General features: G+C 44.1%; 6 protein-coding genes across 7 annotated transcripts; 5 read left to right on the plus strand and 1 right to left on the minus strand.

Moving 5' to 3' along the window:
- Positions 1-225: 225 nt before the first annotated feature.
- On the minus strand, positions 226-35,420 carry ZBTB11 (zinc finger and BTB domain containing 11). Its single transcript, XM_040336616.1, has 11 exons — positions 34,962-35,420; positions 32,712-32,935; positions 32,257-32,488; positions 26,288-27,393; positions 23,481-23,651; positions 22,355-22,576; positions 20,202-20,346; positions 12,744-12,861; positions 8,201-8,359; positions 5,812-5,987; positions 226-1,787 (listed from the first exon to the last, which is right to left on the minus strand). The coding sequence occupies exons 1-11, from the start codon at positions 35,269-35,271 to the stop codon at positions 1,270-1,272; spliced, it is 3,381 nt and encodes a 1,126-aa protein (XP_040192550.1). The 5' UTR covers positions 35,272-35,420; the 3' UTR covers positions 226-1,269.
- A 118-nt stretch (positions 35,421-35,538) lies between these two features.
- On the plus strand, positions 35,539-46,321 carry LOC120926549 (ribonuclease P protein subunit p21-like). The gene is made up of 6 exons (XM_040336617.1): positions 35,539-35,709; positions 38,720-38,779; positions 41,400-41,500; positions 42,788-42,870; positions 45,842-45,973; positions 46,047-46,321. Exons 2-6 carry the CDS (start codon positions 38,723-38,725, stop codon positions 46,133-46,135), a joined length of 462 nt encoding a protein of 153 aa, XP_040192551.1. The 5' UTR covers positions 35,539-35,709; positions 38,720-38,722; the 3' UTR covers positions 46,136-46,321.
- Positions 46,322-52,471: 6,150 nt separating this feature from the next.
- CEP97 (centrosomal protein 97) lies at positions 52,472-90,177 on the plus strand. Of its 2 annotated transcripts, none has more exons than XM_040336618.1 (11): positions 52,472-52,635; positions 56,741-56,883; positions 60,736-60,894; positions 68,425-68,526; positions 70,191-70,304; positions 73,761-73,927; positions 76,154-76,318; positions 78,600-78,739; positions 79,304-79,976; positions 83,594-83,669; positions 89,418-90,177. In XM_040336618.1, the coding sequence occupies exons 1-11, from the start codon at positions 52,575-52,577 to the stop codon at positions 90,072-90,074; spliced, it is 2,457 nt and encodes an 818-aa protein (XP_040192552.1). In that variant the 5' UTR covers positions 52,472-52,574; the 3' UTR covers positions 90,075-90,177. The 2 variants fall into 2 exon arrangements, with proteins under 2 accessions (XP_040192552.1, XP_040192553.1); XM_040336619.1 differs by having other exon boundaries at positions 52,472-52,617.
- Positions 90,178-118,536: 28,359 nt separating this feature from the next.
- RPL24 (ribosomal protein L24) lies at positions 118,537-129,196 on the plus strand. The gene is made up of 6 exons (XM_040336620.1): positions 118,537-118,635; positions 118,787-118,862; positions 123,001-123,111; positions 126,039-126,175; positions 128,866-128,923; positions 129,067-129,196. The coding sequence occupies exons 1-6, from the start codon at positions 118,631-118,633 to the stop codon at positions 129,145-129,147; spliced, it is 468 nt and encodes a 155-aa protein (XP_040192554.1). The 5' UTR covers positions 118,537-118,630; the 3' UTR covers positions 129,148-129,196.
- A 32,093-nt stretch (positions 129,197-161,289) lies between these two features.
- Positions 161,290-188,959, plus strand: NXPE3 (neurexophilin and PC-esterase domain family member 3). The gene is made up of 6 exons (XM_040336621.1): positions 161,290-161,486; positions 165,663-165,870; positions 170,464-171,218; positions 174,426-174,499; positions 176,337-176,534; positions 187,690-188,959. The coding sequence occupies exons 2-6, from the start codon at positions 165,778-165,780 to the stop codon at positions 188,232-188,234; spliced, it is 1,665 nt and encodes a 554-aa protein (XP_040192555.1). The 5' UTR covers positions 161,290-161,486; positions 165,663-165,777; the 3' UTR covers positions 188,235-188,959.
- Positions 188,960-265,177: 76,218 nt separating this feature from the next.
- On the plus strand, positions 265,178-276,056 carry NFKBIZ (NFKB inhibitor zeta). The gene is made up of 12 exons (XM_040336623.1): positions 265,178-265,495; positions 268,415-268,542; positions 269,336-269,363; positions 269,804-269,901; positions 269,983-270,677; positions 270,784-270,889; positions 272,278-272,424; positions 272,658-272,721; positions 273,814-273,983; positions 274,648-274,758; positions 275,537-275,704; positions 275,898-276,056. The coding sequence occupies exons 1-12, from the start codon at positions 265,279-265,281 to the stop codon at positions 275,949-275,951; spliced, it is 1,986 nt and encodes a 661-aa protein (XP_040192557.1). The 5' UTR covers positions 265,178-265,278; the 3' UTR covers positions 275,952-276,056.
- Positions 276,057-288,358: the final 12,302 nt, after the last annotated feature.

Genomic DNA, 288,358 nt, shown 5'->3' on the forward strand with positions numbered 1-288,358 from the left:
GCAACCAAATGACATCAATAAATTACTCCAATAATCGTTAACACTTCTAGTAGCGCATTAGTATTTCTCATAAAATAATGAGCACTATGGCTGCCCATCCGATCATAGAAGCTAGCAAGTCTTGCCTAGTGTGATTATTTCTCCTCCCTTTGATCCTAGAATGCAAAGTCTTTGGGCTCTTCTGTGCAAACCAGATGGTCTTTATCCGAGATCCCTTCCTGGGACTTTTTTTTTTTTTAATAGGGGATGCCCTCTTTTTTCTGTCGACTACATCATATTGTGGGTCTTCTCTTCCTTTCAGACACTGGTCTCTTCCTTTCAGACACTGGTTCACCTTTTTTTGTAAAGGTTCTAGTTATTGGAGGTTTGGTGCCTTTCCCATGTGAAATTGTTCCCTTTGGTGGCCAACTTGTTGAGGTCTCAGCATCATGTTGCCTTCTTGCGTCGCGTTTGGTCTCATTAGGCCTTTTTCCTCGGACAGTACTGTGTCTGTTAGTGGTTGTTACTGCGTTGCTTATCCTTCAGTTGCACGGCTTTTGGATGTTCCAGCAATGTCTGGATTCCTGTGCCCTTTAAAGTGTAACTAAAAATACAAAACTTGTTTTATTTTATTTTTTTATTAAAAAAGAGTGAAGATGGATTAGAATACCTGGCAATCTTTATTACTGTCTGTGCCCGTTAGGGAAACTCACACTATTTGTCAGGTTTACGGTTATCATTGAAAGTGAAAGAAAATTCCAAATTTTGGGTTGACACCAGAATAATGTAGAGGGGGCACTAGTTCTGGTGACCCCCTGGAATTCTTCTGTAGGCAACAGTATCTAAATTGCTGTGTTTCTCAATGGACTTCAAGAACAGGCTTTTATAGGGAGAACAAAAATTACTCAAATATCGACTCAACCTTCCAATCCCGTCTCTAGCAAACAAGTAGGTTTCTTTCTGGAGTTTCACAAAACTGAAGAACTAGAAGATGTTAAAGACAATTTCAAACCAAAATGAAAAGAAATGGAAATGACATTTATTTTAGGCTGTCTGACAAACAGAGGCTCAAGTTCTAGCCTACCCAAAGAAATATTACAACTTGTACTGGAATTGTAGAACAGCTAAAAAAAAAAAATAACATTGTAAACTGGAATATATGCAAATACACAACATAAGCAAGCAAACCAGTGAAGTCTTCAATACACTTATGGGTCGCATACTTCATTGCATGGAGATAATATTAAGTGCTACAATATATACAGCAAAATCTTCCTATACACTGCTGTGTCATAGGACCTCCGAAACCTGGCCAACCTCTACTTCCACAGTTTCTAGTTGATCAGTCACTTCAAGTTTAGTCCCCTGTTGAGCCAGCACGTAGTTTACCACCTGCATGATGCTTTGGTCAGAAAGTGAGTTCACAGCAGAACCATCCTCGGCTGCTATAGTTTCTGCTTCTTCAGAATCCTCTACATCCCCAGCTATTAATACAGTTTCAGTCTCTTCACTTATTATCTCTGGCTGTGCTTCTGTCATTTCATTTGGCACAAAGCTGACTGCATGTTCCACTTGAGTTCCTTGGTGGTGGAACTGTAGGCTGTCCTTCTCCAGCATAATTTTGCAGGGTATATAGTTGCTATGGTACTTGGTCATGTGTTTGCGTAGATTGCGGGCATCAATGTAGGCTTCATTGCAAACAGGACAAACATAGGGCCGTTCCCCTGTGTGTGTTCTTACATGACGCTTTAAGGAGCGGGCATCTGCCCATGCAACTCCACATGTTAGGCATTCAAAGGGCTTCACACCTAAAAAGGGGGAGAAAAAAAAAACTCCTTTTAAACAAGCAAATAAAATAGAATACATTGACATGCACTCTGTTTTATGCACTACACATTTGTGTAAGTCATGCTTGCCTTTAAATCAAACATGCAATACACTTTGAAGGAAATATCCAGGCACCAAAATTAAGTGTAAAGAAAGATTAGTTGAATATAAAAACACTCAAAACGCATATTACCTCACATTTGTGATTTCTATATTTCCAGGTTTAGTTATAAGCTGGCTCCATCACACCAAGACCCTCCTCTATTAGACTACCACCTGGATGACCTCATAGGCAAATAAAGTGCAGGGGGGGGTGCCGGGTCAGCTCAGATTAAACACAGGTGTGTGAAATAAAATGCCCTAGAATTCATTGTGCCCATTGACACATCTGAGGGGATGCGTGGGCACCTGTATTTATGTTACAAGTTTTATTAACCACTTGAAGACCAGGCCTTTTTCTGACACTCCCACTGCTTGTGATAACAATCGAGCGGCTGCTTAGCCGTATTGGTTGTCAATCACAAGAAAGCCGACCGTCTGCTCTAAAATAATAATAAAAAAAAAACTGTACCGGCGTGATCACTCCAGTACAACCACTTGAACCAAAATGGTGTACAGGTAAGTAATTTTGCAGCAAGTGTTTACTAGATAGCAAAAAAAAAAAAAAATTCCACACACTCTCAAGGAGTATTAAAATAGTGCACAAATAAAAAGGATACAAGAGAATGAAATTGGGTACACAATGGGCAGCTAAAAGTCCACATATAGTGCAAATAGAAACAGAATGGTCGCACACATAAGGTGACTGTTGTCCAACAGTAAAAAAAGGGACCAGAAAAAGCCAGCCAAAAAAGGACTACCATGTATAACAGATAATCTAGAGGGGAGAAAAAAGGAAAAAAAAAAAAGGAGGAGAATGGGGGGGGGGGGGGGGGGATGGGGGAGAGAAGAGAAAACAGCAAGGGTAACAAAAGCAATCTCAGGGGTCAGAGGGGCAGGCGTATCGAATGTCCAACAACTGATGATCGAAATACAAAGGGCAAGAATGCGATATCCAAGAAATCTGTCATGAGAATCAGATAGCATAGCTGTCAGTTTTTCGTTTCCATATAGTCCACTCGGCGTTTCACCACTTCAAAACTAAGGACCGGGGACTTCCATGCCCTAGCGATAGTGAGCTTGGTCGCTGTAAACAAATAAGTAGTGATTTGCCGCTCAGCGTGAAAGGAAATATCTATAGGCTTAGAAAAAAAGAGTCTCAAAAGTGTTTCTCTTAATGCCAGAGGGTAACATATGTATGTGGCAAAGCGTAGAACCGAATCCATAATCTTACCACCAGCTATGCACCATTGTTCCCTCTTGGTTACAACCGCAAAACAAGTCAAGGGATAATTAGGGATAATGCAAGCCAAATGGGCTGGTGTATTATACCTGCAGTATTTAAGATGAATTTTCTAGAATAAGAACATTTTTCTCGAACACTTCGTCATAATCTGCTAGTCCTGAGGATTCAGCTCCGAACCCAGTTCAGACTCCTATTGTTGCCTAAATTGTCTTAAAGGGTGTTGCTAGATCGAGGAGTAAACCAGAAAAATTAGGCCCATTGAGTGCAGACGAGAGCGACAAATACTTTCAAAGGACGTCAGACTATATGAGGTGTAGGTGACAGAAATGCTCACAAAAGGTATCTCCTGCGAGGAACCAAGGGTTTCAAAGGTCAGAATCCTGGTAGGTGGGAGTGAACATACATAAAGCCCTGCTCAGACCACCTGGGGAATTCCGTCTGATTTTTAAAACCAGGGGGGAACAAAGTGCAGCAAAGCAATGGAAGTTATAACAAATGAGGGGACATTAGACCAGCAGAATAATTAACAGAGTCCCAAAGTCAAAGAGTGTGGAGCAGAGCAGGGCCTAAGGTATCTTTACCTACAGTACTCTCATCCTATCCTGATATTTGCCTTGCCCTGGCTCCCTCCAGAGTCCTGACTATCTGGAGGGAGCCAGGGCAAGGCAAATTTCAGGATAGGATGAGAGTAGATCATGTCAATAGTTGCCCAAAGCAGAATATACGCAAGCGGAGCTATATTAGTTGCTAGATAATAAAGGCTGAACGTTGTGCTTGAAAATCCATCATTTATTCTGAGGACGAATATAACGCAACGGTCCACCCGAGGGCGAGAAGAGCCCCCCAGATGAATTGTAAAACTTTCCGCTGGTGGATTTGAGAAGGGTATGGGGAGCAGAAGAACACAGAAAAAACATACAAGAGTTTAGGAACATAGGTCATGATAGGTCATGCGAACGGCATTAAGCCCACTGAACCAGAACATTGGGAGAGGACTCCAAGAGGTTTAGAGCGCAGGAAGTTGCTTAACCACTTTCCGCCCAACGTCATATGACATTGCAGACTGAGTGGGGATATCTTAATGATGCCTGCAGTTAAAAACATCATTCAGATATCTTCTTTTACAGCCTTTTTTCAAGAACAATCATAGCGGCTTGATCGTTCTTACAGGTGCCGAAGGGTACGTCCTCCCACTATTCTCCAATGCAATCAGCGAGCCAGAGAAAGGACTGTTGACTATAGAGATTTCCAGAAGGCCAGTTGGTCCCCGAAGTCTCTATGATCGTTTGAAGGCTGGGCGCAATGTTATGATGTCACGCTCAGCCTCTGCATTTGAAAAAATGCTGCTGCCTCAGCCAGAAAGCCAAGATAGTGTGTTTTTTTTGGGGGGGGGGTTTATGCTTCCCAGCCTAGAGGCGAGATCTGGGGACTTAAAGACCCCAGATCTCACTGTAAAGAGGACCTGTTATGTCCTACTCCTATCACAAGGGACGTTTACATTCTTTACAATTAGAAATTAAAGTGACAAAAAAAAAGAAAAAAAAAATTAAAGCGCCCCCATTCCCGCTCCCAGAAGCAAACGCATAGGTAGGTCGCGCCCAAATATGTAAACAGCGTTTAAACCACACAAGTGAGGTATTGCCGCGAACATTAGAGAAATAGTTCTAGTGCAAGACCTCCTCTGTAACTCTAAACAGGTAACCTGTAAAAAAAATTAAAGCGTCGCCTATGGGTTTTTTTTTTTTTTTAAGTACCGAAGTTTGGCTCCATTAAACGAGTGTGTGCAATTTTAAAGCTCGACATGTTAGGTATCCATTTACTTGGCCAACATCTTTCACATTATGTAAAAAAATAAAAAAAATGGGGAAACTTTACGTTTGTTTTTGTTATTTAATGCATGAAGCAGTTTAAAAAACAAAAACAAAAAATGCATTTGACAAATTGCTGTGCAAACACCGTGCAAAATAAAAAGCGGAAACTGTCACCATTTTATTCCCTAGGGTCTCTGCCAACATATATAATGTTTGGGGGAATCAAATAATTTTCTAGCAAAAAATAAAATAAAAAAAATTATGATTTTTACATGTAGGAGAGAAGTGGCAAAATTGGCCAGCTAGGCAAGTAGTTAAATACTAGATAATTGGCCTGGTAGAGCCCATTATATGAGGGGGGGATGACGACAGTTTAATACCAAGATACAGTAAAGACGGGGTCCATTATATTACATATAGTTTAATGTGAGAGAGTGAGAGAGCAATAAAGAGAGCGACATTGAGAAACAGAGCGAGCTCAAAAGAGATCTTGCCTACCACTTAAGAACTGATCATTAAAGGAAACTGTTCATTGCAGGGAGATGGAGAGGGAGAGAAGCGGATAATGAAACACTGGAATTTACAGCAGGCAGAGTAGGAATTAACACAGGAGTTAAGAAAGGAGGCGGCAGAGCATGCGCTGATCAAGTACTGGAGAGAAAGCACAAAGTAGATATTCATGAACAGGAGGAAAGAATGTTAAACCGATCCACGCTAGGCCAAGAGAGAAAGCAGAGAGTATTACTGGTCATGGAGAAGTTGAAAACAGAAGAGGCAGTGGGATCTCAAGAACAGCAAATCATTTTTTTCCTCATTTAAAGACTTTTAGGTGCAGAATTGCATTCTTACCTTCATGGTTGTTCACGTGTCTTCTGAACTCTCTAAGTTGTGAAAAAGCTTTACCGCAGTGGTTACAAACCCGTTCAATGTTCCTCTTTATTCTTCCTTTCTTGCCATGGGTAGCCTTATTCACGTGCCTTCTGTATAATGATTTCTCAAAGAACTCCTTTCCACAAATATTACACCTAAAATCACGGATTTACACCTTAGACTGGCTCATAATAAATATTAAGTCATTTCCTTATAGTGCATGACATACAGTATATGATTCAGTCTGTCACTAGCATTACCCACTGCAGTCTGTTTTGAGTCCCCCACCCCAACATGCCTGGAAAGCATTGCACCCAAAATCAGTAGACTGCAGACTCTCAATATAGCCATCTGCCGTACCTCCTGTGCAGGCAGAGAGTTCCTGAAAAGCAGGAAGATCAATGAACTACAAGTGTGCTCACCGCAACCTTCGCAGTTCATTGAGAACTACAAGCCGTCAGCCCTAATGACAGACAGGGCTTGTAACCCATTCTTTCATAGAACTCTAAATTAATGTGGCTGTGTGGGTGGAGTCCCACACAAGTGCGCCGTTTTTAAAATAGTGACAGTGGGTGTGGGAAGAAGAACCCCCACCTGCTGTCATAGGGGGAGGGTTGTGGGAATACTGGAGCATGTTACACCCTCAATAAGGGTGTAGCGTGTAACATGCTCCCAAAGGTGAACTTATCCTTTAACACTGACAGGGGTTCTTACAATGGCCACCATTTATTCATTTATGTAAAACCTTCATCCCAAAATGACAAAAAAACAACCAGTTATTGTAACTGCTTAATAAATTCAACTTTAAAATGATTAGTCACGTATGTAAGGTATAGTTAAATCTGCTAGTTCATCTAACACCACCCCCTCCACTGATTGACAAATGTTGCTCTCCAAGGGTGGCTACGTTGCTCTTCGATAGATACATGTGACCACTTTAAGGCCCCTTTCACACTGAGGCGGGAGCCGCGGTGGCGGTATAGCGCCGCTAAAAATAGCGGCGCTATACAGTCGGATTTGCCGCAGGATTCGGCCGCTAGCGGTGCGGTATTAACCCCCGCTAGCGGCCGATAAAGGGTTAATACGCAGAGGCACATTGCAGGCGGTATTGCCGCGGTTTCCCATTGTTTTACATACCACTCCTCTCACCGCTCCAAAGATGCTGCCGACAGGAGATTTTTTTTCTCTCCTGCCAGCGCATTGCCTCAGTGTGAAAGCCCTCCAGCTTTCACATAGTGGTTGCTGGGCAGGAATTTTTCAGGCGGTATAGCAGCGCTATTTTTAGCGCTGTACCGCCTGAAAAACTCCTCAGTGTGAAAGGGGTCTAAGAAAAAAGATGCGTTACTGGTTGATCACCAGGAGAAAAAGGAAAAAAGCCTTTAAAAAATAAACGGACAATTGTCAGTTTAAAGTGGATGTAAACCCTCACATATACCCAGCGAGGTGATCAGCCTCAGATGATACACAGAGATGAAACAAATCTCCCTACATAAGTTTTACATCTATATCTTCTGTCTTCAACTTTATATATTACTTTAAAAAAGTTTCGATTTTCTCTTTCTATTCAGCACTGAGTGCAAAGTCTGGGCATACAGCCAAGACAACTGATTGGAGGAAAGACACACACACACCCCCAGTCTACATTGGCAAAGGAAGGAAGGAATGTGCAAAGCTCTGCTGTGAGAAGGCAAGCTTTCTGCTAATCTATTTATGGCAACCTCCCACAACACAAATTTCAGGCTGACAACAGAGCAACAGGGCAAGAGACACATGACTGCCTTGTGGAGAGATAAGAAAACACTGCAGATATATGTGCCCAGCTCAAATTTCATGAATCGGTTTTACATCCACTTTAAGGATTTAAGACCCTTTAAGCCCAAGTTTAGTTAAAACTTGGGGGGGAACACAGTACAAAAAGGGAAAATGGACAGTAATTATAGTCAGTTCAAAGTGTCCCTTGTGCTGCTGGCTGTGCTTTTAGATGATAAAATCGGAAGTCCCCTGATCGCCCCCCAGTCATAATCTTCCAGGGGTTATCAGTACCCTCCAGTCTGACATGTTCCTCAGTAGGTAATAACCCTTGCAGCACCAAAAGATTATGCAGGGTTGGTGTGAGGGAAATCAGAGGACTTCACATTTCAATCAAAACTGCAGTCAGCAACACAAGGGAAACTTCCCACTGATTGTAAGTACTGTTCATTGCGCTTATTTTTTAAACATTTTGACTAAACTCAGGCTTTAAATACCATTTATATACATTATACAGGTAACGAGCAACACAGCTAATAATTATTTCAATCTCTACCTTCCAGTAATTTATAAGAATAGGAAAGACAAGTGGATGTCAATTTGTAAAGAAGGTCCTCACCTGTAGGGCTCTGTAACTGAATGAGATTTTACATGGGAATACCAATCTTTCTTCCAGCTGTAGCACTTTCCACAAATCTCACACTCAAACGGCTTCACACCAAGGTGTTTATTCATGTGCTGCTGCAGATCCCGAGCTTCGGAAAAACGTCTCTCACACCTGTAAACAAGAAGTCACAATAACGTAGTGCAGAAACAATACAGAATGACAGTATGTTCGACACATTTCATCCCCTGTTAAAAAGCAGAAAATAGATGATATGCTCATTTAAAGCCTTACTCCATCTTTTCCTTCACTTTGGTTTGTCTGGGCCATGCTGCCCCAAACTAACCATTTCCTTTACGAACGGCTGCAGCCAGGGATGGACTGGCCATTGGGACTACAGGGAGTTTCCCGGTGGGCTGATGGCTCAGTGGGCCGGCTTCAGTGACAGTGGACCGCCGCCCCCCTCCGCTTCTCTGTCTCTCCCTTCCCGCAGCGTTCACCTCCTCTCCCTCCCCGCAGTGCTCACCTGGGGGGAACAGAGAAGCAGGGGGAGGACCAGAGGAGCAGGGGTTATGACAGAGGAGCATGGGGGAGGGGACAGACAGCCGACTCAACAGCTATGGCCTGGGAGTTTCTCACTTCTGCCTAATATTGTCCCATAAGGGGGGGCACCGAACTGATTCTTTGCCCCGGGTGAAATAATGTCTAGCTTCCGCACTGGTAGTGCCTATAAAAGTACCAGTACCAGCCGTTCTACTTTAATAAAGTAGAATGGCTAATGGCTAGTGAAGGGGGAGAGGGGGCTTGGGTGGCCAGGGGGGGGGGGGTGCGGGAGTTGCCCGGCCGCCATGGGAGAGACCTGTCAAAGTGGGCCAGTCTGGATGAAGTCCACGGCCAAATTTTTGTCCCAGTCCAGCCCTGGCTGCAGCCGCTGTATAAACTGTATGTAATGTTAGCTACATGCAGTATACAATGATGTGTTCCGGCAGCGAGACAGGGACCCATCAGAACAAAATCAAGTCCAGCCGAGTGCTTCTCAGCCATTCTCAGGAAGCCTTGTATTCATCATTGAATACAAGACTTTCTTGGATTGGCTGGGGTAGAAGAGTAGGCAGATACAAATCACAATCTCCACCTCAGCCAGAGGAAGCCTTGTAGTCATTAAAAAAAAAAAAAAAAAATACTGGGCTTCCCGTGAATGGCCAATTAGCACTCAGCTCAACTTGATTTTGTTCTGATATATATACACAGTATACAGAATTTAGCTGATGCTAAATGTAGCTTATACAGCACTGGCAGCAGCCGCAGCAAATTGTAAAATAATTTTTCTCTTTGGGCCACCTTGGCCCAAAATAACCATTTAAAAACTGAAGGGAAAGTTGGTGTCGGCTTTACGTTTCACTCATAGTTCATGCTACATACAGTGCTGGCAGCGGGTGCAGCAGTTAGTAAAAGTATATAGTGAAGGTGATTGAAAACTCCTAGTTAAAGCCTACCTCCATCTTTTCTATCTAAACCATTACATCCACTTAACACACAATGCAAATAATGAGATCATGTTTAGCAAAACTTTCAGATCCTTATCAGTAAATGTAGACCAATTAAAAAAGGAACATACATGGCCACTCAGCATGCTGTTCTATGGTGTTGAAACCAGAGAAACTAGTTTGCCAGTAAATCCAACCTAAGCCAATATTTAGCGGTCACCTCCTCCTAAAGTGATACTAAAGTCGTTTTTTGTCATACTTACCTCCTCTGTAATGTGGTTTTTGCACAGAGCAGACTCAATCCTCTTCTTCTCTGGTCCTCGGCTCCCTGTGTCCATTCAGACACTGAGCTGTAGCCTAGCACGGCTCCCTTTCTCTCCTCATTGGCAGCAGTGGGAGCAACTGTCTCAGCCAATAAGGAGATGAGTCTTAGACAGCCGAGTCTCTCGTGCAACAGCACTGGATCTAGACGGCCCTCAGGTAGATGTGAGTAGGGGCTGCTGAACACAGAAGGCTTTTTATCTTAATGGATAGAATGCATCAAGATAAAAAACCTTCTGCCTTTAAAACTACTTTAAAATATTCCTATTATCTCTAATTACTACTATATCATCAGGGCTCTTTCACATGGAACTGCATGCCAAAACTTCAATGAACCTGCAGTGTGAATATCGTTTCAGCACAGAAAACGGTTTACGTTTTTTTCAACTTTATCTGAAGTGTCACAAAGACACCTCAATTCATGTCTCCAAAGAGAAGCGCAGTGTGCTGCAGCAAATGCTACATCCGTAATTTTACCGCAGCTCCACGCCCTGCACCCCCCAGCTGTGTAGTATAAACAGTGCACATAGGAAACAATTGTTGTCATTGCACTGTGTAAACGAGCCCTAAAATAACTGTGGAACAAATGTTTAATAAACACTGCTATCTTGCAAAATTGAACTGTTAGTGGCACTTAACCACTTCCCGACCTCCTCATGTACATTTACGTCGGCAGAATGGCACGGACAGGCACATCAACGTACCTGTACGTCCTCTGCTAGACGTGGGTGGGGGGTCCGATCGGGACCCCCCCCGGTACATGCGGAGGTCGGGTCCGCTCGGGGAGCGATCCGGGACGACGGCGCGGCTATTTGTTTATAGCCGCTCCGTCGCGATCGCTCCCCGGAGCTGAAGAACGGGGAGAGCCGTGTGTAAACACGGCTTCCCCGTGCTTCACTGTGTCGGCGCATCGATCGCATCATCCCCTTTATAGGGAAGACACGATCGATGACGTCATTCCTACAGCCACACCCCCCTACACTAGTAAACACACACAAAGTAAACCCTAACTCCTACAGCGCCCCCTGTGGTTAACTCCCAAACTGCAACTGTCATTTTCACAATAAACAATGCAATTTAAATGCATTTTTTGCTGTGAAAATGACAATTGTCCCAAAAATGTGTCAAAATTGTCCGAAGTGTCCGCCATAATGTCGCAGTCACGAAAAAAGTCGCTGATCGCCGCCATTAGTAGTAAAAAAAATAAAAAAAAATAAAATGCAAAAAAACTATCCCCTATTGTGTAAACGCTATAGATTTTGCGCAAACCAACCGATAAACGATTATTGCGATTTTTTTTTTACCAAAAATAGGTAGAAGAATACGTATCGGCCTAAACTGATGTTTTTGGGGGATATTTATTACAGCAAAAAGTAAAAAATATTGAATTTTTTTCAAAATTGTCGCTCTATTTTTGTTTATAGCGCAAAAAATAAAAACCGCAGAGGTGATCAAATACCACCAAAAGAAAGCTCTATTTGTGGGGAAAAAAGGACGCCAATTTTGTTTGGGAGCCACGTCGCACGACCGTGCAATTGTCTGTTAAAGCGACGCAGTCCAGAACTGTAAAAACCCCTTGGGTCTTTAGGCAGCAATATGGTCCGGGGCTTAAGTGGTTAAAGGGGTTTTCCACCCATTTTTTAAGTTTATTAAAAGTCAGCAGCTACAAAAAGTGTAGCTGCTGGCTTTTAATAAACTGACACTTACCTGCTCCACGTTCCAGCGACGCGCCGGCCGGGGCTCCGCTCCTCTCCCCCCCTCCCCGGCCGGCGTCTTCATTGTCACTGTGGGCACCCGGCCGTGACAGCTTTCGGCTTCACGGCCGGGCACCCACTGCGCATGCGCGAGCGGCACTGCACATGCGCGCAGCGCTGCCCAGCGCTGTTTGATTGATTGGACAGGCGATCGCCTAGGACCTGTCACGTGTCCTAGGCGATCGCCTACAGGGAGGGGCTGCCAAAAGGCGATATGACGTATCGCCTTTGCAGCCCCTCGGCGGAAGGAGGAAGTGGGACAGGAAGTCCCCTTCTCCTGAAGCCCCCACTCCCCCCCCCCAAAAAAAATTACATGCCAAATGTGTCATGTAAGGGGGCGAGGAGTGGATTAAGCGGAGGTCAATTTTTAGGGTGGAACTCCTCTTTAAGGACTAGAGCTTGGAAACAATGTAGTCAGATATATTAGTGCAAGCCAATCCAGCAAGGGATTTTTTTTTCAAAGACTTGTACAAGTAAACAGCCGCAATGGTTTAGCTACATATGTCCAACACAGGAAATACAGCTTTAATCCACTCCGAATCACTTTTTACAGGGTGGTGGCTTATACATGTTGAGCAGGCAATACCTACTTTTGGCATCCGGGTGAGCTCTCAATGGAAATAGTCTGCCGCAAACATGAGCCTAGCAATTAAATAGGTTAAATTTGGCAGTAGTACTATCCACCAAATGCATCGAAAGGATAAAGCATCATGGCCGTGAAAAATGTACACCCCCCCCCCCCCCCCATCAGCTGCCCTTGCAGCTTGGGCAGGGTTGGTAAAAATGCAACTTAATCACCCATTTTTTACAACCCCACAACCGCAAACGTAATCAAGACCTGAGGTTGTATTTGTGTGCATCCCACATGCGGTCTATATTTGTCATAAACCCAGTCACAACTTCACATACTAAACAGTTGCAATGTTATGACTAACATCATGGTTTACTTGTGAGATCACATTCTAAAACCTGGAACTATTTTCAAAGTACACTCACTGTGTGCAATGATATTCTTGAACGTCAGCTTTAGGCCTGTGCTTCTTGAGGTGCTTACTAAGTCCAGATGCTCTGTGGTATGTTTTACCGCACACTGTGCAGACATACTTTGTTTCCCCTATAAAAAAAAAAAAAAGCCAGATAAAAAAAAAGGCAAGTTTAGCTCCGCTTTAGGATGCTTAAGACGTTTTTAAAATAATAGTGCAATTACTCTGGCTGTCTCCTAGCAACTATTGAGATAAAATATCATTATAGGGAGTGTTTAGTTTTCAGCTAGTTGGCCGACTTTTACTTTTGCATCCTGAGAAGCAGTAAAGTAAAACAACTGCGTAGTACTGACAACCAAGGAGCATGGCCTCAACATACAGTTGCAAGAAAAAGTATGTGAACCTGTTTAGAATGAAATGGATTTCTGCACAAATTGGTCATAAAATGTGATCTGATCTTCATCTAAGTCACAACAATAGACAATCAGTCTGCTTAAACTAATAACACACAAAGAATTAAATGTTACCATGTTTTTATTGAACACACCATGTAAACATTCACAGTGCAGGTGGAAAAAGTATGTGATCCCTTGGATTTAATAACTGGTTTAACCTCCTTTGGCAGCAATAACTTCAACCAAACATTCCCTGTAGTTGCAGATCAGACGTGCACAACGGTCAGGAGCAATTCTTGACCATTTCTCTTTACACAACGGTTTCAGTTCAGCAATATTCTTGGGATGTCTGGTGTGAATCGCTTTCTTGAGGTCATGCCACAGCATCTCAATCGGGTTGAGGTCGGGACTCTGACTGGGCCACTCCAGAAGACGTATTTACTTCTGTTTAAGCCATTCTGTTGATGATTTGGGTCGTTGTCTTGTTGCAACACCCATCTTCTGTTGAGCTTCAGCTGGTGACAGATGGCCTTAGGTTCTCCTGCAAAATGTCTTGATAAAAACTTGGGAATTCATTTTTTTCTTTGACGATAGCAATCCGTCCAGGCCCTGACACAGCCCCAAACCATGATGCCCCCACCACCATACTTCACAGTTGGGATGAGGTTTTGATGTTGGTGTGCCGTGCCTCTTTTTCTCCACGCATAGCGTTGTGTGTTTCTTCCAAACAACTCAACTTTGGTTTCATCTGTCCACACAATATTTTGCCAGTACTGCTGTGGAACATCCAGGTGCTCTTGTGCAAACTGTAAACGTGCAGCAACGTTTTTTTGGAAGGTAGTGGCTTCCTCTTATCCTCCCATGAAATCCATTCTTGTTTAGTGTTTTACGTATCGTAGATTCGCTAACAGGGATGTTGGCATATGCCAGAGACTTTTGCAAGTCTTTAGCTGACACTAGGATTCTTCTTTACCTCACTGAGCAGTCTGCGCTGTGCTCTTGCAGTCATCTTTACAGGATGGCCACTCCTGGGGAGAGTAGCAGCAGTGCTGAACTTTCTACATTTATAGACAATTTGTCTTACCATGGACTGATAACCAGCAAGGCTTTTGGAGATACTTTTATAACCCTTTCCAGCTTTATGCAAGTCAACAATTCTTAACTGTAGGTCTTCTGAGAGCTCTTTTGTGCGAGGCATCATTCACATCAGGCAATGCTTCTTGTGAAAAGCAAACCCAGAACTGGTGTGTGTTTTTTTATAGGGCAGGGCAGCTGTAACCAACACCTCAACAAGAAGAGAGGCGTCTCTAATGCTGGCCATACACTATACGAAAAATCGGGCGAAAATCGGTCATTCAGACAGTACGTTCGTTTTTCGAACAGTTAATGAGCACAAAATCGATAAACCTCTGGACGTTTTTGAGCCGAAAAAACGAAGGACAAGTTTGGAAATTTTCTGCCGAACGAACGACCAATAGGAAGGTTAATGTGTTTCCGTCCGAACTTTCTTTTTTTTTTTTTTTTTTTAAATTCTTTTATTATATTTTTTCTAGACATTACAATAAATACAACATAAAATCAACATATAGACTAACAACATACATGGTCTCGATTAGGTACCCCTTACACTAATATAGATAAAAGAGATAAAAGGGGAGACATCTTCAGACGGTATTTCTTCTAGAATATTCCTTCCCATTTTGCCTCCAGATCTAATTTTTCCCATTGTATTCTTTATGAGGAACACCGGGTGAGAGGGCGTCCGAACTTTCTGCACTAGGTATATGTATAAAAAACAAAACCAAAAAAACACACATGATGGCATGATGGCACTATCATTTGCGCTCACGACCAAACTTTTGTTTTTCGAAAGTTCGTTCGGACGATTTTTCGTGGAGTGTAAAGCCAGCATAAGAGTAGACATTGTCTGCCTCTCTTCTTCTTGTTTGCAGTCTGGAATCAGGTTTCTGTTCCCCTATGACGGCAGCCCTTAGAGCCCCTGGACATTGTGCTCCCATCCTTTCCACACTATAATTAGTTTCACATGGACTCTTAGAGACTATGTCCTGTTATGATACCAAATGCTGCCAATTGGCAGAGGACAGGAATATTAGTTTCTTGCGCATATACCTGTATTTTTTGTAACCAACACCTTCAATCTCATCTCATTGATTGGACTCCAGTGAGCTCTTGGAGAGGTCATTAGTCACATGGTGTGTGTTACATGGTGTGTTCAATAAAAACATGGTGACATTTAATTCTTTGCGTGTTATTAGTTTTACCACTTAAGGACCTTGGCTGTTTTTCAGATTTGGCGTTTACAAGACTAAAACTGTTTTTTTGCTAGAAAATTACTTAAAACCCCCAAACATTATATATATTTTTTTCTAACACCCTAGAGAATAAAATGGCAGCCATTACAATACTTTTTGTCACACGGTATTTGCGCAGCGGTCTTACAAGCGCACTTTTTTTGGGGAAAAAAAATCTCTTTTTTGAATTAAAAAAAATAAGACAACAGTAAAGTTAGCCCAATTTTTTTATATATTGTGAAAGATAATGTTACGCCGAGTAAAATGATACCCAACAAGTCACGCTTCAAAATTGCGCCCGCTCGTGGAATGGCGTCAAACTTTTACCCTTAAAAATCTCCATAGGCGACGTTTAAAAAATTCTATAGGTTGCCTCTTGAGCTACAGAGGAGGTCTAGGGCTAGAATTATTGCTCTCGCTCTATTGATCGGGGTTATACCTCACTTGTGTGGTTTGAACACCGTTATCATATGCGGGCGCTACTCACGTATGCGTTCGCTTCTGCGCGCAAGCTCGTCGGGACAGGGCGCTTTAAAAAAAATTTTGTTTGTTTTATTTTTTTAATTTATTTTTACACTGAAAAATAAATAAATGGATCACTTTTATTCCTATTACAAGGAATGTAAACATCCCTTATATTAGAAAAAAGCATGACAGGTCCAATATGAGATCTGGGGTCAAAAAGACATCAGATCTCATATTTAGACTTAAATGCAAAAAAAAAAAAAAAAAAAAAAATAATAATAATAATAATAATAATAATAATAATAATAATAATAATAATAATAATAATTTGTCATTTGAAAAAAATGACAACAAGAAAATATTGCTTTAGGAAGCATGGGCGGAAGTGACGTTTTGACGTCACTTCCGCCCTGCTACGCTATGGGGACGGGTGGGGGCTATCTTGCCCTCACTCGTATCCCAGCCAAGCAGGAGACAGCAACCGATCGCCTCCGCCGCTGCCGACGGCTCCGGTAAGCGGCGGGAGGGGAGGCCCCCTCTCCCGCCACCGATAACGGTGATCTTGCGGCGAAACCGCCGGGGAGACCACCGTTATCGTTTACAGGACCGCTCAAGGAAAAGATGGATATCTCGGTTGTGGCAGCAGCTGCTGCCGTTACCAAGATATCCATCTTTAAAAACAGGACGTATATGTACATGAGCGGGTCCTTAAGTGGTTAAGCAGACTGCGATTGTCTATTGTTGTGACTTAGATGAAGATCAGATCACATTTTATGACCAATTTGTGCAGAAATCCATATCATTCCAAAAGGGTTCACATACTTTTTCTTGCAACTGTATATTGAGCAAATATGGCTCCTCCATGTACATCATTTCAATTGCACACAAACAATTATTTTAACCAGTTGCCACCCAGGCCAATTCTGACATTTCTCTCCTACATGTAAAAATCATTTTGTTTTTGCTAGAAAATTACATAGAACCCCCAAACAACTTTTTAGCTTACACAGTATTTAAGCAGCAGTTTTTCATACCCCAAGTGGCGTAGGTCACCGCGGTGATCTATGCCAGGAAGTGGGAGCAAATACCTGTATTACACAGGTATCTGTTTCCTCCCCCCTCCCTGAAAGATGCCAAATGTGACACCAGAGCGTAAGAGGATTCCAAAAAGTGGAAGGAAGTAACATTTTTGGGTGGAACTCAAATTCCCATAGGCGACGCTTTAAATTTTACTGGTTACAGGTCATGGGCTAGAATTATTGCTCTCGCTACAACGTTCGTGGCGATACCTCACGTGTGGTTTGAATACCGTTTTCATATGTGGGCGGGACTTACGTATATGTGTTCGCTTCTGAGTGCGAGCACACGGGGACAGGGCACTTTAAAAATAAAAAATAATTTTGATAATTTTTATTCCTATTACAAGGAATGTATCCAACTCACCGATGACAGCGGTGAGTCGATAGAAGCACCAGAGGGGGCATCCCATCTCACCACCCGTAAGAATAATCAAGCGGGGGAACAGCCACTATGATCATTCTTATGGTGTAGGGAATCGCCAACTGAAAAAGACAATATATGAATGATGCCTGTAGCTTCAGGCATCATTCAGATTTACCCGTTCGAAGTCAAGGATGTCATATGACAGCGAGTGGGCAGGAAGTGGTTAAAAAATATTACCACCTTTGGGAAAATGTTCCCCCTGTTTTTAGGGTGGAACATGTAAGATGTTGCTAATGCTGATGCCCGACCCCTCCCTGTGGCAGCAGTATGGGAAGAAGTTCCCCATACTAGCTGTTAGTTTTTTTTAAATGAGCGTAGCCGTGTGGGGCTCCGCCCACAGTGCCACATCATTCATACACAGAGTGCTCTGTGTATGAATGAACTACATCCATTGTGAATGTCGGCTTATAGCTCTCTATGAACTATAACAGCACTGTGAAGAGCCTTGATAGTTCATTCATGTTACCTCTCAGTGTATCTGCCTGCCCTTACGAGATATACGGGAACATACTGTAGATATACTGACAGATCTGCAGGAGACCTGCATGGCACAAGCAATCTGCTTATGGCTAGTGCAATGCTTTACAGCAGGGGTCTCAAACTGGTGGCCCTCCAGCTGTTACAGAACTACAAGTCCCATGAGGCATTGCAAGGCTGACAGTTACAAGCATTACTCCCACAGGCAGAGGCATGATGGGACTTGTAGTTTTTAACAGCTGGAGGGCCGCCAGTTTGAGACCCCTGCTTTACAGGCTCCAAAAAAACAAGTCACTTTTTTTTACCTGCAAAACATGTGCATTTATTAAAAGTGAACTTACTTTAACCACTTCAATACCTGCCTATAGTAATATGACGCCCGCAGATGGGATCTCCCATCCTGGGTGGGCCCCATATGACGTCCTTCGCTTCACGGCAGGATAGGGGGCATGCGAACCCGCCGCGTCACCAAGCCGATGTGCGTGCTCGGCAGCCGCGATGTCCGCCACGCACCTGCGATCGCTCGTGACACACATATACACGTCCTGTAAGGGAAGAGGAGACAGATCGTGTGTTCTTAGTATATAGGAACACCGATCATTTTGCACTCCTGTGACCCGTTTTCAGCAGAGATATAGGGCTGAAGTCCACTCTCTGCTGATGTCACTGATATCAGTCCAGGCACTGTGTCATCCCAACAAAGTCTGGATCCACCAGGTGCCTGGACTGATACCCCTCTCAGTGAGCTGCGAGAGCCTGAGCCACCCACTCCGCCCCCTCCACAGCCCAGCACTCCAATGGAGCGAGGAGGGAGAAAAGCCAACAGCTGCAAATGACAGTCTACAGCTCTCTGCTCACGAAGCTTTGAAAACCCGAGTGATCGGCGGTGCTCGATTCTCAGTGTATATTCCCTTACTCTTACTTTCTCTTTTAACCCTTTTTCCGACGTATGCCATAAGTCAGCAGCAGTGGGGGGGGGGGGGCAGCAGTCAGTTCAAAAGATCCCTATCTCATCAAAGAGAATCTGTCACAAAAAATAGGTTAATGAATTAAAAAAAATAAAAAAGGTTACAAAAGCATACATTTTGTCCGCTATGTAAATGAAAAATAAAATGTTTTTTGGAAAAAAAAAAAAGACAAAACATTTTTAACTTGCATCAAAGCACTTAATCCCACCCCCCAAAAAAATTTTTTTACCCCTTACACCTAGAAACACATCAGGGGTGCCTACATGCAAAAGTGTTGATTGTGCTACATGTTGCATATCGTCACGTGCGTCGAGGTAAAAGCAAGCATTCCAGGCCCATTATTTATGGTGGATCTGCAGGAGCTTTTAAAGCATCGCCTATGGAAAATTTAGGCTTGACATTTGGGTATCCATGTACTTGGCATAACATTACCTTTTAGATTTTCCAAAAAGTTGAGTAATATATTGCATTTGTATGTCTTAAAAGTTTTGCACTTAAACCAATGCACCAATATTGTGACACAAAATGAAAAAGTACTTCCAGGTAGGGAGGCATGCATTTGACTCCCTTCCACTCCTCTCCTGTAGCAGTGCTGGTGCTTGGCCTAAGGCTCCATTCACACCAATGCGTCCTTTCATGCTTTTTTGTAGAAATGCAGGACATTTTTTAACATAGGTTCCTATGGAATAGGTTCACATTAATGCATTTTTGTGCCTCTGCATTTTTAATAAAGGGTCAGGGATTTTTTTTTAAACGTAAAGCGGGGCTTTTTTGCTTCTATTGAGGTCAATAGAAAAGCATTTTTACCGCGATTTGCGTTTTTTAAATCTGCCCAACAACCCCCACCAAAAAAAAGGAAATCGAGGCAAAAGCACGGTAGAATAAAAACCGCAGAAGGCACAGCAAAAAGCACTGCGGAAACCCTTGAGAGCAACATGCATAGATGTGAATTGAATTGAGCCTAACACAACCACATAGACATGGATAAAGTCCATAGCCCTGATATATGACGTTGCCAAAGGATTTATAATTTGTGCAATTTACACACTCCTGCTACACTGCATAGCCAGGCAGGTAACATGACTAGCTTAGCTTTAGTCCTCCCCACCTCTCCAGCATGTGCATCGAACAGCTAATCAGCACCCTGTTAATATATTTAATTTAATAATTGTAGAGCAATCTCCTTGACTAGCAATTGTGGCAGGGATAAATAAACAGAATTACAAATGCTATACATAAAAACAGCCCCCAAAATATATTTAAATTGTGCATTTGCCCATTTATCTGAAGTTCCACATTAAAACATAAAATGAAGAAATAGGCACTGACAGATACATCAACAACACATTACCTGTATGTGTGCTCACATGCTCTTGCAGACTGCGGTTGGTTACAAAAGACTTGTCACACATATGGCATTTAAACTGCTTCTCTGTTTCATGCAAAGCTCTGTGCATCTTTAATCCATGTTTGTGTGTAAATGACTTATCACATATCTATAAAAAAAGACAACAGAGAACATTTTATAGGCACATAAAATTGTAAAAGAGGACAACATTTTGTGAAAGACTAGTCAGATTCTTAAAAGAAAAAATACGGCCAAAGCTCTTTTGGCTTTACTTCTGCTGTGCGTCACAAGAGTGCACTTAGGTCTGCACTCCTGTGACCTGTATTCAGCCAACAGCAGGCTAAAGTCAATTAAATGCTTAAAAACAAAAAAACACTTTCTAGGCACCAATAGTAAGAAAATAAATAAAATAAAACAAATAAAATATCAATACATATAAATTGAAAACATTAAAAACAACTTGGTCTCTCCAATACGGATCATAGATGGCAAAACATATCAGACTTGGACATGTGTGGCTAAACTACAATGTTGCACTATATTAAAGCGGAGGTTCACCCTAAAACAATTATATACCATTACATCCAGCATACTTCCGACATCTACAGTAAGCCGTTTTTTTTTTGCTGTACATACCGCTTTATTGTTATTTTCCCCCCGGCTTCCGGGTTCTGGCTCCCGCCAGTGTGGGCGTTCCTATTCAGAGGTTAGATGATTGACGTCTGGTGAAAAACTTCCCCTGGTGCATAAGGCGCGTCACCAGTTTTCCGTAAGTAGCCGACCAGCGAGTCGGCTCTATACGGCACCTGCGCCCGCCGTGTAGAGCCGACTGCGCAGGCGCCATATAGAGCCGACTCGCAGGTCGGCTACTTACGGAAAACTGGTGACACGCCTTATGCGCCAGGGGACGCTTTTCACCAGACGTCAATCATCTAACCTCTAAATAGGAACGCCCAGTCCCGCGGGAGCCAGAACCCGGAAGCCGGGGGGGAAAATAATAAAACGGTATGTACGGCAAAAAAAAAAAGCATACTGTAGATGATGTCGGAAGTATGCTGGATGTAATGGTATATAGATGTTTTTTAGGGTGAACCTCCGCTTTAAGCTAGGATCGCTTCTTCAGAAGCTTGTATGTACTTTTTTTGTAGGAGCGTAGGGTTTAAGGATAGGAGTACTGTATATGTAGTCTGTGGCTGGGGCACACGTTTGAAGTTCAGTGTGCTTAGTTGCAGAAAATTGCCATCTGATAGTTTTAACTGGGCAATATAGATAATACCAACGTGGTTTATTGGAAATAAATACTGTATTTATTGGCGTACAACGCTCACTTTTTTACCCTGAAAATAAAGGGTAAACTGTGCCTGCGTGTTAAACGCAGGGGGCTGTGGAAAGTTTTTTTCCTGAAACTTCCCTCTTAAAGTTAGGGTGCGTGTTATATGCCGATAAATACGGTATATACTGTGTCAAGGGAAAGTCTAAGCCTCATCATATAAAAATCCTTCATATACAGCAGTACAACTTGAAGCACAGAAAATGCAAAGAGGTCATAGCCAAGCCATCTAGAGAGCTTGTATCACAGGGTGCAGATTATTCCAGACATAGGGACACAGATGGTGGTAGTTGCCAAGGCTGGGACATCTTTGCGTTTTTTGTGCTTCAAATTTGTATTGCTGTATATGAAGGATTTTTATATGATGAGGCTTACTTTCCCTTGACATAGTCATTGGTATTATCTATATTACCCAGTTAAAACCAACGACAAGGGAAAGTAAGCCTCATCATATAAAAATCCTTCATATACAAAATATATATCCCCCTAGTATTAAGGGAAGAAGAAGAAGGAATATAATCATTAACAGGACATTTTGTTTCATTGTTATCTAAAAAGTGTTTTTTTTAACTGTAAAACACCAATGCCCTATATCACAAACGTTTCAACACCACAAAAAGACACACTGGGACAAGAATTGATCCTTGCATTTTTAAAAGATTGTACTACTCAAGTAAAATCTCAGGTTTTGTTATCACAGACCATGCAGGATACGTTCATTTGAACTTTTCTATTTATGAGAGTTGACTGACTTTCTTTAACTGAAAAATACCCATAAGTAGAGGTGCTACTGTTACAGTTATGTTCCCCAAAGCAGCACACTTACCTGACATGCATGTGGCTTGACACCAGTATGTTTCAACATGTGCATTCTCAGAGAGCACATTTTAGGAAGCGTTCTTCCACAAATATCACAAATGTATTGACGCTTGATCGCTCCTTTGTTCACTGCTCTGTCTGTCTCTACAACAGATGGTTCTGTTCTCCGTGCGTGTCTTATAAGATGGGCACGTAAGGATGCTCGGTACTGAAACTCTTTCTTGCACAGCTACAAAAAGTAAAACAAAAAGGTATTTAATACAATATAAAATTTGGACTATATGCTTATTAGAGAAAGATTTATCAAGACAAATTAGCTTTAGCAAAATGGCAGCCTCCAGCAAAAAGAAACAATGCTGGAGGCAACTTACAGCCACACATTTTGGAAGCAGAATTATCAATTTTTAATTAAAGAGCTTTTTTATCAAGTGGTTATGAGTAAAGTTCCACTTTAACATGAAAACAGTTCTCAGTGACAGTTACCACTTCATCATTATCACTTGATCAATTCTTCTCCCCAAGGTACGGCCCCGATTTGTGGGTGGGACTCTTTCAAAATGCTTCACCTGTCCCATGAAGCACTCTGCGGCTTTGTTTTGCCCTATGACAGCAGTGAGTTTCCAGGAAGTACCCGCTGCCAAAATCGCGAAGCTGGAGCCATTCCCCAGTGATGTAGGCAGCTCATAGAGGGCACTGTAATATTTGGGAAAGAGCATGGACACTCAGGTGGCAGCACTACATAAGAAAATTAAACTAACTGACGGGATCACCAAGTGTTTTCTTTGTACTGGAGCACCATTACAAAAAACAAACAGCACACATTTTATCATAGGAAGCCTTTAATGCAAAACTATTGGGTCTATTGACAATTTAATTATTTTTTTTCTCTCCTGTCTGGAGTTCAGCATTATTGGGTTGCTTTCACAGTGATGTGATGGAAACTTTTTAAAAGAAAACCATACAAGGTTATGGAACATAATGTAACTGCGAGTCAATTATGGCTTTCCTTACACAATACATTTCTAGCTAATATTAAAAAAAAGGTAGACAGGTATTTATATAAATGAATTAACTCAATATTTAAACCTTTATTAGAATCTGAAGTTGCATATTTCAGAAAACCGATGACTTACCGGACATTTGAACTCTTTGTGGTTGTGCTTTAGGCCATGCATAATTAAGGCATATTTGCGTTCAAACACCATTCCGCAATCTTTACATGTGTGCTCCTCTTCATCTTTTACAACCTCATTTTTGGGTGGCAACATTCTTTTCTTGCCCCTCTCCACCAGTTTTCTGGCAGCCTAGTAGTCAAGAGAAAAACAGTTTCATTTAAAATGCAAAGATTTTGTTAAAAAAATAAAAAATCTTGGCCAAAAAGGAACGTCACTTTAGAATAAAAATGGATCAAAAGTCAGCAGCTACAAATACTTTTGTGGCCGACTTAATAAACATGCACTTACTAGTCCAGCACTGTTGTCACCCGACCCAGTTTTCGAGTAACCAGTGCTGCCATCTTGCATGTGGGGGGCCGGCTCCCTAGTGTTAAATCTGCTGCACTTGCTCAATGGACTCGCAGCCTCTTGTGACTTGTCCCTGGAGGTGGTGGCTGGTGGATTTGGGGGTGGGGGGCTTCAGAAGTGGAACCAGGTACCTGCTCCCTGAAAAGGCATCCTTAGGATGCTTACATATAGTACACCCCATCCACTCCCCTCAGGACTCAATCACTCCACTTTACCAATCACTCTACTTTACCCCTTCACTCCCCCACACCCTTTTCCTCGCAACAACCTATATAGCCTGATTTTATTTCCTTTTATTGTGGATAAGGGGAATGATGGATTATTATTCTGATGTTTTGATACTGGAAAGTCATACACTGCTGGTATTGACTGTACTAACAGGTGTACATGTTTGATTGTATGCATCTCAGTATTGCATTTTCTTTTTTGTTTACCTGACTGTCATGCTGATGCAATCCTAAATAAAGGAATATGAAATGCTTGGTTTACATAGTCTAAAGTACTTTTCAATCACGGACCCAGAACAAGCAGGAATTAAGCGATTATCAGTTTCTTTATACTTGTTCTAAGGTCAGATACATAAACAGCAATGTAGCCAAACAATCATCATGACAGCCACTGAACGGACATTCTCAAAAGGAGATCTCATCAGCAGAAGCCTCCATGATGTTCTCCCAATAGGGTCCTTTTGAGATATATATTTTGGTCAAGAGACTGGACTATTGTTTTATTTAATAATTTTATGGCTTGCGTTGGTAAAATGCTTACAGTGAGTCTAAGGCAGCCCTCAAAATTTCCACTCGCCTACTAGCATTTGGCGAGTGGATTTAAGCTGGGGGCGAGTGATGACAGGGCTACATGACCAATCTCCCTCCAATCTGTGCCTACACTTAGAGTCCCGATGAGATTGGTGGCCGAAGAGGAAAGGTGCATGCTCGGGAAAAGTAGTCTGGTGAGCCACGCACAGGCAGAGCAGTACACAGGTGCTCTCCTTACAATTCTCATTAAGCCATGGGACCTAACAGTATGACCTCTCTGAGCCTGCCCCCCCTCCCCCGACCAATGTAGCTGGAGAGCAGAAAGTAATGAGTGAGGTGGAGGATTGCGAAAATTACCACTCCGGTGCAGCGCTCACTGAAAGTTGCCCTGACATGACAGCGGCAGCCTTCCGGTGTGTACAGTTTTCTTCTCCTTGTGCTCTATGTATGTGTCCAGCAGTTCAGCCTGAGCACTGTGAACAGACTGGTCTCAATGTGTGCTGTGCGCTGTCAGTGTGCGCTGTGCTATGGTGTCAATGGCTGTGCAGTTGTGTGGATCTCAGCGCTGGATTGTACTCCCTCCCGCTGTGCTGCACCTCCTCTCCTCACTGCCAGCCTGAATAAAAGGGGGAAGTGGGGACATGCAAGCGTGGAGTCGCACACAAAGGCTCCTGATGATGAGATGAATGGGAGAAAGAGAGAGGATGGATGGGAGTTGCAGAGGAGACAGCCCTGTCCCTGTCCCTCTGGTCTGCCCCCAGTGCCCTGTCCCTCTGGTCTGACCCCAGTGCCCTGTCCCATTTTGTTAAAGTTGTTGTTGGTAATATTTAATTTTGTAACTTGATTCTGCATAAAACATTTAACAGTGTCATTCCATGAGATAATCTACAAGGGCGTGTTTACGGGTGCAATTAGGCGCAGGGCAGTGTATGAATTAGGTGGGGCAACTGGTGGCGAGTAACTCTTGAGGCCTGGCTAGTAGCTCAGGACTTGAAATTTTGAGCCCTGGTCTAAGGCATACAGTATAGAAAGGCAACGTAATACAGCACTTAGGTGCAGCAGACTGAAGAATGTGGTTGATGAAACCTTGGGTAGTAAAATGAAGACAAGGTTGCTCTAAATACTATATATATATATATATATATATATATATATATATATATATATATATATATATATATATATATATATATACACACACACATACACATACACACACACATATATATATACACACATATATATATATATATATATATATATATATATATATACACATATATATATACACATATACATATACATATACACATACACACATATTATATATATATATATATATATATATATATACACACACACATATACATATACATACACACACACACACACCTGGGGGCTTACATTGCATATTATAAATAACTCCAATGAACCAGAAAGAAAGTGATGTTACAGGTGGAACACATGGAATACAAACCGCCCCCCCAATGTGTGCATGTATGTTAGGCAATTGTATAATGCTAAAAAACTGTAAGCCACCATTCTTTTAGCAGCAATGATAGAATTTCTAGAAAACCAAAAATCACCAAAGTATATTGACAGGCCAACAACTGAAGAAAAATATATTAAATCTGCTTTTACACACAAAAAATCCTGTACCTGTTGAACTGCAGATTTATGGGTCATCTTTCTACTTGCATGCTTTCTTTCTTTTCCTCTGTGCATTTGAATGTATCCACCTTCTTCAATAGAGCGCTCTCTAAGCTTGAACTTATACGGGCCTCCATCTGAAGAAGTGGGATCATCCTCTGTGGAAGCACTTGTATCTGCCAAGGCAATGTTTTCAGCCGATGTCTCTGCTTCAGCCTCCCCTTCAAAAGATGTGCTTGCTCCACTATCTGGAATCCCAGCTGCAGACGTCATTCCACCCCCAGGAGAATCTGGAGACGTTGATATTCTACTATGTTTTCTCTTCAAATTCTCTTTATTTCTCATTGTATCTTCTTCTACAACAATGTCCATATTAACTTCTATATCCTCCACACATGGCAAACTCACACTGGCCATGTCCGATTGCAATGCATTTTCTTTTAAAACAGCTTCAGAGTCTTTAGCTGCATTTTCACAGTCTGTTACCTCAGAAGCTTGATTTTCAATAAGAGAAGAAGGCTGGGCATCTAGACATTCAACTACTATCTGATGGGATTCTGGTTGAACAGAAGCAACCTGAATAACAGCAGGAACAAAGACTGTAGGCTGCAGCTCTGATGAGGCATTTGAAATACTGGAAATATATACCGCTGTAGCACCATCAACAGAGGTGGCTGCAATATTGTCACTAGTAAGCTGAACAGACATTTGTGTTGAAATAGCAGTTGGGTCTTGCGAAGCAATGGCAATTATATCGTTTCCGGAATGGGTTTGTGTTGCAGTCTGACACTCCATGTTGTTTTCATTCAATATGTGTTGGCCATCTGTCACTTCTATCATCACAGGGGAGGTGGTCTTATCTTCATGTATAGGTCCTTGTATATTGACATTAAGAATATTCTTTTCAGAAGCTACAGTCTGCACATCCCCCTGATGATACAAAGTAAGCTGCTTTTCCTCCATCTGTTTATGAACAGATTCACAGATTTCCAGCACTTCATACATGTAGAGGTGGCGGGCAAGCATGGCTAGGTCAGCCATACTGCAGAAATCAAACATTAGTTCTGAGGTGTATGCAAATTCTAGCAACGGCAGGAAGCTGGACTTACAAAAACCTACAAATCAAGCATAAAAATAATATCATTTGGGAATTTGAAAGATTTGTTACAAATTCAAACATAAATTATATTTAACAAAAACACATCACAGAAGTTATCAGTATTTCTAGCACAAAGATGAAAATGTTCATAACACTCATATCAGCTAAACCTTTAGGCTACTTTCACACTGGGGCATTGTGCCGTCGGCAGTAAAGCGGCGCTTTGCCAGCAGTTCAGTGGCACTGCCCATTGATTTTGGCTTGGGCAGGAAGGGGTGCAGGTGCTTGGTTTTGAAGTGGTTAAAAGGCTTTATATATAGCCATACACACAAAAGAGAGCCAGCTGGAAGCAGTCTGTTAGTGCTTACATTTCTGACTAAACTTCCACTTCAATGTTTTAGTGAACATTAAAAGTATAACTAAAGGCAAAACTTTTTTTTTTAGTTTTGGATAGAGTGGAGAGAGATTAGAACACGTGTCAGGTTTTATTGCTTTCTGTGTCCCAGTTAAGCCCTTTTCACACTGGGGCGTTTTTCCGGCCTTATTCGAGCATTTTTCAGGCGCTTTGGCGTTAAAAAAAGCCTCTAAAGCACCTGAAAGAAGCCTCATCTGCAATCCCAATGTGAAAGCCTGAGTGCTTTCAGAGCCCTTTCAAACTGCCAGTGCCCCAAAAACACTGGTAAAGCGCTGCAAAAGACCCTTTCACACTGGGGCGTTTTTCCGGCGCTTTGGCGTTAAAAGAAGCCTGTAAAGCACCTGAAAGAAGCCTCATCTGCAATCCCAATGTGAAAGCTCAAGTGCTTTCAAAGCCCTTTCAAACTGCCAGTGCCCCAAAAACACTGGTAAAGCGCTGCAAAAGACCCTTTCACACTGGGGCGTTTTTCCGGCGCTTTGGCGTTAAAAGAAGCGCCTCAATGGGAAGGGGGCTTTAGGAGTGGTGTATTCAACACTCCTAAAGAAGCTGCTTGCAGGACTTTTTTTGACGCCCTGCCAGCGCAGCGCCTCAGCGTGAAAGCACTCGGGCTTTTACATTGGGATTGCAGATGCAGCTTCTTTCGCTCCTGAAAAATGCCCCATTGTGAAAGGGGTCTAAGGGAGCTTCACCCTCTCTATTCGTTCTGCTGGTCCAAACAAACCATTTACAAAACTAACACATGCAGCGGCTGTCAGAAATGTTTGCAGCCACAGCTACATACAGTATACAGTTCTGTGTTCCAGCGGCGGGACAAGGAACTTCTGGTTCTGAAACAAATTCAAATTTGGACTGAGCGCTGCTCAGTTTTTCACAGGAAGCTCTGTATTTTTTTTAATGAGTCGCCATCAGAGGTAGCCTTGTATTCATTCAGAAAATACAAAGCATCCTGTGAATGACTAGGCAATGCTCAGCCCGACTCAACTCTGTTTTAAAAGCAGGACGGGAAGTACCTGTCCTGATGCTGGAACACATCGCTATATGTAGCTGAGGCACAGCATTCTTGCACATTTTAGCACACCCAACTTCTTAATTTCCTTACAAATCCAGGTTTGCTATCAGCTTGCTTTGCCCCACTGCCACCATCTTTTACCCAGGGTGGATAAAAATTGATTTCAAATAATAATAATAAAAAAAAAAAAAAGAATAAAATGCTTTTAGGAGTAAAAATCGATCTAAAAAGGAGTTTTATATTTAACTGCTTGCCGACCAGCCGCAGGTCGGCTCCCCTGCGCGAGAGCCCGTAGCTATACGTCGGCTCTCGCGCAGGCCACTAGGCGCGCGACCCCCGACTCCCGTGCACCCGGGGGGCGCGATCGCCGCACAGCTCTCAGTCCTGTCAGGGAGAGAAATGCTAATCTTCTGTTCATACAATGTATGAACAGAAGATCAGTCATTTCCTCTACTGAGGCCACCCCCCCTACAGTTAGAACACACCCAGGGAACATACTTAACCCCTTCCCCCCTAGTGTTAACCCCTTCACTGCCAGTGGCATTTTTTATAGTAATCCAATGCATTTTTATAGCACTGATCGCTATAAAAATGGCAATGGTCCCAAAAATGTGTCAAAAGTGTCCGCCATAATGTCGTAGTACAGAAAAAAATAAAACGCTGATTGCCGCCATTACTAGTAAAAAATTAAAAATTTTAATAAAAATGCCATAAAAATACCCCCCATTTAGTAAACGCTATAACTTTTCAATAATCGCTTATTTCGATTTTTTTTTCGAAAAGTAAAAAATATTCATTTGTCGCTCTATTTTTGTTTATAGTGCAAAAACTAAAAACTGCAGGAGGTGATTAAATACCAGCAAAAGAAAGCTCTATTTGTGGGAAAAAAAAGGACGCCAATTTTGTTTGGGAGCCACGTTGCACGACTGCGCAATTGTCAGTTAAAGCGACACAGTGGCGAATCGCAAAAAGTGCTCTGGTCTTTGACCAGCAATATGGTCCGGGGGGTAAGTGGTTAAGATTCCTTAAAATTTTTTCCCATTTATTCAGTATTAAATTAAGCTTAGTTATGTAGCATTAGGCTGTATATTCTGCAATATTTACATTTTTGGTAAACTCATTTAATGAATCCAAGCTCTGCAAACTGAGATAACATTCACTGCATTGATGCATTCACATAATTTGACAGTAACCATGCAATAAAACAAAGTTCAGGAATATTCCTTTTTCCCATTGTTTTGCAAATCTATGTACACTAAAAACTGTATGATTGAATTGGTTCTGATATCGCCGTTTTAGTAATCTGACGGGTTATTATTCTAAATAGGAAACCTTCATTTTGTTTGCAAATATTAAAGATTCTAACTACCAGCAAGAATAAATCCTTACATTTAACCACTTAACCACTGTTTTTCAGACTCAGTGTTTACACTTTAAAAACAAGTTTTTTTGCTAGAAAATTAATTAGACCCTGCAAACATTATATATTGGTTTTCTCTCACCCGAGAGAATAAAATGGCGGTCATTGCAATAGTTTTTGTCAAACAGTATTTGCACAGCGGTCTTACAAGCGCACTTTTTTTGGGAAAAAAAATGACTTTTTGAATAAAAAAAATAAAACAGTAAAGTTAGCCCAATTTTTTTTTATTGTGTAAAAGATAATGTTACGCCAAAGTATATTGATACCCAACATGTCACGCTTCAAAATTGCGCCCGCTCGTGGAATGGCGTCAAACTTTTACCCTTAAAAATCTCCATAGGCGACGTTTAAAAAAATTCTACAGGTTGCATCTTTTGAGTTACAGAGGAGGTCTAGAGCTAGAATTATTGCTCTTGCTTGCTGCGATACCTCACTTGTGTGGTTTGAACACCATTTTCATATGCGGGCGCTTCTTACGTATGCGTTTGCTTCTGCGCACGAGCTCGTTGTGACGGGGCACTTTAAAACATTTTTTTTTTTGTTTTCTTTTTTATTATACTTGATTTTATTTTATTTATTTTTACACGGTTTAAAAAAATAAATACCGTAAATGGGTTGCTTTTATTCCTATTACAAGGAATGTAAACATCCCTTGTAATAGAAAAAAGCATGAGAGGTCCTCTTAAAAACGAGATCTGGGGTCAAAATACATTTTTGAAAAAATGTCAACAAAAAGATGTGCCTTTAAGAGGCATGGGCGGAAGTGATGTTTTGACGCGGCGCAGGTGAGAGCCCTCTCCCGCCGCCGATAACGCTGATCTCGCGGCGGAAGATCACCATTATCGTTTACAGCACCGCCACCTGAAGAGATGGATATCTCGGTTGTGGCAGCAGCTTAAAGCAGTTTTATACCGTAAAAAAAATAAAAAAAAAAAAGCATACTAGCTCATCAATTACTTACCTTAGAGCGAAGCCCCCGCAGCGGTCCTCGGACACGTCCTCCACCACTATCCCCGGAGTGACTTCCGGGTATCGCCGCTCCGGCGCTGTGACTGGCCAGAGCGGCGATGACATCACTCCCGTGAATGCACGTGGAACAGCACGATCCCGCGCATGCGCACTTTTCCGGCAGGCTTTCATTCAAGAGCCGCCGGGCTCAGTGCGCCTGGGCCGTTGTCTACGGTGCGCATGTGCCGTAGACATCGGCGCCCACTTTTCTGCAAATATCTCCTTAACCATGTAGGTCTCGGAGATATTGCAAGCACCTACAGGTAAGCCTTAATGTAGGCTTACCTGTAGGTGCAAGTATGCCACTAGGGTATACAACCGCTTTAAGTGGTTAAAGAGTACCTGTCATTTCAGAGCCATCATGGCAGCGCCTGTTAGTGAGCATCCACTCACCTGCTGCCACCACATCCCCAGCTTGTTACGTCACTGCCGCATCACCGGCCATCCCTTTAAAGTGAATGGGACCATCTGTGAGTTAACAGCGGGTCAGAGGAGGAGCTGCCAGAGATGACAGTTGCTCTTTAAAAATTATGATTTAAATCAAGTCTTTTTACTAGTAATATAAATCATGATTTAAATTAAACCCACCCTGCTTCTACCCCACTTCAGCCACCAATGATGCAACTTCTGTTTATTTGAGGACTTAACTTTAAAGGGGTAGTAAAGGTTCATTTTTATTTTCTAAATAGGTTCCTTTAAGCTAGTGCATTGTTGGTTCACTTACCTTTTCCTTCCATTTCCCTTCTAAAATGTTTTCTTTGTCTGCATTTCTCACTTCCTGCTCCTCGTCAGGTAAGCTGTTCTGGCTGACTAACCCCCAGTCAGAACAGCTCGGATGATGGGGGCAAGCTTACTGAGGAGAAACAGGAAGTGAGAAATTCAGACAAAGAAAAAAAACATTTAGAAGGGAAATCGAAGGAAAAGGTAAGTGAACCAACAATGCACTAGCTTAAAGGAACCAATTTAGAAAATAAAAAACGAACCTTTACAACCCCTTAAAAAATACCAAATAAAACTTGGTTCTCACCTGATAAATCAACAAAAGCCTCGTGGCTGGAGACGGCTCCTTTTTCAATGAACAGCTCTCTGAAGTACTCACTGCTGGCTGCTAGGACGGATTTGTGAGCCTTGTATTCCTCACCTTCGATGAGTAGTGTCACATCACAGAACTGATTAGCAAGTCTCTGCTGGTTTAACTGATCAAGCACAGCCTGGCTATGTTTAGAAGATGACTGTTTAACTATGCCTTTGCTATCAACCTACAAGAAAAAAAAATTAAAAATGCATTAAAATATGAGCATATAACAGAAAGGGTTACAGGTTCACTTTAGAACAGTACATTAGGCATGGTGTACTTCTATCTACTACTGCCAGAGCATCCTGGAATATAAAACTTACAAACATATATAATTATACAGAGTATATTCACTTGTGTCAGTAATTCTAAATGTATTAGGACCATCAATTGAACAAAACACTTACAAAGACCAGTTCATGCTTAGCCACTGGTTTCCTTTTTGCAGGTTTTGGATCAGTGCAGGTACTAGACACCGGGGTGCTGCCTTCGTCATCCGTTTCCTCCAATTGCACGTCGATCCCAAACTCCTCCAGCATTTCAGAGGGGTCATATGTCAAGCGCGATCGGTCCATTTTCTCCTGGCATTTGTTGCATTTTTTTATGTAGTCTTTCATTTCTTTCAAAATTCCTGATTGAACAAATTAAAAAAAGGATTAAAAAGTAGATTTGTGCACTATGATTAAGCACTAAGTTTTAATGTGAAAGGCGTCAGCTTTTATCCGGTTTTGCCGTGGCATGTATCTTGTGATTTTACCTTTACATTCCCCTTCATTTTAGCTTTGTGCACTGCTCATTAGAATGCTGTGTGAAATGCAGAAATTCAGCTACAACTTTCTATGTCCCATCTGATTCTGCCTCTAGTGCTGCTCTTCCTTTTCCCCCATTCACCTACTTTTATTGGAGGGAATTGCAAGATATGGTACAAGACTCAGTGGCTGTCATAAACATATGCAGTAGGTACACATGAGAGTACCCACTACATATGTCTAGGACAGACACTGTATGATGCCCAGCCTCCCACAAGACTCAGTGACCATCATAGATAAACCTCTGGGCTAAAGTGGGTGTCAACCACAGCTGCTTCTGATGCGGTGCACATAACTTCCATGCAGCCAGTTTCACCTTGATGAGAAAGTTAGCTGCAGGGCCTGTACCCTGAATCCCATGTATTAGTTGGTATCGTGCTCCGAATAATATCTGTTAAATATGATGTAGACTGCAAACACATGTAACAATGTGTGCCAAGTTTAGGGATGCCCCGATAACTGGTATCGGTGCCAAAACCAGGCATTTAAGCGAGTATCAGTACTCGCCCAAATGCTTCCGATACTTCTGGATCGATGGACGTCCTCGTTGGTTGCCTGTACAGTACTGTCTCCATAGTGGAGCTCTTTAGCCCGCTCCTGGCATTTCCCCCAGCAGACAGTGATGAGCTCTGATGTCAGCAGTTACTTCCGGGTGTTCCGGCCGTTGCTGGTTCTGTCCATTGATCCGGCATCCATTTGGCTCACCACCCGCCCCCAGGAGCTCCAAGGTTAGAGGCAGTCGTTCATTCCACCAGGCTCAGCAGAATCAACTACAGAACCCGTAAGTCCCAGTGTCTCATTGGCACACTACCATCTCCCTGCACGGGCTTGTGATCCATTTACCCAATGTCATCAGTCTGTTCAGTTTTCCATTAAATGATTGCTGCTTTGAGCTTCTAATCTGTCTCTACCTACTTACTAGAGCAGTGCTCCCTCTGCTGAGTTTTGCGAGTTCTAAAATGCCCACTAGATGGCGCTTCTATACAAATAAAAATTGCATGCGATTCTTTGCGCCAATTTTTCTTTTGACGCAAAAAGCACCGCAAAGTATCGGTACTCAGTATTGGTGAGTACTTGATCCGAAAGTATCGGTACTTGTACTCGCCGATAGAAAAACTGTACCGGTGCAATCCTACCCAGGTGTGTGTGATCAGAGAGTGCAGGAAAGAGATACATGGGTGTGCCAGGTGTGTGTGTGATCAGAGAGTGCAGAAAAGAGTTAGATGGGTGTGCCAGGCGTGTGTGTGATCAGAGAGTGCAGAAAAGAGTTAGATGGGTGTGCCAGGTGTGTGTGTGATCAGAGAGTGCAGAAAAGAGTTAGATGGGTGTGCCAGGCGTGTGTGATCAGAGAGTGCAGGAAAGAGATAGATGGGTGTGCCAGGTGTGTGTGTGATCAGAGAGTGCAGGGAAGAGATACATGGATGTGCCAGGCGTGTGTGATCAGAGAGTGCAGGAAAGAGATACATGGGTGTGCCAGGTGTGTGATCAGAGAGTGCAGAAAAGAGTTAGATGGGTGTGCCAGGTGTGTGATCAGAGAGTGCAGGAAAGAGATAGATGGGTGTCCCAGGTGTGTGTGTGATCAGAGAGTGCAGGAAAGAGATAGATGGGTGTGCCAAGTGTGTGAGATCAAAGAGTGCAGGAAAGAGATAGATGGGTGTGCCAAGTGTGTGAGATCAGAGAGTGCAGGAAAGAGATAGATGGGTATGCGATCAGAGAGTGCAGAAGAGATAGATGGGTGTCCCAGGTGTGTGATCATAGAGTACAAGAAGGAAATATTATGGTCCCAGGTGTGTGATGAGAGAGTGCAGGAAGGAGATGTGGTGTCCCCGGAAGTTGACATTGGCTCACCTCTCCACCAGTAGCGCTTGGACAGGAGGTGCCATGTTTGGAGCCGGGTGAGGTGCAGCCCCCCCTCCCCGATGTGCGCCTCCTCTATGAGCCCCTTCCTGCGGTCGGCCTGCAGTACCACCTCCAGCTCGGTAAAGCGCTCCTTGTCCCGATGCCGGCGCTGATAGAACAGGGTGCCATCTCTCACAATATAACAGGCAGCTGCCTTCCGGATCTTGCGCTTGACATTCCCTTCGGTGCCCGGAGCATAGGGCTCCCGCTCGTTGGTCAGGTAGCGTAGGATGGCCAGGTAACTCTCCTCATTGGACATCTTCCCACAATGGTGGCACCGCGGCCACTCCTGACCTTGCAGGCACTGGCTCCGTGCAGCACAGCCTGACTTCCAGCCCCTCTGTGCACCGCCACCACTGACAGCGCCACAAGGAACTGCAAATGTCGGAACGTCTAGCAAAGTCTCTTCGTACGGAAAGTCAAGATGGCTGCTGCACCACAGGAAGTGACCTCACATCCTAGAGGAAGTATGTTCAGTCAGATTAGGCGACCCGACAAATCTTGTAACGGAAGTGACGCTTCCGTGGTCAAAACTTTTTACTAGAACGAAGCTGTATTAAACTGTCTTCAGTTACCAGTACAGGAGTGCCGCCATTTTGGAGGAGGCCAAACTCCCTCTGTGCGGCATCGTTGTATCTGCTCCCTAAGGTCCCAGCCTGCCAAGTTTCTCTGTGCTCATACATGCTGCAAGGAACAAGTAAGTGGAGGCTTTACATGAGATTGTAGCCAGTCAGAGTGTCCCTAGGTGTAACAGCATTTTTTTTCTTTCTTAAGTGGAACTTTAGTCAGAAAATGAAGTCCTGCTAAATGACTCCAGGCTGGCCCTGTTTGCTGGTATAGCTATGTAACACAATAAAAATAGGAGCCTATAATGTGTAAATCCAGTAATACACTGCTGTGCTCATGCTCAGTTGCTCTCTATTTTTAGCATTGTACTGAATTTGTACAGGCCGATCTACTGACAGCCTTAAGGCTCCGTTCACATCTTGGCTTTCTGAATTGCCGCGATTTGAAATGGTGATTGGATCGCACGGGCGTGCCACATTTTGCCTCTATCTCGAATCACGGCGATTCGGCTCATGATTTGGAACGCCGAGATGTGAACGGAGCCTAAAGCAGAATTAAATGCTCCTATACTTTACAGTAAGGCTCCGCTCACATCTGAGCAATGGGCGGAATCGCTCTATTCGAAATATCGGCAAATCGCAAGAAGGACGCATGTGCGATCCCTGTCGCTTCCAATGGCACTCAGATTTTTCCATGATTAGTCAGGCGACAATCGCAGTAAAACCATGCAAACAGAATCGCAGGATGGCTGTCTCCCAAAAGAAGTTCTTGTACTTCTTTTGGACGACAGGCAACCTGCGATTCTGTTTGCATGGTTTTATCATGATCCTTTGGGTGTCAATTGCTGCAAAACCGTGCCGCGATCAGGATGCCATTGGAAGTGACTGGAATCGCACCAGTGTCCCACGATTTGCCGCCATTTCAAATCGTGGCGTTTCCACCTGCAATTCAGATCGCTCAGATGTGAACAAGGCCTCAAGGAAGCTTCTTCTGTTTGATCTGCAACTGCCATGGCGCTGCACATGTGATCAGTTATGACTCCAACCATTTGATGGTTTGACAGAAGCAAATATGACTGTTAGCAATCCCAGCATTCTAGGAATGTAACTGTATTCTGAAACCTTAAATTAATGGGTTTAGTTCCATTTTTTATTATTTACTGCTGGGGCTCATGGCTTCAGCAAAATGGCAGCCTCCAGCAAGAAGAAACTAGAGCAATGCTGGAGGCAACTTATAGCACACTTATGGTAGCATAATTATTAATGTGGAATGTAAGTTCCTTGCTAAAGAACATCATTTTTTATCAAGTTGTTAATGGGTAAAGTTCCACTTTAATTTAGATTAGTTTGCCTATGATTAATGTAGCACAGCCTTGTAGGAACTGCTAGTTTAGTAAGTGGTTGTAACCATTATAAAAAGAACAAAATCAATAAAAAGCTACTGTCCCTTTAAAGCACGATATACAGCATAGTGCTTTTGCAGTGTCGTTTGTCCCTTTCCATGTTGTAAAATACCTGGTCGATCCTGCCTGTTCCGGTGTTCTCTTCTGTAATCTGACCACATTTTTCATGGCTGCTGATCCACGATGGCATTGACAGTTTGCGTGCCTCCATCATCCTGCTCTGCGTTCTCCCCCTTTCCCTGTCATTTCCATAGTCTGTGTGTTAGCCAATCTCCTCCCTCCCTGCCTTGATTGAGTATTCTGCTGCAGCTGCACCTCCCCTTTTAGCTTAATCTTTGTGTACTTTCCACGTCGCCTCACCTAATTGGCCGGCACCAGATCATAGGCATGGGGATAAGAAGCATAGTTCCACAGTGGAGCACACTTCTCCACCCTTCCAGGGGGAAACTACAGCTCCCAGAAGGCTTTGCGGCCAGGGGGAGGGGCAGAGATAAAATAAAACCATGTGACTGTAGAAGGTTCTGCAGAGAGTGCGAGACCAGAGGACAGAAAAGGCCTGCAGACCTGGCGCTCTGAGTTTGTGGGACCCTCCTGCCCTCCAGCAAGGTCTATCCCTCTCAATTGGGAGTCTCTGGTACCTCCAGGTGGAGGGAAGATTTACAGAATAACACCAGTCACCTCAGATAGGAAGTCTTCTGCCCCGTCACCTTGGACCCGCATTCTGCCGGTCACCTCAGACAAAGCTTCAACCGGTCACTTCAGACAAACATTTACCTCTTACCAGAATTCTGCCGGTCACCTCAGACAAACATTCAGCATGTCACTTGAGTCTCCCGCCAGACACCTTTAAACCTGCATTCTGCCATTCGTCTTTAGACAAGGCTTCAGGGGTTGCTGCATAGACCCAATCGATAAAGTAAAAATGGTTAAAAAAATATAACAGTCTGTGGTACTCGCCCTCTCCTGGGACTCCTCATTTCCTCCATTCCCCCCCCCCCTTTCCTCCTTCTCCTCTTCCTTTCTGATATGAAGTCTAGCAATGTAGACTACTATACTCAAGAGTACAGATTAATATAGTCTATGACACGTGCCTAATTTTCAACCTGGTCCTCTATGGCTCTGGTTACAGTTTATGGTAGTGTTATTTATTACGCGTTCACGTGCTACTTCCTTACATATCTGTTCAACGTCGCCCCTGCACGGGCAAACCACGGCTTGTTATGACTGTTGAAACTCCAATAAAAATGTTGAAACAAAGAAAATATAACATAGTAGTAAACATGGAAATGTATGCTGTAGATTGAAATGTGTGAGTCAGACTGAGGGATCCATACTTGCAAAGATGCAGAATGCTGTGTATGCCAAAGTCCCACCTGTAACCACTGGAGACATATGACCTGGGAGCTGTGAAGTATTCAAAATGGGCCAGCAGTGCAAAACAGCACAGATGGGGGGGGGGGTAAACCGAACCATCCAGCATGGTCTGCCAGGATGGTGGCTAGAAAAAACTGTGTGCATGTGTGTGATATATATATATATTTATTTATACTGGCTTTTTTTTTTTGCCACCAGTGGCTGCACCCATTATGAAATCCACGTGGGTGCTGGTGCGTGTCCCTGAATGCATCCTGGATGCGTTCAGAGCTATGCACCCTCACCATCGAGCATGGTGTTAAAATTGTATGGAACTGTAACATTTCAATATACATTTGCATGTTTATCTATTGTTTCATTTCAGAACATGGCTGGTCAAATTAAGGACAAGGAGGCTTTTCAGCGTCTTAACTTTCTTTACCAGGTACTTTTTATTTTATTATTTTTTTTATGTTGCTAAAGTTCCAGCCACTCCAGTTATGCTGTTAGAATTTAGAATCCTCATTGCATCAAGCTGTGTGATTGCCCTCCCTCAATGTAGCCATCTGGCTGCCAAAGCCCAAGGAGCCCATCTACATTACAAGCAATACACGCCACTATGATGTCACAAAAATTACTATTTTTTTTTTTCTACATCATCGGAGTGCAGGCTCCTTTCTTTTTTCCAGTCATGTCTTATTATTATTTTTATTATTATTATTATTCTGTTAAAAAATGTATCCTTAACACGTAAAATGTATTCCTGTAACCACAGAAAGGAGTGCATTTCTACCTGACAAAAGTGCCAGTGTTTTTGATGAACAGTGTATGAATGTTTTAATTGAGTGTTTCTCAACTTTTTTTTTTTTTTTTTATATTTGTCAAGGGATCCTTTTAAAATTAGGCACAATCTTGAGGCACCCCATTCTAAAATGTAAAAAACTAATAGTTTTACATAACACTGCAGCATCAACACACATAGGACACCCAACATTAGAGATGATTTATTTTCTACACCTTTACACACAATGGTACTGACTAATATTCCAGTGTTTCTCTTCTCCCTCGTTTTCCCTCCCTCATTCAGCTAATGTAACCCCAGTGCAGACAGAGAAGGGCAAAGAAGGACATCCTAAGTTGCTCAATGTCTTCCTTAACAATTTACGACATAATTTATTAGAATCCCAGCAGTTGGATCACATGGTGCCTAATGGCCCGTACACACGATCCGAATATCGGACGAGAATTTTCATGACTTTAATAACCTATTTAATTTCTACTTGCGACTATCAAGCGAAAAAAGTCGTACGATATTCGGATCGTGTGTACGGGCCCTAAGTTTGTAATGCTGCACAAATTAAAACCTGTGACTTTATGTAAGGCATACACACAAATGGAGTTTTTTTTTTTTTGGTGTTTTTTTTTATTTGATTATCACTGGGTTTTAAATTTTTTCTTTTTAAACAAAATGTGAAAATTAAAAAAATAAAAAATAAAAGTTTATTTTCGTCATAAAATTTTGCAAATAAGTAATCCGTGTAAACGATGTGCAGACAGACTTGCAGGTTATCTGCTTTCCTTTCCTCACACAGACACAGCGTGGGAGGAAAGGATTGACGATAACAGATGGTGTGATTGGACACCGCTGATCATATGGTAAAGAAACCTGATGTGCACCGCAGGAGGTGCTCAGGGGGTGGGGTTCTGGGAGGATATCTATTGACACCATCCCAGAACTGGATGACCACACTGTAGCCATCTTTCGGCTATAGCGCGGTCGGGAAGTGGGTTAAACATTCATAGTTAAAGCTGAACTCCAGGAATAAAAAAACATTCAGACCCCTTTCACACTGGGGCTGTTTGCAGGCGCTATTGCGCTAAAAATAGCGTCTGCAAACCGACCTGAAACAGCGGCTTTCGCATTGGAGCGGTGCGCTAGCAGGACCGCTCCAAAAGTCCTGCTAGCCATATCTTTGGAGCGGTGTGTTTTAGCGCTCCTTCCCATTGAAAGCAATGGGAAACCACGGCTATACTATTCTTAACCGCTAGCGGGGGATAAAACGGCACCGCTAGCAGCCGAATAATGCCGCAATTCTGACGGTAAAGCGCTGCTAAAAATGTCGGCACTTTACCGCCACCGGTGGGCGTGAGCCATGCTAATGAGGCGCGACCCCATGCAAATGATGGGCCAAGCGCCATAGAAGTACTTAAAATGAACGGCGCATGCGCCGTCCCGTGGCCGCATCCCAGTGCGCATGCTCAGAATCACGTCGCAACCACTGCCTAAGATACGTCGAATCACTGCCTACGACGTGAACGTAACCTACGCCTAGTCATATTCACGCACAACGTAAACGACAAAAGATACGACGGCTGTGTTCCCTGGTCCATACCTTTGCATGAGTTGCGCCTCCTATATGGGGAATAACTTTACGCCGGACGTACGACTTACGCAAACCGCGTATAGTATGTGCTTGGCGCAACTACGTTCGTGAATCGGCGTATCTCCCTCATTTGCATATGTGCATAGAAAATCAATGGGAGCGGAAAATGCGCCCAGTGTAAATATGTGCCCACGATACAACGGCGTTGGCAAGTTACGTTGGTCGTAAGAAGCCTATTTTTAGGCGTATCTCAGATTGTGGGCACGGCGCACAGATACGACGACGCATAGTTACACTTACGCGGCGTATCTCGAGATACGTCGGCGTAAGTGCTTTGTGAATCCGGGCCAATGTGGGATACTGGTCCTGTATTGTAGAGACTGAAGTCGGAGTTGCGACCCTTGAAAGTTATTGTTTACATGTATAACTTTTCTGTTAAAATTCAAATAAAGAAGTTCCAAAAAAAAAAAAGTTATTGTCTTGTTGCATAAAGATATGACATTCTAAAAGGCCTGTGATTTACAATGCTGTTATTCTTTATGACTTGGATAAACATAAGACCACATTTTAGCTTTCTCTCATGTAGAGATCCATGTAACTCGTATAACTAATATATTTATTTTTAGCTAACTTTATTTTAATATTTTTTATTTACGATTTTCTTTTTCTTTTTTCTTATAGGCTGCACATTGCGTTTTGGCTCAAAACCCAGAAAACGTAGAACTTGCCCGCTTTTATTGCCATACACAAAGAACAATTAGCAAGCGATTAGTCTTGAGACAGTAAGTTATAATTGACAGTAGTTCTGTGTACTTTTAGTAAATTGAGGATCAATCACGATGAATGCCACTGACTCCAACAAATAAAGAGCTCTGCACCCAAAGCTGACTCCTGACATCTCCACTTCGTAGCCGCCGCTAAATAAACAAAGGGATCTCTTTTTCTTGTGACATAGTCACCTCGGCAAGCTACGAAGTGGAGCTGCCAGGCAGCGGGAGCCAGTTTCTGGTGCAGTTATTCCCCCCTGTGGCAGCAGTATTCATCATAACAGACGCTGGATTTACTAGTACATTATGATTTAAACCTGCAGGAGGACCAGCTTCTTTTATTTTTAAGACCTGGTTTTACTACCACTTTAAGAAAAAGCCTTTGCTATTCAAAATGAGATTGAGAATAGGACTAGAATTGGCTATTGAACACCTAAGCCAAGACTAGAACAATGTTCTGGATGCCCATCAATGTAAAATAGAATAGTTTAGTTGCAGTAACAGTAGACCTGTTTACAAACCTAAGACCATTATTTCAGGGACTGTGAAGCATGGTGGTGGAATTGTTAAGGTTTGGGATTGCTTTGCTGCTTCATAGCCTGGGTAACTCATTGAGTCCGCTTTACATTTTGATCATATCAAAGTGTGTTTAATTTAGTGCCCTCTGTCTAAAAATGTAAGTTGAACCAGAAATTAGACTTTCAATACGATAATGAATAATGGTCCAAAACACCTAGGAAACCCACCAAGGTAAGGCTCAAAAAGAAGAAATGGAGCATTTTAGACTACCCTAGTCAAAGACTCAATTACTTTATTTTTTTATATAACTATGTATATTGTGCAGTGGTTAGTAGTCCTGATGACTTGGATTTGATTATTGGAGGCAATATGCATTAAAAGGTAAAAGGTTATCCCCAAAGTGATGTTCTTAATGAATTGTCCTCTGCCTTGCTGAACTTTGATCTGTCTGTCGGCAGGCCATTAGATTGTACGATTCTGTGGGGACTAGGAACGTTTTGAATGGTTAACTGTTCTCTTTAAAGCTCTGGAATAGTTTAGAGATATTAATGTATATCCAATAAACAGAACAGATGTGTAGTCATAAGCAGAATTCAAAGAATTTTAACTATGGTACTCGGGAGTATTTAGAAACTATTTTGACAGTCGATGCTTTTCAAAGACTATACTTTAGCCACTATGAAGTGTGACTAGAAGTAATTGCTTGATGTTCTCTTCCAGGCATTATATGTTTTAAGTAACTGCAGCATTTGTAAAAACTGCCTCTTGAAATTGCTTTTTTAGGGATCCATCTGTCAAAAGAACGATTTGTAAGCGATGCAGCTCCCTCCTTCTTTCTGGAATCACGTGTACTGTGCGTCAAAGAAGTAAGCTAAAAATACTCAAGTCAACGACAGGTTTTGATGGCGAACAATATCTTTATCACAATGGTTTGAGTGAAGCTGTGCAAAATCTGAAAGCTTATACATTTTTAATTAAATAATTTTTAGGTGACTAATGTATAATTTGACTTTGATCGGTTCTAAGGCAATTTTGTCACAAACTAGGGCAATTGAAACTGAGCATGTGATTAATAATATTTTTTTTTTTTTTTTTTTTTTCAAAAGTCAAACTCTGCCTACTTCTCAATCCTCTCTAATATGATGGTTGGGCTTAGGCCGGCCATACATGAAGCGCATTTCTTTCCTGCAGCCACAGGTTGCAAGAAATACATTTGCAACACACAGTGGGTTTTTTACGAAAGGCAAATCCACTTTGCACTACACTACAACTACAAGTGCGAAGTGCAGTCGCTGTAAATCTGAGGGGTAGATCTGAAATGAGGGGAGGCGCTGCTGATTTTATCATCCAATCATGTTCAAGCTAAAATGCTGTTTTTTATTTTCCTTGCATGTCCCCCTCGGATCTACAGTGACTGCACTTTGCACTTGTAGGTTGCAATTGTAGTGCAAAGTGTATTTGCCTTTCGTAAATAACCCCCACAGTGTTGATGCGGCAATCCCTCTTGCTGAGCCATTGTCTTCTCCTAGGGGAGGAGCCGGGGAAGCCGTCCCTGCTGGGAGAAGACAATAATTATTACTAGCTGCTATAGCAGCCGCTAGTAATAATCGCAAGAGAACCTGTCAGGCTGGTTGTACCCAAGTTGATTGATTTTGATCAACTTGGTACATTCAGCCTGCCCATTAAAGTTGTTAACCCTCTTCTATGAAATTATCACCTCTGTACCCTTTTTAATAGTATCTGTCTCTGTGCCCTTGTTCTGTAAAAAATCTATTGATCTATACTGATATAAACTGCGTTCCGGGCGCACAGCTGATTCCTCTTCTGCTTCTCTCTCTACCTCACAACTGCAGTGGGCGGGGCCGAGCCGTCCTGCTGACGTTGGCCAGGAAGAGGTGGAGAGAAGAGAGACAGAGAGCTGACAATCGGATGAGAGCCTGGAGCCGTGCTCATACAAGGTACAGATCGGCTGATTGTTTACATTAAACAGGCACAGAAACACATGTTAGTAAGGGACAGAGGAGATGAGATCATTTTACAGAAGTTGGGGCCGGCTGCAGGGGCACTGGTACAAGCAGGGAGGGGGAGGAGGACAGAACAAGAGGACACAGACACATTGAGAGCTGCGGATGATGGAATCACGCAAATAGACCACGTTATCAAGGGCTTAGCAGCCATGATTATCGTGGTCTGTTTGAATGGGGAGAGGGTATAGCCAAGCAGGATCGGACAGGTTTTTTAGGGTATACAGGGGGCCAAATGACAAAGCACAAGCACTGTGCTGTATAACATGCTTTAAAGCAGGGGTCTCCGAACTTTCTAGACAAAGGGCCATTTTTTTTTATTTTTTGTCCTTCAGATTTTAGGAAGGCCGGACTGTGGCCAGCAGGAGTGGAAATTTTCCTGTCATCAGTGGGAGTAAACCTCGCCAGATTTAGTATTCGGGGAGGAATGGTGCCCCATTGTTTGTATCAGTGTCAATGGGAGATATGGTGCCCTATTGTTGGTGTAAATTGGCAGAATACTGTATCATATCCGTTGATGGAATAGTGCCCCCCAAGGGCCAGATAAAGGCAAGCAAAGGGCTGCATCCGGCCCCCATTCTACAGTTTGGAGATTTCTGCTTTAAAGGAATAGAATCAGTTTTTGTTTTATTTTTGGGTTAAACGCTTTAACAGTGCGAATCTCGGCGGGCTCCTGCAGAACCAGAGGAGATTCAAACCGTATATGGCCAGCCTGACTGAGCAGTAAAGGACCAATAGGGTGGTGATAGAATCTAGAGGCAGTTTAGAGTTTTTATAGGACTAGGTAAGATTTCCATTCAGCTGCTTCTATGTCTGGGTTTATATCGGGCTAGCCATTTTTTTTTATCATATTGTAAGGATAATTTGCCCAGGTTTGAAGGAGAGCTGATTTTTAAGCCTCATTCACACAAGTGTATGAATATTATGGTCCAAGTATGCTAGAATTTTTCTGCCTGAACCTGGCAGAAAAAATGCTTCTAATGTTGCACATTTTTGCATGTATGGCATTGAACCCAAATGCATTCTACTAGCCAGAATATCAATTTACTCTGGCCATTGGAATACATTTACTCTTTTACGCACACAAATTATGCTCATAAACTCCTCTTTGAACACAGTTGTTTTTTTTTAATTTATTTTTTTGTTTCTAAACTTAAAATGCTGATCTAAATGTCTGATGTGCATGGTCATGCCCGTGTGCATGAACCCTTAGGCATCTTTCACACAGATGTGTCTGTGTATGGCCTCTGCTTATGCTCAGCTAGGATCACTTCATTGATCCCTGCTGAGCATCCTCTATGGGAGATCGGATGAAAACGGACCCCCTGTCTGTTTTCGTTGATCCGCATTCAGCAGATTGGCTGTTGCCGGACATGTCAACGCTGACATCCGTTGCTCCATAGACCTGCATGGAGCATCCACTCGGGTCCGCCTGAGAAACTGACAGGCGGACCTGAGTGGTCTGCCCGTGTGAAAGGGGCCTAATGGTTTTAGCTCCTGAAACACCCATTTGATATTGGTATTGGCAGGGTAGGTAGCCCCAAACGCTGATGGCTCTTTGCTACAGCCACAGCCTGATGCCTGGTATTAAAACCTGTCTTAATAAAAAAAAACGATTAAAAGTAAAATTTTGCAGCATTATATCAGTTAGTTAAATGGATGTTGTGTGAAATGCCGTAATCTCAAACTTGGCAGAAAAATTACCCAACTGTAGACACTTTAATCTGGTTATGCTTCCTATGACTAGACTGTCTGTTTTAAGAGTATAGGTTAATGAGGGGGAAAAAATGCTTTAAAAATATTCTTCACACAGAACGCCGAGGACAACGACTAACAATCGTTCGATGCCTGAGTTGTGGTCTTACCAAACGCTTCCTCAATAACCCAAACTACAAACTGTGGTGTGAGCAGCCAGAGGCACAGTTAGAAAATCAACCAAAGCCAGGTAGGATACCTCTTCAGGTGTCTTTTTTTTTTTATATTTGTTCTATCACTTAATTTTTATTTTTGTTATCCAGACCTAAATCCTGGTTCTCAGCAAGACCCAACAAAGGAGAGAAGACCATCGCCTACCCAACCAGACAGTGAAACAAGAGAGACTACTTAACTTCCCCAACTGCTAAGCGTGGAACCGCTGCAGATGTACACTTAATTTTCTGTATTATTTATTTCGATTGGATGTTACATATGTTACTCCTAAAGCGTTATATATATTATTTTTTTTCCAGTAAATCTGTTGTGATGATACAAGCATCTCCCAGTTTAAAGTTTAAATAAAATTATTCCTGAGGTATATCCTTGTTTGCCTTTGCATCTCTGAGATCCTTGACGCCATCTAATCTGTGTGGTATATCCAGGTCAGAATTCGACTTATTGTTAGCCCTGCAGACCAGACCGATTTAAAAATAAATAAATAAATAAATAAATTGGGAAACGCAGGATGAGGCTGACCTCATTCTATCAAATTGAGTCTTTGTGTGGTTCATGAGAAATTAGACATCTGTATTACTTTGGACCCCCTGGCTATAAGCCCACCACAAACGTTAAATTTAATTTCATGGTTTTGTTTAAAGCCAGACTGGTCTATTTAACCCATCAGGTTTTCAATAATGTGTTCATTAACTTACATTTTATAGAGAGTATTAAGCCACTCTTTATCAGATGGTGAACAGATAAAAACTGTGGGAACAATTTACTAGGGTGTGTCTATGGTGCACATGCACTAATAGGCAAAAACAAGTAATGTATCTACTTTTGTGAGTTCATTTCTTCACGTGCCCTGAAATGCCGCTCTACCAAAGTGCTGCATGTTCTATTTATATAACGGGGCCAGTAAGTTGCCCAGAGTGAAATACAAAAGTACTATTTGACAGCTGTGGTCATACTTACATTTGTATATCTCAAATGCTTAAAGTGATTATAAACGATCACCCTGTAAAACAACCCATTTCGTTTAAAATAGAAATGAAAGGCAAAACATTTTTGTATACATAATTTTTCTCTTTTTTTTTTTTTTTATAATAAGTGATCACATTCCCTCTGTTCTCATCTGCATAAAGCTGGGGGAGAAGAAGCATCAGCACACTGAGCTTCCCAGTGACAGGCTGTATAGGTGGGGTATGTTAGGACAAGTCTGATCACTGGAGGTGAGCAGGCTGAGTTACCAGCACAGCTAGAGAACTGACTGAGCTGAGCTCTCCTGCTTGGTGTGGTCAGTTTTTCATAGGAAATCGGAGGAACTAGCAGAAATGCCCGAAATTTCACACAAAGGAAGCAATTCAAAGAGAACAGGATACTTTGCTGATACAAGTACATAGTGCAGCAGGCACATATCGGGAATATGAAATGTTGGGGTAACGCAGGCTTTAAGGCTCACTTCTCAGACGTACTATTAAAATATGGCATTACATCTTCTCGGAATAAACCTAAAATGTGGTAGTACTGGATGAACTACTTCTTGGAGGAAGGGAAGCCCTGATGGGAACATCCTCTTAATTGTGCCTCAGTCTGCCATGAATATTACAATGGTTATCACACAGTGCAGAGAACATGTGCAAAAGCCCTGGTTGTGTTAGAAATTAAGCAGCATGTTACTTTCAGGAGGTGCTACCACTTGTCATTCCGCCACCTTTCTGTTCAATGGTAGTGAGCTATAGTGTTTACGGATCGTTAGTGAAGCATAGGAGATTAAGCCGCTGGGACTTCAAATCCCCGGACCGGTGAAGAAGCTTGCCAGTTTTTTCCTGTCCCTGGACCCAAGCTACACTACATTTAAAGTGGTTCTAAAGGCAAAACATTTTTGTTTTACTATAACCACTTTCCGACTATAGGACGCACCACAGGTGCGTTATTACCGCAACCGTTCTAGTGAGAGCAATAATTCTAGCTCTAGACCTCATCTGTAACTCTAAACTAGTAACCTGTAAAAAATGTGTGTGCAATTTTAAAGCACGACATGTTCGGTATCTATTTAATCGATGTAACATCATCTATTATAATTTAACAAAAAAAAGAGGGGTTATAGATTTTGTTTTGTTTTTTTGCATTAAAATGTATTAAAGTGTATCTTTTTCAAACAAAATCGCTGCGCAAATTTTGCGTGATATAAAAAAATATATATAATGTTTGGGGGTTCTAAGTAATTTTTCCAGCAAAATAAGGATGATTTTTACATGCAGGAGAGAAATGACAGAATTGTCCTGGGCTGGAAGTAGTTAATGCATTCTCTCCATTAAAATGGAGTTCCACCCAAAAATTGAACTTCTTTAAGTGACGGTGACCTCCTGACATACCCTCTTTTTATAGTCATCCAGCTCCCACTTCCTCCTGGGGCTCCACAGTGCTGAAAGGAAGATCACCTCTCCCTGCAATCTTCTGGGACACGTCACAGGCTCCAGAAGATTGCCCAGCCAATAACAGCGCGCGTGGCTCACGCATGCGCACTGCGTGCCTGGCTGTGAAGCCACAGCCAGGCGCCCACAGTCAGAATGCCGGCGCCGCGGAGAGGAGCGGGGCTTCGTACACCCGGATTGCTGGACCGTGGGACAGATGAGTGTCCATTTTGTAGCTGCTGAGGGTGGAATTCCGATTTAAAGTAGAACTATGGGAAAACTTTTTTTTTTTTTTCATTTTGGATAGAGTAAAGCCCTGTACACACGATTGGATATCTGATGGAATCTAATCCGATGGATTTTTTTCATCGGATATCCGATGAAGCTGACTTTCATCAGTCTTGCCTACACACCATGGGCCAGATTCTCAAACGACGGCGTATTTCCAGATACGCCGTCGTATCTCTGAGTCTGGCCGGTCGTATATATGCGCCTGATTCTTAGAATCAGTTACGCATAGATTTCTATTAGATCCGACCGGCTTAAGTCTCTTACGCCGTCGGATCGTAACTGCATATTTACGCTGGCCGCTAGGGGCGTGTACGCTGATTTACACCTAGAAATATGTAAATCAGCTAGATACGCGAATTCATGAACGTACGCCCGGCCGACGCAGTACAGATACGCCGATTACGTTAGGCTTTTCCCGGCATAAAGTTACCCCTGCTATATGGTGGCGTATTTGCGGCGTACCAATGTTAAGTATGGCCGTCGTTCCCGCGACGGAATTTGCAAATTTTACGTTGTTTGCGTAACTCGTCTGTGAATGGGGCTGGACGTAATTTACGTTCATGTCAAAACCAATACGTCCTTGCGGCGTATTAGGAGCAATGCACACTGGGTCACAGAACATTTACATAAAACACGCCCCCCTGTTCCAAATTTGAATTAGGCGGGCTAACGCTGGCCTATTTACGATACGCCGCCGCAATCTACGGAGCAAGTGCTTTGAGAATACAGCACTTGCCCGTCTAAGTTGCGGAGGCATAACGTAAATAGGTTACCTTACGCCCGCACAAAGTTACGCCAAACTACGAGAATATGGCCCCATAGGTTTAAAATCCGATCGTGTCCAACACGTAAAACACTACGACGTGCTGAGAAAAATTAAGTTCAATGCTTCCGAGCATGCGTCGACTTGATTCTGAGCATGCGTGGATTTTTGACCGATGGATTTCCCCACAGACGATCGGTTTTTTAACCATAAGAAAAATTTAAAACGGGTCCTATTTTTTTTCACTTTTTTCAATTGGGGTTTACTTTTTACTTTCAATGATAACGGTAAACAGGACAAATAGAGAGGGTGAATCTCCTTAGCAGGGGCACAATAAAAACTGTCAGGGGCTCTAATCCCTCTCCACTCTGTCCAAAAAACAACAAAAAAGTTTTGTCTTTTAGTTATACTAAAAACCTTCATGTATTTGTGGCTCTCCCTAACCCCTAAACACTTACCTGAGCCTGATCTCCATCACTATGCCTGTCTGCAGCAGCTCTCCTTTCACAGGAGACTTGGCTGCGACAGGGGCCATTGGCTCCTGCTTCTGCCAGTCAAATCCAGTTAGATTATTTTTAAACTTTTTTTGAATAGTGGCAGAGTTGCTCTAACGCAGTGATGGCGAACCTTGGCACCCCAGATGTTTTCGAACTATGTTTCCCATGATGCTTGACTACACTGCAGAGTGCATGAGCATCATGGGAAATGTGGTTCCAAAACATCTGGGGTGCCAATGTTCGCCATCACTGCTCTAACGTATCTGGTGATCATGCAGGTGCATGGTTGACCTCTTGCAACTCTAGTAGAGTAACAGGACTTCTGCTGGAGAATTCTGATGTGCATCGGGATACACAGGGGCAACTAGCTGGCAGAAGAGCAGGAAATGAAGATGGGCACAGCACGGCTGGATCAGGCGCAGGAAGAAGAGCCAAGGCAAGGTCAGACAGTCCAGGTAACCAACTAGCAGGTAGATCAGAAACAGGTGGTAGGCAGAAGAATAGTCAGAAGTCAGGCTGGGGGTCGGTAACAACAAGGCAGATGAGCAGAAGGATAAGGCAGAAGCGTATTCCAGGGGTCAGTGCAGGCAGAATTCAGGCAAAGCCAGGAGCAGATCAGGTTGGCAACGGGTGAGCAATACAGGAATAGATAAACAGATGCGATGCTTCAGGAACGTTGGACCAAACAGCACTGACGCAAGGCACTAGTGTAGCTTACATATCCTGCCTGGCGCCAATGCACACGTGCACAAACCTGTGTGTGTGCACCTGCTAAACGGACATGAAAAGGGCTTTCAGGAACCATGCGCACATGCATGCATCATCCTTGACAGTTGCTTTAAGCTGGAAAATAAACATTTTAAATGGTTGGTGCAGAACTCATGCTCAGATATGGTGGCTATATGTTATGGCGTTCACACTTGCTTCAGCAATATGTACACTGTACAACAAATATATACAAAGCTTTCAAAAAGTTCCAAGCCTTTTAATCACCCTTCATCCCATGTCAGCCATAGGTGTGCCAGGAATGCCTTGGCACAACATAATCACCCTGTGTGGCACACATCCCCCCTATTATTTCAGCAAAGCCCCCTAACGGGGCTCCTAAAAAATGTTTAAAAAGAAGGGATATAATAAAGTTGTAGAAAAAAATAAAAATGAAAACTACTGACACCAATCTCTACCCTACTGACACTCGCTTGTCAGTATATATACACATGCATGTGTGTTTGAGCTTTTAGGCTGTGCACACCTATGATGTCAGCATTGAGGGCCAAAGGCATAATGCACATCTATGCACTTAAAACATCCATTGACATGAATTTTGAAGCATTTTCATTGATTTCAGTAGAAAACTTATCAATAGTGCAAAGGAGTGAATCCAGCCTAACTAAGGCAACACATCTGTGGGATCTTTGGTCATATTTATTTGCTGGCAGGAAATGAAATGCCTCCCATGCATGCACAGCTCAGTGTACATCCTAAAGAAAATAGCAAACTGGGGAGTAAGTTTGTTTGCCTGCAGAAGAGAAATAGCATGTCTCTCCTACAATAAAACGCCTGCCCGCTCAATTTTTTTTTTACTTATTAACTTTACTTCCTCTTTAAAGTAGTATAAAACCCACAGCGCTTTTAAATTTAACACACCGAGTACAAAAAATATAAATTTCCTAGTAAACTATTTGTTACTTTTATTAACCCCAGCACTTGCAGATTATAGCTTTCAATGCTGCTGGCTCCTGCTCACCCAGTACTGCTTCCCTGAACTTCTGGTGTTCACAGGAAAGGGTTAACAGTGGACAGTGCAGTCTCCAGACAGTCTGGTGGATGGGTGGGTGCAGGGGCAGACTGACCATTTGGGCACTCTTGCACTGCCCGAGGGCCCCATACCACTAGGGGGCCCCATCAGGGTTGCCAGCCTCAGTAAAACCAGGGACAGTATGTAAAAATCTGTGTTTTTTTTTTTAAAAAATCCCAAGATTATAGCTGCCCCACCTCTCCAGTACATTTTCAGTGTGTGTATGTGATAAATACCACCAAAAGAAAGCTCTATTAAAGCGGAGCTCCACCATAAAGTGGAACTTCCGCTCATCGGAACCCCCCTCCCCCCTCCGGTGTCACATTTGACACCTTTCAGGGGGGAGGGGGGTGCAGATACCTGTCTAAAGACAGGTATTTGCACCCACTTCTGGTCACACAGTCTGCGGGCAGGACGTCGGATCGCTCGTCCTCTGCTTCTGGCGGCACTGGACTCCAGGACAGGTAAGTGTCCTAATATTAAAAGTCAGCAGCTGCAGTATTTGTAGCTGCTGGATTTAAATATTTTTTTTCCGGCGGAGACCCGCTTTAATGGGAAAAAAAGGACATAAATTTAATTTGGGTACAGCGTCACACGACCGCGTAATAGTTAAAGTAAAGCAGTGTGTATTGCAGAAAATGGCTTGGTCAGGAAGGGGGGTAAATCTTGCGGAGGTCAAGTGGTTGATGCCTTGCAGAAAGGTGCAAGTCCTATCAGGATTCAGCAGCCTACACCAGCTGTAACTCCCCTAAGGCACCACAAGATGGCATGAGTGGGTTTGTTAGCACAGAACGCATGAGCCGTTTGTGTTGTCGGAAGTGACGTCGGATATTCGGTTGCCCAGGTGCCGAGAAGCGGTGGTAGACATGGCTGGGGAGGAGGTGATATCGGCTCCGGTGGAGTCCTCAGGTGGAGCAGAAAAGAACGGTGAGAGCAGCTTTCTCAGACATGCTGCTTATGGGGTTACAAATGGCGGGGTTCATATGAGGACTGTTACTTTGTCATCTGTAATGTTTTTCTTTACGGACGATAGCGGGCTCAGGGCTGCCGCGAGTGTTCCTGGGAGTTGTAGTTGTGTATGACTGGGAATACTGTGTGTGGGTTGGGTGAGGGCACTACATATCCCGGCGTTCTTTGCGCGGTCCCTACTGACGGTTAACTGTCATATGAAGAGGGCGGCTAAGTATGTTTATGAAAACAGCCTTATATATAGAAGAAGAATGCTTACCAGGGAAATCTCTGGTGATCGGGAATGCTGCAGATTACACAGCTGCTTGTATTACTTTAATAACAAGCACCGAAATGGCCCTGGTTAAGAGAATATTTGGATCTTGTGTCCCTGATGAAAAGCACATGATCATTATGTAGTGTGATCAGTGGGACAGGCCAGATTGGTGTAATAAACAGTGTACTAACCAGACCCATGAGCAGGGCCAGAACCATGAGCAGAACCAGGGCCAGGACATCAACCCATGGGCAGAGGAACACATTGACTAACAATGATGTCTGTAGGATTGACAGCCCATGATCATTTTATGGCAAGACCACTTGTCTGTCACAACATTCCCGTCACTTTCTATGTTCATATTTCCCTCTGTCCTGTAGTCTTGACTGTGAAACATAACATGAATATTTCCTGTGATGTCATTATTGCCCCCCCCCCCCGCATTATACTTGTATATCTTGTGACTGACATGATGTGCACACTCTGGTGTCACAGAGGTAGAGACGTGCTCTGGCCTCTTCTGAACTCATCTCTACCCAAACTCTTTTTTTCCCCCTCCAGTGAGCTGCAGGATGGGTCATTCCTGCCCCACTGTTTATGTAAACAAAGAGGTGGGCTGTGGGGCATTGTCACCTTTTTTGGGGGAAATAAAAACACCTTGTGATTTTATTTTAATAACACTACCCATTTTTGCTGGCTATATGACAATGGTACATGCTAGGGGATAGGGCAGGAATTGGTGGTGTATAAGGGGGAGGCAGCAGTAATAGATGTGGGGGGTGAAGGGAACAGAGGAGGCAGCAGAACTACATATGGGGGGGGGTGAAGTCAGCGTGACCAAATCTGGGGGGGGGGGGAATAGAAAACGAGAGGCCGTGGAACCAGAAGAGGAGGGAAGGGAATAGCGGAGGCCGTGGAACCAGAAGAGGAGGGGAGGGAATAGCGGAGGCCGTGGAACCAGGAGAGGGAATAGCGGAGGCCGTGGAACCAGGAGAGGATGGGAAGGGAATAGCGGAGGCTGTGGAACCAGGAGAGGAGGGGAGGGAATAGCGGAGGCCGTGGAACCAGAAGAGGGGAGGGAATAGCGGAGGCCGTGGAACCAGGAGAGGAGGGGAGGGAATAGCGGAGGCCGTGGAACCAGGAGAGGAGGGGAGGGAATAGCGGAGGCCGTGGAACCAGAAGAGGGGAGGGAATAGCGGAGGCCGTGGAACCAGGAGAGGAGGGGAGGGAATAGCGGAGGCCGTGGAACCAGGAGAGGGAATAGCGGAGGCCGTGGAACCAGGAGAGGGAATAGCGGAGGCCGTGGAACCAGAAGAGGAGGGGAGGGAATAGCGGAGGCCGTGGAACCAGGAGAGGGAATAGTGGAGGTCGTGGAACCAGGAGAGGAGGGGAGGGAATAGCGGAGGCCGTGGAACCAGGAGAGGGAATAGCAGAGGCCGTGGAACCAGAAGAGGAGGGGAGGGAATAGCGGAGGCCGTGGAACCAGGAGAGGGAATAGCGGAGGCCGTGGAACCAGGAGAGGAGGGGAGGGAATAGCGGAGGCTGTGGAACCAGGAGAGGAGGGGAGGGAATAGCGGAGGCTGTGGAACCAGAAGAGGGGAGGGAATAGCGGAGGCCGTGGAACCAGGAGAGGAGGGGAGGGAATAGCGGAGGCCGTGGAACCAGGAGAGGGAATAGCGGAGGCCGTGGAACCAGGAGAGGGAATAGCGGAGGCCGTGGAACCAGAAGAGGAGGGGAGGGAATAGCGGAGGCCGTGGAACCAGGAGAGGGAATAGCAGAGGCCGTGGAACCAGGAGAGGAGGGGAGGGAATAGCGGAGGCCGTGGAACCAGGAGAGGAGGGGAGGGAATAGCGGAGGCCGTGGAACCAGGAGAGGAGGGGAGGGAATAGCGGAGGCCGTGGAACCAGGAGAGGGAATAGCGGAGGCCGTGGAACCAGGAGAGGAGGGGAGGGAATAGTGGAGGCCGTGGAACCAGAAGAGGAGGGGAGGGAATAGCGGAGGCCGTGGAACCAGAAGAGGAGGGGAGGGAATAGCGGAGGCCGTGGAACCAGGAGAGTAGGGGAGGGAATAGCGGAGGCCGTGGAACCAGGAGAGGGAATAGCGGAGGCCGTGGAACCAGGAGAGGAGGGGAGGGAATAGCGGAGGCTGTGGAACCAGGAGAGGAGGGGAGGGAATAGCGGAGGCCGTGGAACCAGAAGAGGGGAGGGAATAGCGGAGGCCGTGGAACCAGGAGAGGAGGGGAGGGAATAGCGGAGGCCGTGGAACCAGGAGAGGGAATAGCGGAGGCCGTGGAACCAGAAGAGGAGGGGAGGGAATAGCGGAGGCCGTGGAACCAGGAGAGGGAATAGCGGAGGCCGTGGAACCAGGAGAGGAGGGGAGGGAATAGCGGAGGCCGTGGAACCAGGAGGGGAGGGAATAGCGGAGGCCGTGGAACCAGGAGAGGAGGGGAGGGAATAGCGGAGGCCGTGGAACCAGGAGAGGGAATAGCGGAGGCCGTGGAACCAGGAGGGGAGGGAATAGTGGAGGCCGTGGAACCAGAAGAGGAGGGGAGGGAATAGCGGAGGCCGTGGAACCAGGAGGGGAGGGAATAGCGGAGGCCGTGGAACCAGGAGAGGAGGGGAGGGAATAGCGGAGGCCGTGGAACCAGGAGAGGGAATAGCGGAGGCCGTGGAACCAGGAGAGGAGGGGAGGGAATAGTGGAGGCCGTGGAACCAGGAGAGAAGGGGAGGGAATAGCGGAGGCCGTGGAACCAGGAGAGGAGGGGATAGTGAAGGCGTTGAAAGTGACTTGAAACCAGAAATGGAGACAAACAGGAATAGCAAAGGCAACAGAACCAGAAGTAGGGGGGTGGGGAGTAGCATAGCTGGCAGAACCAGAAGTGAGAGGAAGTAAGCAGCTGAGCCAGAAGTAGAGGGACCAAATGTGGGGGGGAAGGAAGTAAAGAAGGCAGTGAAACCAGAAGTGGGAAGAAAGTGAACAGCAGAGACAGCAGAACCATATAAGAAAAGAAATGGCTGCACATCCAGGAATTCAATGCCCTTTATTGTTCAAAGTGATAACACCAAAGACACCAACACGAGGTCACGTAGACGCGTTTCACACAAACACCTTGTGCTTAATCCTTAGAGACAGCAGAACCATATGCAGAGGAAAAGGCAATGGAACCAGATTTGAGGGGGAAATTGGAAAAGAGGTGTCAGTAAAACCAAATGTGGGGTGTGGGACAAGGAATAGAGGGGGCAGCAGAACCCGATGTGAAAGTGTGAACACCCAAGAAGGGAGTGGACAGGGAGAATGACTACTGTGAGGGCTCCCTGGACTGTGTTGGTGGGAAGAGAGAGCGAAGCAATGGAACCAGATCATGGAGGTGTTGGAATAGGAGGCAGCGCCTAATGATCTTGTAACTTAAAGCTCAGGTAGCATAGTTCAGTCTCCTACTAACAGGGTCATTCTGCATGTTTCTCTGACTTGAAACTAGGATTGATCCAGGTTCTTACATTTGTGATTCTCTTGTATATTTGCATGTAGGTCTTTGTGATTTTGTGAGAAATGCTCAGTTTAGAAATCCAGACTTTTTAGATTTTTGAACGTGTCCAGAAAAATGCAATTCTACTTTGCTGTTAATCTGCATGTGTACTAATACCTTTAGACACTTACAATGTGTAGACTTTTTTTTTTTTTTTTTTTTTTTTAGCACTGTTTTGGAGGGCATATTTAGTTGTAGGAAAATAATTTTCGCAGGTTGTTGATGTCCAGCCTATCCCAGCAGAAATGTTTACCTGTGTACTACTACTTTTTTTTCTTCAGTTACAGCAGTGGATCTCACAGGACAGGGTCTTCAGAAACTGACCGCCATATTACCCTGTGGAGCCGACACGCAAACGTTGATTTTAGACAAGAACCAGATAATCAAATTGGAACACTTGGAAAAATGCAAAAACCTAACCCAGGTAAATAAAATGTCATTCTAAGAACTACAGGGTTCATGTGCAGCCAATAGTCTAAATGTAATTATTTCAATTCAAATCCGCTACATACCTTCTATGTGCATCCAGACAAAATGATTCCTACAGTTTGTATTCTTTAGAAAGCAGCCACAGAGTAGAAAAGTCTGTTCCTGCCAACTTGCTGAAGCGAAGGACTCTTGCTCTCTGAGAGACCGCTGCTTCCACCCAGTGAGCAAGAGTCCTTCTATAGCATGGATATGCAATTAGCGGACCTCCAGCTGTTGTAAAACTACAAGTCTCAACATGCCTCTGCCTCTGGGTGTCATGCTTGTGGCTGTCAGAGTCTTGCAATGCGTCATGGGACTTGTAGTTCTGCAACAGCTGGAGGTCCGCTAATTGCATTTCCCTGTTCTATAGCATGCTGCCAGGGAACCATTTTTCTTTTTCTACTCAGGCTGTGGCTGCTTTGTAAAGAAAACAAACTGTAAGACTTCACACACTTTTGTTTTAATGTACCTGGAATGTATTTAGCTGAAAGTTCAGATGGGTTTTAAAACATTTATAGATTAATTGGGAAAAATCCCAAATCCTACCTATTGGTAGTTTTCCTCCATCCAGGATACAAGCCCAACTCCCACTACAACGAGCAAGCCATATTAAATATTTGCGACTGTCTCGGTCCACAGCCGATTACATATCTCTCAACATAGAGCCCCTCTTTGCCCTTGTTAAATCTAAAATACAAACCTGGACCCGCCTACCCCTTGAAGTAAGGGGGCATATTAACCTTATAAAAATGGTATTATTACCTAAAATACTATACATTTCATGGGCTACCCTGATTTATGTATCCTTTAAATCCCTCAAGGCTCTCCTCAAGCCATTTGTTTGGGGACCCAATAGACACAACCTGGCATGGCGGACACTTTAGAATTCCAGTGATGTTGGGGGCACTGCCCTTCCAGATTTTAATCTGTTACATTGCCTCACAGCTATCTCAACTGTATCACATAGAGAAAACAGACAGGGATCGGTTCTGTATTCTTCTGTGCCCACAATTGGCGCAACGGACCTCAGATCCTACCTGTGCAGTGGGTTCAGAGGGAGATGGCAAGACCCTATTATACCACTATAGGTGCATCTGGGACCTAGCTATGGTTAAACTTGGGATACCTCAATATAACAATTTCACTCCCATATGGCACATCTGAATTCCTACAGATTCCCAACATGGAGATCTGGGGCATGAGGGATCTACTATTTACACCAATTACTCTCTGATGAAGGACTGAAGACCTTCCATGCCCTTCGTAGCAAATTCATGCTCCCCGATGGTATGTTCTTCAGATTCTTGCAGATCCGCCATTTTGCTGAAGCCCAGAGCCCCTGAGCAACAGTAAATCAAAAAATGTAATCGTTTGCAGCTTTGCAATCGGTCCATGTTGTGGCTGAATTTTTTTTTCTCTCTGTTTTCCCCTGGTGCTTTGGGCAGCAGTATTGGGGGGTTTGACATGTTGTTGTATGTACTAGGGTTGTACCGATACTGAGCATTTGCGCGAGTACTTGTACTCGCGCAAATGCTCCCGAAGATTCACCGATATTTTTTTTTTTCGGAGAGCGGGTGGAGAGGGGGCGGAGAGCGGCCGGAGAGAGCTGCTGCCGCTGTCTAGTTCCCAAAGAGAAAGTCAAGCCCTCCCCCCCGGCCGCCGTCTAGTTGATCAGCGCGGGGAACATTACAGCTTTCATTTGAATAGCTGTGTGTTCCCCGCCACGCCTTGTCATATATAGCCCCTCCCTCTTGTCCGGGCACTTTGATAGACAGATCACCCATCCCAGGATTGGATGGGTGATCTGTCTATCAAAGTGCCCGGACAAGGGGGAGGGGCTATATATGACGAGGCGCGGAACACACAGCTATTCAAATGAAAGCTGTAATGTTCCCCGCGCTGATCAACTAGACAGCTGGGGGAGAGGGCTTGGCTTTCTTTTTGGGGACACATGGCTGCATTTGGGGACACATTTAAAAAAAAGAATCGGTATCGACGAGTACATGGAAAAAAGTATCGGTACTTGTACTCGGTCCTAAAAAAGTGGTATCGTGACAACCCTAGTATGTACCAGCAGATTAAGATACACTAACAAATTGAAGCTGAACTCCATCTAACACTTTATAAGCAGTTACAGCAAACCATTATGATTCTTTTGGGATTTAGGTTTTACTTAAATATTAAAAGCTGACCATCGTAAGATCCCCTGTCAGTAGTGAACGGTTTGTCCCAAGCCTGAAACTGCTTCTTCTGCAGGACAGCTTGTTCTTTTGAAAAACAGCAGACCTACTGGCCAGATTATTAGGTGAAAATAAAGAAAAGAAAACTTAAAGAACACTAAGGCCTAGTACACACGAGAGGATTTATCCGCGGATACGGTCCAGCGGACCGTTTCCGCGGATAAATCCTCTTGAGGATTTCAGCGGATTTGGATCCGATGGAGTGTACTCACCATAGGATCGAAATCCGCGCCGAAATCCCCTCGCGATGACGTGTCGCGCCGTCGCCGCGATGATGACGCGGCGACGAGCGCGACGCTGTCATATAAGGAATTCCTCGCATGCGTCGAATCATTACGACGCATGCGGGGGATCCCTTCGGACGGATTGATCCGGTGAGTCTGTACAGACCAGCGGATCAAGCGGATAGATTTGTAGACATGTCTACAAATTTTTATCTGCTGGAATCGGGAAATTTCCGCCGATAAATATCCGCAGGAATGTACACACCATAGAATCTATCCGCTGAAACCGATCCGCTGAGATTTTTCAGCGGATGGATTCTATGGTGTGTAATGCAGCCATCGCATCTAAGAATTGGCAAGCTGCAATATAGTAGATGTTTGGTTTGGGTTTAATACCATTGTAAAGGTATTTACTGCTATTTTGTTTCCCTATGAACTACCTGCACCTAATTCAGGAATTTTTCGCTGTTTTTTTGTAACCTTACCAACAGGTGCACCAATTTGGGTAGTTCTAACTACTACTATTTTAAGAACCTGCCACGATGGCAGTGACAGATTCCTAAAGAATTACCTCCAGTTTGCAGATTAGGAAACTAGTGGTAAATCCGACCAGCTCTGAGCTGGTGTACAGAGGTAAATCAGTGCTCAAAGTGTGACAGAGCGGTACTGGGGAGCTATATTGAATCTGGCTGCTTCCTGCTGAGGGCTATATCTCCAGCCTCATTCAGTTGTTGGCTGGGAGATTCCCCCAGGCCTGGGCTAGGAATACTGGTCATTTTTGTTACCCCAATATGGCAATGTGAGTCACAGAGGAGGCGAACATAATGGAGGAACTAGTCTCCATGGCTGCACCACCTGATAGGAAACTGAGAGACTACTTCCCCATCAAGTCTTCCTAACTTGTATATAGCAGTGAATGGATTTGAAAGCTGTTATTGGACTGAATAGCGGCTACAGATGTGCCCAATGCCATGCATTGTCAATCAACAGTAAGGCAGACCTGATGGGATACTAACCTCTTAGTTCCCTTTCTGGCTCCTCTCACTACAGCACAAAATGCAATGGCTATTTGCTTTTCTGTGTGATGTGGCCAAGGAGGTATCTTAATTAAGCAAGTTGTGGCATATGGGATAGGTATCGTTTTTACATAATCTTTATCCGATTCCCTTACACTAAAGACTGTCTGGTATGGTTCTGGTGAAAAAAAGAGAATGGGTATACTATTGTGGTAGCAAGCCACATTGGTTTCCATTACGTAACAGTTTGTTCTGTAAATGTCATTATATTGCTATTTTGTGTTTATAAGTATTTATCAGTGTTTGCTATGTCTTTGTCTCTTATTAGTTGTCTGTGGCCAACAATCGCCTTGTTCGGATGATGGGTGTTTCAAAATTAATCCATCTTCGAGTTCTGAATCTGCCTCATAACAGCATTGGATATGTAGAAGGGCTGAAAAACTTGGTGCACTTGGCGTGGCTTAACCTTGCGGGGAACAATTTAAAGGTAATTTTTTTTTTTTTTTATAGCCACAAACACATGAAGTGTTGATGATTTATCAACATATTATTCAATTTCCTTTAAAGATCCCTAAAGCTTATAGCATCAATATGCTCATATATAGGCAAATTATTGTCCAAAATGGTTTATCTTAAAGGAGGAGTATAGCCAAAACTTTTTAGGCCATACTACTACTGTGGATAACAGGAGTGCAGTTCATTCTGCACTCCTGTAACCCATTTTCAGCCAACAGCAGGCTAAAGCCCACTGTCAGCTGACATCACTCAGCTGATCCTGGCTCAGAAAAGATCCCAACCTATGTAGTCAGGATCCACCCAGGTGCCTGGACCAGCACCTGGCTCAGCCTCTCAGCGATCCGCTAAAAGCCTGAACCAGCCTTTCCCGCCTCCTCCACATCCAAGCGCTGGAGGGGAGAGCAGAGGGCCCCTGACTAAAAGTCGCAGCTCTCTGCTTAGAGGGGAAGAACTGACCGATCGGTGGCCCGGATTCAGATAGAGATACGACGGCGTATCTCCTGATACGCCGTCGTATCTCTGAGTTCCGTCCGTCGTATCTATGCGCCTGATTCATAGAATCAGGTTCCGCATAGATCTCCCTAAGATCCGACAGGTGTAAGTGACTTACATCGTCGGATCTTAGGCTGGAATTCCAGGCCGGCCGCTAGGTGGCGTTTTGTTTTTTGTACGCGACAAATATGCAAATGAGGAGTTCCGCCGATTCAGAAACGAACGCCCGCCTGTCGCTTTTTTTTTGCGTCGCTTGCGTTTGGATTTCTCTTTCGTTCATAGACGGACACAGCATCCTTTGACCTTAGGGTTATGCTTCTTCCTACCAGGAGATTTAGGCAGAATTCTACAGCACTTAAGGTGTTAAAAACTTTCCTTCATGCCGCTCCTCCCAGGGGGCGTGGCTCCCCCAGGCATAACCCACACTCTGCTTTAGCAGCCTCAGTTTGTTTCTGCCTAACCGTCAGGAGAGTCAGGCTCTCTCTGGAGTCCTGGACTCTGGAGTTTTTTCTTGCAAATTTTTTTGCATTTTTGCGAGTTTTTTCCTCGCTTTTTTATTTTATTTTTATTTTTGAATCCTGCGATTCTTCTATCAACAGCCGACTGGGTGACAGGCTGGGTCCTCGACCCTTGTAGTCCCCCCAGGTTCGGCCTTCGAGCGTGTGCCGGCCCTCAGCTCCGCTTTGGGACGTCCACGACAGGCCCCATTGCTCCAGGGGCGGCCGGGGAACTTCGGTTCTAGGGCACACATATGACCGGTCTCTATGGCCTTGTCACAGTGTGTCTGGCTGACAGCCATGCCGTTCGCGGACGTTGGTTCTGTCTGGGATACCTCCAGCCAGGTAGTCGCAGGACAGGTAAGTAGTGGCCCCTTACTCAGGTAAGTGGTCTGGCTGGAATGTTTTCCCTTGGGAGGTCGACTGAGGGTTTTCCCCTGCTTTCCTCTCTCCCTTATTCCTCTCCCTCCTTTCCCCTTTGGGTGACGGCTGTGCAGGGGGTTTTTTCCCTGGGGCTCATATTTTTTTTTTTTTTTTTTTTTTTTTCACTCGGGTATGGCTGGGGCTGTTCTGTGTCACTGCAGGGGACTGTGGTGGACATTCTGGGCATTTTTGTGTGTGCTGTGTGCTGTTTTGGTGTACTGTCATTTTTGGGTACACTGTCTTTTTAAAACTGCGCAACGGCGGCCATTTTGCCGGAGCCGCGCTTGTATTATTCGGCGGCCATTTTCTTGTGGCCGGCGCCATTTTCAGCACTAGTTCGGCCTCTAGTGGCCGTTTCGGCGGGGAAAAAAGACCGCGAATCATCTGAGGGGACAGACGCAGCGCTGCAGCTTCTCCTCAGCACACACTTGTCCTTCACAGACCGCGCTGTACCAGGGGGGTGGTGAGTCTCAGGGGGCCCCAGACTGTGCTCTAGCGGCCGGGAGGTGACCTGTGGGGGACTTTTTTCCTGCCATTGGCAGTGGGGGTGACACGGCAGCTGCAATATGGAGCCTGAATCAGGCCCCTCATTTCTTACAATGCCGGAATTAACCCTTAAGCGCCCCTCCCCCTGCCACATCTGTTCAATCGGTGTCGGCTGTCCTGGAGTCTTTTCTCACCAGGTTTGAAGCAGCCAGTGCTCGGTTGGGGGGTAAAAAAGCGCCCCCCCCCCGGAGGCTGTTTCTGGGGATATCTCTGACGCAGAATCTGATGCTTCTGGTTCTGTCATGTCAGAGGATGCGGGCTTAACCCACATGGACAGCGAGGATGACTCTGCTGCGGAGTCTGCTGATAAGGAATTTGTTGGAGCTCTTATTACTGCGGTGCGTGAGGCTCTTCATTTAGAGGATTTGGCGGAGACACCAGCGGTGTCGGTCCTTTTGGATTCCGCAAACCACCGCGTACCGCTAAGGTATTCCCCTGTGTTCCTTATTTAGACAATATGTTGTATAAGGAATGGGATACACCGCAAAAGGCTTTTACGGTTCCTAAAAGCTTTGCTACCGTTACCCCCTGGAGGAGGACTTTTTTAAAAAAGTGGGTCACTCCTCCGTCGGTGGACCCTCCTGTGTCCAGACTGAGTAAGGCTACTACGTTGCCTGTGGAGGGGGCTCCTGCTTTCAAGGACCCCGCTAATAGGAGAGTGGAGGCCGTGGCCCGCTCCCTGTTCTCGGTGGTGGGTTCGGTGGTAAGGCCGGCTCTGGCCGGAGCCCTGGTAGCTCAGACGCTGACTGAAAGGGCGAAGCTCCTGCTGCAGGACCTGGAGGTCCAGGGGGCTTCCGAGTCCTCTAGGGACCTGGCTGAACAGTTGATTCAGGGTCAGAAGTTTCTCTGCGAGGCGGATATGGATTAGATTCCTTTGCTTTCCAGGGCTTCTGTCTACGCAGTGGTTCTGCGCCGCCTTATATGGCTGAAGTGCTGGTCGGCTGACCAGTACTCAAAAAAGGCCTTGGTAGATTTGCCCTTTAAGGGCGGACGGCTTTTGGGGGCATCCCTGGATGACATCATTAAGGATGCCACTGGAGGTAAGAGCACCTTGCTCCCTCAGTCGGGGAAGGGTAGGGAACCTCGCCGCAAGCAAGGTCCTACTTTTACTACCCCCTAAACGGTTTTTTTCGTGCGCCAGCGCGGCTGGAAAAGGTCCGCAAGGTGCAAAAGCCCTTGCTGCCGGGCGTAAGCGCCCCTGGTTCAAAAAACCGAACAAGCCTGCTTCCGCATGAAGGTCTGCCCCCGCCCGGGTCTCGGGTGGGGGGACGGCTTCACGACTTCGTGGATCGGTGGAATTCTCTTCTATCCGACCGTTGGGTTTGCGAGGTGGTCGCCTCGGGGTACAAGATAGAGTTCCTTTCTTGTCCCCCAAACAGATTTTTTTCCATCCAACCTCCAGCTTCCTCCGGATCGTCGGCTAGCCCTGTCCGGGGCTGTCCAGGATCTTCTGGACAGGGGGGTGGTTGTGCCGGTCCCCTCGCTGGAACGGTTTCGGGGGTTCTACTCCAATCTGTTCGTGGTCCCCAAGAAGGGAGGGGTTCGCCCTATCCTGGACCTAAAGGCCCTCAACTCCTTTGTCAAGGTGCAGCGATTCAGGATGGAGTCGGTCCGTTCTATCATGGCGTCCCTCCACCAGGGGGACTTCATGGCGTCCTGAGGCATCATGGACGCATACCTGCATGTTCCCGTTTGCACAAGCCACCAAAGGTATCTGCGCTTTGCGATCGGGGAGGACCACTATCAATTCGTGGCCCTCCCGTTCGGGCTGGCGTCGGCACCACGGGTGTTCACCAAGGTGCTCGCCCCGATCCTGGCCTTGCTACGGCAGCGAGGGATCGCTATCGTGGGATACCTGGACGACCTTCTCCTGAGAGCTTCTTCAGGCTCAGAGTTAGAGGAGGACGTGTCCATCACGTGTCGGACTCTGCAGGAGTTCGGCTGGTTTCTGAATCTCAGAAAATCAGTGTTGGTTCCGTCCCAGAGGCTGGAACCCCTGGGGCTGGTTTTGGATTCGGGGGAGACAAAAGTGTTCCTCCCATCGCAAAACCTGCTGACCCTGCAATCTGCAGTGAGACAGTTGTTGACCCAGAAGTGGTCATCTCTTCGCTTCTGCATGCGGGTTCTGGGTCTGATGGTGGCCTCCTTCGAGGCAGTTCTGTATGCCCAATCCACACCAGGGTACTACAGAAGGAGATTCTGTCACGATGGGACAGGGTCCCATCTTCTCTGGATCACCAGATTCGGTTGAGCCATCTGGCCAAGTCTTCCCTGGCATGGTGGCTGACGTCTCCGGTGCTTCGGTCCGGGAAGTCTTTTCTTCCGTGCCGCTGGACAGTGGTCACGACGGATGCCAGCCTCTTCGGCTGGGGGGGCGTCTGGGGCACCCAGTCAGCCCAGGGGCGCTGGACTCGGGTGGAGTCCCGCCTGCCGATCAATATCCTGGAGCTCCGAGCAATCAAGCTGTGCCTTGTCAGGTGGTCGCTGGAGCTAAAGGGCCGTCCTGTCAGGATCCAGTCCGACAACGCCACGGCCGTGGCGTACATCAATCATCAGGGCGGCACAAGGAGCTCGGCCGCGGCGACGGAGGTCGCTCACATACTTCGGTGGGCCGAAAGGTCCGTTCCGGCCCTGTCGGCGGTATACATTCCGGGAGTTCTGAATTGGCAAGCCGACTCCCTAAGTCGCATGACTCTGGATCAAGGGGAGTGGTCTCTCCACCCGGAGGTGTTTCAGATCCTGTGCCAAAAATGGGGCACTCCAGACGTGGACCTTCTGGCGTCCCGTCTCAATCGGAAGGTACCATGGTTTGTGGCTAGGTCAAGGGACCCGTGGGCAGACACGTCAGACGCGTTAGTGGCTCCCTGGGTCAATATCACCTGATTTACGCCTTCCCTCCTCTAAGGCTCCTACCCCGCCTGCTGCGCAGGGTGGAAGCCGAAGGTATTCCAACGATCCTGATCGCCCCGGATTGGCCGCGTCGCTCTTGGTACGCGGACCTGGTACGTCTGGTGACAGACGCCCCCTGGCGTCTGCCTCTGAGGGAAGATCTCCTGTCTCAGGGCCCGATCTTCCATCCTGCTTTACGGTCACTGGCTTTAACGACGTGGCTGTTGAAAACCAGGTACTGAAGGACCGGGGCCTGTCGGGCCCGGTAATCTCTACCATGCTGCGTGCACGGAAGTCCACTTCTCGAAAAATTTACCATCGTACATGGAAAGCATACATCTCTATGTGTGAGGAGATGAAGTGGCACCCCCGTACTTACGTGGTGTCCCGGATCCTGCTGTTCCTACAGCGGGGAGTGGACCAGGCTCTTGCCTTGAGCACGATCAAGAGTCAGATTTCTGCTCAGGCTGTTTATTTTCAGCGTCCCTTGGCAGCGAATTCTTTGGTTCGCACGTTTGTGCAGGGGGTCCGGCATGTGGCCCCCCCGGTGCGCCCTCCGCTACCTTCTTGGGACTTGAACTTGGTCCTCTCGGCGCTTCAGCGTGCCCCCTTTGAGGACATTCGGGAGATCCCCTTGCTGACTTTGTCGCAGAAGGTGGTCTTTCTGGTAGCTATTACCTCTATCAGACGAGTGTCTGAACTGGCGGCCTTGTATTGCAAGGCCCCCTACTTGGTCATCCATCAGGATAAGGCGGTGCTGCGCCCGCAGCCCTCTTTTCTTCCGAAGGTCGTTTCGGCCTTTCACATTAACGAGGACATTGTTGTTCCATCATTATGTCCTCAGCCGAAGAACCCGAAGGAGGCCTCTTTACATTCTCTGGATGTGGTTCGGGCCCTTCGAGTTTACTTGTCGGCGACAGCTCCGTTCCGGAAGTCGGACTCGCTGTTCGTGTCTGTGTCCGGTCCCAGTAAGGGCCTGGCAGTCTCGTCGGCCACCATTTCCAGGTGGATCCGACAGGTTGTGCTTCAGGCCTACGCCCTGAAGGGGCGGGCGCCTCCCTTTCGGGTCATGGCGCATTCGACCAGGGCGATCGGGGCCTCCTGGGCTTCCGACACCAAGCCTCTGTGTTACAGGTGTGTAAGGCAGCGACCTGGTCGTCGTTCCACACTTTTTCAAAGTTTTATAAGGTGGATGTGAGTGCATCTTCTGATGCCTCCTTCGGCCGCAGGGTGTTACAGGCGGCAGTTTAAGGTTGGAGTTCCTCCGTTGAGTAACTCCGGTTTTGTTTGGGGTGTAACCTGTTTTTGCTGTGTTATTTTCCCACCCCTCGAATTTTTTTGACACTGCTTGGGGACGTCCCTAAGGTCAAAGGATGCTGTGTCCGTCTATGAACGAAAGAGAAAAAAGGATTTTTGTACTCACCGTAAAATCCATTTCTCTGAGTTCATAGACGGACACAGCACCCACCCCTCCTTTGTTTGTACTGCTTGTTACGAACTGAGGCTGCTAAAGCAGAGTGTGGGTTATGCCTGGGGGAGCCACGCCCCCTGGGAGGAGCGGCATGAAGGAAAGTTTTTAACACCTTAAGTGCTGTAGAATTCTGCCTAAATCTCCTGGTAGGAAGAAGCATAACCCTAAGGTCAAAGGATGCTGTGTCCGTCTATGAACTCAGAGAAATGGATTTTACGGTGAGTACAAAAATCCTTTTTTTTCCGGCGTATAGTTACCCCTGCTATGTGAGGGGTATCCTGTGTTAAGTATGGCCGTCGTTCCCGCGCCGAGTTTTGAATTTTTACGTCGTTTGCGTAAGTCGATCCAGAATAGAGCTGGACGCAAGTTCCGCTCACGCCGAAACCAATGACGTCCTAGCGACGTCATTTGGAGCAATGCACGCGGGGAAAATTCGTGGACGCCGCATGCGCTGTTGGATCGGCGCGGGGACGCGCCTGATTTAAATTGTAGACGCCCCCTAGCCGCGGAATTTGAATTCTGCCGGGGGATTTACGATACGCCGCTGCAAGTTTTGAGGTAAGTGCTTTCTGAATTAGGCACTTGCCTCAAAAACTTGCGCCGGCGGATCGTAAATCAGATCCGTTAACCTATCTGAATCTAGCCCAGTGTGTTTTTTTGATTGCTCAGTTCTCAGTGTAGAGTCGGTGACGGACTGATGCAGCATCAGATCGATGCTTTTATCCACCTAGAGGAGTATAATTTGTTTTTTTTGTTTGTTTTTTAAATCCCAAACTGTTTTCTTTAAAGTAGACTTGCATTGAAATGTAAAGGAGGATCTGATTATTCAGTACTAAATGAACACATCACAATATGTGGTGTCAATTTTGGATTTAATAATTTACACATATATTCAGTAAATCTATCAGACCCAGTCAGATTTCTCTTCTATGTCTAACATGCATGATCAAAATAAATTTGTAGCCTTTGTATAGGTTTCTGACATTAACCATACGTTTTAAATGTCAGATCTTTTTAAAAGATTTATGCTGTCTTAATATCTGGCAAACATTGACCATTATGAGCCAACCGCCGTGCTTATACAAGTTATAGAGGGTAAAAGAGTTTTACTATTTATTTTAAATAATTTTTCTGAATTTTCAAACATTTTGTGTTGTTTTTTTTTTTTCTTCTTCTTCTTCAGGTTATCGATCAGATAAACAGCTGTACGTCACTTCAACACTTGGATTTGTCAGATAATAATATATCCCAGATTGGTGATCTCACAAAGCTGATATACTTAAGGGTGAGATTTGAAGTCATTTCCTGTAATAGATCTTATGTGGCTTCAAATGATTAATAATTTATTGGTGGCAATGAATTAGATATTTGCAACATTTTGCAAATAGATAAGAATAAAAAAGGAAGCCCGAGTCTTTTTAATGTGATTTTGTGAGATATCTGTGAGCTGTAATGTTTGAAAAAAGGGTATTTCAGTCTACAGGGCATCATTACATCACGAGGGAGGAAAGGGCATTTAAAAAAATAAAAAAATTCCAGTGAGTAAACATATTAATGCCAATGTGTTGAATAACGATTGTTACTTTGTAATATATACTTGTAGCCCTTTAACCACTTAAGACCCGGACCATTATGCAGGTTAAGGACCTTGCCCCTTTTTGCGATTCGGCACTGCGTCGCTTTAACTGACAATTGTGCGGTCGTGCGATGTGGCTCCCAAACAAAATTGGCGTCCTTTTTTTCCCACAAATAGAGCTTTCTTTTGGTGGTATTTGATCACCTCTGCGGTTCTTATTTTTTGCGTTATAAACAAAAATAGAGACAATTTTGAAAAAAATGCAATACTTTTTGCTATAATAAATATCCCCCAAAAATATATTAAAAAAACGTATTCTTCTACATATTTTTGTTAAAAAAAAATCGCAATAAGCGTTTATCGATTGGTTTGCGCACAATTTATGGCGGTTACAAAATACGGCATAGTTTTATTGCATTTTTATTAATAATTTTTTTTTTTTTTTACTACTAATGGCGGCGATTAGCTTTTTTTTTTTTCGTGATTGCGACATTATGGCAGACACATTGGACAATTTGGACACATTTTTGGGACCATTGTCATTTTCACAGCAAAAAGTGCTATAAAAATGCATCGATTACTGTGAAAATGACAATTGCAGTTTAGGCGTTAACCACTAGGGGGCACTGTAGGGGTTAAGTGTGACCTCATATGTGTTTCTAACTGTAGGGGGGGGGCGGGGCTGGACGTGTGACGTCATTGATCGTCTTTCTTTATATCAGGGAACAGACGATCAATGACACTGCCACAGTGAAGAACAGGGAAGGTGTGTTTACACACACCTCTCCCCGTTCTTCAGCTCCGGTGACCGATCGCGGACAACGGCGGCAATAAAATCACATTCAGGCAGATATATAGAGTATCACTTTTAACCCCATACCAGTCCCCCATAACAGTAAATGAAGAGGAAAGGATCGCGCCGCTATACCCCCTGAACCGGTGTACTTGCATTGGCAGAGAGGTACATGGAATAAGGCATGGCTACTATACTGCAGACAGTGCATGTGTATGTAATAAGCAAATATGGCTGCACAGGACTGTTAAAGGCAGGCCACACACATTGGAATCTAATTGTACAATATTTGTACAATCTCTCTTCAATGTATACAGAAGACTGCCTAAACAGTCTGTTCTATTCATTTTCAGTCAGCTAGGCCCCTAGATTACAAAGTTGTACAATCCTAATTGTAATTTCTGTGACCAGTTTTGCACACTAATCATCAGAAGCAATGCTGACAACTTTTTTCAGAAGCCTAGATTTAGTTTGTCATGTGCAGCATTTACTCACATGTAGTCACATGTATGTAGAAAGTAGAGTTATGGCATTAATATAAAATGAAAAAAGCTGATTGGGGTCTTACTTTTTCTTGTAGACTCTACTGCTGCATGGCAATAACATCACTTCGTTACGAACAGCACCAACCTGCCTCCCAAAGTGTCTCACCATATTGTCCTTGGCAGAAAATGAAATCGGAGACCTCTGTGAAGTAAGTGGACCTGTTTTCAAAACTGTATATGTATTTCAAACCACATGTATGAGTTTTCAAAGTGTTTGCAAAGGTTTGAAAAACGTTTTTTTTTTTTAAATAACAAACATGTCATACTTACCTGCCCTGTGCAATGGGTTTTCTTTGAGCAGCTCCAATCCTTCTCTTCTCAGCCCCTCCCTCTGCTGAGTGCCCCTACAGCAAGCTGCTTGTTCTGGGGGCACTCGTGCATGGTGGCTCACAGAACGTGGTTCGGCCTGACCCCTGCTCCAAATGACTCCCGCTGCTGTGTCTCAGCCAATGAGAAGGGAGAGACCTGGGAGAGCATGTGCTCTCATGCACGTCGCTGGATTGGGCTCAGGTAAGTATTGAGGGGGCTTGGTGGAAGAGAGCTGCACACTGAAGTTTTTTTACCTTCATGCATAGCCGAGTACACATGACCATTTTTAATGTCCTAGAAAAAACAAAGTTTTTCTCGACGTGATTCTTATCAAGCCTGCCTAGTATACACACGATCATGTATAAAAAATGCTCGAGCAAAGCGCGGTGACGTACAACGGCACTATAAAGGGGAAGTTCCAATTGGATGGCGCCACCCATTGGGCTGATTTTGCTGATTTTGTGTTATTAAAAGTTTGAGAGACGATTCGCGCTTTTCAGTCTTCGTGCTTTTCAGTCTGTTACAGCGTGACGAATGCGCTATCTCAATTACAAACGCTAGTTTTACCAGAACAAGAGCTCCCGTCTCATAACTTGCTTCTGAGCATGCGCGTTTTTTTCCCGTCGTTAAAGCATACACACGACCGTTTTTCATGACGTGAAAAAGGATGAGAAATTTTAGAGCATATTCTAAATTTTTAATGATCATTTTTCAGGTTGAGAAAAATGCTCTGGAGCCTACACACGATCGTTTTTAATGACCATTTTAAAAAACCTGCATTTTTCTCGTCATAAAAAACAGTCGTGTGTAAGCGACATCAGAACCACTTTAAAGACACAGAACATTTTCAGTATCCCTTAGGAATCCCTGTCATCTTGCCTCTATAGGTGTCTCCATGGGAAAGCTGACATGCCTCTTTAAAACAAGGGTGGACATTGAAACTGTGTTTATCGTGTAAGTTCACTGAAGGGCCCATTTAGCTTGCACCTGATTGGATGATAAAATCAGCAGATCTTCCCCTCATTTCATTTCCGATCTTCCCCTCAGATCTACAAAACCTGCACTTCCAAGTGCAATTTCAAGTGCACTTTGAACTTGTAGTGCAAAGTGGATTTGCCTTTCGTAAAAAAAAAAAACCATGGTATTAAAACACTGATGTGCTTTACCAATGTGCCTTCAACTTTGCTTGCTTTGGGATGTCGAAGCAAGCAAGACCCCCTTCATTGTAATAAATGGGAGAAGAAAGGTGCTATAAGGATGGTAGCGCAGTCACATTACCTTGCATGGTCATGAGACCAAGCTCTCCTTCTATCATGATATAGAATTGGCCTTTAAAGGATGCGTGTAGTGTAAAGTTAGTTAAAAGTACCATCATCCAGGGTTCTAAATTGAATAGAGATTGGAATTTGGATCCCAAAAAAAAAAAGGGGGGGGGTTGTGGGCAATTGGACTATTGCGGTACGATGAGCAGTTGTAAAAATATGCACATATAAAGGAAAATGTAAATGTTATTAATATAAAACAGTAAGATACAAACAAAAATACAATTTAAAATAGTGACGATCCATATGTATCACCACAGTAATCGACCCCCTAGGAGGGGGAAGGTCACAGTGGGAATAGGGGTCACTGAGGGTGTCTCTACTAGTTTTGTGGCCAGTGCCGCTTCGTCAGGAGAACAATCTGAAATGAATTGACAAACAATCAATAACTAAACAGGTGACAGGCATAGAAATACAATCAAGCCTGACTTAAAAATAGAGTTTATGGGGAAGAACAAGGATTGAGCTGCTTACCTACGACCCCCATTGTCCGCGGGGGCAGGAGTAACCAGGTGAGGTCCTTCTCCTTCTCCTTCTATCATGGCATGTTCTCTGCAGCATACTGTACTACATTAACTGACAAGCCATCTTTACATGATTGTTGAAAAAAAGACTTGCTATAAATCAAGTATACTATAGGGAGATCTTTAAAATCCGCAATAATAGTGTACAATTCAAGAAGTAAAACTGTAGCTATACCTTGTTTCTCCAAAGCAAGGCGTTACAGTCTTTGGGAGATTAGTACTAGCTTTATTGTCTGCCTAACTCATTTAGAAGTGACAGAGGAACGCTAAAGTTGGTGTATTATTTATTTATTGGGTTACATATGCCCTGCTGTGAGTAAGGATGCCAAATGGCAAAGTGCTAGTGTAGAATTCTCACAACTTCAGCTAACTAACAAAATAATGTATAAAGATAAAAACTGATACCAGCGCCGAGACGTCAATGTGTGTATTAGCCAAAGCAGCTGTATGCCAATCCCCTCTTTAGGGATAGATTAAATGGGTTGTAAAGTTTTGTGTTTTTTTTTCACCTTAATGCATCCTATGCAACCTTTCACTCTCCGGCACTCCTGAGCCCCCATTTCACTTACCTGAGCCCCGAATCTCCATGGGCGCTATCCCGCGTCGTTCTCTCGAATGGCTGATCGGCTCCTTATTGGATAGCCATTGGCTCCCGCTGCTGTCAATCAAATCAGTGACGCGGGGGCAGAGTCATACACTTGGCGACTATGCACGCCGAGTGTATAACACGGCAGCGCGCCCGCGAGGTAACCCCCTTGGAAGAGAGCTTCCCAGAGGGGGTTAGCTCTTGCGGGGAGGAGCGGAGACAGCTGCCGTGGGACCCCAGAAGAGGACCTTCAGGGACACTCTGCAAAACGAACTGCACAGTAGAGGTAAGTATAACTTGTTTATTTAAAAAAAAAAAATTAACCTTTAGTGTCCCTTTAATCAATGTGAAGTCATATACAGCGCTAACCTTAGACTCCACTAATTGGCAAGCAACCCTATAGATTCCCTTGCGCCAACTATCAAGAATCCTTAATTTAGTGCTTTAGTTTAGAAAAAGAAAATCCAAAAATTCGATTAAAAAAAACACATTGATTGAACTTTCACTGACTAATGGACTTTTGGATTTTGTTATGTGATTTTATTCTAGAGTAGGCACTTGTTTTTTTTTTTTTACACTTTGCACTAAATGAAGGGTTCTAGATAGTTGGGGCGAGGGAATATATAAGGTTGCTTGCTAAATAGTGGAGTCTAAGGTTAGCACAGTATATAACTTTACAACAAAATAATGTTGTTTTGTGAATTGCCCTTTTTATAGTATGGCCAAACTCCACTCAATTTTAATCTAGGCTGGTGATTTTTGTGTTTGTTTACTGTGTTTTATGATTTCCTTTTGCTATATAGATCTTCAGCGAATGATTTGTTCAAGCTACCAACAATAAAACCCCTCTTTGCCTTTTGCCAGGTTTCATTCCTTTCAGGTCTTACTGACTTGGAACAGTTGTCAATCATGAACAATCCCTGTGTGATGGCCACTCCTTCAATACCTGGCTTTGACTACAGACCCTACATTGTTAGTTGGTGTTTGAACCTCAGAGTTCTAGATGGATACGTAGTTTCTCAAAAAGAAAGGTAAATTGCTGCATACGCTATATAAACGTTGTTCAAATATTTGTGTGTGTGGTGTACATTTTTTCAGATTGCCAGCACTAAAGATATATATTTGTTTTGTTAAGGTGGACCTGAACTCAAAAATGAAAGATACAGTATATGATGTTTTCATAGGAAGGATCTATATAAATTACTTGTGTCTTAGTAATACCCTTGAAAAATCAATTTTTTGCCTGGAATTCCATATGAAAATAGCAGTGCATTCCCTGTGCCTACAACCTTATAGTCGTATATCAGCAGTGCCAGATCATCTAAGGCCCTGCTGCCTGTTACTGCTATTCTCACAAGGTTTGAAGTGTGATTATCACTACTGTGCTGCTCACTGTTCTCGCTGCAGTGGAAGTTGTACCTGAGAACCTACAGTGTGAGAATCTCCCTGCCTTTACTTTACTTCATCTTGTAGATTTGCACTCCTCCTGCTGTTTGATTATTTCTCCATCAGTCAACAGATCAGCCGTTTTGAGGGGTGCAGCTCTGTGTGGTTGTGGAGCAAGGCCCTTGCTTCGTTGTGTCAGAGACACAGAGTGGAGCAAGGTGTTGGAAGTTAGTAATAGGAAATGAATCGGCAGCAGGGATCCCAGTGTTTAAAGGAATATATGTAACTGTAGAATAAGATACATGATCAAGCTCAAAGTATTTTTTAATCCTACTCAAATAATATAATGTGGTATGGTTATATTGATATTATCCCCATAAATTAATGTTGGATATGTATTTTAATTATAGGTCCACCTTAACTTCCTAAATAATGTATATCCAGTGCTAGGTGTCGAGTTTGGATTTGGTAACTGTTGGATTATTATCTGTGAATGTTGTTAGTGCATGTTTTAAAGTGGTTCTGATGTCTAAGGCCCCTTTCACACTGGGGTGTCTGCGGCAAAGCTGCGCTTTTTTTAGCAGCGCTTTACCGTCGTATTTGCGGGGGTATTCGGCTGCTAGCGAGAGTGCTTTTAACCCCTACTAGCGGCCGAAAAAGGGGTTAAAACCACCCGCAAAGCGCCGCTGCAGCATCACTTTGCCGTTGGTATAGCCGCGGTGCCCATTCATTTCAATGGGCAGGAATGGTGGAGGAGCGGTATACACACCACTCCATCGCTCCAAAGATGCTTCTAGCAGGATTTTGTCCTGCTAGCGCACAGCTCCAGTGTGAAAGCCCTTGGGGCTTTCACATTGGAGAGACAGCAGCGGCTCTTTCAGGGTGCTTTGCAGGCGCTATTTTTAGCGTTTATAGCACCTGCAAATCGACTCAGTGTGAAAGGGGTCTAAATGTTTTTTTTGTTTTTTTTACCTTTATGCATTCCCTGTTTAACTACCTTTTCTACCCCACCCAAAACACTTGCATGTCAATCTGATCAATCCAGCCCTGTCCTGGCTGGTCATCTCCCTTCACTTCCTGGTCTCAAAGGAGACTTGTGCAGCAGTGGGAGCCCATAGGCTCGCTGCTCAGTCAAATTCTGTGATGAGGGAGCGGGGGGTATGGCCGAGCCACACTGTGTGTGTGTGTGTGTGTGTGTGTGTATGTCTATACATTTGCACACGGCTCAGCTCGGGAGCGCACCAGCACATGTCCCCAATAGCATTATTATGGGGGTACCTGCAGGAAGAAGATGGGGACAGCACTGGGGGAGAACTGCTAAAGATAAGGTAAAGGACCACTCTGTGCAATATCGTTGCACAAAGCAGGTAAGTATAAACCTCTTTTTAAATTTAATTAAAAAAATAAACTTTAGATTTACTTTAAAATAGTGAAATTTGAATTCTAGATCTATTGGCTCTTTAGAGGTTTGTTTAACTCAAAGTGATTGTGAACTTCATTTTCGGCCCCAAACCTCCCCTTCTCAGGTCCCCCACTAATCTTCTGGCTCCTCCTCTTTTTGGTTTGCCACCATAGGAATCTGCTTCCTATTGTAGCTTACCTGCGGGCTTAATCCATAAATCACAGACATAGCGGCTCAGCCCCCCCCCCCCCCCCCCCGCTCCCTTGTTACGGGATTTGACTAACAGCAGCAGCCAGTGGCTCCCGCTGCCTCAGCAAAGCCTGTGAGAGCGGCAGAACTGCTACAGATGGGCACAGCACTGGATCAAATTAGGAACCAGGTAAATATAAGGGGCGTTCTGGGGACATACGGCTATCTAAACATTTGTTTAAATTAATGTTTAATGTATTTTTTCTTTTTTTTTTCCTAGTCTGAAAGCTGAATGGCTTTATAGTCAAGGTAAAGGGAGATTGTACAGGCCAGGCCAACATGTACCCCTTACTTCATACCTGGCTTCTGTGTGTCCTTTGACATCAGCAAATGGCCTGCAAACTGAGGAAGATGCAAAACTAGAGAAAATATTAAGCAAACAAAGGTAAAATGTCCACGTTATTTTCATGTAAACATGCATAATCCCTCAAATTACACAAAGCTGACAAAATGTTATTTCTCATATTTTCACCATGTTTTTTGTCTACAAGGTCAATAGTGGGGTACACACTATAAGAAAATCGGCGAACGTTCGTCCGATTCCCCCCCCCCCCCCAATGTTTCACAGCAAATCGGAGCGATGAAAGAAAATTCTCAAGGATATTCTCGAACGACAAAGGCTTTTTTTTTTTTTTTTTTTTTTTTTTCTGATTATGCAAAGTCTTTCTTTTCTGATTTTTCTTGTACGAAAACGGTACACATTAAACAAAAATCGTCGAAAAATTTGGGAGTTTGTCCCTTCGGGAATTTTAAAATTTGGCTGTCGAAAGTTGTGCGCGCACTGTACGAAAAGTCTTTGGACGAAAATGTTCGTCCGATTTTCTTACAGTGTGTATGAGCCTCAAGGGTGCTTAAATAGCTGCAATAATTGACAAAAGGTTACAGTCCTGCCAGTAACTCTGATGAGATGCATCTTGGGCTGCAATGGATTTTTGTAAAACTCAGAATAAGGACTGAATGATCTTGCTGTTAAGCAATGATTCCTCAATATAATTACCTTTGCCTTCTCATTCTTTGAGGAACAAAGGAATGCACAGACTGTTAGGTTTAACTGCTACCTACAGGAGGAATAGACACTGGCAAGCAAAAGAACTGTGATTCAGCCCAGGATAACCCTTCCTACTCCCAGCATGCTTCAGTTTGTTGCAGTAACCAGGGAGGTCGGATGCCTTTTCTTAAGCACTTATGAGAAAAGCCTGTTTTTTCAAAGCTTTTTCTTCACTCTTTATGGATTTTTTTTCCATTGTGCCTTCAATCAAGATTCCTCACTGCACCTCTGCTTGAGCTGATCTCTATATAGCTGCTGTCTGGATTAGCTTATCTTCATCAACAAATTTGGTGGCTAGACCTTGCTAAGCTGGATAATATGATATACCTTCAGGCACTGGGCTCTGCATCGTGGCACTTTGCAGGCCTATGTGTATTGTGTTCGATACAGCTTGCTTTCCAGGTCCAGTTCTGTGACATAGCTTTAGAAGCCAGACTCAGACCTAGGTAAACTGGGGTTTGTGGAGTTTGCCAGGAGTGTGACCTTCGTCATTTTCCAGTCCTGACTATATTGTGTTGGCTGCCGAGAGTTTTCCATGTCTAGAGCCATAGAAAAACCCAGGTGTGACCTGCTCTGTCCTGCCATTCAATTTCGAGAAAGCATCATCTTTGCAGAGCACCATGTGGAACTCTGATCTCTGGCTTGTTTCTGTTGCCCTCCTACAGTGAACTGGTCATTTCCAACTGTCCAACCCTCATCAGCACTAGCTGCTTTTGTTTGTGAGTACCTGAGGCAATACCTCCACACTTTGGGCCTTGTTTTTTTACTGTTACGCAGATGAAGTCGATACAGACACACAGAGGGGAAAGTCCTGCTACTATGAATTACCCTAGTAGTATCCTACTCCTGTGGTCAAATCCTCTAACCTGGAGTCAGGGGCCCCTTATTTTGTCACTGAAGACTTTGTAGCCACGTTAACTCAATTTGTCACAGATATTGACCACAAAGATTCTAAGCGTTCTCCAGTGCCACTCCCCACAGAATCTAACACTGATGTTTCAGAGACCTTAGAACAGGCCACCAGTTGCAGTAACAACCTCTGACCTAAATTCAGAGTCCCAATAGTCTATCTTTGAAGAGACTGTCTTTGACCACAGTTTCTATCTATTGCCTTCCCTTGTTTGGACTTCCAACCAGGAATATATTCTTGTTTGTACAAATACATCCCCTGTTCCTTGCTCCACAGATACTGGTGTCTCATTGAATTTGGGGGTTTAATTCCTAGATTCCGGGGAAAAACAGAATTGCTCTTCAGAAGGGTTGTTCTAGAGGTATTTTGTGTGTTTCATGGAGGTTTTTAGTTCGCCAGTCTGGTTGTTTTCAACTCAGTCTAGTCCCAGAATATCTATCTCTTCCCTTCCTTTGGTCTTGCTTTTGGACATCACAACAGTCCTGTGAATTTTTATTTTTTTGGTGCCAAGGTCTATAGCAGTAAAACCTAACAGTTTATGAATTCCTGTATGCCCTCAAGGAACTCCAAAGAATGGATTTGACGGTAAGTACTAAAATCAGTTTAGCTGATTATTTGTATTGCATGACCACATTTACATGCATTGATGGATCCGTGCAGATGACTGGTTTTCTTTTGAGCACTGATGCAAATATTTGTTTTTAATAGATTGCACCAGAGACAGTTAAGCCTGAATCCTAATGAATTTTGCAATGAAAGTCATCTCTCCTTTACACCAAATACAAGATCATTTTCCTTTTCTGAGCCACGGACTTCAACCCCACCTCTCCAGCGATCGAACGATTGTGGTAAGCAGACAAAGTACATTTTCTTTATGGTATTAGTACTTGCAGTGAATATTATGGGCTTTTAGGCTGTCAGAAACTGAGTTTGATTCCATAAGGTGCAGTGTTCCAACCAATAGTGATGAAATATTTAGCTTGAATGTTTGTCGGAAGCATTTTAGGCAAATGTATTATATGAAAAGGATGATTACTTGTTCTCCTTTTATCTTTAAGTATATTAACAAAACATTCCCTATTGCTCCATGTCTATTTCAATGTTTTCTGACTATTTTCCATTTGAACCTTGCATCAATTGGCTTGTTTTTGCTGACTCTTTCCAGACTTCAGCATTTTTACTTTGCTAAAGTTCCAACTCTTGTTTGAAATAGCAGCATCAGACATTCTCCACCTATTTCATATTTCAATAGATGTTAAACGTGTTTCTACTTATAATGTGGCATTCTTTCCATTCCATTTTTAAGATTTTTGTAAGGTCGCATGTGACCTTTACATATGTATACCTTATATATATTATGTATTATTTTTGTCTTCCTTCCTTGAACTATTTTTATTTTGTTTTTTTCCTAGAGCCTACTGTGAAAGTTAACAACTGGCTTGGCACAAGTGGCAGTGAAGATTATTCTTCAAGAAACCTTCCCTTTAGTCCTGCTCATTCTGGCACCCCAAACTATAATAGGCTTTATTTAGAAGATATCCAGACAGATGAAGACAAATTAAATTGCAGCCTTCTTTCCTCTGAATCGACTTTTATGCCTGTTGCGCCAGGTTTATCCCCGGTATCTCCCACAGTAGAAAGAGTACCAGGCTTGTCAAATGATGCAGGTGCCAATGAAACTGTGTTGGAATTTAATAGAAAAAAAACAGAGAGGTTCTCCACAAGTTCGTACGAGGAACAGGTAGAATCTGAAGTGGAAAGTAAAAACTATCCCAGTAATCAAACCGTGATGTTAAATGAGAATGTAAAAGCAAGCCTCACTGATAATGTGACATCTTCTTCTGATGTAAAGCCAAAAAGCGATGACTCTTATTGCAGCAATGGAGAAAATAGCCAAGTATTTTGTCTCCAGAACACTAATGCCGATAAGCTAAACTGTATGAACAAAGCCGCTACAAAACTTCAGTCACTCTGGAGGGGCTTCTACGCAAGGAAAAACAATCCCAAAATCAAGGAAGTATACTATGAAATCAGACTAAGCAGAATGCATGAGTATATCGTCTTCTTAAGTGAAGAAGTCATAAGGTAGGTTTCAAAGTGGAGGCTATTGCTGTTTTAGTAAAAAAAATCGTATTTACCACTTAAAAATCAAAATTTTACCACTGCACAGGGGGACTTTCTCAAGGATGGGTGCAAAAAGAGGCTAGACATAGTGTCTGATTAGTTGAAACAAATTTTCTTTTAGCTAACATTCTTTGTTTACTGTTCTAAAATAGCATTACATAATTTTTAAAAGACTTTCCATTAGCAATTTGCTGGTAATGCAATTTGCCTTAATGTCATGCTGGCCATTAACTATGCATTTTACCATGTCAGCATGGTTGAAAACAATGGATTGAACTTTGCACCTATCTAGACCTGAATCTACAGTACCCCATTACTGCTACATAGGGGCTAATAATTTTTAATAGGGAACAGATGTCGCTATCTGCTCTACACTGTAGTAGAGTAGGAGTACAGAGTAGTGGCCCTTGGTTTTAGCAGTTAGTAAGTCATTAGTGAGTTTTAGTAGGGCAGTTTCAGTGGAGTGTAGTAAGTGAAAGCCAGACTATTTATACATTTATGTTACCTGAAAAGAATAAATATTAAAATACGTATACAGGTCTTTTCTAAGCTTTATAACATTTCAACTTTTTTTTAAGGTGGAAACTATGCATGCAGCTGTAATATGAGCAGTAGTTGTTTTAAATCTACCTTTCTCTTCCGTTCATGGACGGACACAGCAGCCTTTGACCTTAGGGTTATATCCGCTTCCTTCCAGGATATAACCCTAAGGTCAAAGGCTGCTGTGTCCGTCTATGAACTCAGAGAAATGGATTTTACGGTGAGTACAAAAATCCTACCTTTCATTCAAAAACCAGTTTAAGTAAAACGTAAACCACAGAATTACTCTTGAGGCTAAATTTTATCTGGTATCTATTTTTGTTTCTCAGACTCGGTGAGATGAAAACATTTTAGTAATTTTAGCTTGTTCCATCATTCATGTGTGTGGAACAAGTTTTAATTTGGGTAGAAAGGAAAAACTCTGGAAAATGAGATTCCTAAATGAAAAAAATAAAGCGCAATGTAGTCTTGAGTTAATGTGAGTGTGTGCTACAAACTTGTGAATGCACATAGACAATTTTTTTTCCGTTTCGGATAGAATGTAGAAGGGTTAGACCCTGTTACCAAGTTTTTATTGTCTGTCTCCTTATTGGAAAAGTAAACCCCTCTATTTATCCTGATGACCGCTATCACCAAATAGAAATGAATGGGAAACCCTATAGTTTAAAGTTTTTACTGAGGCAATAGGCCCTGTGTGCTAAGAAGTAAGGAGTAGGTGTGGAATAGGCTTGTGCCCTGGTTCTCACTGGATGTCAGTACAAGTCTGTTTTGGGTGTGCTATGCGGAAGTGTGAACCTGTGATTTCATTCACGCATGTGAAATGCTTACATAGTTGCAACCTATACACAGTAGTTATCAAAATATATATCAAATGTATAACCTAACCAAAAATATATTTATGTTTCAATGTTTTTATTAGAAAAGACATAGTGGTATAAACAGACAAGAAGCGTATCTAGTCATTGTACAGTCACAACAGCATATGGGATTTCAATTCCAAGGGTTCTGATGCCCAAAACTCTCAGTTGGAATATCATGAAAACATCATCAAAAGAAAAACAAAAAATAAAATAAGAAATCCAATAGAGAATGCATAAACGAGCAAAAAAAAAAATATTTCCCTCAGCTTCGGATGATTGACCAACAATGATCGTACAATGCGGACAAGCCAGGAAAGATGATATCAGAGCCTAGCAAACCCTACATGGGCTTAATCAGGTCAGACTAATAGAGATATAAAAAGGTAGCAGGGACAATGAAATCAGAGAGAGAGAATAAGATAGAAAGGAAAGAGTTAGGAAGGAGAGAAAAAGGGGGGGGGGGAGGGGAGGAGCCACGGATCGGCTTTTCCAAGCCACAGAACTGAAAATTAGAACTAAGCCCCACGCATACTGGTGTCATTAGTGAGGCTAAGCCCCACGCATACTGGTGTCATTAGTGAGGTAGCAAATCCAAGGATCCCACATCTGATGAAAAAATTTCATTTTATCTTGTGTCAGGGCTGACAACCTCTCATTTAACATCAGCCAAGATAATATGCCCTTAAGCTGTTCAAATGGGAGAGCCGCTGACTTCCAGTTTCTGGCAACGGTGATCTTAGCCGAAATAAAAATAAATGTCAGTAGTCGTCTGCTGGATTTAGAGGCTTCAACCACCCCACTCCCCAGCAACGCTTGCTTCGCTAACTTGGGCAGGTTTATCTGGGTGAGGGAGTAAATAAAGTTATACACCCTGATCCAGAACCTCCTCACCCTGGGGCATGTCCACCAGATGTGATAAATAGTACCTAGTTGGCCACATCCTCTGAAGCAGTACGGAGTAGCTCCTGGCACAAAAGTTGCCAGTCTAGCTGGCACCATGTACCAGCGCAGCAAAACCTTGTAATTGGCTTCTATTATAGAAGTATTGATGAGGGAACGGGACGCTATCTCTGCCATTTCACACCAGTCTTCTAGGTCAATGGTTTCCTGCAAATCGGTTTCCCACTCCAAAAATATATTTAAAAGTTTATTTCACCCCTTTTAACAAAAAGCTCCCACGCATTCAATCATCCCCTGTAGATTAAAAATCACTGTACAACTTTAAAAAGAGGAGCTTCTTTTACCCTTCACCGCCACATCATATGGTGGTGGCAGCAGGAGGGGTTTTTACATACACTCCACATGCCAACTGTCTGCTCTCTGTGTGTCACTTCTGGTTTCTGTTGTCACTTTCCCTGGCCGGCGTGGACAGGGAAGACAGTAATGGAGAGTGAGCTGCGCTCCATTTGTTTCAATGGAGGACAGGTGAGACATCAGGGGTTGAAAAGACCCCTGATGTCTCATTAAAGAGAACTTGGTACAAAGACTTTGTGTCCTGTATGTGATATAAAAAAAAAGGTCTAAAAATAAAGTCCCCCCCCCCCCCCCCCCCCCCACCAAAATAAAAATAATTAAACCCACCCCTCCCTCCTCTACATACATGCATGGGGTGCCTATATACCAAAATGTTGCTTGCACTACGCATGTTGAATATCATCACACAGTGGAGTGAGAGCAATTAAGGACCTGTTTTGATGGTATCGGTTTAAAGTTATTCAAAGATCGCCCACAATTCATCGACGAGTGCATTTGACCTGCAGTTGCTGACCTTCTGCATTTCACCCGCTACAAGCAGGCTTTGCATTGTTTTTGACTAGTACAGGAATGCAAAACTCTGTCAAACAAATCGAAAGGCTTGGAGGCAGCAGTGCTGACAGCAAGTCATTATGACTTAAAGTAGATTTGTGCTGAGAGAGTACAGAGGGCTACCATTAATAACTTTCTAAATATTAAATTTGCCTGACTGTCTTTGGCATCAATACTATGATCATTACCTGGACCTGGCATGTAGATGAGAAGTCAGAGGATAGGCAGAACTTCACAAATGTCTGAAACCTTTGGAATAACAGGCAAGGGGAGATAGAAATGTCAAATCCTTTGTATGAAACTGTTGTGGCTCATTGAATCTCTGTTCTGAAATCTTGTTTTGATGTTAGAATTTGTATTTTTGTTCTGTAGGTTGAAGAAAGAGAAAGATGAGGAGAAAATGGAACGACTTGTACAAGCAGAAGCTGTGAAATATTTATGGGAACAGGTATAATTGTAGCTCTGTAAATGGAAATGCAATCTCGCATAAATGATTTGTATGTTTCTTAGAAATTGCGCTCATCATTTTAGGGAAAAACTATGGTTTTGGCTGAAGTTTAGCCTCTCCTCTTCCCTAGACAAAACATGCTTTTAACTTATGCAGTGTGCCCAATCATGCTGAGGTGTGGAGCAGCCAATCCTGGAATCTCTCTCTCTCTCTCTCTCTCTCTCTCTCTCTCTCTCTCTCTCTCTCTCTCTCTCTCTCTCTCTCTCTCTCTCTCTCTCTCTCTCTCTCTCTCTCTCTCTCTCTCTCTCTCTCTCTCTCTCTCTCTCTCTCTCTCTCTCTCTCTCTCTCTCTCTCTCTCTCTCTCTCTCTCTCTCTCTCTCTCTCTCTCTCTCTCTCTCTCTCCTGGATTAACTATTTCTGGCAAGACTGGACACAGATGACTTGACATCCACTACTACAGTGGTTCTCAACCCTGTCCTTAAGTACCCCCAACAGGCCATTGATTCTGATTTAAAGCACCTGAGCAAGATAAAGGAAAACCTGCAAACATGGCCTGTTGGGGGTACTTGAGGACAGGGTTAAGAACCACTGCTCTAATAAATAAATTGGGTTTACATTCACTCTAAGATCCATTTAAGATTACATGTCCATCTAAAACCACCCTGCCCAGAGGATGATATACAGTGCCTTGAAAAAGTTTTCACACCCCTTGAAATTTCCACATTTTGTCATGTTACAACCAAAAACATAAATGTATTTTATTGGGAATTAATGTGATAGGCCAACCCAAAGTGGTCCATAATTGTGAAGTGGAAGGAAAATTATGAATTGTTTTCAAAACGTTTAACAAATAAAGATTTGACAAGTGCGGCAAGCATTTGTATTCAGCCCCCTTACTCTGATACCTCTGACTAAAATCTAGTAGATCCAATTGCCTTCAGAAGTCACCTAATTGGTAAATAGAGTCCACCTGTGTGTAATTTAATCTCGGTATTAACAAAGCTGTTATGTGAAGCCCTCTGAGGTTTGTTAGAGAACCTTTGCGAACAAACAGCATCATTAAAGGCCAAGGAACACACCAGGCAGGTCAGGGATAAAGATGTGGAGAAGTTTAAAGAAGGGTCGAGTTATAAAAAAATATCCCAAGCTTTGAACATCTCACGGAGCACTGTTCAATCCCATAATCCAAAAAATGGAAAGAGTAAGGCACAACCTACCAAGACATGGCCATCCACCTAAACTGACAGGCCGAGCAAGGAGACCATTAATCAGAGAAGCAGCCAAGAGGCCCATGGTAACTCTGGAGGAGCTGCAGAGAGCCACAGTTCAGGTGGGAGAATCTGTCCACAGGACAACTATTAGTCATGCACTCCACAAATCTGATCTTTATGGAAGAGGGGCAAGAAGAAAGGCATTGTTGAAAGAAAGCCATAAGAAGTCCCATTTGCAGTTTGTGAGAAGCCATGTGGGGGACACGGCAAACATGTGGAAGAAGGTGCTCTGGTCAGATGAGACCAAAATGTTACTTTTTGGCCTTAACGCAAAATACTATGTGTGGTGAAAAGCTAACACTGCACATCACCTTGAACACACCATCCCCACTGTGAAACATGGTGGTGGCAGCATCAGCAGGGACAGGGGAGCTGATCAGGGTTTATGGGAAGATGGATGGAGCCAAATACAGGGCAATCTTCGAAGAAAACCTGTTAATTGTCTGCAAAAGACTTAAGACTGGGGTGGAGGTTCACCTTTCAGCAGGACAACATCCCTAAACATACAGCCAGAGCTACAATGGAATGGTTTAGATCAAAGCATAGTCATGTGTTAGAATGGCCCAGTCAAAGTCCAGACCTAAATCCATGTGAGAATCTGTGGCAAGACTTGAAAATTGCTGTTCACAGATGCTCTCCATCCAATCTGACAGAGCTTGAGCTATTTTGCAAAGACAAATGGGCAAAAAGTTCACTCTAGGTGTGCAAAGAGACTTAAAGGATCACTAAAGGATTTTTTTTTTTTTAGCTAAATAGCTTCCTTTACCTTACTGCAGTACTGGTTTCATGCCCTCATTGTTCGTTTTTGCTTTGAAGTAACTGTAATTCTGCTCTGATCTCCACACTTCCTGCTTGTTTGGATCCTTATGAAAAAAACTCATGGGAGCTTCTCACGGTGGTCTAAGCTGTGTGTCTAAAACTCCTCAGAACCAATCAGATTCATTTTAAAAACAAAACACTGCCCTGGATTTGTTTGTTTTTGTTCTGTGGGTCTCTTTACTTCACATAAACATGAAACCAGTTTAAAACCGAAAGTGAAACTAGAGGCACATTATATGATAGAATTTAATCTATTTTTAATCATTTTTAAAAGGAACCAGTTAACTTTTATGTCTCTGTACCCTGTAAACAGTCATTTCAGCAAAAAAATGTTTTTCCTTTAGTGACCCTTTAAGCTGTAATTGCAGTGAAAGGTGGTTCTACAAAGTATTGAAAACCATTTATTAATTCCCTTCCACTTCACAATTATGTGCCACTTTGTGTTGGTCTGTCACATAAAATATATTTACCTTTTTGGTTGTAACATGACAAAATGTGGAAAATTTCAAGGGGTGTGAATACTTTTTCAAGGCACTGTAATTCCACTATGATCTTACTGCAAAACGAACTGCGTTTTTATCACTTTTTTTTTTTTTTTACAGCAAGTTGTGAGATAAACTCATCTGCTAGATCGATCAATATGTAATAAAACCATATTATAGGGAGAGGGTGTCACAAAAAAACAAAAGCTGCTGTGGTAATTCTGATGACATGTCTTCATCATATGTGTAATTTCCCATAGCTGCGTTGTTTTCCTCTTGCCCTTTTTTTATAACCTCTGACCTCCTTTTGATATGGAAAGACATTTGTGTTTTTTATATCCAATTACGTCTGAAGGACTATTTAGATAAACCTACACGCATTGATAAAGACTGATCTTTTTCTATAACTTTGTAAAGCCAGAAGAGGATAACAAATGACACAAATGTGTCAATGAGTTCAGTGTATAATACTGCAGGTAGTACCTTTATTACACCACCGTGTGGCAATGTGTTACCATAATACTACTACACTAGGGTTCCAATAAATCTTTACATATGTTTGTAGTATATTATTAAAAAGAAAATAGAGCTTAGTTGAGAGATCTTCATATTCAATATTTAACTAAATAGAATCTGTCAGGACACAAAAATATAGGAGCTGCCATTGCGGACTTTTTTTTTTTTTTGTAGTCTGCTTGTTCCAGATAGTTAGGCTTTTTTTGTTCTTCACTGATTGGTGGATGAATGGTCCAGAATAAATGATCAAATGATCACTGATACACATGTATGAATTACAGGCCAGCAACTACTGTATTTATCGGCATATAACACGCACAGGCGTATAACGCGCACCTTCATTTTAAGAGGGGAGTTTCAGGAAAAAAACTTAAAGCGGAGCGCCACCAAGAAAAAAAAATATCAAAAATGCTGCAAAAAAATAAAAACTTTTTTTTATATATATACATACCTGAAGTGCCTGTTGCTAGGCAGATCGCCCTAATCTGCCACTTCCTGATCCGCGGTCCGCATTCTTTCTTCTCCACCTCGCGCTGCCTCCTGGGGAATGGGGGAGCGGTGTCTTCTGGGACCTTGTGTGTGTACCAGGAGACATCGCCCATTCACGTTGCGCCGCCCGGGCTCGCGCATGCGGAGTATGGAATCGGGCAGTGAAGCCTTGCGGCTTCACTTCCTGATTCCCTCACCAAGGATGGCGGCGGAGCAGCCGAGACCCGAGCGATTGCTCGGGTTCGGCTGCTGTCATCGCGGGCATCCTGGACCGGTAAGTGTCCTTATTAAAAGTCAGCAGCTACAGTGTTAGTAGCTGCTGACTTTTATTTATTTTTATTTTTTTTAAACCAGACCTCCGCTTTAAATTTTAAATACAGAACTTTGAAGCAAAAAATGGTCATTGCCCATCAATGCAGCCTGATCAATGCCCATCTGCAGTCTTAACATTGGCCATCAATGCAGCTTGATTATTCCCATCTGCAGCCTCACCATTGCCCATCAATGCTTCCAAAAGGAAATCAAATTTTGGTACCCCTACAGTGATATGGGATTAAACCATAAACAATAAGTACACTCCAATGTGATTCTAAGTGTCCATAAACAATAACGAAAGTGATGAGACGATCCCTGTAGGGTCAGCGTGGAAGATTCCCCTCAAAAATGCAATTCCCATAAACCCCAGGAAAAGGATAAAATACCCTTACCGGATGGAGTAGACCCACAAACACACCATACGGCGGTGGGTCACCAGTGCATGATAGGCCAATTGCCCAATCTGGTCGTTGTCGCGGTCAAATTTCCTGCTTGCGCTAGGCGTTGATCTTTACGGTAAAAGACTTGATAGGACTGCTCCCAGATGACTGACTCCAATCCGAATTCCAATGGTAAAATGAGGGTGGGAAGATTCAGCTGTCACTAGACAGATGGACTTTTTGTTGCTGCTTTGAACAAACTTTTTCATTATGTCCTGAATCCATTTTTGAATTCCCCTTTTTGCACATTATCTCAGAACTCGCATTACTGCAGGTTCCTTATTGGCGCTGCACTTTTACTTTTATTTACAGTAAGGAATACATATGAAACTTTTTGACCAACTTTTATACAGACATTTGTATAAAAAAGCTACTAATACCATTGACGGCTTTGTATTTGAAATCTGTATTTGCATCATACAGAAATTGAGACTTTTGTCATATACAGTGTGTTCTTTTGCTCAGTATCCTTCTGCTCTTAGTTGGCCGTCATGGTAGAAAAAGGTTAGCACCAAAATGATCTTTGTTCGCTTTCTTCTATGGGAATATTGGACAAGAAGTCGGCTGTGTGTTGGAAACTATCGTCCCCACTATCCTACCTTTTATTCTAAATATACAATATGTTCCAATAACCTTCAGAAAAGATACACAAACTTTAAATGTTTTAGCACCTTTTACCTAAAGCCGCTCATGAAATTGGTTTAGTCTCTAAGAAGCAACTGAACTCTGTAAACTGTGCCTTTTAAAAGGCAAACAAGTCGCCAGTATTTCCGTTATGGCTTCCTGCAGCTGATCTTTTTTGCATTGCTGACTTATCTTGCCGCCTTCTGCACTGTCTCTGTGTGGAGGTGGTCATCTTGATAGAGAAATAGGGCTTTGCTTCCTCATATCATAGCAGTGGTGGATGATCTGACATGACATATGCAGTATACAGCTATAAGGTGATGGACACAGGAGTTTGTTTCCTTTTGTACAGCGCCTATTTTTTTGCAGATCTTCTGTTTATGCAAACAAATAGAAATGTAGATCATTTTCTTCAATAAGGCAATTTTACACTGCCTCGCTGCAGTTTGGCTGCAGCGCAGAGTAGCTGCAGTTTTCTATAGACTTCTATTTGATTGCACTTCTTTTTTTTATTTATTTTTTGCGTTTTCTGAAAGCACACCAAAAGTTCTGCAAGCTGAATTTTTGTATGCTTTCAGAAGACTCACCAAAAACCTGCAAACTAATAGAAGTCTATGGGAAACTCACAAGAAAACCTTGGGTACACCACCCTGCCCCATAAATGTGAAACCACCCTTCATCCTTTCCATAACCGCAAGGATTTTAACCTTTTACATATTACCAAAATTCATTTTTCAGTCTTGATCGCCCTTCTGTATTCAGACTTGATCATTTTTATTTTCACATTTTCAGGTCCGGTCCCTTAAAGAATGGCAGAACAAAGTAAATGCTCAGATTGAGGGCTTCGGTATGTTTGAGCGACCATTGTCCAGTTTCCAAGACTGCTCATCTGAAGTACTAGAGCATCATTCAGATTCTGCTGCAACGCTTGCTGGAAAGGATAATAGAAAAACCTCCCCTGACATCCCAGACTCTGGTTTTCATTCCATTAATGTAGAGCATGACTTTCATCAGGAAAAAAGTTCAACTGAGGGCAGTGTATCTACTGAGCAATCCCTGGAGACAGTGAGACCTTGCCATCAGAAAGAACCTAACTGCCCAGTGGACCAAGATTCAGCTGTTGAAGTGCACAATGAAAGCAGCAAGGATAATTCCAACAGTGAGCACGACAGCAGCCTTCTGCAGCAGTATTTGGACACGGTAGAAGAATTGGAGCAAGCAGATAACATGAATCACAGTGATGTAACTGAAGAAAGTAAACCTGAAATCACCAACAGTTCATTTAGCTCTGATTTCCATGTTGGCAGCATCTCCGATGTGTGTGAAGATGGCAAGTCTGACGTCCTTCAGATCAATGATGATACTTTTCAGTCATCAGACAAAGCACAAAGCTTGCAGAAGCAATCCAATATTTTCATACACGAGCCGCAAGGAGACTTGACACCCTAACAGAGAATACTATTTTGTTGTCTCCTCTTTAAACACTCCATGATGTAATCAATAAATTGCCTTTATTTTGGTAAGGTTGTGATAAATATACATTTATAACTACTATTATGCACTTTGCCTGAATAGATGTTCCTTTCCGTGAAATAGATAAGTGATGACACTGTCATTAAGTGAAAGAGCAGCTTTGTTTTTTTTCCTTGCACATGAACAAATTCATCATCAAAATGAGGTTGCACCAACTTACAATACAAATCTCTTGCATGAAGTGTCTTATGGCGGACCCCACAAACACAATGAAAGTAGCCACTTGTGGGCAGAGTGTGAATTGCATGAGCTAGTAAAATTGTTACAGCTCATAAACCTTTGGGCTTTGACCCTGGTTCACAGGGCAGCTCAGATCTGGGCCGCTGAACTAACAATACAATGTTAGTACAGCAATCTCCCCTGCTGTGCTATTGTGTTCTGACAGGGGGGCCACCCTCTTCCGTCTATCCGCCGTTGGCTGAGAGCGCTGATTTGGAGTCGGTTGGCTGCTGGTTTTCCAGCATACGCGTCTGACAGAAGCCGACTGGCTGTCATACACATGGGCCGATTGTCTGATGGTTTTCATTGAACTGGCCGATGTTGCCCAACATTCGGCCTGTGCTTACTAGATTTAACTGTTAGCAGTATTTTTAAGAAGAACCCTTTTTTATTGATTAAGGTCTGATGTTTTCTGTATTTTTACATGTTTCATTAGACAATATATTACACCTTGGAATGGACAATATTGCTTTTGTTTTAATGCAGTATTTAAAAAGAGACTGCTTAGACTAGCAATGAAATTCTCACAATATATGTAAAACAGTAGGTTGTAGCAGCCTTAAAATGTATGTTAAAAAGTCATCTTTATTTATCTGGGAACAGAAGGAACACTTTGCAAAACGTATTCTTGGTTAAATGCCAATTCTTGCCAAACTACGAAGTACCAAAATTGAAACACGTGGGATTTCTTTAACCTACCTAACGAATGTAAAGTGATACTCGTGTTCTTGTGTTCTGTATGACTGCATAATATGAGGGTGGTGGCTGCACTTTTCAATGCTTGCAGTTCTGCAGATTCTGTGCCACTGTTAGGCCCCGTACACACAACCGGTTTTCTCGGCAGAATTCAGCAAGAAACTCGATGGGAGACGTATTCTGCCGAGAAAACCAGTCGTATGTACACTTTTCGCCGAGAAACCCGTCGGGAAACCCATCTAGCCAAAAAGAGGGCATGTTCTCTATTTCCTCGTTGGGCAATGGGAACATTTGGCTCGATGAGTTTTTTGACAGCTGAACAAGGAACTCGACGAGCAAAACGATGTGTGTTGCCTGTCGAGTTTCTCGGCCGTGTGTACGCGGCCTATCACCTCTAGCATTAGCCTTGGGTAAACAGAAAGCATCTTTACACTGATAACACCCACTATGTACTCCCCCATTTTCTAAGCTCCTCTAAACTCCACCACGTCTCTCCTTTCAGCAGCACACCAATGGCAAGCCTTATTTCAGCATTAATATGGCATGTAGCAGTTCAGAACAGAGACACAAATGTCAGGTCATGCCACAAGCTGAATTAAAAAGTGGTTTAATGACTTGAATATACAAAAAAAAAAAAACTTTTTTATGCCTTCAAGACTTTTCCCCAACCACAGTTTATGTAACTTTTGTAGATAAGAGACGTGCATGGGTGTTTAATAGTTTTTGAATGTATAGCGATGCACCATGCTTAATCGCAATATTTTAAAGATTGTGCAGACAACCCATAAGTCTGTTTAAGTGCCAAGTGTTTATTTAAAAAGCTTGCATCTACTTACAATTTCTGACTACAAAAATCCACGTGTTGCTTCTTTATTTGGCTGGAATAGCCAGCATGGGTTGACACAAATGTGTAATAGATAGCATTTTATGAGAAGTTTTTTTTTATTAAAACACGTGGAAGTCAACACTCGCACTATGTTTCATCTGAATGCTTTAGAGCTCCCCTTGTGACAGTGACCACAGGCTTTCTGGATTTCTTGGGTGTAGTGTGTTATAATATAAACAGCGTTTTTAAAGCCTCATGCACACTGAGCGTTTGCCCATCAACGCGCCTAAAGTAATGTTTTTGATAAGTCTGTTTAGAGAAGTTTAGGAGCCTCAAACGCTTGAGCGTTAATTTAACTGGCCAGAATAATGACATATTCTGTCCATTTAAACTAACAATCAAGCGCTAAACACATCAATCGTTAACGTGTGCTTTGACAGGTTAACGCGCATTTAGGCGTGTCAGACATTTTTTTTTCTGCCAAAATGCTGCTGCTCCTGAATGCGCTGGCAGTAAATACTCTTAAGGGGCAGTTTTAATACCCAAACACAAATCCAGCCCAAACATTTGTTCGCATTGGGAATAGTTTAAACATTTGCTGTTTTTTTTTCCGGTCTGTTGCTAGACTGAGTATACATACCCCTTGCTTTCTCTCTATATGACACAAAATAAGAACAGACAGGAGATCTAAAGGGGTCAGCAAAAAACGCAAGGTTCTAACGCCTGCCTACCCTCTGTCCAAAGCTAAAAAAGTTTGGGCTGGAATTTGGCTTTAAAATGCAACAGTAATAAACTATTAACAGAAGACCTGCATGGTAATCTAAACCCCCAATTATCCCTTAAATATAACTAAAGGCAAAACTTTTTTTTATTTATTTTTTTGGATGTTACAAGGGATTAGATTCCTTGTCAATTTTTATTTCTGCTTGTGTCCCCGTTTAAGAAGATTCTCCCCCCCCCCCCCCTCCTATTTTTCCTGTTTACCATTATCATCGAAAGTAAAAGAAAATGCCAATTTTTAGGTTGTCCCCAGAAAAGTTATAGAGGAGAAATCTTCCCATGGGACTCTAGGTCTGGTGACCTGGGGGTCCCCAAGGATTTCCCTGAATTTGCAGGGATTTCCTGTTTGGCTATGGGACAGGAAGTGAAGGGAAATCTCTGCAATGGGAAAAAGAGGGCAAAAATAAACATTACAAGGTTTATAACCCTCCTTTTACTCTATCCAAAATTAAAATAAAGTTTTGCCTATAGTTCTACTTTAAATCAAAGGCTGCCCAGCACTGATAATAAAAATGACTCTTGAAAAGGTAAGCAGAGCTGATAATTCTCACACGCACAGTATGAAATCCAGTTGGAAATCTAAGCTTCCATAATTTGTATAGTTCATTAAAATAAGCTATTGAATTGCCTGTGAGCAGCCCTTGTACAAATAGCAGCCTAGTTCAATCAAGAACAAAATATTCTTGTTACTTGTTACAAAATGTGAATTTTAAGGAATTTATTAGACCCTTATTTATGATTTTTCCACTTTGTGTTTTGCAAACGGCACTATTACATTTCTAATATTCTCATTGCTTATGGCTAGCACATTGCACGGATCATATCATATATAAGATGGCATTGTTTGTGACAAGTAAATAGAAATACCATGTTTGGTTGATACGTTTAATATTGGGGATGCTGGCTGGGGAATATTTACAATTGATTAATATATGGTATTTTATAAAAAAAAAAAGTCTCTTTAAACATGATAGTGTAAGCTATATGCGCATATTTAATAAAGTTATATATTTTATAAGTGTGTAATTTTTAGTCTGGAAATGTCTTTCTTTGTTTCTTTTTTTTTTCATTTTGAGTAATAAAGTTTTATTTATAATTCCCAAGCTCTCATTTTTGCCTCCTTTTTAAATATACATTAACCGTGTCTATTTTGCATTTCCATGATAAATAGTAAAGTGTCTTGAAGAATGCATTCTTATTTATAGAATTCTGTACAAATCCTGAATGTGCGATAAACTGGCATTGTAATGCTTAATGCACGCACTTTGACCACGCGGTCTCTAAAAAGAGAGGCAAAGGACTAACAGGGCTGGTTGAGCGGGCTAGATCCTCTCACTCCCTTATAGGGAGTCCCTCTGCCCCGTTGGGCTTCAAAGCGGAGCAGGTAGGGCGGGCTGTGTGGGAGGACCCCCTCACACACCCACCATTGCCACCCGGGGCATGGAGAAAGGTGGCAGATTGCCTCTGGGGGAGGCCTGCCTACTCCCAACTCCTGCAGTCCAGCTCCTCTCTCGAGTACACGCACAAAATACACTTAAAGAAAAAAAAAAAAAATGCTTAAAAAAAAAAAAAGTGCTTTGAAGAATGACTTCCTCACTTTAATCAACCTATTAGGGGGAAACTTATAAAAATGTTAATATGAAGACATATTGCCAATCCCCTCTTTTCCCCTTCTTAAACTAGAATTAAAGATAAAACCTTTTTTCTCTTTCGTTCATAGACGGACACAGCCTTCATTGACCTTAGGGTTATGCTTCTTCCTACCAGGAGATTTAGGCAGAATTCTACAGCACTTAAGGTGTTAAAAACTTTCCTTCATGCCGCTCCTCCCAGGGGGCGTGGCTCCCCCAGGCATAACCCACACCCTGCTTTAGCAGCCTCAGTTTGTTTTCTGCCTAACGACAGGAGGTCAAGGCTCTCTCTGGAGTTCCTGGACTCTGGAGTTTTTTTCTGGCGATTTTTCTCGCTTTTTTATTGTTTTGTTCCTGCATTTTGAATCCTGCGATTCTTCTATCAACAGCCGACTGGGTGACAGGCTGGGTCCTCGACCCTTGTAGTCCCCCCATGTTCGGCCTTCGAGCGTGTGCCGGCCCTCAGCTCAGCTTTGGGACGTCCACGACAGGCCCCATTGCTCCAGGGGCGGCCGGGGAACTTCGGTTCTAGGGCACACATATGACCGGTCTCTATGGCTTTGTCGCAGTGTGTCTGGCCGACAGCCATGCCGTTTACGGACGTTGGTTCTGTCTGGGATACCTCCAGCCGGGTAGTCGCAGGACGGGTAAGTAGTGGCCCCTTACTCGGGTAAGTGGTCTGGCTGGTGGTTTCCCTGGGGAGGTCGACTGAGGGTCTGCCCTGCTTTCCTCTCTCCCCTTCCTCTCCCTCCTTCCCCTGACTGGGTAGTGGCTGTGAAGGGGGGTCTCCTGGGTTTTCTTTGTTACCACCGGAGCCCGTGTGTTGTTAGGGGGACTGTGTTGTTACTCTGGGGGGTGCTGCTGTGTGCTGCTGTGTTCTATGAGGTAATTTTTACCTCAGACAGCGGCCATCTTGGAAATCTCCTTGGTAACGCTGTGATTCTTTTCTGAGGTGACAAAGCACAGCCAGTGCTGCTGTGTTCTATGAGGTAATTTTTACCAGACAAAGCACAGCCAGTGCTGCTGTGTTCTATGAGGTAATTTTTACCTCAGACAGCGGCCATCTTGGAAATCTCCTTGGTAACGCTGTGATTCTTTTCTGAGGTGACAAAGCACAGCCAGTGCTGCTGTGTTCTATGAGGTATTTTTTACCAGACAAAGCACAGCCAGTGCTGCTGTGTTCTATGAGGTAATTTTTACCTCAGATGGTGGCCATCTTGGAAATCTCCTTGGTAACGATGTGATTCTTCCCTGAGATGACTCATCACAGCCTCTGGTCTCTTTTACCAGTTTTTAGTGCTGTGAAACGCTGTGAATCTTCCGTGAGGTGAAGACACATTATAACAAGCACATCAGAGCACACCTGAGGTTTTTTCAGCTCCCTCTGCAGCTGGGTGGGGTGGTGAATACCGGGGGCCCCCATGCTCTGCAATAGCAGCAAGGAGGTGACCAGTGGTTTTTTTTTGTCCTGCCTTGCAGGGTGGGTGACTCAGCGCTGACACTATGGAACTCAAGCTATGCCTGAGTTAACCCTTAATGCCCCTTCCCCTGCCACATCTGTTATGTTGGCTGTCCTGGGTTTCTTGCCAGGTTTGAAGCAGCTAGTGCCCGGATGGGGGGTAAAAAACCGCCCCCTCCCTGAAGCCTGCTTCTGGGGATGACACAGAATCGCTGTTTTTTTCTGGTTCTGTTATGTCAGAGGCTGCGGGTTTAACCCTTATGGATAGTGAGGATGACTCTGCTGCAGTCAGTTGCTGGCAAGAATTTGTTGGAGCTCTTGTTTCTGCGGTGCGTGAGACTCTAAAAATTGAGGATGTGGCGGAGACACCTCCGTGTCAGTACCAGCACACTACCACGCACCGCTGAAGTGTTTCCTTGTGTTCCTTATTTGGACAATATGTTATACAAGGAATGGGATGCACCGCAAAAAGTTTGTCAAACTTTGCAACCTGTTACCCCCTTGAGGGGGGCTTTAAAAAAAAAAAAAAAGTAGGTCTCTCCTCCGCCAGTGGACCCAGACTGCGCATGGCCACCACGTTGCCTGTGGAAGGGGCTCCTGCATTTCAGGATCCCGCTGATAGGAGAGTGGAGGCCGTGGCCCGCTCCCTATTCACAGTGGTGGGTTCGGCGGTGAGGCCGGCTCTGGCCGGGGCCCTGGTCAGGCCCCGACTTAAAGGGCGAAGCTCCTGCTGCAGGAGCTGGAAGAAGGACCTCTAAGGTGGCCTTGGTGATGGCCGTTAAGGGTGAACGGTCCTTTTGGGTCTTCCCTGACTGGCATCATTGAGGATGCCACGGGTGGTAAGCGCATGCTGTTCCCACAGTCTGGGAAGGGCTAGGGACCTCGCCCTGTACAAGGACCCTCCTTGCCTACCTCCGAGCGTTTTTTCGCTCGCCCTGTGCGGTGGGGGTAGGTCTACATGGTGCTTGAATCCCCGCTGCGGGGTAGCAGCGCACCTGATACCGCATGCCTAACAAGTCTGCGGACATACCTGCTTCCGCCTGAAGGTCTGCTCCCGCCCGTGTCTCGGGTGGGAGACTGGCTTCGCATTGCGAAGTGTTTTCCTTGGGGTACAAGATTGAGTTTCTCTCTTGTCTGCCAAACAGGTTTTTTCCCTCCGGCTTCTGGCCTCCTCCGGTTCGCCGGTTGACTCCGTCGGGGGCTGTCCAGGATCTTCTGGTCAGGGGAGTGATTGTGCCAGTTCCCTCGTTGGAACGGTCTCGGGGTTTTACTCCATTCTGTTTGTGTCCCCACGGAGGATGGGGCCCGGTCGATCCTGGGCCTCAAGTCCCTCGTTTTGTTTTGTCACGGTGGTGTCGATTCGCTTGGTAATAGCGGCACTTCATCAGGGGGATTTTCTGGCATCCTTGGATGTCATGAACGTGTACCTGCATATCCTCAAACCACCGGAGATTCTGTGCTTTGCGGTCGGGGGGGACCATTTTCAATGGTGTCCTTCCCATTCGGCGGGTTTTCGCCAAGGTGCTCATCCCGATACTGGCCCGGCTGTGACAGCGGGGGTTTGTTATCATGGGATGTCTGGACGACATTCTCCTACGAGCTTCTTCGAGCTCTGCATTGGTAGAGCCGTGCCTATCACTTGTCAGGCTCTCCGAGTGTTCGGCTGGTTTCTGGATTGTCCTGAAATCAGGGTTGATTCCGTCTCAGGGATACCTGGGACTGGTCCTGGATTCCTCCGGGGCGGGAGTGTTTTTCTCCTAGCGGAAAAACTTCAGACTCTGCTATCTGCTGTGCAGCAGTTGCCGACCCAGAAGCGGTCATCTCTGCGATTCTGCAGGAAGGTTCTGGGTCAGTTGGTAGCCTCTTTCGAGGCGGTTCCGTATGCCCAATTCCACGCCAGGGTACTACGGAGGGAACTGCTGTCACGATGGGACTAGCTTCCGTCATCGCTGGATTACCAGATTCAGTTTAGTCATCTGATCATGTCTCCCCTGGTGTGGTGGCTGGCGTTTCTGGTGCTTCGGGCCGGAAAGTCTTTTTCTGCAGGCCACTGGACAGTGGTCACGACGGATGCCAGCCTCTCCGGTTGGGGAGGGGCGCTTGGGGCACCCAGTCAGCCCAGGGGCACTGGACTCAGGTGGAGTCCTGCTTACTGATCAACGTTCTGGAGCTCCGAGCAATCAAGCTTTGCCTTGCCAGGTGGTCCCTGGATCTACAGGCCTGACCGGTCAGGATCCTGTCCGATAACACCACGTCCGTGGCGTAGGTTGATCATCAGGGAGGCACACGGAGTTCTGTTGCAGCGACGGGGGTCGCGCGCATCCTTTCGGTGGGCCAAAGGGTCCGTTCCGGCTCTATCGGCTGGGTACATTCCGGGAATACGGAATTGGCTAGCCGACTACCTAAGTCGCACTGCACTGGGCCAAGGAGAGTGGTCTCTCCACCCGCAGGTGTTTCGGGGTCTGTGCCGAAAGTGGGGCACTCTGGACGTGGACCTTCCAGCGTCCCGTCTCTATCGGTAGGTGCCACGGTTCGTGGCCAGGTTTAAGGACCCGTGGGCGGACGCGTCAGGCGCGTTGGTGGCTCCTTGGGGTCGCTGTCGCCTACTTTACACCTTCCCTCCTCGGAAGCTTCTTCCTCGCCTGCTGCGCAGAGTAGAAGCTGTAGGGATTCTATCGGTCCTGATTGCCCCAGATTGGCCGCGTCGCTTCTGGTACGCGGACCAGGTGCGTCTGCTGGCAGACGCCCCCTAGCGTCTTCCCCTGGGAATTGATTTTCTGTTACAGGGTCCGATCTTCCACCCTGTTTCACAGCCACCGGCCTTAGCGGCGTGGCTGTTGAGAGCCAGGGGCTTAAGGACCAAGGCCTATTGGGCTTGGTGGTCTCTACCGTGCTGCCTGCACGGAAGTCTACCTCACGTAGGTTTTTTCCTCATACATGGAAGGCCTACTTCTCTGTGTGTGGGGAGATGAACTGGCACTCTCGTACATGCGTTGTGTTCAGGATTCTGCTGTCTTTGCAGCAGGGAGTGGTTCAGGCTCTCGCCTTACGTACGGTTAGGAGCCAGATTTCTGCTCTGGCTGTTTTTACTTGCAGCGACCCTTGGCATCGCACTCCTCGGTGCGTGCGTTGGGTCAGGGGGTCTGGCAGGTGGCCCCTCCGGTGCGCCCTCCATTACCCCCATGGGACTTGAATTTAGTCCTTTCAGTGCTTCAGGATGCTCCCTTTGAGGACATTCGGGAGGTTTTTTGTTTATTGTCACAAAAGGTGATTTTATTTCTGGTAGCAATTACCTCGATCAGACGGGTGTCTGTCTGTTCTGGCGGCCTTGTCTTGCAAGGCTCCCTGCTTGGTCATCCGTAAGGATGAGGTGGTGCTGCGGCCGCAGCCGTTTTTTCTCCCTAAGGTCGTTTCGGCTTTTCACTTGGATGTGGACATTGTTCTTCCATCCTTATGTCCTCAGCCGAAGAACCCGAAGGAGGCCTCTTTACATTCTCTGGATGTGGTTCGGGCCCTTCGAGTTTACTTGTCGGCGACAGCTCCGTTCCGGAAGTCGGACTCGCTGTTCGTGTCTGTGTCCGGTCCCAGTACTGGCAGTCTCGCCGGCCACCATTTCCAGGTGGATCCGACAGGTTGTGCTTCAGGCCTATGCCCTGAAGGGTGGGCGCCCCCCTTTCGGGTCATGGCGCATTCGACCAGGGCGATCGGGGCCTCTTGGGCTTTCCGACACCAAGCCTCTGTGTTACAGGTGTGTAAGGCTGCGACCTGGTCGTCGGTCCACGCTTTTTCAAAGTTTTATATGGTGGATGTGAGTGCATCTTCTGATGCCTCCTTCGGCCGCAGGGTGTTACAGGCGGCAGTTTAAGGTTGGAGTTCCTCCGTTGAGTAACTCCGGTTTTTGTTTGGGGTGTAACCTGTTTTTGCTGTGTTATTTTCCCACCCCTCTAATTTTTTGACACTGCTTGGGGACGTCCCTAAGGTCAATGAAGGCTGTGTCCGTCTATGAACGAAAGAGAAAAAAGGATTTTTGTACTCACCGTAAAATCCATTTCTCTGAGTTCATAGACGGACACAGCACCCACCCCTCCTTTGTTTGTACTGCTTGTTACGAACTGAGGCTGCTAAAGCAGGGTGTGGGTTATGCCTGGGGGAGCCACGCCCCCTGGGAGGAGCGGCATGAAGGAAAGTTTTTAACACCTTAAGTGCTGTAGAATTCTGCCTAAATCTCCTGGTAGGAAGAAGCATAACCCTAAGGTCAATGAAGGCTGTGTCCGTCTATGAACTCAGAGAAATGGATTTTACAGTGAGTACAAAAATCCTTTTTTTTTTTCATTTTGTCCCATCGAGATTCACTTCTTGTCCCATAGCCAAAAGTGAGGTAATCCATGTTTGTCTCCAAAACTAGTGTTTCCATTTTTGAAGACTTGCCATTTATTTCTGTTCTGATGACAACCCAAAATTGAGGATCTTCTTTCACTTTCAGTCTGGGTAATAGAGAGGGTGAATCTCTCTGATGGGGAAACAAACTGCAATAAAAACCTGAGAGGTGTTCAAATCTCTTCACTCTACCCACTTCCGCCTAGCAAAGAAAGAAAAAACGCTCAGGTGTGGAAGTCTTCAGAAAAAATGCTTCCCGCAGGACCACAGGTGCAGGCAACTCGTATGAGATTGCAAAACAAAAGGGAGGATTCTTCTGGACACTCCGAACAAAAGTTGCCTTTATTGTAAAAATCCAAGATAGAAAAACAGCACTACATGTCACAGCATACCGGCAGAGCTGACGCGTTTCACACTGTATTTAGTGTTTAATCAGCTCTGCCGGTATGCTGTGACATGTAGTGCTGTTTTTCTATCTTGGATTGTTACAATAAAGGCAACTTTTGTTCAGAGTGCGGCTGTCCAGAAGCATCCTTTCTTTTGTTTTGCACTTTCGCCTAGCAGTAATAGGGTTGTCGGTTGGAATCCCAACCATGGCACTACCTGCCTGGAGTTTGCATGTTCTCCATATGCCTGCATGGGTCTCCTCTGGGTATTCCGGTTTCCTCCTGCCATCTAAAGACCTGCTAGTAGTTTTTTTGGCTCCTGTCTAAATTGGCTCTAGTTTATGAATTAGGGACCTTAGATGCACTCTTTTGAGGGTAGGGACTGACATGAATGTACAATAAATATGTGTAAGACACTGCCAAAATTGACAGTGTTTTATCAGTACCTATAATAATAAAAAAAAACTTTTTTTTAGGAAAAGCATTGTTACCCCTTTTGTTGCTTAATTCTGCTGTCTTCCCAAGATAAGTGGAGGTAAGGATAAGTATTTATTTTTAACTTCAAAGGAAGCCTGTATTAAGAAGAACAGATGAGCCCATCATTGCTGACCTCTGCTAAGAGTGTCAATTGCCTGGCTGTCTTACTAACAATTTGGCATTACTACTTTGAGTCTTTTGACCTGAAAAATTGTCAGTTAAAGAATTATGACTTTACTGTGACTTTCCTAACTTGCATAGTCAAAGTAATGAAGTCTGATAGAAACGGTCATATCCCATTGGATAGCTGCCACCATAAAAGCTGGCTGTCCAACCTACCCAGGGGACAGTTTATTCGTCTCAGACGAAACTGTACCTCCTATAATGATTATTTGGCACAGTCTAAAATTTTGGCTGACAGGTTCCAAAAAAGGGCTATAATGAGGAAATTATCCAGAACAAAATAGCAAGGGTGGGTTCCTTAGACAGTTCTTATTTCTGATTCTAATAGGAATAAGAAAAAGGAATCGAAATATGAATTCAAAATTATTCTTGATTAATAATATTCTGCACAGTTTGAAAAAATAGTGGGCAAAAATTGGGAGGTATTGAGAAAAGATAAGGTTCTAGGAGCTGTCCTCCCTCTGCATCCTCTATATACAAAAAACTACCTACACTTAGAGATGTCATAGCCCCAGGGGTTATTGATCCAACGGTTTTTAAAGAGAGTAGAATTTTCTCCTTTCTTGCAGGTTTTTACTCCTGTGGTCGCTGTCAAGCGTGTAAACGGTGTAGATTCAATAACAAGAAACAAAGGATTTCACTTCCTTTTCTACTAAAAAGTCTTATACAATCAGAACTCTCATTACATGTGGCACTGTCGGCGTGGACTGCAGTATATAGGCTGTACCTCACGATCCTTGGGGGTTCGGATTGGTGAACATGTTAATAACATTAAGAGAGGTCTCCATACCCATAGTGTCTCCAGACATTTCAGGCAATGCCATAATAGGGATCCGAGATATTTGAAATTCTAGGGGATAGAGAGGGTTGATCGACATTGGAGGGGAGGAAATTATATCCGGAACATCAGCCAAAGAAAATCATATTGGATTGTAGAGGCCAAGGTTCTCACTCCTGATGGATTAAATGTCGATTTTGACTTATAATTTACAATTTATCAGAAATTAAACAATTTATGTTTTTTTTTTTTAACAAACAAGGTTGGTCTTTATTAATGCAAAAAATGGTACATGACACAGTACAAGTAGCAAGGAAACAGGGTATATGATACACAATGTACATGAGACCGGGGTGAATCCACAGGGTGCACCAAAGAATATACATCCAGTCTAGATACAAACTGCAAAATACAATCATCTGGCAGAGCCAATGCTGACTGTTCTCTTAACTGGAGGACATAAGATAAACAGACGCCTGTGTGAGCAGCAGTGCTGACAGCCTCGGGATTTCCCAATGAAATCTACTTTGGCCAAAACGCACAGCTCTGCTCCAAATGAAACTGATGCACTGTACGAGTGATAAGATTAACTATGCTCAGGTGTGAATGGGCCTCATTAAATATAATGGAAACTCCAGTGCTGAGCATTGAAATGCTTCCGCTGAAGGTTCAAAATGCTCAGACATGAATAAGGACTGAATTAGTGCCCTCCAGAGCTGCACCTTCTGTTTGTCCCATTCTGCTAAGTTGGCTGCTGTGAGCAAAGAGAAGAAGTGCAGGGTAAAATCTTATATAGGACCTGAAGTTTTCCCAGCATGTCAGCGCCGGGTACCTAAGTGGCATATCGCCAAGTATGAGCCCTGGAGCATGTCAGAGGAAGTCCCATGCACCCCCGATGGCTTTGGTTGGAAGCGAAAACAATATTGGCTACTTTTACTCAACTGTGTCATTATTGATATGCAATGTGTTTTGTCCAGCAACAAGACAACGCTATGTACAGGGATGGACTGGCCATTGGGACTACAGGGAGTTTCCCGGTGGGCCAGCTTCAGTGACAGCAGACCGCCGCCCCCCTCCGCTCCTCTCTCTCCCTTCCCGCAGCGCTCACCTGGGTGGAACAGAGAAGCAGGGGGAGGACCAGAGGAGCAGGGGGGACGACAGAGGAGCATGGGGGAGGGGACAGACAGCTGACTGAACAGCTATAGCCTGGGAGTTTCTCACTTCTGCCTAATCTTGTCCCATAAGGGGGGCACCAAACTGATTTTTTGCCCCGGGTGAAATAATGTCTAGCTTCCCCACTGGTACCGCCTATAAGGAGTACCAGTACCAGCCGTTCTACTCTAATAAAGTAGAATGGCTGGTGGCTAGTAAAGGGGGAGAGGGGGGGTGGCCGGGCGGTGAGGGGGGGTGCGGGAGTTGTCCGGCCGTCATGAGAGAGACCTGTCAAAGTGGGCCAGTCTGGATGAAGTCCAGGGCCACATTTTTGTCCCAGTCCACCCCTGGCTATGTATGTACCCTGAGCAGAACACAGACTGACTAGAAGGCCACCCAGCCTGGGAGCAAAGAAGAGCAACACAAAGCAGTAAAGAAGGGTGACAATGTACATCTTGCAGGGTTGGGAGGGGCTGCAGAAACGTAACCCTGTTGCTGGACAAAGCAATGTTTCACTTTAGGCATCATGCATACTGGGTGCCAAAATTCCCACTTTTAACGGTGTGACATTCTTTTTTTCTGCCTCTTTATGTTAGCCTATGTGGTCTTGCACACATATGTGTTTACAGGCAGGAGAATATAACAGGGTTGTAAAGGCAGTAGGTTTTTTTCATCTTAATGCATTAAGATAAAAAGCTTACCTGATGTCCCTCTCTGTCCACAAGTGTCTCAGCCATCCGAGATTCTCCATTCTGATTGGCTAAGACACAGCAGCAGCGCCATTGGCTCCCACTGCTGTCAAAGTCAGCTAGCCAATCAGGGGTGACAGGGGGTGGTGCTATGTCTGGGTCGAGGCTCTGTGTCTGAATGAACACAGGGAGCTGTGATTTTGCTTGGGTGCCCCCATAACAAGCTGCTTGCTGTGGGGGCACTAAACAGGAGGGAGGGGCCAGGAGCACCGAAGAGGGACCCAAAAAGAGGAAGCTCTGGGCTGAGCTGTGCAAAACCACTGCACAGAGCAGGTAAGTATAGACATGTTTGTAATTTTTATAGAAAACAAAAACACGAGACTTTACAATCACTTGGGTTTGTTTTTTTTCCTCCATTTACTTATCTAGGTGGATGCAGATCCCCAAGCAGAGAGCTGCTGGCTGTCAATCAGCAGCTCTCCGCTCTGCTCCCCCGCCCTCATTGGATCGCTGAGCTGTGGAGGGGCAGGGAATGGCTGCCTCAGGTTCTCAGTGGCTCGCTTAGAGGCTGTGATGTGTGTCAGTCCAGGCAGCTGGCAGATCCAGACTACAGGGAGTGCAGAATTATTAGGCAAGTTGTATTTTTGAGGATTAATTTTATTATTGAACAACAACCATGTTCTCAATGAACCCAAAAAACTCATTAATATCAAAGCTGAATATTTTTGGAAGTAGTTTTTAGTTTGTTTTTAGTTTTAGCTATTTTAGGGGGATATCTGTGTGTGCAGGTGACTATTACTGTGCATAATTATTAGGCAACTTAACAAAAAAAAAATATATACCCATTTCAATTATTTATTTTTACCAGTGAAACCAATATAAAATCTCAACATTCACAAATATACATTTCTGACATTCAAAAACAAAACAAAAACAAATCAGTGACCAATATAGCCACCTTTCTTTGCAAGGACACTCAAAAGCCTGCCATCCATGGATTCTGTCAGTGTTTTGATCTGTTCACCATCAACATTGCGTTCAGCAGCAACCACAGCCTCCCGGACACTGTTCAGAGAGGTGTATTGTTTTCCCTCCTTGTAAATCTCACATTTGATGATGGACCACAGGTTCTCAATGGGGTTCAGATCAGGTGAACAAGAAGGCCATGTCATTAGTTTTTCTTCTTTTATACCCTTTCTTGCCAGCCACGCTGTGGAGTACTTGGACGCGTGTGATGGAGCATTGTCCTGCATGAAAATCATGTTTTTCTTGAAGGATGCAGACTTCTTCCTGTACCACTGCTTGAAGAAGGTGTCTTCCAGAAACTGGCAGTAGGACTGGGAGTTGAGCTTGACTCCATCCTCAACCCGAAAAGGCCCCACAAGCTCATCTTTGATGATACCAGCCCAAACCAGTACTCCACCTCCACCTTGCTGGCGTCTGAGTCGGACTGGAGCTCTCTGCCCTTTACCAATCCAGCCACGGGCCCATCCATCTGGCCCATCAAGACTCACTCTCATTTCATCAGTCCATAAAACCTTAGAAAAATCAGTCTTGAGATATTTCTTGGCCCAGTCTTGACGTTTCAGCTTGTGTGTCTTGTTCAGTGGTCGTCGTCTTTCAGCCTTTCTTACCTTGGCCATGTCTCTGAGTATTGCACACCTTGTGCTTTTGGGCACTCCAGTGATGTTGCAGCTCTGAAATATGGCCAAACTGGTGGCAAGTGGCATCTTGGCAGCTGCACGCTTGACTTTTCTCAGTTCATGGGCAGTTATTTTGCGCCTTGGTTTTTCCACACGCTTCTTGCGACCCTGTTGACTATTTTGAATGAAACGCTTGATTGTTCGATGATCACGCTTCAGAAGCTTTGCAATTTTAAGAGTGCTGCATCCCTCTGCAAGATATCTCACTATTTTTGATTTTTCTGAGCCTGTCAAGTCCTTCTTTTGACCCATTTTGCCAAAGAAAAGGAAGTTGACTAATAATTCTGCACACCTGATATAGGGTGTTGATGTCATTAGACCACACCCCTTCTCATTACAGAGATGTATATCACCTAATATGCTTAATTGGTAGTAGGCTTTCAAGCCTATACAGCTTGGAGTAAGACAACATGCATAAAGAGGATGATGTGGTCAAAATACTCATTTGCCTAATAATTCTGCACTCCCTGTATATTGTGGTGATGACACGTTGCCAGGACTGATATCCGTGACGTCAGCAGAGAGCGGACTTCAGACCACTCTCTGCTGTAAACGGGTGACAGGAGTGCAAAACAAATTGCATTCCTTGACCCATAGGAGAAGCCCAGCCTAATGAGCTCGGGCTGGACTTCTCCTTTAAGCATTGATCAGAGTGTGGCATTATAGATCTATCTGCAATCACAGCATACGGCAGAGGGAAATCTTCCAGTAGTGACTTGGTTGACTCGGAGATGTGACGTGACTGAATAGTGAAAAAAGGGAAAGAGCTCAGGTGTGTTTGGATCCTGAGCTGAACTCCCCAGGAAACAGTCACTGTACTGGGCGAATCATAAGTGGTGGAGACATTCCCTCCATTGTAGGGAAGAGCATGCAGAGCAGTGACAGCTAATGTGACTACTATGCTCACCTTGTCCTTCCTTACAGTTTCTTGTCATTAGTGGATTTACCAGCATTCAATTTCTAGATGTGCACTTCTGCATAAGGCCCCATTCACATGGGGTGGAATCCATCCAAGTGGATCTGTCCACTGAGATGACAGGTCTGTGTCCTTTCTGATATGCAGAGTGGACACGGACACAGCCTGCTGTTTTCTATGAGGCGGTCAGATGGAAACAGGCTGCATGTCCGTCATCCGATCTGCCTGATGGATGGGAAACATATCTTGATGTGGATGGGGGATTTCTCCACTGAGTTATTGCATTCTGACAGCAGGGAGACTTTCCCGCCATCAGAATACACTGATCAACATTGCAGGCTATAGCTGCTGGCAGCACTGATCAAGTGGGGAAAATATGACAGGGTGATTGTACAAAGGGACATACCTGTACATCGCTGCCTACCTCTGGGTTTTGGGCACGTGTATTTGTGCCCTCACCACCACAGGCACCCACTGTGATTGTACAATGGTTCACGGCAGGGATATGCTGATGTACACATCCCTTGTAATAGAAGAAAAGCATGACATGACCTCTTAAATATGAAATCTGGGGTCAAAAAGACCTCAGATCTCATATTTACACTAAAATGCAATTTAAAAAAACATTTAGGGGTGTACTCACTTGTGTTGCCAGTGGTTTAGACATTAATGGCTGTGTGTTGAGTTATTTTGGGGGGACAGCAAATTGAAACTGTTATACAAGCTGTACACTCACTACTTTACATTGTAGCAAAGTGTAATTTCTTCAGTGTTGTCACATCAGGTTGGTCCTTAACACCTTGAACTCACAGTGTAATCCTGGGCATCATTAAACCTGGAAGAAGACTGACACTGGACCACAGAGGAGAATGTTTGTGACAGAAGTTCTGCTGGATTTTGTCTTACCATTCAAATCCTTTTTATTGGAGAACATTAAGGCCAGGTTCACACCTATGCGAATTGAGTGCGGCTTAAACCGCATCCAATACGCAGAACATTTCTAAATACATTGTTTTCAATGAGGCTGGTTCACATATGTGCGATGCATTCGCACTGCGCATTGCAGTAAAACCGTGTGAGTCTTTTAGGCAGTGCGGTGTGGCTCAGGTGCAAATTCAAGCCCATTATCTTCTATGGGTATGCAGCTGATTCGCAGATGTGTTCAGTTCTCTTCAGGAATTTCTCTCATTCAGCTCAATACACTTCTCCCCCACTCTCCTCTCACCCGTAACTTCTCCCAGGTCTCCAAATTCGCATCTAAAACGTTGCTAATCTGCTGAACACTTCTCTTATCTCTCTGCAGAGATAAGAGAGCTGAATTTCGCACCGCACTAGTGTGATTCAGGCCTAAAAGACACAGGCTCTTCAAGTCTTTGACCATTGGGTTATGCAGTTGATTGGACAATCACAAACAAAGCTTTAAGGACATCCCTCCATAACTCCTTCCTCTCTTATCAAACCTCTGTTTTTTTTAGCAAGCAGTAATAGGAGTGAATTATAAAAAAAAACTGAATGGAGGGGACATGAGTCCTGTAATGTACTCCAAGAAAAGGATTGTACCAGTAAGGCAAAAATCCAGTATTCTTAATTGAATATTACAGGACGTATGCAACACAGCAAACAAACGCTAACAGGTCTATGTAGTCAATGGGTCAAGGCAAGGCCCAGAAAAACTCACAAAGCAACTTGAAGCACCTTAAGACCAAAACTGGCATCAGAAGATGTTTGACTGTCCACCTGGTAAAACCTGGCAAATGTGTAACGGTGGACCAGGAGGAGGCCTTGCAATCTGTGAAATAGATGCCTGATGCTAAAAAACTTGTAGGCCAGTGTACAGGGGTCATTCGTTTTTTTTGGGCTGGGTACAGGCTCTATAAGTATGTAAGGCAGTGTACAGGGGTCAAGAATTTGTAGGGCAGATTATAGGGGTCAGCATAGTGGAGGACAGAGCTCAACAGGGCAGTGTACAGGGGTCAGCAGGGTAGCAGTCAGGAGTCAGGTAGGTCAGTGTACAAGCATCAGATAGACAGTGATTGTACCCATATGCAGAGCAGGGATGTGGTGGTGACACATTTCTCTGGCATGACCCGCTGGCCCTCCTCACCAATCCATCCAACATTATGTCACATAAAAGCGCCTGGGTTGGACAGAAGAGGAGGACCGGCAGAGATCAGTGCAGTATGCTTTAGGCATGTGGCTTCCCTGCCCCACTCTGAGAGGGGAGGAGGAACACAGATACCCTTGCCTTGCCCTTGCTGAAATTTTTATCATTTTGTTCACACAAATAGAGCTTTCTTTTGGTGGCAGTGGTGGGGCTATAGACTGGGGGTCACCCAGACTACAGGCAGAATTCAGGTGCATAGATGCTGACTGGGAAGAGTGGTTATCAGACAGCGGTTCAGAGTGGGACTGGGCAGACACTCAGGAAGAGGTTAAGGTGCTGTTGGAGTTGTCGGATGTGCCAGAGTCAGTTGGAGGGGCCGAAGATTCCCTGCGGACTCCAGTTTGTGTGACGCTTCAGTCAGGAAAATAATTAAGTTGCTAGTTTATTCTTCATCAGGGAAGGGTCTAATTTCTTATGTTTATCAAAAGGTGATTCCAATTTATATCCCTTTAAATACATTTCCAATAAAAAGTTGGTAAAGATGTGAAGAGGATACATGGATTATAACAGATGCAAAAGAAAGATAGTCAAGGTAGGGCAGTTTCCTAAACTTCCTTATCCCCCTTACAACAGTTTACACAACCCTTTATACTAGGCCTTACTGGACACCTAAAAGCTGTATACATTAGGCTGGCAAAACCCTGCTTTTGTACTAGGGATGGCTCTGGACCTACCACGTCTCCACCAAGAAGTGTTTTGGGATCTTTGTCACTGTTGGGAAAAGCTGGATATGGACCAACTGGAATCCAGATTCAAACTTAGAATGTCTGTCTTCAGGTTCAATGATCCTTTAATCATAGCAGGGGACGCTCTGGTGACTTTGTAGCATTAGTTCATCCTGATTTATGCCTTACCCCCTCTGAAGCATCTCCTTGTCCGCTCCACCAGATCAAGATGGAGGACATCCTTGTGATTTTAACTGCACCGAATTGGCCTTGGTGGATGTGGTATTCGGACCTCATCAGCCACCTGAAAGACTCTCTGTGGGCTCATCTAGATCACCCATATTCTTTGTCCCAAGGACTGGTTTATCACTCTGCTTCACAGTAGCTGACTTTACAGCAAGGATGTTGAAGCTCATGTTTTAGAGGATTAGGGGCTATCCAATTATTCATTCCCTAGCCTACAAAATGCTAAGAAATCCACCTTTAGCAAGTCCTTTCATCGCACTTGGAAAGTGTACTTTGCATGGTGTAAAGCAAGTCATTGCAGTAAGTAAAAAATCATTTAATTTAATTATTTTCAAAGACCGTTTGCCTTTCATTTCCTTGCAAAGGTCTTTGTACAGGGTATCACTCATATCATTCCACCTGTGACTCTATGGAATGTCGAACTGGTTCTGTCAGCTCTTTTTACCACCTTTAAATCAGATGTTTTACTGCCAATTCTCACTTGGAAGATAGCCTTACTGCAGTCACCTCTCTGAAGCGAGTTTCTGAGTTTGTGGCCTAGTCCTGCAAGGACTTTTTCTTATCCTACACAGTTACAAGGTTGTCTTTGAGCCTAGGATCTCTTTTCTCCCAAAGGTGGTTTCTTCCCTTCAACTGGGCCATTGTACTTTCTTTTCTCTGTCCTCCTCTGGTACATCTAAAGAAGTCTGACTGTGGTGCAAGCTTTTTAAGTTTATCTCTCAGCTATAACTACTTCAGGAAGACTGGACATCCTAGTTGTCCCAGAAGTGTTCCTGATCCGGTATCTCTTAAAAGAGAAGTTCGGAAATTTTAAAAAACATCTGTCCCCTGCCACCTCTAGACCAAGACCTGAGAGATCACTTGGTTCTCAGTCTTCAGTAAACTTGACTGTCATTCACTGGCTCTCTGCTCTGCCCCTCCTACGTTCACTAGAGCGCTGGGCTGTGGTGGGGGTGGGGGTGGGAGTGGCTGGCTCAGGCTCTCAACGACTTGCCCGCCAGGCATCTTGGTGGATCCCAACCTTAAAGTCGGGATCGATCCAGAGCTTGGTCCAGCTGAGTAACATCAGCAGATAGCAGGCTTTAGCATGCTGTCAGCTAAAAATGGGTCACATGAGTGCAGGAGAGCTTTGGCCCTACTTCTCCTTTAATGAGGATGGATAAAAAAACATGATTTTTGACTTACCATAGTACCTTTTTGTTGGAGTTTATTTAAATTATTTTGAAGTCAAATACATTTTCCAAAATCAAATACCATGAATATAAAACTTACATGTATTGGATGTCTTTTTAATAATTTCCCTTCTTGGAGCTTCCTTTTCAAACTGTCCCTCCAGCCACGTTCCAACATTAACATTCCCTGTACGCCCTCTGTGCCGCTAGGACCTATGGAGTCCTGTAGGAGTGTGTACTCCCCTGCTGAGACTACAACTGTATGTAAGGAGCACAGCACACATAAGCAGCGCAAGAGGGAGCCAGAGCAACAGCCATGCCGCACTCTACAATGGAAATCTGTCTAGTGTTAAAGTGGAGTTCCACCCAAAAATGGAACTTCCGCTTTTCGGAATCCTCCCCCCTCCAGTGTCATATTTGGCACCTTTCAGGGGGGAGGGGAGCAGATACCTGTCTAAGCCAGGTATTTGCTCCCACTTACGGGCATAGATAGCTGTGGATATCTACACCATGTCTGGCCCCTCCTCCGCCCCCTACTGTTTTCTGGGAGACTCACAGGTCTCAGAAGACAGTAGGGACCAGTGAGGACTCGTGCATGCACAGTAGGAAACCAGGCAGTGAAGCTGCAGCGCTTCCACCCGAGAGCCGAGGGACAGATCGGCTTCGGGTGCTGACATCGCGGGCGCCCTGGACAGGTAAGTGTCCTAATTTTAAAAGTCAGCAGCTGCAGTATTTGTAGCTGCTGACTTTAAAAAAAAATTAATTTGGCGGAACTCCGCTTTAATGCTCTTTTGGAAATATGTGTCGGATCACTTTGTTGTGAACATCAATTGAGAAAGTTAAAGTGATACTAAAGGTTATTCTTTTTTAACCACCTCGGCTCCAGAAGGTTTTATCCCGTACGTGACCAGGCCATTTTGTGCTATTTATTTGTGCTACTTTAACTGGTAATTGCACGGTCACCCAACGCTGTACCCAAACAAAATTTGTATAATTTTTTTCACACATATCACAATAGAGCTTTCTTTTGGTGGTATTTGATTACCACTGGGTATTTAATTTTTTGCAATATAAATGAAATTTTTAAAAAAATATATATATTTTCTACTTTATTTTATATGCTAAAAAACACATCCAATAAAGAAAAGGAAATCAAATCAAATCACTTCATAAATTTAGACCAAAATGTATTCTGCTACATGTCTTATACTATACTACTAATAGTGTTGATCAGCTAATTATAATGGGACTGCAATAGTGCGCTCATTATGCCTTTGTCTTACAGGTTTTTCTTTTTTTTTTAATGGGGTTTACAACCTCTTTAACATCTTGTGCCTTGTAATGTGTGTAAAGTGTGCTGATTTTTTACAAAATATTGAGATTGTTTTCTCTGTACAGAGCTCTGTGTCGATTGGCAACACAAGGCTCTGGGCTGTGATTGGATACAGCCGATCAACAGGTCCCGGCTGTGAATCATTGGCCAGGATCTGCTGACAAACTCCTGTTGTGTACAATCACAGAGGGTATCGTGGTTGGGGTGCATGAACGTGCCTTAAAGTGGTTGTAACCCATAAAAAAATGTAAAAGTGATCCTGATCCTTTAAAGCATGATGCACAGCATAGTGCTTGTGCTGTGTCATTTGTACCTCTCTATGTTCTAAAAAATCTGGTTGATCCTACCTGTACCTGTGTCCCCCTTGGTATGCACGGTAATCATGGCTGCTGATCCATGATTACAGTGGTCAGATCACATGCCTCTGTCAGCCCGCTGCTCTCCTCCATCCCCCTCCCTCCCTGCTGTCAGCTTGGAAGTCTGTAACATTACTACTGACAAATCCTGTAATCCCCTCTCTTACAGGATAATATAATATGCAGTAACTGTGTTTTTTTTAAATTATTGCGCAAAATACTTTATTTACAGCGTGTTGACCACTGAGCATACATTCACCTGACCTCCCACCGCTCTCCTCCCAGCTGATGTCAGCAGGGAATCTCTGCACTCTCGCTGTAGTGCTTGGAGCAGGATAGGAGAGAGCCAGCAAGTCACATGGGCGCCCATCGCCGCTGCAAATCAAGTATTTTTCAGAATAATAATAAAATAAAAAAACACAGTTACTGCACATTATATCATCCTGTAAAAGAGGGGATTACGAGATTTGTCAGTAGTGATTTTACAACCACTTTAAACCTGGAAACAGGCAGCAACGTACCAGTATGCAGTACATTGTGGGTGGGCGGTCCACAAGTGGTTAATAAAAAAAGGAGAACATGAGCCCCTTCAGCTGATAGCAGGCAATAGGAGAACATGAGCCCCTTCAGCTGATAGCGGGCAATAGGAGAACATGAGCCCCTTCAGCTGATAGCGGGCAATAGGAGAACATGAGCCCATTCAGCTGATAGCAGGCAATAGGAGAACATGAGCCCATTCAGCTGATAGCAGGCAATAGGAGAACATGAGCCCCTTCAGCTGATAGCGGGCAATAGGAGAACATGAGCCCCTTCAGCTGATAGCGGGCAATAGGAGAACATGAGCCCATTCAGCTGATAGCGGGCAATAGGAGAACATGAGCCCCTTCAGCTGATAGCGGGCAATAGGAAAACATGAGCCCCTTCAGCTGATAGCGGGCAATAGGAGAACATGAGCCCCTTCAGCTGATAGCGGGCGATAGGAGAACATGAGCCCCTTCAGCTGATAGCGGGCAATAGGAGAACATGAGCCCCTTCAGCTGATAGCGGGTGATAGGAGAACATGAGCCCCTTCAGCTGATAGCGGGTGATAGGAGAACATGAGCCCCTTCAGCTGATAGCGGGCGATAGGAGAACATGAGCCCCTTCGGCTGATAGCGGGCAATAGGAGAACATGAGCCCCTTCAGCTGATAGCGGGTGATAGGAGAACATGAGCCCCTTCAGCTGATAGCGGGTGATAGGAGAACATGAGCCCCTTCAGCTGATAGCGGGCAATAGGAGAACATGAGCCCGTTCAGCTGATAGCGGGCAATAGGAGAACATGAGCCCCTTCAGCTGATAGCGGGCAATAGGAGAACATGAGCCCCTTCAGCTGATAGCGGGCAATAGGAGAACATGAGCCCCTTCAGCTGATAGCGGGCAATAGGAGAACATGAGCCCATTCAGCTGATAGCGGGTGATAGGAGAACATGAGCCCCTTCAGCTGATAGCGGGTGATAGGAGAACATGAGCCCCTTCAGCTGATAGCGGGCGATAGGAGAACATGAGCCCCTTCGGCTGATAGCGGGCAATAGGAGAACATGAGCCCCTTCAGCTGATAGCGGGTGATAGGAGAACATGAGCCCCTTCAGCTGATAGCGGGTGATAGGAGAACATGAGCCCCTTCAGCTGATAGCGGGCAATAGGAGAACATGAGCCCGTTCAGCTGATAGCGGGCAATAGGAGAACATGAGCCCCTTCAGCTGATAGCGGGCAATAGGAGAACATGAGCCCCTTCAGCTGATAGCGGGCAATAGGAGAACATGAGCCCCTTCAGCTGATAGCAGGCAATAGGAGAACATGAGCCCATTCAGCTGATAGCGGGCAATAGGAGAACATGAGCCCCTTCAGCTGATAGCGGGCAATAGGAGAACATGAGCCCATTCAGCTGATAGCGGGCAATAGGAGAACATGAGCCCCTTCAGCTGATAGCGGGCAATAGGAGAACATGAGCCCCTTCAGTTGATAGCGGGTGTAACGGTCACCACCGTTTACGACCTTCCATCCACGACAACAGCTCATCTGACACACAGACAGACCAGCAGGCATCCCATTTTCCCAGAATCAAGACGAGACACGCAGCTCTGTACTTGTTCCAAATGTAATGATACTTTAATGATTTCTCTCAGTCTTTTTATATAGTACAACAGGTCACAGAATTTACAGGAACAATCAAACTGTCCCCCCCCCCCCCCAATCACACACTAAGGCTAATTACTAAACATTCCTCAATTACTAACAACAAAAGCCTTCACCCACTCTGTCTCTGCATACCGCTTGACACCTCTGAGCATCAATAGATTGTAGACAGGGTTATCACACATAAGCAGTCTTTAGTATGCATAATTAGAGTTCTGGGAGCAGACCTGGGATTAACACCTGTCCGTTACAACACCTTTACACAAGGACAATGGAATGTCCTCCAAGCCCTGATGCAATTAGCATGTCACTAGACTAATCATAGAAATGAGTCATAGAATATTGACTGGTTGGGGTCACAATTAACCAACATCTTGTAGTCTCTCAAGATCCTGCAATATGAACTGTCCGTGATGTCAAATCTCATGTAATCCATGAATTACGATTCACTTGCCACTCCATGCCCAAAGGGCACAGAGTGGACTCAGACCCAAGACTTATCAGGGACGCTGACACAGGAGTATCCCCCATCCTCACAAAGTCTCTGGATGTCCCGGGTCATTCCTTTACAGCGGGCAATAGGAGAACATGAGAGGGTTCAGAAATAGTGAATATATTGAAGTGGGGCAGGGTGTTTCTGTGATAGGTCACAGCATGCTGACTATGGGCCAGATTCACGTAGAATTGCGGCGGCGTAACGTATCGTAGATACTTTACACCGCCGCAAGTTTTCATCGCAAGTGCCTTATTCACAGAGCACTTGCAATCAAAACCTACGCTGGCGGCCTCCGGCGTAAGCCTGCGTAATTTAAATGGGCATGTGCCATTTAAATTAGGCGCGCTCCTGCGCCGGACCTACTGCGCATGCTTTGTTTCGCAATTCCCGTCGTGCTTTGCGCACAGTGACGTCATTTTTTCGAACGGCGACGCGCGTAGCGTAATTCCGTATTCCCGGGCGGCTTACGCAAACGACGTTCATTTTTAAATTTCGACGCGGGAACGACGGCCATACTTTATACAGCAATACAATTGCTGCGTAAAGTTAAGGCAGGTAAAATAACGACTAACTTTGCGACGGGAAACTAGACTAGCGGCGACGTAGCGAACGCGAAAATCCGTCGTGAATCGCCGTAACTCCTAATTTGCATACCCGACACTGGTTTACGACGCAAACTCCCCCCAGCGGCGGCCGCGGTACTGCATCCTAAGATCCGACAGTGTAAAACAATTACACCTGTCGGATCTTATGGATATCTATGCCTAACTGATTCTATGAATCAGTCGCATAGATAGAAACAGGGATACAACGGGTTTCAGGAGATACGCCGTCGTATCTCTTTTGTGAATCTGGCCCATTGTTTCTGCAGCAGTTTATTGTTACATCATTGGTGCTCCTGGAAATTTATTTTTAACCATACACTTGCTAATCGCTGAGTTTAAAGCCACCCTCTTTTCAAACTTTGCACCCCTACATTCGTGATCCCTTTTAAAATATCTAATTGGACCCTTTTTCCTTCCTTCAATCTAAGTTCCTTATTTTTAAGCCCAATGTTCCACTTCCGCTGTACTTCGCCGTGGCGGGGTACATCATGCCCGCCCTCCAATTGGCTCCTGGAACATGAGTGTCATCAATACCAGGAGTTAATGGCCTTCTGCCGCTTTGTACGATATGTGCAGTGAGCGAGATTGGGAGGTGCGTGCTGGGTAGACAAAGAAGATAGGAGCGCCCTTTTCTGGGGACATCAGAGTGAGTATTTTAACCACCTCCCACCCGCTGTATAGTAAAATGACAGCGGGCAGGATCCCTTCCTGTTTTGGGACGACGCCATATGATGTTGCCCCAGTGTCACCGCTCTGTCCCTAGGACATAACGTGACCCTGATATCGGTAAAGAGTTGATGACGTGGCTCTTTACCCATGTGACCGGCTGTGTCCAATCACAGCCAGTCACATGTAAACACGGAAGTGGCGTTTATTGGCTCTCCTCGCCTCACACTGACAGAGTCGAGGAGCGCCGCTTAGTGGCATCTCCTTGCAGGGGAGACCTGTACAGGTAATCAGGGCACTGATCATCAGTACCCTGATAATCAGTGCAGCTCCAGCAGTGCCCAAGAGTGATGCCAGTCTGTGCTGCATTTCAGTGCCCATCAGTGATGCCAGTCACTGCTGCATATCAGTGTCCATCAGTGAAGCCAGTCCGTGCTGCATTTCAGTGCTCATAGTGATGCCAGTCAGTGCTACATTTCAGTGCCCATCGTTGATGCCAGTCACTGCTGCATTTCAGTGCCCATCTGTAACACCAATCAGTGCGCATCAGTGATGCCAGTCTGTGCTGCATTTCAGTGCCCATTAGTGATGCCACTCCATGCTGCATTCCAGTTCCCATCAGTGACGCCAGTCAGTACTGCATTTCAGTGCACATCAGTGCCACCTATGAGTGCTCATCAGTGCAGTATATTAGTGCCTCCTCATCAGTGCCCTTCAGTGCCGCATCATCAGTGGCTATCAGTGCCCCCAAGTGCAGCCTCATGAGCACACATCAGTGAAGGAGACAAATTACTTATTTACACAATTTTCTGACAGAAACTAAGAAAAACATATTTGTTTTCAAAACTTTTTTTCTTTTTTCAAAAAAATAAAAAACAGAGCCATGATTAAATACCACCAAAAGAAAGCTCTATTTGTGTGGCAAAAAAATTATAAGTGCAGCTCCAGCAGTGCCCAGGAGTGATGCCAGTCTGTGCTGCATTTCAGTGCCCATCAGTGATGCCAGTCACTGCTGCATATCAGTGTCCATCAGTGAAGCCAGTCCGTGCTGCATTTCAGTGCTCATAGTGATGCCAGTCAGTGCTACATTTCAGTGCTCATCTGTGATGCCAGTCACTGCCGCATTTCGGTGCCCATCGGTAACACCAATCAGTGTTCATCAGTGATGCCAGTCTGTGCTGAATTTCAGTGCCCATTAGTGATGCCACTCAATGCTGCATTTCAGTGCCCATCTGTGATGCCAGTCAGTGCTGCATTTCAGTGCCCATCAGTGATGCCAGTCCGTGCTGCATTTAAGTGCCCATCAGTGATGCTAGTCCATGCTGCATTCCAGTTCCCATCAGTGACGCCAGTCAGTACTGCATTTCAGTGCACATCAGTGCCACCTATGAGTGCTCATCAGTGCAGCATATAAGTGCCTCCTCATCAGTGCCACCTAATCAGTGCCCTTCAGTGCTGCATCATCAGTGGCTATCAGTGCCCGTAAGTGCAGCCTCATGAGCACACATCAGTGATGGAGACAAATTACGTATTTACACAATTTTCTGACAGAAACTAAGAAAAGCATATTTGTTTTCAAAATTTTTGGTCTTTTTTTCTTTTTGCAAAAAATAAAAAACTGAGTCATGATTAAATACCACCAAAAGAAAGCTCTATTTGTGTGGCAAAAAAATTATAAAAAATGTCATTTGGGTACAGTGTTGCATGACTGCGCAATTGTCATTGAATGTGTGACAGTGCTCAAAGCTGAACATCGTCCTGGGCAGGAAGAGGGGTGAAAGTGCCCAGTGCTGAAGTGGTTTAAAAAAAATGAATGATACAACCGACATGTATCACTGATACTGTTAGGTATACGATTAGTTACCACCATCATGGAGCAGTTTCTTTGGAAAAAAAAAAAAGCTTGCAAAAAAACAAACAAGCAAAAAAAATGATATTCAGGGAGCTACATAAACACTTCACCAATATGGTATGAGGAAGAGAGGGGTGTGTTGTGTGTCCCCCATAGTAACAACACTCCTACATAGAGTACGAACGTTGTCACCTGAATACAGGAAGTATTTTATTAGGTATTATCACCAGGTGAAAAAATAAGAAAAATAACTAATACAGCCCCACATCTAAGGGCTGGTAAGCTGCAATGCATGTATATTCTTGTCTTCCCCATACACTTTATTATGAGCGCTCTATAGACTTCTTTCAGTGACTTCACTCCAGCACTGAATGCGTTACACGGCGTGCGTCCCGCCCCCTCCCGGCGACGCTATATATATGACATTACCCACAATCCTCTCTTCCTCTTCGCCATTTTAGCCGGCGCCATGAAGTAAGCAGAGCTAGAGCCGATAATAATGAAATGTTTCTGAGTAAATCCGTTGTCATCCTGCATGTCAGGCGGCTCCTCCGCTCCGATAACATGGGCGGCTGGTGGCCCCGGGCCCCTCACTTACTCACCGCCTCTCATTTTCTCGTTGTAGGGTCGAGCTGTGCAGCTTCAGCGGTTACAAGATCTACCCGGGCCATGGCCGGCGGTACGCCAGGATTGACGGCAAGGTATGGGAGCGGGCTTTGTGTGTTCGGGGTGGACTACGATTCCCAGCATGCCCCGGGAGGGGGGGGAAGCGCCGAGGGAATGTGTAGTACAGGCCTAGGCCTTCTCAGGGACTAGAGCAGGCCTCTGAGGTGATGGAGAGCTTCCAGGCACTGCTCTATAGGCGACTGGCCAGGCCTCTGTCAGACACTGCTCCTATAGGGGGATTGGCCGGGCCTCTGTCAGGCACTGCTCTATAGGGGGACTGGCCAGGCCTCTGCCAGACACTGCTGCTATAGGGGGATTGGCCGGGCCTCTGTCAGGCACTGCTCCTATAGGGGGACTGGCCGGGCCTCTGTCAGGCACTGCTCCTATAGGGGGACTGGCCGGGCCTCTGTCAGGCACTGCTCCTATAGGGGGACTGGCCGGGCCTCTGTCAGGCACTGCTCCTATAGGGGGACTGGCCGGGCCTCTGTCAGACACTGCTCTATAGGCGACTGGCCAGGCCTCTGTCAGACCCTGCTCTATAGGGGGGAATGACCAGGCCTCTGTCAGACCCTGCTCTATAGGGGGGAATGACCAGGCCTCTGTCAGACCCTGCTCTATAGGGGGGAATGACCAGGCCTCTGTCAGACCCTGCTCTATAGGGGGGAATGACCAGGCCTCTGTCAGACCCTGCTCTATGGGGGGAATTGCCAGACACAGCTCATATGGGGGAATTGCCAGGCCTCTGCCAGACACTGCTCTATAGGGGGACTGGCCGGGCCTCTGCCAGACGCTGCTCTATAGGGGGACTGGCCGGGCCTCTGCCAGACGCTGCTCTATAGGGGGAATGACCAGGCCTCTGTCAGGCACTGCTCTGTAGGTCAGGCCTTGCCTAGGATTATGTACTTCACATTGGCTGATGCTGTTCAGTCTACACTCTTCCAGCTCCTGGTCATACACAAGTGTTGCCCAAATAACAAGGTGGGTTACAAGGTAAAAGTTGCAGAGCTTGACAAATTGGCTATTTTGACAGAACACAATTCACACTGGGGCAGCTTCACTTTCGTCCGACTGAAGCCACTTAGCGTGGCTTGCAAACAACTTCTTTAATATGTCAATGCAAGCTGCTCTGAAGTCGCCCCCCAAATAGTACAGGAACCTTTTGTCGGAGCGCGACTTGTTAGGCGACTTAGCCGCCTGACAGGTCACCCCGGTGTGAACCGGTGCATTGCCATGAAATGTGATTTGCCATGAAATGTGATGGTCCGCCTCCATCACATCCCATTGGCTCACTCATGTCATGTGACATATACACACGTCATCAGTCTCAGCGTGTGTACGCTTTTAGCGTACTGTATTCGCAATAGTAAAGAAGCTAAGAGAGAGGAGAGGGGGGCAGGCAGATGGCTGGGAGGCTGCTCCATTATACAGGCTGCCCATATAGTGTTAGGAAGGAGAAGGCAGTGTGATATGCACAGCTCTGTGAGGAGCAGCCTGTGTTGCAGTGAGTGCATTGCTGGTGTAACAATGTCTAGACACAATGATCTCACACACATCTATAGGCTGCCTCTCCCCTCCTCCTGCTCTCAGGCTGTGTGGCCAGCAGCACACACACACACCATGGGCAGCCTGTATAATGGAGCAGCCTCCCTGCCATCTGCCTGCCCCCCTCTCCTCTCTCTTAGCTGGGTGCGCGAGTAAGTTTGCCATTGCAGAGTCAATGAACCCAGCGTCAGCGCTCGGGCAGCTTCTACGCTAATAGCGTAGACTCGCTGAGAGACTAGCTGAGACTGATGACGTGTGTATATGTCACATGACATGAGTGAGCCAATGGGATGTGATGGAGGCGGACCATCACATTTCATGGCAAATCGCATTTCATGGCACTGCACCGGCACTTAAAGTAAAGTCTCTTATTTGTAAAAAAAAAAGTGGTTTTGTACAGAGCAGCCCAGATCCTCTTCTCGGGTCCCTCTTTGGTGCTCCTGTTGAGTGCCCCCACACAAACGGCAGCTCCCTGGCCCCACCCTTTTCTTTCCGCATTGGCTCAATGACTGACAGCAGCGGGAGCCAATGGCGCTTTTCTGCTGTCTCAGCCAATGAGGGGAGTCCCGGACAGCTGAGTCTTGTATGACATCGCTGCATTTTTTACCATCCTGCAAGCGCTCCCCCTCTTGTTGCAGCAGCCAGGGGTGTACACGCTTCACAATGCTTTGCCTTGCAGCAGGAGTTAAACCCCCTGTCATGCAGGTGACAATGCCTGCCACCTATTCAAGTGAATGGGGCCACACTGCAGCACACAATGTGCACAATTGTCTGCTGTTAGGGGGTTAAAACGGGCAGTGAGGGGGCGATACAGCACCTCTTATTGCCTTTCGCATAAAGCAAGGCAAAGCAGTTGTAAAGCTGTCATGATACTAAAATCTAATTTTGGGTCTTTAAAAATAAGTTGGTGCACAGAGCGGTCGTCAGTGCTGTGACTTCTCCTTTCTCCAGGTGCCTCCTTGCCCAGCCAGGTGTGTGCATTCATAGAGGCACAGTGCTGGTAAGCCACACCCCCAACCCCCCCCCCCCCCCCTCACAGGAGTTTGACAGCAGCAGGAACCTTAGACCATTCTACTCTCTCCTAGAACAGTTGATGTGTTTAAACTTTAGCTGCTGACTTTTAAAATTTGGGAGACTGGAGCTTTTTTAAGCTTGTCATTGTGTTGGTCTTACATTGAGCTTCAATTCAGCCTAATGCATGTAGTTTGAATAGACCCTTAGGCCTGAGCATTGCATCCTGGAAGAAAGGGGATACAGCCACGTGTGTGTGTGTGTGTTCCAAGAGCTTCCATGGATGAAAGGAACTAGGGAGCACAGTGTAAATGAGTTTCTGTAGATAAGCAAACTGCATCTAACAAAATACATGGTCTTATGGAAGCGGTAGTCCCAAGTTAAGAACACCTTGTATACATACAAAGCAGCATAATCGCTGCTGGTGGCCACGTCCTGGTCTCCATGAGGGGGGGACATGGGCCATCTGAAGCCTGGCAGTTCAATCAAGACCTTGCACACTGTCCCCTAGACCCATAAAGGCATATTTTGGCTAACAATACTTTTTATATGGTGTTTGCGTCCTTTGTTTACATAATTAAGGTGCATTTACTGTTGAACCCCTTCCTGCCTGCCCTGTTGTCCCTTTACACAGTTCGGAATGCCATGGGAAGGCTTGGTGATCATGTGACCACTGTAGGGTGGTCACATGATTGGATACTGGTTCCACCAGCTACTGATCTTTAGTCCGGAGTTAGACTCCTTTCACACTGGGGCGGTTTGCAGGCACTATTGCGCTAAAAATAGTGCCTGCAAACCGACCTGAAACAGCGGCTGCTGTTTCTCCAGTGCGAAAGCTTTCTCACTGGAGCGGTGTGCTAGCAGGACCGCTCCAAAAGTCCTGCTAGCCACATCTTTGGAGCGGTGTGTTTACCGCTCCTCCATCTCTCCTTCCCATTGAAAGCAATGGGAAACAGCAGCTATACTGCCGGCAATGCGCCTCTGCAGAGGTGCTCTGCAGGTGTTGACCCTTTTCTGGTAGCTAGTGGGGGGTAAAACCGATAGCGGCCGAATACCGCAGCAATTCTGCCGGTAAAGTGCCGCTAAAAATGGCGGTGCTTTACCGCCACTGCACCTCCCGTCCCAGTGTGAAAGGGGCCTTAGAGTTGTTTGTGCTGAGCTTGCCTCCCCTCAACACAAACATCGGATGAGCAGCAATGGTGTGGCATGTAAGAATTAAAACCCAGCCTTTTGGTGGGTCGTAAAGGGGTTAAGGAACATAAAGTACATTTTCAAATATGTTTGCAGTGTTGACATCGTTTGTTTTTGGTGTTGGAGTCATAGTTAAGGGCTTGCTCCTTCAAAAAAACAAATTGGTCACAGATGGAGTGCATTGTTATAGATTAGCTGACTGAAACTTGCTTTTATAAGGGCAACCTCTATGTAGCACTTTAATACAAGAAACAAGATCTGCATATATATAAGCAGCAGATATAGCTAGCTCACGATACATTGTACATGAAAACAAGGTTTGAAAGAACACATGGATAGTTTACGTTGCGCTGAACATTAGATATCGTATACATTAACTTTAAAAAGTGACTATATGGTGGTCTGATTCGGCTTGGTTTTATGCTTCAGGTGTTCCAGTTCCTCAATGCAAAATGTGAATCTGCCTTCCTTTCCAAGAGGAATCCTCGACAAATCAACTGGACTGTTCTGTACAGACGAAAACACAAGAAAGGGCAGTCGGTATGTATCACCTCTGCAGTGCAGACTTTACTATTAATTGCTATGCTGCATATGCATTCTAGATAAGTTGCTGTTGGTTTAATGTTTGTTTCCTGGCTTTCATGATGCTGCATTACTGCTGTCTGAGACAGATAAAATAAGTTGATGCTCATTCGCATAATGTTTGTTACAGGTACATGATTTAGAACAGCCAGGCAACTAGCATTTTCCCAAGAGGGCCAGCATTTTGGCAATTTCCCGACTGTTCCTTTCAGTCAATGTAATTATAAACAAGCTGTCTGTTGTATGCATTTTAGAATTGGGCATCATGTGAATGTATTATAGCTAGGGTTGTCCCGATACCACTTTTTTAGGACTGAGTACAAGTACCGATACTTTTTTTTTTTTTATGTACTCGCTGATACCGAATACCGATTTTTTTTTTTTTTTTTTTTTTTTTTTTTTTTAAATGTGTCCCCCTTACATCAGCCATTGTCCCCCTTACATCAGCCATTGTCCCCCTTACATCAGCCATTGTCCCCCTTACATCAGCCATTGTCCCCCGTACCTACTGTTATCACCGCGGCAGGGAACATTGCAGACAGCGTTAGTTTGAACAGCTGTTTTCCCCGCTGCGCATAGACACTCCCCCTTGGACGGATCTGTCCAATCGCGAGCAAGGGGGAGTGTCTATGTGACTCCCCCTTGCTCGCGATTGGACAGATCCGTCCAAGGGGGAGTGTCTATGCGCGGCGGGGAAAACAGCTGTTCAAACTAACGCTGTCTGTAATGTTCCCTGCCGCAGTGATTAACGTGGCTTAGGTGGGGAAAGTATTCTATTTTAGTATCGGGGGTATTAGCGGGAGTACGAGTACTCCCGCTAATACTCGGTATCGTTCCCGATACCGATACTGGTATCGGGACAATCCTAATTATAGCAGTCAGTCAGTTTCTGTCCCTTTCCTTAAACAGTTGGTGAAATGAAATTGTGGCTGCTATGAGGGATTACAGTAGTGGTGTGGGGAAGCATATTCAGCGCCTTGTCTTTATGCAGTATTCCACTTGGCTTTTAAGTGGTCTTTAAGGAGCAGAGGATGCCATAAGCAGAGATAGAAACTATAGAGAGTCTGTTTTTTTTTGTTTGGATACGGTAGTTATGTGCATTGTAGGACGATACCCACTCTTATTGTGCAACTTTTACACTTGCCTTTAGTTACCTGTAATGGTTCTGCACATCGAAAGATGGCCATTACCTTTTTGTTGGAAAGAGAATCCTTACTGAATTCTGGATCTCTCTCCCCCCCCCCCCCCCCCCCCCTACTGCTATTGTGCCATGTCTGAGGAGTGGACCCTATTGGCTAGTAAAGCCTGTTTGATAGTGAGATGGCAAAGTCTTGAAGCCAGGACCCAGTAAGAAAGTGTCTTTAAAGGCACATGGTATGTTTTTTTGGCTCCTTAGGACATTGACAATTTGATTGCGTTATTTTGTGGCTTTCTTTAGCTTCCTGTGTCAGGGTCTGTCCCCTTTTAAGCCCTTATTGGACCACAAGAGAAAAGCATCTGATAGAAAGGGGTATGTTACCCTAAAAAAAAGTATCCTGTTCCTTTTAAAGCATGCTATACAGCACAGTGCTTGTGCTGTGTAATTTGTCCCCTTCTATCACCTGAAATACCTGGCTGACATTGCTGGTTCTCTCCCCCCCCCCCCCCCCCCTTGTAAACTGACTGGTTTATAACGGCTGCTGAGCCCTGACACCATTTTCATTTTGCATGCCTCATCCGCAGCTCTCTTCTGTCCTGTACCCACTCCCCTCCCTGCCTGTCAGCTCCGTCTGCTCCTAGATCCTCCCCTCCTGCTGTAAATTGTTTTCGTTCTATAGTTTCCTCTGTTAGATGTTAAGCTCCCCAGTGTGCCCATTTCTGAACTCCACTCAGTGCTTCCGTGACTGCCAGCTTCTCTCTCCTCATCCGGTTGACAGCGGGGGATACCTGTTGCCTCCCCTTGCTGCTATCAGATGGGGAGAGGAGACCAGCAGGCAGTCACGTGAGCAGCACTTGGAAATGAGGTATAAGGCACCTTTCACACTGCTGCGACTTCAGTTGTGCAATTTTACCATGATTACGCTGGGCCTTAGGCAGCATATTTTTAGAATTCATACACTGGGGAGCTTAGTGTTACTAAACTCAATAAAAAATAAATAACGAATGTTATACTTGCCTGCTCTGTGCGCCCCGATTTTCTCTTCTGGGGTCCCCGGTGGCGATCTTGGCTCCTCTTTAGAGGGACCACCATAGCCAGCTGCTAGCTATGCAGAGAGTGTAGGCCCCACGCTCCATAGACTGACACAGTGGACATATGCCCCACCCCTACTTCCTCCTCATTGCATCTGACAGTAAGAGCCAATGGCTCTGGTTTGTATTGCATTGTGGATTACTACAAGAACTATTTTGGTGAATGGCTCAATGTGGTTGAGAGTACAATAACTTGGTATAAATATTCTGTAAATTGTATTGTGTTAAACAGGTCTGAAGATTGTATAGTTTTGTAAACAATGTCTATAGTTTAGACATCTTGGGACTCAATTGAGGGCCGGTTTACACCAGAATCTGGTGTAGGAAAGACACTTTGCGTGCAATTTTCTTTTTTTGTTCTATTTTTTAAACCCCACTGCCTTTGCGATCTATTGTGGGTGCCAATAAATTGATGGCACTCCAAACCCAGATTGCAAATGCAGTTTGTGGACACCAGATCGCATGGTACCGTAGTACATGCAATACTTTTGTTCAATCAGTATGATTTCAGCCCATTCAATAAACGGTGTTCTATGCGAGTCTGGTGTAAATTGGCCCTGAGGATTTTCCTGCAGCAGTGGAAATGCAGTGTTCTTACAATGTAGTGATGCCAACATTTAAAAGGTGAGGTTAACTTAAATGTTTAATTTTCTCAGGAAGAAATCCAGAAAAAGCGTTCTCGCCGTGCAGTGAAGTTCCAGAGGGCTATTACTGGTGCTTCTCTGGCTGAAATTATGGCCAAGAGAAACCAGAAGCCTGAAGTGCGAAAGGCTCAGAGGGAACAAGCTATTAGGTAAGGCCAGCTTCATTCTAATTTTTTATCAAATCTTATTGTAGTTTCTATTGGTAATTACTCATGTCTTATGTTGGCCTAACATAGTGGGTTAGAGGCGCTAGAACATTAAAGTTGGGTTGGATGTGATTTCAGAGTTTTTGGACATGGGTCTGGCAGCTTATGCATGTGAAGAAAATGTTAAAAAAAAAATTGTGAAGCTTTCATTATGCTTCAAGAAGTTTTTGGTAAATTTAACAATTTTTAATAGAGTAAATACAGTATACACGGCACACTGCTGAACACATGAGAAGCAACTCATATTAAAGGTAATAAACCTCTATAGAGTAAGTTTGCCAGTGACAAATTTTGATTAGCTTGCGTATACAACCTGTTGCAGAGTAAGACCTACACATCTGTATATACAGGGCAGATCCAGGAGCATGAGTAGGCCGCTTTCCACAAAGCAGAATGAAAATTAGTTTTATTGTCAACTTTATGTAAACGGCAGTTTCATATGGATATTTAACACATTTTTCTTTCCCATCTGGTGAAATCCTGGTAGTAAAAACCTGAGTCCTAACCCTTCCTTATTCAATCCAGAGCTAGAATGTTTGGCTTGACACAAACATTTTCTTAGCTAATTATGTTATGGAGAATGCAGCTAGAGATGTTTGCATGCAAATGTGGTCAGAGATGTCAAGGTTCGATATGGATAGAAAGTTGGGATGTATGACTGGACTATATTGTAGTTGCTGTATCCACTCTTGCAGCACCATGAAGTTCCTTTGCTCACAGCTTCATCTGTACTAAAACTTTGCACCAGTTTAAAGAGATGGGTAATGCAAGAGTCACACATGTTATCAGATTGTTCAGATTAGCGGTAGACTGATGTATTGGCCGTTATTTGGCCATTTTTGATAAATCGGCTGATTATCGAAATCGGGACGATATTTTACACTGACCGTTCCTCCTGTTCCTCCTCCCTTCTCCACTGACGAGTAACGGAGGAGAGAGAGGAGCTGTCAGCTCGATGTTGGGTGGGCGGGACCCAGCCGGGGTGTGCCCAGCAGCTATATTGCACCAGCCAATGGGTTGGTATCTGGGGGGCGCTTTGTGTATGTGGCCCGCCCTCTTTCTACAGCAGCCCAATCATTGGCTGGTGTAATTTAGCTGCTGGGTCCCGCCCACCCCCAACATCGAGCTGACAGCTCCTCTCTCCCCTCTGTTAGTTTCAGTTACACTCGGCTTAGTGTGAAACCTGCCAGTTCCAATTGCCCCCCAGTTCCACCTGCCACTGCCAGCCAGTGCCATTTGTCAGTTCCTAATCTGTGCCGTCTGTCAGTGCAACCTGCTAGTGCCATTTGTCAGTTCCGAACCAGTGCCACCTGTACTGAGGACATCAAGTGTGTGCTAGAGACAGGAGTAAGCAGGAAGGAGTGGGTAAGGGTTTTTTTTTTTTTTTTTAAACGGCCACAAAAATCGGCATTATATATCAGCCATTGGCCGCCCCAATTTCTAAATATCGGCATTGGCCAGAGAGAAACCCATATCGGTCTACCTCTAGTTCAGATATATATGAAATACAGTATTGTCTCATTTAGCTTTCCTTGAGTCAGAGGTCGTATGATTTAATAACATGAGTGGATAGTTGTCAGGTCACTAACCCAATAAATAGTCTTATAGACTACTAGGTGTGCATAATGTTGTGAAATCTTGTAAACGAAATGTAAAATATAGGAGTCTGTAATGCATATTTTGGTAGCTGGAAGACAGAATTCTGGTATTTGACATGGCCGCAACTTAAAATGTGAGCGATCCTATACACCAGTCTGAGGAGTCAAACGTGAAAAAAGTAAAGCAAAATAATGGGACAGATGTATCATTTGTTTCATAAATAAGCCAGTTATAGTAGATTGCATCAAATTATTAAAGCAGTAGTAAACTGCCTTTTTTTTGTTTTTAGTTGAAAAGTTATAATGTGCTAGTATGCATCGCACTTGGCACATTGTGAAACTTGCCTTGAAACCAAGCCCTCCAGTGGTGCAGTGTCACCGCTAATGGGGCTTCCATCCTCGCCTAGTCTTCCTTCTGGGTTGGCGTGCTCCGGTCCTTTGATATGGTGCGAGAGCTGCTGTTTACCCCACAGGGCTCTGAAGGATTTGCATGGTATGCCGTTCCTTAAGAGCGCATGCGCCGATGACATCACTGGCAGCTTCACCTGTAATTGTCTCCTAAAAGGTGCACGTTTAGGAGATATTTACTGTAACTATAGGCAAGAATTTTCCATGGGAGGTTTATCTTTACCAAGCCCATTTACAAATGTTCTTTTAGATGTCATACAGTATGTATTTGAATAAAAGCTCTAATACACTGCAACCTAAGTGTTAGTCCACACCAGACGCAGTTCAGTTCCATGTGCTTTTTTTTTTTCTGCACAAAATGCATGCAGTGTTTTCCATTTATTCCAATGGCTTTAGTTCACACCATGCAGTCAGTTTCTGCTCCATTTCTGCACTGGAAACTGACTGCATGGTGTGAACTAGAGCCATTGGAATACATGGAAAACACTGCATGCATTTAGTGCAGAAAAAATGCATACGGAACTGCGTCTGGTGTGAACTGGCCCTAAAGCTTTAAACGCTCAAACTATTTGGTGTACTTGTGGTTCACAAACTCTTAAACTAATTGTTGTTTTTTCAATTTTAAAGGGCTGCAAAGGAGGCAAAGAAGGCTAAGCAGACCACCAAAAAGACCGTTCCTGCTAAGGTAAGGAATATTCCAAATGTCTTAAGAGGCTAAAGTCTTAACCCATACAGTTTTAGACTTCATGCTATTTGTATGAAACATTTGCTGCTGTTCACACTATTGTAATTGTATAAAACGTTAACTCTAATTTCATTATTTTTCAGGGTCCAACAAAGGCTGCCCCCAAGCAGAAGATTGCCAAGCCAGTAAAAGTGGCGGCTCCCCGTGTTGGAGGAAAACGCTAAGCAACATTTTCCTACTGGATGTGTTAATAAATTACTATTTTGAAAAATCTCTCGGCTTGATTTAGTTAAAACTGAAGGTCTTGAAAGCTTTCTATAGAATCAAATATCTAAATCAAAGTGCCCAAGTATTCAGCTGTAACGGGAGGTGGAATCAAGTGTCTGGCTGTCTATATACATGTAGCTTTGTACTTCTCCCAGTATCAAGGATCCTGTAATGCAGTTTTTTCTTTAGAAAAGTAGCAATCCTTCACAATATTTAGTCTTTTCCCAATTTCTCAATATGATCCTAAAGTGACCTGAACTGCAGCACCAGGTGCCTTGATTAGTGAGTACCTGATGTCTTTCCTCACACTGTAGGTTTAGTAGCATCAGCACAATGCAGTTGCAACATGTCTGCATAGACACAGAGGGAACAGTCCCCCTGCTATGAGTGACATCGGCCTGTACTTTTTAAATGTAAAAAAAAAAAAAAACTCCTAGGTATCCTCTGAAGAAACGGACAGGAATTCAGGGGCCCTGTAGTTATAACCCTCTACATCATGGAGGGTTGCTTTGATCTGTCGTCAGGATCTCTACTGCAGCTCAGGATTTTGTGGTGAATTTCTTGTGAAATACTGACTGCAGATACCCTAGAGCTGGTCATGCACTGAGTTTTTTGTCTGGCTCCTCATGAACCAATTGAAAGTCACTTAAAGTGGTAGTTAACTGTTACACCACCTTTACCTATAGATAAGCCTATGAGTACTGTGAATATCTCCTAAACGGGCATGGTTTAGGAGGAATTCTAAGTGCATGCAGCTGATGACATCAGCAGGAGTGTTGGTATCACACCCCGACCACTCCTGAACCCAGAAGATGTCGGCCCTCAACAGTGACATTGCATCACTGGAGGGCTTTGTTCTAAGGTAAGTCTCTAATGTGCTAGTATCTATACTAGCACATTATGACATTGCTTTGAAGGTTCTTTTTTAGACCACATGCGGTCTAACGCTTTAATGGGCAGTCCTGACGCCAGTTCTTTTGCCCAACATTTTTATTTTAAGAAGCAGGGTGGAAAATTGTTGGCTGTATCCAATTAGATGCAGCTGCTGTTCTAGTAATCTGGCATTGCGATTGGGGGGGGGGGGGGGGATATATATAAAAGGTGGTGGTGCTAAGCATATACAATGAACATATAGCAAGCTAAAAAGTCCATTAGTGATGGTGTTCCCAACACCAAATTTTTTATTTTAAATGAAGCCTTTAGTTCTTCCACCACAGGTGTTCAATGGAAACGTGGCAACTCACTACAGGTGTTTGACCACTTTTTAAGGTAGGTCAAATTGCACTTTTGGAATAACAAATTGATTCCCACTGCCAACACCACTCCTCTCCAATGGACCCTCCGGATGAAACTAGGGCATAAAAATGTATCCACAGGATACAGTCTCATAGTATAGTATATTTAATAAAAAAAAATGTAAAAGCAATGACAAAGTAGTAGGTTGCACTCGCATGTAAAAGTGCCTGCCTGGTACTAGGGAAAATGGCGTGTGGGTCTGGCATGTTCCTAACTCAGTAGTGTGCACTCCGCGTCCCGCTTGTAGGGGCTAAAGCCTGGTGTGGGGTGACAAATCCAATGTACGTTTCGCTGTAAATGGTGTCTTCAGGAAGTGACCTCATGCCACTTCCAGCTTGCTTGAATGGGATGGTTGTGATTAGTCCTCTCCTCCACTTTGAAGGAGTCTCAATCTATAGTGCAAATTTCCCCTAATCGTCTTTCAGGACAGCCACCTGAGAGACCTTGGCTCCTCCCCTCTGTAGGAAACACCGCACCAGCCTTCTATAAATTTCCTCCTCCCCTGCTGGCTCCTCAGTTATTTGTGTTTCCTCCAGAGCGGAGACACCTGCCAGGAGAGCCAGGTAAATACGGTCCAGAAAGGGAGCAAGGGCTTCTAAGGACAAACGGCTAGTAACATGTTTAAAATGTTGGAAAACCCTCGTATCCCTGAGTGCAGGTGCAGACCGAGGGGGCTCCATTTCATCACCGAGTGCGGTGAGAGGAGATGCGCAGCCATCGTCCCATACCAAAGCAGTGCATGGCAGCGCGGAATGGGGATTCCAAGGCGCAGCCACGCCGGGTACTGGGAACGCGCGTTGCCGAGGGCGGGTTGATGTCATTCCGGTGACGGGGGCGTGCACTTCCGGGGTCACGACTTCCAGTTCCGGCTGTGTACCATGAAATGGAGCCAGGCAGAGGCTGGAGGAGCTGCACATGCTGTAGAGACAGCACAACGCACCCTGGTGACGCAGAATGTCGGAGGCGGACGGAAGAGGGCCTGCTCCAGCAGAGACCAGCTCCAGCCATGAGAAGGTAAGGGGAATAGGGTGGATCTCCCCAAACCTGAACCCACCGCCCCTCCTCCCACTCCAAGGAAAAAAGGGGGGTAGCCAAGTCCCTCAGTGTCAGAGGGTAATGCATGGGGTCCCTAGTGAGTTAAGCCCACATGTAGGCACTGCGCACCTGCCGTAAGCAGGGACAGGTTGTTTGGTATTTAACTGGGGAGTGTTTTATGTCATTTCAGAAAACAGACAAAAGTAAAGCCACGCACAGTACAAAAAGGAGGTGTCCATCTTGTAAAGCGACACTTAGAGATTCTTGGAGAAAAGCAATTTGTAGTGACTATTAATCAGCTAGTACAGGAACACAATACTGAGCGCACGGAGCTAGCATCATCAGTTAAAGAACTAACCAATACCTTTGACTCCTTTTTAAAACCTTCTTTGAAGGATTCCAGCAGCTTCAGTCAGCTTCTCCTTCAGCCCCAACGGCAGTTAAAATACCTTCCACCTGTGCAGGCCCTTCAAGCACTCCTACAGAGGAGGCGGACGAGGAACCTGAGAACAGTGTCTGGTTCCCAAGAGTCGGACGGGGAGGCTCAGGAAGGAGATTCCAGGAAGCCGTCCCGTTACAAACTCTCACTGGAGGATGTAGATCATCTCCTGGGAGCCATTTATACCACTTTGGGTATATCAACAGAGAAAAAGACCCTATCCCTACATGATCAGATGTATGAGGGATTAGGGGAACAGGAAAAGAAGAATTTCCGGTTCATGACGTATTAGTCAAAGCAATTAAAAAAGAATGGCAAGACCCAGAAAGAAAGACATTCTTTTCTAATACCTTAAAGAGACGGTTTCCATTTTCAGAGGACCATCATCAATATGGAATAAAGTCCCCAAACTAGATGCCGCCTTTTCACAGGTATCAAGGCATACCGATTTGGCATTTGAAGACATGGGCATCCTATCCGAGTCTATGGATAAAAGGATGGACTCGTTACTTAAAAAGTCATGGGACTCCACGCTGGGAAGTTTAAAACCAGCAATGGCAGTCACCGTTGTGGCGAGAAATATGGAGTTCTGGCTAAATCAATTAGACTCATATCGAGGAAGGAACTGCGAAAGAGCACATACTATCCTCTTTTCCCACACTGCTGCGAGGTATAGCCTACATCGCAGATGCCTCAGCAGAACTAGTTTGCATGGCGGCCAGATCATCCGCACTAGCTAACTCCACAAGACGGGCCTTATGGTTAAAGACATGGCAGGGGGACTGCGCGTCTAAGACCAAATTATGTGGCATCCCATTCACAGGGGATTTACTATTCGGGCCAGGGTTGGAGAAGGTGCTAGATCGTACAGCGGACAAAAAGAAAGCATTTCCGCTGAAACGCAAAGCACCCTGGAATCTGCCACAACGAAGTAAAAAGAGGCAGAAAAGTGCAACTTGGATCCCCAAGGGTCCTCGTTACACAACTCCCAAGGTAGACAACCAAAAAAGACCTTGGGTCCCGAAAGGTAAAGGAGGAGCGGTTTTCATCCTCCTGAACAAACCTATGACAAAGTGATCAAGGTAGGAGGAAGACTGGGGGCCTTCCTACCACAATGGGAAAAGATAACTTCCAATCACTTCATTTTGAGAACGATAAGGGACGATATCACCTCGAGTTCTCAAAACCACCCCCAAACAGATTTTACGCAACCAAACTCTCAAAAAACAAAAGGAAAGCCGACGGCTTAATTAGAGCCATAGAGGATCTCAGGAAGCAGGAAGTAGTGATAGAGGTGCCGAAGGAAGAAAGGGGATTAGGGTTCTACTCCCATATGTTCGGAGTAGTAAAACCCACCGGGAAGGTCAGACCAATCCTAAACCTCAGACCCCTGAATGTGTCCATAACCTACAAAAGGTTCAGAATGGACTCAATTTATTCAGTCAAGGCCCTACTACCACCAAATTGTTTTCTGGTTTCCCTAGACTTAAAGGACACATATCTGCATGTCCCAATACACAAAAATCGCCAAAAATTTCTAAGACTAGCGATAGAAACCAAGGACAAGACCAGCCACCTACAGTTCCGAGCCTTGCCCTTTGGCCTTTCCTCTTCACCCAGAATCTTTACAAAGATTCTGGCAGAAGCCTTGGCACCCTTGCGAGTTCAAGGCATATCGATCATTGCATATTTAGACGACTTACTGCTGTTCGCAGAAATTACGGAAAAATCTTGATTACGCAAATATTTCTAAAAGATTTAGGTTGGTTAGTAAACGTGGAAAAGTCCAATCTACAGCCGACACAACAATTAATATACCTGGGATATGTGCTGGACACGGTCCAACAAAAAATATTCCTGCCCAAAGAGAAGATGGCAAAAATACAAAGAGAAGTAAGTGCAATACAAACAAACTTTTCTTTATCGTACATCACGGGACACAGAGCGGCATTCATTACTATATGGGTTATATGGAGTACCTTCAGGTGTAGACACTGGCAATCTCAAACAGGAAATGCCCCTCCCTATATAACCCCCTCCCATAGGAGGAGTACCTCAGTTTTTACGCCAGTGTCTTAGGTGTTAGTCATGGTTTAGCTTGCCTCCGCATCCTTGGGATTAGGTGAGCTACCGGTTCTGTCCAAAAAAGCCTCAGCGCTAAAGTGGTCAGTAACCGGACCCCAAACCCTTGGGGTATAGCCCATAATGCTTTTCTTTTTAGAGAGCTGGACCCTGGGCCCAGAACTTAGAAACCTTTGGGTACCTAAAGTTTTCTGTTGCCAGGGTGCTATATGGGCCCAGGACAGTGGATCCTTCATAGGAACCCAGGGCCTGAAGGTCTAGACATCCCCACGGAGATGGGGGAAGATTGGGCCTCTTGCTTGGCAAAGTCCTGCGGCATGGAGCAGGTAAGTGAGGGGAAAACTTGCGGAACTTGGTTCTTAGCAGGTTTTTTTCTGGGGGGTCACAGGGGACATGCCTAAAGTTATGCACTGCATCTGGCAAACTAGTCACATATCATAAAGATAGGATGGCTCTCTATGTATTATTCCCCATAAGATGTGACCTCCCTTGTAGTGTTGGAAAAGCATTGAGTGGGGCCTGTGTTATATAAAAATATATGTGTGTGTCAGAGAGCTTTGCTTACCTGCAGGCCTCCAGGCGATGCTCCATTCAGTCTTCCTCCTCAGAGCCTGCAAGCAGGCAAAACGCTGACCTCCTCATGGTTCCAGGCTGCAGGCTGCAGTTTGCTGGAACAGAGAGGTCCCTTCCTCCCAAAATCCCCCCCCCCCTCCCCCTGTCGGGAGGGGCATTTCCTGTTTGAGATTGCTGGGGGGGGAAGGGCGGGTCAGTGGCTTAAAGGAAGGGGCGGCCCTTCCTTGTTTGTTCCATTCAAATACTTTGGAACTGAGGAGAAAGACCAGAGCGGCAGCACGGGGCGCCGAGGACACACAGTGGCCAGAAAGGATATTGCAGTCTTCAGAGGACTGTTTTTTTCAAGCCTAGAAATAGGCTGTTTCTTTTCCATCTCATAGTTTTTCTTTGCAATACTACTCAGGGGGACAGAATGTTTTTTCTTTCCTGGATTTGAAACAAAAACGAAAAAAAAAAAAAAAAAAAAAAGTCATCTAGGGGAGAGGAAGCATTTTTTTATCCCCCAAACAGGTGTTTGGACAATTAACTTTTATAGTTCCAAATACCAATAGGTAGCAGGTGTACCTCGGTATTGTACCATGGTATGCCGCTGTTTTCCCTACAGGGAGCCTTGGGGCCATCGGGATCTGGGGCTGGAGCTGACGCGGGTCAGTCCAACCCTAAGATGGTCACGGAGGAGGTATTACTCACCTCTTTAAAAGAGATGCAGAAAAGCATGGGAAAAATGATAGCCGCAGCTATGCGGGGCAGTAAGCGGAATAGATCTCCGTCGCCCGAGCGCGGACCCTCAGAAGAGGAGGTCCTTTCCTCAGGGGAATTGGACGACCTCTTGGACAAGGACCAAGTAGGTTCAGGGATCGAAGACCCGGATACAGAGGAGTCTGGGGCAGTCTCCCTGAGGGAGAGCTGGTGGATTCAAGGATTGTCGGACTTGGTCCATAGGGCATTCAACTTGCCAGTACCAGATCTCCAGGTATCGACGGTTTCAGCTTTGGGCTCACTGAGGGCGCCTCAAAGCAATGCTGTGTTTCCGATCCATCCTCTATTAGAGGGAATTTTGTTCCAAGATTGGAACAAGCCAGATAAGATCTTCTTACCACCTAAAAGGTTCTCTGTCCTATATCCTATGGAAGAAAAATTTTCCAAGAGATGGGCTACTCCTGCAGTGGACGCAGCCATCTCATGTGTTAACAGATCGTTAACATGCCCTGTAGAAAACATACAGGTGTTCAAGGATCCAGTTGATAAGCGCTTGGAAGCACTACTTAAGAACTCCTTCACTACTGCAGGGGCAGTAGTACAGCCAGCTGTGGCTGCGATTGGGGTCGCTCAAGCATTATCGGATCAATTTAAGCAGATGCTTAAACTTATTCCGGCCCAGCAGGCAGAAAAAATTTCGGATGTCCCTAAGGCCATATGTTTTACGGTAGACGCAATCAAGGATTCTATCCAGCAAGCGTCACGTTTATCGTTATCCCTTATCCATATGAGAAGACTCTTATGGTTAAAAAGCTGGGAGGCTGAGCCCCCATGCAAGAAGCTCCTGGTAGGGTTCCCCTTCCATGGAGGACGACTCTTCGGAGAAGACCTAGATAAATACATTCAGACCATTTCAAACGGCAAGAGTACTCTCTTGCCAACTAAGAAGAAGGCAGGGACCTGCGTTTAAACGACAGTATTCCCCTGGGCAGGGGCCCTCTAATGCCAAGCAGTATCGACGGCCTCCTGCAAAAGCAAACTTCGGCTTCAACAGCAGATCACAAGGACAGGCTGTTAGAGGCAAAAGGCAGTGGTTTCGCAAACCAGCAAAACCAGCCCCCAAGCCAACCTTATGAAGGGGCGCCCCCACCCACGAAGGTGGGGGGAAGGCTGCGACTCTTTTCAGAGATTTGGGAAGCCAGCATTCCCGACGAGTGGGTACGGTCTTCCGTGGCCACAGGCTACAAATTAGATTTCCTAAGGTTTCCTCCTCCTCATTTCCAGAAGTCGAGGATTCCAAACGATCCGGAAAAGGGAGCCGCATTAAGATCGGCATTAGATCATCTACTTTCCCAGGAAGTAATAGTAGAGGTACCAGTCCTGGAACAGGGGCTGGGTTTCTACTCCAACCTATTCATCATCCCAAAATCCAATGGAGATGTCAGGCCAATTTTGGACCTAAAGATGGTAAATGCATATCTAAAGATCCGCTCATTTCGGATGGAATCCGTGCGGTCAGCAGCTGCCACACTCCAGAAGGACGACTTCATGGCGTCCATAGACATAAAGGATGCCTACCTTCATGTTCCAATTTATCAGCCACATCAAAGATATCTACGCTTCATGGTGGCTTCGCGTCACTTCCAATTCGTGGCGCTTCCCTTCGGGTTGGCTACGGCCCCCCGGGTGTTCACGAAGGTCCTAGCTCCAATCCTAGCCAAACTAAGGATCCAAGGGGTCACGATCCTAGCATACCTGGACGACCTCCTAGTCATAGATCACTCGTCTCCCGGCTTGGAGCGAGCAGTGGCCCTCACGGTCCAATACCTTCGAGAGGTTCGGCTGGGTCCTAAATCGAGAAAAGTCAGCTTTCCAGCCCACAAAGCAGTTGGAATATCTCGGCATGAGATTAGACACAGAACAACAAGGAGTGTTCCTACCTCTGAGGAAGGTAAAAGCCATCAAGGAATTAATCCTACTGGTTCTAAGCAAGAAAGAACCGACTATTCGCCTATGTATGAGGTTACTAGGCAAGATGGTGGCCACATTCGAGGCGGTACCATACGCCCAGAGCCACACTCGCATCCTACAGGCAGCCATCCTGTCAGCATGGAGCAGAAGGCCACAGGCCTTGGATATCCCGTTGCCGCTCTCATCAAGAGTCCGACAAAGTCTGTGTTGGTGGTTAGACCCTCAGAATCTACTGAAGGGGAGGTCTTTCAGCCCAGTGGCTTGGAAGATAGTGACCACAGACGCCAGCCTGACGGGCTGGGGAGCAATTTTGGATGGTTGCACTCGCCAAGGTACTTGGGCAAAGCCAGAGAAGCAGTTGCCCATCAACATCTTGGAGCTCAGAGCTGCTCGACTAGCCCTCAGGGCTTGGACGTCAAAATTGCAGGGGTTCCCGGTGAGAATTCAATCAGACAATGCCACGGCCGTGGCATACATAAATCACCAAGGGGGAACCAGGAGTCAAGCCGCTCAGAGAGAGGTGAGCTTGATTCTTCTATGGGCAGAGGCTCATGTGCCCTGCATATCGGCAATATTCATTCCAGGAGTGGACAACTTTCAGGCGGACTTCTTAAGCCGCCAGACTCTATGGCCGGGGGAATGGTCTCTGCATCCACTAGTCTTTCAAGCACTCTGCCAAAGATGGGGAGTGCCGGACGTGGATATCATGGCATCGAGACTCAACAAGAAACTAGACAGGTTCATGTCCCGCTCAAGGGATCCGATGGCCTGCGGAACCGATGCGTTGGTTTGCCCTTGGCATCAGTTCAAACTTCTTTATGCGTTTCCCCCGCTCCAGTTACTACCCCGCCTGCTGCGCAGGATCCGGGTGGAGCACATACCAGTCATCCTGGTAGCTCCAGCATGGCCCAGAAGGGCATGGTACTCACTAATCTTAAGGATGGTAGTGGGAGACCCTTGGACTCTTCCTCTACGGCCAGACCTGCTATCGCAAGGTCCGATCCTCCACCCTGCCTTACGGCATCTAAATTTGACGGCCTGGAAGCTGAATCCCTGATTCTCAGGGGTAGAGGTCTGTCTCAGAAAGTAATCTCTACCCTAATCAGAGCCAGGAAACCGGTCTCTAGGGTGATTTATTACAGGGTCTGGAAGGCCTATGTAGGCTGGTGTGAGTCCAAGCGATGGCTTTCTCGCAAATTTACCATCGATAGAGTATTAAGTTTTCTCCAGCTAGGAGTGGATAAAGGATTGGCATTAAGCACAATCAAAGGACAGATTTCTGCTCTGTCAGTGTGGTTTCAGCGGCCGCTGGCCACCCACTCGCTGGTTAAGACCTTCCTTCAAGGGGTCTTACGTATTAGACCTCCAGTTAAATCCCCGCTTTGTCCGTGGGATTTAAATCTTGTTCTGTCAAGTTTACAGAAACAACCGTTTGAGCCGTTGGCTGATATTCCTTTGGTTCTACTGACAAGGAAGTTAGTATTTTTGGTTGCCATAGTTTCCGCAAGAAGAGTTTCGGAGCTGGCAGCCTTATCCTGTAAGGAACCATATCTTGTTTTTCATAAGGACAGGGTCGTTCTCCGCCCTCATCCTTCCTTCCTTCCGAAGGTCATATCCAGTTTTCATTTGAACCAGGATTTGGTATTACCATCCTTCTTCCCTAAACCTACTTCCAGAAAGGAAGGGTTGCTGCATACCTTGGATATTGTCAGGGCCATGAAGGCCTATCTTAAAGCTACAAAGAAGATCCGGAAGACAGATGTGCTGTTCATTCTACCGGATGGGCCCAAGAAGGGGCAGGCAGCTGCAAAGTCCACCATTTCTAGGTGGATTAAGCAATTAATCACTCAGGCCTACGGCTTGAAAGGGTTGCCTCCTCCAGTATCATTAAAGGCTCATTCTACTAGAGCCATGGGCGCCTCCTGGGCAGCACACCACCAGATCTCTATGGCTCAAGTTTGCAAGGCGGCAACCTGGTCTTCTGTCCACACGTTTACAAAATTCTACAAGTTGGACGTAAGAAGGAATACTGATACTGCCTTCGGGCAGGCAGTGCTGCAGGCTGCAGTTTGAGACCCTCGGATTCCGGGGGCTCCTCTTGTTCGAGTTAAATTTAAAAATTTTATTTTTCTCAACTAAGTTGGATTTATTATGATTTGAGTATATCTCTAAATTAAATCCTTTTGTCTTGGAGATGTTCTCCCTCCCCTCATTGTAAGCATTGCTTTGGGACATCCCATATAGTAATGAATGCCGCTCTGTGTCCCGTGATGTACGATAAAGAAAAAGAGATTTTTAATACAGCTTACCTGTAAAATCTTTTTCTTGGAGTACATCACGGGACACAGAGCTCCCACCCCTCTTTTTTGAGGACCATTTTGGGAGGCATACTGCTTGCTACAAAACTGAGGTACTCCTCCTATGGGAGGGGGTTATATAGGGAGGGGCATTTCCTGTTTGAGATTGCCAGTGTCTACACCTGAAGGTACTCCATATAACCCATATAGTAATGAATGCCGCTCTGTGTCCCGTGATGTACTCCAAGAAAAAGATTTTACAGGTAAGCTGTATTAAAAATCTCTTTATCATGCACCATCAGGAAAGTGATGTCAACCCTGGGACTATTAACATCTGCAATCCCAGCGGTACAATGGGCACCCTTACATTTCCGTCCACTACAGATGTTTTTACTAAAAGCATGGGATCACAAGCAGGAGTCCTTGAACACCCAGGTTCTTATACCAACAAAAGTAAAAAGAACCCTGTGGTGGTGGAGGACAAGGGAGAATGTAAACCAAGGTCGACTTTGGACACTTCCCATTTCCAAGACCCTGACCACAGATGCAAGTGGCACAGGTTGGGGAGCGCATCTAGGCTCCCAAATAACACAAGGGACATGGAAAAAAGAGGAACGGATGAGATCATCCAACTGGAAGGAATTGAAGGCAGTAGGGTCGGCACTTCAATCCTTCCAGAAGGACCTAAAGGCTCATCACTTACAAATCAGATCCAACAATGCCTCAGTAATAGCCTATATAAACAAACAGGGAGGAACAAGGAGTGGAACCCTGTGGGCACTTGCACAGAAAATCCTGACATGGGCAGAGAAGAACACACTCTCAATATCAGCAGTCCACCTAAAAGGGGACCTAAACAGAGTGGCAGATTTTCTCAGCAGGAGGCAAGTGAAGGAAGGCGACTGGGCGCTAAATCAAGAGGTGTTCAACCAGATCACGCAGAAATGGGGAACACCTCAAGTGGACTTATTTGCCTCAAAAGAAAACAAAAAAGTCAAACTATTCTTTTTTTCTAAAGAGAGAGGATGGGGCTTTAGGGGTGGATGCGTTGGCACAGAGGTGGACATTCAAGATATTTATGCCTTTCCCCCGCCAGTACTGATACCTGCGGTAATAAGGAAACTGCGCATAGAAAATACAACCCTAATCCTCATAGCACCCCATTGGCCCAAGAGACCATGGTTCTCTATGCTAAAAGAACTAGCTATAGAACCCCCTGGTTACTCCCAGTACAGGAAGATCTGCTCTCCCAAGGCCCAATATACTGCCCCCAAGTCAAAGGTGGGACTTGGCCGCCTGGTGTCTGAGGAGCAGCTGCTGAAAGCTAAAGGTTTTTCAAGCCACTTAATAGCAACACTGCTAGAAAGCAGGAAGGTGGAGACACGCAATATATATCCAAGAGTATGGAAGTGCTTTAATAACTGGTGCACAGAAAATACTTTCAACATACAGAGCTCAGTGGCAGTCTTAGAATTCCTACAAAGTGGTGTAGAGAAAGGACTAAGCATGAGTACCTTAAAAAGTCAAGTGTCAGCTCTATCAGTTTTTCAGGAAAGAAGGCTGGCATCTGATCCTTGGATAATCAGATTCTTCAAATCCCTGAGCAGACAAACACCCATACGAAGTACAGTTTTTCCGAAGTGGGACCTGTCATTAGTGTTTCAAACTTTGACAGGAGACCCCTTTGAACCATTAGAAAATTGTAGCCTAAAGAGGTTGACGTTAAAAACAGTCTTTTTGGTAGCAATTACTACAGCTAAGAGGGTCAGTGAGATAGAGGCGTTATCTATCAGACCCCCCTTTTTTCAGATTTTTGCAGACCGCATTATTTTTAAAATGGATCCGGGCTTTCTGCCGAAAGTAGCCTCGAGATTCCACAGGGAACAGGAAGTTGTGTTACCTTCATTTTGTCAGAATCCTTCTAAGGAACAAGAAATTAAATGTCATAATTTAGACGTCAGGAGATGCGTTTTACATTATTTAGAAGTGACAAAAACACTCAGGAAGACAGATTCCTTATTTATTTTACACACTGGAGCTAGGAAAGGGCATAATGCCACTAGACGCACCATAGCCAGATGGCTAAGAGAAGCCATTGAACAGGCTTATAAGTTAGGAGGCATACAGATCCCAGAGGGTATCAGAGCGCACTCCACAAGATCAATGGCAGCCTCACAGGCAGAAAGAGCTGGAGCAACGCCGGAACAAATCTGTAAAGCGGCAACATGGTCCAGCTTCGCCACCTTCGTGAGACACTATAGGGTGGATCTCTTATCAGCGAAAGATCAGACCTTTGGACGTAAGGTCTTACAAGCTGTGGTCCCGCCCTAAGGGTAAGTGCTCGGTTATCCTCTCAGGTGGCTGTCCTGAAAGACGATTAGGGGAAAAACGAAGTTACTTACCGGTAACGTTCTTTCCCGTAGTCTTTCAGGACAGCTGGGTAACCCACCCAAAAGTAAGTAAAGAATTTCCTTGCAGGAAATGTGATATAGTTAACTATTTGTATCATATATTCTTGTGTCTCCCCAGCAACTGGAGGTGCTCTTAAAGAACTGAGGAGCCAGCAGGGGAGGAGGAAATTTATAGAAGGCTGGCGCGGTGTTTCCTACAGAGGGGAGGAGCCAAGGTCTCTCAGGTGGCTGTCCTGAAAGACTACGGGAAAGAACGTTACCGGTAAGTAACTTCGTTTTTCCCCCCTCAGCTCTCTTGGCTCTGCAGGAGAAGCTCAGTTCAAAATACCTGTTAGTGTTTTCAGACAATGCCACGGCAGTGGCATACCTGAACAAGCAAGGGGGCACTCGCTCGGAGTCACTCCTAACGTTATCACTGCAGATCCTTTCCTGAGCGGAAATCAATGTCACCTCGATTCAGAGCAGTCCACATCAGAGGTTTGGAGAACACGCTGGCGGACTAAGTGCAAGTTCCAGCTGTTGGGAGTTGCATCAAAGCACGTTCCAGGAGATTGTGCTAAGATGGGGTCTTCCTGCAGTGGATCTTTTTGCCTCCAGTCTCAACAGGAAACTGCTGGCTTTTTACTCACTGGAGAGAGAGTGTCCTTGGGACGGATGATCTCTCCTTCCCGTGGGATTTTGCTCTGGCCTACGCTTTTCCCCTTTTGCCTCGGAAAATTTTTCAGGATCGGGCTGAAGTGGTTCTGATCTGGGCCACCAGAGGGCAGAGGAGTTGGTTCTCCTCTCTGAAGACCGTCTCTGTGAATCTTCCCTGGCCCCTGCTGTCGTGGAAGGATCTGCTCCATCAGGAACCAGTGTTGCATCCAAACCCTCAGACCTTCCATTTGACGGCCTGTAGGCTGAGCGGCGCATTTTACAGTTGAAAGGGTGTTCAGAGACAGTTATTCAAACTATCCTGGACAGCCGCAAGTTGGTAACTAAAAGACTCTATGGAAAAGTTTTTATTCCTGGCAAAGGAAATCCGGTTTAGATTCTTTCTACTCCGTGTTCTAGATATTTTTTTACACAAGGGAGTGGAGAAAGGTCTTTCTGTCAGCACCCTTAGGGTTCAGGTTGCGGCCCTGTCTATTTTCAGACAAGAGGCTAGCTGAAGATCCTTTAGTCAGGAGGTTCCTTTCAGCTAGATCTAGACATGCTCCCAGGATCGTCAAACATGTACCTCCTTGGCATCTGTCATTAGTGCTTAATGCTCTAACAAGGGCTCCGTTTGAGCCTTTGCATGAATCTTCCCGGAAATTTATTTCCTTGAAGATTTCCTTCCTTTTGGCTATTACGTGAGGGAGAAGGATTTCTGATCTGCAACCCCTTTCCTGTAAAGATCCCTTTACCTGAGGATTTTAGAGGACAGGGTACTGATCAAGCCTGATCCTTTCTATTTGCCCAAAGTTTCTTCTAACTTTCATAGGTCCCAGGAAGTAGTCCTTCCTAGTTTTTGTTCCTGTCCCAAAAATGTGGAAGAGGAAAGATTTAGTTTTTTAGACGTAAAGAGATGTCTTTTGTAAAGAGAAATCCAGTGGGTTTAGGAGTTCCTCCCAACTGTTACTATTGTTCAGTGGCCCGAAAAAGGGATCCAAAGTGTACAAAAGCTCTATTGCTAGCTATTTGTGAAGCTTACAAAGCCTCAGGTCGTAGTCCTTCTAGAATTAGGGCTCATTCAACAAGATCCATGGCTACGTCATGGGCAGAAAGAGCGAGGGCATCATGGGAAGAAATTTCTAAAGCTGCCGTCTGGTCATCCCCTCATGCATTTGTCAAACATTATAGAGTTCAGATGCTTTCCAGCCAGGACCTTTCCTTTGGTAGGAAAGTGCTTCAGGCTGTTGTCCCTCCCTAAGGTATATAGTATCTTGCTTATCCTCTCAAGTAGCTGTCCTGGAAGGGGGGGGGGGGGACCCGTTAGACTTACCGGTAATGGTATTTCCAGGACAGCGTCTATATTCCCACCCTATTTTTCTTTCACCTGATGGTGGTGTGTTTTTTGTTTTTCCTCTGCCGAGTGCACTTTGGTGGGCGTCTACTTGATCTTCTAAACAACTGAAGGTCAGAGGAAAGGGCCTTTTAAATTGTATCTGATTTGTGTTTCCTGTAGAGGGCGGAGCCAATCATCTCTCAAGTAACTGTCCTGGAAATGCTGTTACGTCTAACGGGGGTTTTTTCCTTTAGGGATCCAAATTTGCACGCTGTCAACACCATTATAAAATAGCCAACCATTTTGAATTTACACAAATGTTAACAAACATAATTCCGATTTTTAATGGAACAATGATCCTGTCACATATGTGAATAAACTAATTTGACATACCACAGAGGGGAATTTCTTTGATCAGTGCCATCTTATGACTGCTAATCTAATACTGTAGTATTGGGGAGAGCCTCATGTGAATATGAAGGTATGTTTGTGGACAAATAAAAAAACAAGTATGCATAATATTAAAATGATTTTTAAAAATGTAAGAAGCTGATATATGGTAAAATTTCCCCTGTTCCCCTGTACCTAATTTTCCCCTTTATAGAAAAAAGGGGGAAATTAGGTATTCCCCATATGTAGTGATGCCAATTACACAGAAAAAATAAATAAAACATAATCAGGAAACATTTCAATTTATTATCTATGTTGAGTTCCATCGGTTGTAGAGATTGGGGTCTGTATAGCCACTGAGTCTCCATTTAGGACACTTTTTGGTTATGTCTGTACCTCTCCATTCGGGGGTGGACCTTATCAATACCTCAAAAACCTAAGTAGAGAGGTATCCTTGTGCACCAGCCTGGAATGGTTGGACACACTGGTATTTGTACCTTTTCTTTATGTTGTCTGTGTTCCCCCACCCATTTGGCCTTGGTGGTCCTACCCACACACTGCAATGTAAACATCCCTTGTAATAGAAAAAAAGCATGACAGGACCTCTTAAATATGAGATCTGGGGTCAAAAAGACCTCATATTTATACATCTTCCCCTCACTCGGCTCCGTACCACACACAGGAGCGATCGATCACCTTTGCCGCCGCTGGTGGTGGAGGGGGCCGCCGATAAAAGTGATGTTGCATCGAATCCGCAGCAGACACAACTTTTATCTAAAGGCAGATGGCCCGCTGAAGAGCAGGATACTGGGGTTATGGTAGCTAGCTGGTACCATAACAGCAATATCACTCTTCAAACAGCCGACGTATAATGAAATATCTGAAAAAAGTCCCGAGCGCATTCAAGGCGGTGGGAGAGGTGCCCCCCTTCCTGCTGCTGCTGGGTAGTTTCTGAGCTTACTGGAGCCATCGGTAAGACCGGAAGCGATCCGATGCGGCTGTTTGCTGGGCAGGAAGTCAAGTGAGGACAAGATGGCTCTATGTCTTTGGGGGACCGGATCGACCTCTGACATCAGTTCCTTTTTTTTTAAAGACACGTCACAAAAACATTTGTTTTCTCTCAATAAGGAGGACCTGTCATGCTCATTTTTATTACAAGGCATGTTTACATTCCTTGTAATAGGATTAAAAGTGATTATAAAAAAGAACAACAAAAGGGACATTGTAAAAATATGTAAACTTCATAAAAAACTACAAATTTTAAAGCGCCCCATTCTTCTGTGCTCATGAGCAGAAGCAAGCACATATGTAAACGGTGTTCACACCACACATGAGGTATTTCTGCGATCCTTAGACCCCTTTCACACTGGAGCGGTTTGCAGGCGCTATTGCGCTAAAAATAGCGCCTGCAAACCGACCCTAAACAGCCGCTGCTGTGTTCACACTAGAGCGGTGCACTAGCAGGACGATAAAAAAAAATCCTGCTAGCCGCATCTTTGGATCAGTGTGTATATTGCTCCTGCCCATTGAGATCAATAGAACACCGCGGCTATACCTCCAGCAAAGCGCCTCTGCAGAACAAACTGCACTCTTGTGATGCACAGTAGAAGTACAGCCAAACAAGCTTTGGCTGTACTTCTCTTTTAAGGAAGCATCTCCCTGCTGCAAAAAGTCACGTGGAGCATTAGTCTTTGATCCATTCCTGCTGCCTGTCTACAATCATTTGATCACCTCTGGGCTCCTGATCCTCCCGTTATAAAATTTCACGTTATCAGCTGGTCAGATTTGGTGGGTACTCAATGCCTTGCTGGGAGGGGGGGACAGTCCCACTTACAGTGTCAGTTTCTGTATTTTTGAGTCTCTTCTCGCATCATAGTCCTCTTTGGCTTTGTTAGGTATGGCTGGGGTCCCTCCTGGCTTTCAAGTTATTGGTTCTGGAGACTTTGAGGCTGGGTTCACACTGTTGCGAATTGGATGACTGACCATCTCTCAATGGTGCCAGTTCGCACAGCTCCGGGATGGCTGCGGAGCTAAACGGACTGGAGTCCTGTGCATCTTCTGGTCCATTTCATCTGAATTTAGCCCAAAATTTGGCATGAAATTGGACCTGAAACGGTCAACAGTTGCTCAAGTTTAAGCTTTTCCCCCAAAGGAACTGGAGTCCACTGCTATTGCTCTTAAGGTCATGACTGTTTTGTCTCTTATAGATATGGTGAGAACCAGTTTGAAGCTAGAGGATCAGCCTGTCTCTTCTATTAGTGCTGCTTCTGGCCTTGTGACTTTCAGGACTCCAATGGCTTTAAATACCTTCCCTTTTAAACCTGCTTTTCCAGTTTTTAAAGTAGAAAAATTGGAAAAACCTTGATGGGCTGTTTGCTCCCCCTCTAAGCACTTGCTGTCTATGTACCCTCTTTGTGAAGATTTTGTTTAAAAGTAGTCCATCCCCACTGGATCTGGACATTTTGGCCTAATACCTTTTGGAGGATGCACCTTTATTTAGGATTCCAACCAGCTAGCTGCTGGTGGCCCTTGCCAGAACTATTTTTTTTTTTTGGTAGGTTCTGCCTTACACCCAATATTTGCTGTAACATTACTTTGTCAAACTTTGCCCGATTGGTTCAAATTCAATTGGTTCAAAGTGTTTGTTGCATTAAACTTTAGCTGTGATGGCCTGTTGGAAGTCGTCTGGCTTATTTCTCTTTTGCCAGTACATATGTGCAGGGCCTTTTGGTTAAAGTGCAGGACTAAAGAACTTTCTTGAAAAAGCTGTTGATCTGCATGGCCTTGGAGGGACAATGGGGTAGATTTACCAAAGCTGGAGCCCTCAGAATCTGGTGCAGCTGGGCATGGTAGCTAATCGGCTTCTAATTTCAGCTTGTTCAATTAAGCTTTGACTATAAAATCTGGAAGCTGATTGGTTTCTATGCAGAGCTGCACCAGAGTTGGCACCATGCAGTTTTAGAAAAAAGGGGTGGAGATAAGGGCCGTCTAATGTGAGCCACCCTCACTGCGCGTAGCTGGAGAATAAATGTGAACACTAGTGATATTTATAAAATAAATGAATAAATTAATAAATATGCAAGAGCTGCTGCTTTAAAAATTATAGAATCCAAAATAGTTAATATGCAAATACAGTGATACCTATTATAAATAAGGTGCCAAATGTGATATTTAAACAGCGCTCAAAAAAATATGTGAAAATGTAAATCAACAAATATAATATTGGTACAGTGACATAGTGAAAAATAAATAAATAATCCACCCTCTAAGTGAGTCAATATATAAGTGTCCAAAAATCCGTGCAAAAATCGCATCAAAAAATACCAGGTTGGCAAATAAAGTCCATGAACTGTCTAAGTGAACAAAAAAATATATATAAATAGTTCATAAATGGAGAGCAAAGGAAAAGAAAAAATCCTTCCCGATCTTCAATAAGTGCTTTCACCACACCACAGTGACTGCGTGCTTCCACCACCCATCAGAAATGCAAACTCACCGCAACAAATGGCCTGACACTTTCGTGTTTAGGCACACAGGCTTGTTAACTGACCCCCTCAGTTTAGTTGATAGAACTCCTTCTTTTCATATAGAGTGGAGCATTCAGTTAAACAGATGGAGATCCGAAGCAAAAAGAAAACTCCAAGATAACAGCCATATGCAAATAAGAAAAAGAGAGCACAATAATGTGATACTGTAACACAACTTTTAATAACACACTACAAATCTCCCAAAGAATGCACTCACAAAGGTAACTCTTGTTACAAGCAGTGTATAAATCCAAAAACTGACACGGTGTAAAACAAAAAATAAAGATATCCTCCAGGTGAACTAGTGGTCACAGCGGACCAACGAATAGCCCAAGTGTTACTCACAGCCCTTGTGCAGGTGTACTGGAGCTGCTGCTTAGGTAATTGAGCTGGTGGCAGATTAGACCATTCCACGTTCAAGCTTAGAAAGTTAGGTGTGCGGTTGTGACTTCAGTAATCACTCCCCGACATGTTTCATCGAAATGATTTCTTCATGGGGTTACTTACCAGCTGTCTAGTGCCGCTTTATATAGTTGCCAGGGTCCTCCCTCCCCCCTTGTGTTGATGCGTGCCTACTGATGATAACAAGCTGCAGCTGAGTGGACTTACGTTCCTCCCAGCCATGCTAACATGCAGCTGATCCGCTCATCCAATCAGAGCAGCATCATCGTCATGACGCTGTAGCTGGCATTCTTCCAACGTGGTGGAGGCCCTCAGTGGCGACGTTGGTGTATTACACCACATCCCACTGCCTAGTATCGAATGTAATGTCTAACCCCGATGGTTAAACTGGGGTATGACACTCAACCTGCCTGCAGTGTATTCCATAATGGAGGGATGAAAACCAAATATTGCTGACTGTCAGCTTTTCGGATGTCCCTATGACCACAAGTTACCTCTAGGGTCTATGCATACAGAGTATAGCAATATAAATTCAGAAACACAGAGTACATTGGCTCTCATTATTTAAGCACAAGAGCCAGCCAATTAATGGTGTGTATAGTTATGAATGACATGTATACATATATAAAATATATATTATATAGCACTCTAAAATCTACAAACACATCTCTAGACAATAAGTGTATATACAAAATATAAATGATATTTTAAAAATTGTATATAAAAGAGTTGCAGATATTGTTATCCATATTAAAAATGCATAAAAATATTAGTTAAAAGATATTAATAGGAATAAACAATATATATAAAATAATACATATATTTTTAAAAATGTTAAAATTATTTAAAAACATTATATTAAAATGAATACTGGAAAAAGATAATAAACTGGGCCATGAGCTGTAAATGACATGTGTATAAATATACGTTAGTAAAACAAATAAATGCTCTGGTTTAGACGTAAGTGGGTGTACTACATCATCCCCATATGCATGCACTCATCAAAACTCTGATCATGACGGGTAGCCCAGTTGTTTGGCCCCCTTATATAAACATAGCTCATGATCATCCTATATATGTAAAAACGCATGTCTCAAATCTATTGCTCATAATTTAGGCATTGCTAATGAAGCAATTCACATCCAGTTCTATGTTTAGTCCCCTCGGAAAATGGCTTTTTAACAGGAAGATCCATTGAGTTTTGCGCTGCGACAGGTCTCTCACCCTATTTGAGCCTCTCCACGAAGGGTACACACAGTCAATACCGCAGAACTGAGCTAACGAGGGGTCTTGGTTATGTTTTTCTTTAAAGTGGACTGACACACTATGATACTCAAAGCCTTTCTTAATATTCGCAAGGTGTTCAGCCACTCGAATCCGCAATAACCGCTTGGTTCTCCCTACATAAAGTAGCCCACAGGGGCACCAGATCAGGTATACTACGTAAGAAGAGTTACACGTAATAAATTCTTTAATAGAAAAACTCTTCCCATCACTACTCATGACCTGTTGTTTACCCCTGTTACTTGTTCGTACAGTTCTACAGCAGATGCATTTCCTACAGGAGAAAAATCCTTTAAGATCTATTCTAAGGGCCTGTTGGTCTGGGGGATCTAAAATCTTACGAACCACCTTATCACCGAAATTAGGAGCCCTCCTGTAGATGAATCGTGGTTGACTCGGAAGAATTTCGGCAAGGTGTCTGTCCTTACCCAAGATGTGCCAGTGATTTTTAAAAATGGCCTCTACCTCCCTATATTGGGCATGAAACCCAGACAGGAATCCGCATTGGTGTTGATTATTGTTTGGCTCTTCTGCCTTCTTCTCCAAGCATTTATCTCTAGGGATAACAGCAATGTCTTCAATCATAGTATTCAAAGCTGGCTCATCATATCCCTTTTGAACAAATTTATTCTTGAGTATTTGTGCTTGTGAGAGATAGTCAGTGACATCTGAGCAGTTGCGTCGAACTCTTAAAAATTGCCCCTTAGGGATATTTTTAATCCACGCTGGATGGTGTCCACTATTAATGGACAGGTAACTGTTCCGATCAGTGGTTTTAAAATACACTTTAGTCTTTAATTTATTTCCTTCTCTTTGAATAGTCACATCCAAGAAATTGACAGTATTTCCACTGATCGTGTATTCCAGTTTAATATTATTGGAATTATTATTGAGTTCTCCCAGGAACTGGAGTGCTTCTTGTTGTGATCCTTCCCATATAAATAAAATATCGTCTATAAACCTCCGATAAAATAATAATTGGGGTCTGGTATTTTTTGATGCGATTTTTGCACGGATTTTTGGACACTTATATATTGACTCACTTAGAGGGTGGATTATTTATTTATTTTTCACTATGTCACTGTACCAATATTATATTTGTTGATTTACATTTTCACATATTTTTTTGAGCGCTGTTTAAATATCACATTTGGCACCTTATTTATAATAGGTATCACCATGCAGTTTTAGTATATAACCCCCAATGTCGCTTTAGGGCCAACTCTAAATTCCCTCATCAAAGTTGCTCTGCTGCAGAGAATTTCCTCTACTCTTCCCAGGCAGAGGAAGTCTAGGACCCTACTTCTAAATCATCTTTATTAGCTAATCCTTTCATTTCCGCTCACCCTCAGTTTCCACATTGCAAAACCCCAAGAGTAGTTCCCAATCCAGCCATGAGTTCTGGCATTCTAGACCTTCCAAATTCAAAGACGTCCCACCTTTGCATAAAGCTGTATCCCCACCTTCCAGAGTTAGGGATGTCTGTTGGCCTTTGCATCCCTGATGCCTGGGTGCAAGAGATAGCAACTTAGTGCTACAAATGAGTTTTGTTCCTTGACCTTCCTACTGCCAGTTTGTGGCTCTTCCTTTTTTTTTTTTACTTGGTAAAAAAACAACTTTATTTATAATAAAGCACAGAATACATTGCATTGCATTCAATTACAATTGTCAATAAGGGTATGCTTTCACATAGTGTTTACTGTGGTTTCCACATAGTTATATAGGTGCAGTTGCTATATACATTGATGCTTTCTATTTTCAAGTGCAATTAAAGTATTGTTTAGCGTTCCATATTCCTTTTTATTATGATAGCGGTACCCTGTAAAAGTTTAATTTTGGATACCCGCAAAGTTTGGGATTGTTATATACACGTTTCTCCGTCTTCCAGCCATCTGTCCCATACTTTGGAATACTTGTGTGCGCATCCCCTGTGAGTATAGACCAGTTTTTTGAATGGCAGTGTGTCATTAACATCTTTCTTCCATAGTTGTATTGTGGGGGGCAGAGTTTGCCTCCATTATTATTATTATTTAGGTACTTATATAGCCCCGTCAATTTACGCAGCACTTTACATATACAATGTACATTCACATCAGTCCCTACCCTCAAGGAGCTTACAATCTAAGGTCCCTAACTCACATTCATATACTAGGGCCAATTTAGCCAGAAGCCAATTAACCTACCAGAATGTCTTTGGAGTGTGGGAGGAAACCGGAGTACACGGAGGAAACCAGAGTACCCGGAGGAAATCCACTCAGGCAAAGAGAGAACATGCAAACTCCATGCAGGTAGTGTTGTGGTCGGGATTTGAACCAGCAACCCTTTTTACTGCTAGGTGAGAGTGCTACCCACTACACCAATGCATCCATAGCTTAGCTATCACTTTACGTGCTAAAAATAAAGTTTGATATTTATCGATTTCTACGTCGGGCAACAACCCCAACAGACTTAACTTAGGGTCAAGAACCATGGGGGATCCCATATTATCATGCAGGAAGCAGACAACCTGTGCCCAATATGTCTGTACATTTGGGCAGCTCCATATTAGATGGTAGAACGTGCCAGAAGCAGCCTGACATATAGGACATATCGGGTTGTATGTGTGCTGGAATTTTGCCATTCTCAACGGTGTTAGGTAGGCTTTATGTATGATATATAGTTGTGTCAGTCCATCTGATAATTTAGGGGATACTGTGTTGGTTTCTTCAAGTATTTCATCCCAATCAGCATCTTCTATTGGGCCCATTTCTTGTTCCCATGCCGTTTTTAGCGTTTGAGTAATTGCTATCGTTCTCTGGTGTCCGAGAGTGAAATACAGGTTCGATATAAGTTTAGAGTGGTCTTCAACCATGAGCCAGATTCAGGTAGCTTGGCGTATCGTTGAGCGGGCGTAGCGCATCTCATATGCGCTACGCCGACGTAACTCTGAGAGGCAAGAGCAGTATTCACAAAGCACTTGCTCCCTAAGTTACGGCGCCGTAGCGTAAATGGGCCGGTGTAAGCCCGCCTAATTCAAATTTGGAAGGTAGTGGGCGTGTTGTATTAAAATTAACCGTGACCCCATGTAAATGAATGGCCGAACGAACGGCCCATGCGCGCGCATGCTCAGAATCACGTTGCATATACTCCCTAAGAAACGACGGCTCAATGCGTACGACGTGAACGTAACCTACGCCCAGCCCCATTCACATATGACTTACGTAAACGACGTAAAATACGACGGCTGTTCCGACGTCCATACCCTAACATGACTTACCCCTGCTTTAGGTGGGATAACTTCACGTCGGACGTACGCCTTACGTAAACGGCGTAGCTTACTGCGACGGGCGCAAGTACGTTCGCGAATCGGCGTATCTAGGTCAATTACATGTTCGACGCGTAAATCAATGGAAGCGCCCCTAGCGGCCAGCGTAAATATGCACCCAAGATACGACGGCGTAGGAGACTTACGTCGGTCGGATGGAGCCAGAATTCAGGCGTATCTGGTTTCAAGAATAAGGCGCATTGATACAACGGCGCATCCGCGGACTTACGCGGCGTATAAGAAGATACGTCGGCGTAAGTCCTACGTGAATCTGGCTCCATGACTATATTCAGTACTGGGGGGGGGGGGGGGGTTCCGTCGTTATCCCAAGATTTGGTAATTGGGTTCTTATTGCATGTCGGAGCTGTAGGTATTTGAAGATTAGATGATTTGGGAGCCTAAATTCCACATTGAGTGTTTGAAACAGTTTGAGCCCAGAAATTGACAGTACTTGGTGTAGATATATTATTCCGTGCATGGCCCACTGCCGAGTCTGGTATTGATTCTAGTTCAGGCATATGGCTGTTAAGCCACAATGGAGTGTGGGAGTGTATTTTCCCTGTTTTCAGTTTTTTCAGAGTAATTTCCCATACCCTCTGGTGGTGTAGTAACATTCCTGTGTTGTATCGTGAGGTTTTCTTAATCATTTGCTTCCCACAAAGGATAGCTTGGAGGGGTGTATATGTCGAGTGCCCGGGTTTGTCGCAAACTAAGGATCTATAACGCTGCAGTTTTGTTCTATTAAAATGGTATATATGGGATAGCTGAGATGCTAAATAATAGTCTTGTAGGTCCGAAAGGGAAACGCCTCCCAAGTCCGTGGGGGTTCTTTAGCATGTGCCGGGCTAACTTGTGCCTTTCGCTCCCCCATACAAATTAATTTAGAATAGCTTCCATTTGTTTAAAGATTTTAAGGGGATGTATAAAGGGGCATGCCATACCATGTAAATAATTTTAGGTAGTATAATAATTGTTATTATGTTTATGCGTCCCATTACTCCTGGACCATGTCTGAGTTTTAGTTTTGAGTAGCTCAAATAGTGGTGCTATATTTAGGGGTGTGTAGTCTGCTAGATTTCCGGTGACCTCTACTCCCAAATATTTAATCTTAGACACTCTGGATGATGGTAGAAGAGGGATTGTTATGGGGGGGGAGGAGGAGATATATCTGTAGGGAGGATTTGTCCTAGTTTATGCGCAGTCCTGAGCAGCCTCCCATTTGTTCAATGATTCTCAGTGTAGGTTGAAGCGATGGACCTCAGTCCACTAAGTAGAGTATAGTGTCATCTGCGTATAAGCCTATTTTTTCTACTATATGGCCCCATCGCAAGCCCAGAATATCTAGGTCTGCTCTAATGGCAATTGCCAATGGTTCAGCAGCTAAGGCTCCCTTTCTAGTGGAAACTGCTCTGAGAGCCATTCATTCACAAAAATTCTCGCTTTGGGTGTTTGATATAGGAGTTTTACCCATTTTATAAAAATGTGGACCAAAGCCATAGATATGAAGGCATTGCGAATTCACTGAATTAAAGGCTTTGGCTGTATTTAGTGTCACTACCATCCTGGTTCTGGAATTATCGTGTTGTGCCTGGATGTTCATGTACAATCTTCTAATGTTCATGGCTGTGTTCTTCCAAGTGCAGGATTACAGTAGAGCCGAGGCAGCGAGCACGTGTGCGTGCCCCCAATTCAGTGCAGAGCGGATGCCTTGCCACAGTATATCTGCGTGGGACGGTCGGCACATGGTTAAAGTATGGCCTTGTTTACATGGGGCGTAGTAAAGTGTGCACTTGTGAAGGGCTGTGTTTACCCACATGGTATGCATAGGTGTTCTGTGCATCTCCATGCAGGCAGTCCCATTCTTGTCAATTGGGATATAGTGGCTGCACGGACATAGACGCTGCTCCCAATCCTACAGTGCATCTGGAAAGTATTCACAATGCTTTACACATTTTGTTATATTACAGCCTTATTCCAAAATCTACGAACAATACCCCATAATGACAACATGAGAGAAGTTTGTTGGAAATCTTTGAAAATGTATAAACGAAAAAAAAATCACTTGTACATAAGTATTCACAGCCTTTGCTCAATACTTCGTTAAAGCACCTTTGGCACCAATTACAGCCTCAAATCTTTTTGAGTATTTTTTGGCAGTTTCTCCCATTCATCTTTGCAGGACCTCTTAAGTTCCATCAGGTTGGATGGAGAGCCTCGGTGCACAGCCGTTTTTAGATCTCTCCACTCAAGAGCATTTACAGAGTTGTCCCATAGCCACTCCTTTGTTATCTTGGCTGTGTGCTTAGGGTCGTTGTCCTATTGGAAGATGAACCTTCGCCCCAGTCTGATGTCTAGAGTGCTCTGAAACAGGTATTCAGCAAGGATATCTCTTGCTGCATTTATCTTTCCCTCGATCCTGACTAGTCTCCCAGTTCCTGCGGCTGAAAAACATCCCCACAGCATGACGCTGTCAGCACCATGCTTCACGGTAGGAATGGTATTGGCCAGGTGATGAGCGGTGCCTGGTTTCCTCCAGACTTGACACTTGTCATTCAGGCCAAAGAGTTCAATCTTTGTTTCATCAGACCAGAGAATTTTGTTTCTTGTGGTCTGAGAGTCCTTCAGGTGCTTTATGGCAAACTCCAGGCAGGCTGTCATGTGCCTTTTACTGAGGAATGGCTTCCGCCTGGCAACTCTATGCAGCACTCCACTAATTGGTGGAGTGCTGCATAGATGATTGTTCTTCTGGAAGGTTCTCTTTTTTTTTAACAGAGAAACGCTTTAGCTCACAGTGACCATCCGGTTCTTGGTCACCTCCCTGACGAAGGCCTTTCTCTCTCTCGATCGCTCAGTTTGGCAAGGCGATCTGCTCTAGGAAGAGTCCTGGTGGTTCCAACCGTTTTCCATTTTTGGATGAAGGAGGCCACTGTGCTCATTGGGACCTTCAATGCTGCAGACATTTTTCTGTACCCTTCCCCAGATCTGTGCCTCGAAACAATCCTGTCTTGGAGGTCTACAGACAATTCCTTAGACTTTATGGCTTGGTTTGTGCTCTGACATGCATCATTAACTGTGTGGCCTTATGTAGACAGGTGTGTGCCTTTCCAAATCATGTCCAATCAACTGAATTTACCTCGGGTGGACTTCAGTCAAGTTGTAGAAACATCTCGAGGATGATTAGTGGAAACGGGATGCACCTGAGCTCAATCTTGAGTGTCATGGCAAAGGCTGTAAATAATTATATACATTTTTTTTTTTTTATAAATTTACATCTGGGTAATAACATTTATAGATAAAGTTGATCCAGGGAAAATCCGATTGCCTCACGGGGGATCAGGAAGGAATTTTAGCCCCCTGCTGTAGCAAATTGGATAATGCTTTGCTGGGGTGTGTCACCTTCCTCTGGATCAACTGTGGGTGAAGGATTGTGTATATGGGATTGTATTTTTTTTTTTTGGTTGAACTTGTGTCTTTTTTCAACCTAACTATCTAACTACAGTGCCTTGCAAAAGTATTCACCCCCTTGGCTTTTTACCTATTTTGTTACATTACTGCCTTTAATTCAATGTTTTTTTTTTTTATCTGAATTATGTGTGATGGATCAGAACACAATAGTCTAAGTTGGTGAAGTAAAATTAAAAAATACATATACATAAAACTATTTTTTAGAAATAAAAAAACTGATAATTGGCATGTGCGTATGTAGTCACCCCCTTTTGTTATGAAGCCCATAAAAAGCTCTGGTGCAACCAATTACCTTCAGAAGTCACATAATTAGTGAAATGATGTCCACCTGTGTGCAATCTAAGTGTCACATGATCTGTCATTACATATACACACCTTTTTAAAAGGCCCCAGAGGCTGCAACACCTGAGCAAGAGGCACCACTAACCAAACACTGCCATGAAGACCAAAGAACTCTTCAAACAAGTAAGGGACAATGCTGTTGAGAAGTACAAGTCAGGGTTAGGTTATAAAAAAAAAAAAATCTAAGGCCCAGATTCTCAAAGGGCTTACGACGGCGCAACGCAATGTGCGCCGTCGTAAGTCCTAATCTGGACCGTCGTATCTATGCGACTGATTCTTAGAATCAGTTACGCATAGATAACCATTAGATCCGACAGGCGTAAGGCTCTTACGCTGTCGGATCTTAAATGCAATTTTTTTTTTTCGCCGCTAGGTGTCGCCTCCGTCGTTTTCCTGGTCGAGTATGCAAATTAGCAAAATATGCGAATTCCCGAACGTACGCGCGGTCGACGCAATGAAGTTACGGAGTTTACGTTAGATTTGCGACGCGTAAAGTTGCCCCTGCTATATGAGGGGCAACCAATGTTAAGTATGGCCGTCGTTCCCGCGTCGAAATTAAAAAATTTACGTTGTTTGCGTAAGTCGTCCATGAATGGGGCTGGACGCCATTTACGTTCACTTTGAAACCAATGACATCCTTGCGACGTCATTTAGCGCAATGCACGTCGGGAAATTTTAGGGACGACGCATGCGCAGTACGTTCGGCGCGGGAACGCGCCTAATTTAAATGATCCACGCCCCCTACCCGGCTCATTTGAATTAGGCGGGCTTGCGCCGGGGGATTTACGTTACACCGCCGCAACTTTACAGGCAAGTTCTTTGTGAATAAAGCACTTGCCTGTAAAACTTGCGGCGGCGTAACGTAAATGACATAAGTTACGCCGCCGCAGTTTTACGCCCAGATACGAGAATCTGGGCCTAAATCTTTGATGATCCCCTAGGAGCACCATCAAATTTATCATAACCAAATGGAAAGAACATGGCACAACAGCAAACCTTCCTAAAGACGGCCGCACACCAAAACTCATGGACTGGGCAAGGAGGGCATTAATCAGAGAGGCAGCACAGAGACCTAAAGGTAATACTGGAGGAGCTGCAGAGATCCACAGCAGAGACTGGAGTATCTGTACATAGGACGACAATAAGCCGTACGCTCCATAGAGTTGGACTTTATGGCACAGTGGCCAGAAGAAAGCCATCACTTTCAGCAAAAAACAAAATGGCATGTTTTTAAGTTTTGCGAAAAGGCACATGGGAGACTCCCAAAATGTATGGAGGAAGGTGCTCTGGTCGGATGAGACTAACATTTTACTTTTTGGTCATCAAAGAAAATGCTATGTGTGGCCCAAACCCAACACATCACATCATCCAAGGAAAACCATCCATCCCCACAGTGAAACATGGTGGTGGCAGCATCATGCTGTGGGAATGTTTTTTAGCAGTCAGGACTGGGAAACTGGTCAGAGTTGAGGGAAAGATGGATGGTGCTAAATACAGGGATATTCTTGAGCAAAACCTGTACCACTCTGTGTGTGATTTGAGGCTAGGACAGAGGTTCACCTTCCAGCAGGACAATGACCCCAAACACACTGCTAAAGCAACACTTGAGTGGTTTAACCACTTGCCGACTGCGCCATAGACATTTTACTGCTACAGCGCGGTCGAGTTATTCTGGGAGGACGTCCCTGGGACGTCCTCCCAGAATCCTCTACTCGCGCGCCCCCTGGGGCGCGCTCCTGGAATCATCCCCGGCGCATCACGGATCGCGGTAAATTGCCGCTGATAGCTGTCTTCCTCTGTTGTGTTGCTGCCCACTGTCTGGCATCTCTTATATAGTCATAGGGCGTAGCCATCCAATGACATCACCCGGCTCTCCGGGTGATGTCATTGGATGGCCATGGCTATATAAGATATGTCAGATAGCAGACGACAACACAACAGAGGAAGACAGCCACAGAAGAAGAGTGTTTTTTTTGTTGTTTTTTTGCGGGTAAGCGGCAGCGAGGAAGAAGACAGCAGCTGGAGGAGATAGCACAAGAAGACGGCAGTGGGTGAGAACGGCTCGGGGAGAAGACAGCTCAGAGCTATTTTTTTAATAAGGGACTTATGTTTTTCTTTTTACATTTCACTGCTTTTTGTAGGTGTACTATGTATCCATTCACATAGCGGGGGCTGAGATCTGGTAAAGGGGGGCTTCCAGATTCCGTTAAGCACCCCCGCCCACAGACCCTGACAACCTCCGGCCAGGGTTGTCGGGAAGAGGTTTCTTGTCCCCATCAACATGGGGGCAAGGTGTTTGGGGGGGTGCATCCCCCCCATGTCGAGGACAAGCCGTCTAGTATGGTTTAGGATGGGGGGGGGGGGGGGCGCTCGTCCCCTCCCTTTCCTGACCTGCTGGGATGCATGCTCGGATAAGGGTTTTGCATGGCTTTTATGGGAATTTAAAAAAAAAATGGAATTTTTTTATTTTGCACATTCAGATTCTGATGACTCATTGTTTTTTTTAGGATGCGGCAGCTAGCTTTCCAGCCTCCTGCTTAACAACCAGCTCTATGTTTAACCGCTTGCCGCCCACTGGCCGTCAAATGGCGGCTGTGCGGTACGGCTTTCGATGCACGTGCCCGGTGGCTGCGATGTCTGCCGGGCACCCGCGATTGCTCGGGAACACACAGATCCACGGTCTTGCTCTGTTCCCGGGCAAATCGATCAGTCCCCTCCCCCTACAGGTATAATCACTCCCTAGGTAACACATTTAACCCCTTGATCGCCCCCTAGTGTTAACCCCTTTCCCTGCCAGTCACATTTATACAGTAATCAGTGCATTTTTATAGCACTGTTTGCTGTATAAATGTGAATGGTCCCAAAATAGTGTCAAGTGTCTGATATGTCTGCCACAATATCGCAGTCATGTTTTACCAAAAATGTGTAGAAGAAAACATATCCGCCTAAACTGAGGAAAAAAAATGTTTTAAAAAATAAATAAAAAAATGGGATATTTATTATAGCAAAAAGTAAAAAATATTGTGTTTTTTTTTTTTTTTTTTTCAAACTTGACGCTCCTCCTTTGTTTATAGTGCAATAAATAAAAACCGCAGAGGTGATCAAATACCACCAAAAGAAAGCTCTATTTGTGGGGAAAAAATGTATAAAAATTTCATTTGATTACAATGTTGTATGAAAGGTGCTGTTGTCATTGAAATTGTGACAGCGCTGGAAGCTGAAAAATGGCCTGGGCAGGAAAGGGTTTTAAAGGTTTGTCTTTTATTTTCTAAATAAATTCCTTTAAAGTGGAGGTTCACCCTATAAGAAATTTCTAACACTGCATCCAGCCCAGTTGTGCATATAAAATGACACTGACCTTTTTTTTATTTTTTTTCGTAGATAGCGTTTAGCCGTGGGATTCACCGCGGCTTCCGGGTAGGGAATCCCGCAGGAGTGGGCGTTCCTATTGACATGCCAATTGATTGACATGCTAAACAATAGCGCACACAGCGAGTCACGACTTCCCGAAGGAAGCTCGGGTCGGCTCTATTCGGCGCCGAATAGAGCCGAGCCGACCCGAGCTTCCTTCGGAAAGTCGTGACGAGCTGTGTGCGCTATCGTTTAGCATGTCAATCAATTGGCATGTCAATAGGAACGCCCACTCCCGCGGGATTCCCTACCCGGAAGCCGCGGTGAATTCCACGGCTAAACGCTATCTACGAAAAAAAGAAAAAAAAAGGTCAGTGTCATTTTATATGCACAACTGGGCTGGATGCAGTGTTAAAAAATGTTTTATAGGGTGTACCTCTACTTTAAGCTAGTGCATTGTTGGTTCACTTACCTTTTCCTTCAATTTCCCTTCTGAATTTCTCACTTTCTGTTCCCCCTCAGTAAGCTTGCCCCCATCATCCGAGACGTTCTGGCTGGGGGGGGGTTAGTCAGTGTGCTCTCCCCGCAGGGATGTAGTCCTAAGGGGGGGGGGGCATGCAAGCACGCTGACTAACCCCCCAGCCAGAACGTCTCGGATGATGGGGGCAAGCTTACTGAGGGGGAACAGGAAGTGAGAAATTCAGACAGAAAAAAAAAACAATTTTAGAGGGGGGGGGGGGGAGAGAGAGGGGGGAGGGAGAGAGGAGGGGGGGGGAGAGAGGAGGGGGGGGGGAGAGAGGAGGGGGGGGAGGGAGAGAGGGAGGGGGGAGGAGAGAGGGGGGAGAGAGAGAGAGAGAGAGAGAGAGAGAGAGAGAGAGAGAGAGAGGGTGGAGAGAGAGAGAGAGAGAGAGAGAGAGAGAGAGAGAGAAAAAAAACTGTAAAATACATGAAAACTGCATGCAAAAACGCATCAAGTGCAGCCGCATAAATGTGAACCTATCCAAAGTGAAAATAAACGCTTTGCCTTTAGCTCCACTCCAGTTATTACAATGAGCAAGAGGAATCCTGTAAACAAGGACACACCAGTAGAAACACGGACGCTTCCAGGATTAAACCCCTGACACGTCTCTCTCCAGCACATATAATACAATACATCTTGTTTTCATTCCATTTATGAATGAGATTGTACAGTGATTGCTGCCCCTATCTGTAGCAGCCGTCATACATAGAGAGGGTGGATTTCCCCTGTGCACTTCCTCTTTGTTCAAACAGAGGAGGAGTCTGTGTACATCCGGAGGATAACAGGAAGAACACATCAGCTTTCTATACAACTCCTGGCGGAAGCGTAGGCACGACATTCAGCTGGAGGTGGTACTGCCGCCCGATCATAGGAGGGGCTTAGAGAGGAGGGAAGGGAGCTCCATGCCCGTTTCCAGACATGGCACATACCGGAGGAGAGGTGAGCACAGTAGTGGAGGTGGCAATGCCGTGTGCACAGTTCTGTGTGGTAATAATGGCCTAACGTGCAATGTTTTCTATGTACTATTCCCACAAGGTGACTACAATAATACAGCACTCCCAGAACTGGGGAAATATCATAGTTATTAATGGTGTCTGTGTACAAACGGTCCCCTTTCCCATCAGTGGGCATAGGCATAGAGATAGGCCATGTATTACACTGCTTAGTAAACCCCAAAGCAAGCATTTCATATATTGCAGCTTCCCAATCCGAAGATGTGCTGGCTGCATTAGTTTTCATATTTTTTTTTTAGGCCTCATTCACAGAGCCATACACTGCCCAGGTCAGTGGATTTCTGTACAAACCAATGCTAGGCTGACACTGACTGCGGCTGGTCAAATGTAATCGCATAGGGCTCATTCAGACATGCTCACGCCATACTTTCAGGTTTTCTGCCTAGCCCAATTCCAGGCACATTTATTTTTCAATCGCTCGTTTTTTTTCTGGGGTGAGCACAATGTTCATAGCTGATTCGATGATCGTCCAGAAGCCTGGATACCGCTTTCCATGGGGCACCCGTGCGGACACGCTTCCCAGTCCTGTTGCTGTGTCCATTGACGCAGACAGCAGGACTCGGTCCCACCCCCTGGCTCCCCTGTCACTGCACTGGATTTAGGCAGCGGGAGCCAATCAATTTATCCAATGAGAACCCGAGACAGCATCATCTGTGGTTTTTTTTTTCTCCATGCTAGTCTCATCAAAAATTAAGAGGTTACTAAAGCGAAGGTCCGCCTAAAAAAAAAAGAAGAGAATATTAAAAGCCAGCAGCTACAAATACTGCAGCTGCTGAATTTTTATATACGAACCCTTACCTGTCCAGGGCACCCGCGATGTTGGCAGCTGAAGCCGATCAATCGCTCGGCTCTCGGCTGCCCCCGCCGCCATCCTCGGTGAGGGAATCAGGAAGTGAAGCATTGCGGCTTCACTTCCTGCTTCCCTACTGCGCATGCGCAAGTCGCACTGCGCGTCCTCACTGGTCCCCGCTGTCTTCTGGGACCTGTGTGTTTCCCAGAAGACAGCTGGGGGATTACAGGAAGGGGCGTGACCCCTTGCGGGAGTCTATGCCCAGAAGTGGGTGCAAGTACCTGTCTTAGATGGGTATCTGAACCCCCCCTCCCCCTGAAAGGTGCCAAATGTGACACCAGAGGGGGAGGGGTCCGAACTTCGGAAGTGATTTAATGTAATGTAGTCTGTTTCTGAGCATGCGTGGTCTTGGTCTAATTTTTTTTTTTTTTTACTGATTAAATGAAAACCGTTCATTCTGGTATCGTATGAGAAAAATTTAGATTTATTAGATTATCGGACAGTCGCTCGGAAAGTGGTATTTTTCACTGAATATGGAAATCAAAGAAAATCCAACATTTTGGGTTGTCACCAGAACAGGAATAGAGGGGAACTCTTTTAATGGGCATACCAGTTTTGGTGACTACCAGGGATTCCCGCAATTTGGGGGGATTTTCTCTGACTTCCTGTTTTGGCTATGGGACAGGAAGTGAAGGGAAATCTCCACAAAGGGACAAGTTGGCAAACAAAAACTAAAAGGGGTTATAACCCTCCAAAATTTAAAGTAAATATTTTTTTTTAGGCTTTTTAGTACTACTTTAAAGCGGTTGTTCACTCTGGACAAATCTCGTAGCTGCTGACTTTTAACCACTTCCCTACTGTAGGACGTTATATGACGTCCTGTACTTTAGGGGGCAGCTACAGGCATCATTCAGATATCCTTCTTTTCAGGCGGCAATTCTGCGCACCATAAGAATGATCATAGCGGCGGTACCGCTGCTTGATAGTTCTTATAGGCGGCGGGAAGGGACGTTCCCCCCCCCCCTCCTGCCGCCATCCGGTGCTTCTCCGGGCTCTCCCGTGCCATCGGGAGGCCCGGAGAACGAATCGGCCGCCGCCTGATAGAGATGACCGGTGACCAGATGGCTCTATGACCACCGGAGGCCCGGGTACCAGAAGTAAACAAAGCCACAAAAGCAGGAGATCAGTGTTGTTTTTTTTTTTTTTTTCAGCCTGGAAGAGAAATGTGTTGTCTTTTTGACCCCGCCTCTCTCCATAAAGAGGACCTGTCACACACTATTCCTATTACAAGGGATGTTTACATTCCTTATAATAGGAATAAAAGTGATAAAAAAAAAAAAGTGTAAAAATAAGTAAAAAAAAAAAATTTAAAACGCCCCTGTACCCAGTAGCTCGCGCTCGGAAGCAAACACGCACGTAAGTCCCGCCCACATATGTTAACCGCGTTCAAACCACACATGTGAGGTATCATAGTGTGCGTTAGAATGAGAGCAATAATTCTAGCACTAGACCTCCTCTGTAACTCTAAACTGGTAACCTATAAAAATAACAGGCGTCGCCTATGAAGATTTTTAAGTACCAAAGTTTGGCACCATTCCATGAGTGTGCGCGATTTTAAAGTGTGACAAGTTAGGTATCTATTTACTCGGTGTAACATCATCTTTTACATTATACAAAAAAATTGGGCTAACTTTATTGTTTTGTAATTTTTTAATTCATGAAACCGTTTTTTCCCCCCAAAAAGGCGTTTTGAAAAATGATTGCGCAAATACCATGCGAGATTAAAAGTTGCAGTGACCGCTACTTTATTCCCTAGGGTCTCTGCTAAAAAATATATACATAATGTTTGGGAGTTTTGAGTAATTTTCTAGCAAAAAAATTATGATCTTTACATGAAGGAGAGAAGTGCCAGAATAGGCGCGGTATGGAAGTGGTTAATAAAAGGACACTTGCCTGTCCATGTGTCCAGCACTGTCCTCATCTGGGTTAGTCCTTCTTATTAGTCTTTGGGTTCCTGGCACCGGCATCCTAACCGTGGGCAGCCCACTTCACAGCTGGCTGCGCTTTGTAAACAGTTCTGCAGTCTTCTGGGGCCTGTGACATGTCCCAGAAGACTGTGGGGAAGGGGAGATTGCACTTAAATCGCCTAGGCGATCTGAGCGGAAATGGGAGCAGATACCTGTCAAAACCAGGTACCTGCTCTACCCCCTTCAAAATGATAGGCCAAATATGGCAGAGGAGGGGGGAGGAGGATTTAAAGTGGAACTTTCCCTTTTTAAATATATCCGTATAGTAGAAAATAGTTAGAACCCCTCTTGGGTTTTTACTTCACTTTCTGTCCTGAACACAAATCAGGAAATGATTAGAAATCTCTTTAAAGTGGGGAAAATCCTTTCTTAGACAGTTGTCTTTACACAATGTGACATTAAATGACTCAAGCGCATACAGGAGAGCAACAATTTAATTGTATTTCTTTTATGTTCATGTTTGCACAAAAGATTTGTGTGTATGCGCTGCAGAAATTGTTTATAGTGGAGGATTTTCCCTGTATTCTTGTTTCAGTTTTAGGATTTTCCTTATTTTCATTCCTGTGACAGTGGTCACTAGGACAAAAAGAAGTAAAGTTTTCAACACAAACAAACAGCAATACAAAGCATGACACAGTTGATGGATTCCTACTAAATAAATGGTTTTCAATAGACTTTGTTCTCTATTCAGTGCTAAATGTTGTGCTTGACAATATACGGTAGAGCTGTCTTATTTGTTACCAACAGTTCTAAGTCTCGTACACACGATCGGATTTTCCGCAGACCTAGCCATGGAATTTTGTCCGAAGGGCGTTGGCCGTGAACTTGTTCTGCATACAGACGGCAAAACGTTGTCGGCTAACAAACAAACGGCGTGGTTTTTCTGCTCTTTAGCGCCACCCTTTGGGCCACTTCCACTAATGTTGTCTTATGGTTAGCATTGCTTCTGAGCATGCGTGTTTGTACTGTGGATTTTTTTTCGATGGACTTGTGTACACATGATCGGGAAATCCGACAAGACACATTTGTTTTATTTTAAAGCACGCTATCCCACATTTGTTGTCGGAAATTCTGACAACAATTGTCCGATGGAGTGTACAAACGGTCGGATTATCCGACAAAACCCTGCCATCACACAATCCCTGTGGTAAAATCTGATTGTGTGTACGAGGCATTACATTGCCAGAGAGAAATGTCAGAAACATACACTCATTATTCTATTGGTAGACCAGATTGTTCTTTACCAATAAAGTGAAAAATAACATGCCAATATTTTTTGCTTTAGATTCACAGAATAAACAGCATAACAGACAGAACTATGAATGATCAGAGCTGCCTTGACTGGCTGTGGCCATGACCACATGGAAGAATAATATGGATATGAAAACGATTTTTAGAAGATGTGGTGTACCTTCTATAGGTTCAAGCTATGCTTTGCCCTGCTATTCCTAATAGCTGTCCTTGTGCTGGTTAGTAACATTCATTTGGTAGAGGTAAGTGGCCACAAGACTTGTACCATAAAGACTTTTTATTCTGAAGTGTCATAAAATAATTCACTCTCCTAAAGTCATACCAGTTAGGAAGATGAATTCTGTGTGGTTGCCATGGGTTATTGCACCTAAAAGTAGACACTAAAGTGCAAGAACTCTACGGCTGAAACAACTAATCAACATACAGTGCACCCCGGAAAGTATTCACATCACTTTTTCCACCTTTTGTTATGTTACAGCTTTATTCCAAAATCTATTAAATTCATTTTTTTCCCTATAATTATACAAACAATACCCCATAATGGCAACATGAAATAAGTTTGTTTGAAATCTTTGCAAATTTATTAAAAATAAAAAACAAAATAAATCCCATGTACATAAGTATTCACAGCCTTTGCTCAATACTTACCGTATTTATCGCGGTATAACGCGCTCCCGCGTATACCGCGCACCCCTAAAGTGGCCCCAAATCCTGTGGAAAAAAAGTTTTTTTTGTACTTACAGTTTTGGTGTCTTGCGCGGCGGCCTCGTCGGGTCCGGCGTCCGTCTGCGGCTTCTGGTGTCCTCTTCGTCGGGTCCGGCGTCCTTCTGCGGCTTCGGGTGTCCTCTTCGTCGGGTCCGGGGTCCGTCTGCGGGCTTCGGGTGTCCTCTTCGTCGGGTCCGGAGTCCTTCTGCGGCGTCCTCGCGTCCTCCCCGCTCGTTTCCCGCGCCGAGTTTGAATACTGCGCCGACATATACAGAGCGCAGTACACTCGTGTATTGTCGGGCAGGCTCGGCAACACTGGCGCTCGCGTCCTGTACGTCCAGGACGTGAGCGCGGAAGGAGCCGAGACTGGCCAACTATACCCGAGTGTACTGCGCTCGGTATATGTCGGCGCAGTATTCAAAACTCGGCGGCGGGTATCGGCGTATACCGCGCACCCACGATTTTGCCCTAATTTTCAGGGCAAAAAAGTGCGCGGTATACGCTGATAAATACAGTAGTTAAAGCACCTTTGGCACCAATTACAGTCTCAAGTCTTTTTCAGTATGATGCTACAAGCTTGGCACACCCAGTTTCTCATATTTGGCTTTGCAGGACCTCTCAAGCTCCATCAGGTTGCAAGGGGAGTGTCGGTGCACATACATTTTCAGATCTCTCCAGAGATGTTTAATCAGGTTCAAGTCTGGGCTCTATCTGGGCCACTCAAAGACATTCACAGAGTTGTCCTGTAGCCACTCCTTAGTTATCTTGGCTGTGTGCTTAGGGTCATTGTCCTGTTGGAAGATTAATCTTCTCCCCAGTCTGAGGTCCAGAGCAGGTTTACATCAAGGATATCTCTGTACATTGCTGCATTTATCTTTCCCTTGATCCTGACTAGTTTCCCAGTTTCTGATGCTGAAAAACTTCCCCACAGCTTGATGCTGCCACCACCATGCTTCACTGTAGGGATGGTACTGACCAGGTGATGAGTGGTGCCTGGTTTCTTCCAGACATGACGCTTGCCATTCAGGCCAAAGAGTTTAATCTTTATTTCATCAGACCAGAGAATTTTATTTCTCATGGTCTTCGAGTCCTTCAGGTGCCTTTTGGCAAACTCTAGGCAGACTGTGGTGTGCCTTTTACCGAGGAGTGGCTTCCATCTGGCCACTCTACCATACAGATGGTAAACAAAAAGTAAAAATCACCATTGCAATAGCCACATACTGAAATAGAGGATCACCAAATACATGGAATTATCCCCACTCCTTAATCCCTATACCTAATAGTGGTCTATTTGAAGGAAAAGCATATAGAAAAAAGTTGAAGATGGCAGATCCTCACAGTAACCTTCTATAGAGACACCAGGGTTAAAGGAAAAATACTTTAACACAATGTAGCAAAAAGTAACATTAAGATAAAAATACCACACTACCACCAGTGCAAACGATTAAAAAAGACAACGTTGTCAATGTGGATACATGGAGCTGCTAGCAGCCCACCTCAATCATGCATGTCTTTCATTCACACCACCAGGATATGGGGGGGGAAAAGAAATCGAATTTCAATGGAGCTGAATGGTGTAAAACACAGATTGCACAATGAAGATTGCAAATAGGTAATCGCTGCTGAAAAACCGTGTAAAGGTTGCTGTTCATGGATCTGTCATTGAATGGTCACCCCAAGGACAGGAAGTGCCTGTAATTCAATGTGGGTGTCCCAGAAAGGTGGAGCCTGGATGGATCACTGCTGCAGGATCAGCTATGTAATTGTGCAATGAAAAGGCTGGAACTGCACTCAGGTAGACGATACAAACAATGAAATCCTCCCCAGAGATTCAACAGTCTCTTGGATCGGGGAATGGTCGGGCAGATCAGGTGTCAGTGGATCCACTCAATGAAGACAGGAGGAGGTATAAGAAAACCATCATTGCCAAACCTTGAAGATTTTTACTCGCTGTCGGTGAGATGGCACCTTAAATTTCACTGTGCCTGTCAGTCCCATATTAATGCAGATAGTCCAGCCAAATAAACAGTGTGTTGTTCATTGTTTCCCAGCTAGTGTAGATCCATACGTCTATAATATCAGCATGGGTGTCCATAAAAGAGCTCTCTTACCACGGTGATGATGTCACCCTGACATGTTTACACTTGTGTCATTTTGGAATTGTGTAAAAGGTTGAAATATTCCTTTACACGTAAATACTCAAATTCTCTTTTAGACATAAGTCCGTCATCAAAGGCCAATTGTAACAGTATATTGAGTTTTTCAACCACAGGTTCTGTGAGAGTATCCTGTAGGTCGGTTCATCCTTTAGCTGTCGCATAACCTCCCTCTTGTACATCTTTTCCGATAATAGCACAATGTTGCCACCTTTGTCACTACCTCTTATGACCAGGTTGGGGACTTTTTGTATCCACATTGACAACGTTGTCTTTTTCTGGTGTCTCTATAGAAGGTTACTGTGAGGATCACGCTACCATACAGGCCTGATTGGTGGCATGCTGCAGAGATGGTTGTTCTTCTGGAAGGTTCTCCTCTCTGTGACCATCAGGTTCTTGGTCACCTTCCTGACTAAGGCCCTTCTCCCCCGATCACTCAGTTTGGCCAGGCGGCCCGCTCTAGGCTGAGTCCTGGTGGTTCCAAACTTCTACCATTTATGAATGATGGAGGCCACTGTGCTCATTGGGACCTTCAATGCTGCAGACATTTTTCTGTACCCTTCCCCAGATCTGTGCCACGATACAATCCTGTCTCGGAGGTCTACAGACAATTCCTTGGACTTCATGGCTTGGTTTGTGCTCTGACATGCACTGTTAACTGTGGGACCTTATATAGATAGGTGTGTGTCTTACCAAATCATGTGCAATCAACTGAATTTACCACAGGTGGACTCCAATCAAGTTGCAGAAACATGGAGGATGATCAGTGGAAACAGGATGCACCTGAGCTCAATTGTCAATGTCGCAGCAAAAGCTGTAAATACATGTGATTTTTTTTTTTTTTTTTTTTTAAATAAGATTGCAAAGATTTTAATGAAACTTGTTTCACATTGTCATTATGGTTTATTGTTTTGTTGAATTTTGAAGAAAATAATGAATTTAATCCATTTTGGAATAAGACTGTAAGATAACAAAATTGTGGAAAAAGTGAAGTGCTGTAAATACTTTCTGGATGCACTGTAAGGCCTCATTCACACTTGGCGGACTCCGTCGCTACGGAGTCCGCCTGCTCCTGTCGGCTCAGCGGGAGATCAGTCCGCAGATCTCCGCTGAGCCGACGGATGACAAGCTCCTCTCTGCTCACTGAGCGGGGAGGGGCTTGTCAGGCACCGCTGTGTCCTATGGAGCGATCTGATGATGCATGTCCATTTTCATTAGATCTTACCCGATCCGATCCGCATGGACGGATGGGGACGTGGCCCCCCATACGTCTGTTTTTAGCGGGTCGGATTGAGTCAGATGTCAGCGGACATGTCTATGCTGATATCCGACGCTCCATAGGGATGCATGGAGCGGCCGTTCAGGTCCGTGACAGACGGACCCGAACGGCCCGTCGTGTGAATGAGGCCTTATAGATTATAATCAATAACAAAAATAGTTGTCAACTATTTTCATTATTGATTAGTTGGCCTCCATACAGAATGCATTATTTGCTTACATATCAGGAAACAGAGTGCAGCACACATATAGCTCAGTACACCGTTCATGCATGTCAGTAAGTGCCTGAGAACTTGTGAATGGGCGAGGAGCAATGCCTCATGGGACATGTAGTCCTTTTCAGGAGAAGGAAGTGATTTAAAGTGATTATGAAGGCAGAAGGTTTATTACCTTAATACATTCTATAAAGTAAAGGAGATGTTTGCTGCCAGATACCACTTGGAGATTAGGGCACGATGAAGTGTGCTTTGAAGTTTTTCACTTGTTCTAGAAGTGAGCAATGTTCATGTCTAAATATCTTAAATATGGGTGTAACGGGGTAAGAAAGGTGGAGTTAGCCTTTAATTAGAATACCAGTTTTGAGTAGATTTTTTAGATGGTCAAAAAAAAATAACTAGTATTATAACATTCATTGATGCATAACTACAGACAATACTACATTTCATCATATTTTTTTTTTTTTTTTTTTTTTTATAGCATCTAAGTCGCAGGACAAGTCTGGAACCAGGATGGACAGAATTGAGCAGAGATACAACTCATCTTCGTTTGCCCGTAAGCAGAAAATCCAATTGTGATTATCAGCATCAAACCCTGTCCAAACCTGAATATGAGGAACAGAAACGCTTGCTCAAAGCACTGGAATGGCCTGAACCACCGCATGGCAAAGTCCTTTTCCTAAAGAGCACTGACGCAGCACACAGCCATTTTGTGATCTTACAGTCTCAGTCACAGTTTAAGTTGGGGGATATTGTGGAAGTGCTGGTTAGGATGCATGATTTTGAAGGAAATCCAAAGCAATATGGAGGAGATTACTTGCAAGCCAAAATTCATTCCCCGATTTTGAAAGCTGGGGCAGTAGGAAAGGTGATTGATCACCAGAACGGGTTTTATAGTATCTATTTTACTTTACTTTGGCCGGGAAGGGTGACTGTATCAGTAACTCTGGTCCACTCAAGTGAAGCAATCCAAATTCTTCAGCGCTTACGCCAGGAGAAACCAGACAGAGTTTATTTTAAGAGTTTGTTTCGATCTGGTGGTACCACAGAAACCAAAATGTGCAATGTTTGTCTGCCTAGGACAATGCCTGTGTGCAACTACACAGACCTGAAGACGGGAGAACCTTGGTTTTGTTACAAGCCTGACAAGCTGTCTTGTTCAAGTCGAGTCAATCATGCTAAAGGTGGCTATCTAAAAAATCTGTTGACTTCTGAAGAAAGCATGTTCTTTCAAAGGTACACTGAATAGATCTTGACATGCATTATAAATGCGTATTATTTGAACCTATTGCATAGTGGGTGCCATATATAAAATTAACGTGATTTAGATCAGGGGTCTCCAAACTATGGCCCTCCAGTTGTTCAGGAACTACAATTCCCATCATGTTTTGTCATGTCTTTGAAGGTAAGAGTTTTACAATGCCTCGTGGTATGTGTAGTTCCGCAACAGCTGGAGGGCTGTAGTTTGGAGATCCCTGGTCTAGATCATAAAGCGTTATTTAACCCAAAAACAAAAATGTGATATATTGCAGCTTACCAATCCATAATTGTGATGGCTGCATGAGTTTTCTTTTTTTAAGCTTCTATTCTTTTTATTTTTCCATAGTGATCCAGCCAGTAACATACTTCTTGTCTTGGGATGTCTCCACTCTGGATGGAGGAACAATGGAGACATCTCTGGACAGCAGCATTGTCAAATTGGGGAGAAAGTAGTGTTAGATGCACTAGCAGATTTAGATTTGACTTGACTAACAAATTAAATCCAAACTGCAGCTAACGCTTTTTAAGCAGCAACAGTTTTTTGGAATAAAGGTTTTACTTACTTACCATTGTAGTAGCCCTGTCAGTTTTAAATGGTTTGTCTTAAAGTGGAGGTTCACCGGTAAATTGCTATTTTTACCCTTAGATGGATGCTCATTTAGTCTAGGGGAATCGGCTAGTTGTTTTAAAATCAAAGCTGTACTTACCTTTTTAGAGAGCGATCTTCTCTGCCGCTTCCGGGTATGGGCTGCGGGACTGGGCGTTCCTTCTTGATTGACAGGCTTCCGAAAGGCTTCCGACGGTCGCATCCATCGTGTCACGATTTTCCGAAAGTAGCCGAACGTCGGTGCGCAGGCGCAGTATAGAGCCGCACCGACGTTCGGCTTCTTTCGGCTACTCGTGACGCGATGGATGCGACCGTCGGAAGCCTGTCGGAAGACTGTCAATCAAGAAGGAACGCACAGTCCCGAAGATCCATACCCGGAAGCGGCGGAGAAGATCGCTCTCTACAACGGTAAGTACAGCTCGGATTTTAAAACAACTAGCCGATTCCCCTAAACTAAATGAGCATCCATCTAAGGGTAAACTCCCGCTTTAACACTCGAACTGCCACTCTGCCTCAACCCTCTAATTATCTGTTAAAAAAGTTGAAAAGTAACAAACTTACTGGCCAGATAATCAGGTGAAAATAAAGCAAAAAATCCTAAAAAAGAAAATGAATGCAACCAGCTCATCTAAGAGTTAAAGCGGAACTAAGCCCATGTTCACACTGTATGTGGCTTTGGAATCTTGCTCTTTCAGCTTGTTTTTAAAGCCGCTGGTCAGTGCGATTTCATGTGCGGCTTGTCGACATCTGTGTGACTTCATGCACAGATGTCAATGCAAGTCGCTCATGAAATTGCCAAAAATAGTCCAGGAACCTTTTTCAAATTGGTGCAAGTTGGAGTTGTACTGATTTGAATGGTTCCATAGACAAAAATAGGCTGCGACTTGTCATGTGATTTGGAACTGTCAAATCGCACTGTTGTGACAGGGGGCTATAGGGAGCCCTGCACACCTTTCCTCCAAAGGTTCTCATCTCTCACCGGCATCTTCTTGTGTTTTCCAGTCTTTGCCCATCTTCATTGGCTGGAGTGGGATAGCCTCGCTCTTTGCACAAAAGGCAATCATCCCAGCACACAGTGATCGGCATGGTGCTGTAAGCTGAACTTCACAAACGCAGCTCAGTTTACATGCTAGAGATCACTGAGAGCACGTAGGTAGGTGCATGTTATTGCAAAACAGACATTGCATGTCTCCTGCCATAATAGCCTGCCTGCTTGCAGGCTGTTATAAAAAAAGACTTCAGTTCCACTTTACCGGTACCCGGAAGTAAACAATGCCGCGATTGCGGCTAGTAAGCATGAGAACGGTGATTTTTTTTTTTTCGCAATCTCATGCTTTCCAGCCTGGAATCTTATTAACCCTGCATCTCTCCATAAAGAGGACCTGTCGCACACTATTCCTATTACAAGGGATGTTTACATTCCTTGTAAAAGGAATAAAAGTTACCAAAAAAATTGTAAAAAAAAGTGTAAAAAAAATAAAAAAGATATATATATATATATATATATATATATATATATAATTTTTAAACGTCCCTGTCCCCGGTAGCCCGTGCTCAGAAGCAAACGCACATGCAAGTCCCGCCCGCATATGTAAACACTGTTCAAACCACATATGTGAGGTATCGCCGCGTGCATTAGAGTGTGTGCAACAATTCTAGCACTAGACCTCCTCTGTAACTCTAAACTGGTAACCTGTAAAAATTTTCAAAGTGTCGCCTATGGAGATTTTTAAGTAACGCACTTTACTGCCACTTTACTGCTCCTGTCTGAGATCATGAAGACATGAATGAAGAATTGGGTTGTACCAGCACATCTATGTTGCTCCACTGCAACATGGATGTGCTGGCCTGCTCAGTCTAAATGCTGGGGCCTGTTTATTGGCCCAGTCCGGGCGTAGGGGACACCATCAAATAAGAAGTGATATCCGACTGCGATGGTGCCACTCTCATCCGTGACAGCGCACGGATCAGCGCTCAAGCACTGACCGCAACATTTACAGGGACCGGTTTGGGGTGGCCACAAGATCATGCGCTGCCAACACAAAACTAGCCTGACCAGCGCACTGTGGCAGGCTACACAGGAGAGAGTGTCCACTGCTCTGTCCTGCTGTCACTTGGCAGCAGCAGGGCAGAGATCTGTGGCAGGCTGGGGTGGGGGAGCCGCGCCAATGCACTAGCCTGATCGGAGGAATCTTGGAGGGGGGGGGGGGGGGTGACACCATGTTTTACCGTACCAGGTGACACCAACCCTAGTGACGTCACTGACGTCTCATTATCTAATTTCCCTGATAACATACATGTGGGCTAGTCCCCGTTGCCAGTGTTAATGAGTTATAAAAGTGTTATATTACTGTTATACATGATTTATATAGCGTCAACAGTCTACGCAGTGCTTTACATTATAAAGGGAGACAGTACAATACAATTCAATTCGGGAGGGCCTTCCTTGGGAGAGCTGACAATCAAATTTGTTGCCATGATACTTGCTAGGTGCCAGGCCTTCGAGTCTATATGTACAAGCTCCTTAGGTAAATCTAATTGGCTAAAATTTGCTCCTTTACTTTTGTTTCCCAAAGTGGCATAAATATCAAAGTTCCAGTCGTGGCAAGTGGCCCTGATACTGTGACGGTTCATCCTTGGAAAATTAAAGGTATGTCTGCCGCTCTTTATAGGGTCAGATAATATGGCTAAATTCGCATCGCATTTAGTTGTATGCGATGTGGGAACCGGCACTGGAATTGCGCTGGTTCCCGCATCCCGGCACTTAGACATATACAAAGTAACCAAGGATGTCTGTGAAGAATCTGTATCTGTAAAGTTATACAAAAAAAGTACCGTATTTATCGGGGTATTGCGCGCTCCGGCGTATAGCGCGCACCCCTAATTTTGACCCGTTTTTCCTGTAAAAAAAATGGTATTACATTTTACTGCTTACAGTTTTGGTGTCTTGCCCGGCGGCCTTGTCCGGTCCGGCGTCCGTCTGCGGCCTCGGTGGTGTCCTCCCGGCTTCTCCTGCGCTGTCTTCATGTCGAATCCCTGCCTTCCAGTGCTCAGTTTGAAGCCTCCGCCGACGTATACCGAGCGCAGTACACTCGGGTATATTCGGCCAGGCTCGGCTTCTCACGCATAAACGTCACAGAGCGTGACTACGAGTGAAGCCGAGCCTGGCCGAATGTACCCGAGTGTACTGCACTCGGTATATTGCGGCACAGGCATTCAAACACGGCGCGGGAAGTGGGTATCGGTGTATATCGCGCACCTACGATTTTGCCCTGATTTTCAGGGCACAAAAGTGCGCGATATACGCCGATAAATACGGTTTGTCTACAAAAGGCCTCATCTAGACACTGTCGGGCTTGCACAGTAAAGTGGTATAAAAATATAATGAGGCTGTGCAAAGTACAGCCACCAAAAACATTATTAAGATGTCTATTAAAGTCAGATTTATCAATCATGTTATAAAGCAAACCTTTTATGACATCTGTGCTCATTTTTTTTTTTTTTCCCCACCTTTTGACATGGGATGTTGGCAAACCCATGAGGGTACCAAGAATAGCCAGATTGAAACTGAAACAGACATGCTTCTGTTTAAATCGGGCTACCTCTGATCCCTCATGGTCTATGTTCAGAAAAATGAAAAAGGATGCAGTCCTTTTCCATTTTATTTTTCAGACCTGGGCAGACGCGGAGGTAGGCAGATATAAATTGCACACCAAGCTTCTGATGAGTTCTGCCTGAAAAACTAAACCTGGACCTGATTGGAAAGCCCATATGAAAGGGGCTTAAAGCTTTGAAATGAAAGCTAGAAGCTGATTGGTTGCAATGCATGGCTGCTCCAGATTCTGCCTGCTCCAGTCTTAGTAAATGTCACTGTGGTTTTTATTGCATTTGCATCCCTGTTAGAATGATATACTCTTACAGTCGAACTTTTAGTCAGAAAATGAAGTTTTGCTAGATCACTTCAGGCTGGTTCCTTTTGCAGGTATAGCTATGTAAAACATTAAAAGTAAGTGCTTAAAATCCAGTAACACACTGGAGCTGATTTGCTAAAACTGGAGAGTACAAAATCTGGTGCAGCTCTCCATAGAAAACGATCAGCTTTCAGTTTTTTTTGTCAAAGCTTAATTGAACAAGCTGAAGTTAGAAGTGATCGACTATCCACCGCTGCACCAGATTTTGCACTCTTAGGCCCGGATTCAGAAACGATTTACGACTGACAGTGTGTATGCAAGACAGCTTGAACGGAATTCTGACGGAATATTCCATCGGATTTTATGCCACCGGAAATTCCGATTGTGTGTACAAGGCATAAGTCTATCACGGTAATTCTTACAGCATTATTTTTATGGGCACTTCAGAATATTCCATTTATGTTATGGCGGTCAGCTAAGATTGGACGGGTCAGTTTTACATTGTATATTTAACAAGATCAACATAAAGTAAAAAGAGCAACAGTATTAACTTTTCTAGTCCTTCCTGATTTTCAGATATAAATTTCCTTCCTGGCTCCAAGTTTACTCCATCGGGGTATTATTATCGAGATCAGTGGGTGTCTGGAAGATCTATTGTATGGCAATTTGAAAAGCCTTCTGATATTACTGAATGCCTGCAAGGGAAAGTGGTACATTTGTTTGGTGATTCTACAATAAGACAGTGGTTTGAATACCTGACAGATTTTGTTCCAGGTAATTTCCTGTTCTATTGATCTCTTTTTCTTTCCATTGTTATCAAGTTTCAAAGAGTACTGGTTATTTTTTTACGTGGCTACCATGACATAGCTTTCTATGTTTGAAAGGTTTGTCTGGGTGGTGTGAATATCCAATCTATCCAGACAAACCTGGATTGTGTGAATTTTTATTCAATGGGAACTTGTTACAAAATAATTGAATAAGCTGATAAGTTAGTGGGGTAGCCTACAGTATACATATCTTCTGTATTTCTGAATGCAACCCTTCTACACCTTGTGGGGGCTCCTGATCCGAGGCACAAACATGTAACATGCCACCTGCATCCCACAAGGCAGTAAAGCATACTACTACTAGAAACAGTGGGACTTTTATTACAGTCGATTGTTTATTTACTGTAGCTACAGTGCATCCGAAAAGTATTCACAGCGCTTCACTTTTTCCACATGTTTGTTACAGCCTTATTCCAAAATTCATTATTTTCCTCAAATTTCTACAAACAATACCCCATAATGACAACATGAAAGAAGTATGTTTGAAATCTTTGTAAATGTAAAAAAAAAAACTGTCTTGTGCCTTTTACTGAGTGGCTTCCGTCTGGCCACTCTACCATACAGGCCTGATTGGGGGAGTGCTGCAGAGACAATCTTTCTTCCCTCTCCACAAAAAAACGCTGGAGCTTTGTCAGTGTGATAATCGGGTTCTGACTGAGGCCCTTCTCCCCGATCGTTTAGTTTGGCCGGGCGGCCCGCTCTAAGAAGAGTCCTGGTGGTTTCAAACTCCTTCCTGTTACGAAAGACAGAGGCCACTGTGCTCATTGGGACCTTCAATGCTGCAGACATTTTTCTGTACACATCCCCAGATCTGTGCCACGGAGGTCTACAGACAATTCCTTGGACTTCATGGCTTGGTTTGTGCTCTGACATGCACTGGTAACTGTGGGACCTTGTATAGACAGGTGTGTGCTTTTCAGCTGTATTTACCACAGGTGGACTCCAAGTTGTAGAAACATCTCATGGATGATCAGTGGAACGGGATGCACCTGAGCTAAAGTTTGAGTGTCATGGCAAAGGCTGTGAATACTTATGTACATGTGATTTTTTTTTTTTCGTTTTCTATTTTTAATAAATGTGCAAAGATTTTAACCACTTCCCGACGGCCGTACGACTATATACGGCCGCAGGGTGGTTCTACTTCTCTGGGGCGCCGTGTTTTTACGGCCGCCCCTTTGCGCGTTCCCCGCGCGCGCTCCCGATCGCGCAGCGGGGAACTTCTGTGCTGACCGTGTCCCTTGGACACAGCCAATCACAGATCGCCATGAACGGCCAATCGGAGTGGCCGTTTGCTAGGCGATCTGTGCGGCCAATGAGAGATGATCTTATATGTTTACATATGAGATCATTTCTCATTGCCAGCTCTCACAGACAGCGGTGCTGTCAGGGAGAGAGGAGACCGATCTGTGTCTCTTGTACATAGAGACACAGATCGGTCACCTCCCCCAGTCACCCCCCCTTCCCCCACAGTTAGAACACTATATAGGGAATACATTTAACCCCTTCCTCACCCCCTAGTGTTAACCCCTTCAATGCCAGTCACATTTATACAGTAATTAGTGCATATTTATAGCACTGATCGCAGTATAAATGTGAATGGTGTCAAAAGTGTCCGATGTGTCCGCCATAATGTCGCAGTCGCAATAAAAATCGCAGATCGCCGCCATTACTAGTAAAAAAAAAATAATAGAAAATAATAATTCTGTCCCTTATTTTGTAGGCGCTATAACTTTTGCGCAAACCAGTCGCTTATTGCATTTTTTTTTTTTTTACTAAAAATATGTAGAATACGTATCGGCCTAGACTGAGGATAAAAAAAAAAAATTGAGCTATTTATTATAGCAACAAGTAAAACATTTTTTTTTTTAAATTGTCGCTCTATTTTTTTGTTTATAGCGCAAAAAATAAAAACCGCAGAGGTGATCAAATACCACCAAAAGAAAGCTCTATTTGTGGGAAAAAAAGGACGTCAATTTTGTTTGGGAGCCACGTCGCACGACTGCGCAATTGTCAGTTAAAGCGATGCAGTGCCGAATCGCAAAAAGTCCTCTGGGCAGGAAGGGGGTTTAAGTGCCCAGTAAGGAAGTGGTTAAACAAACTTCTTTCACGTTGTCATTATGTAGTATTGTTTGTAGAATTTTGAGGGAAAATAATGAATTCAATCCATTTTGGAATAAGGCTGTAACATAATAAAATGTGGAAAACGTGAAGCGCTGTGAATACTTTCTGTGGATGCTCGGTATGAAGGAAAAATTAATTTAAAGTATATAGGCTTTTTTCTTCTTCCATTTGTGAATGTTTTGTATATATTTTCCTATATTCAGGACTATTCAGTGAGGGGGGAAAAAGTACTTGATTCCCTGCTGATTTTGTAAGTTTGCCCATTGACAAAGAAATTATCATTCTATAATTTTATTTTAACAGTGAGAGACAGAATAGCAACAAAAAAAATCCAGAAAAACACATTTCAAAAAAGTTATAAATTGATTTGCATTTTAATGAGTGAAATAAGTATTATGCAGAACAACTGATCTTGATCGTAAATCTTCGGGGGGGCTCCTTTTTTGTGAGGAATGGTCCATATCAGCAGATGTTTCTCATTAACGGCAATCTAAAAATGTTTTAGTGTCTTATCAATCAAAGTAGGTCTAAACCACACCTCCAAACTAATTTCATTAATTGCAAACTACTAACCGCAATTCGCTTTTGTTGAAGAAATTGGGCTATGGGTTTACTTACTTTTTCCTCCAGCAATGTGAATGTTTAATGTATGTTTAGTAAAGACATGAGAAATTATCATTGTTTGTATGTTATCAGCTTATAAGCACATTGGCCCGGATTCACAAAGCACTTGCGCTGACGTATCTCGAGATACGCCGCGTAAGTGCAAATATGCGCCGTCGTATCTGTGCGCCGAGCCCACAAAACTAAGATACACCTAAAAACAGGCTTCATTCCACCAACGTAACTTGCCTACGCCGGTGTAGAGTGGGCGCATATTTACGCTGGACGCATGTGGCGCTCCCATTGATTTTCTATTCAAATATGCAAATGAGGAAGATACGGCGATTCACAAACGTACGTGCGCCCGACGCAGGCTACGCGATGTGCACGTAAGTTGTACGTCCGGCGTAAAGTTAAGCCCCATAAAGGAGGTGTAACCCAGCAGCAGACATGCAAAGGTCTGCCCCAGGGAACACAAGCCGGCGTATTTTACGTAGTTTACGTTGGACGTGAATATGGCTGGGCGTAGGTTACGTTCACGCCGTAGGCAGTGATCTGGCATATCTTAGGCAGTTGTTCCGACGTGGTTCTGAGCATGCGCATAACGAGGCTTCCACGTCCCGGCGCATGCGCAGTTGGTGATACGTATCTGTCTGGCGCTCGGCCCATCATTTGCATGGGGTCACGCCTCATTAGCATGGCTCACGCTCACTTCCGCCTTGGAAACCCAGCGCAGTTTTGGGAGGAAGTGCTTTGTGAATTCCATGCTTACCTCTGCGCTGCGTCGGCGTAGCGTAAAGGAGATACGCTACGGCGGCATAAATGTGCGCCGTTGTCTGTGAATCCGGGCCATTGTGTTTGTCTATTGTTGTGAGGACCTATGGCAAATTACTGCAGAAAAATAAGTTAATTCCAAAGTGTTTCCATACTTTTTTTGCCACTGTATAGTGTGTGTGTCAAAGTTCTAAAACAAACTGGAGGGAGTGTGTACTTTGCTGATTAGGTGTGACTTGGCAGGGGGTGTGTCAGACCTCTGAAGAGAGACCACCCTTTCCACACATTTTGATTTGATGCACCTAGAATATATTTAGCTGATTTACGGTAAAATAAAAGTTTAATTGGGCTTTAACATTTTCAACCACTTCCTTACTGGGCACTTTAACTTCCCTCCTGCCCAGACCAATTTTCAGCTTTCAGCATTGACACACTTTGAATGACAATTGTGCGGTTATACAACGCTGTACCCAAATGAAATTAGAGATTTTCCTAGCTTGTGACAGAAAATATTAATTATATGAAGACAGGAGGCGAGTATCTTATGCATTATCTTTCTTTAATAATGCCCATAGCAGAAATACAACTTTTTCAGTGATTTCAAGTACAAAAAACGTTTTAACTGAAGAAAAAGAAAAACTACAATACCCAGCAGCCCTCAGGCTGGGTCTGCCAATCATGAGGCAGGACAGCCGGTATATAAGGGGCTGCCCCCTTAGAACCTTCCTCTTTCTTGAGGCGAATCGGCAGGGAACCTGGAACAGCAAACAGTTCGAAACACCGGGGCCTGACAAACTGGAACTTCGGTACAGGATTCAGCCAACGGCATCTCGACTCCGCATCTGGAACGCAGTAGGAGCCTCCATATTCGGTCTGCGGTGAACTAAAACCCGTGGATCGAAACGGGAACATCAATCCCAATGGGGATAGCGAAAAACGAACTTCCGGGACGTAACAGCCTCCGACTTGCGGGATGTGTGGTTCAACAGCCTAGAACAAGAGATAAACAACATCGTGATAGGGTTGGGTCGGGAGGGAAGATACTTGCCTCCTGTCTTCATATAATTAATATTTTCCGTCACAAGCTAGGAAAATCTCGAATTATATATCAGACAGGAGGCTCATATCTTATGCAAGTTCAAAGCTATAACCATGTATATATATATATATATATATATATAAATGATAATAAATGAAACAACTACAAAACTGACATAGATATGTGTTCGTCCGGTCTGAAGCAGAATTGGCGGAAGATGATCGGGACGACCAGTCCGCCGCTAGCCGTAGGTCCTAGAGGGAGCCGGCCGAGATGACGACCGTAGTAGCCACTGCTCCACTGGAGGAGAGGGCAACCAACAGGGTTATGTCAAACCCTGCCATTTCCATGACCGACCGTAGCCCTCTGGCTAACGTAGCCAAGGAATCCGGAAGCTGAGGTTTAACGTAGGAAATGAGGAGTTGGGAGAATGCGAAGATCGCAGCGGGGCCGTCAAGGACTCAGAAGCCTGTATACAGTGGAGCACGCACAGTTGTGGATGCGCGGAGAAGAACGGGTAGAACCCGATTGAGTCCCGTCGCTGTCCCACGCACGACGGAAAAGCCTGACTCTCCGAGGCGAGATCCGACGCCTGGATATGTCCAACGCCGAGGCGCCTGACACACGTTTGACGGAATCAGACACGAGAGGACAGTAAGCTTAAAGGACAATAACCTCAAGACAGAGGGAGATTGTCCCCCCAGTCCGAGCGCGTGGTCAGGACCTCGGTCACCTCCCAAGAGTGCTGAAACCTTGGGTGTGATGGGCGTGGAAACTTAAACGCCTTTCCCAGTTGATACACCAATGGATGTTTACCCACCGGTAGCAAGTCTACAAGGGAGCGGTAGGCTGAAATCGCAGAGCGATAGACGTTAGGGGAGCTATAGGACTTCCTGGCTACAAAAGAGTCCGCCAGATAGGTGGTCACTACCGGTAGACGCCTGTACGGGATCAACCCGTCGTTGATCATACCACCTAACCTAGAGTTCCCAGGCTGATCGAGATGTCGATCTAGTCCCGGGGCCCAGGCCAAGGCAAGGAGATCCCCAGCCGTACATGAAAGGTCGCTGTCCGCGACCGGCACCCCGAAACCCGCCATGCGAGGAGAGGAAGGATGTGTGCCGTGAGTAGAGGGTGCAGATCCCCGTTCGGACTGGCGAGGAGAGTGAGGAAGCAACCTGGGGAGATCCACGGTCATCCGGAACCATGGTTGTGTCGGCCACCGCGGAGTGAACCACACGACTGATGCTCTCAGGTCCGTAATGTAAAGGAGGACCCTGAGGATCAATGAGAACGGGGTAAACGCGTAATGTGTCCCCTGTGACCAGGTTGGCGGAGGGCGTCCAAAGCGTGTTCCTCCGGATCCGGCCGTTGGCCGTTAAAGCGTGGGAGTTGATGGTTAAGACGAGAGAAAGGATCCTATAAGTGAGCGGGGCCAAGAATGCTGACCGGCACAGTCGGCAATCGCTGGAATCGGTCGGGTAACGAGAATTCCAATTTGCCACCATAGTGGGAATGCCAGGGGTGCATTCCGCAAGCGGAACGATGTTATGTCCCAGGCAGAAGTGCCAGAAGTCTTTGCCAGATCCGCTAGGATTTGGATCTGGGACCCCCCAAGCGACGGACGTACTGGACCGTGATAACGTTGCCCATACGCAAGAACACACCGTGGTAGGACGTGTGTGGCAGTAGACTCCTGATGGCGAGAAGGTCGCCAGGAGTTCCACGTGTAGACCTGCAGCAGGGACTCCACCGCGGACCACGTCCCTTCTGTGGACGAGGGACCGCACCGAGCACCCCAGCCGAGGCGGTTGGCATCCAACTCTATGACGAAATCCGTTGTGGAGTTGAAAGTGGTCTTGCCGTTCCGTACGCTGGCCTGACGTAACCACCACCGTAGTTCCATCATGGTTTCTGCGTCCAAGCGGTTGACTGCCTAGCGAAAACGCAGGGTTCTGAGTCTCTGAAGGGTTCGATAGCGAAAAGGGGACTGGAAAAAAGGCCTGGATTAACGCCGATAACGAGCCGACCAGGCGAGCCAGTCCGCGTAAGGATACCCGTTGTTTGCCCGGCACGATACTGATCTCTTGCAGATGGTGGCCAAATGGTCATAGGTTGCCGAAGGGTCGCTCGGTTGGTGACCACCAAGAATCCCATCACCTGAGATGGGGAGAGGATAGATTCCCCGTGGTCTATGGGGAGTTGTCTGGGAGGCGTGTTCGCTCGCCGGGCGAGGGGGGAACGAGCCATTAATAGTAGGTCGTTCGAATAGATAATCAACCTTACCCCTCTGTTCCGCAGAGTACCGCCACCGGGTTCAAGAATTTGGTGAGGTTTCCCAAGTTACCTCTGGGCGATAACCGCCACCCTTTCCTGGCCAGGAAGATGTTGCTGAGGAATCGAGGGAGGGAGCGGGTCCGCCTCTACTATCGCTTGCTTGATCCAAAGGTCCTGCAATTCGTTGTTTATCAGGGCGGTGTTCAGGTTCGAAAACCGAGTGGGAAGAGGGACCAGGTCCGTGTCTGGCGCTATAACTCTGATAGACAGTTACTGTACTGTGTTAGACTTATTAATGATGTTTGGGCTTTATCCCGGCTGGAATAGAGCCCTACCATCTAGAAATACGTGTAATCAGCGTGATCCCGAATAACATGCCCTCGGTGGTCGGTCCGGGGTCTGATTCGGTTAGGTGGGGCAGCTGTTGATCAAGTCTCATTAAGATTGATCGGTGGTGTCCTGTCGGGCACGTAGTGTTCGTGCATCCCAGGAGGCAACTGCCCGTTGGGCCCAGCCCCTAAGTTGGGATAGATCAATCGGTTGTTCAGCGGTGGTAGCCTGCTCACTAAGGCCCCATACTCACGACCAAACATGTCTGCTGAAACTGGCCCGCAGGCCAGTTTCAGCAGACATGTTTGGTCGTGTGTGGGCGCGAGCGGGCCGAATTCCAGCAAACATTTGCCCGCCGGGCCTTTTCCCAGCAGACAAATATTCCTGGACTTGTTTTAAAACAGCCCGCTGGAATTCAGCCCGCTCGGACATGTACGGTCGTCAGTACAGACCTACCGTACATGTCCAGGCGCCCGCCGTCCCTCGCATGCGTCGAATGACTTCGACGCATGCGTGGAAGCATTTTAAAGGCGGGCCGCCCACGTCGCCGCGTCATTGTCGCGGCGACACCGCGTCATCGACGCGGCGACACCGCGGACACGCCCCGCGTATTGTTTACGCGCGGACTTCTGTACGATGGTGTGTACAACCATCGTACAGAAGCCCTCTGGCAGACATGTATGGTGAAAACGGTCCGACGGACCGCTTTCACCATACATGTTTGTCCGTGTGTACCCGGCCTAAGGCGTATGATGTTGGTGATAGGTCCAAAAGATCTAAGACCCTGGCCTGTATGGTCCGAAGGACCTTTCTATTCCCTTCTGGGGATACTTCCCGTGTTTGGTGAGATACCTCCAGAGTATGAGGTCCACCCCGGGAGTGTGTACAATCTCATATGGCAATGGAAGGGGGTATTACGCCCTCAATTTGTTGCGGTGGGCTTTACCGACCGGTTTCTGGGTCCAGTATAGATATATGTTGGGCCACCTCGGGTAGAGGTGCTCAGTCACCGGAGTGTGGATGGCAAATCGCCCCCGAATCGACAATGGCTCTCCACGAGAGTCCAATAATGTGTCAGCCTGGGATACAGGGTTGGCGTTGTCATGAAGCGCCATGTGCCCACTGCCCTAACAATCATCATCATCCTCAGACTCAAAGGTGTTAGCCGCCTCAGACATCGCGGGTGACTCTGGAAGAGTCCACGAATGGGTCTGGCTTAGTCCGTCTAACGGATCGTTGCCTCTGCATGCGCATCTCCCCGAGGCTTGGGGGTCAATAGGAGTCTGGGAGGGCAGTGGGTCGGCAGTCCTGGGAGGGTACTGCCTGGAGCATGTTATTTACTTCCCCTGCCGGGGAGTCGGGGCCACAGAACGTGGCGGCGTTTTGGGGCACCTCGCCCTTCTTAGGGGCGGTAGACCGTTGTCGGCTGGTCCGGACATAGGGGTTGCAGGCGGGTTGGCATAACCGACGCCATGGCCGCTGGACGGATCTACTGAACAATTTTGAACCCCTGCAGCCTTGTCGAGACTGGGTCTACTAGGACTGTGTCCACCACTTCAGGGACACAAGCAGGATAATGTCCTGTCGTCAGTTATAGGAGAGGGTCTGCGAACAGCACAGTAACACAGCATAGTACAGGAACAATGCTGTGGTTAATTTACGTATATGTATAATATAATATATTTATATATTTTGTATAATTTATATATTTATTTGTATAATCTATTTAACTATTTGTACAATTTATTTATACATTAATTTATTTATATATTCGAATAATTTATTTATATTTATATATTATGTATAATTTATGTATTTATTTGTTAATCTATTTAATTATTTGTATAATTTATTTATATATTTTATTTATATATTCTAATAATTTATTTATATATTTGTAATGTATTTATATATATTTGTACAATTTATTTATATATATTTGTAATTTATTTAAATTAATATATTTTTTTTTTTTTTTTTTTCTTATGCATTGTATTTGAAGCTAGATTCCAGGGGAATAAATTCCCAGAAACAAGAACCGACGATTAGGAGTGACAGGAGTATGTGAGGGAAGATTGCCTATCACGAATGAAGAGGACGTAGTCTCGCGAGACTACGGCCTCAACGTGATTTGAGTAGATCACCGAGATCTACACAGAGAGCTCCGACCCATACAGCCGCACGCTCACACTTGCGTAGCGGCGATGGGGAGCGACATCCTAGCTCATGGGAGCGTAATCTCGCGAGATTACGTCTCCCGAGCTGGGATAGGATGACGCGGGGCCTTCAGGACACGCCCGCACCAATCGCGCGGCACTAGCGCGATTGGTGGAGACAGGCCCGCACTGCCACGCCCCCCTCAGAGACGAGACGCTCTAAGGAGAGGGCGCGCGGCGTACGGAGAACAAGACGGAAGGTAGGAAAAAGGCGCCAAGATGGTAAACTGGCGCCGTCCTACCTTCAGTCAGAAACTGGGTAGAAAGTGTCAGAGCGCACCGGATGGGGTGCGCAACGGCCGGAGCCCGCCCGGGAGGCCGTGAATAGAGTGCCCCAGGCACAGGGGGCAAACGAATGCAAAGAAGCAGCGTTTTAGTACCCTAAACAAGCGCATAAATAAGCACAATAACTGTACGAAAATGTACACATTAGTGGGGGGGACCGCGTCCCCCCCAAAGGATAGACAATAAACGATATATATATATCAGTAAATAAAATTAAAACAACCATTAAAATAAATCAACATAAAATTAATATTAAAATAAAATAAATAAAGGCGCACCGCAGATAGTGAAATACTATCCACGATGCCACAGATGTCGATATTATGAAAGTAAGATATTACCAGCATGAAAGAACAAACAATATCACATAGAAATACTTATCTCTGCCATGAGCAGAAAGAAAGAGGAAGGTTCTAAGGGGGCAGCCCCTTATATACCGGCTGTCCTGCCTCATGATTGGCAGACCCAGCCTGAGGGCTGCTGGGTATTGTAGTTTTTCTTTTTCTTCAGTTAAAACGTTTTTTGTACTTGAAATCACTGAAAAAGTTGTATTTCTGCTATGGGCATTATTAAAGAAAGATAATGCATAAGATATGAGCCTCCTGTCTGATATATAATTATCATTTTTTTTTCCACACAAATAGAGCTTTCTTTTGGTGGTATTTAATCACCTCCTGGGGTTTTTTGCTACACAAATAAAAAAAATTGAAAATTTGGGGAAAAAAAAAATCATGTTTCACAGTTTTGTTATAAAATTTTGCAAACAGGTAATTTTTCTCCTTTGTTGATATGCGCTAATGAGGCGGCACTGGTGGGCTGCACTGATGGGAACAGATAAGGCGGCACTGATGGGTGGCACTGATAGTTGTTACTGATAGGTACCAGGGATGGACACTGGTAGGTGACACTGGTAGTTGACACTGGTAGTTGACACTGATAGGCGGCACTGGTAGGTGACACTGATGGGTGGCAGTGATGTTTGGAACTGTGGGCACTGGTAGGCGGTGCTGTTGTGCACTGGTAGGTGGCACCTATGAGCAGGCGGCTGCTCTCCCTGATCTGGACTGATGTTCCTCTGACAACCGTTGGTGATCTCCTTTTTTTCTTTTCTCCTCACGCGATCAGCGCGAGGAGAAAAAATAGCTGATTGCCAGCTTTTTTTACATCACATGATCAGCTGTCATTGGTTGACAGCTGATCACGTGGTAAGGGGTCGATCTGTGATTAGCCAAGTCTCATTGACTCGCTAATCACAGAGCGTGCCGCCCGCTCGAGAACGGGAGGACGTCCATGGACACCCTCCCGGCAAAGTAGGTCCGCTCTGTAGCTGTCTTTCGGCGGAGCTGAAGTAGTTAAATGAACAGAGGAATCTATTTGCTCCTAAATAAAGTGAGAGAATGCTCATTTACATTTTTTTGTTTTGTTAGCTTAATATTATATTTCTTTTTGTATTACAGAGCTTAAGCCATTTGATCTGGGCAGCCCTAAAAACGTTGGACCTTTCTTATCCATTGATATTGACAATAATATAATGGTAAAATTTCGCTGTCATGGGCCACCTATCCGCTTTTCAACGGTTTCGAGTAATGAGCTACGCTACATTGCAAATGAATTGGACGGTATAGTTGGAGGGCAGAACACTGTGGTGGCCATGACCATCTGGTCTCACTTCAGCACCTTTCCAGTAGAAGTATATGCAAGACGTCTCAGGAACATACGAGCAGCTGTCCTCCGTTTGCTTGAACGCAGTCCTAACACGGCCATAATCATTCGTTCTGCCAATGTCCAGGAGCTCGGGCCTGAAGTCAGCTTATTCAATAGCGACTGGTTCTCTTTACAGTTGGACATTGTTATGAGAGCAATGTTTGCAGATATTAAGGTACATATTGTGGATGCTTGGGAAATGTCACTTGCCCATTATCTACCACATGCATTACACCCAGGAAGAATCATTATTAAGAATCAGATAGATGAGTTTTTATCATTTGTTTGCCCCAATTAAGGTATAGTAGGTATTTGCACACCTAGAATTTGTGGTTGATTTTAGATTTTAAAGAACCAAATAATTGTGTTCTTGGAGTCTTTTAGGCAGTATCATACGAGTTATTAGAAGCTGTAAAATGTGTTTGTGTTTACAGTATACCAGGGTTGGGAAATCCCTGGAAGCAGGTAGCCAATATGGCTGAGAAGAAAATGACAGCTCCTTACTATCTTGTGTTTTGTTGTAGGCTAGGTTCACACTGCTGCATATGATTTTGTTCCCACTTCCAGTGTGATTATGTAGTGCTACTTGGACGCAACTTTGATAAGGTTAGTATATTTTACGAAGTCCAAATTGCACTGGAATTGCAGCAAAGTGGTACAGGAACTTTTTCCAAAATCACTCCATTCTGAGTTGCATTGATGTGAATGGACACCATTGAAAACAATGATTTCCATTGTCATGCAACTCAATGCCACATCTGAAATTGTATTAGTGTGAACCAGGCCTTGCTGATGTCAGTGGAATTAGGTTCCTCTTCAATGCTAAATTGTATGGGCTGCCTTGTAACATGGATGTGCCCAATGCCACACTATATGTATGCTGTGCATATGTAAACAGTGTTTAGTGTTTTAAATTATTGCAACAAAAGAAAGCACATCTTCACTCCAATCCTTTTTTATATATTGACCAGTGTTATGCACACATTAAAGAGGAACTGCCGTTTCCTCACATATTTTGTAATAAAAACATCTTTGCCATTCTGAAGCTTTCCTCCAACCACTTTGCATATTATTTTATCTATATACTGTGATTCTGTACTTGCCAAATATGCTGCAGAAATCTCCCTCCACTGAGTCTGGCTGCAACCATTTCAACTGTGGGCAGCTGAAGCTGCTACCTGTTCACTTCCTGGATTTACACAGAGACACACCTCTTCTTTACCAGTTCTCATTGGCCCTCTTATGACCCAACCCCCCCCCCCCACTTCCTGGAAAACGTTCACGCCAGTTAGAGAGAGAGCTGTGCACAATGGGGCAGATTCACAAAGATCTGCATCGGGGAAGCGTATCTGAGATACGCTATGCCGCCGTAACTTACCTGGCTTTGGTTTGAATCCAGAAAGAATTTGCGTCATAAGTTACGGCGGCGTAGTGTATCTCTCGCAGCGTAAGGGCGCGGAATTCAAATGCGGCGAGTAGGGGGCGTGTTTCATTTAAATGAAGTGCGTCCCCGCGCCGAACGAACTGCGCATGCCCCGTCCGTCAAAACTCCCAGGGTGCATTTCTCCAAATGTTTTCGGCGTGAACGTAAATGGCGTCCAGCCCCATTCACGGACGACTTACGCAAACGAAGAAAGATTTTCAAAATGATACGCGGGAACGACGGCCATACTTAACATTGAGTACGCCACCAGATAGCAGCTTTAACTATACGCCGGAAAAAGCCGAACAGAAACGACGTAAAAGAATGCGACGGCCACTCGTACGTTCGTGGATCGTCGGAAATAGCTAATTTACATACTCGCCGGGGATTACGACGTGAACGCCACCCAGCGGCCGCCGGAAAATTGCATCTTAGATCCAACGGCGTACTAAGGCGTACGCCTGTCGGATCTAACACAGATGCCGTCGTATCTTGTTTGGAGGATACCAAAACAAAGATACGACGCGCAAAATTTGAAATTACGCGGCGTATCAACCGATACGCCGGCGTTATTTTCTTTTGAGGATCTGCCCCAATGTCTTTAGTCAAGGCTTTTTACCAGACAAACATGAAGTGGGCTGTATAAGGTGTTTACTGGCAGAAAAAATGTTTTACTCTTCAAAGTTAAAACAACAAGGGCTAAGGATTTAATAGATGGAAAGTTGAAAAAATTACCGAAGGTCCACTTTAATGTGTAGATAAAAAAAATCTAAATTAGCAAACAAGTTAAAGCAGAACTTCAGGCATTGTTTTTATTCGAATCTGCAGTGTAAATAAGAATTAAAGTGGTTGGCTAAAGGCTTTTTACACTAATGCATTCTGGGGGGGGGGCAGGGCTGTGCCGCACTGTATGTGTGTCAGTAGACACACACACACAGTGCAGCTTGGGATCGAGCCTGCATGAGTGCCTCCACAGCAAACAACTTACTATGGAGGCACTCTGCAGGGGGGAGGAGCCAGGAACGTTGGCGGGGGACCCCAAAAAGGTAAGATCGGGGCTGCTCTGTGCAAATCCATTGCACAGAATAGGTAGCTATGATGTGTTTTTTTATAAAAAAAATAAAAAAGAGCCTTTCCAATCACTTTAAGTCTCAAGGGGTGTATGTCACTATAAAAATCGTACTTTTGTTATACTTGAAATGTACACTTTCATTAAAGCAGGAAATCCTAGCTATCGCTATACTTTTGGCCCTCAACTAGGATAGCTGTGGCTCTCATACTCAGAAGATGCACTGTCATGTTTCCACCCCTCCTCTCCCCAAAGCATTCTGTGAATGGGCAATGGGAGAGAGGGGCAGACAAATAACACTGCGGCTTCCATGAAAGTTTACATATGAAAGAAAGTATGATACTTAAAGAATGCAGATTTTTTTTATTTTTTTAATGCCTGTAAATCTCCTTTTTAATCTATCCTAAACCAGTGTGTGTGTGGCTGTATACATGTAGTAGATACTGGTTGCAGTAGACATGCTACGAGTTGTTTATATAAGGATATAGGATAATGTGTTTTTACTGATTGAAAGTTGTATTCCTTAAATGAAGGGTTATTTTTATTGCTGACCTAGATATAATGTAGAGCGAATAAAAGAAATGAACATCTGTTCAACATCTTCGGGAACACATTGGGAACATTTAACCTGCAAAGATAAAAATATGAGAGCTTCCATTGCCAGTTTGTTTTTAAGGCGCAAGCTCCATGACTGCCTTTTTATTCTTTGTTCGCAGTTTTGTGAGTCACTTAACAGGCAAAGTTTTTATTTTTATTTTGGATAGAGCATGGGAGAGTTAAAACCCCTGTCAGATTTTTTTATTTTGCCATCTGTATCACATTGCGGAGATTTCTCTTCACTTCCTGTCCCATAGCTAAACAGGAAGTGAGAAGAAATCCCTGCAAATTAAGGAAATTCTTTGGGGGACCCCCTGTCACCAGAACTAGTGTCCCCATTGGAAGATTTCCCCTTACTTTTCTGGGGACAAGTAACCATTTTGGATTTTATTTTACTTTCACTTTCAATAACAGTAAACAGGACAAATTGAGAGGGTGAATCACCTTAATGGGGGAACAGACAGCAATAAAAACTGACAGGTATTCTAATCTTGCTCTGCACTATCCAAAACAAAACAAAAAGTTCTAGCTTTAGTTGGAATCTCAAGTTGCCTGATGGTTTCAGTTAGTGGCTTACTAATTTGTGAATCAGTTTTTGAGACCAATAGTGCCGCCAGTGTTTGTGTCTTACAATATCTGACATTGGTAGCACACAAAGGTTTTTTTTTTTTTTTGTTAAAGCGGGAGTTCACCCATTTGTTAAATTTTTTTTTTTCTCCCCTTAGATTCCTGCTCGTTCGGTCTAGGGGAATCGGCTATTTGTATTAAAATATGAGCAGTACTTACCCGTTTTCGAGCTGCATCTTCTTCCGTCGCTTCCGGGTATGGGTCTTCGGGAGCGGGCGTTCCTTCTTGATTGACAGTCTTCCGAGAGGCTTCCGACGGTCGCATCCATCGCGTCACTCGTAGCCGAAAGAAGCCGAACGTCGGTGCGGCTCTATACTGCGCCTGCGCACCGACGTTCGGCTTCTTTCGGAAAATCGTGACGCGATGGATGCGACCGTCGGAAGCCTCTCGGAAGCCTGTCAATCAAGAAGGAACGCCCATTCCCGCAGCCCATACCCGGAAGCGACGGAGAGGATGCATCTCGTAAACGGGTAAGTACTGCACATATTTTAAAACAAATAGCCGATTCCCCTAGAGAAAACGAGCAGGAATCTAAGGGGAAAAAGTGCCCTCTAAGGGTGAACCCCCGCTTTAAGAGACGTACAGCCAAAGCTCATTTGGCTATACTTCTCCTGTGGATCACAGGAGTGCAAATCCTTCTGCACTTCTGTGGCCTGTTTTCAGCAGACAGCGGGCTGCCGTCACAGAGCCGGTCCAGGCACAGGCAAGATCGCGGCAATGAAGTCAGGATCTGCCCACATGCCTGGACGGGCACCTGGCCCAGCCTCTCAGTGTACCACTGAAAGCCTGAGCCGGCTGCTCCCGCTCCCTCCACAGCCCAGTGCTCCAGTGAATGAAGGGGGCAGAGTAGAGAGCAGTGACTGACAGTCACCACCACTCTGCTCACGGAGCCCTGAGAATAGAGCGATTGGTGGTGTTTGATCGCTTGGTTCTCAGTGTTAGAGCTGGCGAGCGACAGATGCATCATCTACCACCTAGGTAAGTAGGATTCTTCAAAAAAAGATCACCCATACTTCTCTTTTAAATCCCTTTAGAACACAGTTGTTGCATGAGGGAAAAGTATCACCAAATGACCAGATTGATTAGATACTGTGCAGATGTTCATCTATTTTTTTTTAAGAAGCCACTCACTGATCAATGTACTGTAGTTTGATTGTTTATTTTACAAGATAGCAGAGAAGTGATACATCTTCCATAAAAGTTTGTATTTGGATGGCCAGTTTACATGTATTTTTTCACAACATGATTTGTTAGGTTTATTTTTTTTATAGTAATATTATTGCTGTGTATTATGTGATAAAAATAAAGTTTATTTTTTTTTCTCTAGTTTTATCTATTGCCTTGTGTTGCAGTTGCGCTAAGCAAAGTAAAAGGCATAACCAAAATACTTACTGATGATTCTGCCCAGGGTGCATCACTACTATACTTAAAGAGGGGGTTCACCCTATAAATTTTTTTTTTTCTAGCATTAAATTAAGCATAGTAGCGCGAGCTACAGTATGCCTTTTTTTTATTTTTGCCCCGTACTCACTGTGCAATCCTATAGTGAAGATTCCGACTCCCCGCGGAGAATGGGCGTTCCTATCCAGAGGGAAGATGATTGACGGCCGGCTCTGGCGCGTCACGCTTCTCCGGAAATAGCCGAAATAGGACTTGGCTCTTCACGGCGCCTGCGCATAGTCTGTGCGCAGGCGCCGTATAGCGCTGTGAAGAGCCGAGACCTACTCCGGCTATCTTCGGGGAGTGTGACGTGCCATATCCGGCCGTCAATCATCTTCCCTCTGGATAGGAACGCCCATTCCCCACGGGGAGTCGGAATCTTCACTATAGGATTAAACAGTGAGTACAGGGCAAAATAAATAAATAAAGGCATACTGTAGCTCGCGCTACTATGCTTAATTTAATGCTAAAATGTTGTTATTGTGGGTGAACCACCGCTTTAAATTAGGATGTCCATTCATTTTACTGTCTTTACAAACAGCAATAGAAATATCTGAAGAAAGAAGAAGCCTTACCTTTCCAGCAGCGTGTTTTTAAACCAGCTTCCGCAGGTATTTAATCAACCAGATGAGTTAACCACTCCAATACCAAGCACTTTCACCCTCTTCCTGCCCAGGTAAATTTTCAGCTTTCTGCGCTGTTGCACTTTAAATCACAACTGCACAGTTATGCAAAACTGTACCTAAATTACATTTCTATCATTGTTTGAGATGGATAGAGCCTTCTTTTGGTGGTATTTTACCACTGGGTTTTTTACATTTAAAAAAAAATACGTTTTTCTCTGTTAATAAAATCAGTAATTTTTATTCTTCACTGATGTGGCTGCACTGATGGACGTCCTCTCAGAACTGGAAAGCTGCATTGTAGCCGCCTTTCGGCTATAGCATGGGCAGGAACTGTTTGAATACCTGTTTCCCCCTTTGCATACAGTGGTTCTTCCCATTGGCTCATACATCCTGTAATGACATACAAGGGCCACACACAGCGAGGGTAGCAGGAATTCACAAACACTGAAATGCTGAATATTTGCAGTGGCGGTTTAAGACTTGGACCTCTGGAAAGGTAAGTATAGAGCTGAAAGAAGAGATGGAGGAGGAAGAGTCCTCGAAACGCGTCCTGCGACCCCCACTTTTACACGCGACCATCATCCACTGAGAGCTGTCCTTGGGATTGAGCGAGCCAAGCAGGAGCAGCCCAGCTCTTCACCTGTCAGCTGGCCACACAGTGATCCGGACATCTATCCTTTCCTTGTGACTGTGTTGTGTTTCATGGACTATATGCACTCTGTGACGAGACCCTTTGCTCGCTCGATTCTGCCCTCCCGACACTCCTCTGCTACTATTGAGTCAGCTTGCAGATTGCAACGTCTGATGGTCCAGTCATCCAAGGTCCCGGGATCCGAATTACAGCTATGTGCCATTCGGACCCATTAAGAACACACACCAGGCAGGCTGTATGTAAGTTCAAACAGGACTCTCTTTAATGGCAGCATTCAGCTGGTTATATACAGTTTACAAGCTTATCATCAATCAAAGAACAATGAAATCTCCACCCCCTTTTCACACACTGGGGCATCCATACAGATTATAGGTAGACACTCTGGTGCCGACCCTGACAAGACACATTTCTTTAGATAATGACATCAGTGAAGTTTATTACTAATCGTAACAGAATACAGAATAACAACGAAGCAATCAGAATAATTAACCTGAGCCAATTATCTAATCATTTAGCCTGACGAGGTGAATAGGTCTCGTCTGCAATTCCCCACGATACAATACACATCTCTTAAGGTCTTCTTCACACACACAATAGATCAATTAACCTTTAGAATAGAGAGCTGGCTGGTGGTGGAACATTAGCATTTCAACAGTCTGTTATGCAGAGGAATGAGTCACTCTGGCCCACATGAAATCACCTGTAATATGTCCCATCTCATGTAATACATGAATTATGATTTATTAGCAACCCTCTCCTGTGTAACAGATGTCAAGTAGAAACACTTTAGCATCCCAAGGTCCATGACACACTCATATTTTATTTTGTGAATTCCTTTTATCACACCAGAGGTCTGTGCTGTTTTCCACCTTCCCCTGCTTTTGCCTTCAAAGGTAAGTATATTATCTCTTCTTTCTACAGGTATTACTGCCAGAGCCTTTTTTAATTTTCATTTTTCGCACACTTACTAAAATGCATATATTTTACATGAAAGCGCATTTAAAACCCCAAATTGTTATATAGTTTTTGAAAGCAGAGACCCTTTAGAATAAAATGGTGGATTTTGTATATAATATACACGCTACTGTTTACTAAATCTATATTTTCAGTAAAAAAAATACTGTCATATAAATTTTCAAGCTTACAACACCCAACATTATAAATACCCATTTTATCTGTAAAATACAAAAGATGAAAATGCAAAAAAACGATGGTACCTCAAATTGTCCAAAAGGTCTTGCTTGGTCCTCGCTCTCACTCCAGTGTGTTTATTATTCTCACTCCAGTGTGCACGGTGAAACATAACGTGTGTCGCAATTGTTGTTTTTGTACACGTTTATGTTCATATGTTTGTTTACATGTCGGTGCTGCTAAAGGGTTAAGAAGGATGTAAAGCCAAAAATGTTACATACTGAAGCTTACCAGACCTTAGATGTGGTGGCTTTTCTGCAAGTACATAAAATTCCTGGTTATCTCTCCAAAAATCCAGTGTCCCTGGAACTAATGTTTGCCTTCACAGAAGAAAACATACTGACAACTACATTGTGAAACTTTTAGAGGGCTGATTTGTAGTAGAACCTTATACTTCCCATAAACAGTGTGATTAACAATTATTACTTTTACTCAAGAAGAAAAGAAAGATATGGTTATTTCATTACAACAAATTCATGATTACTGTATGTGTAAGGCCCTGCAAACGTTTTTGTAGTACCTGACTGACCAGCTTGGGAAACATCCATATATGCTGATTTGCTAATGTATTTTCTTTTTGCTTATAAAATATTTTTGATATTTCATGTCTATAGAACAATGATGAAACCACTATGTAATGCGGGGGATTTTTATATTAAGACAGAAAACGATGGGAATTAAGGAAGTTATTGTGCAGATAGTATCATGTAATAAATCTAAAAATCCGAGCCATACCTCAGCTGGGATTAACCTTTGAGCAAGGAATATTTGTGTATTTTCCCTAAAATCCCCAAATCATCTTGGGATGGGGCAATATAAGGATTTGTACTGAAAGGATTTAGGGTGCTGGGCGGGGGAAATAATAGGATTTGTGCTAGAAGGAGAGATTAGAATGGGAGAGGACTTGGGCTGAAGAGGAAGTTGGGGGGAGAAGAGGACTTGTACTAGATGGAGAGTTTGGGGGGGAAGAAAGGATTTGTGCTGAGAGGGGGGATATGTGCTGAAGGAGAGAGGTTTGATACTAGGGATGAGGAGTACTTATTTATTCTGGAAGGGAAATTTGTGATAGAAGGGGGAAAGGATTTGTGACCGGATGGGAGTAGAAGAGGATTTGCTCTGGGAGGCCCCGGAGAAGAAGTTGGTGGGTTTTGCAATTTTTTTATATCGCACGTTTTTTGCGCAGCGGTTTTTCAAAACACAGTTTTTGGGGAAAAATACACCTTTTTTTCATTTTTAATGCAAAAAAACACAACACAACCCATTTTTTTTGCAAAATATAAAAGATGATGTCACACAGAGTAAATACACTACTCAAAAAAATTAAAGGAACACTTTGAAACCATATCAGATCTCAACGGGCAAAAATCTCATGCTGGATGTCTATACTGATATGGACTGGGTAATGTGTTAGGAGTGAAAGGATGGCACATCCTTTGATGGAAATGAAAATTATCCACCTACAGATCGCTGAATTCAAAGACACCCCGAAAATCAAAGTGATAAAAATTATGCAGCAAGCAAGCCCATTTTTCTGAAATTACATTGCAACAACTCAAAATGGTCCCCAGTAGTTTGTATGGCTCCCAAGTGCTTGTATGCATGCCTGACAGCTGATTGTATAAAAGCCCACGTGGTACCAATATTCAAAAAAGGGCAGAGACATATACCTGGAAACTACAGGCCAGTCAGTCTTACACTGATAGTTCCCATACTATTGGAGGGGATGGTAAGGGACTATATCCAAGAATTTAAAAACAAAGAGTGTATAAATGCAGCCTACAGTACACAACTCAGCGCCAAAGATACTGCACTGTTCACGGGTCACCTTAATAGTTTTGCGGTAAATACAGTCACTTAGGGCCAGATTCACAAAAGAGATACGACAGAGTATCTCAGATACTCTGTCGTATCTCTCAGAGTATCTATGCGACTGATTCATAGAATCAGTTACGCATAGATATCCCTTAGATCCGACAGGTGTAATGGACTTACACTGTCGCATCTTAGGATGCAATACCGCGGCCGCCGCTGGGGGGAGTCCGCGTCGTAAACAAGCGTCGGGTATGCAAATTTGGAGTTACGGCGATCCACAAAGGTTTTTCCCGTCGTTGCAAGTGTTAGATTTCCGTTGCAAAGATAGTGCACCTTTAACATGGTGGAAAAGTACTCCACCATGTTAAAGTATGCCCGTCTTTCCCGCGTCGCTTTTGAATTTTTAAAAAAAAAAATCTGTTTCCCGACATAAGTGCTTTGATGACGTTGCGATTCTCAAAACGTTGGCGCGTCGTAATTTCGCGCAAAGCACGTCGGGAAATTTGCGACGGGAGCATGCGCAGTACGTCCGGCGCGGGAGCGCGCCTAATTTCAATGAATTTGAATTGGGCCGCCTTGCGCCGGATGTGTTTACGATACACCGCCGCAAATTTCCAGGTAAGTGCTTTGTGGATCGGGCACTAAATCTGAAAACTTGCGGCGGTGTAATGTAAACGGGTTACGTTACGCTGCACCCAAGCTACGTGAATCTGGCCCTTAATCTTTAAAACAGATCAGGGTATTTCTAAGTCAGCAGCTGTTTAAAATGTATAATAATACAAAATGATATGATAACATCGAAAACAGTCCAATTGTTGTAACAGTCCAATGTTAAAACAGCGCTAATGTTTATTTATAATCTGTGTCCAACTTCACAATAAGTCTTTGATGACAATGCGGTCAATCTAAAATATGGGTGTAGGGTGTGCACCCTACACTGACTCCCAATCTTCACCACGTGAAGCACACTTTCCCCCAAAGGTGTTAAACTCAGAGCATTGAAAATCTTAAGCCTTAAGAAAATAATGTCCTTTGTTTAGATCCCCATCATCATCTCCAGAGGTGAATGTGTGGTATACTCCAATCAGGGTCATAAAAACATGTGAATGTGTGGTATACTCCAATCAGGGTCATAAAAACACAAGAAATGCCAACATAGCACAATCTTTTTTTTAAAAAACAAAACAAATACAGAACCCCTCCTCCAGATGTAAACGTACAAGAAAATACTGTTAATGAGGCATAAAGAAAACCAAGTGTAGTCACCGTTCCTCTGTCCCAATACGTGCAGGAAGTAAACACGGAAGTCGTGTAAGATACAGGTACAGGGATATACAATGTAATACTGACATACAGTACACACACAGGTTGGACTTGTGTCTTTTTTTCAACCTTGCCTACTATGTAACTGTTTGAACACTGACCCCTCGCGAGTTGTAAAAATACTAGTAATCGTGCAAATGAAGAGATACCAGTATGCATGGACGATACCAATACAACCCGAGGCTGTCTAGTAAGCGCTGACTCTTCCCCTGGCCAAGTCAGTGAGCTCTTGTTGGGATACTGGACTACGCTCTCATTTTTGAGAGTGACATTTTTTTACTGTTTTTAAACATTAAACTTCATTTAGTATTTACTACACTATCAGCCCTTTATGCTGCTCTATTTTGTTACTTTTTTGAGTTAAGAATACATACTTAAATAGATTTTGTTTCTAAACCAGAGTTTACTGGCACTTTAAATATAATTGTAAGAAATGTTACCAGTACACAAGGGATACGATTACAATAATGAAGCAATTATTAAAATGGCTGTACATGTCCAACTGGGACCACCTGCGGACGATAATCTCATTTGTAGCACATTGATTTCAATCTAATATTAATAAGGTAACCAAAAAGAAATGGCTAAATCTTTGGGTAGCAAAAAATAAAACCTCAAACACAGTGAGTACTTCAGAGGTGAAGCTGCTACCACAAAGGTGACTAACCCTATGATAAAACTCAGTAATAAATGGAAAGTGCCACGCTACAATATTTCAAACATAGAATGAATTAAGAAATAAAACCTACCTGCGTAGCCCTAGCTGTAGATTATGATCTACATGATGTACACACCATTGGCAACTGGGCAGGCCAACATTCTCTTTCCACAACTTTTAGTTTTTCTTCCAGGCAACATTGAAGTTGACTCAGTAAAAGTTCTTGAAACCAGAGTTTGTGTGTGCTCATGCAAATTTCCTGTTTTACCAGAGATAACCATGTATTTAAGGAAAAACCCTGGTGCCACCCTAAATATTTTTTAACAGAACTCTGAGTTTGAAGGTCGAAATTCTGGGTTTAAAAAGCTGAATTCTGAGATATGGGCGTAAAGGAGAAGTATGGCCAAAGCTTGTATGGCCGTACTTCTATGGGTCACAGGAGTGCAATTTGTTTTTTAGTTCTGTGACCTGTTTTCAGCAGAGAGCGGGAAGTCCACTCTCTGCTAACGTCACAGAAGTCGGTCCAGGCACCTGGCAAATCCAGACTCCATTGTCGGGATGAGGCAGTGCCTGGACCGACTTCTGTGACGTTAGCAGAGAGCGGACTTCAGCTGAAAAACGAATTGCACTCCTGTGAGCCACTGAGAGACTGAGCCGGCCGCCCCCTCCACAGCCCAGCGCTCCAGTGAGTGAGAAGGGAGTGACTGACAGTCTACAGCTCTCTGCTAAGGGAGCTGTCAGAACTGAGCGATCAGCGTTGTTCCATCACTCGGTTCTCAATGTAGATGCTGCATCCACCTAGGTAAGTATGAATCTATAAAAAAGGTTAAACCCATACTGCTCTTTTAATTAGAATTCTGAGATTAAAAGTCAAAGTTTTGGATTAAAAATCAGAATTCTGAGTTTGAAAGACAGAATTGTGAGATTAAAAATTAGAATTGTGAGATTAGAAGTCAGAATTTTGAGATTAAAAATAACAATTATGATTTTTAATGTCAGAATTCTGAAAAAAATGTGGATAGCCCCAGGATTCTTTGATAATCATACTGCACAGCTAAAGATGACAAAGCAGAACATAAACACTTCTCTCACAAAATTCAGAGTTTCTGTTGGTGAGATTACAGAGAAACCAGCAACATACTCTAGCTGTGAAAAAGAAAAATTACACATTATTACTTGCCACCCGATACTGAAGCAGAAATGACAGCCATCTGGATTCAGTCTACAGCAGCAGTCACAGCACCACTGCTCGATTCTGACACTGCACTCTCCCCACCATTGTTCTCCGCAGCACCCAAGGTAGTTGCCTCTACCCCCAAAAAAAAATGTAACATTACATTCAGCCGAGTTGTTAGAATGACAATCGGCAGTTTTTTTTCATCTCCTTGCCGTACATAGCGTTTTATATATATATATATGTTCACCGCGGCTTCCGGGTATAATCTGCGGGACTGGGCGTTCCTAATTGATTGACATGCTTCCGACCGGCGCATACAGCGCGTCACAAGTTGCCGAAAGAAGCCGGACTGAGAGTCGGCTCTATACGGCACCTGCGCACCGACGTTCGGCTTCTTTCGGCAACTCGTGAAGCCGGTCGGAAGCATGTCAATCAAATAGGAACGCCCAGTCCCGCAGATTATACCCGGAACCACGGTGAACATATATATATAAAACGGTATGTACGGCAAGGAGATAAAAAAAAACAGCCGATTGTCATTCTAACAACTCGGCTGAATGTAATGTTAAAAAAGTGAGCTTTAAATAAAGTGTAACATTTATAACAGCCCATGCAAATAAATAATTATATATATATATATATATATATATATATATATATATATTACTGTATATAGATTTTTTTAAATATTTATTTGCATTGGTTTGTGATGAATTTAGATCATTAGATGTGGTGGTTAATGACCTTTTTTTTTAGAAGATACTGTATATTAAAGATTTTAACTTCTGAGGTCCCGGGGTCAATCCAATCACTTATGCCACGTACACACGATCGGTTCATCCGATGAAAACGGACCGATGGATTTTTTCATCAGATATCCGATGAAGCTGACTTTCATCAGTCTTGCCTACACACCATTAGTTAAAAATCCGATCGTGTCCAACGCGGTGACATAAAACACAACGACGTGCTGAGAAAAATGAAGTTCAATGCTTCCGAGCATGCGTCGACTTGATTCTGAGCATGCGTGGATTTTTGACCGATGTATTTCCCCACAGACGATCGTTTTTTTCTATCGTTTTTTTAACCATCAGATCATTTTAAAACAGGTTCTAAGTTTTTTCACCGATGGGAAAAAAAACGATGGTGCACACACACGATCGGTTTGCTTGATGTACGTAGTCCAAGTAATCAACAATAAAACATGCATTGGCGAGTCCCTCCTGGATCTCCCAGCCTACCTTCTGTACCTTCATTGGATCTCTCATATTGTTTAACAATATTATTTATTTAAATATTTTCTTTTTGTGCCTATCACTATATGCCATAAAAAGTCAAATTTTTTGTTCTAGTGCCACAAAAGGTGGCATTTAAATGGAGTTTTCATTGTCATTTAGATTATTGTAAACATAAGATCCAAAATATAAGAACCTCCATTGGCCTTTAAAAAAAAAAAAAAAAAAAGACATTGGGCCATATCCTCTTACATTTTCGGCGGGCGGCGCGTAAGCCATTTACACTCCGCCGCCCCAACCTACAGGAGCAAGTGCTGTATTCCCCAAACACTTGCTCCGTAGTTTGGGGCGGCGTAGTGTATTTGGCCCGGCGTATCCCCGCGTAAATCCAAGGGGGCGGCTTCTATTTAAATTAAGCGCGCCCCGATTCTAACGAACTGCGCATGCGCCGGGCTTAAAATAGCCCAGTGCGCATGCTCCAGTTCTCGGCGTAAAACGTCAATGACGCCGACGTGTGCGTCATTGACGTAAAGTTGTATTCAAGAACGACTTAGTAAAACGACGTACCCGACGGGAAAACACGACGCGGACCCGACGCCATACTTAACATGGCCTACGTGGGACTGGCGTAAGGTTACCCCTCATATAGCAGGGGTAACCTTACGCAAACGACGTAAGCGACGGTTACGTGACGCAAATTCGTTCGGGAATCGGCGTATCAGGCTCATTTGCATAAACAAATGAGATCTGAACGTAAACGCCACCTAGCGGCCGGCGGAGTAATTACATTTAAGATCCGACAGTGTAAGTGACTTACACATGTCGGATCTTCAGCGTATCTATGCGAAAATGATTCTAAGAATCACTCGCATAGATACATTGGCCAAAAAAGAGAGATACGATGGAGTATCCTGAGATACTCCATCGTAACTATACTCAGAATATGGCCCCTTGAGATTTTGTTTTACTAAGTGACAAACACTATTACTAAAAGCATTACCCTTTTTTTTACCATTTCATCCTGCTAAAAATACAGCTTTTCAGGAAGAAATACTTGAACTGTTGCCTAACAAAACCAGAAAAAAATCTCATTCTCAACCTCATAACGTGACAATTCGTTTTGAGGAAGTGAGAAAAATTAATTGTGAAGCCCTATTAATTTGTGGCTCTTTCAGTCACATTTCAGTTTTTATTTTACTTTGATCTCAGTGAAGCCTGCATTTGTTTTACAGTGTGTATTGTATTGCATTAGTAACATGCTAATGGTGCACATGTTTTTAAAGCCATTTGAATAGTAAGGCAGGCAGCAGGTAGTTCCGGGTGCGAAACAACCATTTTCTGGTAGTAGTTTCCTTGAAAACTACCTGCACCTAATCCAGACAATCATTTGAAGGAATTCTACAGGGTGTCTTTGACCCCCCTTATGCATTCCCTGAAAATGTGTACTTAGAGCGCAACTAAAGGCACAAATACTTGCCTGTGCTCAAACGGTCCAATGCCCGCGAGGTCCCTTGCCAGTGCCAGCTACATCTTCCTGGCTCTCAGGTGCCAGCCTTCAGCCATCTTGATTGGCTGGTGCGGAATGATATCACTTCTGCGCATGTGTAAGGGGTCATTCATCCTAGCACACTGGCACTGTGCTAGAAAATGTAAATTGAGTTGCACATGCGCCGCTCTGTTTACATTCTGGGAAGGATTGCGAACAGGTATATTGCATGTCTCGTTTGCAATCAAGAGCCTGCCTGTTCACAATATTTTATTTATTGCATTTAGTTTCGCTTTAAAGTGAAATTTTGCCTTAAAAAATTGCATGTGATGTACATGTATGAGTTTTTTTGGAATGCCTTTGTGCTTAGTTGTAATCACAAAGTTATTGCCGAATAAAGATGAAATGTAAAAACTGCTCTGGTTTATGGGGAGGGTACCATGGTGGAGAAAATGATCTACCTTCTTAAAGTATGGATGATGCAATAATGAGGAACATTTGCTCATATGGTGTCACCTAATATTATCACTTTAACAACCTTTATTGAAACGTATCTTTGGACTATATGGTATGTGCTTAATACAAAAGTTTCATTTTTACGCAGTGCATCCCTCCCCACCACATGCAACAGACTGCGTGCATAGACTTGAAAGACATTTCATATTGTGACACTTACATAACATTTAAAAAAACATACCATTGTGTTGCAACACCACATTGCACTGCTCGTCATCACCCTACACAATAGACAGCATTTTAGAGTGCAGGCTGGTGTAAACGAGCCCCAAATGATAAAGTAACATTTTAGTACAATGCCAATACTTTAAGTCTGGGATCTCCAAACTGGGGCCCGAGGGCCAGATGTGGCCCTTTGCTAGCCTTTATCCGGCCCTGGGGCACTATTCCTCCCACTGACACCAACAATGGAGCAATATTTCTTCCATCGATACCAATGATGGGATACTATTTCTCCTACTAATAGGGGCACTACTCCTCCTCGCTCCTCCTACTGACCACCAATCCTGAAGCCATATTTATTCTTACTGATGTCGGGCCCGGGACATTTCCTGCTCCCCACTGGCCACAATCCGGCCCTCCTAAAGTTTTATGCCGCGTACACACGATCAGTCCATCCGATGAGAACAGACCGATGGACCATTTTCATTGGTTAACCGATGAAGCTGACTGATGGTTCGTCACGCCTACACACCATCGGTTAAAAAAATGATTGTGTCAGAACGCGGTGACGTAAAACACACAGCATGCTGAAAAAAACAAAGTTCAATGCTTCCAAGCATGCGTCGACTTGATTCTGAGCATGCATGGATTTTTAACCGATGGTTGTGCCTACTAACAATCGGTTTTGACCTATCGGTTAGGAATCCATAGGTTAAATTTAAAACAAGTTGGCTTTTTTTTAACCGATGGTTAATTAACCGATGGCGCCCACACACGATCAGTTTTGACACGATCAATCAGACCATTCTCATCGGTTTAACCGATCGTGTGTATGCGGCATGAAGGACAATAAACTGGCCCTTTGTTTGAAAACCTTGGAGACCCCTGCTTTAAGTCATCACGATCAAACAGTAGTAAACAAAACATGGATGTCCTGAAATGACTCACAGACCTTGTGATATTCTCATTTCATTTTACCATTCAGAAAGGAAATGTGCCTATATTTGTCAATGAGTTTCAAGGCATGTGGCAATTATGTGGTTTCTGCGTACACTGTCACTGTAATAGAATGGATAACTGTACAGATATTGGATGATTAATGTATATTAATGTATATCGCGACTTCTATAGAATACTTTCTAAATTCTCATGATTTCATTAAATAGCTGAAAAATCGAGTGTTCATCCAAGTCTTAATAATGCAGTTCTATAAAAAAAAAAAAAAAAAAACACATGTTACCACCATGGTACCCCCCATAAACCAGAGCAGTTTTTACATTTCATCTTTATTCGGCAATAACTTTGGCCTCCCTCATTTGGTCCTGCTCCGGAGGTGGCCCCCCAAGTCCGTGATCTGGGATTTGTCCTAGATTCAGGTTTAACTTTGGCTCCTCAGGTAAAAAAAGGTCGTCAGTGCATGTCACTGGCAGCTAAAACTCCTGAGGGGGCTGTTTAAATATCTGGATATCTCGGCAAAAAAAACTGTCATCTGCGCCACGATAGGTAGCTGCCTAGACTACTGCAAATCACTTTATCTGGGATTGCCAGATGTTAGTGCAGAAGCTTCAACTTATTTAAAATGCTGCGGCTAGGTTACTCATGGATGTCCTGCTGAGGGATCATATCACTCCTGTCCTCTGCGCCTTGCACTGGCTGCCGGTCCACTATTGTACCTTATTTAAGGCTGGATGTATTATGTTTAAGATTATGAGAGGCCTGGCCCAAAGCTATCTCTGCTCTCCTTTTCATAAACAAGCTTTTGTTAGATCACTCAGATCTACCGGCAGAGATCTCCTTTACATCTCGGTGCCCAAGAAGATCCGGCGTGGTGGCTGGGCCTTCTCCCACCAGGGTGCCATTCTATGGAATAGCCTCCCTGTCGAGCTCCAGGAGGCCCCTACTATTCCAGTCTTCCGCAGGTTACTGAAGACTTGGCTTTTCACGCAAGCCTTCCCAGCATAGCCGGTCTCTTCCACCCTTTCTTCCGCTCTGTGCTGCTTCTGGTTCCTGGGTCCTCTTTTCCCAGGAATTCTGCTATACGTGTCGGGACCCTTCTGGGTAACACCGTGCTATATTAAGATACCTCTCAACTCAACTCAAAACACATTTCTTTTTATTCCTGTATCTAATCACACATATTCCTTTTTCTTTGATGCATTTTCCATTGAAATAATAGAATCTCATCAAAATCCCTTTCATCATAGGCATTAAGATGAATGGACATTCCACAGTTTGTGGATGTGCCTTTCTGACTTGTTGCTATTCAATACAAAGTCAGAGGCTTTTTATGAAATCAGTGGGCCTCTGTGCAAGATCATAACGTAATGTGCTTAGTAAAGAGCCACAGCGAAGAGCGGCCATGGTTTTCGTTGTGCCGGGGTATTTCTAGGATTGTAAAAGACCTGGAGCACCTTTTGACACGCCAAATAGTTGAGTAATGTGAGCAATGGGTGTGGCCAAATTCTGTTAATGGCAGGAGGGGCTTTGGTAAATCAAACATGGTTAGTCTGTCTCCCAGTATAATCCATTTCTTTTTGTAAATCAACCCTCTATGTCTTTAAGGACTTGACTTTGTGCACAGGGCACAGTCATGCTGGGACAGAAAAGGACTTTCCCCAAATTAATGTCGCAAGTTTAAAAGAACACAATTGTATAAAATTCCTCTTTATCTTGTAGCATTAACAGATGCACTCACTAGAAACATTGATCAATCGGAGGAGCAATGGCGTCACCAGCCTGGGGCCAGAGGGGGCCGTGGCCCTACCAACATTATACTGTACCCCCCAATTAAAATGCCTTTTTCTATATGTGTAACGTGTGCTGAGGCCGAGCCCCTCACACATTCCATCGGCAGGACATAGAGTAGTGGAGCCGAAACTGACAGGCTCTGTAAAGGGAGTGACACTGGCAGAGCTACAGCTGCGGGGGATTTTCACCTCTCCTTCTCCTCCTTGAGCCTGAATTGTGGTTCCTCAATTACCTGATGTGCCCCCAGAATTGCCTGTGTCTCTGACATGATGGATTCCTGGGCTCCTTAGTGAGGACAGTGCCTGATAACACAGGACACCCCCGGCCGGCTCAGTTTACACTTTGCTTCCTGTGACACAGGCAGTCTGGAGCATGGCTAGAATGGCAGCAAAGAGGTCAGCAAGTTTCACTGATGATATGATATAATCTAAACAGTGGCGACTCCAGCTTTCGAATTTAGAGGGGGCACATGGTGGGACAGGGACAAAAGTAGGGGGGCCAACTATAAAATATAGATATATACACACACACACAGTGCCTTGAAAAAGTATTCATACCTTGTGGACAGCTGGACAGCCTTGTGGTTCCTCCTCTCCTCTCCCCCTCTTCTTCCCCCTCCCGCTCGGCATGCTGGGGGCTGCAGTCCATTCCCAGGGAATCGTCCTGGTATCTGGGACTACAAGTCCCATAATCCTCTGACTGTTAGTTTCCTATTGGCCCTGAATTGCTTGCTGGGCGAATGAGACCCGCTGAGCTTAGGAATGCCACCTTTTCTTCAAGCCAAACTCGAACACTTTTGCAATGCACAGCTTTTTTTGTAGTATAAACTATAGAATTGTAAAAGACGTTTAGTGACCCAAGGAGAGCAGTAAGGCGGCATGCTATGCACGCCACAGTGAACAGTTGGTAAGGCCAGATTGTGCTAACAATGGGAGGAGCTTAAAGGGGCATGGTTAAATAAACCAAAAGCTTCCTTGCATCCATAAAATAAGCTTAGATTGCTGTGCCACAGGTAAGAGTCTCACATACCTGTATAGATGTGCTGAAGTGCATTGGAAACCCACTTGCAATGCATGGAGTGCCTGAATGCAGAAAAACACCTGCACTACCACACAGCTGTGCACATGACGTTGTGAACTCCTTTAGGCAACTTTCACAGGGGCGCCTCCGTGAAGTGGAATCCGCTTGCTCAGTGGGGGACCTGTCTGCCGATCCCCTCTAAGCTGGTGGATGACAGACCTGTGTCTGCTCCGCTATATAAAGTGGACACAGACACAGTCCTGCTCTAATCTATAGGACAATCGGATAGAAATAGACTGCCTTTTTCATCTGATGCCATCCGATCCACCAGACGGATGGAAAATAGGACCTCCATCTGTCTGTTTTTGGCGGACAGGATCAGATTGGATGGCAATGTATGTTGCTCTATAGGAGAGACTGCTGTGTCCAATCATGTCTGCCTAAAAAACTGATAGGACCTGGACCTGATTGGATCACATGTGTGAAAGGGGTCATAGAGAACTTGCGAAAAGAGGAAGAAGCTGAGGAAACTTCATAGAATAACCATATAATAACTCATAGGCCACTTTCACACTGGGGTGGTGAGAAAATCGGTGGTAAAGCGCCGTTAGTTTTACAGTCGTTTTAGCAGCGCTTTTCTGCTGGTAGCGGGGTGCTTTTAACCCCTGCTAGCGACCAAAGAAGGGGTTAATACTGCCTGTGTCACTCGCTTTACAGAGCCTGTCAGTTTCGGCTCCACTACTCTGTGTCCTGCCGATGGAATGTGCGGGGGGGGGGGGGGGGCTCGGCATCAGCACACGCTACACATACAGAAAAAGGCTTTTTAATTGGGAGGCACATGGAGGGGCACAGTATAATGTTGGTAGAGCCACGGCCCCCTCTGGCCCCAGGCTGGTGACGCCATTGAATCTAAATGTACATGTGTATAGTGTCTGGCTGTGTTTCTGACTGGGACGGTGTGTAGTGTTCCTGGGGTGGAGGATGGACTCCATGGGCCAGATTCACAAAGAAGATATCTTATCTTTGAATCCGGCTGGTCGTATCTATGCGCCTGATTCATAGAATCAGGTTACGCATAGATCTCCCTAAGATCCGACAGGTGTAAGTGACTTACACCGTCGGATCTTAGGCTGAAATTCTAGGCCGGCCGCTAGGTGGCGATTCCATCGCGGTCGGCTTAGAATATGCAAATGAGTCGTTACGCCGATTCACGAACGTACGCTTTGCCCGTCGCTGTAAATGTACGCCGTTTCCGTAGAGATACGCGGCATAAAGATAAAGCTAGGCCCTAGGTGGTCTAGCCAATGTTAAGTATGGCCGTTGTTCCCGCGTCGAAATTTGAAATTTAACGTTGTTTGCGTAAGTCGTCCGTGAATGTCGCTGGACGCCATTTACGTTAACGTCGAAACCAATGACGTCCTTGCGACATCATTTAGCGCAATGCATGTCGGGAAATAGGGACGGCGCATGCGCAGTACGTTCGGCGCGGGAACGCGCCTAATTTAAATGATACACGCCCCATTTGAATTAGGCGGGCTTGCGCCGGACGGATTTACGCTACGCCGCCGCAAGTTTACAGGCAAGTGCTTTGTGAATCAAGCACTTGCCCATAAAACTTGCGGCGGTGTAATGTAAATGCAATACGTTACGCCGCCGGGTCTCTACGTGAATCTGGCCCCATATTACTTCAGGCTCTTCAGGGGTCAGGAATAGTGTGAACATACACAGGGGTGAGGGGCTCTGGGCTGGTTTGTGTTGTCAATTCCCAGGTTTCCTATGCCCAGACTACCCCTGACATGACCTTTGGATGATCTGAGCTGTGACCCGTCATATGGGGTGCTGTGCACAGGACACTATATTGCCACTTTTACCCTGAGGTGTGAGATCCAGAGTGCTTTCACACTGAGGCGGTGCACTTGCGGAACACTAGAAAAAGTCCAGCAAGCAGCATCTTAGGGGCAGTTTAGGAGCGGTGAATACAGCGCTCCTAAACCACCCCTGCCCATTGAAAACAATGGGCAGAGCTGCCCAAGCGCCTGCAAAGCGATTTGACAGCAGTGCTACACAGGCAGTATTAAAAGCACCCCGCTAGCAGCAGAAGAGCGCTGCTAAAATGACTGTAAAACTAACGGCGCTTTACCACCCATGCTCTCACCACCCCAGTGTGAAAGTGGCCTATGAGTTATTATATGGTTATTCTATGAAATTTCCTCAGCTTCTTCATCTTTTCACAAGTTCTCTATGACCCCTTTCACACAGGTGATCCAATCAGGTCCAGGTCCTATCAGTTTTTTAGGCAGACATGATTGGACACAGCAGTCTCTCCTATAGTGCAACATACACCGCCATCCAATCTGATCCTGTCTGCCAAAAACAGACAGATGGAGGTCCTATTTTCCATCCGTCTGGTGGATCGGATGGCATAAGATGAAAAAGGCAGTCTATTTCTATCCGATTGTCCTATAGATTAGAGCAGGACTGTGTCTGTGTCCACTTTAAATAGCGTAGCAGACACAGATCTGTCATCCACCAGCTTAGAGGGAATCGGCAGACATATCCCCCACTGAGCAAGCGGATTCCACTTCACGGAGGCGCCCCTGTGAAAGTTGCCTAAAGGAGTTCACAACGTCATGTGCACAGCTGTGTGGTAGTGCAGGTGTTTTTCTGCATTCAGGCATTCCATGCATTGCAAGTGGGTTTCCAATGCACTTCAGCACATCTATACAGGTCTGTGAGACTCTTACCTGTGGCACAGCAATCTAAGCTTATTTAATGGATACAAGAAAGCTTTTGGTTTATTTAACCATGCCCCTTTAAGCCCCTCCCATTGTTAGCACAATCTAGCCTTACCAACTGTTCACTGTGGCGTGCATAGCATGCCACATTACTGCTCTCCTTGGGGCACCAAATGTCTTTTACAATTCTATAGTTTATACTACAAAAAAAGCTGTGCACTGCAAAAGTGTTCGAGTTTGGTTTGAAGAAAAGGTGGCAACCCAGCCCAGCAAGCAATTCAGGGCCAATAGGAAACTAACAGCCAGAGGATTATGGGACTTGTAGTCCCAGATACCAGAAGGCCCAGGACGATTGCCTGGGAGTGGACTGCAGCCCCCAGCATGCCAAACGGAAGAGGGAAGAGAGGACTGGGAGAGGAGAGGAGGAACCACAAGGCTGACCAGCTGTCCACCAGGTATGAATACTTTTTCAAGGCGCTGTGTGTGTATCTATATTTTATAGTTGGCCCCCCTACTTTTGTCCCTGTCCCCCCTAAATTTGAAAGCTGGAATCGCCACTGTGGAGAGGTGCCCAAATAATTTTGGCCATATAGTAGGTGTGGTGGTCAGGGTTCTCATACACTGTATCTTAGAATTGAAAGTAGTAGTATTAGTAGTTACAGTTACATAAAGTTACATATTAACAGCAGTAAAGGAAACAAGAATATCCTAAAATTACTCACTGACCTTGTGGCTTTCTAAGACATTTGAGTTTCAAGATATGTGGCAATTATGTGGTTTCTTTGTACACTGTCACTGTAACAGATCAGAGCTGCATCATGAAAAATTATTATGTATCATCACTTCTTTAGAACTTTAATTTTACAATAATAGCTGAAATAGCTAAGTCTGCCTTGGTCAGCCCTTTTGCTCCTGAGGAACCCATGAAATAATTTTCAGGTCTTGGGTAACCCTAGCTAAAATTAAATAATTGGGGTCAGAGGGAAAAATGCTCCTAAAAACCCCTGTCATCACATGCTTTAAGACACGTGAACATATAGCAATGTGCGTTAATGTGTGTTATTTACATGTATTGACATGTTATACAAAGTGCAAAGAGCAAACATTTTTAAATTAAGTCACATTAAAATTAATACCCTAGTTCATTAAAAAATGGAACTTATGACAGTCCACAGTCAGGTAAGTAGTTTGCAAATTTTAGTAACGGTTATGTAAAGTTTTGCAACCATCGTAATTGCTTCAGGACTGATTGTAAAAGATCAGCACAGAGGCAAATCATACAATCAATAAGGAACCTTAGGGAGACAGTTAAAGCGGTAGTGAACTCCGGTTTTTATCTTATACCTATAGGTAAGCCTATAATAAGACTTACCTGTAGGAACAGTGAATATCTCTTAAATGTGCTCCATTTAGGAGATATTTACATGAGTATCAACCGGTGACGTCACAGGTGCATGCACACTGCATAGTTACATAGTTAGTCAGGTTGAAAAAAGACACAAGTCCATCCAGTTCAACCACAAAAAAATAAAAAATAAACAAAATAAAATCTCAATTGACGGCACACTTGAGTACGCTGTCTATTAAGAGACCTGTGCTGCAACCAGGACACTGGCACGCATGCATGGGAGTGATGTCATGGTGGCTCAACCACTCAAATGGCCAAAAGTCTACCATAAAAAAAACAATGAGCAACAATAGTGCTTATCGGAGGTGAGAAAATATCTGCTGTTAGAATAATAATATAAAAAAAAGGCTTCCTATTTTAATTTGGCTAAAAATCATCCATTTACGAGGGGTCTTTTCACATTTGGCTCCGCCCCCTCATTATTGTATTTGATCGACAGCAACGGGAGCCAATGGCTGCACTGCTATCAATCTATCCAATCAAGAGCTGGGACCCTATGCAGAGAGGAAGAGCGCATCTCCGCCAAGAGAAATACAAGGCTCAGGTAAGTAAAACGGGGGGGGGGGGGGGGGGGGGGGGTTGGGGGGCCGGTCACTGCCGGAAGTTTTTTCACCTTAATGCATAGGATGCATTAAGGTGAAAAAACACGAGGGTTTACAACCCCTTTAATAGCACTGAGAATGAGCTTTCATTCGGGCCCACCACTAAATTAAACAAAGAAGTGCGTCACCTAGTGACATCACCCAGTTACCCCGCCCCTTCGTTTAATTTAGTGGCGAGCCCGAATAACAGTTCATTCTCGGCACTGTAAGGCATAGAAAAATAAAAGCCGACAATTACATTTAAAAGCTGACAGTGACAGTCAGCATCAGCAAGTGAGGGAGCCTGTCTGTACAGACTGCCCACTCACTGTGTATACTGCTATACTGCTTGTCCCCACACCAAACCCCCCCCCCCACAACATTGATTGGTTGCCCCTAACAACCAATGCAAAAACGGATGAAAAGCTGATCATTCGTCAGTTTACATCAGTTTTTTGTCCAAATGATGTCCAAAGTTGCATGACAAGTCCCACAAGTATGAAATGGAGCCTTAAAGCTGTGTTCCACCCATTTAAAAGTCAGCAGCTACTAAAAGTGTAGCTTCTGACTTTTATTAACCAGACACTCACATGTCCCACCGTCCCGTGATCCTCTCTGCGGCGCCAGCACTGTAACTGTGGGCGCCCGGCTGTGGCTTCACAGCTGAGCGTGCACTGCGCATTTGCGAGCCGCGCTACGCGTTGTGAATGGCCGAGCATTCTTCTGGGACGTGTGACGTATCCCAGAAGATTGCAGGAAGGAAGAGGTGAACTTCTTTCTGGCACGGCGTCACCAGGGGAGAAAGTGGGAGCTGGGTGCCTGTCAAAACTGGGTACCCGCTCCTCCCCCATAAAAATTACATGCCATATGTGGCATGTCAAGGGGTCACCAGTACTTAAAGCAGGAGTTAAATTTTTTGGGTGAAAAACTAAATGATCTCACTGCTTTCAGCAACTAGTGGAGAAATCTAAGACTTATTATAATGTACAGCATGGAAGAGCTTTGGGATTTCAGAAGTGATTTTTCATGTCTAAACTTTCAACACAACATTAGAGGTTATGGAGGGAACAAAGATGCCCTAGAATTACCCAGTGACCATGTGACTTCTGTAAGGTCATGTCAACATACACAGCCTTCTTTTGCGATGTGTCATTGAGATTTGTGATATGTGACCAGTATGTGGTTTCCTTGTACAGTCATTGAAATGAAACTAAATGATACACAGTTGTAAGGTGGTTGCTGTATTGTATCATCTGTTCTGGTGCCTGGTGAAACATGAATACTTTAATATAATACTTAACCACTTAAGGACCGAGCCTCTTTTTGACACTACAAGTTAAAATATTTTTTTTCTTGCTAGAAAATGACTTATAACCCCCGGAATAAAATGGCGGTCGTTGCAATACTTTATGTCACACCATATTTGCGCAGCGGTCTTATAAGTGCATTTTTTTTTTTTACTTAAAAAATAAGAAAACGGTAAAGTTAGCACAATTATTTTTTATATTGTGAAAGATAATATTACGCTGAGTAAATTGATACCCAACATGTCATGCTTCAGAATTGGGCCCGCTTGCGGAATGGAGACAAACTTTGACCCTTAAAAATCTCCATAAGCGAAGTTTAAAAATTTCTACAGGTTACCAGTTTTGAGTTACAGAGGGGATCTAGTTCTAGAATTATTGCTCTCGCTCTAATGAGCGATACCTCACATGTGTGGTTTGAACACCGTTTTCATATTCGGCCGCGATTTACGTATGCGTTTGTTTCTGCGCGCAAGCTCGGTGGGACGGGGCACTTTAAATTTTAATTTATGTTTTTCCTATTTATTTTACTTTTTATTTTTACACTGTCCTTTTAAAAAAAATGTTTTGTGTCACTTTTATTCTTATTACAAGGGATGTAAACATCCCCTGCAATATAAAAAACAAAAGCATCAAATCTCACATTTACACTTAAATGCTATATAAAAAAAAAAAAAAAATGTAATGTATTTTTTTCTTTAAAAAATAAAAAAAAATCCCATTTAAAACCATTGGGCAGAAGTGACGTTTGACGTCGCTCTCATCATCCAATGTTATGGAGCCGAGTGGGGGGCATCTTTCCCTGTCAGGGGAGAGGGTGCGATTGTCTCCGCCGCTACCGACAGCCCCAGTAAGTGGCAGAGACGACCTCTCCCCCCCCCCCCGATAAAAGTGATCTTGCGGATAATCCGCTGCAGAGACCACTTTTATCTTCCGACCGATTAAAGTCCAAAATGCCAAATACATGTTACTTGATGATGTTTTAATTTTTTTTTTTTTTTTAAAGACAACATAATCCTTACCTAAGGCAGGGGTCCCCAACCCCCCCCCCCCCCCCGGTCCAAGTCAACTGCCTGTTGATGACCAGGCCGCACAGCCGAAGGTGAGCAATGACCGCGGTACGCACAGGGCTACCACAGACTGCGGTCGCCGCTCACCTCCTGCTGTGCGGCCATGTGTCGCCCGACCGACAATGTCATCCTATTAGTGTCCCTTTACGTGCAGTGCCCTTTATATCACAGTGCCCGCTTTACAGTGCAGTCCCCTTTACATCACAGCCCCCTTTACATAGCAATCCCTGTTTCATTAATATAAAGGGCACTGCAATGTAAAGGTACACTGTAATGTAAAGGAGGGTTGAGATGTAAAGGGGAACTGAGGACACTGATATAAAGAATGAACTGTGCTGTAAAGGGGGGGTTGTGGTGTCATGGGGGGGGGGGGGCTGAGGACAGACTCCATGAATATCCCATCCCCTAACCCATCTACCAACCCCCCACCCCGCTCCCTGGGTAAGTTGGCTGCCATGAAACTGGTCCCTGGTTTAAAAAAGGTTGGGAACCGCTGATATAAGGCATATATTGTAAGAAGTATATAATTCCAAGTATATAACCATTCTAAAAGATTTAAGCATGTTTTCTTAAATAAAAATAAAAGTTAGTATTTTAAATTACAGGCAATGACAGTATGGTAGCTCTATAATGAAGACATATTACACATGTGGAGGGTTTAGCTCATTGTGCCTTTGCCTTACAGTTTTCTTTTACCTTTTTTCTGCGGGTATACAACCACTTTAATGTTACGGTCTTTACTTTATATTTAGTGCAGGAGTTGACATTGACAAACTTTTTTCACACATGCGCTGTGATATAATTCTATTTAAAAGTCCAAAAAAAACACTGTCTATGATTAAAAAAAGAGGTCCCCCCAAAAAATTTAAAGTCAAAATACAAATACTGCAGCTGCTGATATTTTTTAATATAAGGGTACTTACCTGTCCAGGGATCCAGTGATGTTAACACCTGAGCCGATTCTTCAATGGGCTTTGGGTTCAGGCGCCTGTATCTTAACTAAGGGAAACTAGCAGTGAAGCGTTTTCTGCTGCGCATGCGCGAGTTGTGCTGCGCTTTCTGAATAGTCCTGTGTGTGTCCCAGAATGCAGTGTGGGGGAAGGAGGAGGGGCAGGACCAACTCGTAGATCTTACTCAGTGATCTTACTTGGAAGTGGGTACCTGTCAGAACCTCCAAAAAATTCCAAATGTGGCAGTGGAGGGTGCAAACAGAGCTTCCCCTCTTGGGTGGAGCTCTGCTTTAAATGATCCCCCTCCCCTAAAGAAAGGTACTCACCATAGCACCATGCTTTCCACTCTCATGGTTGGCATAGCTCACTTTTGCAATTGTATATCAGCTGTCAGGTCCTTAAAAGGGGTTGTACAGGCTCGATTTAAAAAAATAACAAACATGTCATACTTACCTCCACTGTGCAGTTTGTTTTGCACAAAGTGGCCCCGATCCTGCTGTTCTGGGGTTCCACGGCGGCTGTCTCGGCTCCTCCCTGCTAAAGCCAACCCCCTCTGGGAAGGTCTTTCCCAAAGGGGTTAGCTTGCGGGCATGCTCCTGTGTCATACAGTTGGCGTCCATAGACTCCAAGTGTATGACTCGGTCCCGCCCCCTGGCAGCAGCAGGAGCCAATTGGCTGCACTGCTAGTAATCTATCCAATCAACGGGCAGACTCCATGGAGTATAGGATGCCGGGGGATGCGCACAGCAGGTGAATGGGCTCAGGTAAGTAAAACGGGGGGGGGGGGCTGATGACAGCAAGGTTTTTTTCACCTTAATGCATTAGGGTGAAATAACACAAATCTTTACAACCCCTTTAAACATCAACATAGTCTTCCATTAGACTCATAACATTTCACTCACATATTAAAGAAAAAAGAAAGACATTTATTTTATTGGTGAGGCGGGCCACCCGTCACGTGACCCCGCCCCCTCTGACACAAGGCGTTTTTCTTGAGATTGTTGTCACATGTACCACACAGCCAGTACTTGTGAGATATTCATGCAGTTCCTTTAATGTAGGCCTCTTGGCAGCCTCCCTGACCAGTTTTCTTCTCATCTTTGCATAAATTTTGGAGGGACGTCCAGTTCTTAGTAATGTAACTGTTGTGCCATATTTTAGGCACTCAATTATGACTGTCATCACTGTGTCCCATGGTATATCTAATCCTTAGAAATTCTTTAGTACCCTTCTCCTGACTGATGCCTTTTAACAATGAGATCCCTCTGATGCTTTGGAAGCTCTCTGCGGACCATGGCTTTTGCTGTAGGATGTGACTAAAAAAACTTCAGGAAAGACCTTCTAAAACAGCTGAACTTTATTTGGGGTTATTCAAAGGCACTTTAAAATGATGACAGGTGTGTACTGACTCATATTTAAAGAGGAAGTAAACTCTGATGGTTTTTACTTCCTCTTTTTTTCCCCTGCAAAGTAAAAGCATAATGAGCTAGTATGCATTGCATACTAGTCGATTATGTTGCATTTCCGTAAAAACGAAGCCTGCACTGTCCCCACTAATGGTCACATCCATCTTCACCCCTTTTCCTTCCAGGGCCGTGAATTTCGGCTCTGTGACTGTCCGGAGTCGCGTAACGTCACAGTCATGTCATGGGCCCTATAAAAATGGCACAATCGTGCCCTTTCTTCAGTGTGCATGTGACGATGATGTCGGCGCAAGCGTATATGGTAAATATCTCCTAAACTGAGCAGGTTTAAGAGATATGTCCAGTACCTACAGGTAAGCCTTGTTATAGGCTTACTTGTTGGTAAAAGTGGTGTGTAAGAGTTTATTTCTGAACACATCTACATCCCCAGTTATAAGAGGGTGTGCACACTTATGTTACCACATTATTTTATTTTTACCCCCCCCCCCCAAAAAAAGATTTCAGTTTGTTTTTCAATTGAGTTGTACAGTTTATAGATCACATTAAAGGTGGAAAAAGTTCTGAAATTATTTATTTTTGTCTCATCTTTTTAAATCACATTTTAAGAGGGGTGTGTAGACTTTTTATATCCACTGTACACTTCTGGTGTAGACTTCAGGCAGATGTGGCAGCACACATTCCTGAACAATGATATGCAGCAGACACTGGGGCACATACACAGAAAGTGGCTGGAGAAGATCACTATAGAAAAATAAAAGGTGAAAACAGTATTTCCAAAAAAAAGGCAATTATTTATAATATATATGGTATTAGATGTCATCCAGTTATGGTTGAAATCTATTTGAAAAATGTCCAATCTGGAGGCATTTATTTTAAAGTAATTTTAAAAGAGAATGAGAAGGGATATAATCGGGGGTCCAATTTATGTTTCACCTGGGTAATATTTAGTTTTTTGATGCATTAATTATGATATAGTAAAAAAGAGGAAGTAAACCCCGGAATCTTTTCATATTTTGTTTTAAATATTATGATCCAACAATGTATTTGAAAGCCTTACACATTGAAAGGTGACTAAAACGAGGTTTTGAAATAACTTTTAGCTTTTGTAAAACTTTTCTTCCGGGTTTCGGCCGCACCATCTTTACTAGTGATTGCTGGTTCTTGTGTGGACATCATTTGCGCCCTTCCTTTCCTGTCTAAATCCCGTACATGCGCGATCACATCTTAACCAAGCCTCTATCTCGATGTATGGAAGTCTCTCTGCTGCTATGGTTTACTCCCCTCGTGTGACGTCTTATACAGTCACAAGGGGAGAACGAGGATGAAGAGAAGGAGAGCACAGCATCGCAAGGCTTCCTCTGTTCCGTACTCAATGACAGTCAATGAGCCTGTGTTCTATCGATATGTGCCCGCTGTCGAAAAGTGCCCACGCATGTGCAAAACGGAAGGGCACTACAGCTGAGTTGCCGACAGCTGAGTTGCCGATCAGCTGGAGGGACGTCACCATAGCGCATGCGCACATCATAGGAGGGTTTTTTCGACGGGCGATATAATTTAACAGGCACAAATGAAAGTTATGCAAAGAGCGGAAGGGACACTGATGTCAGATTGTGCCTCGCTGTAAACCCGTGGCGCAACAGCGAGGCACAATATGGCAAATACGGTGTCCCTCTGCTGTTTCCATAGCATTAAATTGCCTGTCAAAAAAAGGCTTCTACGATGTGCGCATGAGCTATGGGACGTCACTCCAGCTGATCGGCAACTCAGCTGGAGCGCCCTTCCGTCCTGCGCATGCACAGGCACTTTGACGGCGGGCACATATCGAAACAACAGTGGCATGCAGAGGATAGTGAAACAGCACACATAGTATGCTGTTAAAGAAGCTATGGACTGCGCAAGCACCGCTGACGTCACTACAGATTTAAGGACAGATTATAAGGAAACAGAAAGAGGAAGTGAAATTTCACAGTTAGCGTTCAGCTGCCTATTATATATATAGATTAGAATGAGCTAAAGGGGAGGGTTTACCACCACTTTAAATATAGTAAAGAAACCAAAGGACATGATAAACAATAAAGGGATAAGGGACATCCTTGTCTGGTACCATTGCTGAATCTGAAGGGGGAAGATAGTAGACCATTTGATTTTAACAATAAGTTAATATCCTGGGCATAATTCAACCCAGAATACACAAAGCAGGGAGACTGTAGGCAAATGCAGTTAATCATCCATCTGTAGATGGCCCTACGCCTTTATTGCATGGGCAGAAGAGGTCTGGTAAGGGAACTGACCCCTTTGGGATTTCATCCAGTGTCTTGAGAGAAGTTGTCTGATAGGACACAGAACTCTCAGGAGGCTTGGCTTTCTGCAGCTGTAGCTATTGGCTGCTTACTGTTCCTGTGGTGCTGCCTGAGCTTTGGGGAGACCAGCCTTGGGTTTTGGGTATAGATACAATTTAAGGCCTGTCCTTATATTAAATAGTTTGGTAAGTCTAAAGTAGATTGTACAATGACAGTGTACAGCCAGACGAACAGGAAAAGACATGTAGTTGCTATGGGTAACCAAGCACTAGTTTAAGACACAAAGCAACCATTCGTCGTACCTGGTAAAGGTGACAAGTCCTCCGGTAGTGAGGGGGTCGATGTATCTGGTTTCCTCTCTAGCGGTCTGTTCCCAGTAGCAATCATGACCTGATCATACAGTTGTGCTCATAAGTTTACATACCCTGGCAGCATTTATGTTTTTGTGGCCATTTTTCAGAGAATATGAATAATACAAAAACATTTCTTTTACTCATGGTTAGTATTTGGCTGAAGCCATTTATTATGAATCAACTGTATTTACTCTTTTTAAATCACAATGACAGCAGAAACTACCCAAATGACCTGATCAAAAGTTTACATACCCTGCTGATTTTGGCCTGATAACATACACACAAGTTGACACAAATGGGTTTGAATGGCTATTAAAGGTAACCATCCTCACCTGTGATCTGTTTGCTTGTAATTAGTGTGCGTGTATAAAAGGTCAATGAGTTTCTGGACTCCTGACAGACACTTGCATCTTTCATCCAGTGCTGCACTGACGTTTCTGGATTCTGAGTCATGGGGAAAGCAAAAGAATTGCTAAAGGATCTGAGGGAAAAGGTAGTTGAACTGTATAAAACAGGAAAGGGACATAACAAAAAGATATCCAAGGAATTGAGAATGCCAATCAGCAGCGTTCAAACTCTAATCAAGAAGTGGAAAATGGGGGGTTCTGTTAAAACCAATCCACGGTCAGGTAGACCAACTAAAATTTCAGCCACAACTGCCAGGAATATTGTTCGGGATGCAAAGTAAACCCCACAAATAACTCCAGATGAAATACAGGACTCTCTGAAAACATGTGGTGTGGCTTTTTTTAAGATGCACAATAAAGAGGCACTTGAAGACAGATGGGATGGATGGTCGATTTGCCAGAAGAAAGCCATTACTACGCAAATGCCACAAAGTATCCCGCTTACAATACGCCAAACAGCACAGGGAGAAGCCTCAAAATTTCTGGCACAATATCATTTGGAGTGATGAGACGAAATCTTTGATTTTTGGCCAAAACCATAAACGCTACATTTGGAGAGGAGTCAAGCAGTAGTGTCTGCCGCTGACTTTTTTCTAAGTCAGCCGGTTGCTCTCTGTCCTGACACATCTGATGTTCCTCCCTCATCCTTGGCCCGATTATCGGATGAGATGGCTCCGCAGCTTGGCCAGTCCGCCGCTCCTCTTCAGTGATTGGCTGCCTTCCTGTGTACATGTTGATGGCTCTGATGCTTGGCCATTCCACTGCTCCTCTTCAGTGATTGGCTGCCTGCCTGTGTACATGTTGTGTAGATTCGGCCGGCGTCAGCGCCACTTACTCAGTGCATTCAGTGGCCGAGCCGCAGAGTGATACTCTGCCAGTGCCTACTCATCATCACATCACAGGAAATCCTGACCTGAAGTGAGTGGCATATACAGTTTCAAGCAACAGAAGAAGAACCAGCGTGTCCAGAGCCTCCGACCACGTGTCCTCTGTGAGGGACGGTATATCTGCCTGCCATTGTGCCAGCACCCTCCTCACTCCAGGAGAAGAGGATGTTAACATCATAAAGTAATATTTGGAAATCAACTGTGCATGTTCCCCATCAGTTAGTATCTTTTCCATACTGGAAGGGGAGAGCGCCACCACTCCCCTGCTGTATTTGGCATTTACCGCATGTGGGTTGCAACCCACCAGTGATGTCATCAAGCCCGGCGCGGCATTCCAGCCCTCACCATCGGCCTGAACCTCGGTTTCATCGCCGTGGTCACAGAGATCCTACTGGCTAGGATTTCTCCCCCACAGGCAGAAATATCAGCTCTTCAGAGCGCCGCTCTGCAGTGAACGCCACGCCAGTGTGGATGGACTTGTGCCTTACTTCCTTAAACTTCATGTAAGTGGAATATGCACCTGTATCTCATTAAAATGTTTACAGTTCTAACCTAGAGGCGCCTGTGTTTCTCTTCTCATTTGCATATCTGGAGTCTGCTTTCAACTCCCCCCTCAAAGGCAGCCAAGGTTGTTTTGGACTGCTAAAGTAATCTATACAGGTCTCCCCTCTTCATCTCTCCCCCTCCACATATACTGAGTATCCACTTCAAGGACTTATTGATGGACTAATGTTTTAAATCACTTACTATTTAGCAGCACCACTACCCATTTTTTTGTCCATGTTCCTGATTAGCAGGAACACTAGATCAGAGTGTCCATGCCTGGCAACACAGCTGTCTGCTTGTTTACATCGGCAGACCGCCATTCTGTCTCTGAGGGTGGGCGGCAGACATTGCGCCTGCTGACTGGCTCTCCCTGTTGCCAATCAGCGCGCGATTGCGAGTTCGCTGGTGCGTGCGACCCAGTGGCTATTAGCAAAATCACATACAGGTATGTGAGTTTGCGGAATGGAGCTGCCTTGACGCAGCATATGTACGGCAGGCGGTCGGGAAGTGGTTAATTATATCATATTCAATGGAACTCATTTGTTTATATTTTTTAATCTAAAGTGAATTTGGAAATGTTTTATTGTCTAGACCCCAATGTTCTGTACCCAAGTATTCTGAATAGGGTGCATTTACTACTAGTTTACTGTATCTGTTGAAAAACGTAATGATGCAACAGCTGAATTTCTTGTATGAAGGAGATCCCCATTCCAGGGTGCTGCGCTGATAACAAGCTTTTCCCACAGAGTTCCTACTTGTTATGAAATACATTTTCAGTTTCATTGACACTTACATTCACGTCATTTGCTGACACAGCAAATTGTGTTTCATGATGACATATATCTGGTGTGACGGTATCGGTATGATATCCCCGTCAAAGATTCCCTTCTTCCATAGGAACATCACCCCAATATTCCACTAGGAGGAATATTCCTGAGACCGCCCATTAAGCCACACATTAGTCCAGGCTTACTGCTAGAACAAGACAGACTTTAATGTTATATCACACAGCTTATATGTCATTTCCAAAACTGTTACAATGACAAATCTCCGCCCCCCTCACACTGGGGCTTCCATACAGATGAGTAGGTAGACACGACGGAGCCGATGCTGAAAACACATTTTCTTTAGACCATGACATCAAGGACGCTGATTACTAGTTGTACTGAATACATTAACTAGACCGCTCGACCCCGCATATAGAGAGATAATTACCACAATGAAGCAATCAGAATAATTAACACAAGCCACTTAAACACAGATCTCCTTCACACAACACAATAGATCAATTAACCTTTAGAAATAGTGAGGGGACATTAGCACGTCAATAACCTGTTAGCCGAGGACAGAATTACACAGGGCAAGCAGGGAGAATTAGACTGAGACATATAGGCAAATGCATCACATCTGGTAAATGTAATTTAAAAATAGTGTCACACACAAAAGCACATACAAGCATACATACACTGATCAGCCATAACTTTATGACCACTGACAGTGAATAAGTGAATAACATTGATAGTCTCATTCCAATGGCACGTTAAAGTCGGTGGGATATATTAGGCGGCCAGTAAACATGTTGTCCCTGAAGTCGATGTGTTGAAAGCAGAAAAAACATGGGCATCACAGTTTGTTGTGTATAGTGTTGCATAGACCGACCGGTCAGGCTGCCCATGCTGACTTATGTGCACAGCCAAAATCACCTACAATGGGCATGTGAGCATCAAAACTGGACCATGGAGCAATAGAAGAAGGTGGCCTGGTCTGATAAATATTACATTTTCTTTTGCATCATGTGGATATCTGTGTGTCACTTACCTGGGGAAGAGATGGCACCAGGATTTTTGCTATAATAAAAATCCACCAAAAAACAATAAAAAAATAATTTACTTCTCAGTTTAGGCCACTATGTATTCTTGAACATATTTTTGGTAAAAAAATCCCAATTAGCGTATATTGATTGGTTTGTGCAAAAGTTATTGTGTCTACAAAATTGGGGATAGATTTATAGCATTTTTATTATAATTTTTTTTACTAGTAATGGCGGTGATCTGCAATTTTTAGCGGGACTTCGACATTGCGGTAGACAGATCGGACACTTTTTGGGACCAGTGACATTTATATAGCAGTGCTATAAAAGTGCACTTATTACTGTATAAATGACACTAGCAGGATATGGGTTAATACCAGGGGCGATCAAAGGGTTACATTTTCTCTAGGAAGGTGCTTTTTAACTGTGGGGGGAGTGGACTGACAAGGAGAAGAGAGAGATCGTTGTTCCTAATAACTAGGAACAGACAATCCCACTCTACTCTCCTGATAGAACGGGATCCGTTTGTTTACACTGGCAGATCCCCATTCTGCCCATAGATTGCTGTGTACGTGCTCGATGTACAATGACGGCGATTCACGTAGGAAAGTCGACCTGCCGCAGTGAAACTGCAGCGGCTAGTTGGGAACCAGTTAAGAATGGTTTGAGGAACACAAGGTTTTATGTGTTGACATGGCTTCATCATTCTCCAGATCTTAATACAATTGAGCATCTGTGGGATGTGCTGGAAAAAGAAGTAACTCCACTTTCATTGAGAAAAAAAACAATCCCCTGGGTGATCTATGTACAGAGACTTGAACAAACGTTGTTGCAGATTCCTACCTTTTGTTATTCTGAAGAAATATCTATTTGTCTGTGTCCATGTGGAAAGTCAATTTGAAAGGGAGTGATCTTAAGGGACTGCACCTGCAGGGCTCTAATGAGGAAAGTGGCAGGGTCTGCATCTCCCTTTGGGAGAATCTTACCAAAAATTATTTTTGTTGCAGGGGATGTACAAAATCTGATTTGTATCTTGTGCAGACTTCTGGGGAAATCAGAAAGTAAATCACACAAGCAGGAAATGACATTTCTGGGAGGCGTTTTGTACACCATCTGCATTTTGCAGAAACGTCAGTGTTTCAGATTAAAAAGAAAGGTAATCTTTGATAAATTTCTATATTAATTGTTTTTATTTGCCATTTTTTTCCTATGAAAATGGAGTTACCCTCTATGATGGTTGGTGCCAGGTACCTTCAGAAGTTTAGCGACGTCCATTCCGCAAAGGGTCAGGGCTGTTTTGGCAGCCCTGTGAGTGGTCATGAAGTTATGCCTGATCAGTGTATAAAACATAGCATACTCTATATTGCTAAACATTCTGAAAGTGAGATAATAAATGATGCTTCACATATGAACACAATAACACGTTAGTAAAGATTGCTATTTGAACACAGCATGGATGGCTTGGATCACTAGTAATGACTTTTGCGCACTTTTTATTCAGCTGTCATATGCTGTATCCAAATTCAGCAGATCTATACCTATGCTGTTTTCACCACACGAGACAGGCACTTCTTATCCTCCTCCCTGCAGCCGTCATACCACACAACTGCACAGTGGAATACTATAAAATACAACGGTGCAATGATAAAAAAATAAATAGAAAAATTACACGAAGGTCCAAAGGACTCAGCTGATCACAGATCAGGGTAAAGGGCCAATGACAGCGACCGGTCCTTTACCACGTGATCAGCTGTGTCCAATGACAGCTGATCACAGATGTTAACACAAGACGGTTATAACCGGCTTGTGTTGAAGAGACATTGGCACTGATTGGCAGCACTGGTGGGATTGCACTGATAATCAGTGACCACCAGTGCCTCCTCATCAGTGTCACCTATCAGCACTGCCTATCAGAGCCACCTACAGTGCCTTGCGAAAGTATTCGGCCCCCTTGAACTTTGCGACCTTTTGCCACATTTCAGGCTTCAAACATAAAGATATAAAACTGTAATTTTTTTTTGAAGAATCAACAAGTGGGACACAATCATGAAGTGGAACGGAATTTATTGGATATTTCAAACTTTTTTTAACAAATAAAAAACTGAAAAATTAGGCGTGCAAAATTATTCAGCCCCTTTACTTTCAGTGCAGCAAACTCTCTCCAGAAGTTCAGTGAGGATCTCTGAATGATCCAAAGTTGACCTAAATGACTAATGATGATAAATAGAATCCACCTGTGTGTAATCAAGTCTCCGTATAAATGCACCTGCACTGTGATAGTCTCAGAGGTCCGTTTAAAGCGCAGAGAGCATCATGAAGAACAAGGAACACACCAGGCAGGTCCGAAATACTGTTGTGGAGAAGTTTAAAGCCGGATTTGGATACAAAAAGATTTCCCAAGCTTTAAACATCCCAAGAAGCACTGTGCAAGCGATACTATTGAAATGGAGGGAGTATCAGACCACTGCAAATCTACGAAGACCTGGCCGTCCCTCTAAACTTTCAGCTTATACAAGGAGAAGACTGATCAGAGATGCAGCCAAGAGGCCCATGAACACTCTGGATGAACTGCAGAGATCTACAGCTGAGGTGGGAGACTCTGTCCATAGGACAACAATCAGTCCCTGTATACTGCACAAATCTGGCCTTTATGGAAGAGTGGCAAGAAGAAAGCCATTTCTTAAAGATATCCATAAAAAGTGTCGTTTAAAGTTTGCCACAAGCCACCTGGGAGACACACCAAACATGTGGAAGAAGGTGCTCTGGTCAGATGAAACCAAAATCCAACTTTTTGGCAACAATGCAAAACGTTATGTTTGGTGTAAAAGCAACACAGCTCATCACCCTGAACACACCATCCCCACTGTCAAACATGGTGGTGGCAGCATCATGGTTTGGGCCTGCTTTTCTTCAGCAGGGACAGAGAAGATGGTTAAAATTGATGGGAAGATGGATGGAGCCAAATACAGGACCATTCTGTAAGAAAACCTGATGGAGTCTGCAAAAGACCTGAGACTGGGACAGAGATTTGTCTTCCAACAAGACAATGATCCAAAACATAAAGCAAAATCTACAATGGAATGGTTCACAAATAAACATATCCAGGTGTTAGAATGACCATGTCAAAGTCCAGACCTGAATCCAATCGAGAATCTGTGGAAAGAACTGAAAACTGCTGTTCACAAATGCTCTCCATCCAACCTCACTGAGCTCGAGCTGTTTTGCAAGGAGGAATGGGCAAAAATTTCAGTCTCTCAGTGTGCAATACTGATAGAGACATACCCCAAGCGACTTACAGCTGTAATCGCAGCAAAAGGTGGCGCTACAAAGTATTAACTTAAGGGGGCTGAATAATTTTGCACGCTCAATTTTTCAGTTTTTTTATTTGTTAAAAAAGTTTGAAATATCCAATAAATTTCGTTCCACTTCATGATTGTGTCCCACTTGTTGTTGATTCTTCAAAAAAATGTACAGTTTAATATCTTTATGTTTGAAGCCTGAAATGTGGCAAAGGGTCGTAAAGTTAAAGGGGGCCGAATACTTTTGCAAGGCACTGTATCAGTACCCAGCAGTGCAGCCTATTAATGCCCACCAGTGTTCGTCAATGTAGCCTATCAATGGCTGTCAGTGCAGCCTCATCAGCGCACATCAATGAAGGAGAAAAATGACCTGTTTTTTTTTTTTTTTTAATTGGTCTTATTTCATTTGTTTAGCAAAAAATAAAGGGCCAGATCCACAACCAGGGGGCGCAAAGTAACTTTTGTGATTTAAGTTACACCGCCGCAAATTACACAAGTTAGTGCCCGATCCATAAAGCACTTACCTGGAAATTTGCAGCGGTATAACTTAAATCCGTCCGGTGCAAGGCGGGCCAATTCAAATGGGGCGAGTCCCATTTAAATTAGGCGCGCTCCTGCGCCGGACGTACTGCGCATGCTCCCGACGCTATTTTCCCGACGTGCTTTGCGTTACGTTGCGCCGAGTTTTGTGAATCGCGACGGGTAAAAAAGAGATGCGGCGGGAAAAAATTTTTTTTAAAAATAAATTTGACAGCGACGCGGGAAAGGCAGGTATACTTTTACATGGTGTACTAACTTTACACTTTGTAAAAGCAGCCCTATCTTTGAGACGGCAAACTAACACTTACGGAGACTTAAAGCGGGGGTTCACCCTGTTAAAAAAAAAAAAATGTTTTTTTTTATTATTCCATTACTTTCGGCATCGTAGCGCGAGCTACGGTATGCCGGTCCTAAATTTTTAATCCCCGTACTCACTGTGCTATTGTTGATTGAAGAATCCGGGGAATGGGCGTTCCTATGGTGAGAGAAGGTGATTGACGGCCGGCCCTGGCACGTCACGCTTCTCCGGAAATAGCCGAAATAGGCTTGGCTATTCACGGCGCCTGCGCATAGCCTGTGCGCAGGCGCTGTGAATAGCCGAGACCTACTCCGGCTGTCTTCGGGGAGCGTGACGTGCCAGAGCCGGCCGTCAATCATCCTCCCTCTCCATAGGCACGCCCATTCCCCGCGGGAGTCGGATTCTTCAATCAACAATAGCACAGTGAGTACGGGGATTAAAAATTTAGGACCGGCATACCGTAGCTCGCGCTACGATGCCGAAAGTAATGGAATAATGGGGTGAAGGAGGGTGAACTACCGCTTTAACGAAGGGAAAAAGCTTCGTGGATCTCCGTAAGTGCTAATTTGCATACCCGACGCTGGATTTCGACGAGAAATGCCCCCAGCGGCGGCCGCGGAACTGAATCCTAAGATCCGACAGTGTAAGTCCATTACACATGTCGGATCTTAGGGATATCTATGCGTAACTGATTCTATGAATCAGTCGCATAGATAGAAACAGGGATATGACGGCGTATCAGCACTGCACTGCATTAAAAACGTGCATGCAGAAAAGCATCTGGACTGCGTTTCTATGGTGTGAACTGGCCCTCAAAAAAAATTATAAAAATGTTTGGGTACAGTTTTGTATGACCGTGCAATTGTCAAAGTGTGACAGCGCTGAAAGCTGAAAATTAGTCTGGGCAGGAAGGGGGTAAATGTGTCCAGTAGGCAAGTGGTTAAAGTGGAACTATACCCTCCTGTCCAACTCATTTTTCATTTCTCAAACCTAAGCTTTTTTCTTCTATTCTCCAACTTCCAGTTCTAGGTTGGACATGTTTATTCCCCATGCGCTCCTCGGGTATGTGAACATAACCACCCTTTCCTGCTCATCCCCAAGATGGAGTAAACACCTACCTTAAACATTCAGCTCTATATGAATTGTAGTATGCATAGAGAGGATCATGTGACCAGAAATCAAAGAAATGGTTGCTCTAAATTAGTAGCAGTGAGGTGCATCAGTGGAGAACAGGACAGGACAAAAGTCAAACAAGGATGCTGTGCAGGCGATCAACACCCTTCTTATCAACACGGATGACATCATTGGTTGTTAAGATGCCGGAGGCCTGAAGATTGAAATGGTAAATAATGAAAACCTGTGGCTTTGTGTAACTAAAAGGCAGGCTTGATCCACCCACTGGTTTGTATAAAATTTTGGGCAATTTGCAAGGCAACCCTGAAGAAACCTCAAGGCACCCTAGGGTGACTGGTTGAAAATGGCTGCTCTAAGGGCCCGTTCACACCATATGCAGTCCAATGCGTTTTTTTTCTGCATCAAAAATATATGGATAGTAGGTTATATGGTTTCCAATGGCATAGTTCACACCAGTGCAATCAGTTCCAGAAAAAGAAAAGAAAAACATCCTACATTTTTCCTGCACTGGAATGCGGCAAAACGCATCAAAAACACACTGGAATACGTCTATTATAAGACCCCTTTCACACTGGGGCCCCATGCGTTAGCGCTGCTCCTTTAATCGCTGCTTTACCGCTATTTAAGCAGCGCTTTTCAGCCAGTAGCGGGGCGCTTTTAACCCCCGCTAGCAGCTGAAGGAGTTAAAAATGCCTGTGTTGCGGCACTTTGGAAGCGCTGCTCATTCATTGCAATGGCTAGGGGCATTTTGGGGGCGCTAAATGAAGCGCTTCCAAACCGCCCCAAGGATGCTGCTTGCAGGACTTTTTCTAACATCCCGCAAGCGCACCGCCCAAGTGTGAAAGCACTCGGGCTATTACATTCGGGTAGCTTGGGAGGCAGTTTTCAGGCACTATTTCTAGTGCCAAAACACCTGAAAACTGCCTCAGTGTGAAAGGGGTCTTAAAGTGGAGGTCTGCCAATTTTTTTTACAAAATACAGCAAATACTGTAGCTGCTGACTTTCAAAATAAGGAAACTTACCTGTCCAGCGCGCCGGCGATGTCGGCACCCGAGGCTCTCAGGTGCTGCCGTTGCCATTTTCGATAAGGGAATCAGGAAGTGAAGCCGCAAGGCTCCCTACTGCGCATGCATGACTTGTGCTGTGCAGTGCCACTGGTCCCTGCTGTCTTCTGGGACCCGTGTGTCTCCCAGAAGACAGCGAGGGGGGCTGGACATGGCGTAGACTCCCGCAGTGGGTGAAAATACCTGTCTTAGACAGGTATCTCCACCCCCTCCCCCCTGAAAGGTGCCAAATGTGACACCGGAGGGGGGGAAGAATCCGGACAGAGGAGGTTCCATTTTTGTGTGAACCTCCGCTTTAAGGTTAAAAGCCCCGTACACATGATCAGATTTTCCAACAATTGTGTGATGGCAGGGTTTTTGTCGGATAATCCGACTGTTTGTAAGCTCCATCGGACAATTGTCGGAATCTCCGACAACAAATGTGGGATAGCTATGCTCTCAAACTTTCTGACAACAAATGTGTTCTGTCGGATTATCAGATCGTGTGTACACACGTTCATCGGACTAAAATCCAAAGTACAAACACGCATGCTCTGAACCAATGCTAAACATTAGCAGAAGTTGCACAAAGGGTGGCGCTAAAGAGCAGAAAAAAACACGTAGTTTCGTGTATATTGGCTGAAAAAGTTCTGCTGTCTGTATGCAGAACAAGTTCACGGCCAACACCCTACGGACAAAAATCCACGGATTTATCCGATGGAAATCTGATCGTGTGTATGAGGCTTAAGAAAAAAAAAATGCTCTGGACTGCACCAACAACGCACTGGAACGCATCAAAAAACACACATGCAGAAAAGCATCTGGACGGCATTTCTATGGTGTGAACTGGCCCTCAATGTCCATGCATTATGAACACACAGACCTTCAGACCCCTTTCACACTGGCCCCGCTCTGCATTAGCAGTGAAGCGCTCCTAGTTTTTGCGGCGCTTTATAGTCGTTTTAGCGCATTTCAGCCGCGAGCAGGGTGCTTTTAACCCCCACTAGCGGTCAAAGAAAGGGTTAAATGCGCTCGAAAAGCACTGCTGCTGAAGCACTTTGCAGGCGCTTTGGCAGCAGTGCCCATGCACCCCAATGGGCAGGAGAGCTGTATGCATTTCCCCAAAGATGCTGCTTGCGGGACTTTTTCCAACGTCCTGCAAACGCAGCGCCCCAGTGTGAAAGCACTCTGTCTCTCACACTGGGGATGCATTTTGCAGGCGCTAGTTTAAGCCATTTAGCACCTGAAAATACCACCTTAGTATGAAAGGGGTCTTAGTGGCAGGAAAAAAAAAAAAACCCCACAGCCAACGCGTCCATGAGCAGCGTGTAAACGTGCGGTAACTATAGGCGCACTTCAGTGTTCATTTATTTCAAAGGACTGAATAAATTATTATGCTGGCCAATTAAATCCATTAACAGCCAAGCAATGGACGCACCTAAATGCGTTCACAACATGTGCCAAGTGGAAAGGAGAGCTGGGCAAAGCTGAGCCTTGCTGGATAATACAGGGTATCTTTTGGGTTCTTCCCATCCTTGTTGGATGTGATTGTAATGTATATGGTTACTATGTAGCAGAGAGCAGTAATGGATGGGCTGCCAGCATCTGAATGCATTACATGGAGACTGGCAGCCTCCACACCGTGCAATGCTTTCCTTCCCAGCCAGTCATGGTACCACACAGGCCGGGCATGTCCGTCTAATCCCCCTCCCCCTATCTCCGGGAATGTCCCACACACACGTGCTGCTTTCGGGAAACTCCATATGACAATACATAAGCCGGCATTGCCTACACTCCTCTTTATGCAAATTCCCCGGGACTGTCACCACCCGAGCACACACATCCCGGTACAGACGGAGCGGTAACACGGAGGACTGCTGAGGCCCGGTGAGACACCGGCTCTACTACACGTGCAGGTGTGTAAACCTTGTGTGGTCGTTCACCGCCCGGCCCGCCGATCTGCGCTCTACTAGTGCCCCCTGTGGAGGAAGTTTCATGTGCTCGGCGGGTGATTAGTCGGCCTTGTTGGAGCAACATTTGAGTGAGTTTCCTTGTGTTATTTGTTATATGGATTGTTTTAATACACTGAAGATTTCATTTTATACGCCTGTAATCAACTTTTCTCCCTCACAGCTATTACTTTTTTTATCACTTGCACTTCCCATTTAGATTGTCAGCTCCTAACTCTCTTGACTTAAAGTGGAGCTCCAACAAAAGGAGAAACTCCGCTTGTTTGCTCCCTCCGCTGCCACATTTGGCTCCTTTTCTGGGGGAACAGGTACCCGTCCCCTAGGGTTGCCACCTGTCCGGGATTCATCAGTCCGCCTGAAACTTGGACACATTATTCAGACAGGAATATGGCTCAGAACAGGGCTTGAGAGGGAGGTGAGGGGGCACTATGTGCGCCACATTACTATTCTCTTTGGAGTGCCCAAAGGTGTCCCAGGTCTGTTACAATTCCATAGTGTATGCTAAAACCATAAAAGTTACTGTGCTTATGGAAGTGTTTGGGTTTGGCTTGAAGAAAAAGTGGCAACCCTACCGTCCCCACTTATGGGAGACCCTGCCGCGGCGCCGTCGTCCCTCAGAAGTTCGGCCACCACCCTCCTCCTTCCCCCTGCCGCCGGGCCAATTAGGCCTAGATCACACCTATGTGTTTTTTTTTATTTTTTTTTGCGCATTTTCAGTTTTTCAGAAACGCAACAGTCCATTTAACATGGTTTCCTATGCATTATGTTCACATCTGTGCATTTTATGGAAAGGGCCAGGGACTTTTTTCAGATTTTTGGTTCCAAAGACTTCAATGGATCAAAAATGTGTATTGAAAAATGCAAAATGCACCTGGAATATGCAAACTGCATAGGTGTGAATCAGGCCTTGGAAAGTAAGTAATTTATTAGTCGGCTCCGAGGGTCTTCTTCCGACTTCTCCGCTCTATGGTTATTTCTGCCGGGCTTCTCCGCTATCTTCTTCCAGCTCTTTTACTAGCAGTGGCCCGGTTTTCTTCCGACTTCGGGGGTCTTCTTCCGACTTCGGGGGGTCTTCTTCCGACTTCTCCGCTCTCTTCTCCCGCTCTCCGGTTCTTTCTGCCTTCTGACAGGCACTGCTATCTTCTTCCAGCTCCTTTACTAGCGGCGGGCCAGTCTTCTGTGTCGTCTTCTTCCCTCTTCTCTTCTTCGATGTTGACTCGACGCTTCCTCCCGCTGTAATGCCAGGTGCGCGGTGCGCAACGATTTATATAGGCCTCTTATGATGTCACAGTCCCATCATGCTTCGGGTGGTGGTGACATAAGGGGTGGGGTCACCGGGTGATATCACCCGGTGACCACGCCCCATGCCTATATAAGTCGTTGCACACCGTGCAACCGGCATTGTAGCGGGACAGAGTGTCGAGTCAACATCTCAAGAAGAGAAGAGGGAAAAAGGCGACAAGGCCACCGCTAGTAAAAGAGTTGGAAGAAGATAGCGGTGGTGCCCAGCAGAAGGAAGAAAGCACCGGAGAGCGGGAGGAGAACCGGAGAGCGCGGAGTAGGCACCAGAGAGCAGGAGAAGAGGCCGGAGATTTGGAAGAAGAACCTGGAGTCGGAAAAAGACCCCCAGAGCTGCATAATAAATTACTTTAAAAACCTGTGTAGTGTGTTTTTTTTTTTTTTTTTTATATTGACATTTTTCTTCCACCAGGTGAATGGGTAGGGGTACGATGTACTCCATACTCATTCACATAGGGTGGGGGGCCAGGATCTGGGTGCCCCCTTATTAAAGGGGGCTCCTGGATTCAATAAGCCCCCCACAGATCCCGACAACTAACGGCGAGTGTTGTCGGGAAGAGGCCCTGTCCTCATCAACATGGGGACAGGGTGCTTTGGGGTGGGCCGCAGGGCTCCCCCCTGCCCAAAGCACCCACCCCCCCATGGTGAAGGCATGCGGCCTGGTATGGTTCAGGAGCTTGCTCGTCTCCACCCCCTTTCCTGACCGGCCGGGCTGCGTGCTAGGATAAGGGTCTTGTATGGATTTTGGGGGAACCCCCACGCCATTTTTTTGGCATAGGGTGTTCCCCTTGAAATCCATACCAGACCCATGCTGTTTTTTAATTTAAAATGTGACCTGGAGTTCCCCCTCATGATTCATACCAAATACCAGCTCTGTGGGAGGGAGGGGTTTGCCTTAGAGCCGGGTTCACACTGGGGCGACTTCCTGTAAAGTTGCCTCACTATGAACGGAGATCCGACTTGGAGGCGACTTCCATTGAAATCAATGAGTACAAGTCGCCTAGAAGTCGGATCGAAGTAGTACAGGAACCTTTTTTGGAGTCGGAGCGACTGCAGTAGTGTGCATTAAGACGGCTCCATTCACTTACATTGATTTCTTCATGCAGCGCGACTTGAGGCGACTTGAAGTCGGATCTAAAGTCGGACTTGTGTGAATGGGCTCTTACAGTGATTGCAAATGTAAATAAAATAAAAAATAAAAAAAACAAACATGTCTATACTTACCTGTTCTTTTCTGGTCCCTGCCAGCTCTCCTGGCCCCTCCCCTCTGTCCAGTGCCCCAAAGGAACAGTCGTGCATGCTCGCAACCCGAGTTCCGCTGCCATGTCCATTGACAAAGACAGCGGGACTAGGCCCACCCCCCACTCACTTGTCACTGGCTTTGATTGACAGCACTGGGAGCCAATGTCTCCCTGTTTCCCAGTAAAGCCAGTGAAACTGGAAAGTGAGGGGAGAAAAGATCTGCAGACGTGCATGATGCTGGATCGAATGAGGACTCAGGTAAGTAAAGGGGAGGGGGGTGAGGTGGGGATGCTCACACCTGAACATTTTTTTTCCCTTAATACAAGGAATGCATTAGGCCCCTTTCACACAGGGCATGTCTGTTTTGACAGACTCCGCTTGCTCAGTGGGGATCGATCCGTTGATCCCCGCTGAGCAGGCGGATGACAGGTCCGTCTTCCCTTTTACTGTGCAGGAACGGACCTGTGAGAGCCCCACTGTTCTCTATGGGAGATCGGATGAAAATGGATCCACCCGTCCGGAAAATAGGATTTCGTCTGGATTTGGCGGACTGGACAGGATCAGATAGGGCCGCGGACATGTCACAGTTGACATCCGTCACTCCATAGAGGTGAATTGATCGCTCAATCAGGTAGCTGTGCCGGGAGCAAGCACGGCGTGTGCTCTCAGCACAGAATTGTTTGCATTTAGGCTGCATATATGTGGCCTCTCTGCGTTAAAGCTACTCGCATATAAACATATAACACTGTAAATAAAATGCATTGTGCATGAACATAAAAAAAATTGAAATCCAATGCTGTAATCCAAAGAAAATTCAGTCCCATGTTTCAATATAATTCATTATAATCCAACCGTGTTGTCCAACAAATAAATCAACCCCAGGTGCCACAGATGTTCCATTTGCAGTTGATAACCATGTGAGCGAATACAATGTGACATTAAAAAATTGTAATAGCCACAATCTTTTTCTCCAGGGACTCTGGACAACTCTGACAACATACTTTTTGGGGAGATTGAAGAAATATTCAGGCCTAAAATGTGCATTTTAAAGCGGGGGGTTCACCCGTACATAACAATTTTTTCCCTTAGATGGATGCGCATTTTGTCTAGGGGAATTGGCTAGTTGTTTTAAAATATGAGCTGTACTTACCGTTTACGAGATGCATCTTCTCCGCCGCTTCCGGGTATGGGCTGCGGGACTGGGCGTTCCTATTTTGATTGACAGTCTTCCGACAGGCTTCCGACGGTCGCATCCATCGCGTCACGATTTTCCGAAAGAAGCCGAACGTTGGTGCGCAGGCGCAGCATAGAGCCGCACCGACGTTCGGTTTCTTTCGGCTACTAGTGACGCGATGGATGCGACCGAAGACCCATACCCGGAAGCGACGGAGAAGATGCATCTCGAAAACGGTAAGTACAGCTCATATTTTAAAACAACTAGCCGATTCCCCTAGACAAAACGAGCATCCATCTAAGGGGAAAAATTGTTTTATGGGTGAACTCCCGCTTTAATGTGTGCAGTTAACCTCTTGTCAACCACATAATGCATGTGTGGTGGCAAGGAGGGTTGGTTCTAAAGTCCACATGGCACACATATGCCTCCAGGGCAGCTGGTATATTTGTGTATTTGTGTGACAACGTGCTTGCTGCATGCTCCCAGCACAGTGAACTAGCTTTCGCAGACAGCTCCCAATCTTTGTTTATGTTTGGGAGGCTTCAGGATGGGCTCCCAATCATGTGGCCACTGTGGCAGCCAATCACTGTCATCAGGAAGACCATCTGACCCCAGGGTTAAAGACCTACTGAGAGGGGCTAGGAAGGGTTTAAAGCCTACACTATAATATCAAAAGTATTGTGACACCTGCCTTTACACGCATATGAACTTTAATGGCATCCCAGTCTTGGTCCGTAGGTTCAATATTATATTGGCCCACCCTTTGCAGCTATAATAGCTTCAACTTATCTGGAAAGGCTGTCCACAAGGTTTAGGAGTGTGTCTGTGGGAATGTTTGACCATTCTTCCAGATGTGGATGTCTCCGCTCTAATTCATCCCAAAGGTGTTCTATGGGGCTGAGGTCAGGACTCTGTGCAGCCCAGTCAAGCTCCTTCACCGCAAATTTGCCCATCCTTGTCTTTATGGACCCTGCTTTGTGCATTGGTCCAACTCATTTGGTGGAGGGGGGATTATGGTGTGGGGTTGTTTTTCATGGGTTGGGATGGCCCCCTTAGTTCTGGAAGAATGGTCAAACATTCCCATAGACACACTCCTAAACCTTTTTTCATTGTACTTTACCTTCAGCTGCCCATAGGTGGTTAGTCTTTTTTCATTCAGCCAATGTTTAGTCAAATGAGGTGAATGGAGAAGTTCCCCTCACAAGAATACATTGATCAGTGGTTACAGCTGCTAATCAACAAAAGCCTTCCAGCATGACCCTTCAGAAGTCGATCAAACGATTTAATTCTGTCGAGCATGGACAGCCACGTACAGTCGGTCAGTCCCTGCCAAATTTTAATCAGTGTCTGGCCAGCTTTTAAATGGTCAATCCACCCGAAAGGGATATATTAATCATTGGCAAAACCTCATTTGTTGAGTCATTCCCTGGCTTCTTATATCTTACAGAAATTCCAGACGCAAGATCTTCCTGCCATAACTGCAGCCTGTGTTTTTGTCCACCATGGAGTTTTTAGTACTCTTTCCTTTTGTGTTATATGTAATAAAGTAATCCTGACTGAGTGTGGAGACTTTGTTGCATATAAAATGCAGCCTCCTTCTAATACTTTCACCTGGAATCTACAGGGTGGGCCATTTATATGGATGCACCTTAATAAAATGGTTGGTGATATTAACTTCCTGTTTGTGGCACATTAGTATATGTGAGGGGGGGAAACTTTTCAAGATGGGTGGTGACCATGGCGGCCATTTTGAATCCAACTTTTGTTTTTTCAATAGGAATAGGGTCATGTGACACATCAAACCTATTGGGAATTTCACAAGAAAAACAATGGTGTGCTTGGTTTTAACGTAACTTTATTCTTTCATGAGTTATTTACAAGTTTCTGACCACTTATAAAATGTGTTCAATGTGCTCTCCAGTGACATGCTGCGAGTGCTACGCTGTGGGCTCTTGCTGAATGAAGCCAGGACAGCCACTGATGTTTCTTCATTAGTGACAGATTTCATGCGTCCACATTTTGGCAAATCCAACACTGAACCAGTTTGACGAAACTTAGCAAGCAGTTTGCTAACTGTAGCATGGGAGATGGGTGGTCTTGTAGGCTGTCTTGCATTGAAATCTGCTGCAATGACCCGGTTACTGCGTTCACCAGACATCAAAACAATTTCTATCCGCTCCGCACGTGTTAACCTCGGCGACATGTCAATGGCTGTAAACAAAGAGAAACTTGTAAATAACTCATGAAATAATAAAGTTATGTTAAAACCAAGCACACCATTGTTTTTCTTGTGATGGCCGACTTCAAAATGGCCACCATGGTCACCACCCATCTTGAAAAGTTTCCCCCCTCACATATACTAATGTGCCACAAACAGGAAGTTAATATCACCAACCATTCCCATTTTATTAAGGTGTATCCATATAAATGGCCCACCCTGTATATTCCACAGCCAACGTTTCCATCTGCAGAGCCTGGGGGACTAAATTTCAGAGGAAGGAAGGTCCTGCCCTGGAGCCTTAAAGGGGATGTAACCTAAAGCCCAAGACCTGCTCGATTATATAAAGGACACATAGAGGCGATTTTAATTATTAACTTAAGCAGGCCACACACGGTCGAATTTCGAACAGATTTTCTTTTCAAAATCAGAAAGTTCGTTTTTTTTTGTGATCCGATGATGCCACCATTGATTTTCGAAATTCCGCCCACCAAACCATCATGTTGCCGGGAATATTGTTTTCTCTCCTGGAATATTCTTTTCTTGCACATGCGCATTTTTTTCTATTACATTTCTTGCACGATTCTCCCATCATTGATCAGAAAATCTTTTGTTTTTCAAAAAAATTCCAACATGTCGGATTCCTCAAATTTGATTGGCGCACGAAAATCGGCTGTTGCTGCAGCCCACTAACGGTGCGAAATTTGTACGAAAATTCTTTGATACGATTTTCGAAAGAAAATTCTTTCGAAATTCGAACCGTGTATGGCCGCCTTTAGTCGTGCAGGCCTGATGCTCAAAAGAGGACTTGTAGAAGGATAGAGAGGAGTTGACCAGTCCACTCCAGGAGGGCGTGTGTGGGTCTTGTTTCTTCCAGTTCAGGATAATACCCTTCTATGCATAAAACAATAAGTTGCAGAGTCTCAGCAGACAAATACAGATTGATAGTGTAATATTTAACAATCTAACAATGAAATGAATGACCCCCCCCATTCAGAAGTCTTGTATCAGTTGACAATCCCAAAATTATTGGAAATAATGAGTGGGTGAATGTGAGCAATACCAGCAATCGGGTGATACAAATGGATAGGTATACACAACTTTTGTAAGGGTAAAGCCTCGTACACATGATCGAACTTCCTTAGGACTTTTCTGTGGATTTTTGTCCGAAGGGGCATTGGCCATGAACTTGGTATGCATACACATGGCAGAACTTTTTCAGCCAACATTCACCAAGCCACGTGGTTTTTCAGCTCTTTACCGCCACCCTTTGGGCAACTTCTGCTATTGTTGCCTGATGTTTAGCATTGGTTCTGAGCATGCTCGTTTGAACTTTGGATTTTAGTCTGATGGATTTGTGTACACACGATCGGATTATCCTCCATCGGACATTTGTTGTCCGAAAGTTTGAGAGCATTCACGGCGAAGATTTGTCCGTTGAAAAACCGAAAACAATTGTCCGATGGAGCAAATAGACGGTAATTGTCCGAAAAAACACGTCAGTCGCGTTGTTGTCAAAAGTCTGATCGTGTGTATGGGCCTTAAGATGAACTCTGTGTAAGAATTTGTAATGAATAAGGAGATCACAAGCAGGAAGTGAAGATTTAGTCCCACATATCAGTCCAGTCCTTGCCCTGTAGACCTGAGACATTCCTAAACCATTTTCCCTTTCTTTTTTTTTAATCCTATTTTTTTTTTTATCTGTTTATTAAAGCTTTTTGGCAAAACAATAAACCACAAAACAGAACAACACAGAAGTGGAAACCCGCGCACGGATGATGCATGAACGATATATAGCAAGAGAACCAGTATGCAAAGTAACCATGGGTAGCAATGAGGTGTGGCTTGCAACCATTTTTTTTTTAATAAGCCTTTACAATGACTTTAAAACAAGAATTCTTTATTAGATACGGTGGAGTGCGCTATAAAGCTAAATAGTAGTTCATATGGACATACCTAGGCTATAAGCTGGTAGATATCTTTTTGTCTTTTGAATGGTTGCATGTGGAAAACAATGAGAAGGAATAGTCACTTTTTCTCTTATGCCGCGTACACACGATCAGAACTTCTGACAAGGAATTTTGGCTTGTGTTGCATACACACAGTCACACAAAATTCCGACCGTCAAGAACGCGGTGACATACAACACTACAACGAGACAATCCGAGAAGAAAATTAAGTTCAATGATTCCGAGCATGCGTGTTGGAATTGCATACAGACGATCAGAATTTCAGACAAGAACTTTTCCCGTTGGAAAAATTGAGAACCAGCTCTCGCATTTTTGCTGTCGGAAATTCAGAAGCTCACATCAAACTTTATCTGTCGGAAATTCCGATTGTGTGTACGCGGCATAAATCTTTAATTCGTAACAGATATATTATTTTTTCTTTCTTTTATTATGGCAAAGCTTCTCAGATACAACTTATCAGGTTATCACCATACATCTTCCTGCTTAATTAAAGGGGTTGTAAACCCTCTTTTTTTTTTTTTATAACAAACATGTCATACTTACCTCCACTGTGCAGTTTGTTTTGCACAGAGTGGCCCCAATCCTCCTCTTTTGGGATCCCCCGGCAGTGCTGGAGGCTCCTCCCAGCATCAGTTGTCCACCTCATAGGATGCATTAAGGTGAAAAAATACGAGGGTTTACAACACTTTTAAGGATACAGTGAATCAACACAAGTTTGGCATATAAATCTGACAGGAAAACCAAAAACGAGAACTATATAAAGTGTGGCGTGCATTTGTATTCAGTCCCCTTTACTCTGATACCCCAGCTAAAATCTAGTGGACAATTGCCTTCAGAAATCACCTAATTAGTAAAAAGAGTCCACCTGTGTGTAATTTAATCTCGGTATAAATACAGCTGTTCTGTAAAGCCTTCAGAGGTTTGTTAGAGAACTTTAGTGCACAAACAGCATCATGAAGGCCAAGGAACACACCAGACAGGTCAGGGATAACGTTATGGAGAAGTTGAAAGAAGGGATAGGTTAAAAAAAATAATTACCCAAGCTTTAAACATCTCACGGAGCACTGTTCAATCCATCATTCGAAAATAGAAAGAGTATGGCACACCTGAAAACCTACCAAGACATGGCCGTCTAAACTGACAGGCCAGGCAAGGAGAGCATTAATGAGAGAAGCAGCCAAGAGGCCCATGGTAACTCTGGAGGAGCTGCAGAGATCCACAGCTCAGGTGGGAGAATCTGACCACAGGACAACTATTAGTCGTACTCTCCACAAATCTGTCCTTTATGGAAGAGTGGGAAGAAGAAAGACATTGTTGAAAGAAAGCCATAATAAGTCCCGTTTGCAGTTTGCGAAAAGCGATGTGGAGGACACAGCAAGAAGGTGCTCTGGTCAGATGAGACCAACATTTTTTGGCCTAAGAGCAAAATGCTATGTGTGGCAGAAAACAAACTATGCACATCACCCTGAACACACCATCCTTACTGTGAAACATGGTGGTGGCAGCATCATGTTGTGGGAATGCTTTTCTTCAGCAGGGATAGGGAAGCTGGTCAAAGTTGATGGGAAGATGGATGGAGCCAAATACAGGGAAATTTTAGAAGAAAACCTTTAAAGCCATGTACACACGACCGTATTTCTGATGGGATCAAATCCGATGGATTTTTTCATTGTATATCAGATGAAGCTGACTTTCATCTGTCTTGCATACACACTATCAGACTAAATTCCAACTGTGCCAAAACGCGGTGACGTAAAACACTACGACGAGCCGAAAAAAATGAAGTTCAATGCTTGCGTCGACTTGATTCTGAGCATGCGTGGATTTTTCTCCGATGGAGTTCCACACAGACGATCGGAATTTCCTAACGGTTTTTTATCCATAGGAAAAATTTAAAACATGTTCTATTTTTTTACACAGATGGGGAAAAAAGACTGATGGTGCCCACACACAATCGGTTTGTCCGATGAAAACAGTCCATCTGTCTTTTTTCATCGGACAAACCGATTGTGTGTAAACGGCTTTAGAGTCTGCAAAAGACTTGAGACTGAGGCAGAGGTTCACCTTCCAGCAGGACAACGACCCTAAACATACAGCCAGAGCTACATTGCAATGGTTTAGATCAAAGCTTATTCATCTGTTAAAATGGCCCAGTCAAAGTCCAGACCTAAATCCAATTGAGAATCTGTGGCAGGACTTGAAAATTGCTGTTCAGACGCTCTCCATCCAATATGACAGAACTTTAGCTATTTTGCAATATTAATGGGCAAACATGTCACTCTCTAGATGTGCAAAGCTGGTAGGGACATAGCCAAAAAGACTTGAAGCTGTAATTGCAAAGTTCTACAAAGTATTGACTGGGGGGGGGGGGGGGGCTGAATACAAATGCACCCCACACTTTTAATTTATTTATTTGTAAAAAAATGTTAAAAACCATTTATCATTTTCCTTCTACTTCACAATTATGTGCCACATTGTGTTGGTCTATCACATAAAATACATTTACGTTCTTGGTTGTAACATGACAAAATGTTGAAAATTTCAAGGGGTATGAATACTTTTTCAAGGTACTGTAACTAAAGTACCTTGTTTTGGATAGAGTGGAGAGGGATTAGACCCCATGTCAGATTTGTAATGCTGTGATTGACAATAAAAAGGGCGCAACAAGTATTAGCATAAGTGTCAACAATAAAAAATAGGTATAAAGTGCAGCAAAAGTCCAAACTTAGTGCAAACAATAAATAACAGTCTATCAGAACTTCAAGCACTGCTAAATTCGGGTCTTCTATCCTTTCCAACCCGTGCCTTAATGAAAAGTGCAGCGTGCATATATAAAGTGCTTTACCCGAAGGGATATTCAAATGTGCTCACCAAATTTTTGGGTCCCATATTTTGGGTTGTCCCCAGAAAAGTAATGGAGGGGAAATCTTCCAATGAGGAGACTAGTTCTGGTGCCCTAGGGTCCCCTAGAGATTCCCTTAATTTGCAGGGATTTCCTCTTACATCCTGTTTTGGCTGTGGGACAGGAAGTGAAGGGAAATCTCTATAATTGGACAATGAGAGCACAAATTACCCTTATAGGGGTTATAACTCTCCCTTACTCTATTTAAAATGAAACAAAAAATTGCCTATAGTTCTACTTTAAGCAACCCTGCACTAGCAAAGGGATCAAACCAGCAGCACCCTGTAAAAGAAGAGGAGCACTAACTTTTCTGGTGGTTGATGACTTCCATCTTTGCTCCTGGTGGTATCCAACACATCCAGGAGCATTGAATTCCTGTTCCACCGCTGTACTGTACTCAGTAGTTCAATCCACTGGCCCTTATGTCACAACTGTGTTCTTTAGTGATGTAGGGCTGACAGCAGGATCCAGAGAGTTATACCTCATACACACGTAAGGGATTTCCCGACAGGAAAAGTTCCCGCCCTGAGGGGAAAGCCGAGAACCTGCTCGGTTCAGTCTTTCCCCTAGACACGCCCTGTTTTCCCGACAGGAAAACTGCGATGGACATTTGGCTGGGAATCCCGGCCGTGTTTATGCTCCATCGCAGTTTTTCCCATAGGGAAACTGCCAAAAACCACCAGGCAAAAGTCAGTTGGATTTCCCGGCGGGAACTGGTTCTCTTTTTTTTTTTTTTGTCCGGCGGCTTTTAGGCAGTTATCCCTTCGAAAAAACTGCAAGGAGCATACACGCTCTCCTCAGGCTAGGTTCACATCACGATTTTTACATCCGATAATCGGACCGTTAAATCGGATGGAATCGTATGTCAAAATGTATTTTTTAAATCGGATTCATAAATCGCACAGCTAAATTTTCCATCCGATTTTCACTAAAAAATCGGATCCTGATTTTAAATAATGTCTGGCAATGGCCATAAAGTTTTGGCTATTTGAATGTTTTTTTTTTGTTTTGTACAATAAAGCTTGTTTCAATGAACAAAAGGGGTGTGGTTTAGAGCGTGGAGAAAGAGAGACAAGCTTCTGATTCAGTGATCAAGCATTTCTGTGTTTTATAGCATGATTACCTCATTACTTTTGAGATTGAGGATGCTGCAATGGAGGAAGAGGCAAAGGAGACACTTTCTATCAGGGTAGGAGTATCTTCAGGGGTGGGCAGCCTGTCTCCTCACGTACTTCCTGTGTGTGTGGGAGAGAAGCCACGCCTTTCAATTATGTAGAGAAGTGCTTTCTGGGAAAAAGAAGATTCTTGAAGTTTCTAGCTCGTTCCAGTGTCTAGTGCGCATGCGTAATAAAAAAATCGGGTACGATTTATCGGATAAAAACGCACAGTCATCCGATTTATTACGATTTAGATTGACCACAATATAAAAAAAATCGGACACGATTTTAATACGATTTCATAAATGGTCAAACACGATTTTTGATGCGATTTTAAATAGTATCAAATCTGATGCGGATCAAATCGGATGCACTTGGGGACCTACATTAATGAATGGAAGTGAATGGATACGTTTTGCCATACAGATTTGTACGATTTCAAACCTAAGAATCGTGAGAACAAGTAGGATGATAAAATCGTGGTGTGAATGCACCCTCACAGTTTTCCCGTCTGGAAAACTGATCGTGTGTACGAGGCTTTACACATAGGAATCGTGAAATTCGTAGGATTGCAGGTCTCAGATTCTGAAAATGTATCGGTCGTTTTTTTCTTTCTTATACTGTAGCTGAGACTAGAATTGTGAGCAGAATGGAGGACTACATTTTACATATTTTATTTTAGTGATACAGGTGCTTTTAGGGGATGTAGATACACATGCCTGCTGTTAAGTAGGACCATCTATTAACTACACAGTTGTTGGTAAATGTAGGAGACCTCAAGGACTGTACAATTATAGCCTGCTTGAGGAAATGTATAAAATAACAAATTAGAGGGCCACCTAGTGTACATGGAAGCAAGTAAACTGTTAATATTCCATTCTGAGTAAGATGTCATGACACTGTGGTCAGCCTTTATTCCAGTGTGGGAAAAACTCTTTTTTTGTGGATAGTTATATTTTACTGGGCTTTCCAAACACTTACAGGCCGTGCTGCAGGGGATTTTAGGAATCTTGAAGACGACCTGTGTGTTTTTTTTTTTTTTTGTTTTTTTTTTACCGCTCTGCTTTAGAAATGAAACTGGAAAATACATAGTCATAAAAAAATAAATCCAAGCCTCGTGTTTTTTATTTATTTTTTGTGCGGTGTTGGCATTTTGATGTAATGTTTTGTTGTTTTTCACCCGTACATGTGGTGATTTATTTATTTTTGTACTGTCTTTATGTACTTAGGTTTCATGCACATGGGTGTAAAGGGGACATACAGCATGCATAGCCTGTGTAATGAACCTGCCTAATACAGCAGCCCATTGTGATGAAGTAGGAAAATGGGACTATAAGCGGTGATGGACACGCACAGACAAATGCTTCCAATGCATATGTCCGTGTGTGTGTGTGCTTTTTGCAAACCCCCAGAGCATTAAATCTCATACAGCCACATCTTATTAATTTTATTTGGCTGCCGTATATGGTGGAAGTGTGTTCTGCACAGTGCACGGTCATGTGCATGTAGACTAAGGCCCCATACACATGGGAGGATTTATCCGCGGATACGGTCCAGCGGACCATTTCCGCGGATAAATCCTCTCGAGGATTTCAGCAGATTTTAATGCGATGGAGTGTACTCACCATCGCATTGAAATCCTCTGGCGATGACGTGTCGCGCCGTCGCCGCGATTATGACGCGGCGACGTGCGCGACGCTGTCATATAAGGAATTCCACGCATGCGTCGAATCATTACGACGCATGCGGGGGATCCCTTCGGATGGATGGATCCGGTGAGTCTATACAGACCAGCGGATCCATCCGTTGGGATGGATTCCAGCAGATGGATTTGTTTGGCATGTCAGCAAATATTCGATCTGCTGGAATCCATCCCAGGGGATAAATATCCGCGGAAACAGATCCGCTGGCGTGTACACACCATAGGATCTATCCGCTGAAACCCATTTGCTGGGATTTTTCAGCGGATGGATTCTATCGTGTGTACCGGGCCGAAGACCGGTTTATATTTGTACAATTAGGTCCCTTTTACACATGTGGATACGTTTTTAGACATCCGCTTGCTCAGCGGGGATCGCTCCGTTGATCCGCTGAGCTGGCGAATGACTAGTCCGTCTCTGCACACTGTGCAGAAACGGAACTGTCAGATCTCCACCTTCCTCTATGGGGGATCGGATGAATACGGACCGTCTGTCTGTTTTCATCCTATCCGATCCACCAGACGGAAGAAAAATAGGGTTTGCATTCGTCAGACTTTAGACCATAGAGATGTATGGAGCGACCGTTCAGGTCCACCTGAAAAATCTGGCAGGCGAATCTGAACTGTCCGCACGTGTGGAAGGGGCCTTAGGCTTTATGTACATGGGACGTTTTTACAGCTGCGTTTGCGTTTAGAAGCTTTTAAAAAAAATATATACATATATATATATATATATATATATATATATATTTTTTTTTTTTAACTGCCCAAAAACGAAAAACGCCTTTAAATGAGACGCTGCTAAACGCAGGCTACCTCTACAAGCCGCGTTTGGCGTCTGAAACGTGTAAATCTTCGGCATCTGAACTAATTTTTTTGCTTTCAAAGAAACGCTGTTAATCGCAACTTCCTAAAAACGGCAATAAACGAGAGTGTGTACACGGTCACATAGGATAACATTAATTGAGTTCCGGGGCAGTTAAAAAAGTGTCCAACTGCTTCTGAATGTCCGTTTAGCTGCGCAGCAGCAGTGTACATGGGACCTTAGTGCCGTGTATTTAATAATGGAGTAGAAATTGTTCACTTGGCAAATGTTCTCTTATGCTGCATTACAACGCAGTGGTTGGAGTGGAGTGCGATGACAGCAATGTTGATGTGCCCATCGCGGCACATGGCACTGTTCACTTTTATTTTTTTTAAACAAACTTTATTAAAATGCCAAACTGAGACATTTAATTTGCTCTATTAGCCTCTAGTGCAAGGTGGTGCATTTCATTGCACTGCTCTGCGTTGGTAAAAAGTGCTGCTTTCCAGATTTTTTTTCAAGCACACACCACCGCAATGTGGTAGTGAAAACCGGCCATGTAGGAGGTAAGGCATTTTGCTTTGTTTTGCGTTGGACTGTGCTGGAATAGCCTACCGCACCTGATGTGAATGTACCTTTAGTTCAGTTTTTTGCTGCTGCGCTTAGCAAGATGAGTGGCAAAAACAAACACTGTGATAATATCATTCAGTTACATCTATAACAAGTAAATTCTGTCAGAGCAAAAGTGTGCCCACTGGTAGAACAACATTAATACAGAACAGATGTCTTCCAGTCCTGTGATAAAGCCCCTTTCCTTTGGTAAACACGGGAGGATAATAACCAGATAACACATGTTGGCTTAGTGGATAGCACGGGCCCTAGCAATACAGAGAGCTAGATTTAAGTTCAGTACAGTAGATACATTATTATTATACATGTATAAAGGCTGTAGATGCAGGACTCGTGCAGTGCACTGCGATGATGTATGACATAGAATTGATTAGGCTGTTCCACTATGGAGAAATAATATTGTCAGTACTCCCTGATAGAACATATATGCAACTGAGCATTGAAATGTAAGTAGGCCCAAATACAAACAACCGGATTTTGCATCTTGAGCTTGGTCAGGTGAAGGGAAACGCACTACAAAATGCTCAGGTGTGAATGGCAGCTGACTGACTTCTTTATTGCTTTGCATATGATAAAGGGCGGGAAGGCATTTTTCTGATTTCTTTTACATTTTAACCTCTTGCCGACGTCTCACGTAGATTTACGTCGACAGAATGTCACAGGCAGGTAAAAGCAACGTATATATATATATATATATGTTGTTTTTAACCTGCCCCCTAGTGGAAGTGCGCGTGCCCGCCACCTTATCCGTGGCCGTGCCCGCGGGCTTGATGTAAACAAGACATTTCCCTATTCTGCCTAGTGACACAGCACTGATCGTCTGCTCCCGCTCATCAGGAGCAGCAATCGGGCACGTGTCACAGTAAGCCACGCCCCCTAACAATTAGAATCACTCCCTAGAACACACTTAACCCTTTCAGCACCCCCTACTGGTTAACCCCTTCACTGCCAGTCACATTTACACAGTAATCAGTGCATTTTTATAGCACTGGTCGCTGTATAAATGTTAAAGGTCCCAAAATAGCGCCAAAAGTGTCCGATGTGTCTGCCATAATGTCACAGTCGCGATAAAAATTACAGATCGCCGCCATAACAAGTAAAAAATAAAATAAAATTATAATAAAAATGCCATAAAACTACCCCTATTTTGTAGACGCTATAACTTTTGCGCAAACCAATCAATATACACTTATTGCGATTTTTTTTTGTTTGGGAGCCACGACACACAACCGCGCAATTGTCAGTTAAAGCAACGCATTGCAGAATCGCAAAATGTGGCCCGTAGCCCAGCCGTGGTGTCGCGAGCGCCCCGGCGGCGGCGCGCTCGCGACCCGGTCCGAAGCTCCGTAACCGCGCCCGCGGACCCGTTAGCCACCGGAGCTGAACAACTGTTCTTCGTTGTGGCAGTGTCATTGATCGTCTGTTCCCTGATATAGGGAAAGACTATCAATGACGTCACATGTCCAGCCTCTCCTCCCTACAGTTAGAAACACATATGAGGTCACACTTAACCCCTACAGTGTCCCCTAGTGGTTAACTCCTAAACTGCAATTGTCATTTTCACAGTAAACAATGCATTTTTATAGCACTTTTTGCTGTGAAAATGACAATGGTCCCAAAAATGTGTAAAAATTGTCCGATGTGTCCGCCATAATGTCGCAGTCACGAAAAAAATCGCTGATCGCCGCCATTAGTAGTAAAAAAAAAAATTATTAATAAAAATGCAATAAAACTATCCCCTCTTTTGTAAACTCTATACATTTTGCGCAAACCAATCGATAAACGCTTATTGCGATTTTTTTTTTTTTTTTACCAAAAAGAGGTAGAAGAATACGTATCGGCCTAAACTGAGGAAAAAATATGTTTTTTTATATATTTTTGGGGGATATTTATTATAGTAAAAAATATTGCCGCTTTCCCTGGGGGCACCCTTGCGGGCATGATCTCGAGTCCCACTGCAGCGTCCATTGACACAGACAGCAGGACTCGGCCCCGCTCCAGTGTCACTGGGTTTGATTGACAGCAGCGGGAGCCAATGGCTTCTGCTGTTATCAATCTGTCCAATGAGGACAGAGACAACAGCTGGAGTGGCTGGGCTTGTGCACATTGCTGGATCGGATGCGCTCAGGTAAGAAAAAGGGGGCCTCTGGGGGCAGCTGCAGCAATGAATGGTTTTCACATTAAGGCATACTATGATTTAAGATGAAAAACCGTGAGACTTTACAATCACTTTAAGTTGTTTTGTTGATATGCAAAAAACACATTATACTTTTACTTTATTGAGTGGTTGTGAGATTGAAGCATGAGAGATAGTCACACACCAAGAGCCACAGGGTATATCGAACTCTCAAAATATATTCCCCCATGGCACTTACACCTGGAATGTCCCCTCAGCAGCACCCATCCCCTACAAACGCTAAAAGCTGTATGCAGTGCCGATCCTGACCTCCCTGGGGCCCTAAGCAAAATCACATGTCACATTAAAGTTGAGAAGCAGGGGGGGGGGGGGGCACTGCCGACAGTGAAATGTCACATTAAAGTTGAGAAGCAGGGGGGGTGTTTTGCTGTCAGAAATGACATCATACCTTAAATTGAGAAGTGGGGGGTGCTGCCTTCTTACCTCTTCTCCCATGCAGCCAGCGAGCTGAGAAGCGGGGTGAGGGGCCGAAAATGACTTCTCACCAGACGGGGCCTCTAGTAATTTGGGGGGCCCTCTGCAGCTTTGTGGGGCCCTAATTGGCTTGCATAGTGAGCCTATAGGGCGGATCGGCCCTGGCTGTATGTGAAAAATAATAACCTCCAGATTTTTAGAATAAATAGCCTACTTACAGTTTTACATACCTTAATTTTTTCACAGTTTTGGAACCCACTTGATCACTTCTGCGGGCCTGGGATCGCTCCAACTGGCTGCATTATACAGGGAGAGAGGAACTGACGTTGTTCCTCCTTCTCTGTGACCCAGAATCCGTAAGGGATGAGGATTTTGCTACGACCTGTTCTTAGTCTACCTGGCCATTAATGGCCAGGGAAGCAGCCGATCAGACCCATCTGAGTTTGATCAGCTGCATTGGTGGCCAGAGGAGAGATCTGGGGTTTAATAGACCCCAGAGCTCTCTATAATGAGGACCCACACTATCATAATTGATGTTATTCATCCCTTGTGATAGCAATAAAGTTGATAAAAAAAATAATAAATTAATAAACGGGACAGCGTAAAAAAAAATAGAAAAACAAAAGTTTTAAATAAAATAAATAATCGCAATGAAAAAACTGTGCCCCCCGTCCCCTTGCTCACATTCAAATACAAACCCATAAATAAGTCCTGCACGCATATGTAAACGGTGATTACACCACACATGTAAGGTATTGTTGAAAATAATTTTATCTCCAGACCGCCTGTGTAACTCTAAATGGTAACCTATAAAGTCATTTAAAGCACCGGCTATGCAGATTTTTAGGTAGTCTGTCACCGTTCCACTGGCGTACGCAATTTTAAAGTGTGACATATTAGCTATCTATTTACTCGGCATAACATCATCTTTTATATTTTACCAAAAAATTGGGTACTATCTAATGTTAATGTGCAACAAAAGTCATTAAAATGTTTTATTTATTTTTTATTCTGTGTGAAAAACCACTGCGCAAATACTGTGAGGTATAAAAAATTGCAACACCTAACATTTTATTCTCTAAGGCCTCTGCTAAATATAAATATATAATGTTTGGGGGGTTCTATGTAATTTTCTAGCAAAAAAAAATGTATTTTCCATATATGTGAGAAGTGTCAGAATTGGCCCAGTGTTGAAATGGTTAACAAACTCTGAAAGCTGTGTGTGAAAAATTTAGAAACAATGTAAAAAATTGCAAAAATTGTCTGACCACCTGAGTTTAAAAGTGGAATGCAGGACCTGGCAGTGAAAGATTTTTTTGTTTTTTTAAATAAAATGTAATGTAAGTTGGTATTAGATCAATGTAGACAAACAAGTGAAGGTATTTCTGTGTGCGACTTCCTCGTCTCCATGACCTTCAGCGATGCAAATTTAGCTTTTTCAGCTGTTTCTTATCTGTCTAAAATTTCAAGCATCTTAATACCATGTAATTTATCACCACATCACTGATTTTATCATCTTTTATGTGCGCAAACGGCGCATGTGGAAACAATATCTGTTTCCAGGTCTCTAAATGTATATAAAGAGATACAGTGTTGCTTTTTGGCCACAGGTAGGCGCTAAAAGGCAAATATTCGTACTGTATGTAGAACATTTGTAGTGTCACTTTAGGCCACACATAGGTATTAGAAGACTAAACAATAAGGTATGTAATGCGAATAGTTGTTTAGCAGTTTTTGTACCGATTTGAGGAATAGGATGAAAGGTTGCTTTATTTAGTGTGTGTGTATATACGGTACAATATGTTGCTGGGTGAACAGCATGGTATTATTTACTTTAATGCTACTGTGCCAGCAAAAACATTGGTTTAAAGCAGGGGTCTCCAAACTGCGGCCCGAGGGCCAGATGTGACCCTTTGCTATCCTTTATCCGGCCCTTGGGGTAGTATTACTCCCAACCATATGAGGCACTATTCCTCCCAATGACACCAACAATGGGTCACTATTTCTTCCACTAATAGCAATGATGGAGCACTATTCCTCCTCCTACTGCCAACCAATACTGGAAGCCATGTTAATGCTCACTGATGCTCGGCCCTGGGGCATTTTCTATCCCCATTGGTCAGAATCTGGCCCCCCTGAAGTCTGAAAGACAGTAAACTGGCCCTTTGCTTGAAAAGTATGGAGACCCCTGGTTTAAAGGGTAAGTTCACCTTTACAAAAAAAAAAAAACTATGCTGTCCCTTATGGGTATAGCCTCATAGTGTGCTAAATGTACCTACCAACCTGGGCTCCTTTTCTGGTTGTAGAATGTAGGGAACAAATCACATTAAAGTGGTTGTAAACCCTTTACAACCACTTTCTACTACAGGTAAGCCTACAATAAGGCTTACCTGTAGCTACCCCGGATATCTCCTAAACCTGCACAGTTTAGAAGATATCCCCTGTATCTGCATGTGCCGATGTCCTCAACGTATGTGCCGTTGCTGCAGTTACCGCGCGCATGCGCAGGAGTGACGTAATCGTGGCTCCGGCCAATCACAGCGCCGGAGCCCGCAATATCTGGAAGTAACTCCGGGAGTGATGTCGCCGTCGGAGCGGTGTACGAGGACCGCTGTAGGGGCTTGGATCTAAGGTAAGTAATTCATAATGAGCTAGTATGCTATTGCAGATGCAGCTTTTTTCAGGCGCTTTACAGGAGCTTTTAACGCTAAAGCGACTGAAAAACGCTCCAGTGTGAAAGGGGTCTAACTGTATTGGGGGTTCAGGTCCAAAAAACAGTCAGTGTCTGGTGTGACCACCATTTCCCTCACACATCCCCTTCACATAGCATTGATCAGGATGTTGATTGTGGCCTGTGGAATGTTGGTCCATTCCTCTTCAATGGCTGTGCAAAGTTTATAGCAGGGATATGCAATTAGCGGACCTCCAGCTGTTGCAGAACTACAAGTCCCATGAGGCATAGCAAGACTCTGACAGCCACAGGCATGACACCTAGAGGCAGAGGCATGATGGGACTTGTAGTTTTGCAACAGCTGGAGGTCCGCTAATTGCATATCACTGGTTTATAGAAAGGAATTCAATCCGGATGACCACACTCCAACAAGGATTTCTTGATCAGTTAAAAACCATACAGCAAAAGATGCAATTAACAGCTGAAATGTTTCTTACTCAAAGCTATGAGTAAGCACCAGTATTTACAGTGTAAAACATGTCAGCTGTTGATTGCATCTTTTGCTGTATGGTTTTTAACCAATAAAGAAATCATTGTTGGAGTGCGGCCATCCGGATTGAATAATTGTCTATACGCTATTTTGCATACTGAGCCAGCACCATCATTTTGAAGAGGAGAAGATTTTTTGTGACCCAGACACCTGGATCGGGTTCTTTTCCCTGGCTGTGCAAAGCTGCTGGATATTGGCAGGAACTGGAACACGCTGTCGTATAAACCGATCCAGAGCATCCCAAACATGCTCAATGGGTGACATATCTGGTGAGTATGCTGGCCATGCAAGAACTGGGATGTTTTCAGCTTCCAGGAATTGTGTACAGATCCTTGCAACATGGAGCCGTGCATTATCATGCTGCAACATGAGCTGGATACGCTCGTTTCTCCATGAGAGAACACAATATGTCAAGATGGGAACACACCGGTCTACCCCAAGACCTCTGACATGCGGAGTTCCACAGGGGAGTGCTCTATCGCCACTCCTCTTTAACTGCCATGTTCGTCCTCTTGCTGACATCATCCAGAACAATAACTTGGAGTGCCAGCTTTATGCCGATGACACACAAATTCTGGTTGATTCAGCAAGAGGACCTCAGCAGCCAGTTCAGCTGGCGAAATGCCTGGTAGAAATACAGGACTGGATGGCTGACAATAAGCTTGGACTGAACGCAGCCAAAACTGAAGTTCTATTAATTGGTCCTACTAGCCCCCTATTGCTGGCTGCTTGGCCTCCATCTTTCGGACCTGCACCCATTCCAGCCAAGCAGGTAAAAAAACCTAGGAGTCATAATTGATGACACCCTCTCGTTTGTGCCCCACTTTAGAAACATCCTGCGGAATGCCAATTACCATCTAAGGCTCCTCAGAAAAGTAAAACATCTATTCACGCAAAATAACAGATCACTACTTGCCCAGGCTTTTATCCATTCCCGGTTAGATGGGGCAAACGTATTCCTATTGGGTGCCCCGCAAAAATGGGCCCATAAGCTCCAGGTGGTTCAGAACCACACTGCTCGCTTTGTACTCGGTCTAGCGAGACGAGACCATATTAGCCTGGCCAGGAGATCACTTCATTGGCTCCCTATCGAGCAGAGAGTGATCTTTAAAACGCTCTGTATCTTCTTTCGTGCATACCGGAGACAGGGTCCCAAGTATTTACACAGCTTGGCGGTGCACTATGAACCCTCGCGCCCATTAAGATCCAAGACCCAACATTTAGCCACAGTTCTTCCATCTAAACTTTCTTCCATGGGAGGCAAGCGACTCCAGAGTAGGGGTGCCATGCTGTGGAATGCCCTCTCCTTGGAACTTAAGATGACACCTAACCTGCTCCTCTTCAGAAAAAAACGTTCGTCCAGGCTTATGGATACATTTTTTTTTTTTATTTTCCCTCTCACATTTCGCCCCCTCATTGAAGGGGCCACTTGCCTCTTTAATAACTATGATGTCTTCTACCTCTCCTCTAGTATCCCCACTGTTCCTTTTTTCTTTTCTGTTTTTCTCTGATACACTTCACAGCTCTTTCCTCTTGCTCCCCTAAGGGCTGGATACCCTTTCCTTTCACCGCCCTCTCTTCTCTTTTCTCTCTCTTCCTCACCACGGATTGATTCAAAGTAACATCTCACCAGCGGCGCTTAGACGCTCACTTCACAGTGGGCATTTGGCGCCTAACTAAACTCAAAAATCAATCAATCAATGATGGTTGTGGATGAATGGTACAACAATGGGCCTAATGCCGCTTACACACGATCGTTTTTCGGCATGAAAAAAAACTTTGTTTTTCAGCATGTCCAAAAAACGACGTTTTTCCAACTTCATCATTAAAAACGATGTTGCCAACACACCATCGTTTTTGAAAAATTATGAACAAAGCGCTGTGACGTACAACACATACGATGGCACCTTTGGGCTGCTTTTAGCTGATTCCTTGTTAGTAAAAGACGATTCGCGTTTTTATGTCTGTTACAGCGTGATGAATGTGCTTACTCCATTATGAACGGTAGTTTTACCTGAACGAGCGCTACCGTCTCATAACTTGCTTCTGGGCAAGCGTGGGTTTAAAACGTTGTTTTTGCCCACACACGATCATTTTTTACAACCCGAAAAACAATTTTTTTTTAAAAAATGCAGCATGTTAGATTTTTTTTTTTTGTCGTTTTTCAGAAGCTGAAAAACGATGTGAAAAGGTTCTCGTTATGGTATCTCTGTGCATTCAAAATGCCATCAATAAAATGCGCCTCTTTTCCTCGTCCATAGCATATGCCTGCCCATACCATAACCCCACTGTCACCATGGACCACTCGATCCACAACGCCATACACGCTGTCTGCCATCTGCCCTGTACAGTAGGGTGACCAGACATCCCCACTTTCAGGGGACAGTACCCTGATTGAGGACACTGTCCCCGGACCAAGTCTGTCCCTAGATTGGATTTAATAGGGGGCAGGAGCAATTTCAAAGACAGTCAGTGCAAAATTTAAATAAAAAAATTAGAATTGCACACCACCGCTCCACCGTGGCTACTAGCATAGAGGGGTTGTATTTTTCCCATTATCTGTGCCCCTTATCATGTGCTGGTCGGAGTGGAGAGAATATTTCTTCAGTTTCGGGCGCATGCCCATTCAGCTTCGCTCGCATGTTCTTCTGCCTTGGCTCAAATCCTGGCCAGCCTCCTGCCTATCTCCTTGCCTTCCCTTCCCTGGCGGAGTGATCTTCCTCCACTCTCCATCCAGTAGTAGCCGGGGCCTGAAGAGTAAGACTTGAGAGGCTGTGAGGCGGGCGACGACGGGCAGTGAGTCGCTGATTGTTGCCATTACTAGTAAAGAAAAAATATGTCCCTGGATTTCATTTTAAAAATCTGGTCACCTTACTGTACAGTGAAAACCGATATTCATCTGGTGGTTGGTCTCAGACGATCTTGGAGGTGAGGATGTTCGATGTGGTTACACGTGGTCTGCGGTTGTGAGGCTGGTTGGATGTACTGCCAAATTCTCTGAAAAGCTATTGGACATGGCTTATGGTAGAGAAATGAACATTCAATTCAAGGGCAAAAGCTCTGGTGGACATTTCTGCAGCCAGTGTGCCAATTGCAAGCTCCCTCAAAACTTGCGACATCTGTGGCATTGTGCTGTGTCATAGAACCACATTTTAGAGTGGCCTTTTATTGTGGCCAGCCTAAGGCACACCCGTGCAATAATCATGCTGTCTAATCAGCATCTTGATATGCCACAACCGTGAGGTGGATGGATCATCTCGGCAAAGGAGAAGTGCTCACTAACACAGATTTAGACAGATTTGTGATCAATATTTGAGAGAAATAGGCCTTTTGTATACATAGAAAAAAAATAAAATATATATATATTAAGATTGGGGTGATCAGACTCAATCTGTAGGTGCGTTTTCAGTGAGTACACCAGTCCAAAACTGTATTTTTAGGCGCCTGGTAGCCCACTTTTATTTAAAAGAATTGAAAAGGTTACAAAAGATATCAGTAGCCCACGCAGGGGGTTCCACCGTTACAGTATCTTCCACAATCAGAATGATTCAGCCTCGTGGCTTACTCTCTTGCCACACTGCTACTTTAGGCCTCCAACGTAGGCCTCAGGTCTGCTCCTCAGACCAAAAGAGTTCCTTAGAGTCAATCGCTCTCCTAGCTTACTCCCGATAAGCTCCTTGCTGCTCTGTCACAGACTACATCTGCCTCCTGCAGACATGCACACTCTTGCTGCCCCCATGCAGCCTCTGACTGCTGCAGAGGAATGGAAGTACACCTGACTCCCATGCACAGACGTTTTGTCTGTTGGGTGGGGCCCTGAGCCATAGTCTGGTCACATCCAACCAGCATGCCTGTCTCTCCAAAATCTGGCATAAACCAGCAATCTTCCAGGTAGCACAAAATTGAAGAAAAAGCTGAAGAAATTACACTTTGCTACAATGTAAAGTAGTGAGTGTACAGCTTGTATGACAGTGTAAATTTGCTGTCCTCTCAAAATAACTCAACATTGGCCAAGCAAATCTCCAGACCTAAACCCTATTTAGCATCTGTTGGGCATCCTGAAATGGAAGGTCTCCAACATCCACCAGCTCTGTGATGTCACCATGGAGGAGTGGAAGAGGACTCCAGTGGCAACCTATGAAGCTCTGATGAACTCCATGCCCAAGAGGGTTAGCGCAGTGCTGGAAAATAATGGTGGCCACACAAAATATTGACACTTTAGGCCCAATTCGGACATTTTCACTTAGGGGTGTACTCACTTTTGAAGTCGCCTTGAAGTAGTACAGGAACCTTTTCTGAGTGACTTCAGCAGTGTACATTAAAACGGCTCTCATTCACTTCAATGGAATTTCTCATGTCACGCAACTTGGGGCGACACAAGTTGGATCACAAGTCACTGTAGTGTGAACCGGAACTTAGTGTTCACATGAAACGATGATAATAGAAGATAATAAAATATTTACAGAAATGTGAGGGGTATACTCATACTGTGTATGTGTGTGTAATATATATATATATATATATATATATATATATATATATATATAAAATTTATACACACGCAATTCTGCACTTCTCCTTAGGGGGTGTACCTCTTCTGCTGTGATTACTCACAGCAGAAGCTGATCTGTGAGTTTTGGGCACTGGATATCCGCTGGCACCTGGTGATTATCAGGCAGAGACACGACCTGGAGCTCTGCTTATGTAAACAAAGCAGATCTCTGTTCTGACAGGGGAAGGGATGGATTTTGTGTCCCTGCAAAGCATGGAATAAAATCCATCACTTCCCTGCATAAAAGCGGCACACAGTACAGTAAAACACAGGTTAGGCACACAGTTAACCCTTTGATCGCCCTCGATGTTTAACCCCTTCCCAGCCAGAGTCATTAGTACAGGGACAGGGCATATTTTTTGCACGGATCACTGTATTCATGTCACTGGTTCCCACAAAATGTCAAAAGTTTCAGTTAGTGTCTGTTTGTCAGCCACAATATCGCAGTCACTGATTTCCGCAATTACTAGTATAAAAAAAAAAATCCAGTATACATACCATAGTTTGTAGACACTAGAACGTTTGAGAAAACCAATCAATATACGCTTATTGTTTTTTCCTTTCTTTTTTACCAAAAACATGTAGAGGCGCACTGAAAGGAAATTTTAGAACCGAAACCAAAGTCAAAGTCGAAACTGAAAATGACAGTTTTTTAAATAAATATATATTTTTATATATAATTTGTATTATATTGGACTTTTTAATTAATATTGTGAATTTAAATGATCATGAATTTTTTTGTTGGCACCTTTAGCGCAAGAAAATATGTCTTCACGCTGGTTCATTGCGTTCCCATTGTGGTGTTAAAAATCAAACGCACCTTCCCATTGAAATGCATCAAACGCATCAATAACGCACCTGTTACGTTTTTGATGCGTTTTTTGAGTCACATGACTTTTGAAAAGCACAGTAAAATTGCAAAACAAAATCGTGGCAAATCCACATGCATTTTCCGTGCAAAAATTTTAGTGCATCTCTAAAAATATGTAGCAGAATACATAATGGCCAAAAATGTATGACGATATTAGATTTTTTTTTTTTATTAGATATGTTTAGTAGCAGAAAATTTTAAATATTGTTTTTTTTTTCTTCAAAATTTCCAGTCTTTTTTTGTTTGTTTATATAATAGAAAATGAAAAATCCAGTGGTGATCATATGCCACTAAAAGAAAGCTCCATTTGTATAAAAAATGATATCAATTTTTGTTATGTACAGCGTTGCATGACCGCGCAATTGTCGTTCAAAAAAACGCAATGTCAAAAAGCAAACAATGGCCTTGGCATGAAGGGGGTAAATCTTCCGCAGATATAGTGGCTAATTCAACCATTCAATAAAAATATTGTAGTGGAATGTATAGGAGAGATGATGCATTGACTGCCAAGAGCTACATGTAAAGTCAAGCACACATTTATTTGGGGCTTTTTAAGTTCCTCTGTAATGTATGATGTCATTCCAAAATCTATGCCATTTCCTTCCCTGTCTTCTGGAAGTTACAAAACGTCATGTAACTTAAAGAGTACCTATTGTTTGACTCTGGAAATTCACTTACCACTATGCAAGCATTGTATAAAATAGATTGACGCTGACTTACATTATTTCTCACTTTAACCACTTAAGCCCCGGACCAATATGCTGCTAAATGCCCAAAGGCGTTTTTACAATTCGGCACTGCGTCGCTTTAACAGACAATTGCGCGCTTGTGCGACGTGGCTCCCAAACAAAATTAGCGTCCTTTTTTCCCCACAAATAGAGCTTTCTTTTGGTGGTATTTGATCACCTCTGCGTTTTTTATTTTTTGCGCTATAAACAAAAATAGAGCGACAATTTTGAAAAAAATTCGATATTTTTAACTTTTTGCTGTAATAAATATCCCCCAAAAACATATATAAACATTTTTTTTCCTCAGTTTAGTCCGATACGTATTCTTCTACCTATTTTTGGTAAAAAAAATCGCAATAAGCGTTTATCGATTGGTTTGCGCAAAATTTATAGCGTTTACAAAATAGGGGATATTTTTATTGCATTTTTATTATTATTTTTTTTTTTACTACTAATGGCGGCGATCAGCGATTTTGTTTCGTGACTGCGACATTATGGCGGACACTTCGGACAATTTTGACACATTTTTGGGACCATTGTCATTTTCACAGCAAAAAATGCATTTAAATTGCATTCTTTATTGTGAAAATGACAGTTGCAGTTTGGGAGTTAACCACAGGGGGCGCTGAACGTGTTAGGCTTCACCTAGTGTGTGTTTACAACAGTAGGGGGGTGTGGCTGTAGGTCAGACGTCATCGATTGTGTCTCCCCTATAAAGGGGATGACACGATCGATGCGCCGCCACAGTGAAGCACGGGGAAGCCGTGTTTACATACGGCTCTCCCCGTTCTTCAGCTCCGGGGAGCGATCGCGACGGAGCGGCTATAAACGAATAGCCGTGCCGTCGTCCCAGATCGCTCGCGGGGGGGTCCCGATCGGACTCCCCACCCGCTAGAAGGCAAGGATGTATATATACGCCCATCTGCCCGTCCGTGCCATTTTGCGGACGTAAATAGTCGTGCGGCGGGCGTTAAGTGGTTAAAAAGTAGGATATTGCGATGCCATTCCAGTATGGTTCCCGCATCGCACTGCCCTCTGTGAACCATTGCGGGTGTCAATACGACGTTAATTATACCCCCAGAACGGTTCAAAGATCGCAGTGCGAACTGTGAATTTGGACAGGAATCGGATCGCATGGATGTGAACACTCATGCGATCCGATTCCAGTGCGTTGAAAAAAAAAAGGTCCCTGCACCTTTTTTGTGTGAATCCAATGTGAGTTCAGCCACATAACCGTTTAGAACTGCACAGACATCGCATGTGATCGGCAGAGCAATGCAGTTTGAATAGGGTTGCCACGTCATCCCTTTAAACCCGAACACATATGAATTACACTGTGGCTGATTAAGGTGGTAATTAAACTCAGTGCATTGAATTAGCCTCAGAACTTGTGTAATTCATATGTGTTCAGGTTAACTCTAGGTGCGAATCACATGCGATGTCTGTGTTTGCATATGTGTGAACCCAGCCTAATGCCCTGTACACACGATCGGTTCAACATGAAAACGGTCTGATGGGTTTTTTCATCAGATATCCGATGAAGCTGACTTTCATCTGTCGTGCCTACACACCATCAGTTAAAAAACCGATTGTGTCAGAACGCAGTGACGTAAAACACAATGACGTGCTGAGAAAAATGAAGTTCAATGCTTCCGAGCATGCGTCGACTTGATTCTGAGCATGCGTGGATTTTTAACCGATGGACGTGCCCACAGACGATCGTTTTTTTCTATCGGTTTTTTAACCATCAGATCATTTTAAAACAGGTTCCTAGTTTTTTCACAGATGGATAAAAAAACGATGGGGCCCACACACAATCGGTTAGTCTGAAGAAAACGGTCCATCAGACCGTTTTCATCAGACGAACCGATCGTGTGTACAAGGCATAAGAGTTTTTCTGTCATAATTGATAATTTGCCACCAGAAATGTTCATATCCAGAAAACTTTTTGCCAGGCAGTGGTGGTACAGTAAATTCAATAGCAGGGCTTTAGCCTTTTGGTGCTATTAAAGGGGTTGTAAAATGTATATATTTTTTTTAATAAAAATAACAAACGTGTTATACTTACCTGCTCTGTGCAAGGGTTTTGCACATAGCAGTCCAGATCTTCCTCTTCTGGGGTGTCCCGCCATTGCTCCTGGCTCCTCCCTTTCATCGGGTGCCCCCACTGAAAGCCGATTTCTACGGGGGCACCCATGCAGGTGCGTTCCCGAGTTCTGCTGCTGTGTCCATTGACACAGACAGGATTTAGCCCCACCCCCTCTCCAGTGTCACTGTATTTGATTGACAATGATTTCATTTTTGAGGGGAAATCTGCTTTAATTTGCCCACAGCCCCTCCAATAGAGATGTGTGTCTCAGCCTGGACACAACTGAATGCATGAAGGGCCTGAAAAAACAAGGTATAATTCACCTAGATACACTAAAGCCTTGTACACATGATCAGATTTCCATTGGAAAAATCCTTGAAATGATGTGCGAAGGGCATTGGCTGTGAACTTGTTCTGCATACAGATGGCAGAGCTTTTTCAGCCAACATACACAAAACTGCATGGTTTTTTAGCTCTTTAGCGCCACCCTTTGGGCAACTTCTGCTAATGTTGTCTTAGGCCCGTTTCACACTGGGGCGTTATTCGAGCGTTTTTCACGCGTTATTCGAGCGAAGCCTCATCTGCAATCCCAATGTGAAAGCCTGAGTGCTTTTAGAGCCCTTTCACACTGCCAGCGCCCGAAAAACGCTGGTAAAGCACCGCTAAGACCTTAACGTTTTAGGACGTTTTTGCAGTGCCTCAGTGTGAAAGGGCAAGGCGTTTTTATAGCTCTTTCAATTAATTTCAATGGAGAGGGGCGTTTTTGGAGCATTTTTTTCAGCGCCCAAAAGCTGCTCCAAAGATGCTGCTTGCAGGACTTTTCTCAACGCCCCGCCAGTGCAACGCCTCAGTGTGAAAGGGTAAGGCGTTTTTACAGCGCTTTCAATTAATTTCAATGAAGAGGGTCGTTTTTGGAGCGTTTTTTTTTCAGCGCCCAAAAGCTGCTCTTAAGATGTTGCTTGCAGGACTCAGTGTGAAAGGGTCCATTGAGATGCATGGAGAGCGTTTTATGAGTGTTTTAATAGCGCTATTTTTAATGCTAAAACACTGTAAAACCGCTTCAGTGTGAAAGGGGTCTTATGGTTAGCATTGGTTCAGAGCATGCGTGTTTGTACTTTGGATTTTTTTAGGACGGACTTGTGAACACACGATTGGATAATCTGACAAGACACATTTGTTGTCGGAAAATTTGAAAGCATGCTCTAAAACATTTGTTGTCGGAAATTCCGACAACAAATGTCCGATGAAGCGTACAAACGGTCGGATTATCCAACAAAACCCTGCCATTATATATTTGTTGTCGAAAAATGCGATCGTGTGTACGAGGCTTAAGTAGTTGCAATGATATGTACAGTTTTGCAAACATGCTAAAATTGCATAACTAGGTTCAGGCTCAAATTAAGATTTGTTTGGACATTCGTCATTAGGGGTTAAAGGAAGTTGAAAAATAACAGATTTCCTGACTGGAACACCAGGTAAAAATAAAAAAAAAATTAAAAAGAAAACAAATGCAGCCATCGCATCGGATTGCATTATATTTGATTTTGGGTTTAATGCACAGATTGGCCATACCATTATGACCTCCCACCATAACCCATGGAGACCACTAGACCTCTGAAGGCATGCTGTGCTATCTGGCACCAAGCTGTCAAAACAGGCGTGTGTTTTTCCCATGCAGAAAAGTTGAGCGACAAATGCTGCAAACTGCATTTCAAAAATGTGAAAAAGAACGAGTCCTAAAGGCTGCATTCACACCTGAGCGTTTTCGTCACCTGAAGCGCGACGCTCAAAAATTCCCTATGGAGATGGTTCACATCTCCACTCCAAAACGCCCGACGCCGAACGCCTGAAGCTCAAACAAATCGGGCGGTTTGGGCGTTTTTGAGCGTTTCCATTTCCCATAGAAAGTAATGGAACGCTCGATACTAGCGCGACAACGAGCATTTGCCATGGGCGTTTCGTCGCTTTAATCAATAGAACATTTCACCCAGGCAGAAGAGAAAACAAATCTACCAACATAGCAACAAGTGATGAAAAGATGATCATTTTTCCTATTGGCTAAAATAAAAAACGTCGAAGTACAAAAACGTCGGACGACGCTGTATGCAAACGCGCAAATAAGCATAAATACGCGCGACAAAACGCCAGGAAAAAAACGCCCGAAAAAACGACCGCACGACCTACGCTAAGGTGTGAATGCAGCCAAAAAGAAGAACAAGCTACTTTGCATTTGTTAGGAAAACTCATTGTAACGCAAAAACACACATGCATGACCTGATTTTGCATGCGTTCAGGAAACACTATAGTGTGAATGCAAATTTTAGGATGGATTCACACTTAAAGGCGTTGTAAAGGTACAATTTTTTCCCCCTAAATAGCTTCCTTTACCTAAGGCCCCGTACACACGTCCGAGAAACTCGACGGGCAAAACACATCGTTTTGCTCGTCGAGTTCCTTGTGAAGCCGCCGAGGATCTCGGCGAGCCAAGTTTCCTCATTGACTAACGACTTACCCCATCCTTCCATTTTGCTTTTAAATGTCCATATTTCTTCTGAGAAATCCTCACTTCCTGTTCTTCTGTCTGTAACTACACACAGTAATGCAAGGCTTTCTCCCTGGTGTGGAGTGTCGTGCTCGCCCCCTCCCTTGGACTACAGGAGAGTCAGGACGCCCACTAACACAAGCTCCTTTTTCTATCTGCAACGTAGAGAGCTTCCTAAGGCTGCATTCACACCTGAGCGTCGCACGTATTCATGCTTATTTGCGCGTTTGCATACAGCGTTGTCCGACGTTTTTGTACTTCGACGTTTTTTATTTTAGCCAATAGGAAAAATTATCATCTTTTCATCACTTGTTGCTATGTTGGTAGATTTTTTTAATCTTCTGCATGGGCGACAAGTTCTATTGATTAAAGCGACGAAACGCCCGTAGCAAACGCCCGTTGTCGCGCAAGTCGCTTGAATCAAGCGTTTCCATTACTTTCTATGGGAAATTGAAACGCTCAAATACGCCCAAACCGCCCGATACGCGCTTCAAATAAGGGTCCGGGACTTGTTTGCGCTTCAGGCGATCGTCGTTTCAGCGTTCGGCGTTGAGATGTGAACAGTCTCCATAGAGACTAATGTAATTTCGACCCTCCGGCGTATTGTAGCGTCGCGCTTCAGGCGTTAAAACGCCTAGGTGTGAATGGAGCCTAACTCTCCGTAGTCCAAGGGAGGGGGCGAGCACGACACTCCACACCAGGGAGAAAGCATTACTGTGTGGAGTTACAGACAAAAGAACAGGAAGTGAGGATTTCTCAGAAGAAATAAGGACATTTAAAAGCAAAATGGAAGGGTGAGGTAAGTGAAGGAGGACTGCACTAGGGTAAAAGAAGCTATTTAGGGAATTTTTTTCCCCTTTACAACCCCTTAAAAGCTGCTCACAGCAGGGGGTTTGGTGCGTCCCTATTTACCATTTCTGTCTGATTTTTCTTTTGGCTGAATTCCGACCTGAAACGCACCAGAAGACGCACAGAGATTCCTGTGCAATTTGCTCCGGGGATGTGTGAACTGGCTCCATAGATAGCCGGTCACACTCTCCTGACATGCGAATTGGATGCTGGCAAACTCTCATCCAATTCGCGCCAGTGTGACCCCAGCCTCAAGGTTTTTTTTGAAAGCGCAACAATGAACGGTTCTGTTATTGATCACTGCCCCGATTTCTGATTCCCAGGATTTTATTTATTATTGGTGTAGAAAAGCGAAGCTTTATTGGCTTGGAATCCCCAGTATTGTATAAGGGGGATTTGAACCTCTGGATTTTCACACAGAGGACTTTGCTCAGGGATCAGTCTGTGGTGTTTTTTTTTGTAATCCTACTCGTCTCCCTCAGTGTTATGTGTGTTTCTGTCTCTGTGCTCCCCCCCTCCCTTTCCTTCCGTTACAGAGTACACAGAACCATGTCTCCTCTGACAGTTCCCTCAGCTCTTCCACCGAGGACATTTTAGCAGTCACGACAAACATAACACGTACAACGCCTTCCTTGTCATGGCTTTCAGAAGCATGTCACATTGACAACTGGGCGAGATTTCGCAATTTTTATTTTCTGCGATTCCAGTAAATCACGCCCCAGCTACTCCCTCCCCCCCTCCCTCGCTGACTACACAGCAGCAGCCAATGGGCGCTGGAGACGCTTAACGCTTATTGGTTAGTTCCCGGAAGGTGGGGGTGAGGTGCTGATATCTGTCATACATAAACTAGGTGGAATTTCCCCACAGTCATTGTCACATAACTTACTGAGAAGCTACTTAGTAGCAGCCCTTTAATACAGAAAAGCACTGCGGACACTAGTTAGCTAATAATACAAGCAGTCATGATCGTGGAGCAGGTGATCGAGGACACGCGCGACTTCCTAGAACACGACTATATGATGGACAGCCCCATGAACCTGACCTATTTCTATGGTGGCTCCCATTCTCCGTACTCTGATGTGGCATCGTCCCCGACTCACTCCATATCCTCCGGTCCGGGCTCCCCTGAATCTGACAGTGAGGGCAGTCTAAGTGCTTCTTGGCCCCAAGTCAAGAAAGGTAAGCCCAGTGCAAAAATGTCCAAAGCTTTGGCAATAATGATAATTGTTTCTTATTGGTGTAGTGAGTAGCACTCTCGCCTAGCAGTAAAAAAGGGTCGCTGGTTCGAATCCCGACCACGACACTACCTGCCTGGAGTTTGCATGTTCTCCCTGTGCCTGAGTGGGTTTCCTCCGGGTACTCCAGTTTCCTCCCACACTCCAAAGACATGCTGGTAGGTTAATTGGCTTCCGTCTAAAAAAACTGGCCCTATGAATGTGAATTCGGGACCTTAGATTGTAATCTCCTTGAGGGTAGGGACTGATGTGAATGTACATTGTATATGTAAAGCGCTGCGTAAATTGACGGCGTTATATAAGTACCTGAAATAATAATAAGTAATGTAATCTACAATAGAACACCAGACAAGGTGCCGTTTAGTAAATAGCATTCTATTTGTTTTTAAGGACTGCAGATTAAGTTTAATTACAATTGCTTTTCTAGATTACTGCTATTTATGGTTAGAAACCCTATTTTTAGGGATTGCGATATAGAAGATTTTGTCGCCTTGTCTCTAAAAATTGTACTTTTGTAACTCCCTTTTGGCGAGCAAACGGTTAAAAAAGTTGTTGCCGCGTTGTTTGCTAAAGCAGAAGGAAGTTTCGTTGCCAGGATTTTTCTTTTACGTCAGAGCGGAGTTAAGCTATGCTGCTAAACCGGTTTGCCTTCGACATTAAGTCTACCTTCCACTGCGTGACGCCGTTGTTACTTATTTAATTATTCCGATGGACTGGTGATGTGGGAGTTTGCGGTATGTGATGATCGATATTTGCCGTATGACTCGGTTGCTGCTCTTACCTATGTACTTATTGAATAAAGAATGCTAATTCCTTCTACAGGAACATATGGCAGCCACTCACAATTTATGGTGTTTTGGTCTGACTTTTTATCAGTTGCTAGGGGTTACCGCACCCGTGCTGGCCATAGATGGAGCAATTTTTGCATGATTCCTGGAAAATTGCTCCATCTATGGTGCAGTCGGTGCCAGGAGGACACAACTAGGGTTGCCCCCTCATCCCTTTAAACTCTAACACATATGAATTATATCGGTTCTGAGGCTAATTTAATGCAGATAAGGCACAAAGTGAGTTTAATTACCTCCTTAGTCAGCCACAGAACCTGTGTAATTAATATGTGTTTGGGTTTAAAGGGGTGAGGTGGCAACCCTAGACACAACACTTACTGCTAGTGGCTATGATAAAAAATCCAATAGGCTGGTTGTACCCAAGTTGATGGTTTAGCACAGGGATATGCAATTAGCGGACCTCCAGCTGTTGCAGAACTACAAGTCCCATGAGGCATAGCAAGACTCTGACAGCCATAAGCATGACACCCAGAGGCAGAGGCGTGATGGGACTTGTAGTTTTGCAACAGCTGGAGGTCCGCTAATTGCTTATTCCTGGGCACATTCAGCCTGCCCATACATGGTTCCACTCTTGGCCGATCCCTGCTGAAGACTGAACCGTCTATCGCTAGCTTTAGACTAAACCTGGCCATACATTGGTAGATGTTTCAAATGAGTGATTATACAAAAATAAAATAAAAAATCTGTACATTTATCAATTACAACTGAGACATGACAAATGTCATTCGAAAGTACTTAAAAGTTTTTGTTTGCTTTTAACTTTTGTATGAATGTCATTTCCCAAACGAAAACCACAGCCAATACTTGCACTACAATAGTTGTTGGTAGATCTAATGGAGATTGTACAATCAAATTGTAACATGTGGTGAGCTCTTTCCCCTTTGCTTGGGATCAATCAACTTGGGTACAACCAGCCTGTCGGATTTCACATGCAATTATTGCTATCGCTAGCAATAATCACTGTCTTCTCCTGGTGGGAACACAATGGCTTGGTGGGAGGGATTCCCCCATCAACACTGTCTGTGTTGATGGGGCAATCAAGCTTATTTCTTTCCTTCAACCCGTGGTTGCAGGAAGGAAAATTCGCTCTGTCTATGGCCGGCTTTACTAAATTGGTGCATAGTAACCAATCAGCTTCTAGCTTCAGCTTGTTCAATTAAGCTTTGACAATAAAACCTGGAAGCTGATTGGTTTCTATGCAGAGCTGCACCAGATTTTGTGTGCGCCAGTTTTAGTAAATCTCTCCCTTTTGTGTTGGTTGTTTATGTTTGTTCAGTTTTATACCAGGTGTTGTGGTAAGCGCTTATAACATTTTTCTGGTTTCATCTGTTGTATGTGGATTGTTTGGTTCCTCTGCAGAAGAAAATCTATTTTAACTTTTATTAACGTGGCACAAATAATAATGACTGCCTCTAAAACTACCCTGACGTGTTTTTTTGCGCAGCACAACGCATTGTTATGCATGTCAATGTACTACAAAAGTAAAAAGTGCCCTTCACAATCCATGTGTACTATACAGAGCTATAAATGATCTAGCCTGATTCCTATCAAGCACAAGAACATTGTTCGGCTGCTTGTTGCAGTCATGGTAATTGCAATCGACATCTTATCGGTCACCATGTATTCCTGCTCATCGCTGCTTTTTATACTACCATTACTGATTAAGCCCTGGTTCACACTGGTGCGATTTGACGCCATCAACCGTCCTAATCGGTGCAACGCCGCATCTGCACCGATTTAAAAAAAGTTGTTTCTGTACTACTTTTTGCGATTTCTGGACACGATTTACATTGACATCACACATGCACAGATGTCTCTGAAATCGCAGCCGAAATCAGGACTGACTAGCGGCAGTGAAATCTGCGAGTTCAGCTGAACTCGCACGGCTTCATTCCCGCAGCCCAGTGTGAACCTGGGCCTAAGCTCATCATCCCTTGTGTGTTTTGTCTATTGTTTTAAGAATGATTCTTCTGTTACATTTAGATGTCTGACAGCTATCTTTCTTTTCTCTCTAGCTGGCAAAAGCAGTGGGACAGGACGCCATTCAAAAGGGAACTTCCAAGGAGTCCGAGTGAGAAATCCTGTGAGAGAACTGCTTAATCAGCTAAGAAACAAAGTTTGCAATGGCCCATTGGATTTACAGGTATGGGTTTATTTTCATATAAAGGTTCATAATAGAAAAAATTAGAAAAAACTTTAGACTTGTGTCAGGGCTCGTTTAGACATGTGGCTATACTGCCACCCCTCTGAAAAGCGATCTGCAGCAGATTGCTTTTGAAAGGGCTTTTGACAGGTGGTAAGAAGGTAATTTGCTGGCTCCTCACAGCCTGTTTAAACCCTCAAAGTGCCCACCCACTGCGCCGCAACCATATAGATTGTAGTGTGGTTGCGGCACCAAGCATCAAGGCCATGACATGTGTACTAAGGATGAGCTCCGGCGTGTTTGCACAGTCCATGTGCAGAGCCCGCCAAGAAGTCGGCACCGCGCTGCGCTAATCACAGGCAGGGAGACATTGTCCCGATGCTCGGCTGCAGAGATCGGGAAATGTCTCCCTGCCTGTGATTAGCGCAACGCGGTGCCGACTTCCTGGTGGCCTCTGCACATGGAGTGTGCGAACACGCCGGAGCTCATCCCTAATGTGTACAGCCCTGAGTGGCTGCATGTTAGCTGGGCAGTCAGGGGTGGTAAAACAATGGCCGCCTGCTTTTACCAATCCATGTGATTGAGCCCTTACTGTGCGGAGGGATGGGCCTGGTCTTCTCCCTAATGATTGTAAATACAGTGCTGCTGCTTATGTTTGTGCTTTGTAAAATGAACAATAACAAAGAAATAACTATTTGTAATGTTCGATGCCTTAACGCAATCTCACTATGTAGTTACAGTATAATGTCATTTAATGATGTTTAGCTAAAATATATATTTTTTTCCTTTATAGCAACATCAAAGCTACGAATATTACACTGGTAGGTATATTTTTCCCATACAACATATAAATGATATAAATATATAAAACTTATTTAGAGATTATTTTCAGTGCGTTCTTTATGAGAAAGTGTAGAATAATACCTTAAAGACCATTTAGAATATCACTGTTAAAGGAAGCCTGTACTGTACTGAGAAAGCTGTGCAGGCTGCCATTGCTAATCTTCTTATAGAAATTCTAGTTTATTAGCTGCCCTAGGTTTCAGTATGTTTTGAGCTAATGATCTGGAACAATCATGCAGCAAGTGAACTCATTGGCACAGACTGTATTGAAGTCTTTAGTTCTGTGTGAAAGCCAGGAAACTAGCAATTTAAGAAGACATCTGCTATGATAACCTATATAGTTCACTCAGCGCATGTTTACTTTACCATGTCCGTCTCCCAGGGTGTAAAAACCATGATTTTCTTTTTTTTTCATCAGAACTGAAGTCTATAATAAACAAAAAGCGGTCTAGTGAATGCATGTCGGATGCACCAGATGCAAAGAAACCTTGCCCCTTCCAATCCAGTTCTTTTCTGGTAAATGCATGCCCATCTAAAACAACAATACACTGTTTGCAATAGTGCCGCAGTTGTCTAACTCATTAATGTTTCCTCTAGACACCACCAAGTACCCCAAAGTCCTGTGACAATATGGATGAACCTCCGAAGAGTGAGAGCGGTACAGAATCAAATGTGGATCCGCTCCAGAGTATAATGAACCTAAAGCATAAGTCCAATCCAGTTTCCCTGAATACAGTGCTAGTAAATTGGATGAATACCCCAGAACAATTCTATCAGGAAGCGCCTGTATCTCAAACCTTTTCACCACCTCCAGCCAATCAGGCATTCAGCAGCTGCTCTCCACAGCACAATAATGACCAGTACCAGTTTGGTTGTCGCCAAGTCCAAGAAATTCCTCCACAGTGTCCTACAGAGTATAACTACAGCCCTATCCAGAATTATCCAGAAGCCATGTGCTCAAATGATGCGCTCGAGAGTTGTGCCATCGAGAGCTACCTGTCTCTTATTGAATCCCCACCTGAGATGACATCTCCAAACATCTCTACAGAGCCAAATATGTCAACTGGGAAGTATAGCCCACCACAAAACCTACCTGGTAACCAATTTGTAGATCATCACATGGCCCAATCTTCTCCAAGTGTGTCCCCACCTTTGTGCCAGATTGACGCAAACAGGTCAAGCCCAACGCAGATTGGTAAATCCTTCTTCCACTGGCAGATTGAGCAAGAGGAAAAGAAATTTGTCAATGTTTCCAATGAACAACTTCTCGCCAAAGACGCAGATGGTGACACGTAAGTGAATTTGAAGCCTGTTTTTTTTGTAAAATAGATGTTTTATAAAGAGTTCATTTGTGAAGATGGTGTCACTGACTCTATTTTATATCCCTGTGTAACATAGGTACCTTCACATAGCAGTCGCACAAGGAAAACGAGCTCTGTCTTATGTCCTGGCTTCCAAGATGGCAGCCCTTAATATGCTGGATGTTAAGGAGCGTAACAACCAGGTAAGCATTAAAGCAATGTTTATTTTACTAATTTATTGCCTGATGTTTGGTTGAATGATACAGTTCATTTCATATTGGAATATGTAGTTCCTCTTTCTGGTAAAAATGTAATGGCCTGAAAAGTTAATCAGAAACCATGATCATATACACTTGGAATGGTGTCATTTTATCGCTGACAAAGTCCAAGCAACAGGGCGTTGTGTGTTGCATTGCATGTTCTTGTTTTTATTATCTTATCTTGAATTTTTTTTCACATTCTAATTTCCTTGTATTTGTAAGGCAACTCCCAGGCTAAAGGAAAAGTGTAGTACATTCACCATAAAAATAACTTTTTGTCTGACGATTGTAGTATTTTGAGAACTGCACCCCACCCGCCATACGATTAGGTAGACTAGGAAAATGTAGCAGTTTTATCCATTTATATAAAGTGTAACATACTTTTTTTTTTATTAAAGCAATGTTTATATGTGCATATTAACACTTTTCTATGCATATATTAACATTTTGAAGGCGTGCTCTTCCATATTTTTTACTGTTTTGAATATTGGTATGTGAAAATTAGACACTAGAAATGGCTCTCCGTGGCTAATAGTCAAATCCCTATGTGCTGTTACTTTTGATTTAATTAACCTTTGGGGTTGATTTACTAAAACTGGAGAGTGCAAAATTTTGGTGCAGCTGTGCATGTTAGCCAATTAGCTTCTAACTTCAGCTTGTTCAATTAAGCTTTGACAATAAAACCTGGAAGCTGATTGGTTTCTATGCAGGGTGGCACCAGATTTTGCACTCTTCAGTTTTAGGGCTCTTTCACACGGAGCGGATCCGTAATTGATCCGCTCCGTTAGCCCGTTTGGCTCAGCGGGGATTCCTCCGTAAATCCCTGCTGAGCTGTCAGCGGACAGGGCGGTCCCCGCACACAGTGCAGAGACCGCCCTGTCTCTCTTCCGCTCTCCCCTATGGGGAATCGGATGAATACGGACCGTGTGTCCGTATTCATCCGATCCGTTCCGCCAGATGGAAGAAAAATAGGGTTTTCTTCCGTCTGAAAAAGCGGAACTTTGCGGACGTTAGCGGATGCATCATCCGCTAACGTCTGCAATCCCATAGGGATTCATTACAAGTCCGTAAACAGACTTGTAATAAACGGTCCGATCGTCCGCCCGTGTGAAAGGGCCCTTAGTGAATCAACCTCACTGTGTAGCACTGCAAAGCAGAATGCACTGATTACCAAAAATTATGAGCAAGAATGAAAAATCACTCAAACATATGATTGCAAACTATACATAGCAATAGTTTAAAACATAAATCAGCTTCTTCTTTTTTTTTTTTTTTTTTTTTTTATGTATTTGTACATTCTTTTTAATGCTTTTGTCTTCTAAACATTTTAGAGTGCTCTTCAGGTAGCTGTAGCTGCCAATCACCATCTGATCGTACAAGACTTGATTAGCCTTGGGGCCCAACTCAACACTACAGATTACTGGGGAAGAACTCCGCTTCACGTCTGTGCTGCAAAAGGGTACTCGCAAGTTCTTCAGGTGAGATATAAGCAACACGTGGTGGTATAGTTCAGTACTGTTCAGCATTTTGCAATATTTGCCTGTCAATGTTTACATTGAAGAAGTGAATGTTTCCTTTCACATTTACAAACGTGAAAACATTTAATATCCTCTATTTTTTTTGTTTTTGGGATTTCATGTGCTAAAATCTTTCTTACTGAGCATGCATATTATCCATCTGCTAAAGCTTTTTTTTTTTTTTTTTTTTTTAGGCAATTCAAAAATGCATTCTAGCAACCAATCAATATATTGATGTGGACACAACCAATTATGATGGTAGGTGAAGGAAAATTTCTACATCATTGTTTTCCTCTGTTATTTTATATTCTACAGTAGATGCTCTAGGATCTAGGATATAAAAACCGCATACACAGGGTACATAGTAAAAGTACTCCACATCTAATCAGTACCAGGCAGGGATAGTAAAGCTACAATATGCATTTTCCCAATATCCTGCTAAAAGAAAAAGCCACACACCATGGGGCATTCCGGGGTTGATTTACTAAAACTGGCGAGTGCAAAATCTGTTGCACCTGTGCATACCGTGTTACCCTGAAAATAAGCCCGGGTCTTATATTAATTTTGGCAACAAAAGACATAGTAGGGCTTATTTTTGGGGTAGGTCTTACCATGTAATGTGCTGTCTTCTCTCCCCCTCTCTCTCCCTGTCTGACAGGAATCCCCAGTGTGAACCAAGTTAAAATGCTTGTAAAATCCTATAATCCACTTTATTACAGTAGTATATCATGTACAATGTGTGTGTGTTTCTGTAATATAATTGTGCCAAATACCTTTGTTATAGTGCCATTCTGCGCTTCTGTGAGCCACCGGAGCTCTCTTCCCCGCAAATATTTTACAGAAACAAACACATTGTACATGATATAATACTGTAATAGAGTGGATTATAGGATTTTACAAACATTTTAAACTAGGGCTTATTTTCGGGGTAGGGTTTATATTGCAGCCTTCCTGGAAAATAATGCTAGGTCTTATTTTCGGGGTAGGTCTTATTTTCGGGGAAACACGGTAGAAACCGGCTTCTAACTTCAGCTTGTTTAATCAAGCTTTGGTAATAAAACCTTCAAGCTGATTGGTGCCACATATGGTACCATGCACAGCTGCACCAGAATATGCACTCTCCAGTTTTAGTAAATAAACCCCAAAATGTCTTTAATGTGTAATCCAAAAATGTGAGACATGCAAATGGTTAAATACATGTTAACATATTTTGAAATGTTAATTACTTTAAGAATGACTACATGTAATCCTAATCCAATATGTAGCCATTTTCCTTGGCTTTCAACTTTTATTGTTGGCTGACTATATAGAGACCATACATGAACTTTAACTCATGTCCTATTTTTATAGGTTTGACTCCTCTACACTGTGCAGTAGTTGCGCACAATACAATCGTCCAGCAACTGCAGATGTATCAACAAAACTGCTCTCCTGCTACAGATGAACTGCTGGTGAAGAACAAGGCAATGGTTGACACTGTTAAGGCATTGCTGCAGATGGGCGCTTCTGTTGAGGAAAAAGTAAGTTTACCTTGTGCAAAGTTTTATTGGTCTTTTTTTTTTATCTTTAGTTTGAACCTGTGGCCACTATGAACATCAAAACGAATTACATGTATTTACCGAGCAGTAATTCAGTTTGGAATTTTCGAAGCTAGAGAAACTTGCATTCAAATTGCTTTGTCAGCTATACCTTCTATCTCTGCTCTATCCCCCTCCCTTCTGTCACACTGCAAACATTTATTTTGAGCCTGCTTAAATCTCATGTAACAAAACTGTTCAGAGCCCCAAGAGGAAAAGATTTTGACCTCCACAAAACTGTCTTCAGGGCGCTTATGTCCAATCATTACAATGGGGGTAGCAATTAGTGTATCCAAGGTTTGGGCATAGACTTGCTTTAAGGATTCTTTTTTTTTTTTACGAAAGACAAATCCACTTTGCACTACAAGTGCACTTGTAAGTGCAGTCGCTGTGGATCTGAGGGTAAGATCTGAAATGAGGGGAAGCTCTGCTAATTTTATCATCCAATCATTTGCAAGCTAAACTGCTGTTTTTTATTTTGCTTGCATGTCAGTGCACTTGTAGTACAAAGTGGATTTGCCTTTCATAAATAACCCGCAATGTTTGATGCATTTATCATGGAAACAAAATCTTGGAATGGACACTCACCTATGTCTTTACTGTACAGGATCGCAAAAGTGGACGCTGTGCCCTGCACTTAGCCTGTGAAGAGGCAAACCTTGAACTGATGTGTATATTTTTAGAGATGCCAAATTGTCTACACTTCATCAATGCAAAGGTAAGTTGGCCCACTGTTCTAAATTTTCCTTTGGTTATTAGTACTTCCGTGGCTTGTTTTCCTTTAATTCATTGGCTAATGGGTGCAGGATGTTACAGAAACAAAGTAGCACTAGCAGGTGTTTCTGAGAATACACATTAATAGGGGTATGGTGTTATGCACTTCAAAGTGCACTTTGCTTTATGTTGTACTGAGTAAAATTATGACGTTGTCATTAAAATTAGTAGGAAGAATAAAGTGTTCCAAGCAAAGAGAACGTAATAATAAATAATATTTGACTCTTACGTTGCCTGTGATATATGTAGGCTGAAAAAACTTTACATTTCAACACTTCCAGAAGTGTCAATTTGCTTTTCCCAAGCTAAACACAGGTGTTCCCCTTGGCAGTGTCAGTACAGGACACAGTAGTGATATAGGGGCTGCGAGACTGAACCTTAGAACGGGGGGGGGGGGGGGGGGGGGCAGAAATTCAACACATCTGTTAGTGTCCAGTCTGATTATTCAGCCAGCAGTTTTTGTTGGTTACAGTGAAGATGTGGGGCACAGGCAGTGGGAGAAGTTTCTCCTTGCTGGGAACACTATTTGACACATTGATTTTAGGGTCAGATTCACTAGTAAGCCTCCATTGCATATTAAGATGACAAACGCCTTTGTGTAAGACAACATTATTTTTTTTTCAAAAATAAGTGACTGTGTAGCTGCAGCCAGGTGGATCGCAGGGATAGCATTTCATTGTAAGCATTTGTGAAAAAAAAATCTTTTTTTATTGCTTTCTTAGGCCTACAATGGAAACACTGCATTGCATATTGCTGCAAGTTTGCAACACAGAAGAGCTCATGTTGGAGCAGTAAAGCTTTTGATGAGAAAAGGGGCTGATCCAAGTGCTCGAAACCTAGAAAATGAGCAGCCAGTACATCTTGTATCTGATGGACCTGTGGGGGAAGAGGTAAGACTTTCCTCTATTATATGTTATTTACATAGGAAGCTAAGTTTCCCATGTGCTCTGTGTGCTCCCATTGTTTTTTTGTTGCTCCTCAGCGTCCAAACTAGCCTTGACTTTTTTTTATTTGCAATTTTAACTGCTGAAAAATTCTAATCATTGTATTCTAATATCTTTCTTTTTTAATCTCCTTTTACAGATTAGACGTGTGCTTAAAGGGAAATCCATGCAGCAGCGTTTACCATCTTACTAAACTCCCACAAAATCCACTTCCATACTCTCGCCAGTTAGGCGGTCTTTAATTATGTAAATAGATTTGTCCTAGTGAAGGGCAAATAAAAGTTGGTTTCTGTGAAACCATATAATAGTGTTGGCTATTGTATAGCCACCAAATACAACTCGTGACAGTAAGAATACTGGTTTTTATATACATTTTTCTTTATATTAGTGGATTGGGAGCATTTATTTTCTTCTTCTACTTCTTAAAGAACTCTCCAAACAACCATCAACACATACAGTATAACCGATATTGGAGCTACAAAAAGTTTCATGCACCCTTCATGTTGTGTTTTCTTTAAAAGTTGTTTTCTTTAAAAAGTTGTGTTATTTTTATTAGGTTGTTAAGAAAAAAAAAAAAAAAATTATATATATATATATATATATATATATATATATATATATATATATATATATATATATATATATATATATTTTTTTTTATCAGATTAAATAAATCCTTATTGAATCTGTGTTAATCAGAATTGATAAACTTACCTACAATGAAGGGATTATATTACAGATGTATGTAAGTTACTAAATGATTACCGTAATATGTAATGTCTGTAACGTGTATAGAACCAATATGGTAGAGTTTATATTTTGGAGTTTATATTTTAGTAAATAAAGATACTTTTTTCTGTTTAACCCTTTAATGATTAAGCTTGTATGCACTGACATATATTTACAATGGATAAATAGGTCTGTGAGATATACAAATAGACAGAAGTACCCAATGTTTTTCTTTTCATTGTATTCTAGTTATTGTATTAAAATACAAAGCCTGTATTGAATATATTTGATAGCATGTGCTATGTTAGCTGGAGACTCGAGGGTTGTACACATCTACACCTCCACACAATCTCTGTATGGATATTGGTGTTCCGCTGTGTTACCCACCCTCGGTCCTTATCTTCTCTTTTATGCACATTATCTTGGTCTTTATATGCTCTTAGTGGCCACACAGCTTTCTGTCTCCACTCCTTGATGTTGAAGGCCAGATAGGAGTGTATTTGGTTATCTAACTATTCGTGTCCTACAAAACCCCTGAAGAAGCCATCACTGGCGAAACATGTTGGGGGGGAAAAAGACACTTTAGTACAAATGTTTACCTTAATTATACCACATTGATCATATTTTGATTATGTGCCTTTTTATTACTATATTTATTCTATGAACTAATTAAAAATGTGTAAATTTTACTATTTTTGTTTTGCTTTTTGGCACAGCTATAATCCCATCATCCTCACATGTTCCATGTGCTATGTTTAGGTTTCTAATAGTATGTCTTGTAGACAACGTATTCGATTATTTGAAAGTATTGACTGTATTACTATATAAAAAAACTGATAATAAAGTTGTACATGTTAAATTATTTATTTGTTCCTGTGTAGCCTTCCTTATAATGTTGTTTTTGAAGTTGTGTGATATCCAATTATCCAAAAGCTATATTATTAACGGGTTTAAGTATTTAGTTAAACCTAAGAACCATTTAGCCCTGCTTATCGTAAAGTGTGCAGACTTTACCTGTTCTGCTTCTTAACATCTCAAATACTACCCCTGAAGTCCCAGCCACCCACACTAAGTCCTCAAACTATGGCCAACAACCAAGAAATGACCACATCTCATGCCCTGGACCTGTGCCACTCCTCAATCTTCATGACTCTTGACCACCCACACCCGGCCATTAAACACCAACATCCACTCTGAAGCATACTGGGCCAGGTGGCAGGGAGGGGGAAGCTGGGGGAATTTAACCCCTGGGCTTCTATCTATGTGTATTTTAGGACTGGATGCTGGTGGCCCAGCGTAAAAGCAGACACTGCTGACCTCGCTACCACAGTTGGCATCTTATAATGTAATCATCTCCCTACATATACAGTACCTTCATTGCTTGCAGATTGGTAGGGAGACATTTCATGATTAATAGTCTAGCAACTAGCAGAGGAAGTCTTTTGATGTGCTTAGCAGTAATTCAGTATGTAAGAAGAACGGGCCCTGCTAAAAGAGGTCTTCATAGGGGATGCAAAGCATTACCAGTTCTATCAGTGGATTTTAAAGTGATTGTTCTTTACAATTCAAATGTATTCTTAATGGGAAAAAAGGTACCTTCTATTACTTTCATTCTCCTCCAAACTCGTTTTTTTGCTCCTCTGACATGATTTCTTGTTAGAGGGTGGCTATTCTCATTCTCCATCTCAATGGTCCCACTCTATGTAGGAATGTAGTCATGCTATCTTGCTCGCTCCCGAGATATGGATCATGGACTATGGAATTTGTAGTGTACAGTCATAGAGCAATGCATGTGGCCGCAACTAAGCTGCACTACTTGTTCCAAACATGAGGAAGTGAGGGGGGAAAAGGAGAAGTTCAGGAGCTCATGGAGGACGTTGCAAGGAGGCAGAAAACATTTTGATGAAAATTAGATTACAGGTACACAAAATAGTGGATGTGTATGGATTATTTTGTAGAATAAACATATCATTCAGTGTCACTTTAATACTTTACCGTTTTGCTGACTGTGCAAGTACACTGACCAGCCATTTTATTAGGTACATCTGTTCAATTGCTTGGTAACACAAAAATTGCTAATCAGCCAATCACATGGCAGTAACTCAATACATTTAGGCTTCTAGATGTGGTAAACACGACTTGCTGAAGTTCAAACAGACCATCACAATGAAGAAAGGAGTTTTAAGTAACTTTAAATATGGCATGGTTGTTGGTGCCAGACGGACTGGTCTGAGATTTAAAAAAACTGCTGATCTACTGGGCTTTTCACGCACAACCATCTCTAGGGTTTACAGAGAGTGGTCCCAAAAAGAGAACATTTTCAGTCGGCGGCAGTTGTGTGGACGAAAATGCCTTACACATGTCAGAGGAGAATGGGCATGAGATGATGATAAGGCAACAGTAACTCAACCAAGGTATGCAGAATACCATCTCTGAACTCACTACACATGAAACCTTGAAGCAGATGGGCCACAACCGCAAAAGACCACACTAGGTGCCACTCCTGTCAACTAAGAACAGGAAACTGAGGCTACAATTCTCACAGGCTCACTAAAATTGGACAATAGAAGATTGGAAAAAACGTTGTCTGGTCTGATGAGTCTTGATTTCAGCTGCAACGAATAGATGGTAGGGTCAGAATTTTAGGTAAACTACATGAACGTATGGATCCATCCTGCCTTGTATCAATGGTTCAGGCTGGTGGTGGTGTAATAGTGTGGAAGGTACACTTTGGGCCCCTTAGTACCAATTGAACATCATTTAAATGGCACGGCATACCTGAGTATTGTTGCTGACCATGTCCTTTCCTTTACGACTACAGTGTACCCTTCTTCTTATGGCTACTTCCAGCAGGATAATGTACCATGCCCCATCTCAAATCATCTCATCATGACAATGAGCTCACTGTACTCCAATGGCCTCCAGAGTCACCAGATCTCAATCCAATAGAGCACCTTTGGGATGTAGTGAAACGGGAGATTGGCATTATGGATGTGCAGCCGACAAATCTGCAGCAACAGCATTTCAAATGCTATCATGTCAATATGGACCAAAATATTTAAGGAATGTTTTCAACACCTTGTTGAATCTATGCCACAAAGAATTAAGGCAGTTCTGAAGGCAAAAGGGGGTCCAACCTGGTGCTAGCAAGGTGTATATAATAAAGTGACCAGTGAGTGTATGTCACTCAGGAAAAAAGTAGAGACACATTTTAATAAAAGTATAGCATCAAGTCAAACTCCTGGGATATTGATCTGGTCAGATAAGTAGTAGAGGGGGTTGTTAATCAGTTTCAGCTGCTTTGATGTTAATGAAATTAACAACAAGTGCACTAGATGGGCAACAATGAGACGACCTCCAAAACAGGAATGGTTTTACAGGTGGAGGCCGCTGACATTTTTTTCCCCTACTCATCTTTTCTGACCGTTTTTCACTAGTTTTGCATTTGGCTAGGGTTAGTTTTACTACTGGTAGCACAAGGCGATACTTGGACCCTATAGAGGTTACACAGGCAGTCCAACTCCTCCAGGATGGCACATCAATATGTGCCATTGTCAGAAGATTTGCTGTGTCTCCCAATACAGTGTCAAGAGCATGGAGGAGATTCCAGGAGACAGGCAGTTACTCTAGGAGAGCTGGTCATGGCCGTAGAAGGTGCTTAACCCATCAGCAGAACCGGTATCTGCTCTTTTGTGCAAGGAGGAATAGGGTGAGCACTGCCAAAGCCCTACAAATTGACCTCCGGCAGGTCACTGGTTTGAATGTCTCTGACCAAACAATCAGAAACAGACTTCATGAGGGTGGACTGAGGGCCTGACGTCCTCTATTGGGCCCTGGGCTCACTGCCCGGCACCATGGAGCTCGATTAGCATTTGCCATTGAACACCAGAATTGGCAGGTCTGCCACTTGCACCCTGTGCTTTTCACAGATGGGAGCAGGTTCACCCTGGGTCTGGAGAAGCCATTGAGAATGTTATGCTGCATGTAACATCATTCAGTATGACCAGTTTGGTGGTGGGTCAGTGATGGTCTGGGGAGACATATCTATTGAGGGACGCACATACCTCTAAAGGATAGACAATGGCACCCTGACTGCTATTAGGTATCGAAATGAAATCCTTGGACGCATTGTCAGACCCTACGCTGGTGAACTTGGTCTTGGCTTCCTCCTGGTGCATGACAATGCCCGGCCTCATGTGACAAGACTATGCAGGCAGTTCCTGAAGGATAAAGGAATTGATACCATTGAATGGCCCCCTACGCTCGGCTGACCTAAATTCAATAAAACACATCTGGGACACGTTTCGGTCCATACAACGTCGCCAGGTTGCACCTCAGCCTGTTCAGGAGCTCAGTGATGCCCTGGTCCAGATCTGTGAGGAAATACCCACGGACACCATCCGTCGTCTCATTAGGAGCATGCCCCGACATTCTCAGGCATGCATACGAGCATGTGGGGGCCATACAAACTACTAAGTACCATTCTGAGTTGCTCCAATTAAATTTCAGCAAAATAAAATAGCCTGCTGCATTATTTTTTTTCACTTTGATTTTCGGGGTGTCTTTGAACTTAGCCCTCTGTAAGTTGATAATTTTCATTGCCATCCAACAATGTGCCATTCTTTCATTCCTAACACATTACCCAGTGCATATCAGTGTAGCAGGGAGCTGGCTATCTTACCTGCAGTGTCAGAAGACACTCTGCACAATGTTGCAGTGAGACTGTTACCCTTTAGTGCCAGCTAAGACTCTGTCATCACATCCTCTCAACACAGTGATTGCCACCAGAGAGCAAAGCATACAGGGAATTGTAGTGCCAGTACTGTACTCAAGTTTCACATTCAGATTAAACTGTATGGAACTATACGAGCAAGTATAGGCAAAAAAGGAACTAGAGACTCCATCTTGCTGATCTGAGGAGATTTTCAGTCAGCACAAGGCAGGACAAGATACTGGACCTAGGGGAGAGGTGCTGCCTCCCAGGTCAGTCCACTACGTGATTTCAGGCATCCATAGCCGATTAGGACATTCAGCCTGAGAGAGGGGAATCCCAGGCGCACTTGCATCGACGGTGAAGTGTTCCAGTGTAAGGTGACAAGTCAGTTCGTCAGAAGAACCTGCCTGCTCTAGGATGATCGTTTGGGCCCTGACCACAGGATTTGGGGAGTGGGCATTTGCCCATTTGCAGGGCACAAGGACACTGCACACAGAGTTGTTTCTATTTGCACATCTGGCTTTATGAACACTGTATACAGACATCATTGCTCTTAGTCACCTTGCTGACACCTGTAGTGCCACAGGACACAAGGTCATTTAGATACAGAGAAACTGTATACAGACACCATTGTCCTGTAACCATGCTGAGGAAGATCCTGCATTCTTTACTTGATAATCCGGCCCAGTTGTACTGTTTGGCCCTGCTATTCAGGATTTTATGTGCACCAACGAAAGTGCCTAGCTGGAGACCCAAGGCCTCATTCTTTTTCAAAGGGACAGAAGTTACTGGTGCCATACGGATGCACACACACATGTACATGGCTCTCAATATGTAATGGGTGTGCGGGATAGTCTACCTTGTGAACTGTTTTATTTAACCACTTCCATACAGGGCACTTATACACCTTCCCGCCCAGACCAATTTTTAGCTTTCAGTGCTGTTGCACTTTGAATGACAATTGCGCGGTCGTGCTACACTGTACTCAAACTAAATTTTTATCATTTTGTTCCCACAAATAGAGCTTTCTTTTGGTGTTTTTTTTGTTTCTGTTATAAAACATTGTAAATAAGTATGTTTTCTCCTTTACTGATGGGCACTAATGGTACTGCACTCACGGCACTGATAAGGCGGCACTGATGGGCACTGATGAGGTGGCACTGATGTGGTGGCATTGATGGGCACTGATGGGCACTAATATGCAGCACTTATAGGCTGGGCACAGATAGGCGGCACGGATAGACGGCATGGATGGGCACTGATAGGCGGCATGGATGGGGACTGATAGGCGCATGGATGGGCACTGATAGGTGGCACGGATAGGCATAGATGGGCACTGATAGGTGGCACTGATGGGCACCGATGAGGTGGCATTTTGTTTTGCATTTTATTTCGTAAATCTATGTAAATTTCATACAGTAGCAGACATCTTAAAGGACCTTATTCTTTCAAATGGATCCTTTACAGTTTCTCTTTTTTAATAGGTATAGAATGTATATCTTAAAAAGTGGACACAATAAATTGTGCTCTTCAAAATAACATTCACCTACACCCTCGAGTTCCTCTTAAAAATACCAGTTGGTTGTGTTTGCTCCCAATGCCCAAGGTTTCCAGCCCTAACAAGCAAGCATAAACTCCTACATTAACATATAACCATAACATACTGATCTTAGAAGAAAATTTAGCTTTATATAAGAAGTGTGTAGGAGGCGACATATCCTATTAAACTGTATTCTAAAAAGACAGATGACATGTTCTGACTTATGACCGGTTCACAATGGGAATTGTACAGGAACATGCTGTGCGTTCTTTTACAAATCACATGCAGTTTCTTGCGGTGTAATTTCAGCCTATTCATTTTGAATGGGCTGGAATCACAATGCACCACACCAAAAGTGTGGAAAGTCACTGCAAACGGATCGCATGGTACTCACTGCGTTTGCAACCCGTACTTAGGGCAGGGCTTGACAAATCCCGGGCGCCAGGTCGCCATGGCGACTAGAAATGGTGTCCTGGCGACTTGGCTTGGAAGGTGGGCTGGCGCCATCTGGTGGTGAGCCGTTGGTATTACAAGTTATTACCACCAGATGTGAGCTGGCGCCATCTGGTGGTGGCCGTTGGTATTACAAGTTAAGCATTACAAGTTAAACAGCAATTCTAATGTCATTTTTCACTATTTTTTTACTGCCATCGTCTTTTCTCTAATTAGAACCCCCAAACATTATATATATATTTTTTATCCTAACACCCTAGAGAATAAAATGGCGATCGTTGCTATACTTTCTGTCACGCCGTATTTGCGCAGCGGTCTTGCAAGCGCACTTTTTTGGGAAAAAATTACACTTTTTAATTAAAAAATAAGACAACAGTAAAGTTATCCCCATCTTTTTTTTAATATTATGAAAGATAATGTTACGCAACATGTCACGCTTCAAAATTGCGTCCGCTCGTGGAATGCCGACAAACTTTTACCCTTTAAAATCTTCATAGGCGATGTTTAAAAAAATCTACAGGTTGCATGTTTTGAGTTACAGAGAAGGACTAGGGCTAGAATTATTTCTCTCGCTCTACCAATCGCGGCGATACCTCACATGTGTGGTTTGAACACCGTTTACACGTATGCTTAAGTATGTGTTCGCTTCTGCGCGCAAGCTCGGCGGGACGGGGTGCGTTTTCTGGCTCCTAACTTTTTTAGCTGGCTCCTAGATTCCAAGCAAATTTGTCAAACCCTGACTTAGGGTGTCATTATCTTACTATTGATACCTGCCGCAGATCGCAACTGCAGTGTGTTTTGAACGCGGTGCTGTAAATGCACACGGAACACAGGTTTCATTGTGTTCTGGCTCCTACTGAACCATTGTGACTGGTGTTGTTTTTTTTGTGTTGACTTACTGACCGTACTGTGTTCTAACAGTACTGTCTTCTGATTTTGCAACATATTATAGAATTGATGTGTCTGTATAGTCAGGTATCTTCACTCAGCAGGGAAGATGACAAATATCTGTATGAGTAAAATCATTGGAAGCAGGTCTAAGAGACACATTATTATTTCTATATTTAGTGTGCTTGCTTACATTAACCTTCTTTCACTGTGGTGCCAGTCAAGTTACCGGTGCCAATAACTCTTGAACTATTGCAAAGACCTTGATCTTTAAAAAAAATAAAAAATAAATACTAAAAGATTATCTGTAGATGTTGTCATCCACTCTGAGTGGTGGCCAAGAGAAGATTATTGGCATGCACTGGTTTGTTTGAAGCCTTCTTACAGAGGTGCTTTTATGTCTAAAAGTCGGTTCACAAAGATATGGGAGATAAAAAAAAAAAGGCAAGATCAAGCAGAAAGGGCAAAGAGCAATATGCAAAGTGCAGTAATCCATATCATAACATCTGCTGCCACTTTTATTTTTTTAATTGAGTTTTAAAAGAAATATGAAATGAAAAAGGATCTATGAATGGAGAATGGGCATATGAATGAAAGGCCCTCCTCCTCAATTCATAGACCATGTATCTTCCATAGAACCTACAGTACACCCTTTATGATTCAAGGTGGTGGGCAGAAAAGCCAGGCGTGTAGCCCCTACCAGGGAGATGGTGGCAGGAGTAGTGTGAGTGACGCTGCTGTCACATCTCCTGTCAGCCTATAGTGGCAGAGCCTACTGCAAGATTTTCAAGGGACCCCCATGCACTTGGGGCCTCTGGGCACTGCCCAGGGGTGCCCATGCATTAAGATGGCCCTGCTCTCGGCTCTAATAATCCCCACTACCCTGGAAAATTATGGTAGCATAGTTAGGGGGAATCAGAGGAGGAAGATTTCAAGTAATGCAGGAGCCAACAGCACAAGGGACATGTTTTTTTTTTTTTTCAATTTTAGACAGTGGACCTTTAACCACTTAAGCCCCGGACCAATATGCTGGCTAAAGACCCAAGAGGTTTTTACAGTTCGGGACTGCGTCGCTTTAACAGACAATTGCAGCTTTATTTTGGTGGTATTTGATCACCTCTGCGGTTTTTATTTTTTGCGCTATAAACAAAAATAGAGCGACAATTTTGAAAAAAAATGCAATATTTTTTACTTTTTGCTGTAATAAATATCCCCCAAAAACATATATAAAAAAAAAAATTTCCTCAGTTTAGGCCGATACGTATTCTTCTACCTAAAATCGCAATAATCGTTTATCGGTTGGTTTGCGCAAAATTTATAGCGTTTACAAAATAGGGGATAGTTTTTTTGCATTTTTATTTTTTTTTATTTTTTTTACTAGTATTGGCGGCGATCAGCAATTTTTTTCGTGACAACGACATTATGGCAGACACTTCGGACAATTTTGACACATTTTTGGGACCATTGTCATTTTCACAGCAAAAAATGCATTTAAATTGCATTGTTTATTGTGAAAATGACAGTTGCAGTTTGGGAGTTAAACACAGGGGGCACTGTAACATTTAGGGATCACTGTGTATGTGTTTACTAGTGTAGGGGGGTGTGGCTGTAGGAATGACGTCATCGATCGAGTCTCCCCTATAAAGGGGATCACCCGATCGATGCGCCGCCACAGTGAAGCACGGGGAAGCCGTGTTTACACACGGCTCTCCCCGTTCTTCAGCTCCGGGGAGCGATCGCGACGGAGCGGCTATAAACAAATAGCCGTCGTCCCGGATCGCTCCCCGAGCGGACCCGACCTCCGCATGTACCGGGGGGGTCCCGATCGGACCCCCCACCCACGTCTAGCAGAGGACGTACAGGTACGTGATTGTGCCTGTCCGTGCCATTCTGCTGACGTAAATGTACATGAGGAGGTCGGGAAGTGGTTAAAGTGGAGTTTCCATCCCAAATTTTTTTTTTTCATTATTGTGCTCATTAGACCTAAAAAAAGAAAAAAATATATATTTTTTTACTCATCTGGAAATGCCTGTTGTTAAGAACGAAAAAAAGAAAAAGAAAGGCGCACCAGCCTAGTGTATTACCGTTTGACAGTTTAATAAATAGATAAGATAAAATAAAACTACTCACAAACGAGATAGTGTAAAAGGCTTGTCAACAACGGTTGATGATGAATACCCCTCAAGCCACAATCCCGGATAGGGGGGAAAGAGGTGTGTCACTGCTGGCTGACGCGTTTCAAGGCAACAGAGGCCTCTTCATCAGAGCTCAGCAGTACTGACCCTTCCACAAGCACACCTCTTTCCCCCCTATCCGGGATTGTGGCTTGAGGGGTATTCATCATCAACCGTTGTTGACAAGCCTTTTACACTATCTCGTTTGTGAGTAGTTTTATTTTATTTTATCTTATCTATTTATTAAACTGTCAAACGGTAATACACTAGGCTGGTGCGCGTCATTATTCAATGACTGATTGCAGTTGAGCCTTTTTACCATCGAGGTTCCGTGAGTGCAATCATTGTATTGCAGGGTTCATTTCCCATTTTATTACGAAATCATATATCTTTCTTTTCTCCTTATGAGCGGCTGATATCCTGTGTTTAATGGAGGAGTCCAGAAGGAAAAGGTTTTATATAATTTATTTATTTATTTATTTATTTTTTTGCTATAATGACAGCTGCACACCAGTGGACTGTGGATCTCACACCTGTCTCCTATTAGCCTATGTACTGAACTGTGTTTTTTCCATGAACTATTTTTGCTGGTTCTATTAGAACTTTTTCACATTATAGTTTTTTAGTGGTTTTTGTTTATCTTTTGCACATATACCTCCCTGATTTGAGGTGTAGGGGGTTCTTATTTATGTATATGGTATATATATATATATATGTATGCAATTTTTTACTTGATTATCAGCGCAACAGCATATTTTCTTATTTGTAAAATAATAAGTGACCTGATTTATATTATAAAAACGCATGATGAAAGGACATACATTTAAAAAATGCTAATTGTGGTTGGAACCCCGCTTTAACAAATAGTAAGTCATTTTAAACAGTTAACTAGAATGAAAATTACCGGCTTTTTCTGTTTACATCGTGATCAGCTGTGATTGGACACGGCTGATCACGTGGTAAATAGTCTCCGTGAGTGACTCTTTACCTTGATCAGTGTTGCGGGGTGTCAGACTGACATCCTGCAACAACGATCGCCGCGATGCGTGCCCCCGGGGGCGCGCAGCGGCTCAGAACCCTGAGGACGTCATATGACGTCCAGTCAGGATTCTACAACCACTTTGCCGACGTCAATATGTCATTGGCGGGCGGCAAGTGGTTAAGGGTCCCTTGCCGGAGCTTCTTGCACCTCCTCTCTTCTGAGTGCCCCAATAGGAAGCCGCTTTCTATAGGGGGCAGTTGTGCAGGCTCGCTCCCGAGTTGCAGTCTGTGTGTTTAATCACACACTGAGCTTGGCCTAGCCCCCACTCTTTCCTCATTGGCTCACTGGTGTGATTGACAGCAGTGGCAACCAATGGATCCCGCTTCGGTATCTAAGACAATAAGGAGAGAGAGAACCGGGAGAGCTGCTGTTCTCGTGCACATTGCTGGATCAAGATCGGGTTCAGGTGAGTATTAAGGAGGCTGTGGGGGGGGGGGGGACTGATTGCAATTTGCAACCATGACACATTAGAATCACTTTAATCCGGAAGATCTACCCAGCTATTCAATGTAGGAAGGAACAGTTGGTTTCAATGAAGAAGGATGTTTTTCCTTGCATAAAATTTTAGAGTTAAAAGGAACCTTTATGATACTAGACAGTGTGTCCTTTTGACTACAACAAACTACAAGCCTCCAAGACCGGAAAGGTTCTGCTTTACATGGCCATTTAGACGCATACACCAGAATCCAGTGGCAAGAATAAGCACATTATTGTGGCTGGAATGACTGTTTGCAGCTAAACAGCAGCATGAAGGAGGCCAAAGGGTACAATATATCTTTATATTTCCACTTGTGATCTTGTTTTCCAAGATTACCTGTTCAGGTAGAAAAAAAGGAAATTATTAAAATAGATTGCCACTTTGTTTTTGAGTTCCTTAGTTTAAAATAGCCTATAAATAAAATAAAAGGAAATCTATTAAAAAAAAAAAAAAAAAGGAAAAATTCCCCATTTCTCCTCCTCAGCTATACTTTTAAAAATGGTCACCAGGTCAAACAGAAGGGTGAATCTCATCAGTGGGGACACAGGCAGCATAAAAAAAAGCCCACAGGGACTCCAACCC

Source organism: Rana temporaria, chromosome 2 (genome assembly GCF_905171775.1).
Source record: "Rana temporaria chromosome 2, aRanTem1.1, whole genome shotgun sequence".
Taxonomy (NCBI): domain Eukaryota; kingdom Metazoa; phylum Chordata; class Amphibia; order Anura; family Ranidae; genus Rana; species Rana temporaria.

Excerpts from the sequence above, each read along its gene's own strand:
- CEP97 (XM_040336618.1), top strand. The coding sequence starts at position 52,575 with ATGGCTGGGGAGGAGGTGATATCGGCTCCGGTGGAGTCCTCAGGTGGA. Across the intron at positions 70,305-73,760 it reads AAATCGGAGACCTCTGTGAA|GTTTCATTCCTTTCAGGTCT; the intron begins GTAAGTGGACCT and ends GCCTTTTGCCAG. Across the intron at positions 73,928-76,153 it reads GTAGTTTCTCAAAAAGAAAG|TCTGAAAGCTGAATGGCTTT; the intron begins GTAAATTGCTGC and ends TTTTTTTCCTAG.
- RPL24 (XM_040336620.1), top strand. Across the intron at positions 126,176-128,865 it reads CAGAGGGAACAAGCTATTAG|GGCTGCAAAGGAGGCAAAGA; the intron begins GTAAGGCCAGCT and ends TCAATTTTAAAG. Across the intron at positions 128,924-129,066 it reads AAAAGACCGTTCCTGCTAAG|GGTCCAACAAAGGCTGCCCC; the intron begins GTAAGGAATATT and ends ATTATTTTTCAG.
- NFKBIZ (XM_040336623.1), top strand. The coding sequence starts at position 265,279 with ATGATCGTGGAGCAGGTGATCGAGGACACGCGCGACTTCCTAGAACAC. Across the intron at positions 268,543-269,335 it reads ATGGCCCATTGGATTTACAG|CAACATCAAAGCTACGAATA; the intron begins GTATGGGTTTAT and ends TTTCCTTTATAG. Across the intron at positions 272,722-273,813 it reads GGACACAACCAATTATGATG|GTTTGACTCCTCTACACTGT; the intron begins GTAGGTGAAGGA and ends CTATTTTTATAG.
- LOC120926549 (XM_040336617.1), top strand. The coding sequence starts at position 38,723 with ATGGCTGGTCAAATTAAGGACAAGGAGGCTTTTCAGCGTCTTAACTTT. Across the intron at positions 42,871-45,841 it reads GTGTACTGTGCGTCAAAGAA|AACGCCGAGGACAACGACTA; the intron begins GTAAGCTAAAAA and ends TTCTTCACACAG. Across the intron at positions 45,974-46,046 it reads AGAAAATCAACCAAAGCCAG|ACCTAAATCCTGGTTCTCAG; the intron begins GTAGGATACCTC and ends TTTGTTATCCAG.
- NXPE3 (XM_040336621.1), top strand. The coding sequence starts at position 165,778 with ATGTGGTGTACCTTCTATAGGTTCAAGCTATGCTTTGCCCTGCTATTC. Across the intron at positions 171,219-174,425 it reads GAAAGCATGTTCTTTCAAAG|TGGCATAAATATCAAAGTTC; the intron begins GTACACTGAATA and ends TGTTTCCCAAAG. Across the intron at positions 174,500-176,336 it reads TCATCCTTGGAAAATTAAAG|ATATAAATTTCCTTCCTGGC; the intron begins GTATGTCTGCCG and ends CCTGATTTTCAG.
- ZBTB11 (XM_040336616.1), bottom strand. The coding sequence starts at position 35,271 with ATGTCCAATGAGGAGAGTTACCTGGCCATCCTACGCTACCTGACCAAC. Across the intron at positions 23,652-26,287 it reads ATAAATCTGCAGTTCAACAG|GCTGCCAGAAAACTGGTGGA; the intron begins GTACAGGATTTT and ends CTTGACTACTAG. Across the intron at positions 8,360-12,743 it reads CAAGAATATCATTGCACACA|GTGTGAGAGACGTTTTTCCG; the intron begins GTGAGTGTACTT and ends TCTTGTTTACAG.